The sequence below is a fragment of the Aricia agestis genome, chromosome 17 (assembly GCF_905147365.1).
Source record: "Aricia agestis chromosome 17, ilAriAges1.1, whole genome shotgun sequence".
Classification (NCBI taxonomy): Eukaryota; Metazoa; Arthropoda; class Insecta; order Lepidoptera; family Lycaenidae; genus Aricia; species Aricia agestis.
Genome location: NC_056422.1, coordinates 12,266,867 through 12,536,699, shown reverse-complemented (window position 1 = coordinate 12,536,699; position 269,833 = coordinate 12,266,867). Strand labels below are relative to the sequence as shown.

The following is a 269,833-nucleotide window of genomic DNA, read 5'->3' as shown; positions in this document are numbered from 1 at the left end:
TCAAAATTTATATGGAAACATACAGTGATATCGATTTTTTCTGAAGTGTTTCAGGCATATACTAGGTACCAAATAGTAAGTCATTGAGAGTCGAAACGAACTTGTGTCTAAGGTGGAGAATTCATTGGAGAAGTTCTCTGAATGGTGTAGACGTAACTTGGTCCAATTCAAGGCGCAGGTTCGGCCTCATATGGAATATTGTTCTCATCTCTGGGTAGGGGCGCCAAAATACCAACTGCTCCCTCTGGATCGTATCCAACGAAGGGCCGCTCGAATTGTTGACTGCCATAGTGTTTCAAACAGCTTGGACCTTCACTCTGCATCCTCTATCGGTTGTATCACGGGGAGTGCTCTGAGGAATTGTTCGGAATCATACCACCTGCAACTTTTCGCTATCGTCCCACGCGAAAAACATACCATCCTCATCACCTTGATGAGTGGCAGTCTTCCACAGTGCGTTTTTCGCGTAACTTTCTGCCGCGCACTGTAAAACTCTGGAACGAACTGTCCCCAGCAGTATTTGCGGACCTATACGACCTGCAAACCTTCAAGAAAAGAGCGTATTCCCTCTTAAAAGGCCGGCAACGCACCTGCAGCTCTTCTGATGTTGCGAGTGTCCATGGGCGACGGTAGTTGCTTACCATCAGGTGACCCGTTTGCTCGTTTGCCCCCTTATTTGATTAAAAAAAATCAACCAGAAAAGTTACTTATTTTGCGTACGCTGCCGAAACAATAAAAGATAGAACCATAATATGTTCTAAGTAATTGTAGATCATATAATTATCTACAAAAAAGTCCGCGACACACTATACTTATCTATGTCGAGTGAGGCACAATGACCATTTTTTTATTTAAAAAATCTTGAATTTTTTTGGACTACATTTAAACACGTTTATTATACTTATGCTATTAATCCTTATGAAAATAAATAATTTCATCACTAAGTACAGTGTAGATAACATATTTTGGTCTTTGAATGATTAAAATTGGACGTTTAGTTTTGAAATTATGGCGAAATTAAAATAAAACGGTAGTGGGCGTCACCAAGCGGGGGTGAGCGTGCAGGAGAAAGACAATCTGTGCAGTGTGCACTATGCATCCCTTCGGATAATGACTGAGCTGCGTCCGCGTCGTCGATGTCAGTGTTGGAGTCTGTGAATTAACCTGGGAATCATTTTGCTGACCGAGTCTTTCCAGTAGGCTTTTCGCAGCCGTAACCAACATCCACGCGGGCGGAGCCGCGGGCGACCGCTAGTAATAATATGTACATTATACAACTCTAAGACAACAAGCTATAATATAGCCTTGTGGTCTCATAGGTAGCTAAAAAGGGAAAATTATTATTTTTTAAATAAAAAATTAAAACCGACTTCCAAGGTAAAAACAAAAGTAATATTCTTAAAAATAATCTAAAAAGGAATCAAATAATTCTTATTCCTTATTTTAGAGCCGTCTTCAGACTTCGCCTAAACCTCAACTATTTCTGTATTCAATCTTCATGCTTTTGAAGTCGGTACCAGCTTACCTTAGCGTAAGTTCTATGTCAAGGATCTCAGAACTTTTCCGGGCTGGTAGCGACTTCAAAAGCATGAAGATCGAGTACAGAAATAGTTGAGGTTTAGGCGAAGTCTGAAGACGGCACTATAATAAGGAATAAGAATTATTTGATTCTTTTTAGATTATTTTTAAGAATATTACTTTTGTTTTTACCTTGGAAGTTGGATTTAATTTTTTGTTAAAAAATAATAATGATTTTTATACACAAAATTAAATAAAACACAGTCTTTATCAAAAGTAAATATAACAATTTATTTGTAAACTCTACATTTAAACATTTTCTGTTGATATTTAAAAAAGTGTTAGTAAGACGTATATTGTATAATATTTTTTACCATATTATAAATTACATAAGCTTTTTCGATTAAATGTAAGTACCTGGTTGTAAACTTAAAAATACTTAAGCTTTTATTATAAAGGCACATTTCGGTAAGTTGAATGCTCTTTTTCGTAATTGCAGTGTAAAGTGCGTATCTTAAGAATAAAAAATATTAAATTTTACGTAAGCACCATCGATTCAGCGAGATTCTTAACAATTATAACTTTATAATTAGAAATTAATTCACAGGATATGGCATAATAAAACTGTAGAGTTGACAATACAGGCAGTATACAACTTTAAAATCTTTCAGCAAAAATGCCTAGAGTTTTCGATTTCTAGGTGTCTTTGGTGGGGTGAGGAGTGAGCAGGGCGAGTACTTAGGCGTCAGACGAAATGTTATTGGTAATTTGGGATCGGAAGGGTCGTTATAGTCTAAGATACGTATATAGTGTGGATTTTCACCCACCTGGTAACCACATTATGTAGTATGTTTTTTTATCCATTATTATTTGTATTATTTGTATTATTTGTATTAATAGGTATTCCAAGTGGGTTGCCTAAAAAATTCGGTTAAATCACACTTTACACGTACAGGTAAAAACCACTCTATACACGTGTCCCCTATATTTAATGGGAAAATATAATTTCAGTAACATATTTTATTGAGTGCTGAGTATTTAACATATTGAGAGATATTTTTACATGCCTATAATATTGTCCTTTTTTGCTGAGCTACATTAAAGTTGTATTAGACCTCTAATAAATTTATTTTTTTATGAATACCATAATCATTAATCGCTAAAATCTATGAAGTAGGTAGATACTAGTAAAAGATCAAATAATAGTAATAATAATCTCAATGTGTTAACTGTTAGCGTTTCTAACTCTATACAAATAAAATCTTATTAAACTATGAATATAATTGGCATTTATATTTGGCAACATTGACAATTTAACTTAATTATTATAGATAAATATAATGGTATCATACATATTTAACATTTTCACTACAGTTGATATTTGTTAATTTTTTGTTCATTTATTGTTGAATGAATTACTTAGTTAGATATAATATCTACCACCGCGCCGAAAAAAATGAAAATAATAAAAGCTGTCGATATATTTTTTAATAATAATTAATTAAAATTAATTAAGTACCTAAAAATATAAACTTATTTTAAACTAGGTAAGTATATAATATATTTTTGGCACATTGAGAATTCACAATAGTATATTTTGATGTTAGTTTACGACTAAGTTATAATATCTTCTTTACATTAATGTTATTCTGAATAAGTATATTTATATCTAAGTGGTTAAAGTTATATTTCTGTTACACATGTTTATTAATTAATGTTTGTGTCTGTTCAAATATCTCTTTGTAAGCACCATACATAATGCAAGTTATGTTTCATATTACAAACAACGTGACAGAATTGTTTGTCCAATTTTATTGGATGTGCTTTTTCAATATAAGTATATTTTGTTTGTTGTAGTTGTTTATAATGATTTGAAACGTTGTGTGGTTAAAGACAGAGGCGAAACCACACGTGAGTATGTGAGACTGAAAAAAATATATCGTGTTTACTTTATGAGTTAGCCGAAATTGAATCAAATTGATAAATAAAAGAAGTTTTTGTATTGATTAATTAAAGAAATGTACAACTATGAAATAACGCTGAAATTACTGGGATTCTTGGGAACGTAAAAATTTAAAAAGTTAATATTGCCAGTTTTGAAATTTAGCAACAAATGTTGTTTTATACTGTAAAAAATTCTTCAAGTAAAAAAATCTACTCTTAATGGTAAGTGTTATCATACAGCATACATACGTTTAGATTAACATTAAAATTTAATGTTATGTTAGTGTAACACAAATCTGATATACATTATAATAATCTCTATGAAATACGTTATCCTTAGACACATATAGGCATTTTATAACTAAATATACATATATTCGTAAGTATCTTTGTTGCCTTTGGGAGAAGGTATTATTTATTAATTATATTTTATAATATATATTAAGTATTTAATAAGTAAGGCACATAATATGAACACCACTAATCTAAATAGCCTTTAGAAAATTATGTAAAGCCACCTCTTTACATGAAAAATAAAATAAAAAATCAAAAAATAAAATAAAACTTCATGCAAGGTAAAAGCTGGCGAGTCTGGAAAATTCACATTTCTTAGCTCCGATTTTGATCTTCCTTTAAAAAAAATCGTCAAGACTCAAGCAGTTGCACGGTCTTCTAAAAGTTTAAAGATTAAAGAATTCGACTCCAGAGTGTTTTTGAGGGAGAGCTGAGGGGTTAAATTTTTGAATGTACAGTAATACCCCGACTTACGCTTATAGGTACCTCGTTTTACGCGAATTCGGAGATACGCGGTTTTTCATTAATCATTTCCATTTCATTAATGGTGAATCAGTGTCGGATCCTAAACAAATCGATAGCACAATACAAAAAGTGGTAAATTTAATAAAAAAAAATACATTTAGAGGTCAATGACGATGACATTTAATATACCTCGTTTTACGCGAATTCGGAGATACGCGGTTTTTCATTAATCATTTCCATCATTAATGGTGAATCAGTGTCGGATCCTAAGCAAATCGATAGCACAATACAAAAAGTGGTAAATTTAATAAAAATACATTTAGAGGTCAATGACGATGACATTTAATCTAGAATTTATAGATTTACACAATCCAGCCCTAACAATAATTGATGAACAAAAAATACATTTAGAGGTCAATGACGAGGACATTTAATCTAGAATTTCTAGATTTACACAATCCAGACCTAATAATAATTGATGAACTTATAGAAATGCGTAAGCATGAGCAAGACATTAAACAAACTGTTCAGGCAACATTATTAGAATATCTGAAGGCTTCGACACCAAAATAACTTTGGTTTAGGTTACTTTATTTATAGCAATGTAAATTGTTTCATTTGACAGCATTTTTCATTTAATATTTTTCTTCTAAATGATTGTTTTCTGTAGACTCTGGTCCCTATGAAACGTATTTTATATGTGTTTATAAGCAAAGTTGAACTCCGACTTACGCGAATTCGACATCGCGCGATCGCTCGGTCCCACCTATCGCGTAAGTACAGCAATACCCCGGGTATCTACTCCAAAAAATGTCTCCAAAAGTGTTTAAATAGTAATAATGATAATAGCCACGACTTTAAATGAGTACATAAAAGAGAGGTGTTTTTCTTTTTATTATTATTTTGTTTAATTTTTCACTTAATTTACCACTTAAAGTCGGTTATGTACCACTTATGTTCTGCGACTGCTTTCTGTTATAAAATCGAGTCAAATAAAAATGTCATCTTTAAAATTGTAAATTTAAGTTACTTGTAGGTAACTGTGACTGTAAATGAATGTTACTCTTGGGTAATTGATCCGCAATTCCCATTAATTTTCACTGGCAATAGCCCTAAAAAATGCGGCTCGTTGCATCCTTTTAAAATGTGCGCGTAATGAAGGGTGCTAACTGCTAGTACTCGCGTCGGCAGTAGTAGCCCAGGGTGCGGCACTTCTGGCAGAGATGCTGGGGGTGGATCTTGGACTGGTCACTCACGTCCAGCCCGTCTGGCTTCTCCAGAGGCCTCTGAAATTATACGAAGAAAGCTGTTAATCCTTGCCATAGATGGAATGTAAAGGTTGTAAAGAGCATATCATGAAAATTTCACGAAGGATCGTAGTATTTTTTTCATCTTTAAAGCATCAGCAAACATCCCCTCCGCAGTGATTTCATTGAGGACAGCACACCTTAGGAATTGGCTGAATGCAGATTACTTTTCTTTTATTTTTGTTACATAGCTGTAAGCCATAACATTTTTATGTACTTATATTATTTTATTTTAAAATTGTAATTTTTCATTTTTTTAGTAAAAGATGGCCCGGTGCGAGTTTTTTACACTGGTTCTTCTCGGCGGGGTAGTTCCCGAACCGGTGGTAGGCATCGTAGTTTCTTCGTCCTTTCTACGACTTTCAAAAAGTGTATCATGATACCCATTTTGAATAAAAAGATATTTTATTTATTTATATTTTATATTTATCTAGCAAGTACCAAGAGTGTCAACTTCTTTATGTTCCATCCTATCGGGATGGAATATAAGGAAGTTGACATGCAGCCTCTATCGATGCAGCCTCTAACTTGGGCTACAATGAGCTGCTAATGCCAGTTTATAGATTTTGACAGTAGCGCTGGCTGCAGTAAAATTTTGACAATCAAAAAGGTTGTTGAATAGAACTCCTTTCAAAAAACTTAGAAGCCAGTGAGAAACGGCCACTTTGCAGTTTGGAGACGAGAATGCTTTCTAATGTCTGTACACACTCCAACATTCATCATTATTTTGTCCAAAAGTGGCCGAAACTTAAGCTGTAAATACCCACTACTATGATCTACACGTAGACGTAATTAGTCAAAATTAGCTAAGGCCCAATTTCACCAGCGACTGTTAAAGTTATTGCTCAAATTAGTATCACGTTACCGCTTTCTTTTTTTCATAATATGAATGGAGGAGAAGGCGTAACATTTTAACCCATCAATCCCCAAGCGGCAGCCGGCTGCCGCATAACAATTGAAAATCTATTGTGTCTGCGATACCCGCGATGGGAAGCTGTTAACACTAACAGACGGTGGTGAAATTGGACCTAAAGCTGAAGTCTAATCACATAAAGGCCATACCTGTTTATGTGGGAAGACATTGATCCCACACTTGATGCAGTCCTGGCCGTTGTTGGCCCATGAGTTGCCGCTCATCCACTTGCGCTTGCACTTCGGACACTTGTACTCGCCGAAGCACCGCTTCTTGCCTTGGTATGGCGTCAGACCCTCGCCTTTAGGACGTGCCTGGAATTGACGAAGATGGTGTTAAAATTGGCAGGTATATATATTTTTTTTATGAAATAAGGGGGCAATCGAGCAAACGGGTTCGACACACGCAGCATCAGAAGAGCTGTAGGTGCGTCGCCGGCCTTTTAAGAGGGAATAGGGTAATAGGGGAGGGTTGGGAAGGGGATAGGGGAGGGTAGGGAAGGAAATAGGGGAGGGTAGGGAAGGGAAAAGGGTAGGGGATTGGGCCTCCGGCCGGTAAACTCACTCACTCGGCGAAACACAGCGCAAGCGCTGTTTCACGCCGGTTTTCTGTGAGCCCGTGGTATTTCTCCGGTCGAGCCGACCCATGGCTATCCCACGTCACAAAGTTTATTGTTGGTAATTGGTGCGAAGACGTTTGATGTGCCAGAGTAGAGACTGTATGTCCAAAGCAAGTTAAAAATCGAATATAGTCAAAATCATTTCGACAGTGAACTGTCGAATTAAGAGAATTTGTTAGACATCTTCTATTGTGTTAATATCATAGACATAATATATACATGGTTAATATTATTAATTTTCGTTCGTTTTTAAACGAATTATACGTCTTGTGAATTTGTATTTTGCTTTGTGAGTTGCAAATTTGCAATTCCAGCGCGAATAGTCCCGAGTTCGGACTAAAGACTACGATTGCAGTTTATTCAAAACAAAGCGTCATTGTGCCAATATCAAATAAAGCTGTGGTTTGTACGATTTATCATATCAAACTTGTGGACAAGGAGCGTGCTTTTCCACTTATCGCACATAGGTTACTCTGGCCTCAATAGATGATACAAAGATATGAATTTCAATCAGTAACTTTGTTATTTGAGAACGCTGTGTTTATATCTTTAAGGTAAAGGTACCTATTCCCATTTATATCATAAACAACTAAAATGACTGGGACGAAAATTTTCACAGAGGCCCATTCATATGATACCTAAGTATTCGTAAATCGAATGACCCAAGATTAACAAATGGAGGTGATTAAAATTTTAATAATTAATATTAAATATAAAGACGTGCATATTATTCGTAGTATTTAATAGGCCAAGTCCAGGGCCGATTTGAAGAGGGTTCTTAAGAATCTTTTTGAACTCTTCCAATCTTGCAAGATATGATAGTTTTGTTCTTAAACTGGCGTTACGGGTACTAGCTTCTCCCGTGTATAGAATAAATTATTCAATAGTAAGAATTATAAAAATAACCTGCATTATATATTTTGGCAGCCTGCCTATTGGGCTGCCGCTGAAATAGTCTGAAGCCGACCGCGGCGAATGTGTTCAAACAGAAATGTTTTCGTTTCGTCGGTTATGGAAAATTTGTATTTTGTTTGAAAATGGAATATTTCCTTTTATCAATTATAGACCGCTTTATGTGGATAATGACGTAAATAACAAAGTTGATGATAGAGTCTGGTAGAGTACTACCAAATAAAATTAATAATTTTCAGAATCAAAATACTTTATAACTATTTCAAATGTCCTAAATAAAAGTATACAATAAACTCTCATCAACACCTCATTTGGCACTGACTATAATCGGTACTCACAAGACACAGTCATAGTAAAATTTTACTATGTCCTATCCAAACTCGAATCGAACAGTAGTCAACGTGGAATCAACACGCAGGACAACTACACATCTTGCGACAGCAATGCAACAGGCGTTATATAATATAAATGTTTATCAAAAATTTTGCATAGAAAATTTCTGACAGACAGATACCTGTTGCATTGCTGTCGCGAAACTGGCAAGACACGTAATTACCGCTTGTCTCCTTATCTCCTGAGCAAAAGTTTGTTATACGCATATGTATGATAGTATTTGATTCCTAGGCAGGTGGCGGACCTAAGTAATTTGGTCGCGTTAAGTCAAACCCATCCGACCGATCACAGCTAACATTGAATTGACATAAGCCGACCAAATGACGTAGGTCCGTCAACTGCCTAAGAATCAATTTCCTCGATGGTACATATTATACGGTTCTAGGAGTAGTGTAGTACTGACCTTCGGGCAATCCCCAATATAGTGTCCCTTCTTGAAGCACAGATGGCACATGTAGGCTGGTGGGGGAGGGCGCGGGGGGCGGCGGAGGGACAGCGCCAGCAGCTGTTCTGCCAGCGAGGCAGTGTCGTCGGACTGCGCGGAGCCCGGCGCCGCCGTCGGCAGAGGCCCCCATACTGAGCCGGGCACCCACTGGAAAGGTGAAATACATGGTCAAAATGTGGAAAAATTATGCTTTTAAAAGGTTGAGTAATTCTGGTTTAAATATATAAGTACTATCAGAGAAGTTGACTCCTATGCAAATCGGGGACCTAAGTAGTTTGGTCGCGTTACGTCAAACCCAGCTGACAATTAACATTGAATTGACATATTCGACCAAATAACGTTGGTCTGTCAATTGCATAGGAATCAACTTCCTCGATGGTACATACAAAAAAGAATGCATAAACAGGATGTAAAAATACATGTGGCACTCGGATACTGCCGCGGAAAATTTTTGGAAAATTTTTGTACGTGGGAGAGCCATGCTTCGGCACGAATGGGCCGGCTCGACCGGAGAAATACCACGTCCTCACAGAAAACCGGCGTGAAACAGCGCTTGCGCTGTGTTTCGCCGAGTGAGTGAGTTTACCGGAGGCCCAATCCCCTACCCTATTCCCTTCCATACCCTCCCCTATTCCCTTCCCTTCCCTACCCTCTCTTGTTTCCCTATTCCCTATTAAAAGGCCGGCAACGCACCTGCAGCTCTTCTGATGCTGCGAGTGTCTATGGGTGACGGAAGTTGCTTTCCATCAGGTGACCCGTTTGCTCGTTTGCCCCCTTATATCATAAAAAAAAAAAAAATCTATTGCATAGCTGTTTTATCAACTTATGCAATTATAATTCGCATACGTCTAGTCGCACGCACATAAACGCTTTGCCGAAGATGTACGGCAACGCCGCGCCGCACCGATCGCTCGGCCTCGGGCAGTCGGTGTTAGGGGGTGCCCACTACACATTCCCACCACTGCAACTCCTGTGTCGCCGGGATCAACAGTCGTAACCAACCACGAAACTCTTTGATATGATTTTGACCAGAAATTTACAATGTGTTGGTTACTGCTTATTAGTTATTACATTGATAGTTGATACAGTAGCAGGCACCAGGTAGCTCTACCATGAGTTTAAACCTAAGTAATAATCGATACTCGATTTACGGATTCGGTATCGAGTGTCGATAAAAACTATAGCTTTCAACTCATGGACCATGGTAGAGCTAATAGATACTGGAAGTTGGTCATGTTTATAATTTAACACCGGAATTTAGTGTAAGTGTCTAAACACACTAGGCAGAAGTTACGCGGCGGAAATTCCGCATGATCACGCCCGCAATATATTTTAAATTACCGATGACACACTATTCCGTCGCGTTCCGTCCGTATATTGCATGCGTTTGACATTGCGGACGTAATCATGCGGAATTTCCGCCGCGTAACTTCGGCCTAATGTGTTTAGGCACTAGCTGGCGCTACTAACATATTATGAATGTAAATCACCTTTAATTGCTTGCCTTTTTAACAAAAAATGAAGTATGTATGTATTTAAAATATTGTAGTAATTGAAGATTGAGTGCCAATTGTCTTTGCGTAAATGTTAAGAGGAGTCCACACCGCCCTTTTTTCCATACAAACGTTGTCCCCTGTTTCCTCCCTGGATAATGCTAGTAGAGTTATAATTTTTTTCCTGAATATCTACGGCCACTAATACGATATCCCTATGTTTTCTTTTTCTTCATAATTTAATTATTAAATAAGATACATACGTTCAAAACCCAAAAATATGGCCAGATTTTCCGTCGTGTTCAAACGTCCAGAAAACCGATTTGGCTAGATTATACAAAAAAAATAAAACATAGGAACATAGCTCAAGCCTTTCTTTAATCTTTGATGAAAAAAGTACTTAAATCGGTTAAGTTTTGGAGAAGGAATCAGGGGACAACGAATCGTTGATTTTCTGCAGTCGTATTGCGTTCTGCGGTATAGGCTTGAGGTAAGGGAGACAGCTATATATATTACACTTTTTTTTCATTTCTCTAGCCCCTGGTGTATCCTCTTAAAGACCGCATACTACTGAAACGAGGCACCTGCGTGTAGTAATGAGTCAGAACTCAGAGTAATCCCTGAAAGTTAAATATAATATTGATAGACACTAGCAACTGTAATTTTTGATCGTCGAACGCTAGACAAATAATGGCGGCAAAACTCTTAGCAATGAGCACTGATTGGTGCGTGCCCGCGCATCTGTTTAAAGAATTATAATTCGTTCCAATTTTGTAACGCGTGCGTTGACGCCGTGACTCAGTATGTGCGTAAAGATTTTGTCAGTTATCACGTAAAAATAACCTCAAAAATAATTAACTTCGCTTTTACGCTTTGACTGAAAGTAAATCCTAGTCGTATGACCTATAATTAATTCTCAGTTTTTTTTCATAGAAGTTTATCTAATATAACTTACTCAACTGCGTTGTTTATTTGTTGGTGTTTTAGTGATAGATTTTTTAATGTTAGCCAATCAAAAGCGCTAAATAGATTAACAGCCAGGAAACTTTAGAAATATTTCTAGCCTTATTTTTAGCCATAAAAGACCATAAAATATACTTAGATACGATCTCAGGAAATAACATAGGCTTAAATATAAACTAAGAACTCCTATCCACTCGTCTCTTCAGACATAATTTCAGGACAGAAATATAAGAACTTCAGTGACAGAAGGAAAGCAAATGTAGAGTCGATTTAAGGCTACTCCTGGAAACATGTCATGGCTATCGCGCAAAAAGTCAACAAACACATTTTTCTAGCGTTATAAAATTTATTAGTACTATATATACCACACGTGGTGAATATCAAAAATAATAGTTTAAAAATAGTTTATTGTGTTTGCAATAAAATAAATTATCTCCCACATTTAACCTCCCACTGTATGAGTTATTGGAACTCGACGTTGCCGCTTTGCCAGATACTGATGGGTTGGCAATTTGGCGGTCATAATATGTTTTATGACCATAAAAAGAGTCCCGAGCTGTCTTCCAAAGTTGGTACAAAAACTCAATCGACAATGGGTACTTATGAGCCGACCCCTTTTTCTACTCTGTACCTTTTTTTAATAGAGCTTTGGGCCACCAAACATTTCCACCGCTGTATTTTCTGTATCAACAGGATCGACAGCGGTATCCAACCACGAAGCCTCTGATATGATCACAGAGAGCCCGAGGGACATGCTAAAGCTGTTTTAGGAATCGCAAAGTTAAGACTGATTGACATGTCCCTCTACTGTGCCACAATATTGTAATACTGTGGCTGTGCCTCTACCTACTATGATTCTTTGCTTAACTCCTGTAAAAGTATTTTAAAGCCTGCTCTGTTGGTGACACAACAATAGCCAATTATTTTCTTTCGATTCTGGGTATATTTCTATCAATTATTTTAATGGCTCCTAATTCTTATAAAAATCAGCCTAATAGTTTTCGAGTGCATTCAAAGCAAGTTAAAAAAACATTATCAAAATTACCACAGCAACTCCAAAGACTTAGGTCACTATAACTTTACAATCTGTGCGTAAGTGTTTGTGCGTGTAAAAACATCCCAACAAACATTTGGCCGGATGTGATGCGGTGACATCTGATGATCGCTTTGAGCTCCGACACCGAATGTGCGTAAGTCCGTTTGTATTCATTTTAATCTTAATGTGCACATAATTTGTTTGTCCATATCAAATTTCAGCAAAATCGGTTCAGCGGTTTGGGCGTGAAGAGGTAACAGACAGACAGACACACTGTCGAATTTATAATACGAGTAAGATACGAGTATACTTTTTTGTAATGTAAGTTGCGCCAAAACTCGTTTATCGCGCGGGAACCGTACATTTTTTCGGAACAAAAAGTATCCTATGTCCTTTCCCGGGACTCAAAGTATCTCCATGCCAAATTTCAGCAAAATCGGTCCAGCGGTTTGGGCGTGAAGAGGTAACAGACAGATAGACAGATAGACAGACAGACCGACAGACTGACAAACTTTCGCATTTATAATATTAGTATAGATGAGTAAGTATGGATTTATCTTCGCATCCTCCTCTAGTGCGTTCATTCCATGCAATCCATGCACGTAAGTTCAGATGAACTTTAATAAGCCACCAACAAGTGATATGAACCAAACAGGTAGCGCTAATAATAGAGTTATATTGGAGTAACATGTGCACCGTGCAGCGCGTGGTTTCCTGCTGACTCCTAATTCGAAACAGTTACTACTCACTACTAAATACCAGCCAGAAATTCCCTAGCTTAGTAAGTAGTTCGGGAGTTTGGTAAAACAGTAGAGAATAGAAGAAAATTTTCTGGCAGCTTATAGTATATGTAACATAAAAGGCTATATTAAATAGGACATTTTCCCTTTATTCCTATTTAGAGAAAAAAGGGAATGCAGAAAAAAAAAACATATCAGTTAATGGACGAAAAAATACGTCTTATTTCTTACAAGATTTTTTTTTGTTTTAGGTATAGCTTTTTCCATTCTGTTTCTATAAACAGAATGAAAAAGCTCTACCAACATGAGCGAAGCTCTATAAATGAAGAATTCTTCTTGTTTAGCCATAGAAAGTTCTCATAACTAGAGTAACTGAAATAAACAAGGTCAATGTACGAAAACGTGCTCTGACTGGACTCTACTACGGCTTCTTACAGACGAACGGCACTATTGTCGACGGCAGTTGACGGCTGCCGTCGACTGCTGTCGAAGCTTGCCGTGTCCTCTAGCTGGTTTGAGATTTTTGCTTTTGATACTTTTATGCATTCACGTCGAATATTGTATACAGGGTGTAACAAAATTAAGAGTTGAGGTGTGTGTTTCCTTCATAAAGAGTTCACTGTAAAAGTAGCTAAGATTTGTAACACTCTATAGAACTACAATAGTTTGGGACAAATTTTTTGATTCGATTTATCGACTATTGGTGCGTTAGGCAGCATAGGATTTATGAAAAATCAGCATCATTTTGGTGTTCGTAAAACTCTATTTAAACTTTTATATTTTGATCTGATGTTCTCTACTTAACAAATTTTAATTCTACGATAGTTATAGCAATCTGAACCAATGCATTAACACTGGTTTATACACTTTATGTCGTCACATGAGCCTGTGGAACATAACATAAATGATACGAGAAGTATAACATAACATCAATTATTCTAAGAAAAACACTCCATAAAAGTTGGTGTTATGTTTACAGCTTGGCCTTATAAATTATAATAAGATTAAGACTTGACAGATTTTAGTTTATAATTTGGAGTTCTGTATAATAAACGAATTAAAGTAATTATTACGTACCCAGCCTAACCATTGCCTTATTGTTTTCACATCGATAAAAACTATACTATAATTTTTTGATTGAAAAAAATATACTTACTTAATTAAAAGTTTTAGTTTTTACCTATAATAAATTATTATTATAAAAGTTTGATGCTAACATTTAGTCAGCGAAGCGAACGAGCCATTATGCCAATTTTACAAACTCAAATTTTAACTAAGACTTGTTTAGCACTTGAAAAAACATTAAAACACCCTTTTAAAAACACAAAATTTATGCTTTTTACTGTCCGGGCAACAGTTGGGTATAGAAAAATAAGAAAGCGACCAGCATAGCTGCTGTTGGACACATGTTCAAATTGGCTTTATTTGTACAATTGTTTTGTTTACAACCGTAAATTGTGCACATATTTTGTTGTTTTTTAAATGCTTTTGTCAGTGGTACTTTTTATTTTTCTAAAAACTTTTTTGGATTTGTGACGATATTATCTGTTTTTATTATCGTTAGAAAAAATACGATTCCATAATATTATAGTACTACCAGATAAGTCGATTCCTATGCAGATGGGAGATTGACAGATTTTTAAGATGTTGCTCAGGAGTCAGGAATATTATTTAGGGTCCCGTTCCCAAAGGGTGAAAACGGGACCCTATTCATGACACTTCGATGTCTGTCTGTCCGTCTGTTTGTCTCCAGGCCGTATCTCAAGAACCGCTATAGCTAGAGTTCTGAAATTTTCACAGATTGTGTATATCTGTTGCCGCTATAACAACAAATACTAAAAACAAAATAAAATAAATATTTAAAGGGGGCTCCCATACAACAAACGTGATTTTTTTGGCCCTTTTTTGCTCGATATCAATAATGGCAACAGGTAGGCACTTGATATTTTCACAAAGGCCTTAATTATATGTCTACTTCAATATTTAAGAATAATATTAAAATAAAATAAAAAAATTAAGGGGGGCTCCCATACAAAAACACAATTTTTGGTCTATGTTTGCTCTATAACAGTACGGAAACCCTTCCTGCGCGAGTCCGACTCGCACTTGGTCGATTTTTTAGGTTTTTTTTGTCAATATTATTCTATACAACATTCTATGATTCTATACTGTAGATTTTTTTAGTGGATAGGGTGGGACATATTCATATTATGTTTTTATCCTTTCCCTTGACATCATGTTATTACTTAAGTACTAATTTCGTTTTAAAGTTCCTTGAAATTTAAAGAATTTATTAATTTAATGTTTCTTTCTTATAAGAGGATAGAGCTATGCCTTATCGCATTAAATAAAGCTTGCAAACTAATTCTATTTCAGTAAATATAGAAGTCGCTTTGCATCTCTAAAACAAATTTAGTTCAATAAAACTAATTACAAATCATCATCAGCTCAACTACTTACATTATGAAACATTTTCAGTCGTATAATTATAACTAAGCCGCGGCTAATTTCGATTACAATTAAACTATCTCCCAACCTTGCCGACGAAAATACCTTATCGTTCTTCTCGTCTACCAGGTAGAGCCAGCCCAGCAGCGCCTGGGGGCAGCTGTCGATGTTGCCGCACCACTGGGGCAGTTCCCCCGCGATGGCCGTCGGTGACATTACATCGGTAACACAACACTTTTCTTGGAATAAAAAAAAATAACTGTCAAAAATTAAAAAATCTGAAATTCGAAATTGGAATATCGATGCTTCGAGCCCGGTTTTACATGAGTTGGCCGGGTGCGTGTATTTTTGGACGCGGGATGCGTACGCGCCGGCTCGCTCGTGACTGCTCCTTAAGACGGGAGATGGCGTAGGGACTAGGGATGGAATATCGAATTTATATTTTCGATAAGGTTTTCGTTAAAGTCAGCAATTTTGTCTGTGCTAGAACTTTCAGTCAGTTTCAATTTATCAGGGCGAGCGAAGCGAGCCCTAGTATATCCCACAATGTATACATTGTGTGGTATACTTTACGGAAAAACTATCACGCCTATTGATTTGTGCTTTAACATAGTAATTTTTATTTATAAGTTGTTATCATCAATCCGTCAAGATGTGACGACGCGAGCCCTCACAAAGCTCGGCATTTAACTAGTTAGATAAAGGTAAAAGAAATAAATAGTTATTTTTAAATTATATAAATTTACAGTATAACTGCATTGTAACTTCATACCAGGCAACATTTGAAATACCCTCAAAACAGACATTGTAATTATTTTTATATTTTATCAATTTGTAATTAAATGCTAAAAACTTTCCTTGAACCCAAAGTAATGTATTCTATCCATACTTACTTACTGATATTATAAATCTGTGTGTATGTCTGTAACCTCTACACGATCTACCCGCTGAACCGATTTTGCTGAAATTTGGTGTGGTGATACTTTGAGTCCCGGGAAATGACATAGAATACTTTTTAACCGGATAAATGTATGGTTCCCTCGCGATAAACAAACTTGGCGCAATATCCAGGCCTCTATAATATGAATCTATGCACTCTTTCCAGATCCAGATAGCCCCACGCTTCAATCATGTAGAAAAAATATTCCTTCTGCCATCTTCGTTGTCGGTTACAAACGAAGAATTCTATTTAAGATTAAATAGAAGTCTTTGGTTACAAATACCGCGACTTAAAAATTTAATAAATTTATCGATAGTCTTGAACTTTCAGACGTGTACATCACTAGGGAACATGTGGGCGCTCCCTCCGGACTCCTTGGAGCAATATTTTCGTTCAGCCTCTGTACCACGAGACTCTTACGATACTTTCATTTTGCTGCATGGTACAGGGAATCAATGCAACAGTGTTTAGTGATTTTCGTTTGTAATTATTTTATATTTTATGACTGCGAGCATAATATAATTATTGATTTTGTTTATGTAGGTTCTCAATATAAAAACTATATGGTAACATTTTATAACTTTACGCCTGAATATAATCAAGTATCTATAGCGTTTACTTACTTAGATTAATAATAATAATAATGTCTATGGACGCTTCACACCACGTCAGTCTGGCACCGTGCTAAGTACCTAAAGGACTTGTGTTACAGGTACCAGACAACGAAAATATATTTAATACTTTTAGACTATACATATGTTTAAGATTTTTATTATATTATACACATATTTAATACACATCCATGACCCAGGAACTTTGAAAACTTTTTGTTCGGTCGGCGGGATTCGAACCCGCGACCCCTGGCTTGAGCCACCAACAGCCCATCAACTGAGCCACAGAGGTCGTCAGATTGAGATACTCAACTCGGCAGCTTAATATTATAGTAACGTTGAAGAATAAGCTGACATTACTAAGTTACAATGAATTCTTTGAGAATATTGTTTTGGTCAAACCTCTTCATCACCAATATGAAGTATGCGATAAATAACGTAATAATAAATCTTTCTGGATTTAGGGTTCAGTAGAGTAATGAAAAACTCTTTAAAACTTTTAAACGTGTTGCTAAAAGTTTAGTTCAGTTATTCAGTATTACAACGGATGTAAATAGTTCGCAGTTACAAAGGGAAATCCATATCCATACTAATATTATAAATGCGAAAGTGTGTCTGTCTGTCTGTCCGTCTGTCTGTCTGTCTGTTACCTCTTCACGCGCGAACCGCTGAACCGATTTTGCTGAAATTTGGCATGGAGATACTTTGAGTCCCGGGAAAGGACATAGGATAGTTTTTATCACGAAAAAATGTACGGTTCCCGCGCCATAAACGAATTTTGACGCAACGGAGTTGCGGGCGTCATCTAGTGAGTAAAATATATTAATTATTCTTCCAAATCACAGAAGTAAATGTGTGATATTTGTGTTGGCTATTACGCATTAACCAATTTGGATAATATTTAGTATAAATTTCTTTAGAGTGCCTTTAAAAGACATAAAAAGGTTTTCATCTCGGGATACTGTACTTTTCCGCGCGATGAATGAATTTCAGTGCAAAGATGTTACCGAGACACATCTGGCACAACAATATGAACATAGAATAATATGATACGTGGGAGAGCCATGCTTCGGCACGAATGGGCCGGCTCGACCAGAGAAATACCACGTTCTCACAGAAAACCGGCGTGAAACAGCGCTTGCGCTGTGTTTCGCCGAGTGAGTGAGTTTACCGGAGGCCCAATCCCCTACCCTTTTCCGTTTCCTCCCCTATTCCCTTCCTTTCCCTTCCTTACCCTGCCCTCCCCTAATATCTTAAAAGGTCGACAACGCACCTGCAGCTTTGCTGATGCTGCGAGTGTCCATGGGCGACGGAAGTTGCTTTCCATCAGGTGACCCGTTTGCTCGTTTGCCCCCTTATTTCATTAAAAAAACATAGAATATGAAAGAGATTGGCACATACGGAACCCTGGCTATATCACTGGCTCGTGCTTAGCTGTTTTTTGTGGCGAACTAAACCCACTTGTGAAGGAGAAATATTTTTCTAACATTACTCATTGGGCGTTCTCGGGCGGTTCTGAGAACTCTTGTTTTGTGATTTACGGTTTATTTTAAGTGTGCTTTTGTTTTAAGAGTTTGTTAAAGGAGGTATTATTGAAACGAGCGGAGTGATCGCCTTAGTATTTTGAATGTGGCATAATATTATAATAGATGACTAGCTGTCCCGGCAAACATTGTTTTGACATACAATGATTTTCCCTGTTTTCCTGCTCTTCTCTTGAAGTTTTTTCTAATTTTTTTTTCTATAAGCCTTACGGAGCTCGAGACCTTTCCAACGAATGCAAAACCGTGGAAATCGGTTCGTGCGTTCTGAAGTTATAGCGTCAGGAAGGAAAACCCGACTTATCTATACTAATATTATAATTCTGCAGAGTTTGTTAGTTTGTTTGTTTGTTTGTTTGTTTGAACGCGCTAATCTCAGGAACTACTGGTCCGATTTAAAAAATTCTTTCAGTGTTAGATAGCCCATTGATCGAGGAAGGCTATAGGCCATATTTTATCACGCTAAGACTAATAGGAGCGAAGAAATAGAGGAAAGTGTGGAAAAAACGGGGGGAAATTATTTGAAAGGGCTTATTTGAACGCGCTAATCTTAGGAACTACTGGTCCGATTTGAAAAATTTTTTCAGTGTTAGATAGCCTATGCATCAAAGAAGGCCATAGGCTATATTTTATTATTCTACAACTAATAGGAGCTAAGAAATAGAGGAAAATGTGGAAAAAACGGGGGAAATTATATGAAATTGCTTATTATCTTAAGATTCTTAAGAAATACTGGAACAATTTTTATGTTATTTGGCAAACATGAAGAATAGACCACGTTAAGGGACATAGGCTATTTTTTTGCGGAAAAATGTACGGTCGCGAGAAATTCCTAAATTACGCAAGCGAAGCCGCGCGGAACATCTATATACAATAAAATTGTAGGAAAGTCAATGCTGTACATTGAATATTTTTGTACAATATATAATACTTAGGACGTGATCTACTATACTAACGCGGACGAAGTCGCGGGCAACAGCTAGTTTTTATATATTAAGATTAGACATTTACAAAAGTAGGAATAACATGGGAATAACTTATTATTTTAAGCAAGTATTCTATGTGTTGTGACGGTGTCAAGTGACGGATTAAACCTTAATCATTGAGGTATAAGTACTACGTAGTACATACATCTTAATGCCCTTAATCAAATAAGGATATTGCCTACGGCATCACGTCTGAGGGGGCATCAGAAGAAGCAAACAAAATCCGTCCTTAAGCATTCCTTAGGGCATTACGTCTCACTCTCGGGTCACCAAAGTCCAAAAACCACACCAAAATAAGTTTCTAGGAAAACTAATGTTTTTAGGTGGTAAACGTAATCCATGGCAGGTATGTCAGTAGCAGTGCCGAATCTATACTGAGATGTAAGTATGTACTACGTACGTAGTAAGTAAGTAACTCAATGCGAATTTATGTTTTTTTATGATTGTAGGCTACTTTATTTCAGCCTGTACGAAATCTACCGGGCCCCATGTAAGACCGCGGCCTATACGGCCTATGCGTCTGCTGTCTGTCTCTACTCTCTAATCTCTATGATGGTGTATGTACACAGCTTTATTCAAAGGCACACAGCTGACAGCACAACACACACACATGAAGATTGGAGACAGAAAAAGCTACCTATTGGATATTTTCCTTCATTATATTATTATGTAGCTAGTTCTAATAATTATTATTATCGGTCAACTATCATGAGCCTCAAACCTTCTAGAATATAGCGTAACGCCTCAGTGGTTTAGTGGTTTAGGCCTTAGAACGTGGCTATTGACTGGAACTGGGTTTGGTCTGCTGCAAAATATGTTATTTCTAAGTAATAGACAGAGAGAGAGGTAAACATAATATTTTCACATTCAGCAATCGTTTTAGTATTTCCATGAAATGAATTGACTTCAAGGAAGCAAAGAGCATCATTAGTTATAGACCTAGATCGTTCTATCATGATAGATGTCTATATTATTTCATTCATAAGTCACAAAATGTCACGGCGGTATGCAGCGGGTGAGGGTCCCGCTCGCTCGTTGCGCTCAATTAAGCGCGCGCGCACCAATTGAGCTGATTGGAGACGTGGGGATACCACTCACCACGGAATAGTACCCATTTAAAATATGGGAAAATTAGGGGATTTAGTGAACTCTAGTTTATGGACCTGTTATACAGTCTTATTTAAGCCGAGCAAAACTTAAGATTTCGTACGAGGCAGAGCCATGCTTAGGCACGAATGGGCCGGCTCAACCGGAGAAATACCACGTTCTCACAGAAAACCGGCGTGAAACAGCGCTTGTGCTGTGTTTCGCCGAGTGAGTGAGTTTACCGGAGGACCAGTTCCCTTCTCTATCCTCCCCTATTCTCTTCCCTTCCCATCCTTACCCTCCCCTATTACCCTTTTCCTTCTTAAAAAGCCGGCAACGCACCTGCAGCTCTTCTGATGCTGCGAGTGTCCATGGGCGACGGAAGTTGCTTTCCATCAGGTGACCCGTTTGCTCGTTTGCCCCCTTATTTCATAAAAAAAAAACGTTCGAAGAAACTGGAGGAGGCAATCATCATTGTATTGACTGCCTCCTCCAGTTTCTTCAATTGATCTGTTACCAGCAACCAATGAGTTTCTAAAATACTAGAGTAGCAGTGTCTTACAAAAGATTCTCAGAAATGCGTAACCACTTTTTTGTTAAAAAGACAATGTCAAGTCATATATTCGTTATGTCATTATGTATGTGAGATATGCCTGCAGGCATCTTCGAAGTGGCAACGCGTTGCTACCGTAAACTTCCAATCTAGTTACGTTAGTAACATAGAATATCATTGCCAGCAACGATCTGTCTGATCGTTATAATTATAGGTCTACCAGAATCTGATGGCAAAAATTGAGAAAGTAAATTGACTCTAGCAATACCGGGGTAATTGCAATAAAACATTTTGATTCGTTTTTTTTTCCTTATAGCGGCTGATTCTGTGTGTTAAACATGCAAATATATAAATTCAGCCAGCCATCAGATTCTGGTAGACCTCTAGTAAATCAGTGGATTTTCCAATACTGCGTGCGCACCCACTTCTTGCCCACCCAATTCTTGCCCCAAAAAATAAACACCGCGACTTCCCGATCCTCTTCTATTTTTGTCGAGCGATCTTAAAACTGTGGGCGTCCTATACAGTTGTAGTGACTAGTGTACATAGTTAAACTTCTTTTATAAAACCTTATTATTTTGTACTCTTTAGTTTATGATATTTTGACTTGTTTACTTTTTGATAGATTTTGTCATTACATTAAAAATTATTCAGCTTGAACATCGAGTACGTATTTTCCAAATATTCTTCTTTGCACCTTCTAAACTAAAAGTCGGGCAAGCGATCGCCCTCGCAGTCCCGCGAGGACCTTGCCCAATTCACAGTAATTATTTATATGTACTACTAGCTGTTGCCCGCGACTTCGTCCGCGTGGACTTCAGTTTATAGCGCGCGATGTCAACAAAATTGGTGTCAAATTGGTGTCAAAAGTTTTTATAAAAAAACCCTGGTACCCCTTAAATCAAAACAGCTTTGCAGTGTGCACATAATATTTAAATTTTTAAAATTAAACTTTATATTTTATGCCAAATTTTTAAGCTTATTTAGCCCCCCAATTATACAACTTTACCCATAAACTATTTATCAATGATAGGTTTAAGGTTACGTCACTGCATAGATAAAGTACTGATTTATTAAATAACGTTATATAGAAATAACAATCAAAAAAATCGAAAAGTAAATGTAAGATAATACCACCTCTTATAGAAATACTTTTGGGCAAGCGTTAGCGCTATGTAGAAGACGCACGGCGCCATCTATTATAGATTTTTGAAACTAACTTAATTTGAACAAATTTACGCATTTTCACCTCCTTACAACGCTTTTTTCAGTAAAAAAAGTAGCCTATGTCCTTTCTCAGGCTTTAGACTGTCTGTATACAAAATTTCATAACAATCGGTTCGGTAGTTTTGGCGTGAAAGCGAGACAGACAGACAGACAGACAGACAGAGATACTTTCGCATTTATAATATTAGTATAGATTTACCTTAGCCTTGAGACGCTATCAACTGTTTACTACCCCTTTTTGACATGCTATCGCCTATCGCGTTCATAATTCAAATTTTGTAGCAATAGTGATAGCAGATATATCACTATTGCTACAAAATTTGAATTATTTCAGTAAAAATCCTCAATATGGCAACCCCAGTCGTGTCGGATATTAAAACGAGTCCCACTTTCATTGCCGCTCAATGGTACAGCGTAATAGAATATAGACCGACTGTACACTCCGACACATTCGATACTTAGCAGATGTACTTCTGAAATTGATTCACGCGGTCCTACTTTATTTGGTCGGGCTACGCCAATTCAATGTAAAGCGTCGGCACTCGGCTCGGTTTGCCTAACCTAATAACATAAGGGGTTGGAATTTATCAAAATCCTTTCTTAGCGGACGCCTTCGTCATAACATCTACCTGCATGCAAAATTTCAGCCCGATCGGTCCAGTGGTTTGGGATGTGCGTTGATAGATCACCATGTCAGTCAGTCACCTTTGAGTTTTATATAAAAATTCTATTGTCTTTATATACAAAACTCAAAGGTAAAACATAAAGCAAAGCGAAAAACATAAGGCAAAGACGTCTATTGTCTTCTTTATATATAAAACATGTATAAAAGGTACAATCAATTTTTATATCGTTGCAAATTGCCATCAATAACGCTAGACCACGTAGAATTCAGACATGAAAAGGCTAGTTCAAGCGTTTAAAAGTACATTAGCAACTTTGATTTTATACAAATAACTACAGAACTATTTTAGCAAATTACCTCGAGGCATTCGCGTAATTTCCAGGAACCAGTTTGCGTGTTTTGATTTCCGATAATGCTTATTGAAATCAATTAGGTTTTTCATTATTTTATTTGTTTTTTTTTTTTATGAAATAAGGGGGCAAACGAGCAAACGTGTCACCTGATGGAAAGCAACTTCCGTCGCCCATGGACACTCGCAGCATCAGAAGAGCTGTTGCCGGCCTTTTAAGAGGGAATAAAATAGGGGGGGGGGGGGGGAGGGATGGGAGGGGAAGCGAATAGGGGAGGGTAGGGAAGGGAAAAGGGTACGGGATTGGGCCTCCGGTAAACTCACTCACTTGGCGAAACATAGCGCAAGCGCTTTCACGCCGGTTTTCTGTGAGAACGTGGTATTTCTCCGGTCGAGCCGGCCCATTCGTGCCGAAGCATGGTTCTCCACGTTTTGCAATAAAGTTAAATCAATATTAAGTAAATTGAATTAAATATTACTCCTAGATAAGGCCCGCAATTCAGAAGTTTCTGTATCGCACGGGAACATTTTTTCAATAATAAGGCCTTAAATTCTAATGTAAACATGAAACTTATAATTAAGATTATTATAAATAGAAACCATATTTAAATACGATAGCGGCAGACAATAATATAAACCTCCTTGCTTCAACAACCGGATAAAAACAACATTATGATATTAGAAATACTTAACTGTCAAAGTTTGTGTGAATGAATAAAATATTGAATTATTCATATATATTTTAAATTCATAAAAATATACAATTTAATTACTTTTGTGAAAGTTGGTCGAGCGTTTATTTTGCATTGCGGTAAGTTTGGTTGAATTATGCTTAGCTCAGTTCAGGCTTGCAATACAAGAGCCACCAAGAGCCAAAATGATCAGCTGATTCTATTATTATTGAAATTTGGTGTTGCCCACTACTATATAAACAGGGTATTATTAATACTACGTACTAATCGTACATTTTGCCATACGTTGAAAAAACGTTTTATCCAAGTTTGCTTAAGTCCGGCAACCTACCCGACAACGAAACTAAGGGTGGGTTGCACCAACTTACTTTAACTATAACTTTAACCATAACAAAATGTCAAACGAACTGTCAGATCCCTAGTAAAAGTCCATAACCTTAACCTTAACTATAACAACGCCTCTGGTGCAACCCACTCTAACCTAACCGTTACAACATAGTATTTATAGCCAATTAGAAACAACGTTTTCCCAACGCGGGATCGAACCCACGACCTTAAAACTACGCCCTAAATCACTGGAACACGGTGGTGTTAAAATTCATTGACATCAAAGGTTGGAAATGAGTTCACTATCCAGTCAACACTGATGCAGAGTCGAAGCGTCGCGACGTGTCATATTTTTTTACTACAGCATATTCATGACGAGCTTTTGCCCGCGGCTTCGCTCGCGTTAAGAAGTAATATTATATACAAACTTTCCTCCCGTATTTAAACCCCTTGAAGGTGGAATTGATCAAAATCCTTTCTTAGCGGATGCCTACGTCATAATATCTACCTGCATGCCAAATTTCAGCCTGATCTGTCCAGTAGTTTGGGCTGTGCGTTGATAGATCGCCATGTCAGTCTGTCACCTTTGAGTTTTATATACAGGGTGTAACAAAAATAAGTGATAATACTTTAGGGTGTGTACGTGTTCCTTGTAGACAGTTCACTGTGAAAGTAGCAGCGCTGAAAGACCAAAATTTTTTTTCACTTTTGTATGGGGAAACTCGTGACGCTCGGGCCCTTGCCCATACAAAAGTGAAAAAAAAATTTCGTCTCTCAGAGCTGCTACTTTCACAGTGAACTCTCTACAAGGAACACGTACACACCCTAAAGTATTATCACTTATTTTTGTTACACACTGTATATAGATATTCATCTCTATTGCTCTATCATTTAAGTAAAAATTTATGCAACGAAAATATGCCAGCGAGAACGCGCGCATTCGTTTTTCGACGCTTTCATATTTTTGTAGCAGAGTACTTATAATAATACTCAGTAATAATAGAACAATAGAGGAATTGATTCAGAATATGCTTTGGCGAAAAACATGACGTTTCGCTTCGACTCTGCCTATGAGTTGAGCCTAGGGTTGCCAACTTTTTTGGCAAGAAATAAAGTAGGTATATTTAAATCTCCGAAGTATTTTCAACAGTATTTTAGTAAAATGAACAGTACGATCGAGATATTGATTAGAGCTTCTTGCAAAACTAACTAACTTTAAAAAAAAGTCTGAGCGTCTAGGTTTAATACGCCCTAATAAAGTGTTGACATTTGGTGGTGAAAACAGTATTTTGTACCTATACTTTATTTTTCTTCAACAGTAAAAAGTATAATTTAATGAAAAACAGTATAATGCTGTTTAAAACAGTATGGTTGGCAACCCTAGTTGAGCCTGATGCAAACAGTTTAAGGGACCTATTAGACAGCGGTCACGCGTTCCGGCGTTCTGCGTTCTGCGTTCGTATTCTGCGTTCGAGCGGTCAGTCACACGGGAGAAATTCTGACGCGGTGAGAACGCCCCCGTGTGAGTATTTCTATATAACCATAGACAAAGGAAAATATTATAGACCGTCGAGTCCCATACAAACCAGCGTGTCTACAGTTTTTAGTTCTCATCTGAATGATAGATGGCGTTAAGTGTATCAAATGAATATCATATCTCTGCAAACGAATAAATAACATGTGCCATCTGGTAGATTCTTTTTAAAACTCCTTGCAAGCTACGAAATTTTCAAGAGATGTCGCTGATCAAGAAAGGCATTTATTGAAATTTTGTTAAACCATAGAGGAATAAATAAATAAAAATAAATAAAAATTGTTTTATTTCTGAATAAATTTGAATCAAATATTTTCAGAATGTTGAACTACATGTTGCCTACCACCGGTTCGGGAACTAACCCGGCGAGAAGAACCGGCGTAAGAAACTCGCACGTGGCCACTTTTTAGTAAAAAAGTGGAAAATTTGTCTTTTAAAAAAATAAAATTTACAATGTAAATAACTTAATCTATACAATATGAATACACAATTGTAAGTCACATATAATAAATGTAGAAGCAGCCTTGCAAGCAGCCATCCTACTCCCAAGAAGTGCTATCGTTTAGGAAATCTTTGACCGTATAGTAGAAACTTTGGCACACAAACGTTCTTTAATTACTTTTTTAAATTTATTAATTGATAGATTTTGAACGTTTTCCGGGATTTTATTGTAAAGGCGTATACATTGACCTTTAAAAGATTTACTTATTTTGCTAAGTCTGATCACTGGTATTTCCAGCTTGTGCCTATTTCTAGTGTTTCTACCGTGACTATCACTTTTAGTTTTAAATTTAGTTAAATTCTTTCTAACATACAATACATTATCCAAAATGTATTGAGAAGCAACAGTTAGAATAAATGATATAACTGAAAACAACAGAGAGAACGCAAAACTGACCGCTTGAACGCTTGACCGTGTGACCGCTCTCTGTCTGATAGGTCCCTAATGCTCATACACAAAATTGTGATGCGACGTCGCACCGAAAATATAATTGCGAATTTATAAAGTGTTTTTGCCACCGATATTTGCAAGCGACGTCGTGTCTTTTTCTGTGTACGAGCCCTTAGATTACCTTGACGACACTGACTTCCCTGATGATGATGAGGATAAAACGCTGAACACGATAGCAACGGGATGTGCTATCTCGCTTCTCGGTAGTCTCCGGTTACAGGCGGTCAGCACAGTACTGGGAAACGATAGCATTGTTAGACTAAACATTTGTTATGCTGACTGCGACAGTTGGGTACCATGGTACTTCAGAGAACGGTTATAAGATTTGTATTTAAAATTATATAATGCACCAAAATTCGTTTATTGAGCGGGAATCATAATTTTTTTCGGGTTAAAAGTATCCTATGTCACAGAATATATTATTAGTAGTTATGCCCTTTCGCGGGATTCAAAGTATCTTTATACGAAGTTTCAGCAAAATCGGTTCAGCGTTTTGGGCGTTAAGAGCTGATAACAGACATACAGAGAGACAGACACACTTTTGCATTTATAATATTAGTATGTTTTTCCGGGATAAAAAGTGCATAGGATACCTTTCCTGGGAATCATACTTTCTCCATGCTAAATTTCAGCGAAATCGGTTCAGTGGTGCGTGAAGAGGTAACAGACAGACAGACAGACTATAATATTAGTATGAAATTATGGATATTTTGAACTAGATGACGCCCCCCAATTCGTTTGCACCAAAATGCATTTATCGCGTGGGAACCTTACATTTTTTCGGGTTAAAAGTATTCTATGTCCTTTCGCGGGATTCAAAGTATCTCTATACAAAGTTTCAGCAAAATCGGTTCAGCGTTTTGGGCGTGAAGAGCTGATAACAGACAAACACACAGACAGACACACTTTCGAATTTATAATATTAGTATAGATTAGTATGGAAGTAAGTATGGATTGTACGATGTAATCAAAAAGAAACGTTGTTAGGACCATTAGCGCGAAAGAATTACGACTTTGGAGGATGATAAGATCTAGGCACAATTGCTAGTGGACCTACAGCTATATATCACAAAAATTCTAGGCTCTATTTAGTAATGGGCACTAGGCACTACTTTATTGCTTATTACTGCCGATTATGGCTACCTTAAAAACCATAAATCGACCATAGGAATGAAATAAAGGCTACTTTACTTAATAACTCCTATTGCTCTTCATCACTGAATGCCTTTTTGACTAAGTGGCTCTAAGGCTTACTACGCCATAGATGCCTGTAAGTATTGTGTAGGTACCATTAATACGTAACATGATCCTGTAGTGTGATTGCTAAAAAGAGTAACATGTTAGCAGCTTACAGTGCTTAGACCTTAGTTTTATAAATACATACTAGCTATATGACCGAGCTTTGCTCGGTATTCGATAAAACACGAATAAAATGACATTTTCTAAAAATGATTCCTAGCTAGATCGATTTATCGCCCCCGAAACCCCCTATATACTAAATTTCATGAAAATCGTTGGAGCCGATTCCGAGATTCCAATTATATATTTATATACAAGAATTGCTCGTTTAAATATATAAGATAAGATTCAAAACCTTTTTAGATTTTCTTCACCCCCTCAACAACATTAACAGGCGTAAAAAATTTGATCCTAGATGATAATGTAATTATGATGAATGTTTGGCGTTGTTCGTTAACCTCAAAAACTCGCGTAGGGGAAATGATCAAGTCCTATTTAACGATAGATAGGGCGACTGATAAGCCGCGTGGAAATGAATAAAATTTTCATGAATTACTGCCATTTCTTTACGAGTTATAGCCTGCCCTATATCCATAAAGGTAAAGGGGATGATAGCAATAATAGATTATAGATATACACTATCATGTCGCGCGCACATAAAACTTGTATTTACTTGAGCGATATTCCAAGGATATGTCTAAGCTACGGCCTATAGTATTACATATAAAAGAACAGAACGGAAAGGAATGGAACGCAGCAGAACAAAGTAAAGAGAGTATAATCAAAGGAGAGGAAGTCATTTTTCATCAAACGGGTCGTATCGGGCTGCAAGAGTCGACTTTGTCTATCGTATTGGGATGAGGAGACCCAAATTGTTCGATGGGTCATAACTCATAACTTATATTGGAATGATAGGACCGACATTGTCCGACAGGTCGTATTGGAATTAAGGGACCGACGTCCGATGGGTGGTATCGGGCTACAACAGCCAACGCTGTTAGATGCCTTGTCGAGCTTAATTTACCAACGATGTTTGACCTCTTGTATCGAGCTATCCTGACCAACGAAGTCGGTCTATCGGTCTGCAAGAGATGACTCATTCCGAAGCATCGTATCGAACTGCTAGTTGCCTATGATGTCCGACGCATCGTATCGGCCTGTGCAGCCGACGCCGTCCGACGCGGGTCCCTTGACCGCGGCGGCGGGCACGCGAGGGGTCAGTGACCTGTCGCCGGAACCGACTTCGCGGTGAGGGTGGTGATGGGGTCACACTGAACCATATGAATAAAAGTATGGGTGATTTATTTCTGTGAAAGATATTGGATGTTTTGGATATGTTGTTAAATAAATCAAGCCAATACTTTCAATTGCAATGTTACATGTTAACTTTATGGCCTCCCACACACAACTGCGAATACGCATCGCATCGCAAATGTCTGCGACAAAATTCATAATAAAAATGACATTACGATGCGATGTGAATTCGCAGTATAGTGTGGGAGCGGGGAGCCCTAAAGGTATGAAGCAAAATACCACCCCCACACGGACGACGGAAATGTCTCGGTCGCTCACAATGTCTTCTGATTATAGAATCTTTTGCACGCAAAATACACTTTTACACAATTAACGGTTCATGGTGCCTGCTGGGCGTTGGAGACAGAGGAGGAGGAGTCAGACCTTTTCAGGACAATACATAGATTATATGCTCAATACTACCGAAATTCGTTCGCAGTTTTTGGATCGAAGATCGACATAACTATCCACCACGTTCAATTTAAATTATTTCTCTCAGTGTGTCCCCTACATAGCATTTCGTCAGTATTGAGGTTGTAAGGGTGTACTATACCTCCACAGTCTACACCTATACCGTAACACCCGTATACTACGTGCACACCGCAGCTGTGCCACGTAATAATTACGCCGCCTTACGTTACCAGATTTATTACGGTGTTTACCGTGAATACATCATCATCATCATCATCACCGCTATCATCATAAAATAAGTGTTTGAAACTAGGAAAATATTAGGCTCTAAAAACTAAAGAAATAAACAAATACATTTGTGAAACATAACTTAGGGCCTGTTTCACCACTTACTGATGAGTGCCGGATATCCATAAATTATCTCACAGATAGAGTATGGAGTATTTGTCAGATAAGTTGGTCGCTATTAAGCCTTTCTGTCCTAACTTTAAAAAAAATATTATGATGTATGTAAATATTAACATCTTCGCCAATGTTCTGAAACCTTCTTTTTTGTAGCGAATAAAGTAAGCTATATTCCGTCTTCTGCTTACCATATCTATCTTCTCATCATAAACCATTTCTCCTGTTCCCAATTTCATCAAATTAGATCGTATTCGTAACCATTCAATTTGATTAGAAGTTATTTATTCCTTAAACATAGGGCTAGGACGTAGGATTACATTTTCTTTTACTTTGTATTTGCATCGCTCGGGTCAGAGCACTCGTTTTGGATTATTTTTACGATCGCTGTGACATTCTGCTGTACACGAATATACCCGAAAAGCAGTTTGTCATGTTGTTATCTTGCAGGTATTGATTCATAAAAAGCGAATTAGAATATGATTTTTGAAGACGTAAGTGGATAAATTGGGTACTTAAATGACAATTCGAAAGTGTTCATTTTTTTTATGAAATAAGCGGGCAAACGAGCAAATGTGTCACCTGATGGAAAGCAACTTCCGTCGCCCATGGACACTCGCAGCATCAGAAGAGCTGCAGGTGCGTTGCCGGCCTTTTAAGAGGGAATAGGGTAATAGGGGAGTTTAGGGAAGGGAAGGGAATAGGGGAGGGTAGGCAAGGGAATAGAGTAGGGGATTGGGCCTCCGGTAAACTCACTCACTCGGCGAAACACAGCGCAAGCGCTGTTTCACGCCGGTTTTCTGTGAGAACGTGGCATTTCTCCGGTCGAGCCAGCCCATTCGTGCCGAAGCATGGCTCTCCCACGTATACGTTTGCTTTAATGGAGGCTTTAGGAGCGGGAAAATGTTTTGAAATAAAAAAATAGATTTTAGGTAAATAATATTATGATAAAGTAAGTAAACTACAAGTTTTTTTTTTAATTATCGGGGAAATAGTGACTAATTGCCTTTATGTTATAAAATGTTAGTTATCTTCAATATAATTCTTTTACTCGAAAATTACTTTATTTGTCAATTGATCCCCTCTTCGAAATACTTGTAAGAAAACATTCATGAAATTTTTAGAAAGGTACATTTATAATGATCTATTGCTTTAGTCGCGTAAGATTTATAATTATATTAAGTAAGGGTAGTTTTGTAATTCACACAAATCCTTACAAAATAACCAACAAAAGACAATCGCACTAAGTCAATCTACAAAATTACTAACCTCAACTTTAACCTGCATTTTAAAGTACATTATATTGTCGCGTTATAGTAATTTAAAACCATTTTAAAACCGTGGAAAGTCAGCCAGGTAATGCCTTTTCCATTTTCAGTCTTGGCTCTGCCGCGTTCGTAGCAGCACGCTACGCCGTAGCCCCGTCGTAGAGCGTCTACGAAAAGGTTTTATGAGTAGTGTTTTTTGTTTGTTTATTTGGTCGTTGTTTTGTTTATTGTTGTTGTTTTTAATAGTGGTTAATTGTTTTATTTAAGTGAGGCTGCGAGAAGAATTGGTATGTTATGAATTATGATATATTTAAGTATAGTTAAATTTTTATGTTAGTTTTTGAAACATTATTTTCTTTATATCATTACAAATCTTATCTTCTTATAATAATAGTGGATTGCGGTAAAATTTACCAAAATTACAAACGTTATTTATTTACTAGCAGTTTGTGTTATTTCAATATCAAAGAAGCTTTATAATTCTTTACCAAAAAATATACTAATTACTTAAGGTTTTAATACTCTACCCATATATTATTATTTCTAAAAATATCCATTAAGTAAATACTCCAATAATCACTAAATATCTTTGAATATTGCATTTTATTTCTTAAGACATGAAAAGCTCTGAGAATCACACAAAACTGACTGACTGAAAACAAAATGACGTCTTTGGAAAACTGTACATTGTACAATCTTTCTGCATATAGAGTCTGTGTAGCCGAGGCTTTAGAGCCCCCGCAGACTGCAGATTTCTATCGGCCGATACTTTAGTTTGGCTCTCAATCAGTGTGAAACTGTATGGAAGTGCGCATATTACAACGACGCCGAGTTGGCCGATAATTAAGTTTGATGAGTTTAACGATTGTCTTCAAACTTAACTATTGCCAAACTGTCGGCCGATGCATACGATGCTCTTCCATGCGCGCACACGACGCAGATTATTTGGTCGGCCGACTCAGTAGAAATCCGAATCGTGTAAAATTTTCCATTCAAGAATCTATCGCTACGAACGGAACCGTGCGAGAGCAATAGGCCTGTTGTCCATGGGCGCCGGCAGGGGGGTGCCAGGTGGTGCAGTTGCACCCCTTGGGAATCTCGGGATCAACAGGAATTATTGAAATAAACAGCCGTCTGTAACCCTATTATCATGCCGTACAAAGATAGTTCGTAATGTTTCGGCACTAAATGTATTCTGTTGACGTAAATAGACAGTCACATGTTGTTCGAAAAAAGTAAAAAAAAGAAAAAAAAGAAAGAATAAATCTGCACTCCTTGGAAATTATTTCTGCCGGCGCACATACTATTGTCTAGTCTGCGCACTCACCATCAACCCAACTGTTGGCGTATTGTGCGCCCTAACAGCCCAACCCGACCAAACTATCGGCCGTTAGAAAGTCTGCAGGGGCTCTTAATAATTTCCGTGAGCTGTAATTTAGTCAGCGTGCTCTCTACTTAGCATAAATGTAGGAGTATTGTAAAACATTCGCAAATTATACGACAGAGAATATTATATTGGAGACATAGTCACGATACGTAGAAAATTGTCTACATTACTTTATTGTAGATTCGTGATTTTGTCGTCGTCGTACAATTTTTTACGTTTTCCGCATACCGTTTCTGAATTCGTTTTCCGTATTCGCAAATCCGAATGCATAGAATCAGTAGAAAATACATTTACTGGCGCACACGTTCGCTTTCTTCCCAACGGAACGAATTACGTACGTTTCAAGTGCAAGCCGACAAGCGTGCATAGAACAAACGTTTGCGCTAGTCTCACGGAATTTTGAATATGGAAAACGAATACGGGAAAGGTACTGCGACCCGCCTATGGCTCTGAGGCACTGTACTTTAAAGCGAAATAGACGCCGCCATAACAAACAGATTTCCTTCAGGAGTGCACAATTTTCCACAGTCTCGAAACAAAATGCATGTTAGTAGTTTCAGCTGCTTTAAGATACTGTGTGTGCATTCTACGTAGATCAGAATACAAATTAATAATAATATCAATAACTTATAGTAGTTTATACGTAGTTTCTTCGTTCGACTTTCAAAAAGTGTATCATGAATCATTTATATCATACCCATTTTAGATCAAAAGATATTTTATTTTATTATTGTTGGGTAGTATTAATAAGTTTAAGAAAGTAAAACTTGTTACAATTCAGTCCACCCGTCACCACGGCAAATTTTTCAGGCGCTATGTTGGAACCAACACGCATAGACTGCCAAAATCGTTTCTTTCATATTGTTTATAAATGATTCTTGAAAGCTGGATAAGCAATATGAATCCTGAATATTATCCATACAATCCATATTCCATGGAATTTGTGTAAGCTACAATCAACATGATTCCAGAGTATAATCCATACAATCCATATTCCTTGGAATTCGGGTAACGGGTTATTTTGTTTGCTTATTGATTGTCGTCGGTAGGGCGGGCGGGCGGTGGCGGGCTATCGCAGGAGACACGCAACTTTTTTCCGATCGCACGTAGATGTTACATTGTTAGGGATGTTGCATTCAGGTGAAAACCGGAGAGACGCGCGTGTAAGAATACATTCAGCATTATGAGATGAAGAACGTAAGTTCTTCTTCTTTTGGCGTGTGCCTTCTAGGTTTACGAGCTGTCGCGAATTGAATGCATTTGCCCCAATAATAATAATTTTATACAATAGATACGCTGTATCTATCAAGCACCTTTATAAATGTAACAAACAAGGGCAAAACATTATACAGTGAATTATGCAATTTATTAAATAATATTCTTTTAAGCAAGGAGATAGAAGTTTAAAGTTCATCTTGGACTGAATACCATCTTATCACCCTGGTTTTTCGAAAGTGAAGCTATAACATTTTAGCTTTCGATTAGATGACGACAGCCTAATGGTTGTAAGTCTTATGTTATAACACTTTATAAATTTCTAAAATTTGTGTTTATTTCTAAAGGAAATTAAATCAATTTAACTATTTTTTGTGCAATATCTCTACGTATGATACGTCGTCGCGGCCGCTAATTCCGTGAGGGTAACTTGGGGACAGTAAATTTGGTTCCGTTTTAAATTCCACGCAAATGAGCATTTCTTTTAAATTGTTTGTCGTTTACATTATATTATGACGACTTATTAAGGCTTTAAAATATATTATGTTAGTCAATTGTGAATTAAACATCCCTCTTTATTCGTTCTACGTTTTAAATTATAGTTTTAAGAAGTGATGAATAAATAATATTTGGCTTAATCTATGTCTATACTTGGCTTAATCTATAACTTGCTTGTATAATTTATGTGCTTTGGTTTAAATATGATCGATATTGATGAAATTTGGCACAGACATAGAGTAGACCAGGCGGAAAGTTAGACTATGAACAGTTGTGCAGACTGCAGAATTCCAAAAAATATTTAAAACCGGCTCTCTAGTTTTGCCTGCCTTTATAGCTTACTTGCGCCCAAACCAAATTCCTTTATCACGCGGGAACCGTACATTTTTCCGAGATAAAAAGTATCCTACGTCATTTCCAGGGACTCAAAGTGGCTCCATACCAAATTTCAGAAAAATCGGTTCAGTAGTTTGGGCGTGAGGAGGTAACATACACACTTTTGCATTTATAATAATTGTAAAGTATGCATACGCTTTCCAGAGTGAGTCATTCGCAAGAGCTCGAAAGACCTGACATTATAAGACCTAATATTTTCATCCATCAGTAGAGGTTACGTATAGAGTCATTATGGTCTGACATTGGTTCTAACCCCTCCTCCCCCTCCGTACGTCCATTACCTGCACGACAAACAGACGACAATCTATTTTTTATTAATACGGACATGGAAATAGCACCAAGGTTAGCAATGGACATTACTGAGGAGTATTATGTATTTTTGCTGTGATTTTTGTTGTGTATGATTGACAGTTTGAGGTTTAACGGTTGAAATAACATGTCAATCCATAATTTTAGGCATTTTTCTGAAAGTGTGGGAAAACCTACTAGATGGACAGGTGGATAGTAGATACATAGTAGCCAACCAAGTCGCCTGAAAAGAAATAATAAGTATTTCATTTTATCGTAGAAAAATGAGTTATTTAATGTTTGATTAATGTCGCCATAAACTATTTAATGTCGAAGTTTATCTTTTCATTAATCTCTATTACTTGATGACGGTGACCGTGAACATGAACGTCGGTGACAAAACGTGACCTTGTGGTACGCTTGTTTACTTATTTATTTAAATACACGCAATGGTTTAGTTTGTTATGTGGTCTCCTCACGTTGGCCCATAGTCACCAAGCGAACGTACACACCCATCGTCAACATCGATTGAGCATTCCCGAGTTTCGCAATCATGGTGTCAAATGTCAATCATGGTTATTCGAATCAATTGGCAGATATGGTGCGCAGTATTGCTGCTTTTTAGTGCTCTTTCAGCATTATTATGTGTCGGATTTATCAGTAGTAAAATACCTGGTAAAGTTTTTCTGACTATCAAGAGACAGATTAACGCAACGTGAACTGTTGTTAAACTAAAATAATAGTTAATCAGGGTAAGTTCGGATACAGGGTAAGTCTGTATAATTCAACATATCAGTAAATTAGTCAGTGTTTGTTTTGCCTGGCGCTACGGGCATATACGCCATACTGCACTGCAACCGCAAACTGTAATACTGTACTGTAATTGTAGTTTAATTTAGAGTAAACTTGAATTATCCGGACTTACCCTGTATCCGAACTAAGGGTAAGTTCAGTTACAGGGTTTCGATTAACTATATGTATTAAATTAGTCTCTTCCTACTAAACACTTCTACATGAATTATGAGATCATGAAATGCTTTTAAAACTTTTATCTTATATATTTAAACGAGCAATTCTTGTATCGGAATCGGCTCCAACGATTTTCTTGAAATTTAGTACATAGGGGGTTTCGGGGGCGATAAATCGATCTAGCTAGGAATCATTTTTAGAAAATGTCATTTTATTCGTGGTTTATCGAATACCGAGCAAAGCTCGGTCAAATAGCAGCTAGTGATAGTAGGTATATGTCACAAAGTAAAATATTTATTGACCACATAATTGGGTAGTTGTGTATAATTAAAGAGTTTTGTTCGTGGGAACTCGCAAGTGTTGAGGTCCAAACATAAGCGGTTAGCTTTTGTGACTCCTATAGTCTGTTTGATAGGACAAGGTCCTATGAGATAGGTTCGAGTAAAAATATACATATAAATAAAACCACATAACAATTTTGGTTGGCTAAATATTCTTATATTTTTTATTACAAAATTAATTCGAGGAGGATTATAATTTTAAGTGTATTGCGGTATGTGCGGTACTACGACGCAACGGTGTGTCTATCTGCAAGTCCATATTATGTAACATCTTTTCACTTTAACGGCTAAACAATTAAAAAAAAGCACGCAAAGATACTTTAGATACGGAATTTTCTACACAAACAAAGTTGAGATCAAACTTTAAACATAAATCGCTTCATCTGATGACTTATAACCAATACATTAATGTTTTAAGAGCGGCATGAAACAGTGGCCAGTTATTTTATACATTTACTTCACAAGTGTAGAACGAAACTCATACTAATTATATTAAATTATTCCATCATTTCAAGGGAAGTTCTACTTTTATAATATAAAAAGATATCGCACTTAATAGGTTCCTCCAGAGTTGCGGATTTAGAGGTGATGGAAATTTATTTTAGGTTAATTTTGTTACTTTTTTTTTGCCTTTTTAACAGGGAAAGGGATTACGCAAGTGCATGTATGAGTATTTGCTCATATAGAATATAAAACTGATCTGAACAAATTCATGATAAGAGTACGGGTACAATGGCTTCTGATTTTTAGCAATTTGCGACATCTTGGACGGCCCCGCTACTACGAGCAGGCTAACGTAGAGTGCCCTGCGGCTTGAAATGCCGACGATTTGAGAAAGTGGATAGCGGGGCCGCCCAAGATTGGGATGTTTGACATTCGTAGTGGACCCTAAGATCCCATCGACCTTCCTTTCAGTGAAAGGCGATGATGAGGTATTTCATTTGTTTCAGGTATCAATGTGGTGCTAGTGATGCGTCGTGATGTGCACGAGGATGGACCGCCGCGCCGTCATCTCCGCCTCCACGCCGCGCAGCAGGGCGATGGATAAATATGAACAGCTGTCTGTGGTGAGGAACAGGGTTTCACTCCATACTAAAAACGTGTCATACACTAGTTTCAGTGACTGCAAAGAGTTTCATTGAAACGAGAACAGATACGCAGGGGTGGTTTTCTCGTGCCCGAGGTGTGTCCAGTGCATAGGAACGCTCTCTATTCCTTTAATGAGGAGCTGGCGAACAAAACCGGATAAGTCCACCAGAGTGTAAAAGTATTTTTTTTTTCGAATCGCCTTTTCTTGATCCATCTGCGTCAATTCCTGTTAATTATTTCAATCAAAACCGGTTGAAAAGGCAAACGTCCATTTTCAAACAAAACCCGATTAGTTCAGTAGTAGTAGTAGTTAATACTAGTTTTTTAGCCACCGTGTAATTTTTTTTCTCGCGGACTAATCCGGATCTGTTCGCCAGCTTCCAATTCTCATAGTCATAAGTCATAATTCAGCAAGAAAGATATTATGTATCTCTTTTTCTGGGTTACGTCTACGAAGTATTGTTGGTTGAAAAAGTTGGAGCATGCATGTTTCGGCCTTGGTCGTACGTGGTGTGTGACCCGCTCTCGTTCGCGAAACGTCCCTCTGTCACGACAGCTCACGACACTCATATTTATGGCGGTATCCGCAAAAAGCCGTATGCTGATCTAATTTTATAAGTAGGTTTCAGAATTTGTTTATTTGTTTCTTGCAGAACGTAAAGTTAAAGGGGAAAAAATAGACTGGCGGAGTGGGTTTGTTGATATTGCAACTTGCAAGTACCAGTCATAGTCATCAGTTTATAATTACAATAGATATAATAATCTGCTTGTTCGGGTACATTTAATTTTTATTGAACACCAGGTTGGCGAAGGCTCATACGGCGTTGTGCTGAAGTGCCGGCGACGAGACACCGGCCAGCTCGTCGCCATAAAGAAGTTCCTGGAGACAGAAGAGGATACCGCCGTCAGGAAGATGGCGCTGAGGGAGATTAGGATGTTGAAGGTGGGAAGAACAAATAACATGCGATTAAAGTAACCACCCGGACTCTACTTAGACCAACTTAAAGAAGGCAATAACAGTCATTTGGAGAAATTACCCATTCTTCTTTATCCTAGATTTATTTAAATTTATATCCAGTTTATATTTTCATGATCGGTCACAAAAGAATGGCCGTCCTAAAATGTGAAATCTTTTGGACTTAATATTGGGCGTCTTGCATTTTGGGCACTATTGTGTTTCAGCGGATCGTCGCGACACGTCCCATGGAGCGAAGTGTTGTGTAGTTTTGCTGACGTGTAATATAATGCTTATGACGTGGAAGAGCCATACTTCGGCACGAATGGGCCTCGACCGGAGAAATACCACGGGCTCACAGAAAACCGGCGTGAAACAGTTTGCGCTGTGTTTCGCCGAGTGAGTGAGTTTACCGGAAGCCCAATCCCCTACCCTTTTCCCTTCCCTACCCTCTCCTATTTCCTTCCCTACCCTCCCCTAATACCCTATTCCCTCCTAAAAGGCCGGCAACGCACCTGCAGCTCTTCTGATGTTGCTAGTGTCCATGGGCGACGGAAGTTGGTTTCCATCAGGTGACCCGTTTGCTCGTTTTATTAAAAAAACTTGATTCCTTATCATCTTTAGACATTTGAACTGGCGTTTAAAATTTCCAGAAACTCCGTCACGACCACCTCGTGAACATGATCGAGGTGTTTCGTCGGAAGCGGCGGTTCTACCTGGTGTTCGAGTACCTGGACCACACACTACTGGATGAGCTGGAGGCCACACCGGGGGGGCTGGGGGAAGAGACGGCCAGGAGACATCTGTACCAGCTGCTCAAGGGTGTGGAGTACTGCCATCAGAATTCTGTGAGTGTTGAATAGGGATTGTGGAAACTGTGATGACTGGCAAAATAATAGATTCGTCGGCTATTAATAAATATATATGTCGGTTATAGAATAACCGCATCCAAATGGTCACTTTGCAAAAATACAACTTTTTATATTTTTTAAAATGCTTCTCATTGTATTATTCCAACAAAAGCATTTTTTATGGATGGAGGTTTAGAGAAAACTACGCGTTACTTACGTAGATTTTTTTTTCTCCACCAGATAATCCACCGAGACGTAAAGCCCGAGAATGTTCTAGTGTCCAACAACGGTATAGTGAAGCTGTGTGACTTGGGATTTGCTCGAGCCCTCGCCGCACCCGGAGAGCCTTACACGGAGTACGTCGCCACGAGGTGGTATAGAGCGCCGGAGTTGCTGGTAGCGGAGCACAGGTAGAGATTTTGAACCTTTTTTAATCAGCATTTAACCATTTCTTATTTTTGCTGAATTTGTCTGATTTAAAATAATGCTTAATACTTGTGTTGAATAGACAGTTAAGAGCTGAATAACTATTTATGCCTTATTTGTTTCTTTGTGTTGTCATGACTACATGGCTGTTGTTACGGCAAATTTTTATCACCAGTCCTGGTATTCTACAATACGTATAATATTATTCGCTCATCTCTGTTCTTAGATTTGCCATCACTTTCCCTTTCTATTGCTTTTAAGGAACGAAACGCATAGTAAATGAAATGTCCAGTACAAAATCCCTTAGGAATTTAATAATTTCTCCTACTGAGAGACTACCTTCTACCAAGTATCCAATAGCTATGTGAGTTCTTTCAGATACGGTCCCGAGGTGGACATCTGGGCGGTGGGGTGCCTGTTCGCGGAGATGCTGACCGGCGACCCGCTGTTCCCCGGCGACTCTGACATCGACCAGCTCGCTCTCATCGTTAAGATCATCGGTGAGTTCTAGGATGTTTCATAGAGAGCAGAGCAGAACCCAGGGTGGAATATAGGTCGCCAACCAATTTACAGTACGTTTACAATTCCCGATTGAACCAACCAATCAAAACCACGTAGTAAAACTTACTACGTGGTGTTGGTCTTTCTCTTTTAGAGTTTAGATTAGTAGTTGCCTACAACCTGTGACCTTCTTTCCCCAGGTAAACTAGCCCCCCGTCACCAGCAAGTGGTGTCCCGGCTGGCGGGCGCGGGCGGGGCGGGGGCGCGGGGGGCAGCTCGCACCAACGGCATACCTGGCACGGGACTGGCCCGGGAACTGATGGCAGCGTGTCTGAGGACTGAGCCCCGAGCGAGGCCGACTGCTAGCGTGCTGTTGAGGCATAAGTGAGTTAGATTTGGAGTGTTTAGCAGCACTTCTTTTTTAGAAGGTTGGAAATCCGTGAATTTTTAGACCAGGGTCAAATCAGGGAACCACCAGTTTGTTTGCCCGAGTTTAGACTTTTATATCACAGATTATTTTTTTAATTGTCATGGATCACACGTGATTTATGTTGACTACCATTCCACAAAACCCCATTGCTGTCTTGTATATTTTTGTAGGCTCACATACATCATATCACTCACATGACACATCACATAAATTTTTCACTTGAATAATCTGAACAAGCTTTTAAACAATATCAAGAATGTCATTACAACGTTTTTTGTGTTTTACTTTTTTCAGATACTTCGTGGCGGACGGTTTTGCGGAGACCTTTAACGCGGAACTCCGGAAGAAACTAGGCAAAGACATCGAAGCTATTGTAATTTATATTTTGATTTGTCTTTTGACTACCTTTTCTCGTTACTCTAGTACTATTATTATCCATGAAAGTGGCTTTCCGCTATAACCACGAAGCTTCACAAGATTTTATATAATCGTGGTTTTTATCAGAGAAGTTGATTCCTAGGCAGATGGCGGACCTAAGTAATTTGGTCGCGTTAAGTCAAACCCATCCGACAAATCACAGCTATAGTTTGTGCGTTCTAAGATGATATGGGTGACAGTTTTCATGTTCCTTGCTACGGAGTTTTTTTACAAGAAAACGAAAAAAAACAAAATGTAATAAATTATATTCCATCTACAAAAACAAATGTTTTCTATAATTGTAAATGAATAAAAATGAAAAGATGCTAAATGCTAGCTTATTAATAAAAATTATAAATATTATCTGTGAAATAGGAGTATAAAGTTATTGTTACGAAAACATTTGAAAAATGTCATATGCATGAAACGGAACTTATGTCAATAGAGATTGACTCTCTTGAATCGAAATCAAATCGATAAAAAAGGGCGGCCATCTTAAATCGCCGGCACCACTGAAATGTCAGTACGAAATCGATAATTTCGATTGCAATTCCTTTACGAAGTGATTCGATATTTTTAAATTATCGACTAATTTTTGTTCGGTAACTTCCCTACTATTGTCAATTATAATGTGTCACGACTCACGCATATCATCATAAAACGCACAAACTATAACATTGAATTGACATAAGCCGACCAAATGGCGTAGGTCCGTCAACTGCCTCAAATCAATTTCCTCGATGGTACCTAATATTTTTCTTGCAGTCACCGCAGCAGCCGCCGGCACCATCTCGCCCGGGGAAGCCTCGACATCAGTGGACCCTCAATGTCATATCAGCGGTGAGATAGTTATGGCTTAGACCAGGGGTCATCAAATGGCGGACCGCGGTCCGCATCCGGACCGCCGCGCCGACCCATTGTGTGCGGACCAAGCATGTTGATGAACTTCGTAAAAAATAAATCGACTGGTCTCGACTTACTGATGAACATCTCTAGGATTTAATGTCAATAGCTTGCACCAATTTCACTCCAAACAAGCAACAAAAACTTGATACTTTTCTCATTGATTATGTAAATAAATACCTTTGTAATTTCCATAATTACATTGTTTTTTTTTATACAGTGCGGACCGTGAAGGTAATTTTATTTCTTAAAATGGACCCCGAGCGAAACTAATTGGTGACTCCTAGCTTAGACATAAGTTTTTAGTTTTATGTCAGTGTCGTAGCGAGTCCTAGTATCCTTATCTACAAATTGAAAAAATAAAAATTCTGTAGGTCACGATGCGAATAATAGACATGTCTTAGTTATACGATAAAATACAGGATACTTGAACATAAAATGAGGACACTAATTGTATATAATATTTAAAAAAAATGTTTTGTTTTCTATTTTCAGGACCTCAGTAGATCTCACCCCAGCAGCACTGCAGGGGAATCCCTCATTGACTACAACTATGTACCGAGTATGATACAATATTAAATGCCTTATTAAAAATAAAGTTATTAATTACATTGGTTTGAATAAAATTGTTTAAACGTTTCAGATGCGGAAAACGGTGACATGGCTGACAAGAAATCCCACAGTCCACCACTGATTTTAGATAATACGGTATGTTACAACTTAAATTACTATCACAAAAATATTTAAAGGCTAGTAATAAATAATAATCCTAACCTATAAAAGTTTTTGCTAAAATAAGTTATGGTTACGGCTTGAAAACAACTTGGGACAGCTTGCATGTCAAAAATGTCGTTATAATATCTTTTTTACTATAGATAGTCCGTGGTCCACTGGTTTAGAGCGCGGCTCTTGAGTCGGAGGTCCTAGGTTCGATTCCCGCGTTGGAAACATGTTGGTTAGGAAAATGCAGGCTGATCACCTGATTGTCTGACAAGTAAGACGATCCATGCGTCGGATGGGCATGTAAAAAGTCGGTCCTGCGCCTGATCTCTCGCCAGTCGTGTCGGTCTTCCGTCCCACTGGGTTATGAGAGTAAAGGAGTAGAGAGTGCTCTTGTGTACTGCGCACACACTTGGGCAATATAAAAATGACTCCTGCGTAATGTGTCTAGTTTCCCTCCGGCCACCGTCACCAAAATCGGTGTGGGAATTAGTTATTATTTTAGATACAAAAAAATATCTAGTTCGTCGTATTCGTAAATGTCATTATTTATTTTACAGAGTTCAAGTTTTGCCGCCCGGTCTCCGGCGCGCACGATCCACACCATCCAGAACTTTCCCCAGCCCAACAACAGCTACCCCAGGACGCCGTACATCAAGAAGTAAGTGAATGTATACCACTTATAATAGAGCTTCCTTATTAAAAAATACGTGTGGCATTCGGGGATTGCCGCGGTAAAACTATCGCATAGCATTTTTTAGCAACTTATGCAATTATAGTTCGTATACATCTAGGTATTCGCACGCACACGAACACCGACGATGCACGACAACGCCGCGCCAACAGAGTCTGGTTGTTAGGTTATTTTCCGGGGGTAGATCCCGAACCGGTGGTAGGCATCAGGTAGACATTCTGAAAACATTTGATCCTTTACTCAGAAAAAATTTTTACGTGGGAGAGCCACGCTTCGGCACGAATGGGCCGGCTCGACCGGAGAAATACCACGTTCTCACAGAAAACCGGTGTGAAACAGCGCTTGCGCTGTGTTTCGCCGAGTGAGTGAGTTTACCGGAGGCCCAATCCCCTACCCTATTCCCTTCCCTACCCTCCCCTATTCCCTTCCCTTCCCATCCTTACCTTCCCCTATTACCCTGTTCCCTCTTAAAAGGCCGGCAACGCACTTGCAGCTCTTCTGATGCTGCGAGTGTCCATGGGCGACGGAAGTTGCTTTCCATCAGGTGACCCGTTGGCTCGTTTGCCCCCTTATTTAATTTTTAAAAAAAACTTATTTTTTTCGTTATGGAATTTCTGGATTCAGTCGCCACGCTCAAATGTCTGCGATAAAAGCTAAGCAATAGTATAAAAAAATCAGTATGTTAGAATATCGTATTAAAAGTAGTAGCCTGCGTTTATCTAAAACCGAAATTACTACGTACCTAACTCATTTTTTATATAGTAAAGTTAAATAGTTTTTGCGTGAAATATTTACACTTTATTAAATGCATCAATTTTGTTTTTTCAGAGTGAACACCAAGTTTCTGATGGACGAGGAGGTTCTCCGAGCTCGAGGGATGGTGAAGAAGACCAGCAAGAAAACTCTGCCAGACCTCTCCCTCCCATACGTGTCAGGAGGTAAATGCTTCAGGAGTGAGTGCTATTCGTAGCTAGCTTTAAAATTATTACAGAAGCTAAGTCAAAATGTGTCTTATTTAAGTTATGTTTTAAAAATAATTTAAGTTATGTTTATTCGTTCCGAAATATACGCCAGTGCATGGACTTTGTTGCGATGTCATTATAATGCGTCACACTTGTCTCACCTGTTGCACATCGGTACAATAATTATGACCTCAGATACAATATTATGACGACTTGAGCACTGGCTTATATTTTAATATGATTCTGCCATCTCCTCCTCCTCCTCCAGTCGTGTTCCTCATGTCTGAGGGTCGTGACCTCCCCCTTCCATGACCTTCCTTCTAATGGTCTTACGCCAGCTGTTCCTATCCTCGGCCACTCGAAGAGCGTCGTAGACGGTGGACTCAAGTGTGGTGCGGATTTGATCGGACCAACGCATGGGACTGCGACCTCGTGGTCTTTTTCCCTCAATCTTGCCAGTTACCATCAGTTTTTCAAGATTGTCTCCTTTTTTTCTGGCTATGTGTCCGAAATATTCTAAAATGCGTTTGAGGCAGATGGTAGAGAGCCTTGTTTTTATATTTAGTTGAGCCAGAATGGATGTGTTGGTTCTGAATGCAGTCCATGGAATTCGGAGCATTTTTCTCCAGCACCACATCTCGAAGGCGTCGATACGTCTGCGGTCTGCAGACTTCAGAGTCCATGTCTCAGATCCATAAAGAAAGATGGAGAATATGAGCGTGTGCACAAGTTTCGTCTTGGTTCTTAGCGAAATCTTCCTGTCACGCCAGGTTTTATGCATTTGAGACATGGCACTCTTAGCCATCCCAATTCTCCTACGTATGTCTGGTTCACAGGAGCAGTTGTTCGTGATAGTAGACCCAAGGTATACGAATTCGCTAACCACTTCTAGTTTTAGAGCGCCAGTCAATGGTAGTGAGTTTCCTCTATCTATGATCATTATTTTGGTTTTCCTTTTGTTAATAGAGAGGCCTAGGGTATTGCTGATTTGCTCCATTCTCTCCAAAAGTTCTTGCATCTCGACTTCATTTGCAGCCAAGAGAGTAGTGTCATCAGCATATCGAAGATTATTTAACTTTTTTCCTCCTATGCGGACGCCTCCCCTCCATTGGTCGCAGGTTTTCCGCATAATGTATTCGCCGTATGCGTTAAATAAAATTGGTGAGAGAATACAGCCCTGTCGTACTCCTTTGCCAAACTTAAAGGGCTGGGACGTCATATCCTCGATCCTTACTACGCCACAGCTATTGCAGTAGAGAGACTGGATGAGATATATTAGGTGATCCGGAACCCCAAGTTCTTTTAGTACTTTCCACAAGGAATTCCAATTGACGCAGTCAAAGGCTTTGCTATAGTCGACAAAGCACATTATTACAGGTGTGTTATACTCATACGATTTTTCTATGATCTGCCTAACGTTTAAGATCTGTTCGCGAGTTCCCCTTCCCTTAACAAAGCCTGCCTGTTCCTGAGGAATTTGCCAGTCCAAGTAATGCCGAATGCGTCTGTTAATGATATGGAGTAGTATTTTACTTGCATGTGATATTAGGGCCAATGTGCGGTAGTTCTCGCATTCCTTAGTAGAGCCTTTCTTATGTAAAGGTAGCACAATTGACTCGGTCCAATCTTTTGGCCACTCGCCAGTGGTCCAGATCTTATTGAAGATTGCATGCAGTACGTCTACACCGGTCTCGCCTAGTAATCTAAGGTCTTCTGCGATTATTCCATCAGGACCTGGAGCCTTCTTTAATTTAAGGGAGTTTATCGCTGTCAGCACCTCGGAACGTAGGATGCTTGGCTCCAATCTTATATTGTTCCAGTTATCTACAGGTTTAGGTTGTTGTTCAATCGAGTTATCACTATACAAGCGCTCGCAGTATCTACGCCACCTTTCAGTCACTTCGTCACATTGATGTAGTAGTTTACCGTCGTCGTTATTTATTGTCCACGTCTTTGGTTTGAATTTCCTCGTCAGTAATCTAACTTTTTTGAAAAGATCTGCAGTTTGGAGCTTTAGCGAGTGCTCTTCGATTTCCGTACAGATGCCTTGTAAAAATTTTTCCTTATCAACTTTGCAGGAATTATCAATGGACTTACATAGTAGCTCGTACTCCTTTCGTATTATAGGGTCTTGTAATCCTTTTACCTTAAGGGCCTTCCTACGACGTATAAGCTCCCAGGTATGTTCCGAGATCCAGGAGGATTTCTTGGGTTCAGAAGTTTTGTTGGCTGGATTACTGACACTCTTTAAAGAGTCGTTGAAAAGAGTTTTTAGTTGATTCCAGGCTGTGTCAGTCGAGCTCAAGTCCAAGCTCAAGGACCTCAACCTGTCCTCCATGGTCTGTCGAAAAGCGTTTCTTTCAGCTTCATTCAATTGGTGACGTTTGTTGGCAGTGCGTTTTCTAGGTGTTTTAAGGCGCAGATTAAAGCAAGCCACAAGTAGATTGTGATCAGAACCACATTCAGCTCCTGGAAACGTCTTAACATTGCTCACAGATGATTTCCATCGGGAATTGATAAGGATATAGTCAATTTGATTTCTGTATCTATCACCTGGTGATTTCCATGTATACAATCTTCTAGGATGGTGTTGAAAGCAGGTGTTTAATATGACTAGATGTCGGCTGATGCAGAAACTGATTAGTTTGTCGCCTCTCTCATTTCTGGAACCAAGTCCATGACGCCCCATAACCTCGTGTAGGTGGTCGTTTTCGGTAGTTTTGCCGATCTTTGCATTCCAGTCCCCGAGTATTAAAGTTATTTCTCGGTTTGGTATAGAGTCTAGAGTTTCTTCCAACTTTCCGTAAAACTGTTCTATCTCTTCCTCCGCTGACTGTGAGGTGGGGGCATATATTGATATGATGTGTAAAGCGCAGGGGTTAGTATTTAACTTCATCGTCATGATTCGATCTGATATTGGGTTGTAACCAAGAACATAGCGGTTGAGTTTTTCGGGTATTAAGATGCCTACCCCGTTCAAGCTGGAGTCGTCCGATCCAAAGAAATAGAACGTGTTCCCAGAAGATGTTTTAAAATGGCCATTGTTTCGCATGTGGGTCTCACTTACAGCCAGTATATCGATTTTGTTGGTGTCCATTTCCTTTTCTACGATGCTCAGTTTGCCTGGTTTGAGTAATCCTCTAACATTCCAGGCTGCTATACGATGACGTTTACGTATTGATGTTTTTAAATGTTTAGAGGTGGTAGATTTGCTGATAAATCCTCCAAGTGGAGCTTCGGTAGCATATTTCACACCATCCGGCCCGGGTACCGAATGGCGCCGAGTGTTAGTCGGGTCGTCCAACAAATCGCTCTCATTGTTCTCAGTACTCATGGTGGGGGGGTTTTCTTGGGATAATAATCACGGTGGGTTCCCACTTCCTTCCGTATCAGTCTTTTAGAGATTATTTAGATCCCTCGGTCACTGGTTACCGCTTCATGGGCGCAGATTGGCCATGGTGTTGTCAGGTTAGTTACCGCCGCCTGAGGCTCGGCGTTGACCTTTTACGGTAGGTGTGGTCCCTCCTGACCAACCCTCCTCCTTTTGCATCCGGGCTTGGGACCGGCAACGGCGGAGTTTGCCATCTGCAGCCCCGAATTTATAAATAGGCTGTATAGGCCGCGGCGTCCAAAGAGGGCAGATTTCGTACACGGGGCGGTGGAAATAAAGTGGCCTACACTTATAAAAAAATATAAATCTGGCACTGGCCACGTCACGAACCATAATACTGTTACAGTTTCGGAACACACCCTTTGTAATTGTAATGTGAAAGTCACAGCTATTGTGGCATATCTTGATATAGTATATTATGAGATCGGTTAAAAGCTCTTTTTTTTTGCTTTAAGCAAGCAACAGTCCATTGAAGAAGGCGAAGAAACCACAGAAGACCATCATTAAAAACTACGACCCCTGGGAATACCAGGTACGCTATTTATTCAAGATATCCCCTAGAGATAGATGTAGACTCTACGATACCTCCTTTTTTATCAGATTAGATGTTACCCGGAATGGTCGGAAAATCATGCGGAAATATGCCACATTTTCGCCGGACTCCATACCGAGTTTCATCAAAATCGATTCAGCGGTTTGATTAAAAAATATTACAGTCAAACAGACAGTTAATTCACTTTCATATTATAACTAGCAGGGATTCATATGGATAATTTTATTCAATAAGAACGTGTTTTCAGAGCAACATTTCTGACGTGACCGGTCAGAAGACCCCCACGCTACCGTACATGTGACTGTACGGCCGCGGCTTGTGGAGAGCCGGCTACTGACATATCCATTTTATTTATCATTTATTTGTCATATTTTTGCAATAAGTACTACCGAAGAAATTGCTTCATAAGCAGATGGCGGACCTTTTGTAATTTGTTCGGGTTATGTCAAGTCATTATTAATCGCGATTTATCATCTGGATTTGGCACAAGGTGACCAAATCTCGTAGGTCCATCTGCCTATGAATCTATTTCTCTGATAGTACTAAGTTATTTATTATTCACTTCTTTTCTTTTGTTTACAAGTTGTGAATGTTGCCAGACTTGAGACTTGCTGTTTTGGGTATTTTGTGTTGTATTTATTTAAATGTTTATGCAGTATGCATATTATATGAATACCTATTGTAATATTATTATAAATTCAATAATCATCAATATCATAATAACCTTTTAGGAATATTTATTAATAAAATTTGTAAATGTGTATGTAATGCATTTTGTAACATTTTGTAAAATTGAATGTAATTGTTATTTATAAATAAATATTTAGAATAATTAATCAAAAGTTTATTTACTTGTCATTATAATATATTTACTATGAAGTAAATTCTTGTTTTATAGGACATTAAAGGGCCATGATACAAAAAGCTTGGCTGATGAGGGCTTCGTCCTCAAATAGTCCTTTCTCACACTGGCTTTTTGTAAATGGTGTTTGAAAAAAAATGGTTGACTGTAATAATTTAATAAATGAAATAGGGAGTAATAATTACAAGTTTATTATATTTAATTGGCAGTTACAATGATGACGTCATCGCATATCGGTCAAGAACTAAGGTCCGGGTCCTGACGCGACGACGCTGTAACAATAAGCAGAATGTTGCATCGTCGTCCGCGCGTTGCTACAAAGCGTTTTGGTGTAAACCAACCCTAACTCTAACAGTAAGCAGGGAGTTGAAATACGCAACACAACTTAGCTAACTTAACCTTATGCATATTCTTGCAATCACTGAAGAAGATAACCCTTATTCGAAATATTTAAAAATTAAACGAATGATTAACTACAAGTATGTAGTGTCCTTTTTGTACTTATCTTTGTTTTTAATAGTCAAAAAGAAAAACTTTATATTAGGCCACGCACAACTTTTAGATCGCTTGGCAATTACAAAAGGGGAAAGCGCAACGTTTGATTTTAAGGTCACTTTGGTGGGGCGGGGAGTAAGCGGGGCGCGCGGGGACACGCCATAGTAAAAAGAGGGAAAGTAAGTTATCTTCATACAAAGACACCGCGCGCGGCTTGTATGTGTGCGCCATAGAATCAATGCGTCGCCACGTACCGCACACAACAAAATCTCGGCGGTACCAGGTGGTACCAGCCTCTAAAACTCGCCGAGATTTTGTTGTGTGCCGTACGTGGCGACGCATTGATACTATGGCGCACACATACAAGCCGCACGCGGTGCTTTTGTGTGAAGATAACTTACTTCCCCTCCTTTTACTATGAACACGCTAATGGTATCTACCAATCTAATCACTTATCTAAGTGATCAGACGGCTCGCTATTGGTCGATCGCAAAACAGTTATTGGTAGATGTAAGTTATTCCTGAGTGCTCCTGTGTAGTGTGTACACACTTTGTAAAATTACTTCTGCGTAACTGGCCTGGTTTTAATGAAACCAGCCACCGTCGCGTCACCGAAATCGGTGTGGGGGTAATATTTTTAAAAATTGTACGTTATTGTACACATGAGCCCTTCCAGGTTCGCCGAGAGATCTAAAAATTGTCGTGGCATATACAAGATGTTAGTGTAAATACCGTTATCCTTGTAATCATCAAATGAGCCCGTCAAAATGAACAACTTTTTCTATGAGAACAATGCTGGGAACTCAAAAAAATCCGTCTTCATACCCATACAAATTGCGATTCGGGCATCTAAAACGATCGAAAACGATCCGGGCATCCGTATAGGTATGAAGACGGTATTTTTTTCGAGTTTCCAGCATTGTTCTCATAGAAAAAGTTGTTCATTTTAACGGTCTCATTTGATGGTTTCAAGGATAACGGTGTTTACACTAACACACTGTATATGTAGCTAATAATTCGTTCAAAGTTCATGAATAAGGATGTTTATTAATTCTAATAAAATGCAGCGAATACTTTTCAAAGGCCTCAAAACCTTGAGATCGAGCTAATTGAGTATACAGATAGCACCAAATTAAACTATGCGAATATTATTGAGTTTCAGCGAAGTAATACAGGTCTTAAATCTAAAAACACTAAGCATAGAACACTAAATAATTACAATGACTAAAATATTACTGTGACTACATGGTCCCTCGAGTTTAGGTATAAACGGCAAATGAATTTATCGAATTTAGTTATACTGTTCTTCTTTACAAAATTACTATTTAAGTAGGTAAGATCAGGCATCTTCTTCTAATAGTCTCCTAAAACATAAAGTCTTGAAGAAAGAAAGAAGCTGAGTGGTAAACTGTCATAGCTTATTTTTCTAATTTTAGGTACAAAATTTATTTTTTCTAATATTTCATCTGCTTTCGAAGAAATTTAGTAACCTTTTATTATGGCTTTCATAATTTCAATTCATTTGTCGTTTATAGGTTATGCTTATGTCACATTATTCAAGATGGCGCCTCTTCACAAAATGGCGGCGTTAGATGACGGGCGGCGTGGCGGGCGGACACGCCGTCTCCAGCAGCTCCTTACCGCTCTCCGTGATGGGGACCTTCTTGTGATAGTCCACCAGATCAGCTGAAAGAATAATTTTTGGTTCATCATCATTATTTCTTATTAAGATGCCACCGCAGCCATTGTCGAAAATTGAAAAAGATAGAGTGCAGTAGTGTCAGAAAGTAGTTAGATTGATAAACAAGTCTGAAATTTCTGTGAGTTATGGACGTTTTTCGGGAAGTCTAGGTTCCTAGGCTTTTAGTTTAAGATAGTCGTTAGTGTTCGCGCCTTAGCTGCGAACACCTACACAATCGTCGAGCGCGGCCGTTGGCGTTCTTCCATCCCACTCACACGCACGAGAATATTCGCGGCGCGGTACGAGGTACACCGCGAGCCCCACTTCTATACCTACAACCGCGGTGGACGCTCATAGTTCAAAATTATTAAAATTGTAAAACTTGAATATATTGTATTTGTATAAAAAGTACAGTTTTTAATTCATTCTCTTATGTTCGACCGAACAGTTAGCAGTTACATCACCTTGTTTATTTATTTTATATTGATAGACGTTGCACCGCTTCTTCGTTGCATTGAAAAAAAAAACGATCTTTCCTGGACTGAAGCATCTCCCTATCAAAAGGTCCAGCTGTTTAAGCATGAAGACGTACTAACAGACAATCTTTTTCACTTTTTATTAGCATGGAAAATGCTTAAGCGTCATACCCAAGGTGCGGTGCTCCTTCTGCCCTGTACCCAGCAGCCGGTAGCCACTGCCAGCTTCCACCAGGAAGTGCTTGCAGCGGTCAGCCGCGCGCACCGACAACGCGTACCCCCACACCCGCTCAGACACCCGCACCAGGTAGGTGCCGGCGGCGCGCGGGAACAGAAGCCGCTCTGCTTCTACTCGGGTTATTACTCCTGGAATATGAGAAGCATGATGGCAATTGGCATTTGGCAATGTTGTGATAAAGATGGCATGGATTGAGCAACCAGCTGATGAATGAAAGGCTAGAAGTAATCTCAAATCTGGTATGAAATAGCGCTATCGTTCTTTTTAGATAAACAAGACAGGTAGGCCAAGGGAAGTTCAATAAGCAGCATGATTCACAATAAATCACGTTCGATTCGAATTCAGTAGCTCTACCATGAGTTTAATTTAAAGCTATAGTGTTTTTCGACACTCGATACCGACTACAGTACATTTTTAGAAATAGTATAGCAAATTTTACAGCGCCTCCAGCGGTTACTTGCGGAACTACAATCGCCATACTAAATAATATTTACGCAGTCGGTATCGAGTATCGAAACATACTATAGCCTTAAACTCGTGGTAGAGCTACTGAAACTTGCGTAAGTTTGTTCGTTGCTATTGGTCAACGCTTGGCGCAAGCGTTTATTGCCCAAGAAATTGTCGCATAGTTAATCAGGCCTTTGGACCTTTGTACGATCTTTTTGTACTTGTCTCAAGATGTGGTGATGGCATGGGTTTTTTTTTTTTTTTATTAAATAAGGGGGCAAACGAGCAAACCTGGTCACCTGATGGAAAGCAACTTCCGTTGCCCATGGACACTCGCAGTATCAGAGGAGCTGCAGGTGCGTTGTCGGTCTTTTAAGGGGTAATAGGGGAGGGTAGGGATGGGAAGGGAAGGGAATAGAGGAGGGTAGGGAAGGGAGGGAATAGGGTAGGGGATTGGGCCTCCAGTAAACTCACTCACTCGGCGAAACACAGCGCAAGCGCTGTTTCACGCCGGTTTTCTGTGAGAACGTAGTATTTCTCCGGTCGAGCCGGCCCATTCGTGCTTAAGCATGGCTCTCCCACGTATAAACTACATAGAAACTTACCATGGAACCAGTAAACAGGCTTGTTGTTCTCATCAAGCCCAACGCCGCGCTTCTGTTCGTTGTTCCTGAACCACTCAAGCACAGCCTCTTTGTTTGGTGGTTTGCCAACTTAAAAAACACAGTTTTGATTATACAGATGCTCGTGTCGTGTCAGGGTCTGATAGCCAAGCGGTTCTAGGTTAAGTAGACCATCAGTAGGTCTAGTGAGGAAAATATATCCTCACTATAGTCTGTCAAAAAAGTGAAGAAATTAAAAAGTGGCAACATCGTAGTGTCATTCATCACTTTCAAATCAATTTAAAAAAAAGGATGACACTACGATGTTGCCACTTTTTAATTTCTTCTCTTTTTTGACAGACTATATGTATATAGAGACTGGCTAGCGAAAGATGAGATTGGAAAAAGGCGGCAAATTCAAAAAATCTACGTATGGCAACCTTGTCTATAGTCGGAATTATAGTTTTGATACTTGATTATTCATAACAATAATATTATATTTTAGTTTGGATAACTCATTTCAAGAATAAGTTTATTGTTGTTGTTTACTTAAATTTTATTTTGCAATACATTTCATTGTTTTGTTTTTGACGAAAATTCTTGCATGTTTTTATCGGAGTATTAAAACTTCTTCTTTAATACTTACCGTACATCATGAAATATATTACAAAATATAATTTAACCAAACAATTATCTTCATTTTCTTAAACTAAATTGTCACTAGTGTTTCTAAGTTTAAATATAATTTAATTTAAATGTTAAATAATTTCGTTTAATATTATAATTATTATTACTCGCAAGCATCATAGATTGTATTAAATATACTCAAATATTTTTAACACATACTTGTACATGCCTGAAACTAATAACCCCCCCCCTTGCATGTTGATTAAAAACCAAGGATTAAGGGGAGATGAAAAAACAACACAGAAAATCAAAGGTTGCGGATTTTTTTTCGCATTTTATATAAACATTTGAAAGGTTTTTTTTTTATGAAGTTTATTTACAATTGACTAAAATATTATATATAGGTAGGTGTCATTTTGTTTGACAACTTTTGCCATCTTGTTAGTAGGGACACGATCCCATTGCTATAAAAATTTTGGGGCTTCTGATGAAAAAACTGCGACAAGTGGTTTTGGCAGTCCTCTTGTGATGCCAACCCAAAGACTTCTATTTAAACTGATGTAGACGGGCCATACGCACCAAATTGTCCGCCGTTCCAATAGAGCTATTTCACACCGTTGCAGTCAGTCTTCACTGGCGCGCTGTACGCGACGGTCGTATGCGAGTGTGTACGGTTAGCAAATAAATTTTTAAAACAAACTTAGTTTTATTTTCAAATACTAATTAATGTAATCAAAGGGCAAAATGCTATCTTGTGTAAAAATAAAAAGATTTTGTAAAAAATATATAAATAAATCTTCAGGGATTAACTTTCACAGGTAACTATCATAGTTGTTCACAATAGATGAATAATTTTTACCTGGCTACAGCAAAGCAAAAAGTAAGAGTTATGTGTCTCACAGGCTATGTATGTATGTTTGTATATGTTACCGTTAATTTACGTAATCCAGTTAGAGTGAAAATTCACGCGGTATTCTGCATATTTTCTGGGTGAGTAAGTTAAAATGCAAAAAATTGATTCTATTCTTACATTACTAGACAATCTGCAGAATATCTAGGTAATCGGCAGTCTACCGACCATGCACGGTATGTTGCATAAAAGAGGTCCGAGCGCTTGGAGTCCCGCCACAAAGTGAATTTTAGCTCCTTTGTGGTGAGAGTCCCGACGCACCATCTACCGACCTTCGAGAAGGAGGAGTTCTGGCCGATTGGAGTCGTCTACAGGAGGTTCCGAGGACGACTTCTAAATACGTCGCGCCCGGTGTGACAAAACTATGTGATACTTTATGATGTGTACGTGTTCCTTATTGTAATTTTACTGTGAAAGTAGCAGCGCTGAATGAGCAAATTTTTTTTTTACTTTTGTATGGGCATTGGGCAAGCGCCCCAGTGTAACGAGTCTCTTAGATTAAAAAAAATTATATATAATAATAGTCTAAAATTACAATAGAACAATCAGAGAAATTGATTTCTAGGCAGATGGCGGACCTAAGTTATTTGGTCGTGTTTAAAGTTAAACCCAACCGACAGATCACAATTAACATTGAATTGACATGACCCGACTACATGACGTTGTTCTGTCAACTACCTAGGATTTAGGATTCAATTTCCTCGATGGCACTGTGGCACATACTAACTATTTTAGTCACGACTGTAGTTCAAATTGTAATCGAACACCAAATATAATAAATGATCACCAAGCTTTACAGCTTCATCAAACTTCAAAATGCCTGACAAGTGACAGATGTGCCTGTTTTTTAGTGGCTGTTGGCTATAGCATATAAATAGCTATAATAAATGCCAGTGTCAAGTATTAAATTGCGAGAAAAAAAAATCGTATGACGTTTCTCTCGTCGAAATTGACTACATGACAAAACTCTAGACCCACTCTCCCCTCTTGTGACCGAGCGTAGTATTTTGAAGACCCGTCCCTAAATGGGTCACGTAGTATGGGTATGTTCCCTTACGCTTGCGTTCGGTATTATAACCGAACACCATAGACCATCCTTGTCACTCTTGTTACAAAATAATATTGGCATCTCGCCCTTAACTACGAAGATACATTTTTGTTTGTGTGTGTACCTAATGTTTTGAGTGTATTGTTTTAGTGTATTCTTTTCAAATGCCATTTCGTAGAGTATGGCATGTCCACCTCAGTTTATATAGAAATATTTGTGCCAACCTGACACTGCCTAAGGAATCCTGCAGCGATTAATACAGGTGGAAATCTGAAGGTGCAAGGTCAGGACTATACGACGGATGCATTAACATCTCCCGTAAGAACACGCCTTTATTTATGTGGCCTTCTTTTTTAATCCTTTTTAGGGTACAAACTACAAACACTGACATCTGAAAATATGTTCATAAAATATAAAGTTAGCATTCAATAACAAGGTTGCTTTCAGGCATTTTTTTTTGTAACGTTAGGGTCTTACTGGACTAAGAAGAAATCTTATCAGGTAACTGATTTTGTCTTTAAACACTTTCTTGGAACATAATAACTCATGATTTATTTATGCTTGATATTTTAACTTGCATTACTGATTTGCATCATTCATGTTACCTGCAAAACAATAAATTCAATTACATGATAAATAATAATGATTTTAATTAATTGTAATTGAAAGTATCAAAATCTTTTACCTGCACTTATCAATGCACTGGGATATTTCATGTAAACAATCTTGTTTTTGTTTAAAAATTGCATCCTTTTCACTTCTTTTTTGTTGGTATTTACTAATCATAGCTAAAAGCAGTTTTCGCAAATCTCTTTTCAAAGTTTTCGTCACGTTTAAATTAGAAAATTACGTAAACCCACGGACGTAAAAAAAATAGTCTCATCTTTCGCTAGCCAGACTCTAGTCACCAACGAGAGCATTACATAGGTACCTCTGATCCATTTTCTATTTAACAACTTGTGTTCTGATAATATGACTTTAGGGAACCTACCTTGTGTGGTAATAGGTGTGGTGACCTCGCTGCTACGGCGATGCGCCTCCCTCGCCGCGCGAGCAATCTGTCTCATCGCCGCTTCTGCTTCCTTAGCTTTGCGTTCTGAAATTCAATAAAAACACCACTAAGGGAGGTTCTCTTGTTTTACATTCGGGAAAATGTTCGTCCTGTCTGTTTTATTTTGATGCCTACTATATTATATGTACCATTGAAGAAAACCATTCATAGGCTGGCTCCAATAGCACCATGATATGTCATGGTGCTATTGGAGCTGACCAATACAGAGCTTTTTTAACAGGCACTACGACTTGTAGTGCTATTTAATTTTATATATTGTGCTTAATATAATCCTTTATTTTATGGCCATTAAAAAATAATCCTGAGATATCATGGCTCCTAATATACTCTACAATAACAGGTTATATTATAATATGACGCCTCCGTGGTTCAGTGGTTATGCGTGGCTTTTAAATCGAAGGTCGAATGTTTGATTCCCGCGTTGGAAACATGTTATTTCCAAGTTTGGTTAGGACAATGCAGGCTGATCATATAATTCTGATTATCTGACAAGTAAGATGATCCATACGTCGGATGGGCATGTAAAAAAAGTCGGTCCTGCGCCTGATTTCTCACCAGTCGTATCGGTCTTGCGTCCCACTGGGCTATGAGAGTAAAGGAATAGAGACTGCTCTTGTGTACTCGCACACAATTGGGCACTATAAAATTACTTCTGCGTAACAGGCCTGGTTTCAACGAAACCGGCCACCCTCCCACCCGTGGGAGTTGCTAACTATAGCAGGTTATATAAGTATATACCTTGGTCCCGCCATGCCGCATGCTCCCGACTCGCCTGCAGCTGAGCATCGCGTAGGGTGCGCGCACGTCGTGCTCTCAACCCACGTAGTATGTCACCCGCGCGCGCCGCCGCCACGCGCCGCTCCCAGGCCGCTACACGGACGCTCACACCCTCCGTGCCACCGCCCATACCCTCCTGTAACAGAAGTGGATTCTTTTAAGATGTTGCTATGTAATAAGCCAACCGCTGCATACAATTCACGCGAAAACCGCTGAACCGATTTTGCTAAAATTTGGTATGGAGATACTTTGAGTCCTGGGAAAGAAAATAGGATACTTTTTATAGGATTGAGAATATCTCAATATTTTCAGTGAAAAGAGTAAATATATTTAAAATGTGTCTACTGCATGGGTACCCTAAATTAGTTAACTCGACGGTTAACCTTGTTTATAATGAGCAACGACTCCAATGAAAAACAACACGTCGTTTTATGTTTACTACGAAACAACTACGAGGCACGTACAGCTCAAAAAAAACCCTGATCCCGGCACAATACTGCCATTGTACTCCGGTTACTGACCCAGTATTTCTATTTTCTTGCACAGATGAGTCACTACGTCAATGGTCGCGTTATGAATTCCATACCTGGACCAAATTAGGTCGGTATGCAAAAAAATGTTTATTGACGTCTGGTGTTTACGCCAAAGGTGGTCGACAGATTTGGGTGACCCTTTTTTACTTCATGAAAGAATGAATGAAGAAAGAATGGCTTTGAAAACTTTTAGTCTACCTGAATAACATCCTTCTTCCCCTCAATGAAGTTGAAATGTAGCGTGTTCTTCTTGATGTCCAGCTTGAGGGAGTCATCACAGTCACTTAGGTCCTCCTTATCCTTCAGCTCCGGCTCCAACTCCTCGATCCTCTGTCTCAGCTCGTCCACGGAGCAGTACAGGTCCAATGCATCGTCTATTGACTCCACGTCTTTTGGGGATAAGTCGAATTTCTGGAATTTAAAAATCAGCTGTCAGCCTTTTTTATAAGTAACACAGACCGAGATAGAGACTAATATAGGAAGAGAAAGAGAGGGACAAATAAAGAGAGAGACCACATTTTAGTCCTAAAATCACTGACCTCCATTATACAAGGGAGGTCAGTGCCTAAAATAGAATATCGTTGTCTGATTTGACATTCTAAAAGTTTCGTAGGACGATTAATGAAATTCATAAGTCAAATGCTTAGTTTTATTTACGTATAATATAATATCTACCTGTTCTAAGCTATCTAAAGGATTGTAGTCGATGAGGTGTGTGAGTTCCTTCTCCACTGACTTCCGTAGCTGGTGAGCCTCCTCCCTGGCCTGAGCTAGAGCTCGCTTCTTCGCCTCCTCAGCCAGGATACTCTCGATGGACGGGTCATCTGGATGCTCTCCCATTACCCAGACCTGGAAATACAATGAATCATTTAAAAAAATTACCCGTTTTGTTCATCATGTTCATTCAGTTCATTTAAGTTATTCTGATAATGAGTATCTAAGTTTCATCATACTCTAGTCCAATACTTTTGGATCTGATCTAAAATGCCCATTTTTGGCCGGTGTCAGTTTCAAAACCTTGAACTGTATGTGTTTGAATTTTCGTATAGTGTATTTTTGTCATCGACTTACCCATGGCTCACCATCTTCACCTTTAAGGAACGAGACTGTCTTCTTTCCATTGGACTGAAATTTCGGCCGTTCTGTTTCCTCTTTGCTCACTTTCTGGTCCCAGTCCCTCCAACGCCGCACCTTAAAAATCAGAAATGAACTCACATTATATTTAACTTTGAGGAGAAAATCGTCAAAATGGTTTATTTTGTGGTGTATTTTGCTGCCCAACTTAAATATTATTAAGGTATTCTATAGGTAATTCTTATGGATAACAGAATAAAGGTAGGTTCAGATGACAAACGCTAAACGCGCGTTCTGATAACGCATTATCGTCTGAACACACCCAAAATTGCGTTAAATGATTTATGACTTTGAGTATTTCGCGAATTTAAATTATTCCCCTCATTCATTCGAAGCAAAGCCCTTTTAAACAATAAAATATCCGAATCCGCAATGTAATCCTTGGTCACGGATCGCGTCGTCTAAATTTAATGTTATTGGCGGCAAATCCGCTCGCAGCTCAAGGCCATGCCAGATTGATCAATTATCTAGGAGCTGAGCCTACACCCTTCACTTTAGCCCAAGGCAAGGTATTAGGATAATTGGATTTGAGCAAGAAATTGATGGACAAAGCCACTTAGCTTCTTATAAGCGTCTAGGAGTTAGCAAAAACTCTATTCTTGCCATTTATTATTTAAACATCACTATACTTATCCATGGACCGATAATTATTATTAATTATATATTTTATAACTTACGGGAAGAAAAATAATCGGGAATCCAACCCTAATAATAAAAATAGATTTTGAAATCAATTGCATTTACTTCTACTAGACTTCTACACGTGTATTCTAAATGTCTTTATCTCTCAAATTGGATTTCTTTGCCCTTTGTCCTTGATGCCTTAGGAATAAACCTTACTTCCTTTGATATTCTTGCAACAGCGACATCTGTTGTTACTGTAACCTCGTGTCACGCAAGTGCTGCTGCATCAGCAGCTGTCACGTGCAGTGTACCTCACCTGCTCCTCGCGCATCTTGCAGAACAGCGTCTGCTTCTGCAACTCGTCCAGCTCGGCGAGGATCTCCAGGTCCACCCACATGTCACGCAGGTGCTGTAGCATCCGCAGCTGTCACGTGCAGTGTGACTCACCTGCTCCTCGTGCATCTTGCAGAACAGCGTCTGTTTCTGCGTCTCGTCCAGCTCGGCGAGGATCTCCGAGTCCACCCACATGTCACGCAGGTGCTGCAGCATCAGCAGCTGTCACGTGCAGTGTGACTCACCTGCTCCTCGCGCATCTTGCAGAACAGCGTCTGCTTCTGCGACTCGTCCAGCTCGGCGAGGATCTCCGGGTCCACCCACATGTCACGCAGAATCTGCTGCAGCATCGTGCCTCTGCAACAAACGGACAGGACAATTAGTTTTGTTATGTTTGATTTTTTCTAATAAGCATAAAAATAATTGCAGACAAACCAGATTATATTAAATTCGAAAATCGAAATTCGGAAATATCAAAAGATAACCAGAAAAAAAGAGAGCTTAATAAATTGAAAATCTCTTGAAAAAATCTACAATTTTTGCGAATTCCTTGTTGTCGTTCTCTGTAATATATGGAGAAAAGGCCTTTGACTTTGCGTACATCGTAAATCAAGGTTAGTATGATACAGAAGATTATTCAAATGTTAATAAGTGGTACTACTAATATATATTGGGATATTATTAAATGCACATCAGAATAATTTTTCAGCACCCTACCTTAACTCCGCTAATTAACTGAATGCATACCAGAAAAACTAATGCTGATCAAAGAAACAATTGATTAACTGAACATGTCCTTCAAAAAAAACTTAAACATCATACGAAACGAGACGACCTTTATAACCGAATTCACACCAAAAATATGGTTCATACATCGGATATATTATTTGTAAAACTAAAATTTAAATTGTTTATCAAAAATACTAACTTGCACTCTAAATTGGACAATCTTACAACGGAATTTCTAAAAACGATATCGAAAGGTGCACCACAATAAAATCAATTTCTATTATCAAAACAAGTCTAGAAATTGACAAATCGTGCAACAAAAATATTTTTAACCTAACTTTATTTTCTTTTTGTTTCTCGGTTTTACTGAAAAACATGTTGGGGCCTCCTCATTTAATGCCGCACTCACTCCTTTGCGCTCGCTCTTTACTCTTTAGCGACCACAGATATATCTTGATCTATTTCTGTGTTAGCGACAAAGGTTTTTGGTAATTATGATGAGATATGGTGAAAGATTTTATCATTCCAAAACTATATAATTCAAGTTTTTTTGATAAAAATTAAAAATTAAGAAAAATTATCAAAATTCACTACTGTATTGTAATTGTATGGGTTAATAAATTTATTAATGATTCTTAAATAATTAATAGCAATGTTGGCCCAATACGACTTGATTGGGTTAGGTTAGATGGCTAAGGCGGGAGCGTAGCGCAGCGTAGCTCCCGCCTTAGCCATCGTGGTTATTTTTAGTGAACCACCCAGAAGTAGGAGCCCCGCGTAGCGGGGCTCCATCGACTCATAATTGAAGCCAGTTGTTTCTTCTTTTTTCTTCTTTAGTAGCTTGTCAACCCCTAGAGTGCAATTCCTAAGCCGGAGGCTTAATTATTTTGCAATATATCGGTAAGGAACTCTTTGTGCGCGAATCCGACTCGCTCTTTGCCGATTGTTTATTATTATTGCTTATAAACTGAGTTGCCATTTACTATGCCAAAGTTTAGTCCATGTTAAATTAGCACTTCATGATTTTTATGTGTTCTTAATTATATGAACATAACAGATTAAATTGGGTTTTATTTAGAATAATTAATGTTATTCCTAAAAGAGTGATGTTCCTAAAAGGTGATGGTTTTCCTTTAAAAAGTTGTAGTATGTTTGTTGAACTAAGGAATTGTTAGATATACTATTTTAATAATAGTTATTCGTTCAGTAAAACAGTTTCGCAAATAACTTTAAATAGTATGCTGAATTCGCATTATTTAGGGTGCATAATTAGTGTGCAAGTCAGTATTTTTGGTGAAACTTTCAAATATTTTGATCGAGAAAAGGGAATATACAGATATTGATTAAGTAAGCTTAACCTTTCCGCTATTGTACAATGTGACTTGTGAGCGACTATCTAATCCTATTATCTTTTCTGGCTTCGGGCTAGACTAGTCTGTGAGCATAGCGTTGTGTGTTACTAAGCCTACTACGCCCTTTATACTGTAAATATTTAAATCCTTCTCTTGTGATTGTCTACAACTGCTACGACTATACAGGGTGTAACAAAAATAAGTGATAATACTTTAGGGTGTGTACGTGTTCCTTGTAGAGAGTTCACTGTGAAAGTAGCAGCGCTGAAAGACCAACATTTTTTTTCACTTTTGTATGGGAAAACTCGTTATGCTCGGGCCCTTGCCCATACAAAAGTGAAAAAATTTTTTCGTCTTTCATAGCTGCTACTTTCACAGTGAACTCTCTACAAGGAACACGTACACACCCTTAAGTATTATCACTTATTTTTGTTACACACTGTATAGTAACGTTTCCCCAATGATATTACGTAATCAAGAATGTAATATCCCATATTATAGTCTACATAGTCCATATTTTTAAGGTTTGAACCCTGTTTACGTAGCATGCTAATATGTCCATAATCCATAATAAACAATCATTTGTAAATTATAATATTAACTACTATGTGGCCACTTCGGGGTACTTTAAGGAGAGTCTTTGCTGTATTTGTAACGTATAACGTTTTTGACATTGACTTTCTTATCTCACAATAACATGATGTTTTCTTGTGAATGATAATATTTATCAATTTTCTCTTTGAGAGTTTATGATAGCAAACGTTACCTTTTTGACGAAATTATGATAAACATAGGTTGTAAAAACAATGTAATCCTAATTTTTTCCGCACTTGCTAGCTATCAGATCACAGAAATAACGATGTAGCTTATATAAGTTTATCTCCGTATACCCGTGCATCGATTGAATGTTTTTTTAAACCAAAAAAAGTTTGATCTCACAGGTATTGTCTAATTTATGTATCAAATCACGTACCCAACGGTCAACGGTCGTCCAACAAAACTTATGACTCACACGGTATATGTTACAATATGTCATGTGTTGAAGACCGCTTTTTGTACACATTCCGTTAAAGTTTAAATTCTGACCTCGTGTATTGATAGGTTAACTACCTGAGAGTAGGTATGCTTCTTCTAAATTATCTATTGGAGAAGATAAGTACATTTACATTTTTAAATCAAGTTGAGTACCTATTCCTTATAATTTAACAAAACTGTTGTCTATCAAACTACCTTGCGGTTATATTTTTAACCGACTTCCAAAAAACGAGGAGGTTATATATTCGGCTGTGGATATTTTCATTTTTTTATTTTTGTATGTTCAACGATTACTCCGCCGTTTGTGAACCGATTTTCGAAATTTTTATTTTGTTGTATTAGGTTTTACTCCAATTTGGTCCCATTTTTACAAAAGTGGAGACTTGATGATGGGAACCAGAAGTAATCGAGGGAACTCCTCGTAATTTATATGGAAACATATGGTGATTTTGATTTTATGAGAAGCATCCTAAGCATATGCTACCAAAACGCAAGATTTTGCACCGAGGTATACTATGGTTCCGAAGATACTAAGAGAACTCCGGATTCCTTATAGATACAAGTTTGGGGGTTTAGGCGCTGTTTTAAGAACTGAAAGCATATGCTACCATGCAAATTACATTCACTATCATCATCATCATTACCATGTCAAGGTCACCAATGTCACCAAAATTGAACATAACAAATTCAGCCTTAACTCCAGAGCGTAAGGCACACATTTGACATTACTTCTGAGAAGTAAGCTGCTTCGATAATACAAGTAACATGCCTGTCTCACTTCCATACAAGAGCCGCAGCGGCCAGACCGCGGCGGCCATCGAGATAGATACCTTAGTATGCAACCGCCATAGACCACGCGCACCTGGGGCCCAATTCTCAGGATGTGAGAAGAATTCATCTTCGAATAAAATACCGAATTATGAGATTTTTACGAGCGTAACACAGTTTGTGTATTCTCAAAACTTCACACTCAAAATATTTCGTGCAAAGATCGCTCGAGTCGAACGAGTGGGACCGGTTATTAGAATATGTCCAAATTCGTACACCACATGTGGCCGATTGGGAGTTGAAGCGTTCGAGACCGGTTTCCTGCACGATATAATTTGTTGCTAATAGTTTGTGTATTCTCAAAACTTCACACTCGAAATATTTCGTATAAAGATCGCTCGAGTCATACAAGTGCCGGTGACCGGTAGATGTCCGAATTCGTACACAAATTCACCCTCCTATTGGTGGATGTGTAGCAAAATAGTTGTAAAATAAATAAATTACGAACAAATATTCGTGCTCGTGTTTCTTTTACGATATAATTCCCTACTTATAAATTAATGTGTTTAAAAGAAACTATTTATAATTTCGTTAAATTAGAGTAGCTTGTACAAATGTGTATTCTGTGGAGTAGCTGAATTAGACTATTAAAATTTTATCAGACCTTTGTTCTATTATGTAGTTTATATACGTTTTAGGATAATTACGTTTATTATAATATGTGAACTAATTTTTTGAGCAGTTATTTAAATATTTGAGATCTTATTATGATCAGTTTAAAAAAAATTGAGCAGTTATTTAATTTTAAGGCGGTTGATTAATTATTGCGGCTGTAAAACATGGACAGTAAAAAAAAATTGAGCAGTCCAATAACTGAATGAGCGGTAAAAATGATGGAATGAGCGGTTCGATAAATGAATGAAAATTTGTTTAAAATATTCTGGCAGACTCAAAATTCAGCTATATCTGGTACAGACTTCAAAATGATGAAGATTTAGTACAGAAATAGTTGAGTTCTAGCCGAATTCGGAAAAAGGCACTATTAGATAAGAAAAATTATTTAATACTTTTTAGTTCATATTATAAGGATGTTATTATTGTTTTTACCTTGGAAGTCGGTTTTAATTTTTTGTTAAAAATAATAATTTCTGCCTTTGTAAAACATGCTGTTGCGATGTGTGACTTTTGTATATGAGGACTCACTTTTTGTTTGTCTAAGCTCTGTCTATTTTGGAACCGTCCGAGGCCTTTTTTTCAGTGAAATTATTTACACCTTCTTTTCACAACTTTCTTTTAAAGATTTTTTAACGGTGAATCACTTTTCTTTATAGCAGGTTATCTTCTGGCTGTTTTCTGATTCGTTCTTGGATTCCAGAATATAAATAGCTTACCTAATTGGATAGACATGAATCACTATAACTATATCTCATACTTATCTATTTATGAATTATGCCACTTAGCACAGCTCTCGTTTACTTCCTAGTTGGAAGTATACGCGTCGACCTTATACTTAGCTTATTAGGTTATGTATCTTACATTCTTCGTTATAATTGCCTTCAAGTGCGTGGTAAGCTTGGTACTTAGACAACTTGCATTCAATATATTTTTTTATTTTTTTTTTAATGAAAATAAGGGGGCAAACGAGCCAACGGGTCACCTGATGAAAAGCAACTTCCGTCGCCCATAGACACTCGCAGCATCAGAAGAGCTGCAGGTGCGTTGCCGGCCTTTTAATAGGGAATAGGGAAATATGAGAGGGTAGGGAAGGGAAGGGAATAGGGGAGGGTATGGAAGGGAATAGGGTAGGGGATTGGGCCTCCGGTAAACTCACTCACTCGGCGAAACACAGCGCAAGCGCTGTTTCACGCCGGTTTTCTGTGAGAACGTGGTATTTCTCCGGTCGAGCCGGCCCATTCGTGCCGAAGCATGGCTCTCCTACGTATAAAATATTACCTGAAGGGACTTGAGATCCAGATAAGCGCCGTTTAACTTAGACTTTGATATTATCTAATGCAAGTTGTCTAAGTACCCTTCACCTAATATCTTAGATACACTCTATTACCATTATGTTACATCAACATACAATTTTAATTTATTACTGTTACTTGTGTGTGTACGTGAAAAATACCACGTCCTCACAGAAAACCGGCGTGAAACAGCGCTTGCGCTGTGTTTCGCCGAGTGAGTGAGTTTACCGGAGGCCCAATCCCCTACCCTATTCCCTTCCATACCCTCCCCTATTCCCTTCCCTTCCCTACCCTCTCATATTTCCCTATTCCCTATTAAAAGGCCGGCAACGCACCTGCAGCTCTTCTGATGCTGCGAGTGTCTATGGGCGACGGAAGTTGCTTTTCATCAGGTGACCCGTTGGCTCGTTTGCCCCCTTATATCATTAAAAAAAAAACTTAATGTGTAATTAATATCATTACCTATGTAAATTATTTATTATGTTTATAAACTATGTTAATAAACAATACGTCTACTGTTCAACTTCTATTAGAATATTTTGGTAGTCATTTGAATAATTTTATGTCAAATCGCCCACTAATTAACTCTTTAAGTAATTATTAAATGTCTCTAAGTACGGCCATCAGCGATTTAAATAAATAATGATCATTATGGATGATTATTATGATTTCATCACCAAATATTTCAGCAAGGCCAGCCTCATCATTTTGAAAGCCTATTTTTGATTATCACAAGGTCTCAGTCATACAGAAGTGATAGCCGCCAGCCGGTATGTTTTGTAACATGTTAAGTGCAATATCTAGATAGCAACGAAGGTTAGACTTCCCGCCTTAGGCTTTAGGTCTATTTGGATGTCGGGATCCAAAATGTAAGAGGAGAATAGTCCAATCTACTGATTTCAGTTGTAGAAGCTGTATTATAGAGTTACTCGAAAGAAATCAGAATGAATTACATACATAATCTATATATATAAAAATGGATTTTCAAATGTGTTAGTCGCGCTAAAACTCGAAAACGGCTGGACGGATTGGGCTGATTTTAGTCTTGAAATATTCGTAGAAGTCCAGGGAAGGTTTTAAAGTGACACGAAGTTCACCGGGACAGCTAGTATTTTATATATGAACGTTGAGCCTACAATGATGCATGCATGCGACCACCGGTTCGGGAACTAACAGCTCTATGACTATTCCAGTAATCGTTGTTGATTGTACATATTTTACTACCAGAGAAATTGATTCCTAGGCAAATGGTAGACCTACGTCGTTTGGTCGGCTTATGTCAATTTAATGTTGGCTGTGATCGGTCGGATGGGTTTGACCTAACGCGACCAAACTACTTAGGTCCGCCATCTGCCTAGGAATCAACTTCTCTGATAGTACATGCTTCTAGACAGCTTCACAATCTTGGATATCCATCACGATTCACGGCCTAATGTAAGCGGTGTAGTCTTGATGATGATGAGGATACGTGTTTCCTGGCGCACCCTCGAGCATAAACAATGCCAGCATACCGATCAGTCACCAGCCTATACATTATTCATGACTCAAGAGTCAACTTGTTACTTATGCAATATTACAATCATATTGTTATTTGTGGTAGAGTTTATTGCGAGAAGAGAGTCCTGATTCTACGATGATAGAGTTTTATGCGAGAAGTTAGAGTCCTAATTCTACTAGCGTCTAACCCTAGCCTGAATCTCCCCCTAAATGCTGGTTTGTTTCTGTTAAATAATAATCATATTATACCCAAGCAGCAAAACAGTCGAATAAGGATTTTTTTACTCAGCCTTTAATCGTATAAGAGCCGGGTAACCGTTCATAAAACACCTATTTATCGTATAATAGCGGTTATCTCGACTATTTGGCAATATTTGCTAATGTGTGCTTTAAGGACGTCGAATAAACGTTTACAGCACTATGTTTTAGCCCTTTTACTCCACCTTTTAGCAGATGCTGAATTAATATGGCTAAAATACTCATTATTCGATCATTTGATCTCTAACAGTCGTATAATAGCTGTAGAATAGATGATTCGCTGAATTGGGTGCTTTTATACAGCCGTTACTCAGCTATCTTTTATGTTTCTATAAAAGCTCTATAAACGCAATCGAATTGCTTATGGCAACATTGCTGCTGTTACTGCACGCTTACAGACTAACTCTTATAGTAGAATTAAAAACGTTCGTATAGGAGCTGTAGTGTAAATAAGAGCTGTTATACGATATTTACGAAGCGAACCCTAAATCCTGTTATCATGGCGACACTTTGTGCTATAAATGTGGTGACCAGCACTCTTACTCGACTTTTAATGGAATAAGTTAGCTGTAACTGCAACTAGATTATCAATGTGGACAATGGCAGTAAAAAAATATATTTTAAGTAAATTTAATTATATTAATTAGTCTTCAAATTTAAGAAAATAGGCAGCGCATGAATGTTTATGTAAAAATGCCTTTGGGTTTATCAATAAAGCTTGTTGCGCATGATGTTTTGGAGTTCGACACGAACAGTAAAAATAATCACATATTGATTTCTCAAAAACTTGATAATATAAATAAGGATTGAGATGTAGTTTAATAACTATAATTGTTTTACATTAAATTTATGTAGCACACAAGCTCGCACTCTTTACAGCACTAATTTGTCGAGTAAAAGCATTCTATTCGCTGTTATAGAACTAAAAAGGAGAATAAAAGCAATTCGTCTGCTATTATAGCACACTTTATCTGTATAATAGCAAATCAATTGCGTTTATTGAACTAAATATCCTATATACGCATTTTGGTTACTCTTAAAACTCTTTTAGTGTTTTCTACCACTTTTACTCAAATCTTACAGCATCTTTTTGTTGCTTACTCAGCGCTTATTCCACTTTAATAGGACTTTAGTCTGAGTAATTTGCGCCTTTTTCGCGTCGAGTAAACGTTTACAGCACTTTTACTCGACTGTTTTAAGAACTTTTATAGAACTTAAAGCGAAAACAAGAACGTGCTCTCGACCATTATAGCACGTCCATTTGCTGCTTGGGTAATAATTCAGTTAACATGTTTCGATGCAGCCTCGAAGCCTTCGATATTATTTGATAGATTATATGCTCGATTCTTATAGATCTTATATATCTTCTAGGTTTCTGAAGTATTTGAAATTATAAGTCTATTTTTTCAACAGCATTGCCGTGACGTTGAACAATCGCAATCGCAAGTGTATATGGGAATTCTTTGAAAAAAATTAACTTTTTCGAGTTTCGCCGTTTTAGAATTGTACCCGAGTTTGCAGGAAATGACTATAATATTATGATACAATAAATATATAAATACAGACCGTATCCTATGTCATAATGAAAATTGTAAATTATTTTCCCTTGCTGGTAAGGTGTATACCTATCGGCTTCCGTATGCTATCTTATATAATCGATACATGTTTAGAATACATAATATATTAAGAATTTCGTAAACAATTACGTTATTGCCTTGCATAATTGCTTAAAATGCATTCGTACTTCGGAAGTCATTGTTGCTTAGTCTGTTTATGGCTATATGAAAGAAAGACGGAAGTCGGAACCTGTTTTGCTAATGTAATAGTAATTAGTAGGTGTGTTTATAGTAGAGTACATATATGGTACGTTTTACAGTGTCTAAGGCCGGATGCATACATACGTTTTCCGTATGCGATTTCCGAATTCGAATCCCGAATGCATGGAATCTGCAGAAAATGCATGAATAGAAAATGCATGCGAATTCCGCACGTACGTTTCAAGTGCAATTCGGCGCGTTCGCGCACGTGTATAAAACGTTTGCGCTAGTCTCACAGAATAGGAATGTTATAGTAGGTTAACTTATAATCTATACATCTATACATATAAATAAAATTGGAGTGTCTGTTTGTAATATTGAAAGAACCGTTTTTTACTACATGCATATGAATCTATATAAGTACGATACACCAAAACAACATTTTTTACAATATTTGTCTGTATGTCTGTTTGTTCCGGCTAATCTCTGAAACGGCTGGAGCTATTTTGCCGGGACTTTTTTGGTAAATAGCTGATGTAGTAAGGTGTAACTTAGGCTACTTTTTAACCGACTTCCAAAATGGAGGAGGTTATATTTTACTTTTTTCATATTTGTTAGCGGACTATCCATCTTTGTTATTATACTATGTTGTCGCGGCCGAAGTCGCGGGCAACAGCTAGTTATAAATAACTGTATACCTCCTAAAGTATTAATCCTATCCTCCTAAAATAATTGCCGGTCGTTCTTACCTACCTATATGGGTACATTACATACAGGAAAATCCTCAGCTTTCATAAAATGACGAAAGTATTTCTGTCGCTGGCGCTTGGCCAATAATATAATTATTTAAAAGTTAAAACTGACGAACGCTGACTGTACAAAATATTATTGACATAATTGGTCGTTTCTTTGTCTGCTCGCGCCGTAATGTCATCGTAAAAGCAAAAGTGAAGGCCAAGTCGGGCCGTCTGCTTAGAATAACCGGTTCGCTTTGGGATACTTTAAGCTTGAATACTAAAATAGTGAGCACACTGAGACGGGCCGTACCGGGGCTCAGCGTGCCGAGGCTCATCGCAAAAATCCGGCTCCATACAATTTGTATGGAAGCGGATGCGCGTATCGCACACTGTGTCGGGACGCAGCGGATTTCCGCTTCCATACAAATTGTATGGAGGCGGATTTTTGCGATAAGCCCCGGCACGCTGAGCCCCGGCACAGCCCGTCTCAGTGTGCTCACTCCTTAAAGCTCAAAGCTTACTTATAGCGTAGCTTAATACATATAGCAAAAGTTTCAGAAAGGATAAGCTATACACTAAACAAATTACAATGTTACAATGTTTTGTTTTCTTTCTTTCGCGCCACTTTTACAATATAATAGGCAAAGATAACACTTTTACTATAGCGTATCAATGGTAGGTATAAATTATATTTTTATTAATAAGGAGATAGGTACGTAAATATTATTTTTATGAGTAGGGGAGTTAGAAAGCATAAAATGTACCTAATGTCTAAAATATAAAAAGTATTTTATAGACATTTGACAACGCTTTCTCCACTTTATCAAGTGAATCTTTATTGTTTATATAGCTTCCGGCTTTTTACCGGCAACCCGAAGTAGGTCCTACGATTTATAACTTTAAATCCGGTTTCGCCTCTTTCTTATCAGTCAAATATACTTTGCTCTTACTTAATATCAAGGGCAGCTTCTAAGTTCCAAATTCCAATGTCTTTCAATGGACTCTGGCTACGGGTTATAAGATGATGATTTCTAAATAAAGTCTTAACAGAAAGTGTGCTTTTTGGAGAGAAGATTTGTTTAGCTACGATTTGAACTTTTTGGGAAAGGAAAACAACCCGCGCTAGGGATCAGGAGCCGTTACCTGATCGGAAATTCGTAAGACGAAGGGAGCGCAAACCGAACAAAGTGTCGAAGAGGAAGTTATATCCCCCTCTCTTTCTTTAGCGATATAGTTTATCAAAATGTAGGCTGTTTCGATATTTCACTTCTGCCGGGAGAGCAACCCGACGTTTTTTTCGGTGAAATTCACCAGTGATATCCAAAGCATACACAAGCCCGTGTTGAAGACACAAAATTCACAAAAAATCGACACACGCGGTAGAAACTGTCATGGCCGCTGGTCCATAAGTAGAAAAGGTCAAAGTCAGTACGACGCTTAGCTGACCATGAAATGATATGCATTACTGAAGATTTCGTACAAAAAACACTTATAAAGTTATATTATAAGGAACAGGAAGGCGGGCAATGGCCTTAGAGAGTTATTATACTGTAAGTTATGTCTTAACTACTCGTATGTTTAAATGTTTGCTGGCGCGAAAGTCGACGATTTTGATAGGAATCAAGTTAGTCAATTTATGTTTGCAACAAAACATGCAATTTTCACTACGTCCAGCACAATAAATCATGGCGCTTATATCATAATACTAGATGTCGCCCGCAACTCCGTTGCGCCTAAATTCGTTTATCGCGCGGAAACCGTACAATTTTCCGGGATAAAAGTATCCTATGTCCTTTCCCGGGACTCAAACTATCTTCATACCAAATTTCAGCAAAATCGGTTCAGCCATATTTTGAGCGTGAACTGTGAGGAGATAACAGACAGACAGGCAGACACACTTTCGCATTTATAATACTAGATAGATTATAATATTTAATATACTTAATACAGCTTTTAAAAGTTAAAACGATTTTCCTGTCATGCGTGCTATCACCCGCGCGCAGATCTTCCCCCCTACCATGAGCTCTTATAGCAGTATTACTTTAATATTACTTTTGTATTTCGTATAAGCAAACATGATTGCTATCTATATACACATAAGTATGTTTTTTGTTTGTGCCAAATCTGAAAGTAATATTAAAGTAATACTGATATAAGAGCTCATGGTAGGAGGGCTGGTCCGCATGAAAGTTGCCCGCATCCTATAATTTCACAAATGTTAGTCAATAGTCAAAAGAAAACAAAGTCCAAACTAGCTAGAGCCAGAAACAAAACTTAAGAACATCTAGTAACATTAGCAGAATTATTGTCAGTAGCATCTCCAAGTCATTATCTAGGCCATGGGCCATGATGGCAATTGGCATACATAATATTTGTCTGCTAAAATAAATAAATATTCTTGAAGGGTATTTGAAGGTTTATAAGGCTTTACGACTGCTTTTGAAAGTTTTGCATAATCGATTGTTTTGATATTGTGTAAGAACAAGTAGCAAACAAGTTTTTTTATCTTTTTATTACACTATTATTGTAAAGGCGAAAGTGTTTGTTACGTCTTCATAATACTTAATCGGGTTATTTAAAAGGTTTGGTAGTAACTAGTGATGTAGACTTAGAATTAAAACACAGAGACTATTTTTTTCCTATACGTAAGTAGAAATGACTTACCGATCCTAGCCGGAAGTAACCGCGTCTCATTTCAAATAATAAGCCTCTTTATGACATAGGCTGTATTTATTATTATACTAGACGTTCCACGCGGCTTCGCCCGCGTATATTAGATATTTCACAGACAAATTAGTCCACAAAAATAGCCTATGATCCTTTACGTGGTCTACTTTTTATGTGTGCCAAATAACAGAAAAATTGCTCCAGTAGTTCGTGAAATAAGCCCTTTCAAATAATTTCTCCCATTTTTTTACACATTTTCCTCTGTTTCTTCGCTCCTATTAGTCTTAGCCCCAATTTCACCAACGACTGTTAAAGTTAACGCTCGAATTGGTATCACGTTACCTCTTTCGTTTTTCTTATGAATGAAAGAGAAGACTTGACATTTTAACAAGCTGTTAGCACTAACGGACGTTGGTGAAATTGGGGCTTAGCGTGATAAAATAAAGCCTATAGCCTTCCTCAATTACACTGTAAGAATTTTTCAAATCGGACCAGTAGTTCTTGAGATTAGCGGCGTTCAAACAAACTCTTCCGCTTTATAATATTAACTATAGAATTATTAATTCATTTTGCTCTACGCTACTAGAAAGCAGCGGCGCAAAGATCGTAAAGTCACCTTTAAGGAGTGAGCACACTGAGACGGGCCGTGCCGGAGCTCATCGCAAAAATCCGCCTCCATATAATTTGTATGGAAGCGGAAATCCGCTGCGCCCCGACACAGTGTGCGATACGCGCATCCGCTTCCATACAAATTGTATGGAGGCGGATTTTTGCGATGAGCCCAGGCACGCTGAGCCCCGGCACGACCCGTCTCAGTGTGCTCACTCCTGAGATGGCATTCATGCGAATGGAGTCGCAGGCACAACCTGATACCTAGCACAGACAAAACAATTATTTATATTATTCTCAACTTCATTATATTATATTAATTATACATATAATTCAATCCATAACTGTGTAAAATATTATGCTATGCATTGATTCTGAAATAAAAGAAATGAAACGAAATAAAATTGTAGAAAATATTTTTCTAAACAATCGCTCTACATAGAGAATAGTTACCTACCTATATTTTGTATAAAAAACATTTTGCATAAAGACAATTCAAATTAAGCTGCTGATGACTAGTATTTCACAAGCACCAAGCTAAAGCTAGTCGTGATCATGTGGTCCTCGCGGGAGGAAAGCTGCAGGGCGTGACCATGTCAAGGGCACAGGTTGAGCAATCAGATTATAACCCGGATCTAAAATACGACTAATTAAATTAAAATATCATTTGTCATAGGTTTTAATAGCTCTAATTATAAACGCCTCCGTGGTCTAGTGAGTTAGACCGTGGCTCAAAGGTTGTGGGTTCGATTCCCGCGTTCGAATCATGACGTTATTTCCAAGTTAGGTTAGGACAATGCAAGCTGATTAGATGATCCATGCGTCGGATGGGCATGTAAAAAGTCGGTCATGCGCCTGATCTCTCGTCAGTCGTGTCGGTCGTCCGTCCCACTGGGTTATAAGAGTAAAAAGAAATAGAGAGTGCTATTGGGTACTGCGTACGCACTTGGGCACTATGAAATTACTCCTGCGTAACTGGCCTGACCATTTAGCCAAAACTTTTTCGTTATTGCTTCGTTAAAGAATCGTCAACCAAAATGTACGGAATTGACATTTAAGCGTTCGTTAATATGACGTTGACGTTAGACTCAACTGTAATCAAGAAAACTTGGTTGACTACTGAACCTTAAAACGGAACCCTAACAAGCTGATTTTTTGTATATTGATAGGTTAATAGTTATTTAATTAATTAAGAGTAACATTGTCCTAAAAATAAAACAATCCATATTTTAGGACCATCAAGTCAAAGTATGAAATCCTTCCTATTTCTGTTAGCTACCACTTTCAAGATTTTTCGCAGATAAAAATGTTGTTCGTCTTATCAAAATGAAGCTACTCACAAAATATTAGCTTGATAGTAATTAAAAAAAAATGTTCTAGGGCTCCCGTACTATATGAAGCTATATACCGGAGCGGACCGGAGAAATACCACGTTCTCACAGAAAACCAGCGTGAAAGCGTGCGCGTTTCGCCGAGTGAGTGAGTTTACCGGAGGCCCAATCCCCTACCCTAATCCCTTCCCTACCCTCCCCTATTCCCTTCCCTTTCCATCCCTACCCTCCCCTATTACCCTATTCCCTCTGAAAAGGCCGGCAACGCACCTGCAGCTCTTCTGATGCTGCGAGTGTCCATGGGCGACGGAAGTTGCTTTCCATCAGGTGACCCGTTTGCTCGTTTGCCCCCTTATTTCATAAAAAAAAAATAGTACGGGAGCCCTAGAACAATACAGTTGTAACCAATGATATTCTATGTTACTAACGTAACTAGATTAGAAGTTTACGGTAGCAACGCGTTGCCACTTCGAAGATGCCTGCAGGCATATCTCACATACATAATGACATAACGAATATATGACTTGACATTGTCTTTTGAACAAAAAAGTGGTTACGCATTTCTGAGAATCTTTTGTAAGACATTGCTACTCTAGTATTTTAGAAACTCATCGGTTGTAACTAACTGCCTTGTCAAAATTAACGAATGCAAGTTATCTAAGTGCCCTGAAATATTTTTCAGCCGACAACAGAGAGTTTCAGTGAAAGTAATTGTGTAATGTTCGCACGAAAATGTTTCAAAACTTTTACATAAACGAAAGTATATTAATGAGCCTCGTTATCCGTTGCTAGTTGCTCTGTAATTATTTATTTATTTATATATTTTAGTCGAGGATTATGTAACTATTAGACCATCTCTTTGTTTTTAATCGATCTGTATATTTTTTATGACAATAGGCATGATGACCATTTTTTTTTCTTATCGGTAATTGAAAGACACTTAAAAAATAGAAACATCGTTGAAAGAATGACTCTGGTAGCTTAAAAATTCACCAAGATATGACAATTCAAATATCTCATTAAAAAGACCTGCCCGAAACGCTCCATACAAAGTGCTACGAAAGTATGACGTCAGTCTTTCGTAGTTTGTACGCATCGGGAGACAACTTTGTTCGACAGGTATATTAAATATTGCGTTCATGAAAGTGGTTTCATAACAAAAGTTGCTTTTAATTGCATAAGTTATCGAGTTGTATACAAATATTAAGAAATTTAATTGATAAAAAAAATCGACTTGAATATCCAACTTTGAAGGCGCATAACAAAAAAAAATACAAATGCTATTAAGCTGAAATTTTGGGAACACTTATTTTTTACCGTGATTTCTTTATTTTATTATCAAAATTTGCTAATCTTTGACCTTGTCATCATCCCTATTAGTGAAAAGAAACGAATGAATCGAAAAACACCAATAATAAGAAATATTTTTGTAAAAAAATTACTCTGAATAAAAAATATTTTGATTCGATTTGATATACGTGAGGAACTAAATTTAATTTAATTTTAACTTCTATCAAATTTAATTTAAATTGTTGAATTAATTATAATTTCATAATGTGTCAGACTATAGCGATTGGTGCCTGTTAAAACTGTGGTGTGTTTCTCGTAAAGTAATTTTATCTTGTACACATATTTTTCTATTCATATTCAACTCTGTCCTAATATAAACACTAAACCTAGGAATAAAAATTTAATTTAGTCCAAATAAATAAAAGTATTAATTATTAACGATAACAACAACAAAACTTTTTAAAAGTATTTTTGTAACCATCGCACTTGCATCAATATAAACAATTGAGCATCCTGTTGAAAGTGGGTCAGTTTAGCGGCATATTACGCCATTTTGAAATGACAATGACAGGTGTCAAACGGAGAATAATGGCGGGAAACAAAAGATTTGGGATAGTGGGTTAAGTATTTAGGTTTTAATTTTTGTAATCTGCAAGTTACTTAGCAGTTAGCCTGAATGTTTAATGCCTAAAAGTTAGGACCAGTGCTCACTTGGGACACTTATATTTGGATATTTTTTCCCATGTAGCTCGTCATAACATGAATCTTGTCTTAATTTTAAAACTTATGTCATTCCTAGACAGTTTACGAGTGCACCCACTGCCGCACTCAGGGTGGAACATTAATTAGGTACTTATATCATAGAGTAATAAATAAACCTGGTCTCTGCTTATATGTAATTAATCCAACATTTTGACATAAGCCCCATACATTTATCTGTCAAACTTCATTAAATTGAAGCTTAATCATAATTAAATGTACGGCGGTCAGAGACATATTTTAATGGTGATCAAACTTTAATTTAACTATAATATACTCGGCGAAACATGGCGGTAGCGGTCATTGACTCCCTGTCAAAAACTTGTCATTTTCTATTATACAAAGCCACGATTGACAATGAAGTGTCAGATGTTATCAATCGCGGCTTTGTAATAATAGAAAATGACAAGTTTTTGACAGGGATTCAATGACCGCTAGGTACGCCATGTTTCGCCGAGTACAGTATAATTTTTTTTTTATGAAATAACGGGGCAAACGAGCAAACGGATCACCTGATGGAAAGCAACTTCTGTCGCCCATGGACACTCGCAGCATCAGAAGAGCTGCAAGTGCGTTGCCGGCCTTTTAAGTGGGAATAGGGTAATAAGGGAGGATAGGGAAGGGAAGGGAATAGGGTAGGGGATTGGGCCTCCGGTAAACTCACTCACTCGGCGAAACACAGCGCAAGCGCTGTTTCACGTCGGTTTTCTGTGAGAATGTGGTATTTCTCCGGTCGAGCCGGCGCATCCGTGCCGAAGCATGGCTCTTCTACGTATGATAATATAATAAAAATATTTGACACATTATGTCAAAATTGTCAAATTCTTCATGTAATTACAATTGAGTGATTAATTTTCTATTGCAATAGAAATAAGGATATTATGGTAAATTAAGTTAGCGCTTGCTCAAAATCTATACCACATAATATAGTTTATGTAGTTACCATTTTAGAGCATATTTACACGGTCATTACCCGATTCTCGCTCATTGCAGACTACAGTCTAAAGATAACTTCTCTCGCTCCAAATAAAGAGCTAACGCTAACGCAAGCGCTACAAAATGTATGCGATTTGACATAAGTCATCGCTTCGCTAGCGAATACTAATGTCAAATCCATACATTTTGTAGCGCTAGCGTTAGCGTTAGCGTTTTGCCACTTGTCTACGGGGGCTGAGGCCGTAGTCAAAGTTCCTTTCGTTAAAAACGATGACGAAATTCGTTATCAAAATGTATGGAATTTGACATTAGTCTTCGCAAGCGAAATTTGATAACGAATAAACATTTTGATAACGAATTTCGTCATTGTTTTTAACGAAAGATACTTTGTCTAGGGCCTCTGTTCTCTGTTCAGTGTACGTACACAACTTGCATTCGATAGTTTTGAAAGCGAAGTAAGATATCAATGATATTAATAATAATAATTAATTAACTATTGGAACTGGGCATAACGCATTGCAATGTCAACGAATCGTTATAATTCATATTTCAGATTTCTAACTTCGCTAACTAAATCAACGAATGCAAGTAGTACCACAACACTACAGCGGGGCTAAAATGGTCACATTTAGCAATTCCTCTCAATCAATTCAGCAAATGAATTGTCAAAACTGTCAAACTGACAAATGTCAAATCAGTACAAAAATACAGAAATGAATTGCAAGCAGAGTTGCATTTTGCGATTTTAGAAAAATGAATCATATTATGATTCATATTTGATACACATGATTCTTCAAAGCGACCATTTTAGCCCCGCAGTGCAGGGGTAAACGCTAAACGGACGATGTTGTCAACCGCTTTTTAGGCACGCAACACGCACTTGGCCATATAAAGAATACATTTATGCAGCTCACGATGTATACCAAATGTGTAATGAGGAAAGAAAATATGAAAATACAGATTAATACAAAAATCGAAGAAATGTTGACACTTTTGTTACATTTCCTGCAAGAAATGAACGCCTCCGTGGTCTAGTGGTACAGAGCGCGGCTCTTGACTCATAGGTCGTGGGTTCGATTCCCGCGTTGGAAACATGTTATTTCCAAGTTTGGTTAGGACAATGCAGGCTGATCACCTGATTGTCTGACAAGTAAGATGATCCATGCGTCGGATGCGCATGTAAAAAGTCGGTCCTGCGCCTGATCTCTCGCCGGTCGTGTCGGTCTTCCGTCCCACTGGGTTATGAGAGTAAAGGAATAGAGAGTGATCTTGTGTACTGCGCACACACTTGGGCACTATAAAATTACTCCTGCGTAGCTGGCCTGGTTTCAATGAAACCGGCCACCGTCACCGAAACCGGTGTGGGAGCTATTATTATTATTATGAATGAAATGCTTATGTAGGGTGCATGGGTAGAGAAAGATTACTAAAATTAAGTATAGGAAAATTAGTTTTTTATTACCTACATGAGTGTAGGGTTTCCAAAAAAATATTATGTTCATTTCCCTGAAAAACTATCGTAACTGGATAATTACATTAAAATATACTTTTTAAGGAGCAATTACATGTTTATTTTATTTATTTATATTAATCTAGTTTATTCTGTAGCGTATGCCTTGTGTGTTGTAAATTCACGACTATTTAGCATTTATAAAATATAGTAATTTAAAGCAAATTAGTCGTCAAATCCGATCTAATCTTTATAGATGTAAAAGGATCTCTCCTTCTTATTCAGACTGGCTGATCTACTTACTTGATAGTACTCCGGATTGCAAAAAAAGAACTGACTTTTTAAACAATTTCGTCCAGTTGTCAACCCTAGCCAAGATAGATTTCACGGAATGCTTTTTTTGCGAGTAGAAACGTGCGGCGTAAAAACACAATTACTCGTCATAATTAATTGTTCCGCATACATCATTCCTGTATACTCATTGCCGTCATTATCGTTTTATTTACTACCATCTATCGTTTAAAATTAGTTTACTTATATTTTATACAGTGTGTAACAAAAATAAGTGATAATACTTTAGGGTGTGTACGTGTTCCTTGTAGAGAGTTCACTGTGAAAGTAGCAGCTCTGAAAGACGAACATTTTTTTTCACTTTTGTATGGGCAATTGCCCGAGCGTCACGAGTTTCCCCATACAAAAGCGAAAAAAATTTTTGGTCTTTCAACGCTGCTACTTTCAGAGTGAACTCTCTACAATAAACAAATACACACCCTAAAGTATTATCACTTATTTTTGTTACACACTGTATATTTAGACACAAGAATTTTATATACATATTATATAAAATTCTTGTGTCACAATGCTAGTTACCGTGGTCCTTCGAAACGGCTTTACTGATTTTGTACCATAATACTAGCTGTCCCGGCAAACGTTGTTTTGCTTTATAAAGTACTAGCTGTTTCCCGCGACTTCGTCCGCGTTAACATAGTATAATAATTAATAACAAAGATGGATATAGTTTTCACCTTTTTGTGGTTCCTTATACAAAGGGTAAAAACGGAACCCTATTTAAGTAAACGCCAAACGCAAACGTCAATAAACTTTCATGTTTCTAACTCAAGAAATGACGGACTTTCATTCAAACTTTCAACCCCAATTTCACCCCCTTGGGTGTAAAAATTTAGGGTTGTATGTATTTTTAATGCCACATTATAAAAAAATAAAATCAAAAAATTTCGTCCATAAGATTAAAAAAAAATATTTAAGGGTGAACAACCCTTTTTACTTGGGGGTATGAAAAATAGATGTTGGCCGATTTTCAGACCTACTCAATATGCTAACAAAATTTCATGAGAATCGGTCAAGCCGTTTCGGAGGAGTACGGGAACGAACATTGTGACACGAGAATTTTATATATAAGATATGCATATTCAGTAGGTCTGAGAATCGGCTACTGGCTACTTTTTACCGACTTCCAAAAAGGAGGAGGTTATACGTTCGGCTATATGTATCTTTTTTTTTTTTGTATGTTCAACGATAACTCAGCCGTTTGTAATCCGATTTTCAAAATTCTTTTTGTGTTGTATAGGGTTTAACTCGAATTTGGTACCATGTTCACAAAAGTGGTGATCTGATGATGAGATCCTGGAGGAATCGAGGGGACTCCTTGAAATTTGTATGGAAACATATAGTGATTTTGATTTTTTCTGAAGCATTCGAGGTAAATACTACCAAAAAGTAAGATTTCACACCAGGTTATACCCTGGATCCGAAGGTACCCAATAGAAATTTTGAATCCTTATAGATACAGATTCGGGGATTTCGGCGTTGTTTAAACAACTGAAAGCATAAGCCAACACATCAATTTAATTGATCATCATCATCACAATCATAATTATGCCATGTGTCATCACATTATGACCCAATTATTGATGCTTTTCGTGATCTAGAGATCGAGACCAGTCCAGACCATTCCCAAAAGCTTCAGATATTCTGACATTGACTGAACTCACGATAAAATTAGCTGGTACCGACTTCAAAGTAATGAAGACTGTTGTATGTACAGAAATAGTTGAGATTTAGACGAATTCTGAAAAAGGCACTATTATAGAGTTAAAGAGTTATTTAATACTTTTTAGTTCATATTATTATTGTTTTTACCTTGGAATTCGGTTTTAATTTTTTCTAAAAATAATAATTACATTGATAAGTCCATTTGTTGAATAAATAATAGTAAATTATTGCAACTCGAGACTGATGGCGACCATTGTTTGTGCAACGGGATAGCGATGGACGTTGCCATGGTGCCATATACTTATTTAATTGCTTCAATAAAATAATATGGGCGAAATACTTTATATGGCAAAACAACATTTGCCGAGACAGCTATTATAATAACATGACGCCCGTAACTCCATTGCGCTGAAATTCGTTTATCGCGGGGTAACCGTGCATTTTCCGGGATGGGGGGAAAAATTATCCTATGTCCTTTCCCGGAACTCAAAGTATCTCCATACCAAATTTCAGCAAAATCGGTTCAGCGGTTTGGGAGTGAAGAGGTAACAAACAGACAGACACACTTTCGCACTTATAATATTAGAATGAATGGTCCTGATTACAGAGGATGTTAAAATATATAACTGACAAGCATGGGCGTACGCAGGTTCTGGGCCAGGGGGGGGGGGGGGCAAATTACCCAGGTTCTGGGCCAGGGGTGGGGCAAATTATGCAGATTATGGGCCAAGGGGGGGGGGGGCAAATCAGATTTTTATAAGCTAGGTGTTTATAAAGAATAAAAATTAATAATTTTTAGTTGTATTGCAAACAAATGGCAAAAAATCGTTATTTTTAATAGATGAAAGTACTAGATAATATACTTAGTAGGGACGTCAACACGATCCAGGGGGTGCCCCCCCCCCCCCTGGATGCTGACAAGGTCTCGTTTTTTCATTTCAACTTTAGTTGTGTATAAAATTGATATACAACAAATACGTTAGTCGATAAACAATTTGTCGGTTTCTCTACACTCGTAGAAAGTGAATTAGCGATATCTCTAGAACTTTGATCTATACTGACTTGTCATCTTATTCTTATGTAATGTTTTCACTTTATATTATATACTTAGTATGCTTTCTGCGCTTTAATTCGTCATCAAGCTATATCTGTTTGTGATGTTTTTTTAAAGTAATAATATACCTTTTAATTATTTTTAACAAAAAATTAAAACCGACTTCCAAGGTAAAAACAATAATAACATCCTTATAATATGAACTGAAAAGTATTAAATAATTTTTCCTATCTAATAGTGCCTTTTTCCGAATTCGGCTAAGCCTCAACTATTTCTGTACTCAATCTTCATCATTTTGAAGTCGGTACCAGATAGCTGAATCTTTAGTTCTCTGACAGAATATTTGAAACTTTTGGAACTGGCACCGACTCCAAAATTATGAAGATTGAGTACAGAAATAGTTGAGGTTTAGCCGAATTTGGAAAAAGGCACTATTAGATAGGAAAAATTATTTAATACTTTTTAGTTCATATTATAAGGATGTTATTATTGTTTTTACCTTGGAAGTCGGTTTTAATTTTTTGTTAAAAATAATAATTTCACTCTTTTTAGTTACCTACTAACCATCGCGTAAGTATATTTAATATTCTAAGCATAACAAAAGTCAGATTTTGTTCGGATTATTTACTATATATGCTAAAACCCGCCCTCTGCTCCAACCTTCACGTAATATTCTCTATATTTTGACACTCGATATATTATATTAATTAGCCACATTGAAAATTTTAAGTATCTAGATGAGGCTGAGCTCATGATGATTGCTTGTGACGTTTATATTTTTTCACATGTGCATTAATCACACAAACAAACGGCAATAAACAAAATTCCCAAGTGGATTACGAAAGAAACTGAATTCCTGTTTAGGTCACCGTTTAAGGTTCCTAGGCGGAAAATTTGGCGCTTCTTATGTTTAGGAAAAGCTGACATATCACCTGTTGGAAAACGGTAGGCTTCACACAAGGACACTAACGAACCAAGAGTTGGACTTGTAACTTTTGTTAGGTCTGTTTTTGGTCTTATAATATCCACTTCTGCTAGGCCTCTTAAGCACGAAAAGATACTACCTACTAGTTAATATTGTGACTTTCAGATACACCTATCCATGTATATTTTTCATCAGTGCATTTTCTCGGCGCAAAAAGAAAAAAAAAAGGTAATGTCATTTTAGCTGTTTGAGTACTAATATGTTGAATAATATTATGCTGCCTTTCATGATTTATTATGTTATATATAGATAATTGGATAGCAATGACAAAATATACAACGTTTTACTCATAAATAAACAATCATAACTATAATAAATCAATTTCGTATAATAAAATAATTACGTAGCGCAGTTAAAACTGTCCCTCTTCTTCTCTACACGAAGCACGTCAGATATTATGGCGATAACGTCACTTGAACACAGCCCGTGTAAAAATCAATTACTTTTATCAGAAACACCATCTTATTAACAGTACAATGCACTTCGTATGAAAACATACACGTGAGGTGTAAATCCTAATATTAAAAATGCGAATGTGTGTATCTCTGTTTGTTACCACTTTACGCCCAAAGCGCTGAACCGATTTTGCTGGGTATGGAGAGGCTTTGAGTTCCGGGGAAGGTCGTAGGATACATTTTATTCCGGAAATTGTACGGTTCAGGCATGGTAACGAATTTTTGAAAACGAAACTCGGTAACGAATGAAAATTATTTCATTTAGATATGAGGCCCGTCATCGGACGGGCGTCAGTAGTTTTTAGTATATTCGGTTATTGTTAGAGAATACAAGGCCTGATAAGTACACGGTCTGAAGTTTGAAACCGTGTTGTTTTATGCTAAAAAACAAAAAATTTGGCATTAACAACTATCTACACAGTTTTAAACCGCCGTTTTAAACCGTGTATCAGGCACTTAAGCTGCTATATACCCAATTATAGTTGAATACTTAAAGCCTACTTAATTTAAGAAGTTTTTAAATCACAGGCATCTTAGTAAATATTTAGGGTTTCTGCGTGAGAAGCATATTAGAATTTGGCTCTACATTTTACTTGACATATTTAGTAACTTATATTTAACAACATGCTGCGTAAGTCCATCTTAGAAGCCTACAGTTTCCCACGCCTAAAAGTAGCCCATGTCCTTCGTCTTGAACTTCTCTACACCTAGTTCAAGCCTACTATTATAGTAGATACCAGCGAGGCTAAAATGGTCGCTTTGAAGAATCATGATATGAATCATAATATGATTCATTCTTCTGAAATCGCAAAATGCAATTCTGCTTGCAATTCATTCCTGTATTTTGGTACTGATTTGACATTTGTCAGTTTGACAGTTTTGACAATTCATTTGCTGAATTGATTGAGAGGAATTGCTAAATGTGACCATTTTAGCCCCGCTGCAACTCCGTTGTGCGGAGATATTGCGCGGCAACCACAGACATAGATCAAGATAGATACCGCATGTCGCTTCATTTGTATGAAAACGAGCGTGTCACTTTTTTGCTACCTACTGTGACGTACCGACGATATCCATTACCTAGGCCAACGTTTCTATTTGAATTTCTACAGCTCAATACGGCACTTTTAGGCATTTAGGCATTTTTAAAATTCCGATTGACGTCCGATTCCGATAGCAGACTAAAAAACATACTTTTGAAAGACGAGCATTGCTCGTCGTTTGGGATCGCGAAATGGCACGCGAAGTACATACACATGCGGTATCTATCTTGATCTATGTCTGTGGCGGCAGCCGTAAAGTTTTCCGGGATAAAAAAATATTTCCATACCAGATTTCGGTTCAGCGGTTTGGGCGTGAAGACGTAACAGACAGACACACTTTCGCATTTATGATATTAGTATGGACTAAAACCTAGAACCTAAAAATTAACAGGCTCTATATTTTCGCGGCTCTCTGCGAAGCGTCTAGAGATTCTAGAAGGTGATGAATGGTGATAGTTCACACGAATTGTATACACTTTCCCCGCAACGAAAGTAACTCCGCCTCCACGTCGTACTGTTTACACGTATTATGTTGTATAATTGTGTTATACAATAAACATAACCGTTTGGACGGTTGAGGCTAAGATTATAAAAAAATATCGTTTTGGAGGAGTTAAAAAGTCATAATAAGACATTTGTTAATTGTTGCGATGTATTCCGTCTGTCAACTCTTCATACTCGTGAATATTGATCTATTGTGATATTGATAAACAATAAACATAGAATAAATTGAGTCCTGGGATAGGATATTTAATAATTTCATAACTAATAAATCGTGTTTAAATTTTTACAACACGAATAAGAGCTGCGGGCAAAATAATCTAAATCGAAGTCATGCACATTATCTAGCTAGTCAACTATACCAACTAATATGTATTCTGTGACTATACTATAATACAGGTAACCCATTATACTGAGGGCCTGTTTTACCGCTTCCTGATAAGGCTATCCACCACTTAATTTGACAGATGGAGTATGGAAAATCTGTCAAATAACCCTATCGGGCATCTTATCAGGAAGCGGTAAAACAGGTCATAAATAATATTAAAAATGTGAAAGTGTTTATATCTGTCTGTCTGTCAACTATTCACGCATAAACCGCTAAACCGATTTTGATAAAAGGAATGGAGAGAAGGTTAGTCATAGGAAAGGACATACTTTTTATCTCGGAAAAATGTACGGTTCCCGCGCGATTAATAAACTACGGCACAACTGAGTTGCGAGAGTCATCTAGTCTAGATTAAAAATCTAGGCTCTGGGCACAGTAATTACTAATCTAGATGTCCATCTGTCCTGTATTGTCGACCTGCTATCGTAATGACGTGGCTCGTGGCCGATAAGCGACCATTGTTACGGCCATTTGGAGCAGAAAGCATTGGTGACAGCCATATTGGTGCCATATAGCAATACCAGAATGGAAAACAGTTTAGTGACAACAACGATAGCCAAATTGATGACAGACAATACTGAATTGTTACTGGAAATGATGACCTTATCGGTGACAAAAGTCAACAACCTTAGTGTTCCGAGTGCGTGTACGATGTAGCCACTACTCGGCTAATAACTTGTAAGTTGGCTGCTTTGAGGCTGCTGGTACTCGGTGCTGGACCGGAATGAATAGGTACAACGACTGGTTGTTACGTTGCACTTGTTCACTACTGTTAAATACAGTACGATTCAACGCCAGCCTGCCTAGCATACGCCAACGAGATATCTCACTCTACATGTTTTCTCGATGTTTGATGGTTTGTCTCTTCATCTCTATTAACCCTAGCATGAAAAACATTTTTTCTCGCGTAGATCTATCATCGAAATAACACCTTTTATAGAGTTTTGTCGAGATAATGTCGAGATTTCGACATTATGAGACGAGTAGTTTTTAATTATCTCGAGAGTGAGATATCTCGTTGGCGTATGCTAGGCAGGCAGAAGCTAGTGATACTGGCGTCTGCAACTGTATCTAATGTGACGTTTAGCAACTGCCTCTGCTCCTCGCGCGGACATGCGCCGCCAGTGCCCGCTGGACACCTGCGGCGCTGTATTTTTTTCTGCCGTGTGCGTTGGTAATATAAGATTCCCTTTGTGCTATCGTTCGCGGCGAAACTGACCGGCCCGCCCTGCCCCGTCGTCTGCAAAGTGCCTGACTCAGCCTTGCCGCGTCAGGCAGCGGCAGCGGCATGACAATGGCAGTCCCATTTTCGCTCTGCCCACTTCCCGGCTCACTTGCCTGCCCAACAGATGTGAGTATAAACGACGCAATATGAAACAGTACTTTCCTACAGTTTGTATTGTATACAAGTTCTGTCGCTCGACACAGTTTTGATGCAAAACTTATACAGCGTTTAGTACAAAGATTAATGTCAACAGATTCGTAAATTCGGCATGTACCCAAAACCTTAATCAGCGACTTTCGTAATTATCAGGGCGACGTTTTTGAACCTTTTGTCTTTGATTTGTTGACGAAGTCAAATTGCCACGGTATTGTTCGAATCCGAGTTTAATCGTTCGAGCATATCCCTTGTCTTGCTTTCCCTCAGGTGACCCGTTTGATCGTTCGTTCAATTATTTTATAATGCACTTGGTGAGTTTTCACTCTTTAAGACAGAAAATTAAATATGTGGTGCCTACATGTTTGTGTGGGATTCCTATAACACTATGGTCGTTTGTATCCAAACACCGTTACCAAGACATCACCGACCAAAAATAAAATGCTACCTTATGACCTAGGCTAAAGGTGGTAAAGGTTTCATTTTGCTCTACTGGTGTGGTACTTTGCTGGTCGCTGATGACCAATGTCGGTAGAAAACTAAAGTAACAAACGGCTGAAGTCATTCTTATCGTTTTTGCATTTTGTATTTGTTGTTACATTTTGAAGATAATATTTATCTTCATTCCTGCCTATTATGCAAAACCAAATCTTGCAAAGTAACATACATAGTAAATTATTTAATAAAATATGAATTCCATAATAATATGCATGTATTATGAATTCATTTAGAGGTAGGTAATAATTTATACAGGTGTCGATAATGTCGATATGAATGTTTAATAGGGTTGACTCTACAATATAGTGGTCTTGTCGACAAACAAAACGCCTTAATTATTATTATTAAAAACTTAAATAAAATAGAAATTGTTTGGTTCGCTTTGAGGAAAATCTGTTTTTTGGAAAAAACGGTTTAAATTACGTTTATTATAAAGGCACACTATTCCAATCCAGTGATCCAATCTGGAGCTCTTTGTGCAAAATTGCATTCCAGTGCATTCTAGTGCCCGTTTATATTATTCCAACAGTAATCCAGGGCTGGATGAACTCGATGATATTGTGAACTCGCTATTACGTTCATACAAGTCAAACTTAAAAGAAGGATTAACCAATAACCATACAAAGGAAGCATAGTTAATGAGGTATAAGATTTGCACAAACATACCTCCCAAGTGGTGCCAGATGTCGGCGACCGCATTGTCGACATGTGCACAACACTAAAATAACTTAATTATGGCCCAAGAGCCAGCGACACCCAGACCAGCAGACTTTCGTCATTTTATGAAAGCTAAAAGTTTGCCTGTAGATGACCCCACTGACCTCTATAATACACTGGACAGGCTATGCCATACAAATTGACAGCTATTTTTTGTGCCGATTTGAAGCGCCGCGGTGAGCGTACTGTGAATTACATAGAAAATTACAACCGCCATTTGCGAAATAGTAGTTCCAAGTACACTCACTACTGCTTTTACATAGCAATCAGCGCCATTATGGCGACTTTCAAATAGGAACATTTTATTGATAGCGATCGCCTGTCCAGTGTAATATAGAGCTCAGTGAGATGACCCCTATAGAACTAAGAACGACCCCCAATTATGGAGTTTCGGTCGATTACTTTAGGAGGTACCCAGTTCTGAAGGTCTATCTAAACCTCGATAAAATATAAAGCTTTTTTTTTTAATTTCTTGGGGATAACTCGACTTCCACATGACATTTTCGATAGTCGCTTCCCACTGCCAGACCACCTCAGAGTCTATTTTTTTTAAGAATTATTGTTCGTCGTCGTTCTTACCTTTAGGGATCATACACAGGTGAACTTTCAGCTATTCTAAAATGACGACAGTCTGGCTGTCACTGGCTCTTACTCTAATATGTTACTTTGCGCAAGGATGTCATACATTTAAGAAGTTTATCTAATATATAAAATTCTCGTGTCACAGTTTTCGTTGCCATACTCCTCCGAAACGGCTTGACCGATTCTCATGAAATTTTGTGAACATATTGAGTAGGTCTGAGAATCGGCCAACATCTATTTTTCATACCTAAAATTATTTATATGGCAAAACAATGTTTGCCGGGACAGCTAGTTATTCTTATAATAAAGTTAATAATATAAAAGGGGTTTTAAGGTTTCACTTAGAAAGCTATTAATGATAAGTGATAACTAAACTTTAGCTTAATAACATTTTCTGTTAAACTCTATATCAAATAAAACTCAGTTATAATTAAATTAGCGTCAGCTATGACATGGGAGTGCCAAACGGATTTTAGTTTTTCAGTATTATGCCAAGGCCTAAGTTAGATACATTCTAAAATATAACGTCCATTAATTAAGGAAATTCTTCTAGCTACCGGTTCCGGCGATCATAGAGTGAATACGTACGTCTCCGCGCTCCGCAAATATTTAACAAAAACAGTGAAAATAGTGCCTCTTCGACATCGTACAATACAAAATCTGCGAGATCAGCCTTCAAAATCTACGAGTGAAAAGTGATCACAGTGCGAAAACATACTCATTTGTGTAAAAAGTGCAGAAATCTCCACCCAAAGACATAACCTAAAACTTAAAAGTGTCATTGACATTAACCAACAGTGAGACCAACATAACAAACAGGCAACAAAGTTCTTCTTCTTTCACCGCCATTTCAACGTCACTCTGACACCGACAGCTACAGACTATCAAAGCTACCACCTAACCATAACGCCAAAAGAAGAAGAAGAAGATGGATAAGAGTACGGAATTACTGCTGTCAAAATTAGACGACAAATTAAACCAACAAACAAAAATAATCACTGCATCAGTAACAAAATGCGTTATGGAAGCTTTAGATGAAAAACTTAAGGCAATAACGGAGGAAAATACACAACTTAAAGCGAGAATATCTACGCTCGAACAGAAAATCAACGTAATGGACAAGGAAAAACGGAAATACAATCTAGTGTTCTTTGGACTAAAAGAGTTAGGAAAACCAGAAGCAGAGTTGGTAGACTACATTAAAGACATAGTAATAGAAACAGGAATACATCTCGATAGCCAAGAAATCAGTAACGTCTACAGAATTGGCAAAAAAGATACCAACAAAAATCGCCCTGTTATAGTGTCAGTTACATCCATGTGGAAAAAACATATCATACTAAGGAACAAAAACAGGTTCCCACCAGGAATATTTATAAAAGAAGATTTTCCGAAAGAAATCCTAGAAAAAAGGAAGCAACTTCAAACCCAGGTTATCGAGGAAAAAAAGAAGGGAAATGTAGCTTATTTAAAGTACGATGAAGAAGCCAACAGACAAATCCAGAGACAAAAGAAAAAGGGAGGAGTCAGGCTCACCTAAAACATCAGTGCAGAAAAAAATTTATAGTATTGACTCCGAGACACCTCAAAATACCAATAAAAATGGAAAGGAAATAATAAAACCTAATATTCTGAACTATGTTGCACGAGGTAGAGCATCATCCTTGTCTGACAATCCAAAAAACATGTAATGACCGCCGGCACCCGAAATCAAACCAAAATACAAACTACAACTTTATACAAACCAACAACTGAAAAACACACCCCAAGCCGGCCGGTCACCGTGGGGGAAGAAGACCACTACCCTCCAACAAATGTAACAAAATCAAACATAAACAAAACCAAACAGAAACGAAATGCAAGTTGCCTATATTTTTGTACGTTGAACACACGAACGCTGAGAACACCAGAAAGCTTACATGAGCTGGAGCTGGCTGTCCAAAATATTAACTGGGACATCCTGGGTATAAGCGAGATGCGAAGAGTAGGCGAAGGAATAGAGGAAAGGAGCCATTATGTCATGTTTTACAAAGGTGAAGTGGCTGGACATAGAGGAGTAGGCTTTATGATAAAGTCAAAACTCAAGAAACAAATTATTGGGTTTGAAGGCATATCTGACCGAATAGCAATAATCCATATAACCATACCGCAGCACACAAAACCGTGGACAATTATCCAAGTGTATTCACCGACAGAACAAGCAATTGTAACAGATATCGACAAGTTTTACAACAATCTTAGCGAAGTTACAGAAAAATACTCTGACAATAATATAGTAATCATGGGAGACTTTAATGCTCAAGTAGGCGTTCAAAAACCTGGAGAAGAAAATGTCATAGGAAAATTTGGAAAAGGAAATCGAAGCAAAAATGGCGAAAAACTGGTAGAGTTCCTGCTTGAACATAACCTAACACTTCTAAACTCCATATTCTGCAAAAAACCCAAATCTAAATGGACTTGGATATCCCCAGATGGAAAGGTCAGAAATGAAATAGACTATATCTTGTCAAACAAAGCAAAACTCTTCAGTGATACAAGCGTAATACAAAACCTCAACTTTAATACTAACCATCGTATGGTACGTTGTTGTTTACCTGCACAGATTCCAAGAAAACCTAGGCCAAGAATATTTCAAAGCAACCACCTACAGGTGGGCAGTAACGCGAAGGACCCAAATGACTCTACAGAGAAGCTTATAGAAATTGTTACCTCCAACAAGAAACTAAGCGAAAAATATGACAGAGTGGAAAGTAAACTCAAAAAACATACAAAAACAACAGATAAGAACAAAGTACCCTATATAAGTCAAGAAACTCTAAAACTTATTGAAAATAGAAAAAATCTAATAGCAAAAAAGGAGAAGGTAAACATTAAAGACATTTCGAACATAAGTAAACGCATCCGTGAAAACATGAGAAAAGATAGAAAAAATAGAAGAATAAAAACCCTAGAAAACCACATTGCCAAAACGGGAGGTACACGCAAAGCTCTCAAGGAGCTGCGAGAGAAGGGTAAAGAATGGATACCAAAATTAAGAGACAAAGATTTACCCACCACCACACGTAGTACGATTCTAAAAATTGCAACAGACTACTATCGCACTTTATATTCTAGGCAGCCAAATATAGAGTCACCTGTTAGAGAACCCAGACTGGAAAATACGGAAGAAGTACCACAAATACTAAAATCAGAGGTAGTAAATGCTATAAATAGCCAGAAAATGGAAAAATCACCAGGTCCAGATAAAATCCAAAATGAACTGATGCGAGGAACAGTCAGTGAATTAAGTCCGATACTAACCAAGGTGTTCAACGAGATACTGTTTACTGGGAAAATCCCTAGCCAATGGACAGAATCACATATTATACTCCTCTATAAAAAAGGTCCAAAGGATGATATTGGAAATTACAGACCCATATCGCTCATATCAAATGTGTATAAGGTTTTTGCGAAAGTGATACTGAACAGAATATCGAACATTCTCGACGAAAACCAACCCGTGGAGCAGGCAGGGTTCAGAAAAAACTTCAGTACAATCGATCACATACACACCATTAAACAGCTGATACAAAAATACAACGAGTATAACAAGCCTATCTATCTAGCCTTCATAGATTATTCGAAAGCTTTCGACAGCCTCAAACATAGTTATGTATGGAAAAGTCTCATGGAGCAAGGAGTACAATACACTTACGTAAACATCATCAAAAAGATCTATAGTGAAAGTAAAGCTAGTATCAAGCTAGAATCTCTAGGGGATACCTTTCCAATTGACAGGGGAGTCAGGCAAGGGGACCCCCTCTCACCAAAACTATTTTCAGCAGTGCTTGAACAAATGTTTAGGAAACTGGATTGGGACCAGCTAGGGCTAAACATAAATGGATCGCGACTAAACCACCTAAGATTCGCTGACGACCTGGTCATATTGGAGGAAACCCCAAGACTATTGGAATCCATGATACAAACCTTAGCAGAAAGAAGCTTAGATGTGGGTTTGGAAATGAACTCGAGCAAAACAAAACTGATGACAAATGCAACAGCTGAAGACATAACTGTCAATGGACAAAAACTCGAATATGTTGAGGAGTATGTATATCTAGGGCAGATCATATCTCCAAGCGACCAAATGTCTAAAGAAATAGACAAAAGAATCGCAACTGGGTGGAAAAAATACTGGGCCTTGAAGGAAATAATGAAAAGTAAGGAACTCAGTATTAGAACCAAGAAGAAGACTTTTGATACGTGCATTCTTCCCTGCATCACCTATGGCTGCGAAACCTGGGCTTTGACAAGAAACCAAAGAGAAAAACTTGCAAAATGTCAGCGAGCCATGGAAAGGAGCATGCTCGGAATAAAATTGAAAGATAAAGTCAGGAATGCGGATATCAGGCAGAAAACTAAACTAACTGACATACTTGCACATATAGACAGACTAAAATGGAGATGGACAGGGCATATGCTCCGTTGCAAACTTGATAAATGGAGCAAGCAAGTAACAGTCTGGTATCCAAGAGATGGTTCAAGGAGCCGTGGTCGCAAAGTGAGAAGATGGGAGGACGAATTGAAATGGACTTTGGGCCCCCTGTGGCCAAGAATTGCAACTGATAGAAAACAGTGGAAAGTGTTGGAGGAGGCCTATGCCATAAGGCACACCGAACGTAGAGACATTTTATAATCAGTGTTTAAACTAATGGGTACCCAGTTAGAAATCTTTGAAGTTCGGAATAAAAGGCTTTATTATTATTATAATTAAGGAAATTATAGGTCTACCAGAATCTGATGGCAAAAAGTGAGAAAAAATTTTGACTCTAGCAGTACCGGGGTAATTGGAATAAAACATTTTGATCCTTTTTTCCTTATAGCGGCTGATTTTATACGTGGGAGAGCCATGCTTCGGCACGAATGGGCCGGCTCGACCGGAGAAATACCACGTTCTCACAGAAAACCGGCGTGAAACAGCGCTTGCGCTGTGTTTCGCCGAGTGAGTGAGTTTACCGGAGGCCCAATCCCCTACCCTATTCCCTTTCCTACCCTCCCCTATTCCCTTTCCTTCCCATCCCTACCCTCCCCTATTACCCTATTCCCTCTTCAAAGGCCGGCAACGCACCTGCAGCTCCTCTGATGCTGCGAGTGTCCATGGGCGACGGAAGTTGCTTTCCATCAGGTGACCCGTTTGCTCATTTGCCCCCTTATTTCATAAAAAAAAACTGTGTGTCAAACTTGCAATTATATGTACCAATACTCTATAGGTATATAAATTCATGCAATGATCAAGGATATTTTTTGAAAATCTGCCGTCAGCCATCAGATTCTGGTAGACGTATAACGCCCTAACCTAAGTATGGCACAGTTTAAATCCATACTAATTACATATATGCGAAAGTGCGTCTGTCTGTCTATCTGTCTGTTACCTCTTCACACCCAAACAGCTGAACCGATTTTGCTGAAATTTGGTAAGGAGATAAAGTACTTATGATACTTTTTACCCGGAAAAATGTTCTATAAAAGAATTAAGGCAAAGTTGCAGGCATCTTATTATATATACGAGAGTAAATAACTAAAGACGCGAGTGGAAGAACCAGATAAGTAACAGTGAATTAATTGCCGTATTTTGGCATAATGGTGGCTTTAGGGCTGGAAAAATGATTTGAAATAAAAAAACTATGTTTAGTCACATATATTAGCCAGGTGATGAAATAGCTAATAAGTTACAAGGTTTGTTCAAATTCTATGGGAAAAAATGAGTAAATGTCCGCATGTTACAAAATGTAAATCGTATTCTTCCACTCACGTCTTTAATTATTGTAAGTTATAAAGCTTAATTTTAATGCAAATAATACGTTCTTAGTATTGTAGAGTCAATGTGGTGTCTTGCCGAGTTTTACCCTACTTAAAATGTCGGTTATACGACCAAACTCAAAGTATTTATTATACAACAATCAGATAAAATTAAATTATGTATTGTTGTAACTTGTAACATTCAAAACGTTTAGCAAGTTTCGACACTTAGAGTTTACGCATTCTCGTCTCTACGACACATACAAATAAGTAACAATAAATGCTAACTTACATAAGTAACATGATACGAATAAACAATTAGTTCCTAGGTTAAGGAAAAGAAAAAGAACTGCTGTCTCATGTTTTGTGAGTCGCGAGAAAGAGACGAAAGGTCCTGGCTAGTTCCCTAGTTACGTAAGTTTCCGAGAAAGTGACATACAAGAGATAACAGTACATACCATAAAGTTAATATACCTAGCGGAATAGAGCAACAATCTCGAGCTGTCAAACGAAACCGAAATTGGTTTCATCTGTGTGTAAAAATATGTGTACGTATACACTTACACAAGCATGATTGAACATGATTTCTATGAGATTAAATTGTCAACGTGCGGCACGTGCCGACTGGACATCAAAAAAAGAGTGCTGCTGTCATGACACGTCTCTTTTTACCACGCAGTGTTACTGATAGTGACATCTCTCTTGCTCAGGCCTTTGTTTGTCTATTCCGATAGGTATATTAACTTTATGGTACATACACTGTTCTAGATACACGTGCTACTTTGAAGTAATAAGTGAACAAGATCGAAGACTCGTCCATTATACTAATGTTACAAATGCGAAAGTGTGTCTGTCTGTCACCTCTTCACACCCAAACCCCTGAACCGATTTTGCTGGGCACGGAGATACTTTGCGTTCTGGGAAAGGATAATAGAATACTTTTTATCCCGGAAAAATGTACGGTTTCCGCCTCTCCGGTGCACTTTGCAACATTTTGTCCCGGTATAAACTAAAAAGGTATAAAACTGGAAACCATATTTTTCTTGCTCTAAAGACTAGATTAAAGACAAAGACTACCGTACCACGTTTTGTCCGAACTCAGCGTAATTTTAAGAGTACACAATCATGTGCGGAACCCTAAAGACCTTGGCATTAACTAATTGCGAATAAGTGCCTTACCACTGCTGCAGGCCTTACTAACAATAGCTTATGTCACTTAAAAATACACCTTAGCATGTGGGGATTAAGGTTACAAATCGGTCACCCATCCACCGATGACGAATAGCCTTGAACCTAAACAAAGGAGATTGAAAGTAAATGGAGCATTGAGTGAACGATTTAGTTCAATTAGTTCGAATTCTTAGAAGTATAATTGTCTTATGGAACAAAAGAGGAATAGAGCCCAGGGGCCCGATTCTCATACCTCGAATCGCTTCCAGCTACGGCGCGGGGCGAGGCGCGGCTGTCTTAAGAGGACGACTAATCAAATATCGTCCTTCTCTCTTCACACTCACGCCCGTCTTTCATATGTCAGGTGATAAAGACGACGCGGAATCATCGCCAACTTAGATTTTTCAGATATACCTACTTACTCGATAAATGTACAACATTTTAAAAATCCGCCAGGCCTGTGTCTCAATGATAGAATTTTATACACAATGTGTTAAAATATTAACTTAGTTAATTGCACCGTTAAAGCAATGTATGAAAAATTCGTGAAAATTAGATGTATCTTTGTGATTTTTTTCTATCGAGAAAATTTTAAGATATTGTATTTTCGCTCAGATCAAATTCTTGGAAATATAATGTTGTATCTATGTTTAGAAAATGAAAGAATCCGGGGCTTTTTTTCAAGTATAAAAATGAATTATAAAATCGACAGTTATGGGTTAGTCGCCTCCTTAACCATCACTCGTACTCGTAATTACTTTTTTTTCAAAATGAACTTAGAATCGGGCTAAAGGCAGTGAACTTAGAACCGAATTTAGAATCGCGACCTAGGAAGATGATCATAAGAGAGGTAAAAGTAGTAAAGGTACTCCTAGGTAACAACTGCGTTAACTTATGGGCGAATATAGTTTTTATTATTTGTAGATTATGGGCAACATTTTGCGTACGAAAAGATAAAGTTAAAAACACCCTAACCCAATAACACTATCATTATTTAGACAACGATATCAGTCGATGTTTACAGAATTTCACCAATTATCTTATCATTTAATTCGTGTAAATAGGTGTCTAGGTGTTTACATTTGTTTGTTTATAATACGACCGTGTTATTTACACATTTTTCCGCATATTCGAGATGAATACTTATGTAAGAATTAGATTTTATAACAAAGAAAAGATAGACATTCAGTAATTTAAAAATGACGAAGAACGTTGATTTAAGACCTATATAAAAATTTTGGGATGAATCGTATCTCTACAGATTATTATTCAAATTCAAATTTAAATTCAAATTGTTTATTATCAGACATGGTCCATATTATAAATTTAAAAATTACATAATATTATAACAATAACTGCACAACATTAAATAATCACGTGAGACTGTGTGACTGTGCATGCATTAGAGTCCATTTTATCATGAATGGACACTCAGTGTCCATTCGACTCGCAATGAGTTGCAGGTAACTGTTGGAGCTGCCGCGTACTCTTCTCATCAGGGATGCAGATCTTTTTCGCATTACTGCTGCAAAGCCGTCCACTCCGGCGTCTGCGAACATCCCTGACGCGCTACAGAATCGCGGCAGCCCCATCAGTTTAGGGAGTTGGAGTTTCTCATAGAAACTACTTTATTGGGGATAGTGTTATTCGATTTTATTGCCACCATTAACAAGCATTAAACCGACCTGGCAGTTATATTTTAAACAAATACCACAAGATTTGCCGTAAAAAATTATAAGTTGTCGACCTTCCTAATCCTTTCCCTTTGCCCTTACAACTTTCACTGCCCTACTTAATGCGCCCTTGGAACCAGCATTTTACACATTTTTCAAGAACCATAAGTTCCTCCACAAATGCTTTCGAAACATACTGGTTCTTGCAACAGTCAGCGTAGATAAATGTTCCAAATCGATAAATTCCTAATACAGAGAATGTGCCTTGAACTTACTTGATGGACGGTATTTGAAAGTTAGCAATAATAAAATATGTACGTTTAAATACTTAAAAAATCGGCCAACTGCGAGTCAAACTCGCGCACGAAGGGTTCCGTACCATTATAGAGGAAAAACATAGGCCAAAAATTGTGTTTTTTGTATCGGAGCCCTCCTTAATTATTTATTTTATTTAAATATTATTATGAATTATTAAAGTACACATATATTTAAGGCCTTTGTAGAAATTTTAAATTGCCTACCTCTTATAATTATTAATTAAGAGCAAAAAAGGCCAAAAAAATCACGTTTATTGTATGGGAGCCCCCCTTAAATATTGATATTATTTTGTTTTTAGTATTTATTGTTTTAGCGGCAACAGATATACACAATCTATGGAAATTTCAGAAGTCTAGCTATAGCGGTTTTTGAGATACAGCCTGGCGACAGACAGACAGACAGACGGACAGACAACGAAGTCTTAGTAATAGGGTCCCGTATTTACCCTTTGGGTACGGAACCCTAAAAATATATTGAATGCTATTGTCAAACATCCAACTACCAAAATATGTTAGTAACATAATGCGAAAGTGTGTATGTCTATCAGTTACTTCTTTAAGCCACCAAACCTTTGAGTCCTATTGAAGGACATAATGTGTATTATGTACTTAAGAACTTTGGATAGTTTTCCTGTACAGTTCTCACCTAATAAATAAATTTTGTCGCATCGGAATTGCGGGTACTTAACTTGTACCTTTTTTAATTTTTTTTTTTCCATTACAAACATATTATTACAACAAAATACCAATCTATTAATCATTATATGCCATCGATCCTCTTTTCTGTCGTTAATAATCTAAGATTTCTTTTCGGTTTTGTCTTATCATAAGGATGTATCTCTCTCTTTCTAAAAGTGGCCTTATTTTCACACTGTTAAACAAAGTCCAAAACTATACTTTCTAATACTGATTTCAACGAAAATGTTATACCATAGACATAATATATACTATATATTATGTCTATGTGTTATACATCCATAAATGTGAGCAATTAAAACACGAATTAAAAATTTATGTTTCCTTTTGAATGTGAATCCCTCTTATATTGTATTTAGTATCATAATTATTATTTTAACGGACTCTGACATTTATTTTTGCATAAAAATAGCTGATTTTGAATAAAAAATAGAAATAAATGCCAAGCCAGACTCATTAGAATTTGGGTGTATGAGTCACAAGGGTGCTGAACCAAACATATATTATTTCGACAAATAAAAAAATAATTCGGCACATTGCATGCATGATGCAAGACACATAATAAATAGTGAATTGCACCTATGTTATTTAATGTTATTGACTTACAATGTTGTTCTTATCCAATTACATCGACTATAATTCCTGTATACAAAGTGTAGATCTTTAAAGACTTTTGGGTGATAAAATAATTCGAAAGTGAAGATCTTTGAGAATCCTTAAGATTTAAAAACTATTGATTTTGTTTTTAAATCTATGTAAATATGTATACTTAGGTACATTCTAAAGTCAATGACGGATGAGTCAGTGTAACTGTATCGTAAAGATTACCGTTAAAGAACTTTAATTGTACCTCTTTAACATACCTACTACGTACTAACCATACTTTTAGAGTCAGTTACTATCGATTTCCAGCAAAAAGTCCTGAGAATATTTTGTGATTACTAATAATAATTGTATTTTTTTAAATATGCTTTTTTTACAAAAATAATAATTATTTATAATTTAACTAAAAAAGATTTCTGAGTAGGTCATCGTATATGCGTAATAAAATATTGGATCCAGAATATGTCCTTGAGACACACCCTAGTAATATGATGTAATTATACGTTATTTTGTCGAATGAGTTAAATTGAACGCTTACGTGGTTTGCTCTACTTACTATTGTGATCGATATTGTTTGTTGATGGTCAGTAACATCACGTTTAGTTCCGTCACGAAGAGTTATTTTAATCAAATGCCTTATAAGATGCACAAATTATAAACTGAACTAATACGTGGGAGAGCCATGCTTCGGCACGAATGGGCCGGCTCGACCGGATAAATACCACGTTCTCACAGAAAACCGGCGTGAAACAGCGCTTGCGCTGTGTTTCGCCGAGTGAGTGAGTTTACCGGAGGCCCAATCCCCTACCCCCCCTAGAAATGCCGCAGTTGAAAAACAATTTGTTACCCCAGGAGGGTACCAACTGCGTTGGAGAATCCCTCTCTGGACGTCCATGCTCAGGAACCCTTGGAACTGAACGTGGACGTCCAGGCTGCCCCTCGTATTCTGGGGAGGGCAAAACTGCGCTCCAATCTGCTCGGGGCAAGAGCAAACACACAAAGGCACCCCCCTCGATATTAAACATGGACTTTTGTAATATCAGGGGATTACACTCCAACCTTAATGCCGTCCATTACCACCTTGAGACGGCAAGGCCGGCTTTGCTCTTTTTAACCGAGACGCAGATATCATCTCCGAGTGACACATCATACCTTTCCCACCCAGGGTATTACCTCGAGCACTCCTTTCTACCCAAAGCTGGAGTGTGTGTGTATATCAGAGATGATATCAGCTCTCGCCGCCTCAGCAATCTTGAGCTCATGGACCTATCAAACTTATGGCTCCGCATAGATTGCGACGACCACCCTCGCGTCTATGCGTGCCTATATAGGTCCCATAGTGGTGACCCCGAGACAGACCGACTCTTGGAGCACCTACAAGCTGCTTCAGATTTTGTGCAGCGGCAGATCCCATCCGCAGAGATCATAATACTTGGCGACTTTAATGCCCACCACGCCGACTGGCTCAATTCCAGTAAAACTGATCACGCGGGGAGATCTGTCTGCAACTTTGCCCTTGCGAACGACTTGACACAACTGGTTACTACGCCTACGCGAATCCCAGATGTGGATGGTCAGAATCCTTCCTTGTTGGACCTCCTGCTGACTTCAAATCCTGACGGCTACCAAATATCCGTAACCGCACCACTTGGTTCATCGGATCATTGCCTTGTTAGGAGTTCTGTGCCACTTACGACGGTGTTAAGACAGCGCGCTGTTAAATACCGTCGTGTGTGGCACTACAAGTCAGCAGACTGGGATGGGATGCGGTCGTTTTTTGCATCCTATCCTTGGGGGCACGTGTGCTTCTCGCCGGATGATCTCGACAACACTGCCAACTCTGTTGCCGATGTGGTGATGCAGGGGATGGAACTTTTCATTCCGACCTCTGTAGTGCCAACTGGCGGCAGATTTCGTCCCTGGTTTGGTTCATCCCCCAAAAAAGCTTCTCGCCGGAAGCAGGAGGCTTACCAATCCTGGGCCAACGCAGTGTCTGCTCGAGATTTAAATACCAGCACATATAAAAAGGAGTACAACCTTGCCTCTAGGTCCCTCAAGAAAGAGATTACTCGGGCAAAGCAACAGCACGTCAATAGAATTGGCAAGAGACTCGAGCGCCTCCCCTCGGGAACCCGTGCATTCTGGTCTCTGGCCAAAGCTATTGAAGGAAATTTCTGCAAGCCAACCCTACCATCCCTACACGTAGGAAATGGATCGTTGGCCCAGGACGCAAAAGACAAAGCCGATCTTCTGGGCAAGCTCTTTGCGTCAAACTCGACCCTGGGTGACGGGGGCCGAAACCGCCGACCATACCGCGATGCACGAGCATCATGTCGGATATACGGTTTCATCAGCGCTCAGTGCGAAAAGCCCTCTGTTCCCTTGATATCCAAAAGTCGAGTGGGCCTGACGGAATCCCGCCTATTGTGTTGAAAAAGTGTGCTCCAGAGTTGGCTCCGGTCTTGACGCGTCTTTTTCGGCTCTCCTATTCCACTGGCATCGTCCCGGCTTCCTGGAAGACAGCCTTGGTGCACCCGATCCCCAAAAAAGGTGATCGCTCAAATCCTTCCAACTACAGACCAATCGCTATAACCTCTCTCTTCTCGAAGATAATGGAATCCATTATCAATAGCCAGCTTCTTCGATACTTGGACGGCCAGGGATTGCTAAGCGACAAACAATACGGGTTCCGTAAGGGTCGCTCGGCTGGTGATCTTTTGGCATACCTGACTCATCGTTGGGCTCAGGCAATTGAGTCGAAGGGAGAGGCATTGGCTGTTAGTTTGGACATTGCGAAGGCCTTCGATCGGGTTTGGCATAAAGCGCTGCTATCAAAGCTTCCATCATACGGGCTACCCGAGAAATTATGTAAGTGGGTCACTAGTTTCTTAGCAGACAGAAGCATAAAGGTCGTAGTTGACGGCGAATGCTCGGAAACTCAGTCTGTTAATGCTGGTGTCCCTCAGGGCTGTGTGCTATCGCCTACTCTATTCATACTGCATATCAATGACATGTTACAAACCAAAGGCATTCATTGCTATGCGGATGATAGTACAGGTGATGCTGTATATACCGGCTCCCCTAATATTTCTCGGCAAAATGTCACTGAGAGTCGAAACGAACTTGTGTCTAAGGTGGAGAATTCATTGGAGAAGGTCTCTGAATGGGCTAGACGTAACTTAGTCCAATTCAACCCCGCCAAGACACAAGTCTGCGCGTTCACCACTAAAAAGTCACCAATGGTCGTTTATCCTCGTTTCGAGGGCACATCTTTAACCATCTCCCCTAGCATTGAGATACTTGGCGTCAACATATCGAGCGAAGTCCAGTTCCGATATCATCTTGAGGGTAAGGCCAAATTAGCCTCAAAGAAGCTTGGCGTTCTTAACAGAGCGAAACAGTACTTCAGTCCGGACCAACGCCTACAACTCTACAAGGCGCAGGTTCGGCCTCATATGGAATATTGTTCTCATCTCTGGGCAGGGGCGCCAAAATACCAACTGCTCCCTCTGGATCGTATCCAACGAAGGGCTGCTCGAATTGTTGACTGCCATAGTGTTTCAAACAGCTTGGACCCCCTGGAATTACGCCGAGATGTTGCTTCACTCTGCATCCTCTATCGGTTGTATCACGGGGAGTGCTCTGAGGAATTGTTCGGAATCATACCACCTGCAACTTTTCGCTATCGTCCCACGCGAAAAACATACCATCCTCATCACCTTGATGAGTGGCAGTCTTCCACAGTGCGTTTTTCGCGTAACTTTCTGCCGCGCACTGTAAAACTCTGGAATGGGCTGTCACCAGCAGTATTTCCGGACCAATACGACCTGCAAACCTTCAAGAAAAGAGCGTATACCCTCTTAAAAGGCCGGCAACGCACCTGCAGCTCTTCTGATGTTGCGAGTGTCCATGGGCGACGGTAGTTGCTTACCATCAGGTGACCCGTTTGCTCGTTTGCCCCCTTATTTAATAAAAAAAAAAAAAAAAAAATATAGAGGTCGTGTCTTGACCGGTGTAAAGTTACACCTGTCACACAGCACATGACACAATGCTCGTATCATTAAATAATATGTACTAGAGATCGCCCAATGGTCGAAATTGGACCTTAGTTACAACGATATTAGGACCACTACATATATTTTGTAAAAAAATATTGACTATCATAATATATTTTTTTCAACTCTTGTCTCTGGGACTCAGCTGATCTGAGACTGGCCGTGTAAGCATTGTCTAAGTATCTAAGATTCAATAAAAAAAAACATAATCCATTTTCAATTTGTCACCTTGTTGTCAACAGACTTCAACCATAAATAAAAGAGTATAATTCGTATGTATAGGCTTGTCACTCAAAAATCTGTCATTTTTCCTAGTGTGTGTGTTGTAGTGTGTGTAATGTTTTATTTGTTAAAGAAATTATGATAAAAGTATAATTTCAAAATAATATTAGCTCGATGCACTCCTTCACCATATAAACTATAACTGTGCAAAATTTCATTCACCTACGTTTCCCCATTTTTCTTCAAAAGGGATACAAAGTTTTTGGCTCACGTATTATATATAGATATTATGTTAAAAAGTAACATAATCCGGTTAACATTAACATGCGGGTACCCGTATAATATGGCTTTGGGGGACTTTCAAAGGGTACTTATTACATATGTAACTTTATATTTTAGATGCAAGATAAATTATCTATTTTAGTTCTAAATTATAAAGTGTAAACCTAATAAAGTATTCTTTGGACTTTCCAAGGAAATTTTACATTTTTAGGGCCCAATTATTTGACAAACCATTTGAGTCTTAATGCGAAAGTAATGCTGATTTCATGTAGAAATGAAACTCTAACAAAAACCCACAGCAAGGTTGCACGTAACCAGGTGGTTATCAGACCGAAAATGTCATATCTCCGCCCAATCTCAGGAAGAAGTAAAAACTTGCGTAATTTTTTGAACCATCTAAACTACAAACATTATATCGACATGATTATTAATTACAATTAGAAGGAATATCTAGAATGATTAGAAATTGAGACAGGAAGTGCTAACCATATAATAGAGCCTAGAGGTATGATAAAATGAAACCTAATGCAACAAAACAAAAATTTTGAAAATCGGTTCACAAACGGCCGAGTGATCGTTGAACGCATTGACAAAAAAATATCCACAGCCGAACGTCTAACCTCCTCGTTTTTGGAAGTCGGTTAAAATGGTTAAAATGTTTGCTAAAATAAAAATAGGTAAAAAACTTTGGGTCTCATGTTTGAATAAAACAATAAGTACAACGTACTAGAAATTGAGATAGTAATAATAATTAAGATAACGAAAATAACAATAATTAAGACATACAACTTGTAAACAAGGGATATAAAATTTTACTTTACACAGTAATTTACTTTATGAAAGTAATAACTGGCAAAACAATAAAATATTTGAAGTGGAAAGATTAAGCTATAACAATTTTGAACGTCGAAACCACTCTAGACCTAAAGTAAAGTAGAGACTAGAGAAAGTCAAGCTTCACATATCGTTGCACTGGTAATCTTGTAAAAGGAAATTATATAAACAGCTGAACGGCATCAATAATTTAAGCATTACCTTGACTTAATTTATCAATTAATCTTATTTTAAAAAATGTCAAAGGCTTTATGTAAATAAAGAGATACTTACGAGATTGAATAGAACTTCGAACACACTTCACGAGAACAGACACTAGCACATAACTGAGAATCCTTTAAAAAATAAAATGCTCCTTGTTTTCAAGTGAAAATTCCTTTTTTCTCTGTGAGAGTTGCGTGCGTTCGAAATTTAAATTCGACCGGCGCGCACGACGCTCTCCACGGGCGCGCGCTCTCGACTGACGCATTCGAATTCCGAAATCCGATGCGTGTCTCGCGAGCAATTTTCAACATCGCTCTTTGTTTGATAAATATTAAACACGAGTTTTGACTAACTTTTCTTTTTCAGTTAAAGTGTTCTTGGTTTGAAAATAATGTACCCATTTCAGAAAATAGTGTAGTCAGACTAGTTGAAAATAGTTGTGAGAATTTAAATTCCAACGTTCATATTAGATCAGAATCAGACCTATATTGCAACAATATCCATGGAATGCTGAACTACGCTGTTGTGTCAACAATGTTACTCCAAGAATATTAAGTAAAGAATATAGTATTAATTTGTTGACAGAGAGCAGAAGCTCCTTTGATGTTAAAACGTAAATGTATCTAGAATAAATTGAGACTAGAGTTTATGAATTGATCTATAGGAACAAATCAATTTAGTTATTCAGCAAATGTTAGCATTCTTTTTTTTTATGATTTATGTCTTAACAGTCTTTCCTATGTCATTCTATTAATCATGATTTGCCTCTACATATTATATTATTCTCTTTGTTTGCTAAGTATTTATTTCCATGAAATTGGTATCAACTTCAAAGATATTGATGACTTTTCAATAATACAAGGATCAGTTAATGGAATCAGGCGTTACTTTGCGGAAATCCATACCTAGTTTAAATTTAGTTTGTTATTATTTTTAGCAATATTCCGCGAAAACAACTTCCACCTTTAAGTAAATGAGTGAGTGTACGCATAGACATGCGTACAGGACCTCCCTCCTCCCACACTGCCTATGCGTACACTCGCATGCAAGAACTTGCAAACACCACCACCACACAAGCAATAATGTTGGCAAATCCGTGCAAGGCCCCTCACCACCAAGTCAACTTGACTTAACGGACGTTGTTCGTAGAGTCCACATCCTGAGGATGCTCCGGTGTTGGGGCGAAACGCGCGTCGAGGTTTTCAACCTGCATGGTGGTGAGGGGCCTTGCACGGATTTGCCAACATTATTGCTTGTGTGGTGGTGGTGTTTGCAAGTTCTTGCATGCGAGTGTACGCATAGGCAGTGTGGGAGGAGGGAGGTGCTGTACGCATGTCTATGCGTACACTCACTCATTTACTTAAAGGTGGAAGTTGTTTTCGCGGAATATTGCTAAAAATAATAACAAACTAAATTTAAACTAAATACAAGGATCACCAAATGGCGGACCGCGGTCCGCATCCGGACCTCCGCCGAACCATTGTGTTCGGACCAATGATATTCTACTTATACAGATATGTTACGTCCATACTATTTTCCGGCTAAAATCTCTTCCGAACAATTTTCAAATTCAAAATTGCAGACATTGTCAAATTTGACAGATAAGTGAAACAAAAGATACGCTATACGTGGGAGAGCCATGCTTCGGCACGAATGGGCCGGCTCGACCGGATAAATACCACGTTCTCACAGAAAACCAGCGTGAAACAGCGCTTGCGCTGTGTTTCGCCGAGTGAGTGAGTTTACCGGAGGCCCAATCCCCTAACCCCTAACCTATTCCCTTCCCTACCCTCAACCATTCCCTTCCCTTCCCTTCCCTACCCTCCCCTATTACCCTATTCCCTCTTAAAAGGTCGGCAACACACTTGCAGCTCTTCTGATGCTGCGAGTGTCCATGGGCGATGGAAGTTGCTTTCCATCAGGTGACCCGTTTGCTCGTTTGCCCCCTTATTAGATTAAAAAAAACCATTTACATAAAAGAGACAGTTCTATTTTTAAACGTCGTTGCAATAAATACCTCGATTATTTACATATTCAATAATTTTTTCGAACAATCTGGAAAAAAACGAATTTTCGTCATAGCTCAGGCGAAGAAAGAGACAGCGATACGATTCGACGTTTAAAAATAGAACTGTCTCTTTTATGTAAATGGTTTTTCGTATCTTTTGTTTCACTTATCTGTCAAATTTGACAATGTTTGCAATTTTGAATTTGAAAATTGTTCGGAAGAGATTTAAGCCGGAAAATAGTATGGATGTAACATATCTGTATAAGTAGAATATCATTGGCACCATGTATATTATTTTTCAAAATACCTATATGACGTGTATGGTCGTACCATGCATAATAATATTTTGATTTGTAAGTTGTGAAATCTTTGTTGTGTTTGTCCGGCTATTGCTACATGTGTAATATGCACTATGTAGTTCAAATTGCACGTATTTCGCCGAAAACTGTGTGGTTGCTTAAACTTTTGTTTCGTTCATTTCGCACGACCGTTGCCGATCCATCATGAGTCATGACGACATTAGAATTACCTAGATCTGGAAGTACTAAGTATATCTACGTAATATTAGACATAGCTAGGTCACAGTATGTAGAGCGAGCTTCATTGGCCATTGCTTATGTTAGAAGAGTGTATGAAACACTAGCTGACGCTCGCAATGCAACTCATTCGCACTGAAATTCATTAAGAGGGTACACCAGGGGCTAGAGAAATGAAAAAAAAAAAGTACGTGTAATATCTATAGCTGTGTCCCTTACCTCAAGCCTATACCGCAGAACGCGATAGAGACAACTGCAGAAAATCCAGAAAATCAACGATTCGTTGTCCCCTGATTCCTTCCCCAAAACTTAACCGATTTAAGTACTTTTTTCATTAAAGATTAAAAAAAGGCTTGAGCTGTGTTCCTATGTTTTGCTTCTTTTTGTATAATCTAGCCAAATCTGTTTTCTGGACGTTTGAACACAGCGGAAAATCTGGCCATTTTTTTGGGTTTTTGAACGTTCATATCTTATTTAATAATTAAATTATGAAAAAAAAGAAAACATAGGGACATTGTATTAGTTGCCGTAGATATTCAGGAAAAAAATTATAACTCTACTAGCATTTTCCAGGGAGTAAACAGGGGACAACGTTTGTATGGAAAAAAGGGCAGTGTGGACTCCTCTTAATCGCGCGGGAACCGTACATTTTGCCGGTTTATAAAGTATCCTATGTCCTTTCCCGGGACTCAAAGTATCAACTATCGCCATACCAAATGTCAGTAAAATCGGTTCAGTGGACATGAAGAGGTTACCGCCACGTGGGAGAGCCATGCTTCGGCACGAATGGGCCGGCTCGACCGGAGAAATACCACGTTCTCACAGAAAACTTCCCTTTCCTACCCTCCCCCATTCCCTTCCCTTCTTTACCCTCCCCTATTACCCTATTCCCTCTTAAAAGTCCGGCAACGCACTTGCAGCTCTTCTGATGCTGCGAGTGTCCATGGGCGACGGAAGTTGCTTTCCATCAGGTGAATCGTTTGCTCGTTTGCCCCCTTATTTCATTTTAAAAAACCGGCCATAATAGTGCTTATATTAGCGCTTGTGTGCTAGGTATATAATACTCACAGATTTAAATTAATTTAATATACTTTCACGTCGAGGTAATTGTTGTGTGCAGTTTTTCCAACTCTCGCTTTTGGTAGCACACATTTGTTGTTGGTTTGTATTTTTTTGTAATATTATGTTTTTTGACAATTTATACAAGTTTCTTACAGTTTTATGTAATAATATTCTTACATCTAGAACACGATAACATCACTCTTTATCAATAACTAGATGTCCCGCGCGGCTTCGCCCGCGTAAATTAGGAATTTCATTAAAATCCATTCAGTAGTTTTTGCGTGAAAGAGTAACAAACATCCATACATCCAAACAAACTTTCGCCTTTATAATATTAGTAGGATTAATTATTATAATAGGTACTTAAAAGTAAAAACTTATATAATTACTTAATAAATAATTTGAAAACAAAATGTATAAAAACAAAATATGACAAAATGTTTGTGAATGTGTTGTGTGCATGTTTTAAATAAATCTTCACGCAAAAACTATTGATTTTTTTATTATGATTGTAATTTAAGCTCTGAATTAAATAAAAAGAGGGGTACTTCGAACAAATATCTAGAGGGGGATTTAATTATAAGTTTAATGTGTTTGTCCGTTTGTTATCTCGAAACTTTAGTGTTCCCGTTTGATAGTAGGTACGTGGGCAAAAGCTAGCATCCATGATCCATACTAAGATTGTCGGTCTCATGTCTATCTGCCTAAGCTGCGGTATTGAATTTTCCTGAAATTTGACTTTGAGTCACGGGAAGGGACATAGGATACTTTTTCTCACGGAAAATGTATGGTTCCGCGATAAATGAATTTTAGCGTCATCTTGTATTACCTAAATCTAATATTATAAAAATAAGTCGGGTTTTCCTTCCTCACGCTATAACTCCAGAACGCACGAACCGATTTCCACGGCTGCATTCGTTGGAAAGGTCTCCGTGAGGTCTGTAGAAAAAAAAACCAGAAAAAACTTCAAGAGACAAGCAGGAAAACAGGGAAAATAATTTTATGGCCAAACAACGTTTGCCGGGACAGCTAGTAATAGTAATAAAGAATGTCATATGACGGAATGTAGTCACGGCACTGAATTGGAAGTAATGGAATGAGTGTTCAAGGATGACTCCACTTACTGATGGCAGATTCCGCTGATGTACAAGCTAATGATAAACAGGTCATGATTGAAAATATACTGGAAATGTGCTTAATATGTATTTCAGTCGCAACAAATATAGGGCTGATAGCTGATGCTAACAAATACAGTTTGTAACAAAACTAAGTGATAATAATTTAGGGTGTGTACGTGTTCCTTGTAGAGAGTTCAATGTGAAAGTAGCAGCGCTGAAAGATCATTTTTTTTTCACTTTTGTATCGGCAAGGGCCCGAGCGTCACGAGTTTCCCCATACAAAAATGAAAAAAAAATGCTCTTTCAGCGCTGCTACTTTCACAGTGAGCTCTCTAAGAGGAACGCATACACACCCTAAACTTTTATATCACTCAGTATTGTTACACTCTGTATAATATGTGTTGGGACTTGGGAACTATAATCTATCTTTTTAGATTTGAATTACGAGGATGGTTCTTACGGGGAGAAAAACAAAAAAAATAGATTTTTAGAAAAATATGGTAAAGTTAAAGAACGTATGGTAAAGTTACGATCTTTAAATATAATTATTTCAAATGATGTAAGTCGTAACTTAAAAATGTAGAGAGCTCTAAATAATATTAACTGTTCGAAGTTATTTTGAACATCTTATCTATCTATACAATATCTATACATATAAATAAAATTGGAGTGTCTGTTTGTGATATTGAAAGAACCGTTTTTTACTACATGCATATGAATGTACATACGGTACATATACCAAAATAGCACTTTTTACAATTTTTGTATGTCTGTATGTCTGTCTGTTTTTTCCGGCTAATCTCTGAAACGGCTGGGCCAATTTCAACGGGACTTTTTTTGGCAGATAGCGGATATAATAAGAAGTAACTTAGGCTACCTTTTAACCGACTTTCAATAGAGGAGGAGGATATATTTTAAATTTTTATATTTGTTCATACATATTTTGTAATTTCAACTTTCTAGCTAGCGCGATGCTTGAGATATATTAGCCTGCAGACTATACTATAATATTATTGCCGCGGACGAAGTCGCGGGCAACAGCTAGTATACAATATAATTTGAATCCTATCGGGAGTCGGGACTACTACAAACTACAATATTATGATAACATAACAAACGTCAACAATCAACATACAAGCCACATCCTGACGTATTGTATGGAAATAGAACAAACCTCTTGATCCAATTTGAACCATAAATTGATATGAATAGAGTTTAAAGTTTAACATGACCAGTACAGTGATAAGCAAAGGAAGTGATGACTTATTTGACTTGTTAGATAAAAATTGTCTGGCCAAGTGCGAGTTGTTTGAGTACTCATAAATTATTATTGCCTATTTGGGTAACTTAGCCGGTTGAACTGGTTGAAGTGTCCTTGGACTTAGTCACTTAGCTCTATTTTCAACTCAAATTACAGCTGCATTGTTTTACTACTTCAAAAAAACAAAATTCGGGCGATCTATCATGAAGCTGATGGTCTATCATATGTCATGACGCCTCCGTGGTCTAGTGGTTAAGAGCGTGGCTATCGACTCGGAGGTCGTGGGTTCGATTCCCGCGTTGGAAACATGTTATTTCCAAGTTTGGTTAGAACAATGCAGGCTGATCACCTGATTGTCTGACAAGTAAAGATGAACCACGCACCTGATCTCTCGCCGGTCGTGTCGGTCTTCCGTCTGGGTTATGAGAGTGAAGGAATAGAGAGTACTCTTGTGTACTGCGCACACACTTGGGCACTATAATATTACTCCTGTGTAACTGGTCTGGCTTCAATGAAACTGGCCATCGTCACCGAAATCGGTGTGGGGAGTATTATTATTATTATATATTTCTATACTAGATCATAGATGACACATGTAATTCCGTTGCGCCAAGATTTCTTTATCACGCAGGAACCGTACATTTTTCCGGGATAAAAAGTGTCCTATTGTCCTTTCCCAATTCCCATGCTCAAAGTATCCTTATAGTCTATACCAAATTTTAGCAAAATCGGTTCTACCGTTTAGTCGTGAAGAGACAACAGACAGAAGGACAGACAGACACAGTTTCGAATTTATAATATTAGTATGGATTTAACAATGCCGCTTAAACTATTACCACACTATAATTACTATAGTTAATTTGTGAAACTGCTCTCAGCAAACCTCGCCGTGACAAGCCGCCCTCGGAAGTCCAGATTCCAGAATGCTGCATTACTGCTTTTAGCCTAGAAAACCTACATGCCATTAATTATAGGCCAGGAGACCGGCCGTGAGAATATGCCCGAACGGAAGACTTTGTTACCGAGCGAGGAGTAGTGACTGTTTGGTCCATTTTATGTGTGTCAGTGTTTATAATTTCGGCGATGACAAATATATTTTGGCCAATTCTCAGACCTACAGGATAAGCAAACCAAATTTCAACACAATCAGTCCAGCCGTTTTATAGGAGTTTGGCAATAAACACCGCAACAAGAATTTTATATTATACTAGCTTTCCCAGCAAACCTTGCTTTGCCATATTACATCTTAGCCTAGTAGGAGGGCCAGAACTTTCTAAAAGTATATATTTCAACGATAGGGTCGTTGTCATATTATTTCCATTGTGTACAGACAATACGCATGTCAAACAAAATGGCGATTCGGTAATGGCGGTCGTGAGTGGAGGTCGCGTAATAGCTGGGTGCATGCTCCACCGCCCAGGCCATGCCATGGCGGCCAGGGCTGGCGCATCAGTTGTCAAACTGTAAGCAGTAAGGTCATAGACGGACCGCAAGTTGCAGACGGGATCGGCAGCTCTAGAGCCGGCTTCCAAGTTCCAACTTGAATGAAACGGCGGCAGACGACGTGTCGTCGCGACACTGCTGGTTTCTATGTATTTCTATGAAATACCCTCCGCAGCTAGCAACACGAAGCTAACGACACTTTTCGTAAAAATACATAGGAACCTAGTGTCACGACGACAAGTCACCTGCCGCCCTTCATGTCACCCGCTGCCAACCGGCACCCTAACACGACCGCGTCATGCAATCGACTATACATACATATTTTATTGTTCGACCGCATGGCGAAACTCGCAGAGCGACTGCATCGACCGCTCAGAACTGCTTGAGCGGTCCATGGTTTTTTTTTTTTATGAAATAAGGGGGCAAACGGGTCACCTGATGGAAAGCAACTTCCGTCGCCCATGGACACTCGCAGCATCAGAAGAGCTGCAAGTGCGTTGCCGGCCTTTTAAGATCGAATAGGGTAATAGGGGAGGGTAGTGAAGGGAAGGGAAGGGAAAAGTTGAGGGTAGGGAAGGGAATAGGGTAAGGGTTAGGGGATTGGGCCTCCGGTAAACTCACTCACTCGGCGAAACACAGCGCAAGCGCTGTTTCACGCCGGTTTTCTGTGAGAACGTGGTATTTATCCGGTCGAGCCGGCCCATTCGTGCCGAAGCATGGCTCTCCCACGTAAATGACGCCGCGCAACTCCGTAGCGCTAAAATTAGTTTACCGCTAGAGAACCATCATGGGCGTATATTATAAGGGGGGGGGGGGGTCGTATATACTCGACATTCCACACAGACAGACATAATTTCGCATTTATAGGTAATATTAGTATTAGTATGGACATCAGACACATCAAAGGAAAGGCTGGCTTCAAATAATAGTATTTATTAGCCTTGTTGTGACAACCCTATGCAAAACTAAGATAACTGTATCAGTTACATAAGTCCTCAAATTCTTTACGTGCTGATAACTCTCTTATCTCACATCACACGTAACTAACTTAACCACAACATCTACCTTACTTAACCTAGATTTTAAGTAGGGCTTAAAAAATAGATATTGGCCACATACTTATTTTCCTGTTCTGAGGCCTCAGGCCACATACAACTCAGTGAGGGGGTAAACAAAATATTTAAAACAACTAGATATTATGAAACCCGCAACTCCGCTGCGCAAAGACCGTTTATCGCATAGTAACCGTACATTTTTCCGGAATAAAAAATATCCTATAGCCTTTCCCGGGACTCACAAGTATACCTTACGAAATTTCAGCAAAATCGGTTCAGCAGATTGGGCGTGAACAGTTAACAAAATATACAGACACACATTCGAATTTATATTATATTAGTATGGAATATGGATGGCAACCAATAACAAGACACTGTCCAATATCGATCTACCAATAACGACCCGTCTGATTTGACCGTTATAATCGTGGTTATAATTATCGATCCATCTTAAAGTTGTGCTCGACCTAATATTCGTACTATGAGAAAAAAATGGAATTTTGTTAAAATTCCATTTAGTAAACGGGCACAAGAATGCACTGGAATAGATTGGAATGCAATTTTGATCACTAGATTGGAATTATGTAAGCCCGCTATTAGGCTGTCTTTCCACCAGAGCTGAGCGGAGCTGTGTTGCGAGGAATGTGTTTTTGAAAACCAATAGAATCGCTTCATTGACCTGACTTTGCCATGACATCGCTCAGCGCGGCGATGCTATTGGTTTAAAAAACACATTCCTCGCAAGTCGCAACAGTCAACACAGCTCTCAGCTCTGGTGGAATGGAAACGCAGCCTTAGGGATCAGCAGATCTGCGTAAATGGGCTTGGTTTATAAGATGATATCAAACAACGGAGAGATAATTTGGTTGTTAAGTAAACTGATGGAGCGAAACGCGACGCATCGGCGATTTGATAAAGATGAACATAAAATTATAGTTTTTGCTGAATCGAGAGTAAGTATGTCAGTAGTAAAAGGAATACAACAGAATCTTTGATCTATCAAGCCAGTCCTATCAAACAATAATATTATGTTAGGTTTTGTTTATTTTCGGGTAAGTTCCCGAACCGGTGGTAGGGCTCATGTAGACGTTCTAAAAGTGTTAACTTTGTTAACCTATTTAGAAATAAATATTTTTATTTCATTAAGGTATCCTCCTGAGATCTGATATATCAAGTCAATGTATACCTATCACGTTAAAAGGAAACAAATGGGAGCGAACATTTATTGGAATTTGGAATGCAATTTGAATTCATTAAATTGAATAGTAACAGAATGCAAATGATTAACACAAAAGATTCGTTATCAATTACCAAATCAATTACTATATTCGCTTATGTCGTCTGGGCTCTGGTCCTAGGGACCATTTACACCTTAGGCCAAATGTCATAATAGTGTTTTAAGTCGGATAGCTGCCGTGCGGAGCCGATGCTACGTGCTGACCCAGGAGAGATGTGCTCTGCTTGCTGACCGGTCGGTATAGTGAGACAGCCCGATGATGCTGATGCGGAGTCGCCCAGGCCGCGGTACATTGCGGCTAGTGGACGATGTACCCGATGAGGCAATGCTGGCTGGCGCGGTGTGGAGGGGCGGGGAGCGATGATGATGAAGGAGACGTGTCTCCATATACGGAAGAGCCAGTGTTGGTAGTTGGGTATGTTGCGCATTGCGTGTGGAGCAACGATGCATGCTTCCTCCGTGGAAGGTCTATACCAAGGCTGCACATCATTCTATTGAACTACTTAATTACTTTGTTTTTTTTTTTTTAATTTTGCATATTACAACTAGATAGCTAACGGGCTAACAGCTTACTTATTTGAAAACTCTAAAAAATTGTACTATCGTAGATACAACTAAATTGCGTAGTCTCACAAATCACAAATTAATTGGACAACTTTTTTATTGCGGGTAATCGGAAAGGTATCGCGGTTCTGACTTCTGATACGATTGGTGTCCAATTATTTAGTTGTACAATTTAGTGGGATGCGACGTGCGAGCTCTCATAAGTCGCTAGGTATAGCTATTGGTATACTATGCGATTTAGTTGAAATTTTTAGTCTGCGGTCGCTTGTGTTTTGTTTATTCGCACAAAGATTGTTTTGCGGTAATCGTAGATTTTGCTGCATTAAGGAGTGAGCACACTGAGACGAGCCCTGCCGGGGATCATCGCAAAAATCCGCCTCCATACAATTTGTATGGAAGCGGAAATCCGCTGCGCCCCGACACAGTGTGCGATACCCGCATCCGCTTCCATACAAATTGTATGGAGGCAGATTTTTGCGATGAGCCCCGGCACGCTGAGCCCCGGCACGGCCCGTCTCAGGGTGCTCACTCCTAAAAAAGTATTTTCATAGTTCGTTCCTAATTCCATCAAAGCGATTCAGCGGCTTAACCATGAAGAGTGTCACGTGATACTGCTGAACGAAACAGACAAACAGACTCACATAGTATATTAGTATGGATATGGATTGAACAAATGGCGAATGGCGATTTTAGTTCCGCAAGTAACCGCTAGAGGCACTATAAAATTTGCCATATTAAGTATTTACGTAGTCGGTATCGAGTATCGATAAATAGTAAATACCATACCTCGTGGTAGAGCTACTGTCGACGTTCGATTAGTATGTCACAGCGTATGTAGCGCTGACCGTTACAGTTTACCCGACCGCGAAGTTATTGTTACGTGAGAACTGGAGCTACTAGTTAGTTACTACTTACTACCACAATACAACTCAGGATTTATGTATAGGCAGTATAGGCCATGGCCTATACAGCGACAGCATCCTATGGCGTCCTAAGTGGCAGCGTCCTAGGATGGCGGTAGAGACTAGAGTTCGTGCATAAGTACTAGGGGCGGCAAAATTATGTAAAGTGGTCTTAGATACTCATAAAAAATATAAATCCGACCCCGCCACAATACACAACTCAAATCTGGAATGAACTATCGCCAGCAGTATTTCCAGACCAACACGACCGGCTAACTTTGAAGAACATGCATTGCTCGTATTCTCCTACACACATGCAACTCTTCTGCATAGCTAGTACGGCGTTGCCCAGTCGATTCTTCGAAAGAAAGTAATGGCAGTTTCTTTCCCATGTCTACATATCTTATAGATATTATTTATACCTGTAAGATTCATTACAATTTTCTCCTTGTTAGTGGCTTTTCGCAAAAATTCCCGGACCGAAACGACGTGCAAACAAAAAAAGTTACGAGCGTTTCATTTCGCGCCATTCCAACATTAATCTTCCATTTTGCGCATCAAATTGTCGCGTCGCGCCGCTACTCTCATGCAATTTCGTGTATGAATTTAATAATTATCAGTGGAAAGCTGAATACCGAATAAACAATATAATTTTTGTACAATATTTTTGTTATTTTATTGCCAGTAGCGGCGGTGATTTCGCGCTAACTAGATGAAAGTATCGTATAATGAGCAGCTCGTGCATTCCTACGTGCAGAAGAACAGGAGCGCAGAAAGTGATTTTTTTGTTATGAACGAAAGTCTGTTACTGATATTTCTAATAATTGTTGGCTATGAAGCAATTTTTTTATGTGTATACAATACAACTGTTGCTTTACATTGATTATTATTACTCTCCATTCACTTGTTAGTTGTTATATTATTTATTAACAGTTTTTAATATATTTCTAGCATAATTAAATAGGCTATGAAGCAATTATTGCTTAAATATTTGTTAATTGACGATAAAAAAATGTTGCATTAAAACTTTTTTAAATTATATAATAAGTATTATGGTTTACTGTCATATAAGATTTAACTAAGATTGTACATTATGTAATTATTTTTAGGTTATAAAGCTGGGATACGCTGTACTAGTGAGTTAGTCACTATATTTTATTAACACGGTATCTTGATTTTTAACCCACGACAAAAAAGAGGGGTGTATAAGTTTGACGTGTCTGTCTGTCTGTCTGTCTGTCTGTGTCTATCTAACTGTGTGTGTCTGTCTGTGGCATCGTAGCATCCAAACGGGTGGACCGATTTTGATCTATTTTTTTTTTGTCTAAAAGCTAACATAATCGAGAGTGTTCTTAGCTATGGTTCATCATCATCAGCCTGCTCAGTGCTGGAAAATCGTGGTTCATCTGGTTCGTGAAGGACCGATTAGCAACTTGCAGTCGTTTGGTGGGCTTTAGACTTTGCATTCTAGTTCATGACATTATGAATATGTATATACTTAGGTACACATTTATCGAAAGTTGACATGGTGCTGCAGCATAACCTGGTAATTAATAGGATACCCAACTCCTCGCCAACTTAGAGCAGAGGTTACGTGTTTGGCCTCATTTTAATTGCGACAACCAGAAAGACTTAGATAAACAGTAAATTAAATATTTGCAATTGCTGCTGCTGCAGCCTCACCTGGATTCTATAGGAGCCGAGCTCCATATAAAAACTCAAACTCAAACTCAAACTGAGCCCAAAGTTCATGTTTGGACTCTTATTGACGGCCTCCCCAGAATTTAGTACTTATTTTGTTTTTTGCATTTGTTGTTATATGGGGGCAACAGATCCGGTAATCGGTGAAAATTTCAACTCTCTAGCTATTACCGTTCTTGAGTTTACAGCCTGGAGACAGACAGACAGACGGACAGAGAACAAAGTCCCGTTTTTACCCTTTGGGTACGGAACCCTAAAAAGACCTCTATAAAAACAGGGATTCTAATTTTTCCAACAGTAGAGAGTGATTTAAGCTTCCATTTGTACATAGATTAGTTTAAGTGTATACACTATAATTTGTCCATAGCTTATATGAAATATATTTATAAGGGTTCCGTACCCAAAGGGTAAAAACGGGACCCTATTACTGAGACTTACACCCGTATTCTTGGTCAATACTTAAGAAGCGCCTCGACCTCAAGGAACGTTTCAGGCTCTGTGATTGGTTGGTTGGCTGTCAAAATTTGGACCAATAGCAGAGGCGAACCGCGCCTTGAGGCCGAGGCGCTCCTTAAGTACCTACTGACTAAAAATTGTCTGTCTGTCCCTCTGTCTGTCTCCAGGCTGTATCTCAAAAACCGTTATAGCTAGACTTCTGAAATTTTCACAGATTGTGTATTTTCTGTTGCCGCTATAACAATAAATACTAAAAACAAAATAAAATTAAAAAGTAAGGGGGCTCCCATACAACAAACGTGATTTTTTTGACTTTTTTGCTCTATCTAGGTAATGGTAGCAAGTAGGCACTTGAAATTTTCATAATATCCTCAATTATTATATGTGTACTTTAATAATTACTAATAAAAAAATTAAAATTAAATAAATATTTAAGGGGGCTCCCATACAAAAATTACATAGGCAAAAAAAATGTTTTTTGTATGGGAGCCCCCTTAAATAAATTAAGTTAAATTACCTACGTGACAAAAATCAATTTTGTCGCTTACGCCCTTTCCGTTTCTTGCTGTTCCATTTCTTTGTTCCAGCCATAGACTTAATACATACTGTAGCATTATAGGTTTATGGTTCCAGCACAGAATATATAATTAGGTTGTACCTTGTTCCAGTTACTTTTTTCCAGTTCCGCCCGGCCTCTTATAGAAAACAAGCGATCTAAAACATATCCAAAATGATTTTTTACTTTAACGCGGCGTCACCTGAAATCTATACTTACTAAAAATCTTACTTTTTTTATATAATATTATAATTGGGAAGAGTTTGTTTGTTTGTTTGAACGCGCTAATCTCAAGAATAAATCGGACCAGTAGGGTCAGCTTTCAGTGTTAGATAAATAGATAGTCCATTTATTGAGGAAGGCTATAGGCTATGTTTATCACGCTAATACTAAAAGGAGCGAAGAAAAACAGGAAAGTGTGGAAAAAACGGGGGGAAATTACTTGAAAGGGCTTATTTGAACGCGCTAATCTCAGGAACTGCTGGTCCGATTTGAAAAAAATATTTCAGTGTTAGATCACCTACTTATCGAGAAAGGCTCTATATTTTATCACGCTAAGACTAATAGGAGCGAAGAAATAGAGGGAAGTGTGAAAAAAAGGGGGGAAATATTTGAAAGGGCTTATTTGAACGTACTGGAGCAATTTTTATGTTATTTGGTACACTTAAAGAATAGAACACGTGAAAGGATATATGATTCTTTTTTTGCGGAAAAATGTACGGTTTTCGTGAAATTTCTAAATTACGCGGGCGAAGCCGCGCGGTACATCTAGTATTATTATATTAATATTATTATTATCATGAAAAGCCAACGACAAAAAACGACATTTTTACGTCAGATTTAGTTTTCTTTCCCCGCATTGGGGGCGCTGATTCCGCTTCAAATAGGCACAAAAATAGCTGTTATTTCAGAGGGTATCATTTAAGTCCTACGTACTTGTATGGAGGTCAGTGTGTAAAGCGGATAATTTGAAAGAGTTTCAAAAAAATAATAATAATGTAAGTACGTAATAAATGTGGCTACAGCTATTGGTAGAATAAATCTTCATATTATATTAATATTATACTTGATTATGAAAACACACACAGAGTCTTGTGGGTCAAGTGTGCGCATTTAAACTTTGATGTTTTAAAAAACTTAAATATTATTAGTACAATGAAACAAAACTGTGTTAATTTGTAAGCCTGTTTATTTGTGACCAACTTAAACACAACAATTGTATTTTTCAGTAACTTATATTTTAAGTAACCCTTTCATTTGCGCACTTTTACCCCAGTATCGGGGTATGTGTACACAACACTTTGGGTAAGTGTACGCAACAACAAAATATATATATTTCGTCGCAATCGTAGAACAAAGACGGATCTGCAATTTAGCCATTTTACAGGAGAGCCCTTCAAAGATTTTGTGTTGTATTTTGTTTCATATTTTTAGAACTAGTAATTTAGTTGACGTGAAATTTGGGCATGTGGTTTGGTTTTATGAATTTTATAATGTGATTCACAGTACAAATACCTAATTAGTGTAGTTTTTTTTAAAAAGTCACATCAGTCGTTATTTCCTGGAGTATAATGTGACGTATGTAATAAACCGACGTTATTGTATGGAGTTTTGTTTTTAGATTCATGACGGTAGAAACATTCCGTCAATATTCTAGGGATATGTCTTTAACTTTATGGTCGGTTTTGAAAACTATAGGTCTAGGATATGGAATAAAAACATTAATTACTTTCACAACAGTTTTTTTAGTAAGCTTAGGGAAAAAGCGCACTCGAAACTAAAAAAAAAGAAAAGTGGAGGGAAATAAAACTAAAAGCTTTAAAAAACTTATGCAAAACGTATATATTAAGAAAAAGGCGTATAGTCGATGCTAAAACTATGAAACCTCCATGCCAGTGCAAATTCCAATGCACTACTAATGAGATTTTCACTAAGTTTTGGCAACTTGGTGGCAAAAAACAGCAACGGTTGTACGAGTATGTAGCAAACTATATGTAAATACTATTTATTATTATACTTTAACTGTCGTCTGAATGTTCGGTTTTTCGGTCTTCTATAGTTAGCTACATACAACCATTGCTGTTCTTTGCTACGAAGTTCCCAAAACTTTGTGAAATCTCAAAACGCTCTGCGTTTGAAATTTTAGACGTGGAGGTTTCACGAGCATGACGGAAATGGTTGGTTCGAGTTCGGTTCGAGCTAATAGTAGATACAGAAGGGCAGAAAAAATCATCAGTTTTATGTTGGCAACAAAACGGGTCATCACATTTTGCATGTTTTTTTACTGGTGTTGCAGTTGGAGTTTTGGGTACTAACTAACACTTGAGAATAATCTTGAATATTTTTAGTTATTGAAGATGATGAAGTATTAAATTAAAGTATTTTTTACTGAGACTATTAAGTTCATATTAGGTTTAAAAATCTTACCACGAAATGGCTCTATTGTAATAAGTATTTTACTTGTTGAGACCTTTGTTGTTTTATTATAGAAGTTATAGCATTTTGTCAATAATATTTATTTCTAAATATATATTGTACCGTATAATAATGCACGTGGGAGAGCCATGGTTTTGCACAAATGGGCCGGCTCGACCGGAGAAATATCACGGGCTCACAGAAAACTAGCATGAAACAGCGCTTGCGCTGTGTTTCGCCGAGTGAGTGAGTTCACCGGAGGCCCTATTCCCTTCCCCACCCTCCCCTATTCTTTTTCCTATCCTCTTCTATTCCCTTCCCTACCCTCCCCTATTCTTTTCCCTACCCTCTTCTATTCCCTTTTAATGCACCTGCAGCTCTTCTGATGTTGCGTATGTCCATTGGCGACGGAAATTGCGTCCATCAGGTGACCCGTTTGCTTGTTTGCCCCCTTAATGTATAAAAAAATATGTGTTATTTTTATATAAAAATATATTTTGTAGAGGAATTAAGATCATTAAGTTTTTTAATAGTTCTAATACATCAAGAATTTGATTATATATTATGGTTATTTCTTACATATGCAATAAAAACCTCAATGGCTTAGAAAGACAGTAAAGAAAAAAATTGGCCAAGTGCGAGTCGGACTCGCGTACGAAGGGTTCTGTACCATTATAGAGCGAAAGTAGGCAAATATTGTGTTTTTATATGGGATTCCTTACATACTTATTTTATTTTAATTTTATTATTACTTAATTTTAAAGTACAATTAATATAATTAAGGATTTTGCCATAATTCAAAAAAGTCAACAAAATCACGTTTCTTGTATGGGACCCCCCTTAAATATTTTGCTTAAATTAGTATTTGCTGTAATTATAGCGTATATACATACATACCTATTCAGTATTCTGTGAAAATTTCAAAAGTCTAGCTATAGCAGTTCTTGAGTTACAGCCTGGAGACAGACAGACAGACAGACGGGCAGTTTCTACCATTTGGTTACGAAACCCAAAAAAAGTGGAAAACAAAAAAGTGCAGCATAAAAAGAAACGACGTATTAATAGAGCTAATAGGTACTCGAAAAAGAATAGTTACTCGTACATGTCTCTTGCAGAAAAGCATACTACAAAGCAGCAAAGCATATACAGAAACGAAAATATTATCAAATCATATTTGAAAAAGAAAAAACTAGACCTTATTGATATATTGTTGCCAAGACGAGTACATAATAGAGTTCGTGGTGTCAAAAGGTAGTAAAGTTTCTAACCTTAGGCCCTAAATCTAAAAACCTTAATTTTACACTTAACGCCATCCCCAGAGCAAACGACCTTGACCATACATTTGACGCGTTGCCGAGATCACACAAAAATCCTATTTTTTTTACTTATCTTAGTTTAAAATTTATCTAAAAAAATTTAAAACGGCAATATGTAGTTAATGAAATTATCTATCTATTGTTTCAAATAAAGTACGTAATTTGTAAATATTAGGGAGATGCTAAATGTATGTTTGAATTTAAATAAATTGCTAATACTTTGGAAGCTAATAGTGAGTATAATAAATGTGGCGGTACCCACAATTTGCCTAACATTCCTGCATCGCGCTATCGAAGTTTTCTGAGCGCGTCAGTATATAATATACGACATCTGAAATGTATCACATGGGCTCCGGCCTGACCGAGCATAACATCTCGCTCGGTCGGAAGATCTTCATTTTCGGCCGCCACGAACAACGTTAAATTGGTGACCCCTGACAGAACACGCCTCCTTCATCATCATCACTCCCCGCCCTCCGCACCACGCCAGCCAGCATCGCCTCATCAGGTACATCGTCCACTAGCCGCAACGTACCGCGGCCTGGGCGGACTCCGCATCGGCATCATCGGGCTTTCTCACTACACCGACCGGTCAGCAAGCAGAGCACATCTCTCCGTAGCATCGGCCCCGCACGGCAGCTATCCGACTCACTGGATCCCGTGCAGCAGCTTACAGTTCCGACTCACTGGGACTCACTGCAACAGTTCCGTCTCACTGAAACTCACTGGCACCGGCGACTCAAGCGACACGACTTCAAGATTCGACCTCCGGTCTTCGGGGGGAAGTGATGTGGCGGTACCCACAATTCGCCTAACATTCCTGCATCGCGCTATCGAAGTTTTCTGAGCGCATCAGTATATATACCACATCTGAAATGTATCACGTGGGCTCCGGCCTGACCGAGCATAACATCTCGCTCGGTCGGAAGATCTTCCTTTGCGGCCACCTACGCATTATCCCACATAAACAATTAAATTAAGAAATTTTAAAAAGCCCCCGCCAAACAACTTTAAAAAGTAATGAAATAATATTTACTGCCTTTAACTAAGTTCAAATAAGACAACTAAGTTCAATTTGCCCAACTAGAGATAGGAATAGTTATCTATATTATGTCAATTCAATGTTAGCTGTGATCGGTCGTATGTCAAACCAGAGATAGATTGAATATTGCGAACGGCCGTTAGTTGAAAGGATGGAGAGTAACAAGGCTACATTATTAGGTTTACAATCATATTCGTATATTATATAATATTCGTATACAAGTATTTTCGAATTAGTTAATTTATATTTATATAGCAAGAAAGTAAAGGTCGAATGTCCCAAAACTGTTTTTGATGATTATTTAAAAATTAAATACAATTATACTAATATTTCCTTTAGCCATTATTTAATAAAGTGTGTGATTATAGTAGTGCAAGTTATTTAATAATAGTGACTCAATAAGTGTAACAGATATTTGTTGAAAATCCCATAATTTCGAAAAATATAACTATCGAGCCAAAATAAGTGAAACGTGTTTTCCGTTAGGCAAATATCAGATTATTAATATACAATGATTAAATAAATCCCAATTTCATTTAAGTCAATCGTCTTCCGGGATCGTAATACTTATTAGAAAACACAGCAAAATTTGGCAGCCCACTCTTAAGACACTAAGCACTAACTAGATATCTATCTACCGATGACATACCGGTAGTTTTTATAGTAATGTGCATCATATATTTTTTTTATACTTATCAATTTAGGGAATGCAAATCTCGCGAGATTGGGGCTCAAGCGAGATCCCGCGAGTTTATGAATACAATACTGCGAGATCTCGCCAATTTCGAGATCTCGCGAGATTGGCAGTTTGGTGGGTTTTTTTTGCAAGTAATCACAATATTTGAATAAATTACGAAAAAAAAAGTAATAAATATTATAAGATTAACATTCATTTTCACGATTTTTTCAATAGAATTTTATGCATCAAACGTTGTTTGATGTAAGTATCTATATATATAAAACTCAAAGGTGACTGACTGATTGACATAGTGATCTATCAACGTACGGCCCAAAACACCACACATCAGACGGATCGGGACGGCTATTTTTTATAATAATTAATAACGTTTACAATTATTTTGAGGTTAGACTTAAGAACTACTTTTTTCCCGACTGCGGTGTGGCCTACAAGTGTATATTCGGCGATCTCGTTTCTAATTATTTCAATTTTTCCTAGAGTATTACCCAAATAATAGAACGAATGCGAATGATCGCCGGCTGTCAGAACATAACGAAACTAAAATATATTGATCTTTTTTTTGTGGCTATTTATAGACACATTTCTAATGATTTTCGATGCCTTAAAATATTAGGGAATTTTTGCTACTAATGGCATATCGGGACGCCAACCCCCACCTGGTACGATTTGGCCATTGTTCTTTAGCTTCGCTTTTAACATTTTGGTTTTCTGGATCATAGTTCTTTTGGATATTTTGGATTTGTGTGTATATTTGACTACATAACATAGTTTTGAAAAGAAATAACGCTGATAAATTTTGCTTATTAAATTTTTTATAGATTTTTAATATTTTTTTATTGGCATGGTTTCTGTTTTGGATTTTCTTACTCGTGACGCCAAATTACATTCTTAAGTCATATGTGAAAAAAAAATTATACTGAGAAATTTTGCTATGAAAATGAGGTCAGAAAAAAGAATTATTATACAGAAGCAATACTTCTGTTTGAAAAAAGTTTTGGATTTTTATAAAGTATCACATATATGTATAAATAATTCATTTGGTAAAATAAATTTAGACTGAGAAATTATGCCGTTCAATATATAAACAGATTTGAACTTTTAGGTATAAATAACTGACTTCTTAGTGATTTTTTTTTTTTGGATTTTAATATATTAAGTTTTGGCTCATACTATTCTATAACCCAGCAAAGTTTCATAGACTGAGGAATTATTCCCGGGTCCCCATACAAAGAATCGGTTCATTTCCTACACTATTGACCATCCGCCGCGGTGAGCGGGGGTGGGGGACGGCGCCGTCCACCGAACTCAGACGCATTGTTTAATTCGTCGTTGTACTACGGTCACACAATCAAATCCGTCGTTTTTCTAGTCTATAAATTAGGCATTTAGTGGATTTTTTTATAAAATTTTATAATCAGTCGATAAAACACATAAATACAAGTCGATTTGTGCAATAAACCAAAAATTGAAAAAAATCAGATCAAATTCAAATTTTATTTTGTAGGTTTGAAGGAAAATTTGCAATCACTATGTATGCTCACCATTCATGCAACATAGATGCAACATGTTTGTTTATAAAATCGGCCAAGTGCGAGTCGGGCTCGCTCACGAAGGATTCCATACCGTTACAGAGAGAAATCAGAAAGTACTTAGGCAAAAAATTGTGCTTTTTATGGGATGAAATATTTATTTTATTAAAATTTTATTATTATTAATAATTAAATTACAAAATATATAATTAAGGATTTTGTGAAAATTTAAACCCTCTTATTAATAAACGCTATACTTATAAGCTTTGAATGGTTATACAGTAAGTATTTTGTCTTCTTCAATCCATTTAAAAATGTCACTTGTGTGACAGGAACAAAACACTGTTTTTCATAGCTTATTACAATTCATATTATATTATTTATATTACAATGCTTAAATATACTTATATTACAATTCATAGCTTATATTTATTAGTAAGAGGGTATGTGTTTAGCTGTTGCCATTATTGATTACGAGCAAAAAATCACGTTTGTTGTATGGGAGCCCCCCCTTGAATATTACTTTTATTTTGATTTTAGTATTTGTTGCTCCGGTTGCTTGGTTTAGCGGCACAGGAAATACACAATCTGTGAAAATTTCAGAACTCTAGCTATAGCGGTTCTTGAGATACATCCTGGAGACAGACAGACGGACAGACAGACATCGAAGTCTCATGAACAGGGTCCCGTTTTTACCCTTTGGGTACGGAACCCTAAAAACGGTTCCGAGTTTTTGTATTGATTTGGGAGAACATTCTTTCGCATGAAGCGTTGGTAAGCATAACAATCTCTTTGAAACATTTAAAATTATACTGTCAATTTCGCATTCTGCCAAAAATTATCTACACTTAAAACAGAATTTAAAAGAAAGAAAGAAAGAAAGAAAATAAATTTATTTGATAATATTAATTTTAATTACTACCACCAGATTCTAATATATTTTTTTTACGTCCGTGTCACTGACTTCTTTGATGCAAAAATAACATTTATTTTTCATACCCCAATCCTGCCAAAACCTGCCAAGTTTTTAAAACGTCAACCGATCATGCCACAGGCCAAAATAAGACGCCAATCCTGCCAAAATGGCAGGAACCTGCCACATATGGTCACCCTGTTCCTTAGCGTCGTATATTTTTCGAGATATTTACAATGCGCACACTTTCACTCTGCGCACACTTGACTCACATGACCATACATAACTTTGAGAATGTTTTTGTCTTCACTCTTCAGTGCTTTTTACTTGAGTCTTGACACTAGCAATGGTTTATATTGTAGCCAATTTTAGCCGTAGAGACTTAAAAAAACAACATGTCAATTATTAATCAAATGTCAATAGTCAACTGTCAAGCACAGTGTTGCCAACTTAGTGGAATTTCCACTAGATCTGGTGGTTTAGACCTACCTTTCGGCGGGAAAAATTTGGTTTTAGTGGCTAGTGGATTTCTTAGTGGATTCGATTATTTAAGTTAGTGGTAGCTTCGACGTTAAACCACTAGTTTTTTTTATTATGTTTCTAACCCTTGAAGACGCACACTGGAAACTTAATTATTATTATTATCTTTATTCGTTTTGCCGCATTCTAACGCTGATATAGAGCGATTATTTAGCACGATGAATGTTGTCAAGACTTAACAGGGAAACCGGATGAAGTTTGATCGCCTTTCTTTTGTGCAAGGTTAGCACGCAAAGGCAAATGCTGTAATAACAACATAATACCAAAAACCGTATTACAAAAATTAGAACTTAAGATTCTTCACAAACTGAACAAGTAAATTACAATGATTCCTCTGAAGACGTTCATCTTTACTCTTTAGTTAAGTACCTACTTATACATAGGTATAAAAAAAAACTCTTTATTCAAACAAACAAAACAGATCAATTTACACACGTTACAAAATAAAGAAATAGTTTGAATTGGCGGCCTTACTGCTGGAAGCAGTCTCTACCAGGCAACCATAAAATATAACTAAAAATATTTAAAGGTAACTAACAAAAATAATTATTTCATAATAATAATAACCTTGTTGTTGTATTAGTTTCAAATTATATTCAGATAGGTTGTTGTTGTCTTTACTTTATTTAGTGGAATTCTGGTGGTTTGAGAGGCCATTTAGGTTTAAGCGGTTTCTAGTGGTTTACGCTGCTGAATTTGGTGGGTTAGTAAAAAAAAACAGTTGGCAACACTGGTCAAGCAATATGTCAAATGATGTCAAGACTCAAGGACATCATGCATGATGGATTTTCTAAATTGAAAATTCCGATTTCCTTAATTTCACAGTATTTAACTACAAGTGTTATGTAACTTAGGTTAAGGTCTAAAACATTTATAATATTATGTCTGGGGCTTCATTTATCAAGTCACAAAGGCCAAAGTTATACTTGGCACTGTGGCGGTTCTTCATTTGACTATTTACTTCGCAAAACCTTCTTTTTTCAAGCCCGAGAGTAAAAAAATAGAGCAGGCAGCACCGCCTAAATATCTGCCATAAGGTCGTGACCTTCGCTATCGGAATACGGAAATTAGTCTTCTCAAACCGCAAAAAACTTGATTTGATACATGTATTTTAAGAGACTACCGGGCTTACTCCCCGGCTTAGTTTACAAAGGAATAGTGAAGGATTCGTCAAGAACAATGAGCAACGCACAAAAATTCCAAGTCTATGTGACCAGGTCTGACATGCCAGAGAGTGGAATAGAGATTCTTAAAAAACAGTAAGTTCATTTTTATCATAAAATATTTAATATTGCTTCTTTAAACATAGATAATCTAACAATTTTCAGTGGATAAAAATTTTTAAAATCAAAATGCAAATAAATACATTAAAATATATGTAGGTAGTTAATTGTGTCTAAAACCTCTAACGGCCATTCCCAATATTTGATCTATCTCTGGTTTTGCCCTACTAGAGATAGGAATAGCTCACAATTGACAAAAAATATATGTCTCTAATGTCTAACGGTCGTTCCCAATATTTGATCTATCTCTGGTTTTGCCCTACTAGAGATAGGAATAGCTCACAATTGACATAAAATATATGTCTCAAATGTCTAATGTGAGCTATTCCTATCTCTAGTAGGGCAAAACCAGAGATAGATCAAATATTGGGAACGGCCGTTATGTGAGCTATTCCTATCTCTAGTAGGGCAAAACCAGAGATAGATCAAATATTGGGAATGGCCGTAAAACACACAACGGTATATTGCAATATTATGTTACACAAACTATGTCTTTTGATGTCATAAATTTCAGATGCAACTTGAAAATATGGGACAAACCGTCACCAGTGCCCAGAACACAGTTATTGTCTGCCGTGTCAGGTGTGAACGGAATATACTGCTCCCTCTCTGACAAAATTGACAAGGAGGTGCTGGATGCCGCTGGGCCAGGGTTAAAGGTGGTAGCCACTATATCAGTTGGCTACGATCATATTGACTTGACGGAATGCAAGAAGAGAGGCATCAGAGTTGGATACACTCCTGATGTGCTGACAGATGCTACAGCTGAACTTACGGTAAGATGCCTTTTTTTTTCAATAGCACCAAAAATCATGCTCTTAAAAGAGACCCCAAAAGCAATAAATTTTGCTATAACAAATATAATTTATTCAATATTGGATTTAAGAATTTACTTAAATGCATATTTCTCGGTGATTATCATATTTAAAAAAATGTTTCACTTTAATAATTGTATTTTTTCGCATTTCAGTTGGCTCTTCTCTTGTCAACTTCACGAAGGCTCCCAGAAGCTCAACATGAAGCTAAAACTGGTGGCTGGGTTTCTTGGGCTCCGACATGGATGACAGGGCCAGGCCTAGCTGGAGCCACAGTTGGCATTGTTGGCTTCGGAAGAATAGGCCAGGCTGTTGCTAGACGTGTTAAGGCATTCAACACAGCAAAGATTTTATATTTCAACCGCAGCGAGAGGCCAGAAGCCAAAGAAATAGGGGCAGAAAAAGTAAGCTTTGATGAGTTGATAACTCAAAGTGACTTTGTAATATGCTGTGCTGCACTAGTACCAGAAACTAAGGAGATTTTTAATAAGAGTGCGTTTGTGAAGATGAAACGTAATGCCATTTTTGTTAACACAAGTCGTGGGGGTACAGTGGATCAGGATGCATTGATAGAAGCCCTTAAAAATAATACCATAAGAGCTGCCGGCCTCGATGTCACTACTCCCGAACCACTACCCCTTGACAGTCCGTTATTTACATTGAAAAATTGTGTGGTTCTACCTCATATTGGTAGTGCTTCTATTGAAGCAAGAAACACCATGAGTGAACTAACAGCTAACAACATTGTTGCTGCACTCAATGGCGAAGATATGCCAGCGGAATTAAAATAATTTATTTTTATATAATATTATTACTTGATAATCAATATTTGATGGTTTTTGTGTAAATGAAATATAATATGTTTATAACCAATTATATTATTTGTTGAAAATTTTATTCATTAGCTTTATAATACCATAATGAATATGGTAAGGAAAATATTTAATACCTGACGTCCGCAATTCCGTTGTGTCAAAATTTATTTGACGCACAGGAAACATAATTTTTCCGGGATAAAAAGTATCCTATATTCTGTCCAGGGACTCAAAGTAAATCAGTACTTAATTTCAACAAAATTGGTCCAGCGTTTTTTACTTGAAGAGGTAACAGACAGATAAGACACTTTCGCATTTATAATATTAGTATGGATTTTGTTAAGACATAAATATTTTGTATGTATCAGTACAGATTTTTAAAGGTTATTTTAGACTTGTTTTATCTGAAGACAACAAAAATGCAGAAATAAATAAATAACAAAACATTTATTAAAGTAAAATATACACCACTGCTTTAGCCTAATCGTTATGTTCATGCTGAGCTTCAGACTCTCTCCAGTTGTTCTGTATCATTTCCACAATCATATCCCACCATTTTGACTGCATAAAGTAGTAAATGGAGCACACAATAATAAAGAGCCATGACAAAATTAACAGATAATCTGTTTTGACCACAACCACACTGGACAGAGGCCCTTCAAAGTCTTTGGAAGTAACAAGAATGCCCTGCGGCTCCTGGCCTGTGAATGTATTCAAAAATTTACTGAACAAATGAACATTATACTCTGTTCCATTAAACTTTGCAACAGGACGGCCATTGTGGAATAGTCTGAGAGTTGGGACACCTACTATTCCATACTGAGCATTGATTCCGCTATACTTTAAGGCATCTAAACCAACCATTTTGATGTTGGGATAAGACCGAGCCAGTGCATTGAAATGTGGTGCAGCTTGTGCACTAAATGGACAAGACTTTGTGTAGAAAAACACGAGCATACATTCAGCTTTCACAGTCGGACTATTAATGTCTGGCTTTACTTGCAAGAGTTTAGCAAGATGTGTTCCATTAATGATTTCAACTGTTGGCACCTCTTCTTCACTTTCGTATACAATTTCTTGACAGTTTACGTACTTTCGGGTTTCGTTGGCACCCTGGGTTTTATTCCCCATCGTCCCGTTTTGTTCAAGCAGTGTTTTGTTCGTGACGACTTGAAAGACTATAGGCTCAGTGACCACTGGCTCGTCTTTTTGCAATTGAACTCCCTCTTCCTGCTCAACATCGTACTGTGTAGCGAGACCTATTTGACCTGAATAAATAAAACTTGAATTCAAAACAGGACAACCTATTAATCAATACTATGTGAGAAAACTAATAAATTCTTACCTATGATTAGGAGAAGAATTAAGTAGCAGTTACACTTTCTCTTAGAGATCATTGTTTATAGTAAGTATTAATTAATTATGCCTTCAGATTTCTGTAAGTATATTTTACTGAATGCCGTACCGACACCGTATTTAGTATTTATTTTATTTTTCGGAATTCGGTTTTCTGTTTTTAATTAAATGACATTGACATTTGACATTGAAATATCATCTCACTGACAGTGACAACCATCAACTGACGTCTGACAGTTGGTTTTTTTTTTTAAATTATATTATGATATAAGGCTAATAAGCCAGCATAAAATTCTCGTGTCACAATGTTAGTTCAGGGCTTCATAACGTTATCGAGTACCCGGAAAAATATCGTTACGTACCGGTATTTTCTTAATGGTAGCCAGATAACGGTATTTTTTTTATCGATATCTAGTAACATAACCAAAAAATATCGTTATGAAAATACCGGTAAATATAACGATATTTTCTGGTATCAGGTATGCGGTATGCGTCGTGCACCAAATCTCACTCGCAGCCCAACTTCTGACTTCCGAGCACCAGTTTTTATATACGTGGGAGAGCCATGCTTCGGCACGAATGGGCCGGCTCGACCGGAGGAATACCACGTTCTCACAGAAAACCGGCGTGAAACAGCGCTTGCGCGCGTGAGTGAGTTTACCGGAGGCCCAATCCCCTACCCTATTCCCTTCCCTACCCTCCCCTATAATCCTATTCCCTCTTAAAAGGCCGGCAACGCACCTGCAGCTCTTCTGATGCTGCGAGTGTCCATGGGCGACGGAAGTTGCTTTCCATCAGGTGACCCGTTTGCTCGTTTGCCCCCTTATTTCATAAAAAAAAAGAAAGTAGCAGCGGTGAATTTTCAAAGTTTGTGTATTTCTGTTGCCGCTCTAAAAACAAATACTAAATACAAAATAAAATTAATATCGAAACCACAATTTTCGGCCTTTATTATTGCTCTATAATGGTACGGAACCCATTGTGCGCTAGTCCGACTCGCTCTTGGCCGATTTTTTCTCTTATTAGTAATGAAAATAGACAGGCAAATCAACCCTTCAATCTAAATTCGAAAAGGTTGCAATCAAATTCCAAGCAAAAGTTAAGTACTTACATATTTGGTGGGGCAAGAGATTTGATGTGGGCAAGATATTATATTTTGAAAGGCCCCTGATGGATTAAATACGGAAGAGGACGAATTTTATTAAGTGAAAAAATTGTTTGATAATCAAAGTATTTATAAAAATTGAAGTATAAAAGTTGTGAATCCTAAAATAACTCCTCGTGGTTCAAGGAACACGAGGCCCCTTCACCACGAGGCCGTAGGCGGAGGCCCAACCGCCCACGCCTTATGCCGCCTCTAGTAAAGTGTGGCAAGCTAGAGTTTCTAGCAAGTTGTAAATGGGTCAATATATTTTTGAACCAATCGATGAATTCGTTACAGTTTGGATAATTTATCATTTATGACATAATCGTATGGAATATCTGTCCGGAAGTATTTAGTCGCAGGACGGAAGTCCTTGGATACTCATAAATTATTATTAGGAAATGAGAACATGAACATTTGTTACTTTTCAATCGTGAATATTTTTTTAACCACCGACGAAAATGTGGTGTTGTAAGAGATTTGACACGTGGAATCGACCCGTTTAGCTCCTAACGAATAATTATGTCGATTTTGATCTAGTTTCTTAGCGGACTTGATTAAGATTTGTTTTTGTTTACATAAAAAGTCGTATCAAGAAATTTCTTTAAGCCGCATTTTTTTTGTCACTCAGTTATATATTAAATAAATTATATTATGTGGTAAGGGGCACTTAGCACCTCTGCGGCTTAATTCTCACTAGCTTAGCCATGTAAGAGATTGATAAAAGACAACGGTACAGCTAGCTTTACCAACTGTACTAATTCATACTCTACTTCTTAACTACTTGTTGCATCGAGGAAATTGATTCATAGGCAGTTGACAGACCCACGTCATTTGGTCGGATCATACCAATACAATGGTAATTGTGATCAATTGATCATAAACTATAAAGTATACCTAGCGGAATAGAGAGACAAAGGCCTGAGCAAGCGAGATGTCACTATCGGTAACACTGCGTGGTAAACAGAGACGTGTGATACACGACAGCAGAACCAATTTTTTTCATCTTTTTGACGTCCAGTCGGCACTTATCGGCAGGTTGACAGTTTAATCTCTTAGAAAGATGCTTGTGTAAGTGTATACATATACAAATTTTCACACACAGACGTAATTCAATTTTGGTTTCGTTTGACAGCTCGAGATTGTTGCTCTATTCCTCTAGACCATATAATATCTAACTTTATGATTGTCATCAGCTGTCGGCTGGGTTTGACATAACGCGACCAAACTACGTAGGTCCCCCATCTGCCTACGAATCAACTTCTCTGATAGTACAAATGATAGGGACGTCACAAACTTCAGTACTGGGTTCTTGATGACGCTCCGTCCGGGCGTCAGTTGCGTGCCAGACACATCATGGCCTACACCTGGGATAACCGAGTGTCGTTTGTCGTACGATTCCTCTACGGTGAGTTCCAAATTCAAATATTTTTTACTTGCCAGGAGTATTCGTAGTTTTGAAATTAGAACTTGTAATTTTTTTTTGTAAGGTTTGAGTGCAAAAGTTTTTTGTGTATGAATTTTTGATAAAATTTTAAATAATTTATGCAATGAAGTTTTACTTTTATGAGTTTCAAGTCTGAAGCTTTGCGTTTAAAAGATATTTGAGAATTGATTGAAAAACGGCAGTAAATATATTGGCAAAGATGCGGCACTTAAAGTTTGAATTGATTATCTTTGGCAAAACAATTATTGTTAGTGACATACAGACAGAAAACCTAAAACTTTTAGAATACTTTTACATAATTTCTCTTAAATTTTTAATAGATAAGTAAGCTACCTAGATGTAATACTCAGCTAAAACACATTCATTACATAGTGCTTATAATTTTGTCGCTAAGATTTTAGGCTTCCTTTGTGAAAAGTAAGTGTTCTTGTATCCATCATGCTCAGACATCCATTGAACGGATATTTTTCTACTCAAAGTGATATTCTTTCAAATTTTTTATTATAGGTACTCACACTCATACACACAAAATAGACGGTGTACATCACGTTGTCTAATCCCATGCTATGTCAAACTTGGCATGGCATTAATAAGGAAATCTATATATTAATACGCAAGCGAAAAACTTTGTAACCCTTTTTACGAAAGATGGGGAAACGTAGGTTAATGAAATTTTGCACAGTTATAGTTTATATGGTGAAGGAGTGCATCGAGCTAATATTATTTTGAATTTATGCTTTTATCATATATATTTTTAACAAATAAAACATTACACACACACATAAAAATGGCAGATTTTTGAGTGACAAACCTATACATACGAATTATACTCTTTTATTTATGGTTAAGTCTGTTGACAACAAGTTGACAAATTGAAAATGGATTGTAGTATTTTTTATTGAATCTAAGATACTAAAAGACAATGCTTACACGGCCAGTCTGAGATCAGCTGAGTCCCAGACACAAGGGTTGAAAAAAATTTGATAAAGTCAATATTTTTTTTACAAAATATAGGTCCTAATGTCGTTGGAACTAAGGAAACGAAACAAACGTTGGAAAAAAGATAACGAATTTCGACCATTGGGTGATCTCTAGTCATAATTATTAATCCCAGATTAACAAAGGAACTATGTCTTTTTGTCCCCGAAATATATCTGTCTCTAATCTTTCGCGTTTTCTACATGGTTTCTAAAGTGCATGCGGTACACAATATATAATGAACAAGCCTGGATTTATAAATATGTAGGCGGTTATAGGCCACGGCCTAAGGGCCGCAGCATCCTAGGCAGCGTCCATAGAGGGCCCACAGATTGAGCGAGCTGTAGTTACACAGGGTGTAACAAAACTAAGTGATAATACTTTAGGGTATGTACGAGTTCCTTGTAGAGAGTTCACTGTGAAAGTAGCAGCGCTGAAAGACCTTTTTTTACTTTTGTATGGGCAAGTTAAAAGTTTCCCCATACGAAAGTAAAAAAAATGGTCTTTCAGCGCTGCTACTTTCACAGTGAACTCTCTACAAGAAACACATACACACCCTAAAGTATTATCACTTAGTTATGTTACACCTTGTATATACAGATGGACACTACGACCTGACATAGTTATATACAGTGGACACTACGAGCTGTCTTGTCAATTTGTTTCCTAACCGATGTTGATGCGTGCAAATTTCGACTTCAATTTCACTGCCACTGCCAGAATACGCCCACTCTTATAGTTATGTGACCCAGCGGGGCTAAAATGGTCACATTTAGCAATTCCTCTCAATCAATTCAGTAAATGAATTGTCAAAACTGTGAAACTGACAAATGTCAAATCAGTACAAAAATACAGAAATGAATTGCAAGCAGAGTTGCATTTTGCGATTTTAGAAAAAAGAATCATAATTTGATTCATATCATGATTCTTCAAAGCGATCATTTTAGCTCCGCGGGACTACGGCGAGCGAAATAAAATCCTCTAAAAATTTAATACATAAAAACAGTTCTGATAAATAGCGATAATTACTTTTTTATCTGTGCCTTTTAACGAAATCTATTCAGAAATAAATATATATATAATATACTTACTAGCTAAAAAATGATTCGAACCTTTATCATAGTCAAAGTACGTTAGTCGTATCACTTCGCGTTGGATTTCAATAATTTTAAACCGACATCGAAACTACGACCGCGCGAAACCTTTCGCCATATTAATATTGACATTTTGCTAAACTTTCGTCCGAAGATTCTAAAGAAGATTCTGATTAAACCTCAATTTAATGAAGAGTTCGACACATGTATGGGGTTTATAACAAAGTCTTAATTTAATTACTTACACGTTACAAGTAATTAATATAATATCTCTGAGCGCGACAGTAATTTTTTATATTCAATTTTGAGCCTACAATCCGGGACGGCATTATCGTTCTACGATAAAGCCCTTTCTTGTTTAGATTAAAAAAAACCTACTATCCAGTTTATTTTAACCACCGAACCGTAAGATATGAACATGGTAATAGCTATGTTAATTACAAAACCTGTGATGTTACACTAGACATTAGACAAGCAGACTCGACTAGGCGCGTCTTCCGTGCTCATTCCCAGCCAGCCGTATATTACGCGCTGACAACTGGCATTTAAATTACTTGAAATTGCTGTAATGTTTTTTTAAAAAGTGATGAAGTATTCTTGGGAATTAAGTTGATAAAAAGTAAAGAATTTTAACAAATAAACATGATTACTTGATTAGATATTAAAATTAGAAAAATATTTTACGTAAAATATGAATTCAATTATTTTCCGTTTTTTTGTGTGAATTCGAAATTCGACCTTAGTTTCAACGACATTAGGACTACTACCTATATATTTTTGTAAAAAATATTGACTTTATCATTTTTTTTCAACCCTTGTCTATGGGACTCAGCTGATCTCAGACTGGCCGTGTAAGCATTGTCTAATAAATAGTGTCTAAGATTCAATAAAAAAAACTATAACCCATTTTCAATTTGTCAACTTGTTGTCAACAGACTTCAACCATAAATAAAAGAGTATAATTCGTATGTATAGGCTTGTCACTCAAAAATATGTCATTTCTCATGTGTGTGTGTTGTAGTGTGTGTAATGTTTTATTTGTTAAAAAAATTTGTGATAAAAGCATAATTTCAAAATAATATTAGTTCGATGCACTCCTTCACCATATAAAATTTCATGCACCTACGTTTCTCCATTTTTCGTAAAAAGGGTTACAAAGTTTTTCGTTCACGTATTAATATTATGATAGTTGATCATTAATACAGTTATTTTTAATGACGTAAACCCGCTTTTTACAATTCACTTCACTATTTAAGACAGGACAACGTTTGTCGAGCCTGCTAGTTACAAATTAAAACAAAATAATAATATTTCATTGCTTTTGTATCATGTAGCACGTAGCCGTGTAGGCACGTAGCGAGGCTGTAGAGGGTCTACACGCCGTAGCGCGTAGGTCTACGACGCTTTTCAAAATATTCATACTTCTTTTCTTTCATTTTTAATAACTTTGGTGTTGTACTCTGAAGGCTATTCAAAATTTAAATCGTACGATTTGCAAGTCGTTTTCTACATACTATTATGTAGCAGACAAAAATCTGCGTATGTACAAAAACTTTGATACAATATATTGTTTATAATTAACCGACTTCAAAAAATGATGTTATCAGTTCGATGCGTATGTATGTAATATTTCCAGGACTGCCCAATTCTCGTATATGTTAGTCTAAATCAGCATCTGAACAAATGTGCCAAATTTCAAAAGTGTATGTATGTATGTATGTTTTTATGTTTGTGTTCGCATATCTCTGGAACTACCATTCCAATTTCAGTAATTCTTTTTTTGTTGTACTAGGTATTGTTCAACTTAGGGAATAATGTAAGTTTTATCAAAATCGGTTCAGTAGTTTTGGAGATAGGGAGTTTTAATTCTCAATTACGTACAATTTTGAAGTCGGTTTTATGTTTTTAAAATACAGTTAGTTAAGAGCCCGTACTATCTTTTCTACTGCTCTCTTCACACTCACGGCCGTCTTTCATATGCCGGGTGAAAAAGGACGATCGCCAAGTTAGCGGGCAGTTATAGGTATTCTGGTTTTTAAAGGGTTTTTTATATTAAAGTGGTAAAAAGTAATTCCAACATTGTATAGACGACTTTCTCAACAGTACATTGTATTTTTTTCATACCGTTAAGACGTCAATGCAATCCATAAACAGGTGATATTCTAAACCTTTTACAGCAAAAATCACAAAACTATCGCGGGTTTGAGTTGGATTATTTAAAGATACTTAAAAAAAATAAAAAATCTAGCTGTAACATTAGATTATAATTGAAATGATCTTACATGTTGTGCATTAAAACTATAGAAATACTGTATTTTAACTGTTATATCATGTCTGTTAAATGAGCGAAATCGGCAAAATTTCGTATCTTAATGGCATTGTTTGGGGCTATTTCAAATGACATTGGCGATATGAACATACTATTTTCTTGTATTTTTTCTGTAAATATACAGTATCTATGTCCTAACTCCTAAGTTTCAAGATATGTGCTCAAAAACCAACAGTCGAAATATTCGCGATGAAAAACTCCCAACTTCTAGGTATTCAAGCGAGAACTAATATCTAGAGACTAGATCAGTTGATTGAAGATGATTGATAAATGATAGTGCACCGAATGCACGAGCATCACAGGATGTCCTGAGCTAAGTGGAAAATGGACGAACATTAAAGAATCAACGACAATTGATAGTTGATAGTCAGCAGGATAGATCTTTGCACTATTATTTGCATAAAGACACGTTGAGATTGATGGTTAACCAAGATTGTCACCATGATTACACAGTATACACAATCGACGATTATGTGCAATTAAAAACGAATTACTCATTTGTGATAAAAATATGGTGGAATACAGTCGTGTCTTCGGACTTAAAAAAAAATTGAAAAGTTTTCGGCGCGTGCTATTGCCAATTTGAATATTCAACTATGAAAATACAATTTTGTCTTGAGGATAATATTATAATTGTTAAAAATTGTCCGATAACATCATTTTTAACTTAGATATTATAGTAGAGTTAGAAGTTAAGCGTATCTGTGTATATGCGCCCGCGTCGTACAGTTACAACTTGTTTTGCTTATAAATCGAAAACTAATTTACGTATCCAAGTAATTCTTTCACTAATATTTTTTATTTTGGACAGAGAATATGGACTGCTACTAATCAAAATTAGGTAACATTCTTCATTATCTTCTTACATAACATTACTTACTGCAACACTCAGAGAGGAATAAAATATAATATATTATTAATTACCCTCATACCTAACTGTAATAACTTGAAGACTTTGACATAAGCATCGTATATTACAGATTCTCTCCTCCTTTACAAGCAGAGCGGGGCGCTGCTTGTAAAGGAGAACTGTCAAAATTGAATCATAAATGGCTTTTTTGTATGACGGCAGCGTTAGTTCCCTTTTCCGCCACGTTCATTTAAAGCCTTGTCGAGCTCTAGCTATCAAACTCTTCATTCAATTGAAGTTTATAAAATCATCATTGTCTCTGAGTGCGGTCAAAAGATAAGGTTGGAACATAAAGTTAATATACCTAGCGGAATAGAGAAACAAAGGCCTGAGAAAGAGAGTTGTCACTATCAGTAACACTGCGTGGTAAAAAGAGACGTGTGTACATGAGAGCAGCATTCTTTTTTTGACATCCAGTCGGCACGCGCCGCACGTTGACAATTTAATCTCATAGAAATCATTTTCAATCATGCTTGTGTAAGTGTATAACCAACTTCGGTTTCGTTTGACAGCTCGAGATTGTTGCTCTATTCCACTAGGTATATTAACTTTATGGGTTGGAAATTCTTTCTTTTCGTTCGTTTCGCGGTCATTATTTTTCGCTTGTCATAATTATATTATGAAAGGCGGGCGTGAGTGTACAGAGAGAAAGACGATGTTTGATTCTTTGCTTAATTCGCCCTCTTAACATTTTATTTAATTTTAATTTTTTCTAGTTACTAACTTTTTGAAACTTCGATATAGGAAATACTTTTATCGGTCCTACCTAACCAAGATTAAAGATAAACTTCTGTTTACGGCGGTTCCCAATATTTGATCTATCTCTGGTTTGGCCCTACTAGAGATAGGAATAGCTCACATTATGTCGAGAGCCGCCATTAGACATTAGAGACATATATTTTATGTCAATTGTGAGCTATTCCTATCTCTAGTAGGGCAAAACCAGAGATAGATCAAATATTGGGAACGGCCGTTAATGGGTTTGTAAACCACTGGATGCCAAATTCTCCTGAAGGTCGGTGCACACATTAAAATTGATTGAACACCTCATCACATACTACAGATTACATTGAGCGGTGCCTTTCAACAAATTATAAGGAAGATATGATTGCCAAATTATTATTTTTCATTGTTGCGATAGCAAACTATCCAATATCCATACTAATATTATAAATGCCAAAGATGTGTCTGTCTTTTAGCTATTCACGCCCAAACTGCTGAACTGACGTTGCTGAAATTTGGTATGGAGATACTTTGAGTGCCGGGAAAAGACATTATATTATTATGATAGTTTCTATTGCGAAAAAAATACGTTTTCCGCACGATAAACGAATTTTGGCGCAACGGATTACGGAGTCATCTAGTATACTTATGTAGATTTTGTTTATAAAAAAACAATTAGTCTTTTATTTGTTTCAAATCATTGGCAATTTACAACATGCAAATTAACTTGGTAATATCCATAGGGCTTCTTAAGAACTAGATGGATCGTTAATTTCGGCGTATAATGAATATGCAAATATTTTATATTAATTACTGTCCTTTAGCATTTAAATTGGTAGAATGTTACTAGATTTGTTTACATTTCAATCAAAATGGGAAGGTAAATTACAAAAACAGATTTATTATAATATATTGATTTATTATTAATCTCTACAAACAAGAATTTGAATTAGTTACTTCGGAAATCCATGTCAAAATTGGATTCTTCCATACTTCCTACTTTTTTAAATTTTAAACCACACGGTATTGATAAGATCCATACTAATATTATAAATACGAGTCTGTCTGTCTTTTACCTCTTTACGCCCAAACTGCTGAACCGATTTTGCTGAAAGGAGTGGAGACACTTTGAGTCCCGGGAAAGCACAAAGGATACTTACTTACGTACGTTACGCACGTAAGTAAGTATCCTTTGTGCTTTACGTTCCCGCGCAATAAACAAATTTTGACAACGGAGTTGCGGGCATCTTCTTATAGTCACCTGACGAGCGAAGCGAGCCCTAGTATTCAAATTCAAATTCAAATTCAAATTCAAATTCAAATCATTTATTTCGGGCATCAGTGGCCCATATAACAAATACCTTAAATCTAACATATATATCAATTATATAATAAATACCTTAAAACTAACATACATATTTTATATATATTCTTAAAAACTAACACTTTTTAAGTATAACCCTGTGCTAGGGCTGCCATCCGTCCGGATTTCCCCGGATTTGTCCTAGTTTGAAGGGCGTCCGGGGAGCGTCCATACGTCCGGCGATTCTTGTTGGAAAAGCAAAAATTGGTAAGACGTAAGTAATCATAAATTCTGTTTAAGAGGTATCCCGGGAAATAACCATATTTCAGCCAAATGTCCGGGAAATTTGTCGTGCCTGACCGGCAAAGGCAATTCAGAAGATGGCAGCCCTACCTGTGCCTAGTATACGGTATACCTGTACATTTTGTGGTACTTACACTTTGCGGAAAAACGATCACGCTAATTGATTTGTGATATAACATACTTAGTAATTTTAATTTATTTGTGGATGTGTAATCATCAGTCAGTCAAGGTGTGACGACGCGAGCTCTCACCAAGCTCGGCTTTTAGCTAGTATATTTGCAGCGAAGTGCGACATTTCGGAAACTATCTTCGCTTTGCGTTTTTTAATTCAATCGCATATCTCGTTGATACGATCTTAATTAAACGCTGATAGTCGACGGAGACTAATGAGTGACATTGTCGGAGTCATCAGCCGGCCATAATGTGAAAAATTCAGCTCGGCTAATTGTCTGGCGAAATCGTTGCGACACGCTGGCATTGGCCGAAAATACGCCGACCTATTGTACATTGTAGACATTGATTCGTCAATATACCATCGATATAAAATACAATATAATTAATGAAAATAATGTTCAGCGATAGAGCCGCAACAACGCCAAAAATATTGACTCTTCTAAGATTTAAAAATGTTACCGTTTTTGTTAGTAACAAAGAAACATGAATAAATCAATTAATACTCCTTTCGCTAATCCACAAAATGTCTGTATCTGCTAAGTAGCTTTTCCAATGTATCAGAAATAGCCAGAAACATAAATAATAATGTAAAGCGTGGTGTTAATATGTATTTTTCTTAATGAAAGCCTCATGGTATACTTACCTACCCATTTGTGACATCACATTCACAAACCCCGTCATAAAAGATGCGATATTTAAAATATTATATTACACAATCATTGTTTAGAAAAAGATGAGAGAAAAAATACATTAGACTATGCATTTAAGTATATATATAGTTATATCACTCATTGTAGAATAATTCTAACATGACATGATAATCGCATGTCTCATTATCAGACTCTGTACCTATTTTAGCCTTTTCGGACCGTTTAACGCTGACACTTCACACCATGTCAGTCTGGCCCCGTGCTAAGTACCTGAAGGACTTGTGTTACGGGTACCAGACAACGGAAATATATTTAATAATTTTATACTATACATGTATTTAAGATTTTTATTATATTATACACATATTTAATACACATCCATGACCCAGGAACTTTTTTATTCCCTCGGCGGGATTCGAACCCGCGACCCCCCTTGAGCTACCAACAGCCCACCAACTGAGCCACAGAGGTCTCAAATTAAGATAATGATAAAGATAATGTTTAGTAGGTTGAGGGCCTGTTTCATCACTTTCTGATAAAGTGCCTAATAGGCTATTAACAACTTTTTGACAGATTCTCCATACTTGATCTGTCAAGTTAATTGGTGGATAGCCTTATCAGGAAGTGGTGAAACAGGCCCTTAGACAACTTTGACTCCTATAAAAAACATCTAAGCATAGTTCTATTCTGAGAAAATTCGCTAAATGGTTATACGGGATGTAACAAAACTAAGTGACAATACTTTAGGGTGTGTATGCGTTCCTCATGGAGAGTTTACTGTGAAAGTAGTAGCGCTGAAAGACCAACATTTTTTTTCACTTTTGTATGGGCAAGCGCCTCAGCGTCACGAGTTTCCCCTAGATACAAAAGTGAAAAAAAAAATGGTCCTTCACCGCTGCTACTTTCACAGTGTACTCTCTACAAGAAACACATACATACCCTAAAGTATTATCACTTAGTTTTGTTACACACTGTATACAAATATAGGCGAAACAAACTTGTGCTGAACTAGATGTAACTAGATTACTCTACTGAATCCTACTAGTCCTACTAATATCCTACTATCCTACTAATATTATAAAGGCGAAAGTTTGTTTGGATGTATCCTACTAATATTATAAAGGCGAAAGTTTGTTTGGATGTATAGATGTATGGATGTGTGGATGTATGGATGTTTGTTACTCTTTCACGCAAAAACTACTGAACGGATTTTAATGAAACTTTACAATAATATAGCTTATACATCAGAATAACACATCGGATACAATTTTAACCGACTTTCAAAATGGGGGAGGTGTTATGTTCGTTTTCTTATGTTCAACGATTACTCCGCCGTTTGTTAACCGATTTTCAAAATTTTTCTTTTGGTATGTAGGGTATCATCCCAATTAGGTATAATATTCTCAAAAGTGGTGATCTGATGAAGGATCAATAAGTAATCGAGGGAACTCCTCAAAATTTATAGGGAAACATGTGGTGACTTCGGTTTCGTGAAAAGTATTCTAAGCATATGCTACCAACAAGTAAGATTTTGCACCGGGGTATACCTGGTATACCGTGGTTCGGAAGGTGCTGAGAGAACTCCAGATTCTTTATAGATACAAGTTTGGGAGTTTCGGCGTTGTTTTAAAAATGGAAAGCATATGCTACTATGCAAATTACATTCATCATCATCATCATCATCACTACCATATTATACCATGCATCGTCCCATGGTTATGACTTATGAGCCTATAATGACCCTGTTATTGGTATTTTTCATAGTCTTTAAGATCGAGGCTCGAGTAATTTGTCAAGCGATAATTAAAAAATCTATAAGTACCTACCTAATATTATACACCTGAAGAGTGTTTGCTTGAACGCGTTAATCTCAGGAACTACAGGTCCGATTTAAAAACTTATTTCAGTGTTATATATAGCTCATTTATCGAGTAAGGCTATATATTATCACGCTAAGACTAATACGACCGAAGAAACTCAGGAAAATGTGGGAAAAACGGGGAAATATTAGAAATTACGAACTACTGGAGCAATTTTTATGGCAATATTTGGCACAGATATAGAGTAGACCAAATGAAGGGAGTTGGGACATAAGCTATTTTTTTTTGGGAAAATATTGTACGGTTTGCCTAAAATTCCTAATTTACGCGGGCGAAGCCGCGCGGGACATCTAGTACACCATAAAGTCCATTTTCAAATAAAGATATATTCCCAAAAATAGCAATGACTCTAAAAATATATTTTATTTAAGGAACGATGTCACTTTATCTAATATATAAAAATAATATATAAAAATAAGTCGGGTTTTCCTTCCTGACGCTATAACTCCAGAACGCACGAACCGATTTCCACGGTTTTGCATTCGTTGGAAAGGTCTCGGGCTCCGTGAGGTCTAGAAAAAATATTCAGAAAAAACTTCAAGAGAAAAGCAGGAAAACAGGGAAAATTATTTTATGGCAAAACAACGTTTGCCGGGACAGCTAGTATTATATAAACTAAAATAGCACCGAATCACAATTGTACGTTCCACTAGAATTTAATGTCAGAGAGTTTGGGTATTTTCAGACACAATAAATACAAAACGAATTAAGATTCTAGCTCATGTATTAGCTGTTTTATAGTTTAACAAGAATCAGTTAGTTTTCAGGCCAATTTAACAAAGAATATTGTAGTGTGTGGGTTTTGATATCATTAAGGAATATAGAAAAAGAAAATAAAAAAAACCTATTATCCAATTTATGTAAAACTGCCAAAGGATTCCGCCCCACTCACGTACTTAGTGAATAATTCACAATTTAAATGTCTGTGTGGCCGTTATTGATGTTGAGCAAAAAGGGCAAAAATCATGTTTGTTTGATGGGTGCCTCTCTTTGGTATTTGCTGGCGACAACTGAAATAAATACTTATATGTAATTGATTGTACGGTCGGTTCTTGGTGGAAATTCATGTTGAACACTAATAGAACACAATTTTTCGTGCACTTTTTCCACTATATTATGATATTATTAAACTTTTAACAAATTACACGACCGGTTTCGAAATAAATTGACACCTGATGATGATTTATTTCGAAATCAGTCGTGTAATTTGTTAAAAGTTTAATAATATCTTAATATAGTGGAAAAAGTGCATGAACAATTGTGTTTTATTAGTGTTTAATAAATACTTGATCATTATTTTTAAATTCTCAGTTATATTGTACTCTAACGTGATTCTTGAGATAGAGCCTTACAGGCAGAATGACAGACAGCGTAATAAATTTTGCCTCGGGTACAGAACCCTAAAAATAGCATATTATATTCTTTACCAAAACAGCTTTTATTAAATACAACAACAAGTTGTAACTTAACTTTTAACTAAACCCCGAATTTTCCCTAAAAGGCACTCTGTTATTATAACTTTCTAATGATCTCCGCAACCTCTGATAATAAATATTTTATGAATCACATTCATAGTTTATGTATCGCAGACGACTTTAAAATGAGTTGTTGAACCTTTTTGTAAAGGTACAAAATGTAACGTGTTATTTTATTAAAATACGAGTTCTGAAAAACATGTTTATAAAAATTCTATCGTTTTGTTTGTGTTTTGTTAAGTACTTTTTCTTTTGCAAAACTGGAAATAACCTTAGTGGTGACATTATGTTAGAATATAAATATATACATATAGGGAATATAATATATAATATAGGGAATATTGCGCAAAGTTCGGAGTAAAGAGGGCTACTAACACATAGGTACTTAGATAACCCGACATGTTGCATTTATTACGTCATTACAGAATATTGACAGAAACGTTTTCAAACGTTGAACATAGCTTTTTGTTTACGGTCTGTGCTGGCGCTGCCGCCTAGCGTGAACACATCGCAGTAACATGTCCTATTCACACATCATCATCATCATATCAGCCCATAGTCGTCCTCTGCTGGGCATAGGCCTCTCTCAATGAACGCCAAGATGTCCTATTATTATAATTATATTGTCATCCGACCTTTCGCAATAAATATAGACTATCTATGAATGTGTAGTAACTAAAATTAAGGAAATCAATGACACGAAATTGTAGGCTTTCTAACTACGAATAATAAAAACTAAGAAAGAGTAACTGTGTCAAAAAATTTGTCCACGAGTCTACAAAATGTGTCCCGAATACATGCATACTTTATGCATGTATTCGGTACACAATTTTGTGTAAACATATAGAACTAAGTGTCAACGGCTTTATTTCCTTAATTTTGTTTCGTTTTGAGTGTTAGTGTTTTGTTGCTATCTTGCTATTGCCATATTTTAGTGTGCTATGCGAAAAGGAACCAAATTCAAAACGGTTGAAGGATGGGAGTTACGTTTCCTTAGTTTTTATTATTCGTAGCTTTCTAAAAACTTTTGTGTACCTCTTACCTATTGATTGCCAACAATATTATACAGGGTGTAACAAAGCAAAGTGATAATACTTAAGGGTGTGTAATTTTTTTGTGTTTTTTTTTTATTAGCGTCATGAATTACATACAAAAGTAAATAAAAGTACTTGCTTACTCTATACTCTACGCAGTGAACTCTATACAGGGGACTCATACACACCCTAAAGTATTATCACTTTGTTCTAATATAATATATTACTAGCTATTTGACCGAGCTTTGCTCGGTATTCGATAAAACACGAATTAAATGACATTTTCTAAAAATGATTCCTAGCTAGATCGATGTATCGCCCCCGAAACCCCCTATGTACTAAATTTCATGAAAATCGTTGGAGCCGATTCCGAGATTCCAATTATATATATATAAGAATTGCTCGTTTAAAGATATAAGATATTACAGCATTTTATTACAGTATTTGCTCATGCACTTTCTGATGTCGGGTTTCTGAGTTTGTTTGACAGAAGTTTACTCATTATCGCTTTTACCATACAATATTAACCACAGCAACGCTATATAAAATATCTGTCGAAAATCCTTAGAAACCAGACCAGTCTATTTCCATTCAGTATGGTGATAGTACTAGTCGTAGTGGTGATAAATTTAGTACAGCGGGCTAATTTTGACAGTAGTACGCTAAACAATGCTACGGACGATCAGAGTATAAATTTAGTTGTCCCACTGCGTAGGGTGTGAGTAACTAGTTTACTAATGATCTAATTGTTTTAATTGATTAAGTATCGGAAATGGCAAAAACTATGGTATCCATTTAACAAACTAGCTTTTTGTAAAACCTATATACAGGAAGTATTCCATAGGGATACCGTACTTTTTTAGAATAAAAAGTAGCTTATCTATTATTCAGAGTCAAATCTGCCGCGCAAATAAAGCTTAACACCGTTTTCAGCTACCAGAACTCCACAGGTACCCGCCGAACACCAAAATAATGTCCAAGCAGTAAATACGACTTTATCTCATTTCATTCTAGACATCGACAACAATGGGCAGCTGGACAGCCACGACTTCAAGTGCCTGGCGCTCCGCAGCTGCGTGCTGGAGGGCAAGGGCGACTGCAGCCCGGCGCGCCTGCAGAAGTTCCAGCACATCATGACCAGTCTTTGGGAGGAGCTATCAGAACTGGCGGACTTCAACAAGGTATACAGCTCCAAGACATTCATGAATCAAGCGTCAATCAATAGCCTATCCAGAATCGGCATCTGCAGAATCTCAGAAATTACTTGAGTGGTTGAGTGGTTCGCCCAATGGACATAAATAAGACTGTAATCCTATTTTGAATAGGGTCCCCCCTATAAAGGAAATGTAAAGGTGGCTAATTCGTTGTAGTACATGTAAATATTTCTCATCACAGACTCATCAAAAACAGCTGAAGCTGTTTTCAAAACTATTTCCTTATTTTGTCTAACTACGTCCTATATATTCCTTTGTCTATGACTATACTAACTTTTTTAATACTTAAGAGCTAACAGATGAGCAGAAAGACAGCCATCCTTTTACAAATTAGTATACCTACATTATTTGTGTGTAGCACTACATACTATCCTGTATCTCCAACAGGACGGTATGATCACCACCGACGAGTTCAAGAAGGCGGTACAAGACACTTGCGTTGGCAAGAAGTTCGAGGAGTTCCCGCAGGCCATGAAGGCCTTCATCGAGATCAACTTCAAGCTGCTGGACATCAATGATGACGGCATCGTCGGCCTCGAAGAGTTCCGGTACGACTGCGTCTCCAGGATGGTGGTGGAGGAGATTAAGGATATCGATGATGCGTTCAACGCGCTGTTAAATGTAAGTGTACCCTTCATTAGTTTCTAAGTGGACCCCTAGACCTAGAGGATCAAATTAGTTCCTGAGATTAGCGCGTTCAAACAAACAAACAAACAAACTCTGCAGAATTATAATATTAGAATAGATATCACGTATTGTGCTATATTATTGACCGTCTAGGCTTGATATTGAACGCGTCTGCCTTTCAATCTTATTGTCAGTAATATTGCACAATACGTGATATTGCACAATAAAATTGACCGTCTAGGGGCCCCGCTTAGTTTATCCTTCATTAGTGTTTCTTTTCTGGAGGGTTTTCTGATGGGTTATGTTATTTCTAATGAGTGGGCCCGTGCGAGTTTCTTACTCTATATTCTTCTCGCCGGCTTAGTTCCCGAACCGGTGGTAGGAAATACGTAAGACTAACTGAAAGTATTTCGCTGAAATTTATTCAGAAATTTCGACCAAACGCTTTCAGTGAGTATTTATAAATTTATTAAGCGGTTTTGATTGGCTAACGTAAATCACGTTAATTAATTAATAACGTTATTGTAGAGATTGTGGTAGAGATAATATTATGCTCCTGCCAAACCTCATTAAGGAAAGTCGCTTGATGGACAAAGACAAAACACGTTACGACTAAACGATACACTATTATAATATGGGTCTATGATGACTATACCTCTAATAATATAGATCCTGCTATGAGACATTTTGCAATTTGATCTATGAAGTACAATAAATGGCTAACGCGTTAAAAAATGAAACCCGCGTTTAACGGTCCGTTATTTATTTAAACTAGCAATTAGTAAAGTCATAACTTAACGCTTTAACAAGCAGATCGACGTGTTTGTATATTTGTTTATTGCTAACTGAAATATTTCAGGCGTTGTAAGTCAGCCTCGTTAATCATTAGTTAAAAAATATAACTCAACTGAAATTTGTTAGCTGTTACAGAAGATTATGGAATCTTTTTCTTTACACATGGTCACTATAAAAAGGTTTCTTTATGCGGTATATTGTGTCTACTGACCATATACTAGACGACAATATTTCAATGGGTCTAGAAAATATAATGTGACTGATTCACGATAGACTAAATAATTCCGCAAATAAATGATTTCTATTCTATTTCTATTTCTATTCTATTCTATTCTATTCTATTCTATTCTATTCTATTCCGTCTTTTTGTGCTTTACGCATTCTATCTATATATCTATATTATTCTATCGATCGGTTATCACTTAACTAAACATCTGTTGAACAGTTGTTTTGAGACCATTTTGTACTGAATTTTTCTCTAATCAACTGTTCAACAGGTGTTTAAATCTTTTGTAGTAAGACCATATCAGTTTAAAAATTCTTTCGCATTATTTTTGTAGACAGGCTAAGCTTGCCGTTATGAGCTTTTATAATCTTAGATCAAATTATAAAAGCAAAATAATTCGTAGATTATTATTTATTAGTTATTCCTTTCGTATTAGCCAAGACAGGTCAATTCAACTTTTTTCAATTGGAAATATTTCAACACATAAGCCAATGGCTTATACTTTCAAAGAATTCCTATTAAATACTTGGTAATCCAGAACTTTTATCTCTGTCACTCAGTATAAAATAAGTAGCGTCAGAAGATTAACTTTTTGACACTTATTTGATTGGACTACTGTGGAGTTACTGTAGGAGGCATCCAGACATCCAGTTCTGAAAGTCTACCTAACTTTGATGAGCCAATCCGTGTTTTGACTCTATTACTAGCCATAATATTGTAACGTTTTTTTTATGAAATAAGGGGGCAAGCAAACGAGCAAACGGGTCACCTGATGGAAAGCAACTTCCGTCGCCCATGGACACTCGCAGCATCAGAAGAGCTGCAGGTGCGTTGGCGGCCTTTTAAGAGGGAATAGGGTAATAGGGGAGGGTAGGGATGGGAAGGGAAGGAAAGGGAATAGGGGAGGGTAGGGAAGGGAATAGGGTAGGGGATTGGGCCTCCGGTAAACTCACTAACTCGGCGAAACACAGCGCAAGCGTTGTTTTACGCCGGTTATCTGTGAGAACGTGGTATTTCTCCGGTCGAGCCGGCCCATTCGCGCCGAAGCATGGCTCTCCCACGTATTACGTTATTTTGACGTTTTAGTGTTTTTCCATGATCGATATTACGACTTCCTCTCAGGTAGTCATAAAGTGAGATACCGGATATGCTTGTGGTAAAATAATGGAGTTACGACCACAGGTTTCATCATGATTCCTGGGCCATGGCGCTTATTTCATCCTGAGGCCCAAAATTTTTCAGTATGCAATATTATCCATACTAATATTGTGCTAATATTATAAATGCGAAAGTGTGTCTGTTTGTCCGTCTGTCTGTCTGTTACCTCTTCACGCTCAAATTACTGAACCGATTTCGCTGGGCATATATAGATAGAGTCCGGGAAAACACATAGCATAGTATTTATCTTGGAAAAATGTACGGCTTCCACGCGTTAAACGAATTTTGGCGCGACGGAGTTGCGGGCGTTATCTAGTATAAGGGTCAATTTATAATAGCGCAGAGGCGAAGCGAAGCTAATTCCCAAAAACTGAACAAAGAAAATTTAACTTTAAGAGCCCATATGACCCTAACTTGACTACATACTTTAACCTAGATCTCAAAATCTGTAAGGTCTAGAAAACTGATTTTTTGACACAAGTAACTTTAGTTCATTAAGATTAAATGCTCAAGACGAAAACACGATTACTCAAAAAATGCTCGATAGTTTCTTTTTTACAAAAAACCTTGTTTTAGACACATTTTTGCTTGGATCTTCGAAGTTTGCTGTCTTTTCTTTAATATTTTTTAATATCTAAAAAGGTATTGATAAAACCTAAATTTGCTCAAAACACTTTTTTCATAATCATTATAGTTCGTCTTTTATTCAAGTAAAACTAACTCGGCGATGATTCCACGCCGTCCTTTTTCACCTGGCATATGAAAGACGGGCGTGAGTGTGAAGAGAGAGGGACGATGTTTGATTTTTAGAGTCAGGTGAGCTCTTAACTCCAGAGCGTAACGCATACATTACTTCTGTGAGGCCAATCAACGTTGGTCGGGCGCATTCAAGCGAAGTCGCGCGGATGCGCGCGCCTTTTTAAATTCTCAGAAGTAATAAATTGCGTTAACGGTTGAATTTGTTATGTTAAGTATTAATAATTCGCTTCGATGCGCTTCGACTCTGCGCAGTATACATTGACCCTAATAATATGTGAAATTCTATCAAAAAATATCTTCTACGTCCGTTCGTCGTTGTCGTCGATATAAAAGTCCATAAAAAATAAAAATAAATGCGAAAATGAATCTCTCTGTCTGTTCTTTACTCCATACCACAGAATGTTGATGAAGCTCTATATTAAGGCGAGGACAAACCCCATTTTGTTATTTATTGACCTTGGTTTACCTAGTTCCAATATAATAACGAAGTGTTAAAAAATATGAGATATAAAGCACAATACTTAAAAAGCGTTTAAAATTTAAACCATAAACATTTTAATAAAACGTAATACTTTGGCTGTAATTAACTTACAAACTCACCTCCGACAAAAATCTTTATCATCGAAATATAAGTAAATTAACTAGGATAACATACATTTTATTTGAATAAATTGTTGGTGAATCTATATTAAAAAGGTCTGAACCGAACAATTTTGTTTCCTAATATTTACTTCCAAAGGTACTTAAAAAACACATGAAAAATATCATAGAGAAGATCCGCCCCTCGAAACTACAATTTTATGCTAAGCTAAAATGAATCTATTGCGATGCGTACACGACTTCGGGTGTGTGCAAGGTTATCGTTTTGGAATTGAGGTATGTGCCTTAAGGATATCTTTAATACCTCGATCGTGGGAATCGCAGACACAATAGATTTTCAACTGTTATGCGACAGCCGGGTGCCGCTTGGGGATTGATGGGTTAAAGGGAAAAAGGCATGGGTTATCGTCATAAAAAAAATAATGTAACTGCTATACTTACCGCATAGTTTAACGTATATCACCATCCACCATATTACTAGTATAATCACGCTTGTTTTTTACCAAAATTTCTTTGATGTCCACCTTACGTCACGTACAGATTAATGTATTCGGCCGTTATTAGTATGGATCTGGTTAGCGTCGTCGTTTCTCCGTATATTCAATGCGACGTACAACAGACATTTTGTTTTACGATATTTAAAACTGTGTAACTACTACTACACATGACCCTGTAACGTGGGAGAGCGATGCTTCGGCACGAATGGGCCGGCTTGACCGGAGAAATACCACGTTCTCACAGAAAACCCCTACGCTATTCCCTTCCCTACCCTCCCATATTCCCTTCCCTTCCCATCCCTACCCTCCCCGATTACCCTATTCTGTCTTAAAAGGCCGGCAACGCACCTGCAGCTCTTCTGATGCTGCGAGTGTCCATGGGCGAAATAAAAAACACCCTACGCATTCTTTACAATAATGAAGCATTAAAAAGCGACATAAATTATATAGACTGTAGAGCTATAATTATTAACTACATGTTTGTTGTTTTAAATTATATAGCGGGGGAAACGTATTTTTTTTCGGGATGACCTATAAAATATAATATAATATAATATGTCCTGCTTGCTCCTATGCTATATTAAAAAATAATATGCAATGTTCCGAATTACTTGGACTTTTGAGAGATTACTGGGGATAGGTAAAAATCCTGCTCAAAGATTCCGTTACATACATAAAGCCCAAACTTATAAAAGAGTGTCAAAAATTAAAAAAAAAACTTTTTTTCATCAGGACGAAGACCGCAAGGTCGGCGGCATCAACCTGGCACGGTACCGCGAGCTGTTCGCGCAGTTCCTCAGCGACACCTCCGACAGCTGCCCAGCGCAGTACCTCTTCGGGCCGCTCGTCTTCAACTAACATCCTCACATACGCCCGTGGAATACGACAAACATTGTTATATACCCTGATTCTACAATTAATTGAAATTATACGGCTTTGATCGAGATTCGAGTCAGGCAGGGTGATTATGCATCTTTAAGCAGATATTCTCATACAAAAACGTCGCGCAATCAGTAGCGGCGTTAGGGAGGGGCCACACTGGGCGACCCGCCCAGGGCGCCGGATAAAAAGGGGCGCCAAAGGCAGACAAAAAGGGTCGCTGCAAGCAGGGTGCTCTACCAGCACCCTAAACGCCGAATAAATCTCGCCCAGGGGGCTGGTAGTATTAAAACCGGCAATGCACACAATCGGTGTCTAATCACCTAAAAGACTCGATTACCTATACGGCGACGAAAGCAATTTTAGACGTTTGACAGCAGATATCGCAAAAAATTCTGCTCTCTAACACTTGTTGCTTACTTTGTACAAAGATACGTAATTGCCCTGCGGATTCTACAAACGGCAAATTAGTATTTTTTAGGTACACTCTAAACAAAACGACGAAGTTAAGAAGAGCATAGCGGATACCATTCTCAAAAACAAAACCTTTGTTATAAAAGTAGTACAAAGCACAAAACTATGAATATAACTAACTGTCCCGGTGAACTTCGTGTCACTTTAAAACCTTCCCTGGACTTCTAAGAATATTTTAAGACTAAAATTAGCCCAATCCGTTCAGGCGTTTTCGAGTTTTAGCGTTACTAACACAATTGAAAATCCATTTTTATATATATAGATATTACAATCATATTACAATATATTTTTGCGTTAAATTACCGTCTCTACTTTTTTCGGCTCAGTCGCGAAATGAATAGTGATACGTGCTTTTAATTTTATTATAAAATTTGAACTCAATTTATTTCATTTGCTAAAACCAAGTAAATTGTCTAAGTAATTCCTTAATTAATTACCATGTTTGCAGATTAAAGATAACCACACGAATATATTACCTCCTTTCTACTGCCGCAATTAGTTCGCTATACTTTTATTTTAATTAAAATGTTTTGCGTATTCCACAGGCTCTTTTGAAACACAAATTGTTGTGTATTAGAATTTTTTTAAGTAAATATTTTATAAGAGATACTAGTTTCATTGCAACAACCATTGATAAAATTATTTACCGAATACATAGCTGGTTTCAGCTAATTATTTAAGCTATATTTATAAGGTAAGCGTTCTTTATTTTCAGTAATAATTGTTAAGTTCTGTATAACCGATCGTTTGTTTCCCTATTAATTATACTAAGGTTTGAAAATGGAATGTTTCCTGGATTGTTTATTTTTGAATTAAGAATATTTTCTTTTTTTATGTGCGTTATAAATGGCTATAAAGTGGCAGTGCGGTGTGACACAAATGGATCTAGTCGTAAAGCTTACTGTATATCTGTTTGTTTTTATATAAAACACAATAAATAATTACAATAAAAATTGCGTCAATGTGTGTTGTTTAATTTATCAATGTAATGTATCCCAAGACTCCACAAAGTAATGAAAATAAAATTAATAAAAACTTATAATTATAACATTCTATGGTATAAGGGTTCAAATATAATATTACTACTAGCTATTTCACCGAGCTTTGCTACAACACGAAACACGATAGAACACGAATAAAATGTCATTTTCTAAAAATGATTCCTAGCTAGATCGATTTATCGCCCCCGAAACCTCCTATTATACCAAATTTCATAAAAATCGTTGGAGCCGATTCCGAGATTCCAATTATATAATTCATTTAAAGATATAAGATATAGATTCGCTACGATACGACTCTACGTAACGCACAATAATTGTTTAATATACGGTGACGTCACAACATGGCGACCACTTCGTCACATTAAAATGACGTCACCAAGACTAGGCTTAGGTTATTATGAAAATACAAGATATTTCGTTCAGAAAAGACAAGATATTTCGTTAAATTTTTGTCATTCTAAGCGCCTGAACAATTTTAAAAGCAACATCGTATTTGAGATTACTGGCTCAACTGCACCCGCCTACATACTTAGTAAAAACTAGATTAGTAAAACAAGACTTAACTAGAATTAGTAAAATTGAGTGTTAAAAATTATATTTCTTTTTTCATGCCTTTGTATTTTATTATTAAAAATATAAAGCTCTGAATTAAAAATAATCCACTTTTAAAAAAATAACATGGTTAATTCCAGATTTGCTATTACCTACTTTAAAATCACCCGATACAATAGTAAAAAATACAAAAATCGTAGGTATTCTTCGAATAAATACAAATTTGAAAATCACAATGCAGCAACCTGTTGCTACAAAATGAGTCAAAGTATTGATTTTTCTACGGACATGCCCAGTATCAGTCAGATAACTAACACCCACGGTGGATACTACTGCGTAATTTTAGTAGAAATAGTGTTTGTTTTACTGGAAACAGGTTTGTTTTAGTAGTGGTAGTTGTAAAAATGTGTTGTGCTTTCGGTTGATATGGAAGAACTCCTGCAGGATATATTTAAAGAAGCCACTGGCCCGAAGTTGAGTAGTTTGAAAAAATCATGTCAGGAAGCACTAGGTAAGGGATTTTACGTAAATAAGAAAATTGTTTTAATAATATTAAGTATATTATTTTTACTCAAATTCTAAAAAAATAAAGGGCCTATTCCATGCCTATTCTGATTATGTAGTCTATGTTATGCAGGATATTATTACGAAACCTATTGACACTTCATTTATTAAAATCTAGCTTAGGCGCTAGTCTTTACCATAGAACAATAACCCTCCTGGCAGTCGGGTAAATACAAAGGCAGCCAAGATCTTTCTACTCATAAACCGAAACTTGGAAAATAAATGTTGAATTTTGGGGATTGTCTTTTTGTCTCGTAAAGGACTTGGATTCGTTTTTAGGGTTGCGTACCCACAGACTCTTACGACAGACAGTTGCAGAAAATGTCATAGTTGCCCGGAAACCATTCAACACATTACAGGAGCTTGCAGAACAATCGTACAGACTGACTATAAACATCGACATGATCAAGTTGCAAGTATAATCTATCAGAGACTCGCCCAACAACGACATTTTATTACTGACCTAGAACCATATTATAAATACAAGCCTCAAAATACACTCGATAACGCCGCCACCAAACTCTATTTCGACCGAACTATACTGACTGACAGAACTATACATTACAACAGACCAGATATTACACTAGTAGATAAAATCGACATAGCCATACCTAACACTCATAATTTACAAACTACAAAAGCTGAAAAACTAACAAAATATATTGAACTTAAAGACGAAATAGCCCGTCTCTGGAACCTGCAAAAGGTAACAATAGTACCAATAGTAATATCAACTACAGGTATAATCCCTATTCAGCTACCTATTTACATCCCTTGATACCCTTCAACTTTCCCATAGTTTACTTTATTTGATGCAAAAGGCAGTAATTTTGAACACTTACCGTATCGTAAGATAGTTTTTACAAACAGACAGTGAACTTACAGTTCACGATACACGACAAACACAAACAAATTCTTATATACATACATCACAATATAATATAGTTTCACAACCTCATCATACAATACATCATCCTTCTCCTGACACATCTCCCATTCATACTCACAATTTAAACATTTAAATTTTAAAGTACTTACCTGGTATGTACTTGGCTTTGGCCCGTACATACCAGTATGCCGGTGAAAACCGAGAAAATCAAAGAAAAAACATAATAATAATAATATCTATGGACGCTTCACACCACGTCAGTCTGGCCCCATGCTAAGTACCTGAAGGACTTGTGTTACAGGTACCAGACAACGGAAATATATTTAATACTTTATACTATACATGTATTTAAGATTTTTATTATAATATGATACACATATTTAATACACATCCATGACCCAGGAACTTTGAAAACTTTTTGTTCCGTTGGCGGGATTCGAACTCGCGACCCCCGGCTTGTGCTACCAACGGCCCACCAATTGAGCCACAGAGGTCATCAATGTATTGTTGGTTGGTATTGTTTCGCAGAGGTATTATGTTTGCAAGAAAGCAGCCGTCGGGCGTCGTTCGAGCTGCGGCGGGCGTGCCTGCTGCCGCTGCAGGCCGCGCTCGAGACCAAGCGCCCCCGACTCGTCGCATACGCGCTCCAGGGCTTTCATGTAAGGCCATTTCAACCTGGTGATGATCAGGAAGTATAAAATAGGGAAGCGTTCCAAGGTTTCAGAAGCCTGATGAACATAATATAAAATTGAGGAACGCTTAAGGATTTTCATGTTCATTCAGTCACGAAACGTTCACATTACATAGGATCCCCTATAGATTTTTACATACTCCAACGACCTCCCGTTTGTGGTAGCTCCCACACCGGTTACGGTGATGGTAGCCGGTTTCATTTAGGCCAGCTACGCTCCGACGACGCGACGACCGGTCGCTTGCGCTCATTTGCCACAAGCGTTTCCGCAAAGTCACAGGAAACCCCTGTGAGTTTTCTCAAATTATCAGTCTACTTCGCACGTTCTACGCTGATGCGATCTTCGTGGTCTTTGCTCTAATTCTACTTTTGTGAGCTAAGTTGTCCTGGACTATAACACAAAACTAAGTGAAAATACTTAAGGGTGTGTCTGTGCCCCTAATATATAGAATTCACTGTGAAAGTAGCAGCGCTAAACATGCGAATTTTTTTGGTGATATGATGGGCAAGCACCCCAGGGGGCAGCGTCCAGGTATTTATTTGCCCATACAAATGTTTAATAAAAGTTACTCTTTCAGCGTTACTACTTTTCCTCTGCACTTAGTTTTGTTACATCTTGTATGTACTATCAGGGAAGTTGACTCCTAGGCAGATGGGGGACCTACGTAGTTTAGTCGCGTTGTGTCAAACCCAGCCGACAGATCACAACATTGAATTGACATGATCCGACCAAATGACGTTGGTCTGTCAACTGCCTAGGAATCAATTTCCTCGATGGTATATATAAATTACTAACTAACGTAGATGTTATAAATATCAAGGTTACGAGCTACATTCTAATAAGTACTCTCCTGAATCCCGCAGAAGATATTGCGCGATGACCGGTTCCACCGCGGCATCGAGCCGGAGGACGACTCACTGTGGCTGCCCTCGCAGCTGCTCTGCGCCACCACATCCGTCGGCTACCACCAGCCTGACACACAGGTAAGCCCAATAGCGGCATTGGGCGATGGACGGCCCAGGGCGCCAAAGGCAAACAAAAAGGATACCCCCTTTTTTAGAACTACCAGCACCCTGGGCGCTGAAGTAATCTCGCCTAGGGCGCTGGTAGTGCTAACACCGGCACTGTGTAAGCCTAGAAAGTAACTATCAATGATCATCGATCAATAATATCAATAGCATGCACTTTTTAATACCATTTGCATTTCAAATTTTGAGCAAGGCCATACATGCGAGTTTTCTGTATAGTTGCTGCTCTAGTCTCGGCATCAACAAGGTCAAAGTCTCTTACACAAAAGCATGTCAAGAGTACGATCGTAGCTTAGGTTTAAAATTGTTGCGAGTTGCGTGGCACCTAAGTTCCATTGTTGAGAATATTTGGTGGATCTGATGACGATAGAAAAACCTAACGTTGTCTACCAGGTCCAGATATTCCGCCTCTACCTATCCATGGCATTATCACCCCGGCGCACGCTGAACGGGCGACTATGTGTGTGGGCGTGCGGGCGTTGCGGCGAAGCGGCCTCGTGCGCGCCACCCGTCGCCGCCGCAGCACGAGCAGCCGCTGCGCAGATATTGCGGGCGTATTGTGCTCAGCTGGGTGAGCAATCATTACATCGCCTACAAAGTCTTGGGTAGAAATTCATCTCTTGAACCTGCTCCATTCAATCATGCATTCAAGTAGGAGCGTAGCGATTTCATTGTGGGTGCAAAAGATTCGATTAGTAACATGTAATTTAAACGCAACTAATTGCGGATTATTAATACAGAACAGTCAGGTAGAACACTTTAGGCATAAGCCATTTAGGCTACTGTCATTAACAACGGGCTTACAACGCTCTCCGAATCCAGTACAATGACGCGCTGAGGATACTGCTGGGAAAGCCACGGGATTGTAGCGCATCCACGATGTTTGCACAGGCTAGAATTGATGATTTCTTTGCCATAACTCGTAAAAGACAATGGTAAGACTTAGAAATAGTACCAACAGTATCCTCAGAACGTTGGCTGGAAAAATTGACAGCCCGTTTCAAAAATACTGGACAAGTGTACACCTCAGTAGTAATAAGAAATAGGTTAAAGTAATTTACTAACAAATACTAACTCTTAATTATTATTATTGTATACTAACCAAGCTACTAACACATCTGTTGTTATTTTTTATTTTTTTGTTTTGTAAGTGTAACTGTTAGGCTACATTATGGGCTATTTGGTCTGAAATAAAGATAAATTATTATTATTATTATTAACTTAACTACAGATACAGAAGAAATACAAGAAGCTTTACATTTGGAAGGATGACCACAAAAATGCGAAACTTCACAATAAAGAAATTAACTATTTTTTGCAGACGAGGAGTACCAAGAATTGCTGACAGAGTCGTCTCCTCTGGGCCGGAACCACCTGGTAGCCGTGGGCTGCTACAGCGAGGTCATACCTGTCATACAGTACCTGTGCAGTAGACTGTCGGAGACACAGCTGTGAGTATGAACATTGTGGGTTCGAGGGTTTTCGACGTAACTAGGATTATTTAAGGTTGATTTACTTTGAGAGCCACTACCACCAGCAAGTGCCACCAAATCGCTAGTACCCGGTGATCAATCAGTAGCATCAAACGTCCTCGAATATACCGTTTTTAAACTTTGCTGACCCAAAGCTGCAATCGATTGATCCTGGACCTTGTTACAGTATCAATATTGCTGTCGCAATTGTTGTTGCTATTGTTGTTGGTGCATGCGTGAATAACTTTACCGGATAATATTCATTTGAACGCACCATCAGAAAAATTGATTCATAGGCAGATAACGGACCCACGTTATTTCGTCAGACTATGTAAAGCCAACGTTAGTTAAGATCTGTCAGCTGAGCTTCTCATCACTTAGAGCTCCATCTGCTTGTGCTATCACACAAGTTAATTCATAGGCACATGGCGGACCTGTGTTGGTCAAACCCAGCCGGTAGAGTACAGCAAATTCTTTGATATTAAATTCTGTAACATCCAAATCTTTTCCAGGATCCCCAAGCAAAATGCCCTCGCTCTCTTCTTCCTGGAGTGTCTCCTGACGTTGATGTCCAGTCTGTCAGAGAGGGTCAGTGGGAACCCTCACTTCACCACCTTCCTGTGGCAGAAGTTCTGCCCCTCACTCATATCGTTTCTGGGCACACCGCGTGTAGATAAGAATATTAAAGCCAGGTAAATTGTGATTGGATTTGACATTATTATGAAAGATGGTGGATCACTAAAATTCTCTTGAAGTGAGAATGTAAATTGATGGTAGGTAAAAGATTTACATAAATGTTATGAAAAACTCTGCATTTGCTTTGTTCAAAATAGCGTTAATGGAAGGTGAAGGAGCAAAGGTTTCATAACCTCAGTACTTGCTATATTACCATATTTCATAAAGGAAGGAAAGCAAGAATTTCGATTTTCTCTTGTGGGATTTGAAATTTACAAATTCAGTGTTTACAGAGAACACGAAGGTCACTTGGTTGATGACTCCGGCCGAGGATCAGGCGCGCTGGTGTCAGCTCCGAGCTTCAACAGCAAACAGGCTAAAGCTATTTACAGGTATTGAAATGAAAAAAATGTTTGGGTTTGGAATTGCATCCCTAAATTAGTATAGAGACAATATTATGCCAGATGGATTGATTATCATTCATTGATCTAGTAGGTATTAATTAAGCTGGACAAACCTATGAAATTTATATGCGCTAAAAGGAAATGCAACACGAGGTAACATTTCACACCACACAATGTTCAATTTCAAGTCAATCATAATCATGAGATAAATGTATTTGTGATATCTGTCGACTTGATATTTAAAGACGACTAAATAACTAAGGTTATGCGTAGATTCGCCATATTTCCATGAATCGATTCATCTAATATTATACTCTCCACAGCATAGCCAACCAGCTCGTCCGTCTCGTCGGTTCCACGTCCACACTACGACCGGTGCTAGAAGCTCTCTACCACCGCATGCTGTTATACCCCCCTGCACCACACCGCACGGAACCGCTGCGCAGCGCGAGGGAACTGCTCCAGAATCCACAGAGATTGTGCCAGCTGGTGCTGCTTAAGAGGGACCAGGAGAAACCCAGTGATGATATGGCTATATTGAGACTGTGAGTATATTATTTATCATTCTATGCATCTGAGACTTAATTGTCTTTTAAAGGCAACAAAGCTTTCAGGAGTTCGATTTAATATACAATGATATAGGTACAAGAATCATCCAAATAAGCCTATCTTGATGATTCCTGCCGAATGGTCTAGCCAGATCCACGCTCAAATCTGTGTTATTTCTGACTTCCATCTTTTGACAACATTCAAGTTAAGTATTGTAGTAAAGCATTACTAAACTTTTGGAATTGGGTATTAGTCATTCTTTGAACATAATATTTTAAACTCATAAGCAATACATTTGTATTGCTTATAAGTTTAAATGTTCATCCATGGTAGATATCTATCTACCGTGGTTTAAACTATAGTCCGTCAAGAAAGTGAAGAAATTAAAAAGTGGCAACATCGTAGTGTCATCCCTTTTTTCTTATATTGATTTGAAAGGGATGACACTACGATGTTGCCACTTTTTAATTTCTTCACTTTCTTGACAGGCAATAAGAGGCAACTCAAAACACTTTGTACTATACAATTTCAAAGTTTGTAACCATCACCTGTACCATAGGCAAATAATAAAAGACGTTTATTTCAGCATAATGGACGGTATAGAAGAGTGCGGGCGCAGCGGTAATCCTGACGTGGTAGCAGCAGCAGTGGAATGCGTGTTCTCTCTCCTGGATGCTCTAGAGAAGCTCTGCTCGGGGTCCGTGGAGTACATGTCTGCGGACGTGGCTGCTCTCATCATGAGCCATTGGCCAAAGCTCCAAGATGCTGACTACACTGGACCACTCACTTATCAGACATTGGCCAGGCTGCCGAGCCCTTATAGGTAAATACATGTTCCTCTGAGTATTCCTTTTAGTTGATATATGATTATGCAAAATGTAAACGGACAAACATACAGACAAATGAAAAAAGCAAAGAGATCTTACAAAGATACTTTTTGTATTGAGTATGATCGTTAACAACACATATTTCTTGCAGGGATGTTATAGCTGTTTTGCAAAGCAATAACGCGAAAGAGCACGATTCCTCGGGTGAGTAATTATTTTGCCTAAGGCCAAGGCCATAACTTACACCACTACTACTATTACTATTTACACCAAAAATATTTTCAATCAACTTACCCAAACCTGGACTGCCCAACTACATAACAATAACATTATTATAATTTCAGACACATCTGGTCCAGAGAACATAAGCTCTGGAAGCGAGGCCGAGGCTGATTCGGATGCTGACAATGTCTTTCTACCCTCACGAGCTAACAACCCTGCCTCACCCAAATCTAGTCCAGAAAACGACTACAATGAGAAGAATAAGTCCATTCCCAAAACTTTAAATCTAGGAAGGTAATATTGTCAAGTAATGTTTGAAATTACATCTAGATAAATAAGAGCCTTAAATAAATTAGATAATAATAAATTAGTCCAAAGACTGAAAGATGTAGACCAGTTTAAAGAGACCAAGTAGAAAAAGTAATGGATGACGTAAATAAAATGATGAGGATGAAGGTAGTTAATGATATTGCTGAGCTAAAGATAACATAAGATTATTATAATGATGCTGATCTGGCTAAGCTGGTCATTAATGAAATGAATGATTATAACAGGAAATTTCTTGTAGATGCACAATCACAGAATGTAACGTGGATCTCGAAAGACACAACGCGCGGCAGTTCGTCAAAACACTGCAAGTCTCGTTGTTACCGAGACTTCTAGTACTAAGGACTTGTATTGAGGTAACGCATCACCTAACGTTATTGTTGTTGTAAATACAAAAAAGTATACCTAATTTAACTTGAAAGAAAAAGTCTAAAAAAGTTAAGATTATCACATTTTTGCAGACTTCCGTGGCATACCATAAGAAGCAAATATTACAAGATTTTACCTGCGAAAGAATAAACTGTTTTAACTTATACAGGGTGTAACAAAAATAAGTGATAATACTTTAGAGTTTAGGGTGTGTACATGTTCCTTGTAGAGAGTTCACTGTGAAAGTAGCAACGCTGAAAGACCTACATTTTTTTTCACTTTTGTATTGGGAAACTCGTGACGCTCGGGTCCTTGCCCATACAAAAGTGAAAAAAAATCGTCTTTCAGCGCTGCTACTTTCACAGTGAACTCTCTACAAGGAACACGTACACACCCTAAGGTATTATCACTTATTTTTGTATATGAAAAAAAACTTATTGTAGATCGACGAATCAATGCAAGAGTTTGCATCAAAATGCTGTCAGCACAACGCGTCGCAGCCGCCGGCTACCGCCTGCATCATGAACGCCGACGGAGTCTACCTCGCCACTTACGCGGCTCTGCTGCTTACACTGAAGCAACGTCGGGCAAGATACTATACTGATGATGATGTAAGCTACGCAAAAAATCACGCAGCAATTGTTTAGTACATAGATTATCATCTTTCTGTGTCTTGTCTCAATTAAATGCTTCTATTTACTTCTGTCTGTAATCGCGTATTTGAAAATACAAAAACATTTTTTGTTGTTGGTAAACTGTGTTCGAAATGCGTAAGTCTGTTTAAAATAAGTTTGGTAGATTATCTTCTTTCTGTGTCTTTTCTCAATTAAGTAAATGCTTCTATTTACTTCTGTATGTAATCGAGTATTTGAAAATACAAAAACATTTTTTGTTGTTGGTAAACTGTGATCGAAATGCGTAAGTCTGTTTAAAATAAAAAAAAAGTAAAAAAAAAACGTGAATTAAAATATAATAGCATGATTACACTCGTGGCGGTAGTCGGTACCCATCGCCTACGCCTCCATCATCATCGCTCCCCGCCCCTCCGCACCGCGCCAGCCAGCATCGCCTCATCGGGTGCCACGTCCACTAGCCGCAATGTACCGCTGCCGGGCCGACTCCGCATCGGCATCATTGGGCACAAAAATCATGCCGATGCGGAGTCGCCCCGGCCGCGGTACAGTCAACATGGTTGTTGAGCCTGAGCTCTGTGTAACTGTACCCTATTTGGATGTATTACACCTAATTAATTATAGAATCAGTGATTTTAACTCAAAAAGTTTGCTTTTAAAGAAATTGAGACCTTTTGAACTTTCAAATTTTTAAGAAAAGCTGAATTTTCTTCTTTCAGTTACGTATGAAGATAATAAAATATTTGATTATTTTTGAAATTATATCGTTGCTTATAATATTTCTAAAATAAAATGAACATGGTAAAAATATATATTTTATATTTAAAAATTAATATTTTTTGTATATAGGTGAGCATACCCTAAATATATTTATTTATTTGACCATTTATTTCAGGCATATAGGCCCATAATATAAATACCTTACAGACTAACTTACATATTCATATTATAATAAATACCTTAAGGACTAACATACATATTATAATTATATACCTACTTAAAACTACACTTTGTCACGTGTTGACGGCTACGTGACGCACTTCGTTCCGGAGTCTCCCCCGGTTTCATGTTTGCCGTTAGAGAACCTAGTTTAATAATCACAGTAATCATTGAACATTTTGGAAAATAAAACATAAACTTCCAGAAGAACCAAGTACCATTAACAGAGGACCAGTTCGTGGATGAAGTCCAGAACAGCGGCGTGCTGGTGTACCTGTCAGCGACGTGGCTCCGGGAGCTGTACCAGCAGGTGCTGGCGACGGACCTGCTGAAGGATGTGCCGACGGCTGAACATCCCCTCATACATTTACTATCAGGTATTGTTGTTGAATAAAAATTACATATATCTCTACCTTCAATAGATTTGTAGGTACTTAATAAATAATAATTTGCTATGAAGGTTTTTACTTGTAATGATTAAAAATCATCAGTACCAATATCAGGAAAATTCATATCTTGGATGATTTTATCATAAGTCTATTCTTGGCAAAAGTTCTTTACCATCAGCTCGCTCACTGCTCCATTTTAAGGGTTTTTTTTTTAAATCATGTTGATTTTATACTTGATACCTACATATTTACCATATTAAAAAATCTTACTTCAACAGATCTCGGTGGATTAGATCAGAATCCAGTAATGTCTGATTGGCAAAAACTGAAAGAGGCTTCCATGATCTACAACAACACCAACGATACTCAGCAACATCAAGCGAGCCTCCGATGGGCTAGGAGGTACTGACAAAATGTTACAAACAATGAAATTCATTTAACTACATGGCTCACTCTGAAGGTCTACTTACTATAAAAAATAACATAGCAGTCCATTATTTCTAAAACTGTAACATGTCCAGGTGTGATCATTCATTGTTGAATGAATGATCACACATGGACTTGACCTTCATCCATTTTTGGCACAATTAGAATTCATTCACAATGTAATAAACCAAATCATGTATTTGGTAAAAATAAAAAACAATTTTCAATATTCTTACAACAATCTTAATTAATACCATGATTATTCTTTTTAGAATTTTAACGTGTATCTGGGACTCGATGGTGACAGTGCTGAGCGTGCCGCTCACAGGGTATAGGAACAGAAAGAACAAGTTACAAGGAATGATATCGAAGAAGATCAAAACTTTCGGAAAGAGGAAGAGAATAGCGTGGGAGGGACTCACCATACAGTGCTTGGAGGGATTACATAAGGTAAGGTCTGAAGTCCGGTTGTGAAGCACTTACTATCAGATAAATTGATTCATAGGCAGATGGCGTTTACTACATGGCTAACATTGAGATTGGCATAGCTCAACCAAACAACATAAATCTGTCAACTGCCTTTAAATCAATTGTACTAACAATGTAGACAGTGCTTGTCTGAAGACGCTGCTTGTCTCTTGTACTTACGCACGAAGATTACGCTCCTACCAAGAACCTGTGGAAACGAGATAGCAATATACTCGTACGCAAGTGAAAGAGACAGAGTATCCATTTTAAAAATATTTCCAGGCGGCAAGAATCAGCACAACGTTGAATCTTCAAAATCGATGCAGCAGCATTCTGGCTCTCCTCGCAAACTCCGCGATATCACAACCAGCGAATGGCAAAATATTATCCACACACGCGTTATCATTGGATATTCTTATATCAGGTAAATAGCAGATGAGAACCTTTATTGTACCATTAAGAATTGTCCTTGATAATTTAGCAATTACGGCGATTTTTTTTTGGTAATTTTTACTCCATCTCCATTTATTCCATTGTATGCAAGCGATTAGTAGTATAATATTTACATATTCACATACAATTATAATATTAGTATAGATTATGGGTGTGATGCTTTTGATCTATTAACAGATGTACTATCAGAGAAGTTGATTCCTAGGCAGATGGGGGACCTACGTAGTTTGTCAAACCCAGCCGACTGATCACGAATAACATTGAATTGACATGCTCCAAAGTCAAAGTCAAAAAAATTTATTCAGAATAAGTTTTTTTCAAACATTTTTCGAATGTTGTTGCTACTGGGGCCTACCACCGGTTCGGGAACTGACCCGGCGAGAAGAACCGGCGTAAGAAACTCGCACGGGGCCATATTTTTCCAAAAAGATGGAAAATTACAATGTCAATATGACTAAATAAAAAATAAAAAAACTAAATACAACCAGTGTACAATATTACAATAAAATGATATACAGAAACAGCTCTGCAGGGGGCGACCTTATTCCCACGGTGTACTGATTTCATGAATGATAATTCATGAAATCAGTAACCTTATAGTATGCTTTGGTACACAAACGTTCTTTAACAACTTTTTTAAATTTATTAATTGACAGATTTTGAACGTTTTCTGGGATCTTATTATAAAGGCGTATCGTATACATACATTGACCTTTAAAAGAATTTTTGACTTTAGTAAGTCTAGTCACCGGAATTTCAAGCTTATGTTTATTACGAGTATTTCTCCCATGGGTATCACATTTTTTCGTGAATTGATATATATTCTTTTTAACATATACAGGGTGTACCAAAAATAAGTGATAATACTTTAGGGTGTGTACGTGTTCCTTGTATAGAGTTGACTGTGAAAGTAGCAGCACTGAAAGACCAACATTTTTTTTCACTTTTGTATGGGGAAACTCGTGACGCTCGGACCCTTGCCCATACAAAAGTGAAAAAATTTTTTCGTCTTTCAGAGCTGCTACTTTCACAGTGAACTCTCTACAAGGAACACGCACACACCCTAAAGTATTATCACTTATTTTTGTGACACACTGTATAATAGCTCCCACACCGATTTCGGTGACGGTGGCCAGTTTCATTGAAACCAGGCCAGCTACGCAGGAGTAATTTTATAGTGCCCAAGTGTGTGCACAGTACACAAGAGCACTCTCTATTCCGACCGAGACCGACACGACTGGCGAGAGATCAGGCGCAGGACCGACTTTTTACATGCCCATCCGACGCATGGATCATCTTACTTGTCAGACAATCAGGTGATCAGCCTGCATTATCCTAACCAAACTTGGAAATAACATGTTTCCAACGCGGGAATCGAACCCACGACCTCCGAGTCAAGAGCCGAGCTCTGAACCACTGGACCACGGAGGCGTCTTTTTAACATATAATACATTTGGTAGGACATATTGAGAAGCAACAGTTAAGATTCCAGTTTCCTTAAATTTTTCTCTAAGTGAAGTATTACGGGCTAGCTTATAGATTGCCCGAACAGCTCGCTTCTGCAGCACAAAAATTGTATTTATATCTGCAGCATTGCCCCACAGCAAAATGCCGTAGGACATAATACTATGAAAGTAACTAAAATACACTCCGACCAAATGACGTTGGTCTGTCAACTGCCTAGGAATCAATTTCCTTGATGGTACCATATCTTGGCAGAGATATCTGATGCCTATCTATCCCACTTCCGTGTGGTCTGGAACTCGGTTTTAAAGCACCAAAACGTTGGGACTATGATACTATCGTATACTTATCTTATACTTACCTATCTACTTATCTCATTTCTAGGTGGTCTTGAACTACGCTCCAAAGCATCGGAATGTTGGGAGCCTATATTCACTATTCGCAAAGAAGCATTAGTAACACTTATGCGCACAAATATGCTTATCTAATTTTATCTATTCCACTTCTAGGTGGTCCCGAACTAGGCTCCAAAGCACCAGAATATTGGGGGCACATATTCGCAGACTTATTTTATACGTTTTTCCATTTCTAGGTGGCCTAGAACTAGGCTCCAAAGCACCAGAATGCTGGGAGCACATATTCGCCGCCTGTCAATATGTATCCAGCTTCGAGCACTCGCTGTTCGGTCAGCAGGGCAACAACGCGACGCCGATAGTGGCGATGCAGGCGGGACGCAAAACCGTGTCCATACTCCAGGCTGACGCGAAGTTGGGGCTGGATAAGGATGATGAGACGTGGTTAGTATACAGGGTGCAATTAAACCTTTCTGCCAAATGTTTTCCAGGGCTTAGGTATTATTAGGAGAGTCCATTTAACCAAAAAAAATTGGATGTTATTTTTTTTTAATCACATATTTTATCCCATTTGGAATTGGCGCGGGGGAATGAGCGGGGCTGACGCGGGCGACGCGTCGTGTCCATTAATTGTAGTGTTTTTTAGGATAACTTTCGGAAGCTATTTCTCAACATTTTAGTACTGAGTGACTATAAAAGAAAAAATACGTGCGTTTTTATTTTTAACAAGGATCAATATATCAAAATTTGGCAGCAAGGTTTCAAAATCAAAAACAAAAATCAAAATCAAAAATATTTTTATTCGGAGTAATTTTTTTACAAAAACTTTACCGAACGTCGATACTACGGTGCCTACCACCGGTTCGGGAACTAACCCGGCGAGAAGAACCGGCGTAAGAAACTCGCACGGGGCCATCTTTTACTAAAAAGATGGAAAATTACAATTTAAAACATATAACAGTACAACACGGTCACATTAATGTACATTACATCCCGGGATGTACAGGGTGTAACAAAAATAAGTGATAATACTTTAGGGTGTGTACGTGTTCCTTGTAGAGAGTTCACTGTGAAAGTAGCAGCGCTGAAAGACGAAAAAATTTTTTCACTTTTGTATGGGGAAGGGCCCGAGCGTCACGAGTTTCCCCATACAAAAGTGAAAAAAAAAATTGGTCTTTCAGCGCTGCTACTTTCACAGTGAACTCTCTAAGAGGAAGACGTACACACCCTAAAGTATTATCACTTATTTTTGTTACACTCTGTATATCTTTACATTATATTAACCTGACGCACCACTGGAATGTACATGCATAATGCGTAATGTTTAATTGCATAGTTTCTGTTTTGCAGCTTTATTATTATTGTGGCTATCATATTGGATTAGTAAAAGCTTATGATAACGATACTAGAATAGTCTTGTATGAACGATAGAATTTCGTACCAGAGATTTTGCTACTTAAGTCTTTTAATCCCGATCGAATATTATATAAATTATATTGTTATTGCTTTAATATGGTCTATGCTCTTGATTGTAGCTTGATTGTTATTATACTTAATACTTATACCAAGTTATTCATGCTCTACAGCCGCATTATATTTACCATCGCGTCGCTAGTTAATCTGTTTGGAAAATTTTAGTGCTTTTATATATTTTTGGTTTATATTTTTTTACAGCGTGGACGTCTTCAATTTTCTGCAGCCAGTGTTTGAAAATAACAGTAGTAGCGAGATGTCTGTGGCGAAAATTGTGGAAGCCTGTCGTCAAGAGGTAAATATCTCTTGTTTTTTAAGCCAGCTTAAGCCAGCCAGCCATCACATTAAAACACGCATTTAAAATAATAACGTCTAAGTTTAGGTTATAAAAGATATGAAACTCGCAGTGGTTTACTTTTCAGAGTGGGGAGGTAATTAGCGGTTCGAGTGCCGCGCGCGTGTGCTGCGCGTTATCGAGTGCTGCCGACGCGCTGTTCACGCGACTCGCCGCCACCACCACGCTGCCGACATTACGAGCGGCATTGGAGAGATTGTTGCAGCAGCATCATCGATTGGTAAGTAATTCTAATTTAATTCAAGTTAAAAGTAGTTTATGTGCCACAAGAACATTTTCTTGTTTCAAAGAAATAAAACTTTTACAAAATAAATACAATACCAGCGTAAAATGATGAAAGATTTCCAGAAACAAAACTGACAAGGCAACAATAAGGCTGGGACAAAACACGATTTTTGCTTTATTCGACACTTCATCTTCATTGTTTTGCTTTATTATCTTGGGCTAGTGGCTACCAGTTTCAGTATTCGAAATTGTCCTCAGCATTTTTTGGCTATAATAAAAAATATTATAGCACTTATCAAAATATATATCCTTTCAGCTATTCTCCACTTGGGAGCAGGATGTAGCCAACAACAACACAGTGTGGTGGCGTCGCAGCCCGCGCAAGCCTGTCACGGGCGGCGAGGCGAGCCGCGCGCTGTGCCGCGCCGGCGACGTCGCGCTGCGCTGCCTACGTGCCGCACGACCGCTCGCGCACAGAATGGCGATATGGACGGTCGTCGCGCCGCATTTTATGCAGGTATGCAATATTTGGTGTTTAAGAGGAGTCCACACCGCTATTTTTTCCATACAAACGTTGTCCCCTGTTTCCTCCCTGGATAATGCTAGTAGAGTTATAATTGTTTTCCTGAATATCTACGGCCACTAATACAATGTCCCTATGTTTTCTTATTTTTTCATAATTTATAAGATATGAACGTTCAAAAACCCAAAAAAATGGCCAGATTTTCCGCTGTGTTCAAACATCCAGAAAACAGATTTGGCTAGATTATACAAAAAAAATAAAACATAGGAACACAGTTCAAGCCTTTTTTTAATCTTTAATGAAAAAAGTACTTAAATCGGTTAAGTTTTGGACAAGAAATCAGGGGACAACGAATCGTTGATTTTCTGCAGTTGTCTCTATCGCGATCTGTGGTATAGGCTTGAGGTAAGGGAGACAGCTATAGATATTACACGTACTTTTTTTTCATTTCTCTAGCCCCTGGTGTATCCTCTTAAACATAGGATTTCCAAATGGTGTGAAAGTTCATTGAACTAACTATGGTTTGTCAAATTATTATAACGTGATTAAGGCGAATGCATAACTGCAGCCGGAAGACTTCCAGAATCAAACCGTACCAAATTACGTAGATTAGTATTTATAAAGTAACTCAGTAACAAGGCAAGTTCTGAAAGCCACAAATGTATCTCCCAAATACACATTTATCAAGTTTCCATTAAATAAGTCTTTAACCACCGTAGAGATATTTAATTATAAATTATGATTAAGCTTCAATTTAATTAAAAGTTTGACGGATAATGTATGGGGCTTACTTATGTCAAAATGTTGAATTTAAGTTCCACTGTGATTGCGGCAGTTAATCTTATGTCTCGTTTCTTTATTTTACAGGCTGCCTGTCACAAAGACATCCATATTTCAAGTCTGGCAATCCAATGTCTTCACGATTGTGCTACCACATTGCTCAACCAGCAAGTAGAGCTTCCACATTTCCACTTCAATGAAGCGCTCTTGAAGCCGTTTGAAAATCTCCTTTGTTTGGAATTATGTGATGATGACATTCAGGTACTTTTTACACTACAACTCTAACCTACCAATAATGTTTTCGTATCGCAACTTACTAAATACTTATTTCATTTTAGGAACAAATCATCTCATGCATTTGCGAGTTTGTGGAAACCAATAGAATGGAAATAAGATCTGGATGGCGTCCCCTATTCAATACCCTAAGAGCAGCTAATAACGCTAGTCAGTATTCAGCAGTCCTAGAAATATTCAAAGTGTTCCTAAATACGGACAATACTCTCGTTTTCGCCAATGCTGCACTAGACTGTATACTTTGTCTTCTAAGTCACATCAAAGGTCTTCACTATGAGGAAACTCAAGCAGCCGAAGGAAAGCCTAAAAAGAATGCCACTCCTCCACAATCCAAGCCTAGTTTAAGTCTAAAGTTTTCCAAGAATAGCAAATTTATTCCACTAAGCGAAGAAAAGTCTGAGAAAGTTATTGTCGATATGTGCAGAGAGGCGTTGTATCATTTAGAAAACTGTGCTGATATTCTTAGCATGATGTACAATATGCCAAAGTGTCCGATATTCAATACAGGAAACCGCATCAAAGGCGATTTGCCTTTATCGGTGGTCGATCCTATTATACCAAGTAACTCACTCGATGTTACAAAATATATCGTGAACGAAAATTGTGACGAAGAACTATTTTCGTATAGGAAATTGTCGACGAGTCTTCCACCTTCTAACACAACCAACAACTGCCTTTTGAAATTGGATAAGCCGAGCAATATTCTCAAAGTGTGGTACGTGTTGATAGAAGGATTAGTTTCAGCCACGGTTGTATGTTCCAAGAAGAACCAACCAGCCGCAATGGAAACTCTATTCAAGTTATTAAAGAATATTGCTGAAGTCCCAGGAACACATTTTGGACTCCATTGTATAAATCATCTGCTACTGCCAACGGTTCAGAATTGGCTTCGACAAATAGCAAACGTTCATACCAATTGGGACAATGTTATGCCAAATTTTAAGCAATGTTGTGGAATGACAACAGATACTATCGTTACATATCTGCACCTTTTACAACAAATTAACATTGAAAGACTGGACAAAGATAGTGATAAAACGGTAAATCCCATAGAGAGTGTAGAAGCTACTTTTGCTCTAAAGCAAATAATGTTGATTTTAGTAGAATGTATAGCGCAACCGCAGGAGCCCGTCGCTAGATTAGGGGCATCGTGTATAAGGCATATTATTTTAACATCAGGACATATCCTGACTGATAACCAATGGGAAATCATTTGCACGAGTTTACATCGTGCTTGTAACGTTAGTTTGAGTCCATTGAAACAATTAACTTACGCCTTCAAGGAAAATTCAAATAGTTTTTATGGAGATCTAGCTATCGTTAAAGTAGCAGCTAGAAGAGATTGTTCAGTTAATGATAATGTAAGATTGCACGCTATGGCCCAGCAAGTATTTTTAACGGACCAACCAAAAGCAGATAACCAGATGAAAAATACAATAAAGAATTCACAGCAAAATCTAAATCTAATCGACGACAGGAGTTACATTTATTTGATTTATCTACAAGAATCTATAAATTCACTAAACCCTGATCTTTACACTGTCAGAATACCAAATCGAGGGCTTATTGTGGGATTATTAGCTCATCAAATATTAGTTCAAATAATAGCTACTGTTCTTATTCAAGCATCCTCGGATGTTTTCCACGGAATCAACAGCATACTTATTGATACTTTTAAAAGTGGCACGAACATTTGTAACTATAGGTTTATTTTGAATAGTAAAAATATTGATTTACTTCTGAAAAGCTTGGAACTATCATATTCCCGAGGAATGCAGTTCGATGCGAGGCCAGGATTAAAGTTTCTGGTACAAAAAGTTTCTAATTTGGACCATGCCGCTAATCTTTACAAACAAACGGCATCCTCATGGCTTATTAAGATAATAGCTCTCACAGAAATATTTTTCAGTGGAGTCTCTATGTATAGACTGGAACCAGCCGATATAAGTGTTATCCTAAGTATATATAAAACCACGTTAAACATGACTTTAGAATATGATCAGTTTGTAATGAACATATTTGACCTGAAAGCAACTTGGGAAATTTTATGTAACAACTATGTAAAGCATTTAATAAATGTAACAGATTACGATGTTGATGATTCATTTAACATAAAAGATAGAGTTTCTTGTAGCTCAGAAGATTCTGATTCCTCAAATAACTATGAACAATATTACAACAACAGAACGATTGCTGAAACTGAGGATGTAGCTCCATCACCCGAAGAAGATGTTGCTGAAAACCCAGACAGCCAAGTTGATAATCCAAAACCATTCACATTTGCAGACTTTAAACTAAGCTCTAAAACTCCTGATCCCACAGAAAATCTTAAGGATATTGAAAATGATAATATTGAATGTGAGGAGCCAGAAGAAAACACACCAGATGATGAAACTAATCAATGTATACAAAAACAAAATGCAGAAAGTGAAGTAAAAGTTCCTAAAGTTAGAGATGGATCAAAATCAAGTTTAAGTAGAACCAGGCAAAGTAGTGCAGATAAAACTGAAGATAATACTAGAAAAGTTAATATTGTGAGGCAAAATAGTGCAGATAAAAATGAAGATCATACCAGAAAAGTTAATATCATTATATGCGATGGACCAACATACGATAAACTAAAAACAGTGGAGCCTTTTATACCACCACAACCAGTGCCGCCAGAAATTGAGCAGCAAAGAACTTTAAGCATTAATAAAGTAAGTATTAATAAAAACAAATATACTTACAAAAAAAATGTATGGAGATTTTTAAGTTTTGATAACATAATTAAGAATAATATTATTAAGTATAGATCGATAATTTTCTAAACATGGTGCTACAAATACCATAACATATTTCAGGATACGGAGGTGCAGAAGCACTGTTTCCAGAACATCATCATGGCGTATCTGGAGCTGGTGTTGACATTCCCCCTGGAGAGGTTCCACCTGATCTGTCCCGTGCTGCAGGCGGGCTTCGTGCAGCTCGCCAAAACTGTCACCGACACACAACTACTCGATAGGATTAACGTATTTTTTGACAAGAAGACTTAATTTTTGTGATCAATTATAGAATTAATTTTAAGTAAGACTAGCTCTCGAATAGACTCAAATCGATGGGACAACGAATGCAAAGTTTAAAAGGTGCGATTAGAGCAATTAATATCAATGTAGAAAAATTCAGTTGAATATTCCCCTCTTATTTGGAGACCGAATCTCTAGTAGATACGCTTAAAATAGTAGCATTAAACGCGATTTAAATTCAACATCCTATTAAACGAAAGGACTTTATTCGTCAGCTAGTCAAATAATTTATTTCAATATAATCTGTGTATTGTTAACCGTAAATAAAAGAATATCATGGTATATAACTTTTAATTCATAGCACATAAACATACTCAGTAAAAATATTTGGAAATCTCGCTCTCAACAACATAACAATAACATATTTGGTATAAAACTTACTGATAGGTACGTCTTTTGTGATGTCTTATTGGTAATATCAAAAATGGCACGAAACTCACGGTTATTTAATATGAACAACGTCAATTGAAAAATTGAGTATACACATTTTTGGACACCTGGTAACAGCTTTTCACAACTATTCCACAATCAAAAACTTTTACACAATAGTAAAATGCAATAAGTTTTATAAATAACCTAGGGAGGCTTATTGGTAAGTCTTTCTTACAGAGTGTCCAAAAATTTAAAATCTAACATCCAATCAGTTTGGACAAAAGCGTCAAATTACAATCCTACGATATATTTGGTATACATAATTGCTTATTTACAAAATATTTACAACAGTATTTACAACACCACTATCTGACCACACTCGCGAGCAAACACGATATCAATAAGAACGCTGAAACTGTCCAAGTCTGAGCACCCTGGGTAGGATGAGTATGAACCAACAGCGCGTAAGACAGGGCACTTAGCCCTAAATCAGTACTTATCAAAGAACTCTCCCTATTTATGAGATCAGCAATTTTCTCAGCCTCCAATACGCACACCTTCAATTGCAACTCCGTTGGATTATTGACGATGGACTCCACCGACACGAAAATCTCCATTTCTATTGTCAGATATCCTCTCAGTGCACACTCTGCTATTTTTACGTGCCTTTCCAGAGCCAACAACACATTGTGTAGATTTATAACGCTCGCTGAAATGTTGGTACCGTATAAGGCCCTATCGATTTGTTTCTTCGAATAGAGGATTCTCAGGGCACCGCCACATTTTGGACAGCAAGCTCCTGGGGCTGTGAATCCGAGACATCCCTTTCTCTTCAGAGGCGGACAGACTATTCTGTCGAAGGTGCACTTTGGTTCCATCGTGTCGGAAATTGGTCCGACTGCGTAACACGGACCGATGTAGTCCACGCTGACGAATTCAGCCCAGGCAGCACATTCTGATGTGTAAGTCACTCCGTTTACTCCGCATACTGTTGTCTTCTGTAAGAGAAAATGTCACTTGAAGTAACCGTTATAGCTAAATAACATCCATACATCCATTGTTAATGCAGGTGCAATGAACTTACAGGTAACATCTCTTGTATTTGCCTTTCTGTTACTAATAAGATCACCGCTAAAGATTCCACACCAGTACACTGTATACTGTTCACCCTGAATACTTGATCCCAAGTAATCAGTCCACTTACCGAAGAGCATCCCCGGAGACATGGTCCCCAGTAGGCGAGCTTGCTGCCACTCATGATGAGGTGGCAGGGGTTGGAGTGTGTGCGGCCGTCGGTATCGCACACCGACGAGTGCGGCTGCCGGCCGCATGAGGCTGTGTCCACTGTCGGACAAAATGATAAATTACTTAAACTATTGATGAATATTTTCTGGCATGTTATTATAACAGCCGCAAGAAAAAACATGCTTACATAAAATCACTGGATGCTGGTTAACAGTGATACAATGTTGGCCAACGCCAAAATCTAGTGATATAGCTTCGCTTTGCTAGTTATGATTGCTACCTAAAAACCAATCGTTTTTTTTTGGGGTTTTAGACATATGTACTTAGTCTGTCAAGAAAGCGAAGAAATTAAAAAGTGGCAACATCGTAGTGTCATCCCTTTTTTCTTAGATTGATTTGGAAGGGATGACACTACGATGTTTCCACTTTTTAATTTCTTCACTTTCTTGACAGGCTATAGTACTTACCTACTACTCTTTTTAACTTTAATTCTGCAATAACTATAGATACAGATCTTAACTATAATTCAATATTATCTGTTCCATAACTTACCACACACATGCTGCGGGCAGTCGGCCTGCAGTCGCGACAGGCAGACGGAGCGCGCGGGCAGGCACACGGCGCCACGCCCGCACGCGCCCGCGCCGCACACGCTGTCACCGAACTGCAGCTCCGCGTCCGTTGCGCCCGCGCATCTGTTGGATAGATAATTTAAAAACTTTTGCCTCGTGCTACGTAAATATATATACGCCGAAGAAGAGTTAATTTCACCGAAAGGCTAGATGCCTCAGTCCCTATTCTTAAAGCCTCCCAGTAGACAATCACGTCTTGATATTAAACACGATGGCGCATAGCTCATTACTACCTGGAAATCCACTGGCCATCGTCTGCCATCATTCACCATTACACAACTCTCCGTCTACACAATGACGATGGCTTACATAGTGGACCAGCATCACTAAGCATGAACCATTGTGAAGACGCACCTTTAGGGACTACAAACACTTCTGTGTCATGTATTTTAATCGCTGTCATGATTTTGGTGGTTATTTTTCTGTTAGAAAGAGGATACTTCACAGGTATGATAAGATGCTCTCATGATCAGGAAACATTGTATGAAATCGGTTTTGTTTCGTTAAAATTATTAGGTTATCTTACTTAGCGAGACACGCGTTCGGAAACAGAGTATTAGTCGCGCGCACGGGCAGATGATGTGGCGGGCAGTTGCACGGAAGCCGCGTGAGCAGCGCGGACCCACTCGCGCGCACGCACGCCCGCCGCGCGCACACGCGCTCGCCCGCCACGCACGCGCACGCGTTACACTCTATGAAGTACTTCACCCCTGGAATATGGAATATTGACTTTTAAGCTACTATTGACATCAAATAACTAATATAAACATCAAAGTTTCCGCTGATATTATCTATTACTCAACGCAGGCCACATTATGCGCAGAGACGACAACCACAATTGTCAAAAAGGCGTTGAGTCTCCCAGAAGCTAAGTGACGAGGCAGAGCCCCAGCCACATGGTGGACCAGTATGACCGAAGCACTAGCTGTAAATAAGTTGCCTAAATCGACAACTCAAGATAAAATTTCTTGGCTTATACTAGAAGAGCCGACCTTACGAAAAGTGGGAAAGAGCTAAGAAGAAGAAGGTAATATTACTCAACGGTCGCAGAGGGCGCTACTAGCACATACAGTAAATAATCCACAGACATAGATCAAGATAGATACCGCATGTCGCTCCATTTGTATGAAAACGAGCGTGTCATTTTTTTACTACCTACTGTGACGTACCGATGATAAGAAACGTGTCCATTATAAAGGCCAACGTTTCTATTTGAATTTCTACAGCTCAATACGGCACTTTTAGGCATTTAGGCATTTTTAAAATTACGATTGACGTCCGATTTCGATAGCAGACTAAATAAAAGACTTTCGAAAGACGAGCATTGCTCGTCGTTTGGGAACGCGATATGGCCCGCGAAGTACATACACATGCGGTATCTATCTTGATCTATGTCTGTGAATTAATCCGACTAAAATCCGACATGTTGCACACGTCATATCAGAATAATGACAGAAACGTTGTCAAACGTCGAACAAAAATCTTCGTTGTCTAAGCTATAGTGCTTCACTCTAGCGTCAAAACGTTGCGTTGCGTGCGTGCGTAACATAATATTATCCCATTCATTTGACATGCAACATTTTCGTGACGATTTTAATTATTATTTTTTGCTTGTACTTCAAAGTAAATTGAGGTGGCGATAGATCTTACCATGTTTAACAATATTATCGTGCAGCCGGCAGTTGTCTAGCGCGACGGGCGGCAGCGGCTGACAGCGCGCCAGGCCGCGCGCGCCGCACGCGCACACCTTCACGCACGCGCGCTGCGACGCGCACGGCATCGGCACTCGAACCCACGACCCTATGGGGACCACGTAGTTGCTGCCGTCTCCTAAAATTTAGGAAAATACATTTTTTTGAGGGCGAAAGATTAGTTACATGGGTTAATATTACGAATTTATTGACACCTCAATCATTAAAATCGGATGGGTTGTTAGTTTAGCCACTATGCAGTAAAGGTAAAAAACTATATTTATAAACTGTATAATTTATAGAATATAGATTGTTGATACTATGAGACAAGTTCGTTCATAGGCAAATGGCGGATCTACGTAATTCGGTTTACGTCAAACCCAGCGTTCATGAATCATGACTAAAACCGGCCATAGACGGACCGCATCATGCAGTCGAGGCCGACTGCATGATGCGGTCTGTCTATGGCCAGTCTGGCATTGAACACGACCAAGTTACGTAGGTTCTCCCACCCATGGGGGGCGAATAATCGCCCCTCCGAAGAGGGGTCTGCCGACCACCAGGCAGACGACCGCTGGTGGAGTTGCGGTCGCGGTGTCGTACCCGTGGCTTCGTCGTCGGAGAGAGGGCGCACCGCCAAGTTTTAGTGGGTAGGGCTTTTTTCGAGCGAGTCCCACATATCCGCGTCAGGATCTCCCAGCTCATTCCCCGCGGAATGCGTAAATGCATTTCTTAGCGTTAAAAAAAAAAAGTTCTCCCATCCATGAATCAATTTCTTTGATGGTACTCCGTTCAGCAAAATGAATATTGAAATATCTAAGAGGAATCTTGGGACCTCAGAGTCACAACTCACCAAGAGGACAACCATCCACACAGGTATACCGCGCGCAACCACCGCCACGCAGGCAGCTGCGGTTGACGACGCAGACCTGCGTGGTGTTGCACGGCGCGCCCGCACACGGCGACGTCACCAGCTCGTCAGCTGACAGCAGCGGCGGTTCCGTACCTGGGAGTGCAGTCGGGGTTAGTGATGTTGGAATGTAAGCGGTGGAATGAGATGGCAGAGGTATAAAACTACGTAATTGACAAAACAAATTTCTTTGAAAATCAATGGACAGTGTAACATGAAAAGAAGACTCCATGTTTACCATAACATAAAGATGTCGCACGAATTCTCGGTTGCTTATATTAGAATGTTAAGACCAAGCAATAAGGCAACTGCTACAAAACTTCAGGACTCAGAAAATTTCCTTGAAAGCGCGTGCTACGTCTTGATATTTATGTCAATTAATACTCTTATGATATGATTATTGTCTATTTAATTTTGAAAATAGTACACTATACCCATATTTTCACAGCCATGCATTACAAGACGTATCAAAAGACCTTTAGGTTTATGCAGAACGTGTCAAGCTAAGTTCAGGCTAAAAGTAATTAGCGACCATAATCACAATTTACATAAATTCTACCTTTTGCTTTAATAATTACCTTTCATCTTAAAACAATTAGCGATAAGATACAGTCCACATAATCCAGAAGTTATACTTACTGGCCTTCATAAGATCGTGTAGGGACAGACACGGTGCGGTAGGGTCTGGCGGTACGAGGCGCGCGCACAACGCCGTCGCGGACAGGGCAGCACGAGACCACTCCACGCACGATACCACCAGCCGCCTACATTCTTCAGCGCAGAGCAGGCTGCTGTGTCTCTGCGAAGAGTAAAATTAAGCTGTTTTATTTCTACACGTAGGGTAAGGGCGCCAGTAGTCAGCCCCTACACCAGTAGTCAGCCTTTTCCAGCTAAAAACCTATAGAAATAGCGTTCTATTGCAAATTAACCAATAAAGTTACTTTTAAAAAAAGCTTGGCCTTCTTATTGGTCAGTTCAGAACGTCACAATGACGCTAAGTGGCTGCAAGAAATGGTAATCTGATTCCAATTCGATGTTGTCACTAGTCGAGCCAAGATGCGGCGTACGCGCCAAAATTTTCTTAGTGGGATGTGCCCGACAAAAAGGTGAGTTATTGTGATTTCTTCTTAACTTTTGTGTCATGTTTTATTAAAATATATTGTTAATACATTTTTTACGCCTAAATCAAATGAGTTATAGAACAGTCTCTTTATAGTTATTTAAATAATGAGGTGGCTGACTACTGGTATGCGTTTCTTGTACATTATCTAGTGTTCGGCCACCCCCGGCTGAGTACTGGTCATACATAATTCCATATAAAAACCAGTAGTCGGCCGCCTAACTACACACGGTCGAACCACGGCTGAGTACTGGTGAGGTATACCCAGTGTTCAGCCATCAGTAACTTACGCTGCTTAATTTATTCATTTATTTATGAAGCACCTACCTACCAAGTCATTTCTTAGTTTTTTGGCATTGTCAGAGACCAGCCATGCATTGTTTATTTGTTTCATTTCCATAGGTCTTTTCGTGGCCCATCTAAGGAGAGGCTGACTACTTTTAGCTATTCGGCCGTGAACTGGGTTGTGACGGCTGAGTACTGGGGAAATGTGCCTTATTTTGAAAAATACTTTATTTTCAATACTTATTAAGAAAAATTATCATAAATATTAATTTCATAACAATGTTTAATAAATGATTAAGTGAATGAGTACAAAAGGTTTTTGATTACTATTTTAAATAATTTTCTATCCACATTTAAACTTGCACTTTCCACTAAAAGGCTGACTACTGGTGCCCGTACCCTATTCTTTTTCTGGGAGAACCTCTCCAAATCTTCCTCTTCTGTTTCAATGGCAAGAATCAGAGTGTCTGAAGATTGGTATCCACTTAAACCCCTTCATTAGTCCTCTTTTAATGTATGGAAAATGAACGCTGCAGATCCTTACAGGATTATTTTAAGGTCCAAACATTATCATGCAAAGATAAACAAAATTCGATAATCCATACCATCGATCAGAAAAATTGTTTGATCTTATGTGTAATGGCGAGTGCACATTATTAGGTTGAGTAATGTTGCCACATGCCAGCGTTGCTTGGGCTTGATATAATACTTAAAAAATACGTCCTTATGAACCAACTTCTCTGATACACGGAAATAGATAAATAGCAGCTTACATGTGCTGTACAGGGTTTGACGTGCAACGCGCACGCGACGCTCTTCCATACATCTGTAGTGCATTGTGAGGAGTTCTTGAGCGGCAGCTTCATCCCTGCTACAGTCACGAATCTGGAAATGTTCAAAAACCGTTATGAATCATTGAAGGCTAGAAAATAGCTTTTAATATGTGCCTGGATTTCTTATTGAAATATTTTTCTGATGATGTCTTTTAAAATGAACTTAGAAGCCGTTGGTTCGAATATATTTTATTGCCTTTATCACTCGGGTAGATAAAGGAAAAGGAATTGTATATGAACTGCTGTCTTAAAAACCCTTTTGACATGTATCGCTCTCGGGCATCTATAAGATTATAGGTATAGCTATTACATTCCAACTTACCCGTTAACCTTCTGCTCCGCCACCGCCAAATGCGCGTCCAAGTCCGCTTGCGCCGAACACGACCGGAACAGACTTGTCGGCCTGTTATTTAACTGGCTGCAGTATGTCAACCCTCCACAGCCGAGAGAGCATGGTGCCTCCACCTCCTCGATACACTGGGCCAGCTCCACCTCTTGAGGGTTGCTCATGCAGTCGGCGTAGAATGTCTGCCAGTTCGCCTGCCAGCTCGTGTTGTAGGTGTCGAAGCAGAGCCGACGGCAGTTGATGGTTGTGCCCTAGATATAGCTTGAGTATATTAATATTTACTAGCTATTTAACCGAGCTTTGCTCGGTTTTCGATAAAACACGAATAAAATTACATTTTCTAAAAATGATTCCTAGCTAGATCGATTTATCGCCATTCGCCCCCGAAACCCCCTATATACTAAATTTCATGAAAATCGTTGGAGCCGATTCCGAGATTCCAATTATATATATATACAAAAATTGCTCGTTTAAAGATATAAGATTTGGCCTAAATGAAATAACAACATTGTTAAATAGGTATTTAAAAAAGAAAATTTGCCCCTTCAAGAATAAAGAACAATATGAAAAACTGTACCAATGTAAAAATATGTAACTTTTAAAAATCTTAGTAATACTATTAAGAATTTAAGCCTGTTTAAATACAGGAACCTAAAAGGAACTGAAATGAATTTAATAACACAAAAAATCGATACTCGTAACCTAAACTAATTCTCCAATTCTCAGAGAAATGACGAAATCTCATCGAAACAAACGTCAAGAGCCTAATAGAGATGTAGATCACACTATTTTAAGAACTAACGCTAAACAGTAGTTGAGTGGCGACATACGAGTAAACAATAAACATGATAATCTTAAACGACTTTGATTGAGTTGAGTGGATGATCTAAGAACGTAATAAATCAATCGTCGAGTGGCCGATTGTAATTACATTAACGACGCTGAGATCATCCCACCGAGTGCTTTATTGAGAGGCAAGTAAACGATAAACATTAAATGGGATGATCTAGACATCTTTATTATGAACGCGAAATGTAAGCAGCTTGTAAGTACAATACTGGTGAAATATGCCATTAAAAAGCTACATTAAGCTGCTTGTAGTAGTTTAGTTACAGTATAAATCTGATATTTTACTAGTTAAGGAATATCAAAAGTGACTAGCTAAAATTAACATTCTGCTTTGGTATATCGACTCCCTTTTTCATGAATCTACAATGCTACTGAATGAGAAGAAGACAGGATAACCTTGCCGCAAATATAATTTACTAAATAATTTCTATATGGATTCCTCTTACTACTAACCTTCTGACAACAATGCAGTTTCGCGATGTCATACGGTATGACATCCTTCGTATCGGCCGGCGCGTCCTTCCTCAGGAAGCACTGCCACATGTTGTCGTGTATGGCGGGGGCTCCGCACTCCTGCGATAGGGCTTCGGCTATCTCCTGAGACTCTCCTGTCCGTCGGAGTACGTTCTCGCAGGTGCTCTGGCATTCTTGTGAGGGAGATTCATGGCAGCAGGGTAGATCTGGAATATGAAATGTTGGTTAACAAAGACCCATATTTTAGGTAACGAAATTAACGTTATAAAAATGCCATAAAAGAACCTAAAGCAAAAACTCATGATATTTGAATGATAAGAAAATCTAGAGAAAGTTCTGCAATTATCTATTTAAAGTCGTACTGTTGGAAATCTGCTGTAGAGTAGATCTACCTACAACTGCACGCCATTTGTATGGCAGAATGTATAAGAACAATATACTGATTAATGTTAAGACATATGTAACACTACATTCTTGCAATAAAAATATTCTATTCTATTCTATTCTACATACTTCTCGTATGTGGACGAGCTTAGCTCATCAAGCTCATCAATTTCCTTACATCTGCGTGCGATGCCAGAATATGAACTCACACTTGGACGTATCCGTGTGCACAGTAGATGCTGTCAGCTGACGGAGACAGTGCAGCAACGGCGCGTCTGTTCGCACAGCTCGGCGGTACGCTCGCTAGCTGTGACGTTACGAGCAGAATCTCAGATACTCCACATGAGCTGCTTGGACATGAACTTACACTTGGACGTGTCCGTGTGCACCGTAGATGCTGTCAGTTGACGGAGACAGTGCAGCAGCGGTGCGGACTGCTCGCACAGCTCGGCGGCGCGTTCCCGAGCCGTGACGTCACGCGTACCACGCCACACCGCGCGCTGGCACGCCTCGTGACAACTCAGGGATTGGGTCTGCGCTGGACATAGATAGGATGGGAGTTAGTTATATTTTTTGGCATTGCAAACTGGACTTTCGACGTGTCTTATCAAGGTGTTCTTTTAGCGTCTTGTCGTCAGGGTTACAAGTTGTTGCTTCCTCACCTAGTCGCAAGACAAGCATCTCAAAATGGGGACAATGTACAGCGACAAGCTATGAAGACAAGAACGTATATTACATCACGCGTCATCGTAAAATGCTGTCGTTGCTTCGAATCACCGAGCTATTGCTGACGCGTATCCTCTACTAAGCGCCTGTCTTTTCCATTTTCTTTTGGTACTCAGTGGCCAGTGCCGAATATATATTTTTTTTGAGTGTTGACCACTTTATTTCCGTCACCCCATGTACGAAATCTGCTGGCCCGCTATCGCTGCCGCCTCCTAGGAAGCTGCCACCCCTAGGCCATGGCAAATATGGCCCATTTATAAATCCGGAGCCGCTGATACCTATCGTGCTCTGCTAATGTAATACATACAGCAGCACCACTGCGCCTCCTGCTGGTGGTTGACGCAGTCGAAGAAGGCGATCTCGTCGGAGCGGCGGCAGGTGTCGAGCGCGCGCGCGTCCGCGGCCGTCGCGCACGCCAGCCGGCACCGCGTGGAGTGAGCTAGCGCGCAGCAAGCACGACCCCACCAGCCTGAACTTGATACTACCTCTGGGGAATACGCATTGCATCAGGTAAATGCAGTCTGCAACTAAAGTAAGTAGGGCTCACCAATCAATATGGTGAGCTCTGCTTAGAGCCCCCGCAGACTACAGTCTTATTCGGCCGATAGTTTAGTCGAAAGCTTAATCAGTACGAAGATGTATGAGTACGCACAATAAACGATTTGTATAGGCCGATAATAATGTACTGAAACCCCGATTTGGTCAAATATCGGCCGACTTAAAGTCTGCAGTCTGCAGGGGCTTATTCTGGTTGAAGAAATTCATTCAATCAGTGCGAGGTATGCTTTTGATTAAAAATGGATATACGAAATAATGTGTGCGTTAATTACCATTATTTAAAATAGAAAAGATCAAAATAATGTTTTTGGAACGTTTTTTTAAGGATCAATTAAACACCTTATTAAGATCTTAGGATCTTAAAAAGGTTAATTATATTAACTCTAATAATATAAAGGGCCATACTACTGTATTATGGTTATAAAAGCTCCTAGCAGTATTGGCGGATGTTTTACCTTACAAACCCCCAAAAACAACAACTATTATCTAACACAAAAGCTTACCTTGAATCGTCTGGTTCATGCATATCCAAAACTCCATCTAAAAACATACAAGATCATTTATCGAGATGTAACACGAGAAGGTTGTATTGAAAGCCCAATTACAATATAAAAGCGGTAGGCGGTTTGATTGTGCTAAAAGATTTTCGGATGATCAATTCTTTAGAGTATCAGATTACAAACATTCGATCGCAGTTTAATTTACCGACAGAGGTTAAAATACCATGCCCGGTTTCTGAGTTTTTTATCAAGAGTTTATCTATTCGATAGCTGCCTGCTCTCTTGACTGAATAATGTGTCAAATATGTAAATCAATCAATAAATTAATAAAATATATGCTATTAACAAAATCATAATATTAATACGCGAACGAAAAACTTTGTAACCCTTTTTACGAAATTTTTTTTTTACAAATAAAACATTACACATACTATTAGACAACTCTTACACGGCCAGTCTGAGATCAGCTAAGTCCCAGAGACAAGAGTTGAAAAAAAAATTATAAAGTCAATATTTTTTACAAAATATAGGTGGTGTTCCTAATGTCGTTGAAACTAAGGTCGAATTTCGACCATTGGGCGATCTCTAGTATGGATAAACATATATAATTACTTTAAAGAAGAACGAAGACAAATTATATTCAAATACTAAAATACTAACTTAATTCATTTATTTATTTAACATTAATTGCACTCAAGACAATTGACATAAAAAGAAGAAACAAAGGGACTTGCTTATTTCTATAGAAATTTCTTAAATCAGCCCTACAATAATTGATCCTTTCCATAGTCAACACCGTGACGATGATGTTTCATTTATTCTCTACATCCTCAAATTATTGTTTTACTTAACCTACAATCACAAAATCAATTTAAAACATTTCAAATTAACAATATACACAGCTGTAAATTGCTGAGTAGGCTTCGTAACAACAGGGAAAGCGTTTGAAACTTCGGTCGTAACTCAACAGAAGGGAAGCCATAAGCACTATTAAATTTGGGTGAAATTTATGGCTGAGGAATTGTGGATAACTGCCTCGTACTTGAAGCATTGTTTAGCCTCACTTTGGGACTATTAGAAGTATCAAGTACTTGATGCTCGAATAGCTTAAATTGCTGAAGGTTGCGGTCATTTCACTGTCATGGTTGGATCAGATATAGGATTTTCAATTCATATAGTTTCATGTCGTCGACTAAGATTATACTGAAACTATACTAGGGAATTAACAGAGATAACTACAAGCATAGTAATGACTTTTAATACAACCTGACAAAACTTTGCTATGGATAATTTGCTTTGGGGGGCTTTATGTGTCTTTAAACTGATATAAACATAATTTTATATCAACACCAATTGATTATTCGACTGAAACACTGACTGACAAAAAAGAAACAGTTATAGCGGAAAGTTATGCCGTATTTGCTGTTACAAATAGGTACATTTTTGTTTGTTTTACAACTATTAAATCTAAAACAAATAACAATAAAAAACCTAATCTCATGCTATCTATGGGTGTTGCTGAATGCTGATAGATCGGTAAAGTAAGGTTGAACTCGTATATCTTTTGCTATTTTAAACATAAGATAATCTTAATGGCTTGAGGCTTCTTATCAGTGAAATTTTGTGTTAGGTAAAAGTATTTCTTTACTTCTGATTTTTCTTTAAAAGGATTTGTTTGTATTCCTCCCGGAAAAACGCACGGTTTCCTCGTGATAAACGCATTTTGGGGCAACTGAGTTGCTGGTGTCATCCTTTACTTTGAACATGTTTTGTAACAGGTAGACAATAATTTTGAAGAAATAATATCTGATGCGTACAGCGTATCAGAAGTTATTCTAATATCCTATGTCATAGCGCCATACTCCATAATATTTTGAGTATAATCGAATATCAAATAACGAACATGTTTTATGATTATTTGATTTACTGAAGATACATATTTCAAACTCACCAAATGCGGGGAACAGAATTTAATAATGTTCCTATTCCTCTCCTCGTGCGAGGCCGAGTCAGATCCAGTTTCCACTAATGACATCTGAAACAAGACACCACAACATTAAAACTATAATATATTTCCCGAATAAAACTTTAATGCCCTACTTTTTAAACGTGTCCGGGGTTTGGGGTTTTAGTCCATAATCAGTTCACACTAAGCCGAGAACCGGTAGTAAAATCACTACATAGTAATTATTAATGTAATTTTTAGTTATCGGTCTCTAAAAGTACTCAATAGATTTTAATTGATTTTTTACTAAATTAAAGTAATTGAAGAGAAAAATTTATAAATATAGGTAAACGCCTCGTATTATTTCGTTTATGATTGTACTGGCCCTTCGATCTCTGAAATCTCTGCTTAGAGAATAAAATATGACTAGAACGGTTTTGTGTTGGAAATTTTTAGTTATTCTAACAAAATATTCGGATATAATTATGTTAAATATCAAGGGTAAACTAAGGTGTTGAAAAATTTATCCCATTTAAAAAACGCCTCGTTAACGTGGGCGTAGTCTCGGGAAACAGCCAGTTGAATATATTGATGTTAATTAATTTAATTAGGTACCCGCATACGACTCACACATTGTAATTAGTAATTACTCATAAGTATACAAACTCTCTAAACCTTTTATTTAATTTTGTGCCTAGTACAGCTGTTTATAAAGAAATATGAAAAAGTAACAAAAATTGTGGTCGGTTATTATGTGTACGCACAGATTACTAGTATATATATTTTGTAGAAGTGTACGTGTAGCTACGTACCTATTAAATAAATAAATAATAATACTACTACTGACTCACCTCGTAACAACAGATGCATTCGTTTCTATAGCGAAATTAAATGTCTAAAATTTATGAGATTTGACATAACCATAAAGTTAATATACCTAGCGAAATAGAGCAACAATCTCGAGCTGTCAAAATTGGTTTTCATCGGTGTGAAAAATATGTGTACGTATACACTTACACAAGCATGATTGAACATGAATTCTATGAGATTAAATTGTCTGCGTACGGCACGTGCCGACTGGACGTCAAAAAAAGAGTGCTGCTGTCATGTATCACACGTGTCTTTTTACCACGCAGTGTCACTGATAGTGACATCTCTCTTACTCAGGCCTTTATTTCTCTATTCCGCTAGGTATATTAACTTTATGGACATATCGCATCGCGTGTCATGTCAACTCAAGTCCCCATTTTTGATCTCTAACTTCGCTACGTTCGCCAGTTTCGGCGAATGCATTTTGACTAAGCGCTCAGCTTTTTAATCTTGCAAGACGAAATTTCATAACTTTTGCGTGTGCGTGTTTAATTAGTTAATTACACAACAAGGCGTAGTTTGTTTTACTTAAGATTCCGGGTGTCATCGCAATTCTCATACAAACGTAATACCAATATCATTTCCCATACGAGCATATTTACCATATTTGAGTTATTATTCAGCTAAAGATAGTAATTACCTAGGTTCCTGTACAAAACTAGGCCTTTACATCCGTTATGGATGATTTATAAATCATCCATAACGAAAAAATACGCTCTGAAAAATACTGTATACAGTATTTTTCAGAGCGAAGTAACCACTCCTCGAATACTGTAGTGCCTGGGACAAGATTTTTAAATGTCCGTATGGTTGCCCAAGCGCATACGGCATTCTCGCATCATAGTCGGCCTAGTCCAGAGGAAAGAACTAGTCAATACGTCTTGGACCAACTATGTGCGGGTTTCCTTACGATGTTTTCCTTCACCGTACGAGCGTCCGTATTATGTACTTGAGATCAGAAAATGTCTCATAGGTACACGCCTCCACCCGGGTTCGAACCTGCACCCTCTAAGAGTGCGAACCAAAGGTCTACCCATTAGGCCACGGACGCTCAAAAATAGGAACGATTACAATATTTACATACTACCTAAATTGTAATCGTTCATATTTTTTGGTATGTTAAATAAATAATAAATATTTTGCAGTGAATCTTTGTTCAGGAACTTAGGTTATTACTATCTTAAGCTGAAATAACTCAAATAATATTATGGTAAATATTCTCGTATGGGAAATGATCTTGGTCGTTTGTATGAGAATTGCGATGGCACCCGGACTCTTAAGCATGTAAACTACGTCTTTTCTTTATTCTGCTCTACGAGTCTTCGTGATTTACTAGGCCTATAAGAGCCAATCTGTTTCTCCTTGATTCTAAGGCCGGTATACATAGTCAGTACTCAAGATGCATCTCAGTCTCAAGACGCGGTTCGGCTCTATGATGGTCCAAATTTTGACAGCCAACCAATCACAGAGCCTGAACCGTGTCTTGAGATCGAGATGCATCTTGAATACTGACTATTTATACCGGCCTAAGCTTTTAGCTGGCTATCCTAAGCACCATATAATCGCCATAATAGGTATTATTAATCATAATCATAAGCATTGGTCTCGCTTCAGATCGGCAACGGTAGATCAAACATTTATCTAGGTAGATATACTTGGCATGTAATTATTAAGGGCCCTGTACACCTACCGAGGAGAGAAAGGCGACAGTGCTTTCGGCCAATCAAATTGATGGACAGTGCTCTTGCCACAGCTCTACACGGTAAGTGGGCTTAATTTTGGCGGTACGAGTAATAAAGGCTTAGTTTATTGTTATTATTCAGCTGGTTTTGTCAGCTTCCGTACTGTCTCAAGTGATTGTATAATTGATAGACAAGTGCAGTTGTCTCGCATGATAATCGAGGTGCAAGGTTATCAGGTATCTGGGGCCACCCTCGTCGGCGCCTGACGCACGTTATTACGCCAAATACTGATAACTGATAGCTCTATGTTGATGACAATATATTGTTGTAAAAAGCTGATAACTGGTGATCACGTACGACAAGAACGTGCGAAAAAGATCGTGGTCAAATGCCGGTCAGGCTTCACAGACTGTGGCGAAACCCGGCTGGGATGTGTTAATGTATCCGCCCTATAGTCCTGACCTTTCACCTTCAGATTTCCACCTGTTTCGGTCGCTGCAGAATTCCTTAGGCAGTGTCAGCCTGACAGGTTGACATCACAAGAGGACTGCCAAAACCACTTGTCGCAGTTTTTTCATCAGAAGCCCCAAAATTTTTATAGCAATGGGATCATATCCCTACCAACAAGATGACAAAAAGTGTTCGAACAAAATGGCACCTAAATATACTTTAATTGTAAATCTGGGGGCACGGCAGTGCCCCAGCCAAGCTTTTTAGCAAAGGTAAACTTTATAAATATAACCTTTTGAATTTTTATATAAAATGCGAAGAAACTTTTTGCCCAACCTTATATCACAGACCATAATAATATTAATACGTTTTCGCTACCTTCTCATACTGTGGACAGTGTTCAATTATGTTTTAGTAGCCATAATTTCTGGTAGTTTAAGTGAATACCAGTACTTTTAAAGGAATGTTATTCCCTCTTGCAGTTGTAAGCTTAGCTGCATTAGTCATTTCCTCCACACAATAGTACATTATAAGAATACTTAATTACGTATTTCTAGGAACGATAACATAAAATCAGTAATTATTCCATGTATTCCTCTTACAACTTCCGGCGCACGACGAATATATTTTATTCTTGCTTGCCAAGATCTAAATTAGATCGTAAAAAATAGATCGGAACAAGCACTCGGTAAATTTTCGAAAATCTTTTTTATGTCCTTATTTTTTATGAATATAACTAGCTCTCCCGGCAAACGTTGTTTTGCCATAAAATTATTTTCCCTATTTTCCTGCTTTTCTCTTGAAGGTTTTTCTGATTTTCTATAGACCTCACGGAGCCCGAGCCCTTTCCAACGAATGCAAAACCGTGGAAATCGGTTCGTGCGTTCTAGAGTTATAGCGCCAGGAAGGAAAACCGAAGGAAAATGTCGTGATTCTAGTGTTTCGCCATAAAGCAGGGAGCACAATGGCTCTGGTGGCGGAACTAATAATGGCAATCTTACGTATTATTTTCGGTTAATAAAAAATTTTCGAAAATTAATGTCTAAAACAAACAAATGTAACAGTACCTGAACTTTGTAGACATTTTACAAAAAATAAATATACTCCCGGGGGAGGCAACATGTGCGCAATAATCATCAAAACCTATTTTAAAAATTCTACATAAAAATAAACATAATCAATAAGTAATAAAATAAGTCTTGTCTTCTAAGGAGAGTAATAAAATAAGTCTTGTCTTCTTGGAGAGGGCGCTACTGTGCCACGATTTAAATCGAGTCCGTGAAAAAATTGTATTAAATATATTATAATTATTATATTAATTGAGAATAAGTGTAAATATTAGCTTTATAATGTTATGTAACAGTGACAAAATGAATTAATAAAAATAAGTGAATTTTAACAGTAGAAAAAGGACTACAAAAAAAAGTGACCGTTGTGACAAAAATTTAAGTATAAAACTTTATTAATAAGGAAAAAGTGACAAAATACAATAATACAGTGGGACAATAGAACAAGACACGTAAAAAATAAAAAATAAAATTAACAATATTTCAAAATCTGATGTGAGTAATCAGCAAAATAAGAGACAAAAACTTGGAACACAATTACACCTCATAAATAATATAAAAATAAATGAATTCAATGCAATTTTATACAAAAAACGGAGAAATTATAAAATAATTTAGTATAATACAACTACAATATATTAATGAAACTATGATATGAACAAAATTAAGAACATTTATTATTATGAGACTTCTGGAGGAAATTGCATTATGAAAATATAATAATTGAATAAACTACACAAGAACTAAATTAACCAGCATTTAATCGAAGGAAAACTATTTTGAACTTATTTACTACTAATATATTGACATTATTTAGTCATGGATTGTTCATACCTGGATAACATAACCTTCAGAAGACAGAAAATGATAAAATCAAACTCGGACCAAAACATTACTTATATTTCAGAGGAAGAAGACGACTCTTTTTCTACGTCTAAATTAGATATTTCTACTACCAGTGAGCCAAATATATTGGAAAGTCTCGAGGTTTCGAATTTAAAAAATGAAGTGTATAGATTACAAAATGAACTCACCAGTGCACACGAAGAGATAGGGAACCTAAACTTGGAGATTACAACTTTAAAAAGAGAACTAGAAGGGTCCAAAAAACAAATTTCTATTTTAAAATCTTTCACGGAAAATTCAACTTTCACACCGAAAAAGATTATTAGCACTCCTAAATCCCAAAGGCAATCACTGTCACAAATTAAAACTTCAAGACTGTTTTCACCACTTAGACTAAATAAACAGAATACAAAAATTATATCGACATCTACGGAGTATTGTTTATCACAAAGCTCACAAATGGTAACAAACACGGAATCACATAATAGCCTTATCGACCCATCGATCAATGCAATCGATACCGGCGCGCTGCCCCAAGGACTAGCCGAGACTGAAGGCTGCTCGAGGAAAAAATACGATGTTTACATACTAGGTGATCAACAAATGACGAAGTTATCAGTAGGCATCTATAATAAATTTAAATATATGAAAGACTTTAGACATAAGGTTACAATACATGGTTTTATTAAGCAATATGCTACAAGTGAACAGGTATTAAGTTATTGTGACATTTTGTATAATTCTAAGATATTGTCAAAAAATACAATTGTAATCATAGGAGTCGGGTGTAACGATAAAAGCCCATATAAATTGTTTACTGACATTTGTAATGCACTTAGCAAATTAAAAATTGCACAAGTACTTCTGGTAGGTGTAAAGAACAACCCCTATTTAAACACAGATTTTCTCAATACAACTTTATATTCGCTCACCAAAAATTATGCAAACTGTACTTACATACATCCACAACTAGTTAATTCTCAGGTAAAATCTAATTATAACACATTTATCAATCAAATTTACTCAAAATTACAATATCAAATTTGTAAAAATGAGTACTTAGAAAACAGTGGGCAAAAGTACAATAAAATAGAATTGAAAAACAAACCACAGATGTATATCATCGGGGATCAACCAATTAAGGGACTCAGAAAAATTATAAAAAATTCTAAAAACATTAATAATAAATGGAATGACAAATTCTTGATTTCATCTTTTATAAAATCAAATGCAACTTACTCACAGTTACTTAACATATCAAAAGAAACGACTAGTAAATTCACAACATCAGATTATATTATAATAGCTACAAATATTAATGAAAATAGTATCAATTCATTTGCGCATAGTCTTATTCTATCACTTCCCAAACTAGCTAAGACAAATGTAATAATATCGCCATATATAAACAATAATTACTCGAACCCCATTTATATAACAAATAGACTGAAATACATTTTAAAGGACTTTCTTAATGTTAAATTGCTCAATGTGGTAAAGAATATTTACAATCACAGCTCGTTACTACAGAAAATGAGTCATCAAATCAATTTTGAAATAGATAGTCGGGAGTATGAAAAAACATTCTTAAATAGTTTAAAACAAAATAACAATTTTATACATAGTAAAAAATATAACACTGAAAATGGCTCATCATATTATTCTGTAGAAAAAACAATAATTAAAAAGGACAGAAAACAAGATAAAAATAAAATAACACATTATTTTAAAAAAGTAACAAATAAAAATCTAAAAAATAATGATAAATCTTTTTTATAAAAAACAACAAATATTTGACTTTATTTCACCAAAACATAGCCGGAATTTTGAACAAATTAGACATACTACAAATTGCATTATCAACTACATTAAATTTACAAATAGGAACAATTGACGTTATTTGTTTGACAGAAACATTTTTAATGAAAAATAATGAAAAAAACTTGACATTACCTAATTACAAGATAGCTGCTACGTATTCTAGAAATAAAAAACGAGGGGGGTCTTGCATATTAGTAAGGAACGAATTAGAATTTAGAAAAATTGAATTGACAAAAAAGTATGCAAAAGACTTTATATTTGAGTGCTGTGGTATAGAAATAACTGAATACAATACGATAGTTTTATGTATATATAGGGTTCCTAAAGAAAACATAAATATATTTATTAATAGTCTGGATGCCACTTTAAATGAACTACATAGATCTAATAATAAAAACATAATAATCTGCGGTGACTGGAATATAGATGTATTAAAGGATACAAATGAGCATAGAGAGTTAAAAGCCATTCTAGCTAACCATAACTTAAAAACTAATATAAATCAACCAACTCGCGGACTGTCCAGTATTGACCAAATTGCAAGTAACTTAAAAAAATATGAAACAAATGTACATCATTTGGCACTATCAGATCATGAGACTGGACAATCCATAAAATTTCCTGTAAATCATATAAAAGTGAGAAAGAAGGCGAAATTTTACTTTGTTGAAAGGCATGATTTTAATAAAGATAATATAAGAAAATTTTTGAATGCTATGGCTGCACTCACTTTCTCCGACACATTTAATATTGAGGATACGGAAGAAAGCTTTAGATCTTTTTATGAAAATTTTGTATTATTTTATAATCTTTGCTTCCCAATGATTTATGTAAAAATAAACAACAGCCCGAAAAAAACTAATTGGCTTACAAAGGGCATAAAAAAATCTACAGTTAGTAAGCGTTTATTGTATTACAAATATAGATACGGGACTGCTAATAAAAAAGAACTGCTAAAAAGATACAAAAGTTATAGTAATGTACTTAATAAATGTATATATGAATCTCAAATAAAAAACAATACGAACTTTATAAAAAAATCAAAAAATAAATGTAAAGCCACATGGGCACTCATAAGAAAGAATGTAGATGAAAAAAGGACAAGTAAGAATATTGACGCCATAGAAGTAGATAATAAAATATACACAAAAATTAGTGACATTGCGCAATTATTCAACAAATATTTTATTGACATTACAAAAAATAATTATTCTAATGATACCAATATTAATATTAAAAATAATCCAATTAATTCATTATATTTATCTCCCTTAATTCCTAATGACATTTATAAAATTATAATTTCACTAAATAACACGCAAGCAACTGGATATGATCATATTTGTACAAAAATAATAAAATTAGCAGCAAAGTACATATGCTACCCGCTATGTCACATAGTCAACTTATCATTTAAACAGGGACATTTCCCGTCGCAATTAAAAATATCAGTAGTTAAGCCTCTGTTCAAAAAGGGCAATGCAAAGCACATGTCAAATTACAGACCGGTGACACTTATACCAGTAATCTCAAAAATATTTGAAAAGGCCATGCAAATTAAATTAGTTAATTATCTTAATAGGAACAATTTACTATGTAAGCAACAATTTGGATTTACGAAAGGAAAATCAACGACAATGGCCTGCTTTTCACTGGTTAAACAAATAACACAAGCTATTGACCAAGGACTAGCTGTAGCTGCTGTTTTTCTTGATCTAAGTAAAGCGTTTGACTTCGTTGATCATAAGCGATTATTAGATAAATTGGAAAAATACGGTATTCGGGGAAATGTACTTAAATGGTTTAAATCATATCTTACAGGTAGGAAGCAGTGTGTAGAAATAAGTCAACTTGAACAAAACAAAGAAATTTCGCATAGATCAGAATATGAAGATTCTGAATGCGGAGTGCCGCAGGGTAGCATGTTGGGACCAAATCTCTTTTTAATCTACATAAATGATCTGCCAGAAATAATAAAATATGACTGTAGTATGTTCGCTGATGATACCACTCTCTTAATAAAATGCCCAAGAAATATATTAAATGAGGAATTGCAAAATGAAATTAAAAATGTTACAAATTGGCTACAAACTAATAATCTTACGGTAAATTTAGAAAAAACAAAAATTATTAAGTTTTATAAAGAAAATATTGACGAAAATAAACATTTAGAAAATAAAATAACGCCAATCAAATGTGTATCATCAGCTACTTTCCTAGGGATACATATAGATAAAAACTTGAATTGGAAAATGCATATAGATATTACCTGTAATAAACTTAATAGATTCATATTTGCGCTTAAAAGAATTAAAAATATAGTATCGAAGGAAGCCACCTTAGTAACTTACCATGGTTATGTCTCTTCATCTCTAAGATATGGTCTGATACTATGGGGAAATTCGGTGGATGTGAACAGGGTATTTATAATACAAAAAAAATGTTTACGAGCCATGGCAGGGGTAGACAAGTTCACTCATTGCAAACCGCTGTTTCAGCAATTTAAAATCCTTCCACTAGCCTGTTTGTATATACTAGAATCATGTCTTTTTGTAAAGAAGCATGATTTTCTATTTGAAAATAAAGACAATAAAGAAACCAGAAACAAAAGAAAAAAAAACAAAATAAATATACCTACACAAAAATCAGCATTAAATAGCAAAAACGCTTACTGTATGACAATTAAAATTTACAATAACCTACCAGACAATTTAAAAAATGACAATAATAGTTATAATAAGTTCAAGAAGGATCTATTTGAGTGGCTATTAAAAAAATGCTACTATTCAGTACAAGAATACTTCAACGATATAGCAGTTGCAAATAAATTTAAACTAACTTTAAATATATAGAATAGGTATATGACATATAATATGACAACATTTGATTGGATCTAGATTATTTTTTTTTTTAAGGCTAAGGATGAATTTATGACATTATTATTATATATTTTTATCTTTATTTATGACATTAATATTATATATTTTTATCTTTTATTTTACCGATAATAGGACATTATAATTAGCATAGAATTAATTTATTGATATAGTATGAAATAATACCGACATATATGTGAATATGACTCTTGTGGGCCTGACATTAGTTTAATAATAATTATACCTCTGTACTATTTAATTGTTTTTGACATATTATACTGTAATTATATATATTTTTTTTTTTTTATATAAATGGAATTTGAAAACTTGACCTTATCATCTGACATTATAATTTTATTTTATTACATTTTTAATCAATTAATAACAATTTTATACCTTTATCTCCCTATACTGTGTAGTTATGACATTATTATTTTAATCTGTAAAAGTGTGACTGTAACTTGAATTGAAGTGGACCTGTATACTGGATAGCTTTCCTTCTTTAACTTCCATTTTTAATAGGTATCTGGAGTGCTGAAAAGTAAAAAACTAAAATGAGATAAAACATTCAAAACAAAAAACACTAAATGAGGAATTATAATTATGGTAATTTAGGTTAAGTAGGTAGGTACCTGTGTTGTGTGCACCACGTGTAAGAACCAAAATGTATTTTGATGAAGCTATAAGTATGTACTAAGCTTTATGATTTGAGAGCTGAAAATAGAACAAAACACTGATAAGTGAAAAACCTAGGACATATGTATAACCATGTATAACCCAGAACAATAAGTATAAATAATATGTTAAATACCTTAATTGTGTAAGTACACCTGATATAAGCAAAAAGATTATTTGCATTTGGAGAGAATAATATTGTTTCTGTTTCCAAATTCAATATACATATTGGGATATTATTAGGTTTTACGAATCACGTGTTTGTGATACAACACAATGCCACGTAATATGCCATCCGCCATATTATTTTATAACCACATAACCTCCATCATCCATGATTGTTTTGAAAGTTGACACGGAATTTTAGCTTCTCCTCCTTCGTCTTGTTATATTTTGTTTTTTATTTTACTTTTTTTTAAATTTATTTTTAAATACTATGACGTAACTATCAAATGACTTTAATGTATGTTTTTGATTTTACTGTTAAAATATTATGTTAAAATATTATGTTAAAATATGTAATAAGATCTTTTAAAATAAGACGTAGTTACTTAAGGCACGTTGCATGTTAATTAGAATAAGATCTAAAGAAAATGTTTTGAAATAATAATTAGACAATATTTCCACGCCAATGAGGCAGAAATTTTGATACCATACATAAATATTAAGAACCATTGTTAAACAAATTTCCTGGAAATAAATACTATTCTATTCTATTCTATTCTATTCTATTCTAAATTACAAAATTATAAAAATTCCCGGTGACTCTGCTGGTAATTTTCGCCGGTAAATTTGTCATGACCTTCTTCGCCCTTTGACTCCTGCAAGATGACGTCTCGTACTTTATCGTCTAGTCTTGCCGGTTCAGCCAGCTTCCGACGTAGTGTGGCGGTCCGGCCGACGTTCAAATGTTTCATATCAGAAATTTCGGACAATGTGCATGTGCAAAAGGTCTCAGCAACCAGGCCATAAGCTCCAAAAAAAAAAATAGTTGTTACACTATTTGACAGGATTGGACAACAAATGTTTGACATGTAATAAACAAACCAGCATCTATTGAAATGATAAAGTATTCATTAATCATTACACATATCGAGTTTTCATTGTTTTTAAGATGTATTCTGCTATTCGGGACGGAAACAAATCCAACAAATCAAAAACCATGGCAATCGGTCCAGCCGTTCTCGAGTTATAAGTGTTGTAACAAACACGACTTTCTTTTATAAGATTCGATCGTCTTGGTCGCGGCATTATTAATTAAACTTCACTTCACTTCAATCCACTTGTTAATTATTATTTTATTTAATAGAAATAGTTTTATTATTGATTTCTTACAAATATCAAATTGTCATCCATACGTCATTACATAGCTGTCATTTTACGTCAATTACATAGCTGTCATTTTCGTTTTGTTATTCCAAGTCTGATTCTTTTTTGTTATACCACGTTTTATAGTGACTGACGTTTCATGTCAAGTCACACAGGAACGCTGTCGAACGGGATAAAAAGTATCCTATGTCCGTCTCCTGGCTCTAAGCTACCTCCCTACCAATTTTCAGCCAAATCTGTTCTGCCGTTTTTGAGTTATAAGTGGTGTAACTAACACGACTTTCTTTTATATATATAGATGTAGGCTCATACGCAAGCTTTTTTTTTTTTTTAATGAAATAAGGGGGCAAACGAGCAAACGGGTCACCTGATGGAAAGCAACTTCCGTCGCCCATGGACACTCGCAGCATCAGAAGAGCTGCAAGTGCGTTGCCGGCCTTTTAAGAGGGAATAGGGTAATAGGGGAGGGTAGGGAAGGGAAGGGAATAGTTGAGGGTAGGGAAGGGAATAGGGTAGGGGTTAGGGGATTGGTCCTCCGGTAAACTCACTCACTCGGCGAAACACAGCGGAAGCGCTGTTTCACGCCGGTTTTCTGTGAGAACGTGGTATTTATCCGGTCGAGCCGGCCCATTCATGCCGAAGCATGGCTCTCCCACGTATGAGCTGCAACATATAATTTTATAGAGTGCATTGGCCTCGGTTTAATAAGATCAACAATATAGTATTACATATTATATCTGTACCTAATGTTTGTCCTTACGTTTGAAAAGTTTTTTCAGACATGAACCAAAAATAAAGAAATGCAACAATTTATTTATTTACTTCATAAAAATGAAAATAAATATATAGAAGTAACTAGACGACGCCCGCAACTCCGTTGCGCCAAAATTCGTTTATCGTGCGGGAACCGTACATTTTTCCGGGATAAAAAGTTCCTATGTCCTTTTCCGGGACTTAAAGTATCTCCATGCCAAATTTCAGCAAAATTGATTCAGCGGTTTGAGCGTGAAGAGGTAACAGACAGACAGACGGATAGACAGACAGACACACTTTCGCATTTATAATTTTAGAATGGAAGTATGTATATGGATTTCTATACCTACTATACTTTTTGTATTGTAATTTGTCTCATCCAAAAATAAATGTTATCAAGATATAAACTTAAAGCACAGAAACGACAAACTAATTTTATTAATGAGCGAGCTTTCAGGCCTGTATCAAGATAAAGCTTACACGGAATTTAAACTTGCATCTCCAGATATAGAATGGTAAAGCTGCAAGATTTAGATATTAAAGGAAATTTAAAGATATGTGGAAAAGCCAACACCACAAGAATAATTGCAATTTGCAAGGAAGTATATTAAGCGATTTAGAATGTTTGATCCGCTGCAATTTTATTTCTATGAAAAATACATGTTGGCCAACACTCAAACAAACCTAACTACCAATTTCTGTCCGTAGCGGTCATTAGCCCCATGTAAAAAAACTTGTCATATTTCATCGTTTTCTATACAAACCGCGCAAACAATGAAGTGTGTGAGAGGTTTTGCGATGAATCTTTAATATTAAGTCTTTATAAGAGTTATTTTTTTTAAGTTAACAGAATACAGTGCGAATATTTTTCACATAGCTCCTAAACTAGAAAGGTCAATGACCGCTGGTGCCACCTTAAATTATTTTGACTATAACAAAATTTAACTTAACTTAACTCTACACAGCTTATTATTTCTAACATTCAAAAGTGGTTTTCTATATGTTTTTTTACTAGGTACATTCAGAAAATATTTGTTGTTTCTTTCTTTACCAAAGCGAATTATGGCAGAACCTAATATACGAGTTCGGCCAATTATTAACAACGAAACAATGATCATTGTATACAAATTATCCGGGGCGGGGCGTGATCGGCCCACCATCACTATGTACGAGTACATCACCCTGTATAAACAATACAGCCTGCAGCCTGCGACATCGTTGCGAAATATTTCGCGGGAAACGTACATTTGCCGCGATAAAGTAGCGAATTTTTCTAAGTCCTTTCACGTGGACACTATCTGGACTAAAAATCGTTAAAATTTGTCCGTTTGGGAGCTACGATACCACAGACAAACACGTCGCATAACATGCCTCTGTTATTATCGGTGGTGTCCTATCAAATGTGGATTTTTGGTGGTAGGCTGGTAGCCAAATCGAACATTTTCCGTTAATCGAAGGTTAAATTCGTTATTTAACCTCCGGCAGTTGAGAAGCTGCAGTAGTGAAGGTTCAACTAAACATAATAATTTAGAGCATTAGGAAGGAAAACCTTCAGTCTGACGATGATACGATTCATAAGCTTCTAGAAGATTAAAGCAACTACGTTCTTCGAGAGCTATGTATGTCGGCCTCCTCTAATAACTGTTACATAATAAAGTAATGGCTGTCTTGATTAGCGGCCCGCTGTCAAAACAATTGTAGCATAACTGTACGTGAAGATAACAGATACAGGATCTAGATCTTGCTAGATTTACTAAATATATCCTGTTCGAATTAGGAACCGCTAGTCAAGAATTGGCAACTTCCGGGCTCTATATTTTAATCTAGTGGAGGCCCAATTTCAACAAATCCGGTTAGTGTTAACAGCTTGTTAAAATGTCATGTCTTCTCTTTCATTCAAAGAAAGAGGTAACGCGATACTAATTTGAGCATTAACTTTAACTGTCGTTGGTGACATTGTGCCGTCATGTAGAGCTCTTTTACCGGAACCTTTATTGTATTTGTATATGTATATTTGGATATATTGGATCTATACTTTCCAATTAGTGATGGGCAAAATTGCTCTTGAGTCTTGATCTTGGCCAAGACTGCAAGACCGAGACCAATTTTGCTCACAACTATTACCAATTTTTTTCCTGGGACTAAATGTACGTCTATACTAAATTCTATTTGATATTTGAAATAGATGTCTCTATGTAAAATAATTATTACATTAATCTCCCAAATAGCATGAACCAATTTTGAATTTTGAGAGAAAAACTTGTAACCCTTTTTACGAAAAATGGGGAAACATAGGTGCATGAAATTTCGCACAGTTATAGTTTATATGGTGAAGGAGTGCATCGAGCTAATATTATTTTGAAATTATGCTTTTATCTTATATATTTTTAACAAATAAAACGTTACACACACTACGACACTACTACTAGGAAAAATGACAGATTTATGAATGACAAGCCTATACGTACGAATTATACTCTTTTATTTATGGTTGAAGTCTGCTGACAACAAGTTGACAAATTGAAACGGCCAGTCTGAGATCAGCTGAGTCCCAGAGACAAGAATTGAAAAAAACTATGATGATGAAGTCAATATTTTTTACAAAATATAGGTAGTAGTCCTAATTTCGTTGCAAATAAGGTCGAATTTCGACCATTGGGCGATCTCTAGTTTAATTAAAAGTTAAAGTGATCATCACCTCGATGATATTTTTTAATTTTAATGAGCTAGGACGGAAGCTAAATGATTTTATTAGCCATCAAGATTAACAAAATATAAAATCAAGTCGTCAGGGTGAATACACTGTCCATGTGTTTAGAAATGTGCAAAAATTTAGTATTCTAGGCACATGTGTGTGAACCGCGCAAACCCATGTGTCCCATACACAGTCAGCCACACACAATGTACTCGTACCACATTTTCAACCTTATTCCTACGGCATAAAGTCCAAAAGTGGTATCTAAAGATGTCCAGACTGTACGCCCTAAACAAATACATTGTGCAACAAAAAGGTTACGTGATGAAAAGTAAATGAAGGCCGAAATTGTAGCGCTGACAGCAGTAAAGGAATCATTAGGTCAGCTTACGACAGGCGGGAAGAATACAAAACTACAGGGGCCGATTTTCATACTTCGAATTTCGATTCACCTCGCTGACGATAGACGTACTTGTATAAAATAGACTAGCTGTCCCGGCAAACGTTTATTTGCCATATAAAGTACCTATTTCGCCCGTATTATTTTATTGAAGTGACTAAATAAGTATGTCACCATGGCAACATCCATCGCTATCCCGTCTCACAAACAATGATCGCTGTCAGTCTCGAGTTGTAATTTACTATTATTTATTCAACAAATGCACAAGCTTATCAATATCAAAAGTACCCAGTAGCCGATTCTCAGACCTACTGAATATGCATATAAAATTTGGTTAAAATCAGTAAAGCCGTTGCGGAGGCGTACGGTGACTAACATTGTGACACGACAATTTTATATATAAGATTTTATGTACGTCTAGATGACCCTATGAACTTAACATCACTTCCCAACAAATGTAAATCTTCCCTGAACTTTACGAATATTTCAAGGCTAAAATTAGCCAAATCGGCTCAGCCGCTTTCGAGTTTTAGCTAGACGAACAAAATTTTAGATTACTTTTATTTACCTACTACAGCCCCATTTGTATGTCGTTTAAAGATATAGTTTGGTTTTGTGGGTTTTGAGATTATTTAATAGTATGATTTTGACGTTGATAGTGAAGCTTTTTCCTAATTTTGAACATTTTGCTGACTCATTCGCATAATCATCGAATTGCGTGTTTAAGAGGAATAGACTGACGAGGATATTGGAAACATGATTCAAAGTTTTTCTTCCCATCATCCTCCATCCCATTTGTCATTCTTTAAAGCAGGAGAAACTTAAAACTTTGGACATTAGTCGAGTCATCAAAAAACGATCTGACAAGATAGATCAATGCTTTCTGATTTTTCTGAATAGTTATATTGCTCATATTTTATTGACTACAGCTGCTGTAGCGGACGTAAACGAAAGCATGTTAGATATGAAAACGAAATAGCAAATGCAGGCATAAATTTTCGTCTCGACTCGTATTACTGCGGCCTTCTCTCCCTCCGACTATGCAACTTATTTTTTCTCCATCCTAAAAATTTACAATGCCGCTAAAGACTCGTTCACACTAAAGCAACAAATAATAAGATTCTTCTATTCCCACTTTATAGTAGTCATAAACCACGTTTGATATGCCATTGTGAACACATCCTGTACCACTTCCTCCATTGCGAGTTCCCGGTATTTCTAATTGTATTCCCATCATGGATTAAACTTTTTACAATTTTATGTTTTCTGGAAAGAATATTGGAGGTGCACGATGCATCTTAATAGTATGATGAATAGTTTTCATTGCATAAAATATTGCTTACATAATCTGTGATGAAAAATATTCTTTCAACTGAAAGTAGTTATGTCTTAAGGGCCTTCCCCTACGAGATTCCGTTATTTACCGTATTTAGAGCCTTATAAACTCATAATTTGAAAGCTACAAAGTTATAATAAAAATACAGCAATAATCTTCAGTAGGTATATTGCAACATTCTTTTCCCCGTTTTAAATTTTCTATTTTTGTTTATTATACTTATGATATTAGCTTCCAAAGTAATGCCAATTTATTAAAATTAAAGCAAACTTTCAGCATCCCCCTAGTATTTACAAATTACGTTTATTTGAAACACATAACAATAGCTGACCTTAATTATTATATCTTAATTTCTCTCATTTCTTGCTTTTATATTCATTATGTGCATAGTAGGTTAATTCCTTTTTCAAATAAACAGACAAAACAATGTTTAAACAACAAGAAGAACCGACGACAGTCTATAAACGAACAGACGTAATTGAAACACAAAGACGCCGCGCGCTCTACATACTTGCAAATGTCTTGTAGCGACTGATCACGCTTTATTGAACTTAATCACTACGTTTTGATCTATTATTAAACAAAAAGATATAATATATAGTCCGTCAAGAAAGTGAAGAAATTAAAAAGTGGCAACATCGTAGTGTCATCCCTTTTTTCCTAGATTGATTTGAAAGGGATGACACTACGATGTTGCCACTTTTTAATTTATTCACTTTCTTGACAGACTATAAAAGAAATAAGAATAATTAGTTACTACGTAAGAGACAAAGCACTTTGTAAAGTACTCTACACTTTTAGCGTAGCATGACCTTCGCAGCAATGCCACTTTCAAGAAAACAGGTTGTCAAATATAATTACTATTTAGTATTGTGTGAAAAATCTTATGTATAAAATTCTCGTGTCACAATGTTAGTCACCGTACTCCTCCGAAACGGCTTTACTGATTTTAACCAAATTTTATATGCATATTTAGTGGGTCTGAGAATCGGCTACTGGGTACTTTTTATATTGATAAGTACATTTGTTGAATAAATAATAGTAAATTATTACAACTCGAGACTGACGGCGACTATTGTTTGTGCGACGGGATAGCGATGGACGTTGCCATGGTGACATACTTATTTAGTCACTTCAATAAAATAATACGGGCGAAATACTTTATATGGCAAAGAAACGTTTGACGGGACAGCTAGTATTATTATATACTAATAGTTATGTCCACACTATGCACTTTCGTCTTCAATTTTCGTCATCTTCTTTCATTCAACTTTCGTTTTGGCGCATTCAATAATTGAATGCGTCAACGAACGCAACGCCAACATTGTCGTTTTTGTTCAGTTGCAGTGTCTGTCAGATTATTGTAACATGTGCGACGAGAACATTTTACTGGGTGGAATATGTCGGCACTATTTGGTCATAAGAAGTTGCAAAAAAAGCACAAAGCGAAAGTTTTGGATACGGTCAGGGCGCATGCGTCGCGGGCATGCCTCACGTGCACTGTTTACTACATTATTACGCATGCCCTTGATGAACAAAAAAGGCACAGTGTGGACATAGCTATGTATTTACATCTATGTAAGCAGTTGACAATGCTGGATATTTCTGGCAATATATCTTTATGCAGCATTTTTTGGCGCTGGAGAAATACATTTTATCGTAATAAGGCGGCAAACGAGCAAACGGGTCACCTGATGGGAAGCAATTCTACCGTCGACCATAAGCAGTAGATAATACCTACTGGATATAATATAATTAACGGATGACTTAAAAAAACTTTCCCCAGGAGATTTCCCTTAGAGAGCAAAAAACATATTTTGTTTTTTTTATTTTTCCTAAGAAAAATCAAAACTACTAATACTTACCCAGTCTAAAAAGTTTGAGTTTGATGATGATGAACCAAAGAATTTATATACGCTGTGACAAGTATAATTCGCGTTTAAATAGCTGCAGCTGATGGCTGCAGCGGGGGCCGGGGGATCTACCGGCACTTTGATGTTGTATGTTTTTTATGTTTACGTAAATAACACTTACGCCACTATAACTCTTGCACGCTGATTCGCTTGATTTATGTCTATATGCTTAAGAGATAGAGTATTAAATCATAAAAATTGCTTTTATGAAGTTAAAAGGTGAGGTGTCGTGTAAACGATTTACTGATGTTACACAATGTTAATTGCTCATGTATGATATATTATGAAATATTGTATTTTTTTATCTTTTGATGGAAACAGAAAACTCGAGGTAAGCCGTAGTAATTTTTTAAAACCGTTTATTTACGGTGGCCCCCATGGGCAATTACCTATCTACATTCGACAGAGTACGTGCGAGCAAGACAGTTTGAGAATCAAAGACAGTACGAGAGTTGGTGCTTCAAGATTAATATTATGACACTGTGTAATAGTTTGTCCACACTGTGCCTTTTTTGTTCATCAAGGGCATGCGTTATAGCGCAGTCAACATCGCACGTGAGGTATGCTCGCGACGCTATGACACTTTTCTTTCTAACGTGGGTGGATTTTGACGCATTCAATTATTGAATATGCCAAACTAAAGTTGAACAAAAAGATGATGACGAAAATTGGAGATGAAATTGCATAGTGTGGACATAGCTTATAGCTATCAGGTTTCCCCTATGCACTCAAAAAGAAAATAATATGCAATGTACTCAACCTCCTGTCTTCTATAAATAAGTTTAAAGCTTTAATGTTCTGAGTGCAAATTAAAGTAATAAGTTACACGCACTTTTAATGAAACCGCTCGTAAACTACACGCGAGTTCGCGACGACTCTATCTATACTAGGGTTGGCAACATTAAGAAAATTTCAATAGTTTTACAGTTTATATTTTTTTTTACTTTTCTATAAAATGTAATGTTAAAGACTTGATTATAGTGCCATACTAAAATTATGTAGAAAATACTTTGTATTTCTGTGGACTTTGACTGACTCTACAATTCCGAAGATGTTTATTTAAATTATACCTAATATTACGTGTGCATAATTTTTGTGTTTTAATGTAGATTAATGCATTCGACTCTTCAGTGTACTAACTATAATTTTCAGAACTATGTACCTATACAGTTTATTACTACGTAAGTAAATCAAAAAATCTTCTGACCCGAAAATAGTTTCAAATGCCGATATTAGAAACATAAGCCTCATAAGATAGTGTCGAGTTCAGTTACTAAGTCCCACATAACCTTTAATCCCCCATTATAAGGATCACTTTACAAACGCAGAATCAAAATAAACCTGAACGTAGCACTTTTCTCTGAAACTCTTGAAGTAATCCGCGCGTCGGCTTGACAGATCGACTCTACACGAACGAAGTTGCCGCCAAAGCTGTGATTTAAGGCCCCTCCACCATTATGCAAGAATTAACACTAAGCTACTTTACGTTCAATTTGAATTATGTTCGCTTTAAATTATAACCTTTAGGGCCTGCTTCACCACTTTCTGATAAAGTGCCGGATAGGTTAGATACAACTTATTTGACAGATGCTCCATACTCTATCTGTCAAGTTAAGTGGTGGATAGCCTATCCGGCTTTTATCAGGAAGTGGTGAAACAGGCCCTTAATATTTTATAGGCTTGTTGATTTAAAAAATATGTATATATTTCCTTACGCACTTTGTGGTACTCACCTAACCTAACCTATAGGTACCCTAAAAATCTAAAAAGTAATTGCATAATTTGGCCAATAGAATATTCATTTTGTATGCAGGCGCAACTAGCTCAATGCTCATAGTAAAATAATAATACTAAGTATGTTTCGTTCTTATCTGTAAAGCAGTTTTTGTAACGTATCAGTCGAAAATAAAAGTTAAAACATTGTTTAACTATGTATAACACAATAAGTAACAGCTTAAAGCTCTCTTCGTTTCTCAAACTTCCAACTCCCAACAAAAGCTACTTTCTTTTCTTTGCAAATTCAAAATAACCATTCCCAAAATACACATGCCACACCCCTAGCGGCTCTAAAAAAAGTTACAAGGAAAGGTGTCGCGTTGTCAATTTTAGCGCGTCACATTTCAGCGTGCGCGCAGACAGACATGAAAGGGGCTATTTCAGTACACTTTGAACTTGTTTGTTTGTTTGTGTGACTTTAGCGAGCGTCTCCTAATGACATTGATTTTACGAAATAATTAAACTTAATGATCGAATTTTTCGAGTTTTGTGGAGAATCTAGGGAATGTTTTATGGCGAGAATCAGACCGTAAAACTTTAAGACTTTTGAGTGGTTGATAACAGCTGTTTAAAAAAAAAAAATATTTTTTTTATGAAATAAGGGGGCAAACGAGCAAACGGGTCACCTGATGGAAAGCAACTTCCGTCGCCCATGGACACTCGCAGCATCAGAAGAGTTGCAAGTGCATTGCCGGCCTTTTAAGAGGGAATAGGGTAATAGGGGAGGGTAGGGAAGGGAAGGGAATAGTTGAGGGTAGGGAAGGGAATAGGGTAGGGGTAAGGGGATTGGGCCTCCGGTAAACTCACTCACTCGGCGTGAAACAGCGCAAGCGCTGTTTCACGCCGGTTTTCTGTGAGAACGTGGTATTTATCCGGTCGAGCCGGCCCATTCGTGCCGAAGCATGGCTCTCCCACGTATAATATTTTTAGAATTCTAGATAGAATTCGATAAAACAAGGACGCAAAATGAAATTAATAAAGTTTCTAAAATGTTGAAGCAGCAGTAATCTTCTTATATATAAAATTCTCGTGTCACAATGTTAGTCACCGTACTCCTCCGAAAGGGCTTTACTGACTTTTACTAAATTTTATATGCATATTCAGTAGGTCTGAGAATCGGCTACTGGGTACTTTTTATATTAATAAGTGCATTTGTTAAATAAATAATAGTAAATTATTACAACTCGAGACTGACGGAGACCATTGTTTGTGCGACGGGATAGCGATGGACGTTGCCATGGTGACATACTTATTTAGTCACTTCAATAAAATAATACGGGCGAAATACTTTATATGGCAAAGAAACGTTTGCCGTCCCGGCAGCTAGTATATTATATAATTTCTTCGTATATTTGGGCTTTCAATAAATTATGAATCAAATTGATTGGTACCCAATAACTTCATCAAAACGGCAAACTCTGACATTCATTTATTGAATCTGATATTTTATTCAAGATCCGCTCCACTGAAACGGACCTGCCGAAATCAAACGATTCGAGTAATAGAAATCCTGCATCAAACCAACGATATTTTATATAAAACGATCTCCCATACTTCTAAGGGCCTGTTTCACCACTTTCTGATAAAGTGCCTAATAGGCTATTCACAACTTTTTTGACAGACTCCAGACAGACCATACTTGATCTGTCAAGTTAATTGGTGGATAGCCTTATCAGGAAGTGGTGAAATAGGCCCCTTAATGTAATATCCACACCAATATTATGAAAGTGTGCTTGTGTGTCTGTCTGTTATACTTCACGCTTAATCGTCGCTGAACCGATTTTGCTGAAATTTGGTTTTGGACATCCTATGAGCCACTAAAAAGACACAGGATACTTTTTATCCCGGAAAAATGTATGGTTTCCACGCGATAAACGAAATTTGGCGAAATTTGACGTGGGAGAACCATGCTTCGGCACGAATGGGCCGGCTCGACTGGAGAAATACCACGTTCTCACAGAAAAGCGGCGTGAAACAACGCTTGCGCTGTGTTTCGCCGAGTGAGTGAGTTTACCGGAGGCCCAATCTCCTACCCTATTCCCTTCCCTTCCCATCCCTACCCTCCCCTATTACCCTATTCCCTCTTAAAAGACCGGCAACGCACCTGCAGCTCTTCTAATGCTGCGAGTGTCCATGGCCGTCGGAAGTTGCTTTCCATCGGGTGACCCAAACCCGTCGTTTGCCCCCTTATTTCATAAAAAAAAACGGAGTTGCCGTTTTTATCTCATTTGTGGTATAATATAAATAGAGCTTTTAAACCAAGTTTATTCGAGCTGATCCTTACTTAGTTTTTTGTTAATTCTGCTTATGTGAAAAAACTTTTTACTTACGCTGATGATGATGATGATGAAAAATAGCATGGTAATGGAAATAAGCATTCTTATGATGATATAGGTATAAGCTGGTACCGTATAAGTATATGTATAATTACGGATTATGGTAATAAAAAGAAATATATCAAAATATATCTAAATAGCCTTTGCGTGATATAAGGACAAAATACAAAAACATTTCTTTTTTTTAAATGAAATAAGGGGGCAAACGAGCAAACGGGTCACCTGATGGAAAGCAACTTCCGTCGCCCATGGACAATCGCAGCATCAGAAGAGCTGCAGATGCGTTGCCGGCCTTTTAAGAGGGAATAGGGTAATTATAGGGGAGGGTAGGGATGGGAAGGGAAGGGAATTGGGGAGGGTAGGGAAGGTAATAGGGTAGGGGATTGGGCCTCCGGTAAACTCACTCACTCGGCGAAACACAGCGCAAGCGCTGTTTCACGCCGCTTTTCTGTGAGAACGTGGTATTTCTCCGGTCGAGCCGGCCCATTCGTGCCGAAGCATGGCTCTCCCACGTATCAAATCTTCTTTAGTAGGAAGTATAAAAATATAGATGGGCTTTTAAAAGGCTCTCCATCAAAGCTTAGATTCGAGATGGCTTTTTCGTAGGACGTGCCTTACCCCTCAATAAATCTTAGCGAGTCTACCGATCGACAATCAATGATCGAAAATGTAGAGTTCGGGTAAACGTTCCCGGGTGGGAACGTGCCTGGAATGGTACGTCCTCAACCGGGCACGTATTCAGCCGGGGACGTGCCAGGAATGGTACGTCCCTGCGCGGGACACGTGATTGTCACGTCGTAATCCGACCGATTGTTGGCTTTTACGTGGAAGGACTACGTTTCCTGTTAGATACATTTAACTATTGGTGGTCCTTTCTACTAACTGATTGGAAGTCAAATGTTTTATCAGAAAAGTTATTCAATATCAATCTAACTTTTTTGTTAATATAATAAGTATAGATATTTAAAAGAAATATAATATAGTATAAACTTATTGTACAGTTAAAAAAATAGAGCTGAATGGCCACCCAGTGAACATTGAATATGATTATTAATAACTTAACTCGTAAGTGTAATTTAATGAAGTAATCATACAAACTAATATTATAAAATTAAAGTGTCTGTTTGTCTATCTGTTACCCCTTCACGCTTAAACAGCTAAAGCGATTTTATGCTGCCAGCTGTTTGGTATGAAGAAAGTTTGAGTCCCGGGAAAGGACATAGGATAGTTTTATCCCAGAAAAATGTACGGTTGGCGCAACGGAGTTGCTAGCGTCATCTAGTATCAATAAAGTTGAGTAACTTATGGCCGCACTCAGAGAGATTCAATCTCTAAGGCCGGTATAAATAGTCAGTACGTAACTTTCAAAACTACACGAATTATTCGTTCTGATCGTCGATTTTGAAACTAATTTTCTTACACTAGTTACTGAACTCCTCCTTAATTGCTGGACCGATTTTGATGATTCTTTATATTGTGTGTTTTGAGAATGGTTTAGATTCATAGTTTGGTCCACTGGAAAATGCCCTTTTAATTAATTTTTGTGTAATGTACCTATGTACCTAGTTATGTACAGACAGGACAAAGACTTTTGGGTTGGGTCCGCTAGTATTTATAATTTTCTATCATCCTCTTCCTCATCCGCTTCCTCTTCCGCTTCCTCATCCGCATCCTCCTCCTCAAAAAATATCCTCTTCCTCATCCGCATCCTCTAAATTTGCGCGTGAAAATTCCTCTTCCTCCTCCTCTTCCTCATAATCACTTCCTCAACAACCCTACAACTTATTCAAACCATATATCTGTGTTCAAACCTTATTTTCTGATTGCTATAGCCTTAGTATATTCAGCATTGATCTAACTACCTTTAACTTTAACCAGAGCATTATCTTTAAGAGCGTTTTAGTTTTTCCCCTTTAACCACGTAGCATTTGATGTGGCTTTTAGTTTTATGAGGTTAATAAACTAACACTAACATGTAATTAGGTCAGACACACACACAGTATGCGACAGTGATCAAACGCACCGCTTTCATCTCGCCAACTTGTGATTTTATTGATGTTATTTTTATTAGCCATATTTTATTTTTAATTGTAACTAAGTACATGGTAACATGACGTATGTGAATTGTGACGTATTTAATACAATAGTTACATTAAACCCCAAGCCCAAGTAGTGTCAGCCTAACATAAAAGAGTTTTTAGTACCTTCCCACTGACCTCTATAATACTGTTTTTCTGCGTAGGACTTATCAAAATGACATTTTAATAATATTACAAGGTATAAAGAAATCAACTGTTGTACTGTACATTATATAACATAAAGATTTAAAAATGTTTAGACAAAAAAAACGTGACTCGAACGAAGTAACCAGGCCATGTACAAATTACTGAACCTCACGTGTGGCTGCACACTCTTCTTTCAACGCAATCTCGTCCGAGCAAACGGGTCACCTGATGGTAAGCAAATACCGTCGCCCATGGACACTCGCAACATCAGAAGAGCTGCAGGTGCGTTGCCGGCCTTTTAAGAGGAAATACGCTCTTTTCTTGAAGGTTTGCAGGTCGTATAAGTCCGGAAATACTGCTGGTGACAGTTCGTTCCAGAGTTTTACAGTGCGCGGCAGAAAGTTACGCGAAAAACGCACTGTGGCAGACTGCCACTCATCAAGGTGATGATAGGATGGTATGTTTTTCGCGTGGGACGATAGCGAAAAGTTGCAGGTGGTATGATTCCGAACATTTCCTCAGATCACTCCCCGTGATACAACCGATAGAGGATGCAGAGTGAAGCTACATCTCGGCGTAATTCCAAGGGGTCCAAGCTGTTTGAAACACTATGGCAGTCAACAATTCGAGCGGCCTTTCGTTGGATACGATCCAGAGGGAGCAGTTGGTATTTTTGCGCCCCTGCCCAGAGATGAGAACAATATTCCATATGAGGCCGAACCTGCGCCTTGTAGAGTTGTAGGCGTTGGTCCGGACTGAAGTACTGTTTCGCTCTGTTAAGAACACCAAGCTTGTATAGCAGAGAGCAAGTATGTATAGCAGATCGTATTATACACAAAATCTATATTTGACTTTTTTTTAAATAAGTAATATAATCCCCGCCTTTCTCGGTCAGTTAAGAACGTGTGCAGGCTCTCAAGCCATTATCGTGTTAGTTAAATGGTGGGAAACCCCTCGTCTAGCAGGTGTCTGACGTGTCGTCGGGTGTCGAGGGTGTGGGGTCACTTAGGATTGTCCTCACGTTAATTAGTAGGTGTACGGTACGTAGAAACGGGAAGGTTACAAAGGTAAGTTTCTGAGATTTGAGGAATGGGTATTTACTATTTATAGACATCGATTCATTTATTTTATGTCTGGTCTCTGGTGAATGTTTCATTAATCCAGAAATTGCAGAATGAATATTGAATAATATGCTCCTTATTTTAAGCAAATTATCTATGATAGCAATAAATCTGATGTTTCTTTAGAAGGTTTTTTGCGTCTGATTTTGTGAAAAAAAAAGTTTACTCTATAGAACAGAATTATATTATGTGCACATTTGTCTTATTTATATGTATACTAGAAGTCCCGCGCGGCTACGCCCGCGTAAATTACGAATTATACGGAAACATAATTATACGTACATTTTCCCATAAAAAATAGCTATACTTCCTTTACGTGGTCTACTCTATATCTGTGCCAAATATTGCCATAAAAATTGCTCCAGTAGTTCGTGAGATAAACCCTTTCTAATATTTCCCCCGTTTTTCACACATTTTCCTGAGTTTCTTCGGTCGTATTAGTCTTAGCGTGATAATATATAGCCTGTAGTCTGTAGCCTTACTCGATAAATGAGCTATCTAACACTGAAATAAGTTTTAAAATCGGACCTTTAGTTCCTGAGATTAGCGCGTTCAAGCAAACATACTCTTCAGGTTTATAATAAGTGTAGATTTTTTTGTTAGTTAAATTATCACTTGACAAACTCAAGTCTCGATCTAAAAGACTATGAAAAGTAACAATAACAGGGTCATAATAGGCTCATAATCATGGGACGATGCATGGTGTAATATGGTCATCACTACCAAGTGATGATGATGATGAATGTCAAATCAATCAAAATCAATCAATCAAAAATATTTTTATTCGGAGTAATTTTTTTACAAAAACTTTACCGAACGTCGATACTACGGTGCCTACCACCGGTTCGGGAACTAACCCGGCGAGAAGAACCGGCGTAAGAAACTCGCACGGGGCCATCTTTTACTAAAAAGATGGAAAATTACAATTTAAAACATATACAGTACAACACGGTCACATTAACCTGACGCACCACTGGAATGTATATGCAAGCTTCGTAATGACGTCATCACCATGCGTCTAGTTAATTTGACTGTGTTATATAACAATATTATCACTAAGAGCTATTTACAATAGGAATTATGAAAAATATTCTAGTAGCCTTAGATAAGAACCACCCTATTCCCAAGGTGTGTTGTCGTCGATGAAATCATTGATTTTATAATAAGCTTTAGTACACAAACGTTCTTTTACTACATTTTTAAATTTATTGATAGAGAGATTTTGAACGTTTTCTGGGATTCTATTGTACAGGCGTATACACTGGCCTTTAAAAGATTTGCTGACTTTGCCAAGTCTGATCACTGGTATTTCTAATTTGTTCTTATTTCTAGTGTTAAAACAATGATTGTCGCTTTTCTTTTTGAAATTATTTAAGTTCTTTCTTACATACAGTACGTTATCCAAGACATATTGAGATGCGACGGTCAGAATATTTATTTCCTTAAACTTTTCTCTTAAGGATTCACACGATGACATCTTATAAATAGAACGTATGGCTCGCTTCTGCAGCACGAATATTGAATTAATGTCCGCTGCATTTCCCCATAGAAGGATTCCATATGACATAATGCTGTGGAAGTAACTAAAGTAAACAAGTCGCGCTGTTTCTACATCAGTTATTTCTCTGATTTTTTTAACAGCATATGCTGCAGAACTGAGCCTATCCGCCAGATTTGCAATATGCGGACCCCACTGTAATTTACTGTCTAAAGTTATACCTAGGAAAACAGTGGTGTCCACTAATTTCATTTTCTCATCATTTAATAATACATTGGTTTGTACTTGTCTAACATTTGGCAAACTGAACTTTAAACATTTCGTTTTGTTAGAATTTAATAGTAAATTATTAGCATTAAACCATTGTACTATTTTTAAGAGAGCACTATTTACCTCGTCGTAATTATATTGTTGTCGCTTCACATTAAAAATTAGTGAAGTGTCATCAGCAAAAAGTACTATCTCATGCTTATCTTTAACTAGATAAGGTAGGTCATTTATGTAAATGAGAAAAAGAAAGGGACCTAAAATAGATCCTTGTGGAACACCTAGCTTTATTTTACTACTATTAGACCTTTTAGAATTAACTTCAACTCTTTGCGTTCTATTTGCAAGGTAAGAACTTAACAGTTTTAGGGATGTGTCCCTTATACCATAATGATACAATTTTCTGATTAATGTAGCATGTTCAACGCAATCAAATGCTTTGGATAGGTCGCAGAAGATACCAAGTGCATCCCGCGACCCCTCCCAAGCTTCAAATATACTACATAGAAGACTGATGCCTGCATCTGTAGTGGACCTACCTTTAGTAAAGCCAAATTGATTGTTATGTTTTGTTACATAACAATCAATTTGGCTTTACTAATCAAGGAATGTGATGTCAATTTTATTTTTAAAGAAATCGACTCCAGGGATATTATTAAGACTTTCAAATCGCTAAATGTTAAAAGTACAACTGATCTCTGGGGTATGTCCACAAGAGTTATTAAATCTATAATTGACATCATTGCCCCGCACTTAGCTCTAGTCTTTAATAATTGTATTAAAAATGGTGTGTTCCCTGACCTAATGAAGCATAGCAAGGTGATGCCTCTCTTCAAAGCTGGGACTAAGTCTGACCCAGCTAACTACAGACCAATATCTATTTTGCCAACTTTTAGTAAAGTATTTGAAAAAATAATTCTAAATCAATTACTAGTTCACTTTAACTGTAATAATTTGTTATTACAGTTAAAGTGAACTAGTAATTGATTTAGAATTATTTTTTCAAATACTTTACTAAAAGTTGGCAAAATAGATATTGGTCTGTAGTTAGCTGGGTCAGACTTAGTCCCAGCTTTGAAGAGAGGCATCACCTTGCTATGCTTCATTAGGTCAGGGAACACACCATTTTTAATACAATTATTAAAGACTAGAGCTAAGTGCGGGGCAATGATGTCAATTATAGATTTAATAACTCTTGTGGACATACCCCAGAGATCAGTTGTACTTTTAACATTTAGCGATTTGAAAGTCTTAATAATATCCCTGGAGTCGATTTCTTTAAAAATAAAATTGACATCACATTCCTTGACATTTTCTTTAAGTAATCTTTCCGCAACTTCAGGTGAGGAATTTAAGTCTTTTGTAGTTGAGATCGGAATGTCAGCAAAAAACTTCTCAAAAACTGTCGCAACCTCAAGGTCAGAGTTGACCTTTTTATCATCAATATAAAGTTCAAGTTTAGAGTTACGACAGTTGACTCTTCCAGTCTCATCTGCAATAACTTTCCAGGTGGTTTTCACTTTATTTTTAGAGTTCTTTATTTTTTCTTTTATATGGAGGGCCTTCGCAGCTTGACAGACTTTTCTAAAAATTTTTGAATATTTCTTCACGTATATTTTAAAGGATTCACTAGTATTCATTGTTTTTTCATCATATAATTAATAAGTAATTTGCATAGTAGCATAATATGCTTTCCATTTTTAAAACAACGCCGAAACTCCCAAACTTGTATCTATAAAGAATCTGGAGTTCTCTCAGCACCTTCCGAACCATGGTATACCAGGTATATTTCGGTGCAAAATCTTACTTATTGGTAGCATATGCTTAGAATACTTCTCACGAAACCGAAGTCACCATATGTTTCCCTATAAATTTTGAGGAGTTCCCACGATTACTTATGGATCCTTCATCAGATCACCACTTTTGTGAATATAATACCAAATTGGGATGATACCCCATATGCCAAAAGAAAAATTTTGAAAATCGGTTAACAAACGGCGGAGTAATCGTTGAACATAAAAAAACGAACATAACACCTCCCCCATTTTGAAAGTCGGTTAAAATTGTAGCCTATGTGTTATTTTGATGTATAAGCTATATTATTGTAATATTTCATTAAAATCCGTTCAGTAGTTTTTGCGTGAAAGAGTAACAAACATCCATACATCCACACATCCATACATCCATACATACAAACAAACTTTCGCCTTTATAATATTAGTAGGAAGTAGGATGTTACGAGCGATGAGCGATTTCGGTCTTTGAGCGTAACATATATAATATGTGTGTATTTGTCCTATTCTACGATATGACTATGAGATGTACTGTGTCTTGAGTAGTCTGGGAAAATATCCATGATAGTGTAATAAAATCGAAAGTTTGCAGTGCGTCATGCTGAACTAGATAGTGATAGTAGGCCATATGCTCAGCAAGTCTGCACTGTAAATATTAGTTAACATGATAAACTGTGAAAACAGCTTCTGTGACATCATCATTAGCTCTAGGCAACTTTAGTATTTTGTATTTGTTTAAAATGTCGTTGCTATGATTAAGAGCAGCCATTCTCAAAGTGTGTTCCGGTCTCCGGACCGCAGATCCCTGAAGCACGACAAGCGTAGCTAGCACGGGGTTTCCCAGTCGATTCTTCGGAAGAAAGTAATGGCAGTTTCTTTCCCATGTCTACATATCTTATTCCCGAGCATGGCACCACCCATCGACTTGAGTTTCAGTGGACAAAGACAAGAAACTCTTTCCATAGCAACCATTAAAGCAACGGCAATTTTTTTTTTTTGACATTTAGTTTCTTGGTTCTTCTTTTTTAATTATGGCACCTCGGCTATAAAACCATGGCCAGTGTCGAGTAAATGGCGGCAAATTCAAAAAATCGACGTGTAGCAACCTTGTCTATAGCCAGAATTATAGTTTTGATCTACGAAATACGAATAATAAAAACTAAGGAACTTTATTATTCGTAGTTTGTAGATCAAAACTATAATTCCGGCTATAGACAGGGTTGCTATACATCGATTTTTTGAATTTGCCGCCATTTACTCGACACTGGCCATGGTTTTATAGCCAAGTGCCATAATAAAAATAAAAACAGAATCAAGAAACTAAATGTCAAAAGCGGATCGTCATGCTTGACTTATAGATTTTCAAAAGCGAAAGATATCGAGATAGGAAAGAAACTTTTACTCCAATGTTTTTCCGGTAAAACTGTCAAAATTTAGTTTCTTTCGTTTGTCTATGTGCTTGTGCTAGCTATGCAGATGTAACTAGGAACGAAGTTGCAGTATATTAGTGATCAAAGTTAGTGTTGCATTAAAATAGTACAATTTTAGGGTTCTGTTTTACCTACTGTTTCATAGGATCTCATTGAAGCTATTCGGAGCGTGCGAAGTGGGTGGAGGGGGTAAAGAATGCGATTGCCGCGCTTGCCGTGGCAAAAATATGCAACCAAAGGGGCTTAGTTAGTAGTCAAACAAACTTGTCAATCTTGTTTTGAAATTTTTAGAAATTGGTCTTAATGGTTTTTGTATCGTAGACTGCAAAAATAACAGCAAAAATAGGTAGTCAGTATACAAATTTAATGTTTTTCCTAAATCCACTAGGAAATTAGATCAGATAGCTGCTGTAAAAATGAAAAAGTATGTGATTCGATATAACCTAAAATTACATTATCAGTCAAGTCAATTTTATTTGAGTTGCATTTTATAAAGATATTAATTGAGTACCTAACTATTGTTTAGAATACCTATTTTATTTAAATCTAAAGTATCAGTGGAAGAAATAGTGACTCACAAATGACGATAAACCAAATACAACATCTGGTTTAACTGATCTTTTAGAAGCTGGAGATAGAGTTTCAATGAAAAAGGTTTTTCAAGTAAGCAAGTCTTAGATGAAAGGGGTAAAAAAGTTAAAATTATTATGCCCCCATTTTGAGCAAAACAAAACGAGTACTCTCAAGAGGAAACCGAAAGGACTTGCTCGCTGATATTGCTCGAGTAAGAATCCATATTGAAGTGATTGAGAGCAATGAGAAACTCATTGATTAAAAGTGTATTAATGCAAAGACTCAGAAACATGAAGAATGTTTGCAGTGTTTTAGTAAATTTATAGACTCCGATTTTCTTCCAGAGTATTAATGTTGTAAAAAATAAATAAAAACAAGATTTTTAAAAACATTACATTTATTTTTTTCAAGTATAAAGTATTGCTTGTATTTTTGTTACTGATTAAAGCAGCAATATGTTTGCACTTGGCGCTCTGGTTATAAACGCAGCTGCATTTTACTCCAGCAACAACCGATCATTATTATCTATCTGTAAGAATGAATAAAAATGTTTAGACTAGCTTTATCTAAATGCTTAGTTACGTTTTTGGTTGGTTCATTACTTACGTTTGAACTTGTTTTATAGGGTGCTAAAGTCACTGATGTTCAACGAATTATAGTGGCTCGTATTAAATAACATTGCCATTAGTTCTTAGCTCTTCTACATCCCTTACATGTCCTGCTAACACCAATTTATTTCCTTTTAGCATAGATTGGGTCTTGAAACTTATTGAGTTTTTTTTATACTTTCAAAACCAGTTTTTTATGATTAAGTATATTCATTTTCCACAAGTAGTTTTTAACTAAATCTATCCCAAATACCATTAATTATTGTTCCAAATATATTTTATTTGCTATAATATTTACAAAATAAACAAACTCTTGTTGTTTATTTTTTGACACATGCCCCTAATGGCGGCTCTCGACATAGGCGAACGCGTTGGCCAACGCGTCTGCAGACGCGTTGGCCCAATGTGTAGAACGGGCGTTCGCGCGTTGGCCGTAGGTATTTAGACGTTGGCCAACGCGCGAACGCCCGTTCTACACATTGGGCCAACGCGTCTGCAGACGCGTTGGCCAACGCGTTCGCCTATGTCGAGAGCCGCCATAAAGCTTCGTTTGAAATATGTCACTACTGACGTGCACGTTCCGAAATCGGCATACAATTACTCAAATGCACATTCTAAAGCATCAAGCAATCTGAATTTATAGTTTGTGCGTTTTATGATGATATGCGTGACACATTATAATTGACAATAGTAGGGAAGTTACCTCACAAAAATTAATCGATAGTTTAAAAATATCGAATCACATCGTAAAGGAATTGCAATCGAAATTATCGATTTCGTACTGACATTTCAGTGGTGTCGGCGATTTAAGATGACAGCCCTTTTTTATCGATTTGATTTCGATTCAACAGTGTCAATCTCTATTGACATAAGTTCCGTTTCATGCATATGACATTTTTCAAATGTTTTCGTAACAATAATTTTATACTCCTATTTCACAGTTAATATTTATAATTTTTATTAATTAGTTGGCATTTAGCATCTTTTCATTTTTATTCATTTACAATTATTAGGAAACATTTGTTTTTGTAGATGGAATATAATTTATTACATTTAGATTTTTTTTGTTTTCTTGTAAAAAAAACCCGTAGCAAGGAACATGAAAACTGTCACCCATATCATCTTAGAACGCAAAAACTATAGTTCCCGCCGTCAAACGCATCACGTGCGAAGTATTATCATGGTGACGTTTATTTTCATCTGACAGCTGACAGTTGACACCGCCGCACCAGATCAAATCATATTAATTTTACCCCAAAAGGCATATCTATTCCAATCACATAAGGGTCATGTTACGAAGCCCCAGGGTAATATTATAACTCAGGATAAACCCTTGATTTCTCCCATGACTTTATGGGAGCGATTAACGCCATTTTGTTTTGTTAAATGTCACGTGCCGGGTGACGGGTCGCCACACCGACGGTCTCAAATGAGGCGGTTAAGCAGTTTGTATCTAAATGGGACAGTTAAATTAGTATTAGCAGCCGCTAGCCGTTTTATGTAGTGAAGCTCCAGAGCTTCATTTTTCATTACCCAGGTAATTATTTAAAAAACAAAAGAGATTAGAAGAAACACAAGAGTAAAGAGATAATATAGAGAGATTAACGATAAGTACGAAAATAATGAGATATTAAAATAATAACAAGTTTTGTTAAGCCCGTAATAATTATTTGTAGATTTAAAAGATGAAAGAAATGTACATGACGTGTATTTATTTATCAAATATAAGTACCTATATACTTAGTTAATTTTTATAATAAACTCTGTTATTGGTTTTACAAATGTATGTTTCAGAACCCACTAAATAACTAAACCAGCCAATTAATCCAGGCTAATTATTAAAAATAATTAATGCGTTTATAATAAATGGTAGCTTAATTATCCACCATTGGCTTGGTTCTAATCCTGTAATTGGGGTTAAAACAAATCCAATGTCCCATTTTTAACCCTTCATTATTAAAAGCTACTTACTTGAGTAGAGTTAATAGTTATATGAATTCAAAATCAAGAATGTTATAAAAACGTGCAATTCGACATGTTGTAATAATTATCTACAACATCATAAAATACGTGATAACTGATAATTACTATTCTGCACGTCCTATCAACATTATGACAAGCACGACACAAAAACTAACCAAAAAACTCCCATAAAAGTCGAGGAGCTCATAAAAAGTTCACTAAATCGATGGAGTTTTGTCAAAATGTTGTGATTCCGGCGGCGTCTTCGTCGGCAGGAAGCCAGGACGAAATTAAATACGACCGTCACGGCTACAACTTGTGACGAGCTTTCCGATTAGGAGTGACATTGACAATTGAAAGAGAGATGTTCGGAATTCAAAATTGTCGGCCATCTTTAACGCCAGTATTTCGAAAAAAGTGACAACTTTTTTTTTTTCAATGATTTTGTGAAGCTAAGCAAAGGAACAGACGAATGGTGATTCGTGTTCATCCACCACCGTTCTAACGCAATACTATTATATCTAAAGTGAGTTGCCTTCATCCTAAGCACCTTTGCGTTGACAGTAAAATATGCGAAAGCGTGTCCGACGTCCGTATCTCTATTGCTTTCGCGCTTTAGCCGCCGATGGCTGAACCAATTAAAATTGGCTTAGTGAATGGAGATGCCTCAACTCCAGAAAATCATATTTTTTATCACGAAAATGTACGATTCTCGAGGAATATACGGATATCTACTCAAGCGAAGCAAAAGACAAACTAGTTGCTTGTAGAACGTAAACCAAATCTCTTGTTTTGAAGTTCAGCTCTAGTCAAAGACTCAATAGCAATAAATAAAAACCTCTAAAGAATCAGAGCTAAATGGCCACAATAAAAGTATTCGTGGAAGTAATAAATAACGTTAATTAGTCGATTTGACTCAAACTGAAAACTGAAACTTCGTGTTTCATGACGATTCGGTTTCGGAGTTCCTTGTTGAGTGTTTTTGAAAGTTTTGTAGAGCTGTGAAATCGAAACTGAAAAAGTAGAGATGATATAAATCTCTGCAATATCATTGATCATGTAAATCCATACCCTAATGTGTATGTCTATCTGTCTGTCTCTCTAGCTCTCTATCTCTTAACTCTTCACGAAATATAGATGATGTTAATCTCGCCAATATCATTGATTATATAAATCTCTAATGTGTCTGTCTGTCTGTCCGTTCGTCCGTCTCTTTTAACTCTTCACGCCTAAACACTGAACCGATCTTGCTGAAATGTGGTATGGAGATACTTTGAGTCCCGGTATAGGATTTTTATCCCGGAAAAATGTACGGTTTCAACGCGATAAGCAAATTTTGTCGCAACTGATGTAGCGGGGGTCATCTAGTTAAAGTATATCTTGGGATTTATTGCAACTATAGAATACTAACACGACATGAGACATCGACACGACATCGACAGATTGTCGTGGTGTGAAATATTCGTATACCGAGTGTTCGGTGAAGCACCGCGTCGCGTCGCGTCGTGTCTGTATGTTCGTCATATATTATTATTTATTATACATATTCTCTTTATAATATTATAGGTCAGTTACATGCGAGCGATCTTCTTAAAGAAGCTATGAAGTTAAAATAAAGAAAGGTATTTTGATTATAAAAATTATGAAAAAATTATATAATTGGTAGAGCCTCGGTAGAGTTACTGTCGATCAAAACTTGAATTCGACCTAATATAATATGACAGAATTAAATATAAACGAAAAAATACACTCATTTTTTTTTGATTAGTCGGTTGAGAAAGAGTAAGCAGCATTTAGGCGACTAACCCAAAAAATCAAACATCGTCCTTCTCTCTTCGCACTCACGCCCGTCTTTCATATGCCAGGTGAAAAAGGACGACGCGGATTCATCGCCAAAATAGTTTTTTCTCAAAAACAACATTTTAAAAATCCGCTAGGTCGGTTTCTCAATGATAGAATTTTATACAATGTGTTAAAATATTAACTTAGTTCAATGCAATGGCAATAAATGAAAAAATCGTGAAAATTAATATAGTACATGCATAATTAGATGCATCTTTGTGATTTTTTTTTATATTGAGAAAATTTTAAGATATCGTGTTTTTCCTTAAATCGAATTCTTGGAAATATAATATAGTAACTAATTTTAGAAAATGAAACAATTTGGGGCGTAATTTCAAGTATAAAAATGATTTATAAAATCGAAAATTTTGGGCCCCTCAATACAAATTTGAAATTACCTGATATATATTTTTTTGGGCTACAAGACGTGTCCTTTAAACACATGATACGTACCTATATAATATAATTCACTTTATGATAGTGTGAAGTACTGTATTATTATGTTATCAATACGTACTGTATTATTATCCTCATGCTAACAGCGATTGTTTACAAAACATGCTTGGGAATGCTTCCTGGGGATACAGCATTATCCTGCTAATCTGTGCAACTCACTCAATATCTAGAGCACAGTTGTTTTCTGAACTAATAAGAATAATTAATTAATGTTTATTGTTATCAGTAGACATCGGTTTATATGCATTTGCATACTTGCATATGCAAATGCATATAATGGCACTTTTTTGGCGTTAGTGCATATTTTGGCAAATTTTCGTGGATAGTGCATATTTCAGTAGTTTTAGGCCCCCGCAGTCTCCAAACTAGGTATCATAATACACATCGATGTCACGAAATAGAGGTACGATAGATCAAAAATCAAAATACTTCAAATATGTGGCCCCATCCTTATTAACTTTATTTAACAACAAAATTAGAAAAAAAGTATTCCATGGGCACTAAGATTTCAATCGGAAAATGTTGGTAGAAAATTATTGGTACAGATAAAAAACAAAAATCCTGGATTTGATGGAATGTTGAATTTTGGCGCATTTATTGACAGCACCACCGAAAAACTCTTAAAAAACCGTAAATTTTAACAATAAGTCACTTTTGATTGTGCATATTTTGTGCATATTTCGGCTATTTTTTCGTGCATATTTGCATGCATATTTCGGCACTTTGATCGTGCATATAATCCGATGTCTAGTTATCAGTTATACCCGACTATTAACATTGCTTGGTTACTTACAGTAGTGTAAATTTTAATATATTACTTAAGTATATATACTTATATCCATAGATATCTTAAAGCACGCAGTAGCAATAATCTAGAAAATGTGTGTTTATCTAAACTACCTCTTCACGCCTAAACCCCTAAACCGATTTTGCTGAAATAATTTGTGTCACGGAAAAGGACACAGGACACTTTATATCCTGAAGGAATGTATAATACGCGATAAACCATTTTCTGAACGGAGTTGCGGGCATCAACTATAGTTTACCAATAAAATATTTGTTATTGCCGATGTTCGTGGCAAAGCTTTAAAGCTTAAAGTTTCGATATATTCTGTGGTTTGGATTTAGTTTATTTCAGTTTGTAGGCGGCTTTTTCAATCGCTTTGAGCCTTTGATTACGGTTTCAAACATTCTGTTTAAAATGAAACAACTTAATGCCGATTTCAAATGCTGAAAGTGGGTCGTATTCTTTTTGAGGTTTTACAGCAGATTAAGTACTTCTTATGGTGATTCCCTAAAAAATCGAAAAACCTTTCATACACTGCGTAAATGTGTTTGTTTGTTTGTTACTCATGTGATTATCTCTAAACGCTTAAACTGCTAAATCGATTTTAATTACAGTTTGCTGCGGGGAGGAACAGAGAGAGAAAGAAAGGACACAGTTTTAAAATGGTTTAGTTAGGTACCAAACTGATCATATTCAGAGAGCCAAAAAATTACTTAATCTATTAAAATATTGTTGTTGTGGGTATGTAAATTATTCATTCAATTAATGTTATATAATCACTAATCAGTGTATTTAAGTAATCATTAAATCTTTCAGAATGCAGCCGTTATAATAATATACAATTCGTTCTTGTCTACGTACTATGTATTCCCAGTAAACTCAACTACATATACAAGTGGTCGTGGGCTTCTGAGTCCTACGTGATGGTCCTACATGATTGTCCTACGCTCTACGTGACGGTCCTACAGAATGCACGTCAAGTGATAAGCCGTCGAATGCGTGAAGTACCAGGAACGCATAAGAATGCAAGATAAAACAGTGATCCGATCATGGCGGTAAATGTATTGGTTACTAATGAGATGATCTCCATAAAGTATGGGTCTTTCTTTACTTTTGATCATGATGGATAAAGTTGGTTGGCATCATGATTGTGTAGACATAGGTTACACGGTCAGTCTGGCATCAGTTCAGTCCATCTGATCCAGACTGACGAAAGACCATGTAACCGTGTGATTGACGGCCTGATCATTTATTATGTACTTTCCGGCCATCATTCTGGCGTCAGTCTGAGACTGATGGACTGAACTGATGCCAAACTGACCAGGCTAGTCTAAGTCCGTCAATATAGGTAGGCTAGGGCGGTAGGTATTGCACCGAGTCCCAAAGAGACCCGTCATGCGCATGGTGCTCCTTCGCATGCGGTCTGAGTCTTGCAGACTACACCATGGGTGGTGTAGAGTCTCAGAGACTCGGACACCCGCTAGTAGAGTTACGCTGTGTTGATCGTGCCCGGAACTTTTCCTAAGTGGGGAGTGGAGTACCAAAGGTTTTAGTAGGGAGTCCCACATATCTCGGCGCTGTCCCCAATCCTCCGGGGTTCCTCAAAGAATTTCCCTATGAAAATGTGTTCCTACATTTGGATAACATTTCTAGAAAGTATAGTACCTTCGCAGAAAACATAAAAGTTCTTAAATATAAACCTACTCATCGATTCTATTTTACACTCGCTATAGCAGTTCTATCGGAAACTTATTAACTTATTTAGGCGCTGTTTCACCACTTCCTGATAAGTGCCGGATAGGCTATCCATAACTTATCTGACATATAGAGTCTGGAGTATCTGACACATAAGTGGTGGATCCTTGCGGCACTTATCTGGAAATGGTGAAACAGGCCCTTATTCTAGTTTTACCGCGTCCCAAGCCCGGACTCCATGATGGAAATTTTTTCATTCGCGTCAACATTTCAATGGGATAAATTATTGGAAATGGTGAGAGGTTATCTATACCGGTGATCTTTCATAATATATTACCGTTTTATATTCGTTCTATGAGTGATTAAAACCAACTGCTATTCACTATTAAGCTCTTACTTAAATATTATGATTTTAATAAAAAACTAGAACCTTTTACTTAATACTGAAAACTATTAAATACAGCGGAAAGTCTACAAGCAATACGTGCAATCACCGCTTTAGCTAGACTTCTGAAATATTCATTTATAAGTCTAGAAACGGTTCTTAAGACAGAGCCTTCGAAGTTTTTACCCTTTGGGTACCTACGGAAACCTAAAAATTTTGTACTTATACTATTTACCTTATCGGCCAGATTTAGTATTTATACTATTTACCTATAACTCTACAAACAGCTCTATCAATATGGCGATATCACTGAATAATTTAACAATTTAAAATGGACGGCAAAATTGCCGACTTCAAACGGAATGTCGCATTATATAATTTCAGTTTAGCACTCACACTGACCCCTGTGCAATTTACATTTCTTTTCAATAGGTAGGTAGTATTACTGCAATGTTTTCAAGCTAGACAGCAGCACCAGCACAGATTGTAAACAAAAAGTTTTTTTCTACGTTGGACAACGTTTCTGTTAATTGATATGTGTGCAACATGATTTTTGTTGGATTATTTACTGTATTTTTTTTATGAAATGAGGGGGCAAATGAGCAAACGGGTCACCTGATGGAAAGCAACTCCGTCGCCCATGGACACTCGCAGCATCAGAAGAGCTGCAGGTGCGTTGCTGGACTTTTATGAGGGAATAGGGGAGGGTAGGTAAGGGAATAGGGGAGGGTAGGGAAGGAAATAGGGGAGGGTAGGGGATTGGGCCTCCAGTAAACTCACTCACTCAGCGAAACACAGCGAAAGCGCTGTTTCACGCCGGTTTTCTGTGAGCCCGTGGTATTTCTCCGATCGAGCCGACCCATTCGTGCCGAAGCATGGCTCTCCCACGTCACTGTATGTGCTAGTAGCGCCCTCTGCCCTGACTTTTGTGTATTATCAAAGACTTATGTTTTAAACTGTTTATTATTCCATGTTACGTACAAAATGCTCATAATATTCCATAACCATGCATTTAAGACTTTAATGTTTCTTGAAGATTGATTTTAGCCTGCCATCTTTTCCGTACGTCAACGGCATCTGCCTTCATTTTCCCCGACCGGATGTATTCCATACAATTGTATCACTAGAATCAATCTCCCGGAAATCAAAACATCTACCATTACATTTAACATCCTGTAATCACGAAATATTTATTGATACCGAGATAATAAATTATTAAGGTTTAACGTAAATTATTTCATAAACTAAACATAAAGCTTACATGTGTAATTATATTTTTGGATTCCTTTCAGTCCGTCATTTATGACGAGAGGCGACGAGGCGCTGAATTTTAAGACTTTATTCACTGCAGACATAATTTAAATATTATACTGATACCGAGATTATATCTGTTTCGTGCAAGACTGGATTTTGATACTAATATTTTAACAAATATTAGCATCAAAATCCAGTCTTTCGTTCCAGTCGAAATCGTTGCTAATTGCGTTGTATGTCGATGTAGTCACAATGGTAGTTAAGAGCAAACAGTTGTTAGCAGACTTCGTAACAATGGTAATTGAGTTGCATTATAATTGGAGTAGAATGAAAACAATAGCACAATATAGCAATATGACAACTAATATTGCTATACTGTGACAATAGATTCGACACAATATTGAGTACGGATGATATTTTGATAGTCCTTTGATGGTTTTACGAAAATATGACCCACCCTTGGACCCACCGAATACCGCAACAAGCTTAGATGGCTCCCTATCCGATATCGCCGTGATTTCCGCATCCTCTCCTTACTCTATAATATTTTATTTGACTCCCATTATCGTACTTATTTAAAAAACAATTTTGTATTTCACAATTACGATAGAAAAGAGCTCCGTTCATATTCAAAACTTCTCCTTAACGTTCCCGCCCATAACACTAAATATTTCAATTCCTCATTTACCGTTCAGTCTATTTTACTTTGGAATCATGGGCGTACCGAGGGGGGGGCAGAGGGGGCAGCTGCCCCCCCCCTGGATCATGTTAACGTCCCTACTAAGTATATTATCTAGTACTTTTATCTATAAAAATAAAAAATTAAGAACGAATTTTTGCCATTTGTTTGCAATACAATATTTTTACAACTAAAAATTATTAATTTTTTTTCTTTATAAAAATTTAGCTTATAAAAATCTGATTTGCCCCCCCCTGGCCCAGAACCTGGGTGATTTGCCCCCCCCCCCCCCCCCCCTGGCACCAGAACCTGGGTAAATTGCCCCCCCCTCCCTGACCCAGAACCTGGGTACGCCCATGTTTGGAATTCTCTACCAGATCATATCGTTTTAAGTCGTTGCTATTTAATTATTAATTTTGATATATCTGTCAATCATTAATGGTTACAGTATAATATACACATTATAATATATATTTTATATACTTATTATCATTTATATAGTATATACTATATTATAGTAGTATAGTTTATATGTATAGTATATGTAGTATATTAAGCATAAGTATTTATATTATTAATATACATATTATATTTTATATATTATATAATATACTTTTGCACATCACCTTTTTCCTGTAAACACATCATCTCTATAAAATTTGTTAAAGGGTTGCCTGGAAGAAATTGCTTTCCAGTAATAAGGCCGCCCTTGTGTACATGCCTCATTTGTTAAATAATGTAAATTTCACTGTTATGTTTGTGCACAATAAAGTATATTCGTTTGTTTGTTTGTTTGTTTTAATGCCACAGCTGTTATAACTATAGTTTGGTTTATCTTCATCATTTTTAGGGTTCCGTAGTCAACAAGGAACCCTTATAGTTTCGGTGTGTCCGTCCGTCTGTCTGTCTGTCTGTCCGCGGTTTTGCTCAGAGACTATATAGGACCTACAAAGCTGTAATTTGGCACGAATGCACATATTAATGATGCCGACAAAATGGTACATGAAATGTAAAAAAAATATTATCTTTTTATGGTACCTTCCCTACACATCAAGCGGGGATGAATTTTTTTTCGCGTCTACCCCATCATTTGGGTTGTCGTTGGATAGGTTTTTTTAAAAATATTATGGGTATTTATTTCCGATTTAGGGACCTGTTTGTGAAATATTAAGTTTTAAAGTGGAAAATATCGTCGACCACCATAAATAACCAGTTAAACGGTGACTTCTGGATTCTGCAATATGTGCATTCATGCCAAATTACAGCTTTGTAGGTCCTATAGTCTCTGAGAAAAACCACGGACAGACAGACGGACGGACGGACAGACGGACAGACAGACCGAAACTATATGGGTTCCTTTTTGACTACGGAACCCTAAAAAGCTCTACAACATAAGCTACACAAAACTAGTCTGTTTTAATTCAACAAGCCCCATTCGGTCACCGGTGACCGAGACACAATAGAATTTTATATTGTGTCTCGTTTTTCCACGTTCGACGGGTGAAATTATTCTGTTTCTTTATGTATATGTATAATATGTATCTATCTGTTTTAAATTATTTTCACGTATTCCCCGCGTTGGGCATATTAATTTGGTCAAGCTCAAATATTTTGGCAACATTAAGTATTAGGGCAATTTCAGAAAAACGTGTACGGGGTATAAAATTTCATTTTAATTTTTATGTCAATTTTCTCTTTTTTTCTATAATGTAATAGAAAATATCGTTTATTATACAAAAAAATAAAAAAGAACGCGGAATTTAAGGCATTTTCCTGATAATATCAAAAATGACCGTAGAAAAAGTCACCCAACGGAGGTCACATAATGCTACCTTCTTGTTGTTTTACATTGTATAAAAATTAACCATCTTATTTAGCATTAATACATTTTAGGTATCAAATACTATACAAGTTTTGCAATGTGTAAACAATAACAATAATCAAAGAAAAGTGATTAATAACAGTAAAACTTGGTCACATATCTGAACAAAGAAATTGAAACACCTGCACTTCAACAACATTTCCTAGTTATTTTGCCAGTAAAAACAAAAAGACGTACCTATCGATGAAGAACATACGTTGTTTTGCCAGATCGTGCCGAATAATTTCTAGTATTAGAAGAATTTTTGCAAAAACGAGCGGTCACAAAGCGGAATCTTCCGGAAGACTAAAATTTTCGTTTTAAATTCAAATTAATTTTTAAAAGAAATTACATATAAAAATATATAATTGATACTTTCAACTTATACATTTGACTTTTGAGATTTTAAATTATGTATAGAAATCACTTCCAATACTGGATAATGGATATTTTTAAAAATCAATCATTATCTCATCTTAGTTGGGAAGGGGACAGGTATATTTGATGGTTTTCAATACTTTAAAACCTTCGTAAGTTTTTTATTTAGTAAAGTAACAACAAGACGACAATTTATATATGTATTTAAACATATACTTTTTTCACTTAAATTAATATATTCTGTTAAAAGTTATTTATCTCAACATAATAAATTAAAAAAGTCGAGGGACAAGGCAAAATCAGGGGTACACATTGTTTTGAAAATGCCCATTAACATAATATAGACACTTTAAGAAGGAAAAACTGCCTCTACCACTGGTAAAACGAAAAGATGACTTGAAAATAACGATAAATTTTCTTTAATTTCCCCAAACGCCGAGATGTAAATAGAAACAAAGATGGCGGAAAAAACATGATTTATGTATCGTTAGAAGTTTTGGCACGTCCCTGAAGGTGGGAAGTTGCCGTAATTTGGGAGTTACCGGAAACTGGCATACCTTTTCGCACACACTGCGGCATGTCCCGGAGGCTTTGGCGCAGCAGGACGAGATATCTGCAACAAATTGGAGTTTTACTTTTTCTTGAATTACATTGCGAAAATATTTCTAAATAGGTATAGTCCGTGCAATCCACGAAGACGAATAAGGAATAGTGGGGCCCCCACTATTCCTCCTAATCGTTTATAGTATATGTGTGCAAGCTTTCGCCAATGTTTGTGTGTTATCGATACACACTAAATACCTATGAGTGCACGCGCACACTACAATAAATAGACCAATTAAGAAAAAGCGTCACGGTTAAACGAAAAGATGCTTACCCAAAAAGTGGTGGGGCGCGTCTTCGTGGATTGCACAGACTATAGGTAAAAGTAATTTTCGGGTTTGGTTGTCTTAATTTTAATACGTTACCTATAATACTGGTTATGAGAGTAAGCAAATAGAGAGCGCTCTTGTGTATTGCGCACATACTTGGGCACATACATCGATGATAGCTTAGCTAAATATTCCCTTAAGTAGAGACATAGATATGAAGTAACTACTCAGTAATATGTGTCATAGTTTAAGCCACATGGCCCCTACAAAATCGTTGCCCTAATTCGAAGACAGTCACGGCAATTAAAATAATAATAGTTCAGCTGAGAAATAGTCCGGACTATTGATTTATAACTTTGTTAAGTTTTCATTAATATATTTTTGTATTGAGCAAATAATTAAATAAAATCGGTTCAGTTCCTTATAACTGAAGGCCCCTTGCAGTTGGGGTATGACGATTGACAATGTGTTCCATTAATTGACACATTGCTAAAATAATGAATTCGTTCAAATATTGCAACGAAGTCAGCGCAGTATAATCCCACGAAAATTAAACGTATGATGATAATTAATTTGTCTGTAAGTAAAGAACCAAGCTGAAAGTTCAGAATTATTTCTTAGAGGACTTTTATACCGACAAAATAATGTTACATCCATACAAACTCGGAAGTAAAAAACTCTGAACGGGTAGATAGCATTTCAGTACTACAGTCAAAGAGTGCATTTAAATTTTGAATTTCGAACTAATGGAATTCTCAAAGACAGGCCAAAGATATAAATTACTCTGAGATCGGAATATGTTCTAAGTGCATTTGAATTTCGAACCAATAGAACTCTCAATACTCTCAAAGGCAGGTTAAAGACAATTTAAATTGAGTCCTAATCAATAGTAATTCAATTGAGCAGGGACCAGAGCTAACAGAGTGCTGTCAAACGAAATTACATGCCCCTCTGAAATCAAATTATTATGTAGCCTAGCTCTTGTGAGAGCTGATTACAGGCTGAGCCACATACGATCTGGTTCAGCATGAGCATTAACTACCCTATAATAACAAGTGTATAGCTTGGAGTAGTTTCTACTTTTCGGGTTTTGCTGTAGGTAATATAATCATCTCTCTCACAAGATAATACAGCATACTGGTGACTGGTGAGACATGCTCGATACTTAAGGAGGAGTACTCGGTAGGTACTCGATTCTCATTATAATTATGTAATAAAATTAGGTAAGGTAAAAGCACTAATAGTAGACTCGGAACTAATGGATGACACTTACGACAAAAATACCATAAAAATAAGAATTACTCTAATTATTTTTCAACACTATAAATTTTATAAGCTTCTCAAGCTATCTGTTGATGTGAAAAATATATTTTTTCACATCTGTTGATGTGAAAAAATATATTTGGGACGCCTTCGGGAACAAAATTTTAAAATGGGATCAGTTTTCGTAAATAATGTGACCACATCTACACGCGCTCGGCAATTTCTTAGCAAATAGGTTAAGGAAGGCGAAATTTTGCACGTAAGTTTTGAATACATTTAAGATCAATGTCCGGCATACTTTTCTAAAATTAAAGTTTAACATAATTTATTGACTTGAGATTCGCTTTTTAAAGTAACTTGTGTCATCGGAAATTATAGGCTATATATTAATTAGACCTATAACGATCTAAAAATAATCTTAGTTGCCGTATTTTTTTACTTACGTGGTATTTTTTTAAAACTCGGCGTGTAGACGGACTTCCCTTACAGTTTGAGGTAAGTCCGTCTAGCAGCAGTATAGCCATAACTTGTGAAGTCAAATGCATGGCAACGGTTTCTTTCAAAGCCGCAAAATGCCCACTCAAATATGTGTTTAAGGTGTCGGTAATAAGGTTCGCATTCCAGAGAAAATTAATTTTATATAATTTTAAGTCGATATATCGTAAGTCTAAGTGGTTGCAAACATTTTCATTAAAATTATAGTGCATTTTTTGATAAATTAAACACCGGTAAAATCAATAACTTTGCTTCATCATCATTTATGAGATGAGACATTTTTCAACATACTCCCTACTTAATTTTGATTATTGTTATTGATATGTCTACTTAGTACCTTTTTTTTTCCTTCATATTTAGTTACTTAAAATAACTTTTTAGTTTACGTGGCAGATTGGGCATTTGCACGCGAAAGTTACGCATTTTTACCATAATTTTCGCCGCTCTATTAAAATTATAAGGGTTGTTGGTCCGGGAGGTAGGATTTTTTAAGAAAATTTCCTGCTCTTTAAGGATCTTTTTTTAAATTTTGATTATCTCAAATAATTTTTGGTTTTTGGAATATTAAAAAAACAAACCCTTCTTTTTTTACTTAGTAGTTTATAACTTTTGCAATTTTTATCAGCCCCTCTTGTATGCTCTTTTCGTGCAGTAAAATTTGGGCAATGCTATGATTTAGTAGTCCATAGTTTAAATGCAAATTAACAATAAAGACATGTATATTTGAAAAGGTTGACAATATCTGATTCGAGGCAAGACCGGCATATGACGGCCTTTCCTTATGAAAACTAGACGGACTTTCCAATTATTCCAATTTTAGGTTAGACACATGTTGCAGGTGATAATAACGAAATTAAAGCGATATTAACGAATCGAACACCAGTAATAAGTAAAAGGATCACTAAATTACTTATGTAATCCAAGAAACTCCAAAAACTCCTTCGTATTCCCACTTTTTTTAATTTTTTTGGCAGAGACTTACACTCCGATTGCGAGTACAAAACGGAAAAAAAATTTGAGATCGTTTTTTTCGTAACAGGTAGTTAGTAGCGACATGTCTGTTTCTTAGATGAAACTAATTTTGCAATATTGTTTTACCCACTGAGCCATATAAAACTAGTCGTTCAAATATGGAAGTTATTGCCGCTAGACGGACTTACCTCCCAGACGGACTTCGACACATTGACCTTATTTGATTTTTTGTAATTACCATTGATTTCGTTGGATTAATGGTCATGTTGTATACACTAATTAATGTTTATTTATGATTTTTTTTTCCATTTTCCCTAACAATATAAAGGATGTCTACTATTAGTTCTTGAAAATGTAAAAAACCTAATAGATGGCATGGATCTCACCTTTTAGTTTTGCAATACATACTAAAGTTATTTTGTAATTTATTCTACTGCAAATTTCACCACTATTCTCTGAAAATATAATTCTATTAACAAACTAACAAATTAGAACTACTGTACCTGAAAATGGACATAATATGTCCTTATTATTAGACCTTGTACTGATCTAAAAATCAATTGCATTAGTTTTTAGCAGTAAAAGGAGAGCTGAGAAAAGAAAGAAGAAAAAAGAAGAGGCAAGAGAAGCATGGAGACTAAAGACTGAAAATAAATTTACTTACTATAAAAAAATATGAAAAATAAAAATAAGAGGAAAGATAGTTTCAGCATGGAAGAAGAATGGATAGAATCTGGAGACAACGTGGATAATATTTCATATGCATGTAGTTACTATGATGAAGTAAATGAAATCTTAAAAAAAAACGGCAAATAAAGACCTAATAATAGGAAAAATGTAAAATGTAATGTAATGTTCTAATACAACTATTAGTTCATATTGGTGTCTACTATTAGTGATGTTCGTTTCCTGTGATGTCATCTGTTAGTACTTATGACTAAGTTTACAAAAATACTAATAATATATATTTTTTATTGATTTGTGAGAGAATAATTATGATAGTTTTATTTTGTAAGAGTTACTGAAGACATGGAAGAAGTTATCAATCCTCTATTTTCTTAAATATATATTTTATAACATTCAAATGTTTTATGTTTCCTTAAAGCGTCTGCCATTAGTGCTTTTACCTTACTTAATTTTTGTACAAATTTCTTTTTTAAACATAAAATATGAATCATGGACAATTGGACACTTACTATACAAGGTGTAACAAAAATAGGTGATAATACTTTAGGCTGAGTATGTGTTCCTTATAGAGAGTTCACTGTGAAAGTAGCAGCGCTGAAAGACCAAAATTTTTTTTTCACTTTTGTATGGGGATACTCTTGACGTTCGGGCGCTTGCCCATACAAAAGTTAAAAAAAAAATTGGTCTTTCAGCGCTGCTACTTTCACAGTGAACTCTCTATAAGGAACACATACACACCCTAAAGTATTATCACTTATTTTTGTTACACTCTGTATAAATTACTATGCGGCCGGCGCGGCGGCGTGCGCCCCGCGCCGCGCGCTACTCCTCCCGCACGCGATGTCCATGCGTTGGGTAAATAATAATTATCAACTTTTGGCGCGTTTTCACTGGTCGATAGTGCGGGAGATTTCTGAAACGCATGCCACGACAAATAAAAAAACGCCATTAGTAATTGTTATAGACTCTCCGTATGCTGTATACCGTACGAGTTAACGACTAATGAAAATGCGCCCTATAAGCTACATTTACTCAGTGATCAATTGATATTCGTTTTTTATAAATTTTTTTCAACTAATATAATAGCACGTCCTCAAGTATTGAACATGTCTCACCAGTCATGCTGTATAGCACAAGATGTTTATAATAAGTTCAATTTCAGATTTCCTTCTGAAAACTTGTTCCACGTGCAGTCACAGTACAAATAGCTGCATTATTTATATTTCTACATCTCTTTTGGTTTTTATAATGCGAAATTGAGTCTGTCTGTCTGTTACCTCTTCACGCCCACACCACTGAACCGATTTTGCTTCAATTTTTAATATGATACTTTGAGTCCCGACAAAGGACATATGATAATTTTTATTTTAGTAAAAAGGTATGCTTCCCGCACGATAAACGTTTGGCGCAACGGATTTGCGAGCGTCTAGTCATGTCATGAATCAAATCATTTCAAAATCCTCGTATCAACATAGATTGAGTTATTAGTCGCGTCAAAATCCGTAATAGAGACTGCAAAACTGATCTTCCACTTAGGCTATTCATGTTCAGGTACTGCGCGCTTCGCTGGTGAAATATAGACCAAGTGATTATATCCTTTGATGTTCTATCTCCAATTTCGCATAGTCTTACACGCGTGCCAGATACCGAATACATACAACCTCTACACATAACGAACTATTCAAATAGACGTACAGAATGGTGTATCAAAGATAATATACAAAATGAGAGGACGCCCCAATACCGTTGCGCCAAAGTTCGTTCATTGGAAACGCACATTTTCCGGGATAAAAAGTATCCTGTCCATTCCCGGCACTCACAGTATCCCCATACCAAATATCAGCAAAATTGGTTCAGCGGTTTGGGCGTGAAGAGGTAACAGACAGACAGACACATTTTGTCCCGGCTACCAAAAAATCGTAGCCAAAGTGCCGTAACAGTACAGTTATAGGTATAGGGTATAGGTCTACCAGAATCGGATGGCAAAAAGTGAGATAATAAATTGACTCTAGCAATACTGGGTTAATAGGAATAAAACATTTTGATTCTTTTTTTTTCTTATTGCGGCTGATTCTGTGTGTTAAACACGCAAATATAAAAATTTATCCAATGATTAAGGATGCGAAAATCCGCTGTCAAAAATTGCCATCGATTAGGTCTACCCTACGAATAATAAAAACTTATTTTTTATTATTCGTAGGGTCTACCAGAAACCTATACTTTCTCCTTCCTATTTACAGGCATTTCTTGGCAATTTTACTAAATACTTTTTTATATAATGTATTTAAACGTCCACAGGTCCAAAGTGGGGATAATTTATTTTGAATAGTAAATAATGTGATAATGGGCTGCCATTTTCGCGAGCCGTGGTGTTGAATATTCAGGGACGATCAGACAACACCGCTGTATTTTGGTCACCATAGACACTATAAACGGTGTTTGAGGAACATGCCGCGAAAATACATGTCTCATTAATATATTATTAATCGATAATTAATATTTTAATCGCGAAAATCTGTATGTCTGTCAGTTGCCTCTTCACGCCGAAAACGCTAAACCGATTCATTATTATTACCAGGGGCCCACAACCTGTACATTTTGTGGTACACTTTACGGAAAAACTATCACGCCTTTCGGTTTGTGCTATGTAGATGAGTTATCATCAGTCAGTCAAGGTGTGACGACGCGAGCCCTCACAAAGCTCGGCTTTTAGTTAGTGAATACACTTTAAATCTTGAAGTACAACTTACTCTACACTAAGCTCGATAGAATGTAATTTCAAGGAAGTCAAGCGAATATTTAAATTTAATCTAATTATAGGTACCATGTCCCTTTCGAAACATTCGACAGGAAACATTCAAGTTTCGCAACATTTCATAAAATGTTCTAACTCCAGTGTCTAATGTGTAAATTAAAATATCTTAAACCAGTGTTTTTCAAGTTGTGACTCTTAACCCTCTGAGGGGTCGCTAAGCTTTTGTAGGGGCACCCCCCTACAAAAGCTCTGGTGACAGAAAGAAGTGATGGTTGAAAGAAATATTTCAGTTAAAAAAACAATAAAGGTGAAAGAGATTGATAGGAGAATTTTAAGGAAAGTGAGCCTAATCATTTACATAGTAAAAGGCAAAAAAATGGCTCATCATAAAAAACTAAAAAGGTTGAAAGCCACTGTCTTAGACCAGTTTTACAGATTTAAATCAAAATTTTAACTGCAACTGTAATTACTTGCTGCATTGGAAGGTGTTATGAAATCATTGAAATGCTCTTGGTCCTTTGGGAGATTTGCCAAGCTGTAATTTTTATGCGCTGGTATTTTATTTGAATGAAGAGTTATCCTACTTATTTAATAACTAATTTTAAAAAAGAAGTTTGTTAGTAGAATATTCTTGTGCGGTGTCGAAAACTTTTTTATATCTTATACTTATATAAAATTCTCGTGTCACAATGTTTGTTCCCGTACTCCTCCGAAACGGCTTTACTGATTCTTACCTTTTAAATGCATATTCAGTACGTCTGAGAATCGGCTACTGGCTACTTTTTATATTGATAAGTGCATTTGTTGAATAAATAACAGTAAATTATTACAACTCGAGACTGACGGCGACCATTGTTTGTGCGACGGGATAGCGATGGACGTTGCCATGGTGACATACTTATTAAGTCACTTCAATAAAATAATATTAAATAGTAAATAACGTATATTATTATGGCAAAATAACGATAAAATAAATTAAATTTCATAGTTGCGTGGTTATTGCGGAAAAAATAATTCGTAAAGACGAAAATCAAAGTCATTATTATTTTTTTTTTTGGCCTTGTTTCATAGAGAGTATTTATTATATTATTAACGCCTCCGTGGTCTAGTGGTTAGAGCGTCGCTCTCGACTCCGGAGGTCGTGGGTTCGAATCCCGCGTTGGAAACATGTTATTTCCAAGTTTGGTTAGGACAATGCAGGCTGATCACCCGATTGTCTGACAAGTAAAATGATCCATGCGTCGGATGGGCATGTAAAAAGTCGGTCCTGCGCCTGATCTCTCGCCAGTCGTGTCGGTCTTCCGTCCCACTGGGTTATGAGAGTAAAGGAATAGAGAGTGCTCTTGTGTACTGCGCACACACTTGGGCACTATAAAATTACTCCTGCGTACCTGGCCTGGTTTCAATGAAACCGGCCACCGTCACCGAAACCGGTGTGGGGAGTATTATTATTTATTATATTATACTGGATGACGCTCGCAACTCCGTTGGGCCAAAATTCGTTTATCGCGCGGGAACCGTACATTTTTCCGGGACAAAAAGTGTCCTATGTCCTTTCTATCCTATCTCCATACCGAATTACAGCAAAAACGGTTCAGCGGTTTGGGCGTGAAGAGGTAACAGACAGACAGACAGACACACTTTCGCATTTATAATATTAGTATGGATGTATGGATTATTAGCATGCCTGCAACCGTAATGACGTTGCAGCTTGTTCGGGAACTGTAAATTCAGGACTCAAAGTTTAATCAAAATCAGTTCAGAGGACTGAGCATGAAGAGGTAAGAGCAGCAGACAGACCGACACACTTTTGGATTTATTAGTATAGATTATGATGGATTGTGTAATTAGTATTTAGTACAACATCAAAGTGATAACATCCGTCGGAACGAGTTGGTTTAATTCGATATTCACAACGATTTAGTTTCAAATACCCTTTGATCTATTTACAGAAAAAACAGGTCATTTTCATAACGACTTCTGAAAATGTATCTCTATTAGTGTGAGCAGACGAGCGACCGTCAATCGTTTTTAATACAATTTGCAAAAACCTAAAAACTGGCCAAGTGCGCATGAGCACGAATTTCCGTACCATCAAAATGGCGTTTTTATAGGATCCCATCAATTAGCGATTCTTGATGTACAGCCTGGTGACAGACAGACAGACACACGACAAGACAGAGAAGTTTTAGTTGTATGATTCCGTACGGGATTGGGTAGTGAGTACAGAACTCTACAAATTAACCAGAAAAGGGGCGATGAAAACTTGTACAGCGGTGAGTGGTGACTAATATTCTTATGGTGGCAGATTTTCTTTTGCGTAAACGAAGACAAAGTACGTATAAAGTTCTAAAGACAAAATTTATTTTAACTTCAGATTTATTACAACAATTAAGACATTCTTAAAAGAAAAATCACGGTAATTCTGCAGAGTAATTAAAAGAAGAAACAGAGAGATTTTGTGTGGAAAATGAACGGAACTTGCCTGACTTGGCTCTGTAATCAGTCTCAGTCTACTGGGTCGTCTTAATGCTAATTTTAAGCTCTAATTTATTACACTATCTTTAAAAGAAACCGGCCAAGTGCGAGTTGGACTCGCCCATGAAGGGTTCCGCAGCAGCAATAAGATTTTTTTCTATGAAATTCAATGGTTTTTGATTTATTTTTATATTTCAGTTGATTTAATGAAAGTTAAATAATTAAGTATTACCATTTATGACGTATAAAGAAAACTACTTGCTAGATCTCGTTGAAACCAAATTTCGTTAGTAGTTTTTATAGTAATTCAAATTCAAATTGTTTATTTCAGACATGGTCCATATTATAAATTTAAAAATTACATAATATTATAACAATAACTGCACAACATTAAATAATCGCGTGAGACTGTGTGACTGTGCATGCATTGCAGTAATGTACATCATATATTATTTTTTTTTGGTTTATCATGTCCGTACTTTAGAAGTTAGAGGAAGCTACTCAGGTTAGAAAAAAATGATAATAGAAACCTCAATATGCCATAGATCCCACACGCATAGGTTAGATGAAAAAATTTTTTTTTGTTTCCTATGGGGACCCCTAAAATTTTTAATATTTTTTCCATTTTAGTATCAAAATCTTAATGTGGTTCACAGACTACATCTACTTACCAAGTTTCAATGGTATAGCTCAATATAGTATCGGAGAAAAGTGGTTGTGACATACGGACGGACAGACAGACAGACAGACAGACATGACGAATCTATAAGGGTTCCGCTTTTTGTCATTTGGCTACGGATCCCTAAAAAGGATAGTAAAAAGGCTATATATACTATTTCACTCGTCGACGCCCGCAATTCCGTTGCGCCAAAATTTGTTTATCGCGCGTAAACAGTACATTTTTCCGGTTTCAAAACTATCCTATGTACTTTCCCGGGACTCAAACCCAAACTTTCCGTAAAAAATTTCCAGACACACTTTCACGTTTATAATATTAGTATGGATTTACAGCAGTAGGTGCAGATTATTGACTACACTTGCAACGTAGAGACAAAACATATTTTGTACTCTCTCTAGACGTCGGCCTATATGATGGACGATTGGACTATTTTAACATATTTACTTATCTTACTTTACTTATCTGGACTGATTTCAATTTGGCGCATATTATGTAGAGTAAACCACGCTGAAGAACATAACATACTTTTTATCACCTAAAAATGTACGGATCCCGTGGAATTTTATTGCAGGTAAGACGCCAATAACAGTTGGTTATAATGTGAAAAAAATGTGGAAAATTATTTTTCCACATTTTTTTCACATTATAACCAACTGTTGTAAGAAATATACACCTAATATATAACTAAATAACGCCCGCAACTCCGTTGCGCCAAAATGCATTTATCGCGCGGGAACCGTACATTTTCCCGGGACAAAAAGTATCCTATGTCCTTTCCCGGGACTTAAAGCAAACCTTTCCCTCCCCTCCCATCGCACCAACTTCTTTTCCTACTCCTTTACTGTTCATGCAGTCAGATTGTGGAATTCCCTACCCCACACCATTCGTGATAGTCCTACTATTACTGTCTTTAAGAGACGTTTGAAGGAGCACTACCTCAATTCCGAATCCAGCCATGATTATTAAATATACATATATTATGTATTTATTTTTAGTATTTATAGTTAATAGAATAATAATATAGTATTTATTATATTATTATAGTATGTTATTATTATTTTAATTTAGTATTTTGTTATACATATAATAATATTGTAATTTGTATAACATAGAAGGTAATAATTATTTATAATAAGTATATTTCATTTCTGTATAGGTAACTTGTGCACGCCCTATCTGATGTTTTGATCGAATTTCTCTTCTTAGGACTGCTGGAAGGAATTTCTTTAGAGATAAGCAGTGCCTGTTGTGTCGTCTTTCGACTTTCTTTATAATTATATATTGTTAAATGTTTTTTGTGTGCAATAAATGGTTAAATAGATAAAAATAAAGTATCTCCATACCAAATTTCAGAAAAATCGGTTCAGTGGTTTGGGCGAGACGAGGAAATAAACTGACAGACACACTTTCGCATTTATAATATTACGTTATTATAGTATACATGAAACAATATCACAAGATACGTCGTCACATAAATCTCGGGAATTACCGTTTTGCATTGCAAATGCACACAAACGTCTCCGGCTTATTATAATAAGACATTAATCCTCGTTTGCTACACACAGGGGATGCCTGATCCTAAAAGACAACAGAGATACCCTCACATATGCGCAGTTTATGAAGTGTTTTGACGGGAGTTTATCTTTTCATACGCTAAGATCAAAGAGTTTACCAATCAAAATAACAGGGCTATTGAAAAGATAGGAGCTAACTGTCAAAAAATCTGAAATCAGCCAATAGACAATGGTTTACAATATGTAGAGGTTGGTCGCAACTCGCAACCAATATTAAAAAACTCATGAAAATGCTGAAAAAACACTGAAATACTACATACAGTATTCCGACTTCTGAGGAATCACCCTGCTACAATTTTAGAGAATAATACCTTCTAAACTGGAATCGTGGCGGAAGCCAGATTCATTGAAACTATGCAAACTTATACTTGGGTATAAGTGGCGTATGCAAACTTATACGGTCTTACCACAAAAGATTAAACATCTGTTGAACAGTTGTTTTGAGACCATTTTGTACTGAATTTTTCTCTAATCAACTGTTCAACGGGTCTTTCTTTCTAAATCTTTTGTAGTAAGACCGATAATATTTGGGTAAAAGTGGCGACAGGCTATGGACTTTTCTCACTTTCTTATCAAACCATGAAAGCCTTCATTGTTCCAAACAAACATGGAAATAACACTGGAATCGAACACATTTACTTATTTTTATTTATTTACGTTGCTGTAATATTTTGGTACCTTGCGAGCGCGCGAACGAGAGTGTCAGCGCAGTGAAGAGGAAAACGCTTTTCCGCCATCTTCTCAACTTGCCGCTCGTCTTCCGCCGGGTCGCCATTATGACGTCATCAAACTAACTCCGCCATCTGCAAAGATTTAATATGACATTAATTTTATAATATTTAAAAATAGAATAACTCAAAAAGGGCAAAAATATAGTCCGTCAAGAAAGTGAAGAAATTAAAAAGTGGCAACATCGTAGTGTCATCCCTTTTTTTCTTAGATTGATGTTGCCACTTTTTAATTTCTTCACTTTTCTGACAGACTATAAATGCAAGTCCTAAAATTTACTTCGGTTGCTGCTGCAGCTGCTTTTACAGGGTGTAACAAAAATAAGTGATACTACTTTAGGGTGTGTACGTGTTCCTTGTAGAGAGTTCACTGTGACTCGTGGGGAAACTCGTGACGCTCGGGCCCTTGCCCATACAAAAGTGAAAATTTTCGTCTTTCAGCGCTGCTACTTTCACAGTGACTTCTCTACAAGGAACACGTACACACCCTAAAGTATTATCACTTATTTTTGTTACACACTGTATAATCATTTAATATAACATCATGCCTTCTAAGGTCTCTCTATCATAAAACGACTTACGAGAGAACCATTTTTTATCCACAGTATGAAATTTAATCTAGTACGGTCAACTTTCACCATAATAGGCGTAAAAAATCTTTGGTAATTTTAACTGGTTTAATATAAGGTAAATTGCTCATTAAAACCTTGGCGAAAATCTACCAAAAAAAGCATTAAGAAATTGCGAGGCAAGGAAAACAAATCCTTTTGTGAAGAAAGGAAGTAAGCCTTTCAGGAAATACGAAAAGATATACCGCGAAATGACATGGCTTTTAAAAAGCCATAAGCCGGGTAAATCCTTAATGGGATAACCATTAGCCGTTTCAGTGATATTTTATCTGCAGGGTAATAAATAAGAGATTTCAGTCGGCAATAAATTTCAACCCGACCAGCCGGCGTAAACAAAGGCAAATCCTTATGAATTGGACAGTGGGACAGTGGCACATAAGTCCGGGATAGATTTATACTGGGGTTAAGGCATGTAGAAACAATACATTCTAATTTGCAAACACCTAAGACATCAGATGTGTGTGTAAGAATTAATGCTTTGGCATAGAGATACTTTGAGTCCCGGGAAAGGACATAGGATACTTTTTATCCCGAAAAAATGTACGGTTCCCACGCGATAAACGAGTTTTGGCGCAGTTGCTTGGGTCATCTAGGTGTACATAAAATATATGGCTCTATTTTTTATCGTTTCCTCGTAACCAGTACAAATAAAAACAAAAAAAATCCACAGCCGAACATATAACCTCCTCCTTTTTGGAAGTCAGTTAAAAATACAAAACATTTCACTTCTCGTGAAAGATCAAATTACAATTGAGATCAATACAGACGGTCCCAGAACACTCTCTCAAACGTTTTGAAATACGAACCCAAAACAAATTGAATTCTTTTTTTTAATTTCCCCAAAAAACTTTGCAAACAAATCACAAGGAAGTTGAAAACTGTCGTGGAATTTGTAGATTGCTTTATAACTCGCCAACTTTTCACATAAACAACTTGCAATTGTCACAGATAGGGAGTTCTCAACTTTGAGCATCAATCAAACATTTCTACAGGAAAATATTAAACAATCCTGTCGGCTTGGCGTTGGATAGGTAAACTTTTTTCATAAGGATTCAAGTCGTAACTTGTGATAAGAATTCTTATAATAGTATCTACTATGTATTATACTATCGTTACAGTAGTTTCCTGCATTAGGTTTTATAATTTTCAAAAACTATACCTCACTGTGTAAAATGACACATCGTCAGTGGTTACGCACACACATGTATCGAAACTACGCCTTAGTTTGTTAGGCAAGCTGTCGTGCATAATGGCAAAGCTCTAGGTGTTCATGTTATGATTTACAAATTTTGTGTTTTGAAATTTTTCATTTTTATATTTGAATCTAATAATTTTGTAGTAATATTTGATCAAAATATAGTTTAAAAAACCTTTCGGCTATCGCCATGATCCATCATACAATCCATTTAAAACAATATATTTCGATAAAAATTAATTGTGGCTGGAAATGAAATATTATAATCAATTCGATAGCCACAGGTCACAGGGTATAAGTCAAATAATAAATAATTTTGGAGTCGATATTACATAATTAAGGAAGACGAAAAGATAAGACGGAAACTAGAGTAAGTTATGAATTATTGGATTTCCGTATGCAATTCCCTTTCTATAACAATGGCATTTATTAAACATGCTTACTGTATACTAATAATAATTTTATTAATCTCTGACGAAAAAAATGAGTGTTACTTACTTATCTGTCTGTCAGTCGGTGTGTGTGTCTATCCGTGGCATCCCGATTCGCAGCATCCAAACGAGTGGAACGGGTGGAAATTTGATTTAAGTATTTTTTTTAACCGTCTTCCAAAAAAACAGGAGGTTATAACTATGTTGTGACGTCGCAGATATATAAAAATATATTTTTGTTTGAAAGCCAACATGATTATAATTTATAAGTGTTTTAGCAATGTCGCCCGCAATTTGGGCTTGGGCGGGCTCGTAACTATTTCATTAAAAGAGAGCTTTTGTCAGATTTTTAAAATAATCCCCCGATTCAAAACTCTAATATATAACACTTATATTATATTAGAGTTTTGAATCGGGGGTTGTTTTAAAATATCTTATTTCAACATTATCATAAAATACTTTCGGTATAGAATTCTAAATTAAACTAACTTCGGTTGCGAGTTCGCGAGTCGCGACTCTACTACGATTTCATTAATGTTTCTTCTTAAAGTTTATATTAACTTTGGCTATTCCACTTTGGCTCCTAGTTTATGAATAAACTTCCCTGTTACTTATACCAAAATTTAAACAGCGTAACTATTCAATTCATTCTGCCATGCGAATTTTTAATATCCTAAACATTAAAGACAAACCGACCAACAGTTTTTTGCTGTGAATATTTTTGTAAGTAAAGGATTAAAAGTATGACCATAGCAAATTATTTATACAAACAAACTGTAACTTAGAATAGGCTACGTACACCAAGAGATAACCGAGTTTATTGATTCAACAGTAAAATAATATTATTGCTCAACTAATATTTACACTAAATATTTATTTTAGCTGTTCCACTGAATTTAGCGTTGGCAATTCATCATCATCAGTTCATTTATTAAAATAATCGACATTAATATTAATACCCACCAGCTACAGAAGTAGATGTTGCAAAAACTTCATTTTTCAATTTGTACATTCTTTCGGGATGAAAACAAACCTGTCTTTCCACGGGACTCAAAATATTTCTTATCTCAAAAAAATCTCAAAAAATCTAAACTATTTGAGAAGCTTCTTCTAAAACGCTTAAAACCTGTACTAGAAGAAAGAAAATTGATTCCAGACTATCAATTTGGCTTTAGAGAAAAACACTCTACGACTGACCAAGTTCACAAAATAACTGCAGTAATAGAAAAACACTAGAGGAAAATTAAGTCTGCACAACAGTATTTTTGGACGTCGCGTAGGCTTTTGATAAAGTTTGACTTGAGGGACTTATTAGAAAAATTCGGAAACTCCTCCCAAAACAGTTTGCTGATATCCTAGAATCTTACCTAGTGCGAAGAATGTTTAAGGTGAAGAAGAATCCTTGGTCCGGTCCTGTACCTACTTTGTAAAAAAAACTCAAAAGCTAGGTTCATAAGATAAGCACTAAATAAACTAGGAAGGTTCATAAGTTAAATGTTTACTTACCAACAGAATATCTAGACTGGAGAATATTCTCTTTATCAGCCGTAGAGTTCACATTATCTGCTAATTAAAAACTCTCAGAACACTCTGTACGCACATAGTTTATTTTAGACTGATCTTATAAACTCATTAATCACTTCTAAAAGAAACCGCGTCACTTCTTATCTTCCTCTTAACAAATTTACCGAGAAAGTTAACTTTAGAAGCAAAACTTAAAATGTTAAATTATTCTCTAAATTAAAAAAGTTTGTCTTTTGCCACTTCGAGAAATAAAAAAGTTAAATTCAAAAAAGTTCGATCGACGTTCCCGGGCTTTTTGAATCACTCTCCACTCCACGACCTTTCTCGCGCCAAATTGACGCGATACTAAATAGACCGACATAAATTCATTCAACTCCCGGTAAAACTTGTTGCGCTCCTCGCTCCTTGACGCCTCGTATATCTCCATCTCCTTCTTTCGCTTCCGCTTGATGAACCCTATTGAGCTCGTTAGTCATTAATTAATTCTGCATAAGAAAATTACTTTTAATTTAACCGATGCACGATAAGATGTGCTCTGTGCGAGTGTAAATATTCTGACGGTCCATAGATCACAACATGTGGGGTCTCTGAAAAAATGGAGCTGATTGGAAGAAAGAAACATTAAAATTTAATCGACTGTAAAGTTAGTAGGGAATAGTACTAATATAGACTGTAAATTAGTGACTATGTATTTTACCTAAAGGTATACCTAGTAGAGGTGCTCTACTGTGTACACTGTCAATACAATATGTCCTGCACTTTAAAAAGTCATCATAACTTATTTGGAGGCCACAGCAAAGCTTTTAACTCAATAACTCTATCTGCTTATAAGTTATTGCGTGCTCTAACCTCTACAACTATTTATCTTCTTATCTTCTTATATATAAAATTTTCGTGTCACAATGTTAGTCACCGTACTCCTCCGAAACGGCTTTACTGATTTTTACCAAATTTTATATGCATATTCAGTGGGTCTGAGAATTGGCTACTGGGTAATTTTTATATTAACAAATGCACTTAGCATTTGTTGAATAAATAATAGTAAATTATTACAACTCGAGACTGACGGCGACCATCGTTTGTGCGACGGGATAGCGATGGACGTTGCCATGGTGACATACTTATTTAGTCACTTCAATAAAATAATACGGGCGAAATACTTTATATGGCAAAGAAACGTTTGCCGGGACAGCTAGTACCTCTATATTATATATTTCTTCAGAAATTCTAATAATATATTCGTTTTCCTATTTTCCAATTCGTCAAGATAGAGATCTAAAACGAATCACGATCACGACTTCGAAAGACCCTTGCTGACGAAAATAAATATGGCTTCGTGTGGAAAAAGTTTTCCTTATACAGAAAAAGTAATAGTGAGTGCTTAGTCAAAATGCATTCGCCAGATTCGATCCAGATTCGATGCGCTTGGTGGATTGCGCTCTAACACTTGGCGATGCGTTAAGTCAAATTCCATAGACATAGATCCAGATCCAGATCTAAGGGGGGGCGAGCCAGGCATTTTCCCATATACTATTAACCTAGTCATTAGCCACCCACCACCCAACTTTTAGAACTTTACCTTCCAACCTTTTCCAATCTATATATTAATATATTGTAAAGGGCGGCGAAAATGATCTTCGCTCGGAGCGGCTAAATATCTAGATCGGGCCCTGCCCATACATTTTTAACATCTAAGTTCGCTATCGAAACTAGTGACTGCATTCTAGTGACTGCATTTTGACTACGGGTACTGATCCAGCGATCTTTTAGGGCGGACAATAGAAGGCGGGGGCGGGGGCGAGGGCGCGAAAAAGTTTTCTTCCGGAAACTGAAATTTACGATCTCGGATCTAAGATATTTCCCGATAGCGGACATTGGATTTATAGCTTTAAATAACTGAAACTTACAAAACTCCTATCGATTCTATATTGAGATTGATTTTATTGGTTACTCGCTACTCGGTAGAGTTTATTGCGATGTACCTCGATTCTTCTTTCTTAATCCAACATTAATGCAGCTTTGACTCAGTGCGAAAAGTATATTATATTATACAACATATAACCATTATAGATGATGTCGTAAAAAATGATGTTAAAAACTACTCTTCCCATAATGTCGAAATCTCGACAAAACTCGATAAAAATGTGTTATTTGGATGACAGATCTACACGAGAAAAAATGTATGTCATGTTAGGGTCAATAGAGATGAAGAGACAAACCATCAAACATCGAGAAAGCATGTAGACAAAATTTTCTCAGGCGCACTGGTCTTCCACGAATATATATTCAAGACTATTATATGTATTAAATAAATTAGCCAAATTGGTTCAACTTTTTAGCGAGATTTTTTTAATTAAATTATGAAGAAAGGTGTTAACTGTTATATGAGCGACAAATAAGAATAGACGTAATTTTACATACTTTAATAATTTTACAAAAGTACTTATATTATACTTACTAGCATAAATTAAAAACATCTTAGGAAAGTAGGCACTGTAATACTGTGTACAATGCAAAGAGCATCTCTAGAAGAATCACCAAGTTGTATTTAACGATGTTTACATAGGGCCGTTTCTGAAGAAACAATAAAAGTCTGATTATGAATTAACATTTGCGTCCCTTGTTAGCGACTACCTGAGTGCTGGCGGACGATCGAGTGCTCTCAAAGAGTCAAGTGACCGTGTTATCGCACAACAAAAGCACTTCCACTCCACACAATAAGGAGCATAATTGAATATATAATTAAATTTCGGCGCCCCGTCAAGTATGGTGAAATTCAAAACGAATGTTTAGCGAAATTGGCTGCAAGAGTTTTTGCATTTGAAGCACTTGAGAGCGGGTAGAATAGATGTATGTTTTTGCACAACTTTTTCTACGTTCACATGATCAAAACTCAAAAGCATTTAGTTTACTGTGGATGATGGGCTATTAGAGCTTTTACGAGGACAGTGGACTAAACATAAATGATAAGTTCGTTGGGACACGGACGTGAGTGATTTTTTCTTAAATCGTTCAAATCAGTGTTTGTTTAGGGAAATTCATTTTATGGAGTGGATTTCCCTAAAAACTATACTAATTTTTGTGGCATATATGGCATCTCGGAGAGCCCATGCAATGGGAGTTGACCCTAAGCCGTAGGTCTATAAACTAATTTTATTATTAAACTAATACTTAACTACAACTTTTTGTTTAAAGTTTTTTATTGATTTTTGTTTTACTTACATTATTTTATTTTTATTTATATTAAGTATATTTATTTTTTAAGCCAATGCAGGTAGTCACTTTTTTATTAGCCAAAGCTGTAAGTATAAAAAGTTTAATGCTTCTATGCTAAAGCTTTTGAACATTTTTGGCACACAATCGTGCAATTGTGCAAGTTTAATTGTGTCTGGTGACTGGTTGTCGGACACCCAATGCATACAGAGCGGTTCCATGAATAAATTTTTATCCGTCCGTGTATTTTCCAATTGGACTCTCATCTAACTGAATTTCACATCCAGCCAATTTGATATTGATAGCGGAAAATATTTGCATACAGACAAATTAAATGTAAAGTTTTGAAACTAAATGTGTTGATTTTATCAATATGAATGATAGTTAATTAGTTTGTATAGAAAATGAACCCATCAATCCCATGAGAGCCATGCTTCTGGACCGAATGGGCCGGCTCGACCGGAGAAATACCACGTTCTCACAGAAAATCGGCGTGAAACAGCGCTTGCGCTGTGTTTCGCCGAGTGAGTGAGTTTACCGGAGGCCCAATCCCCTACCCTATTCCCTTCCCTACCCTCCCCTATTCCCTTCCCTTCCCTACCCTTCCCTATTCCCTTCCCTTCCCTACCCTCCCCTATTACTATTCTATTCCCTCTTAAAAGGCCGGCAACGCACCTGCAGCTCTTTTGATGCTACGAGTGTCCATGGGCGACGGAAGTTGCTTTCCATCAGGTGACCCGTTTGCTCGTTTGCCCCCTTATTTCATTTAAAAAAACCCTTGGAGGAGGTGCTACACTGAGTTTAAGATTGAATGTAAACAAAAAATAAAATGTTACGAAATTAATGTTACCACTCGATGGACATTTGAACTTTGAAGACGAGGGATTCCCAAACTTATTTTGTTCACTGCGCACTTTGAGAAGAAATTATGTTGTAAATGGGGGGGCCATTGTTTTAATTTTAAATGCGTCCAGATTCCTGAATCCAGATAAAATAAAATCAGGGGCGTCTTTCCCTTAGGTGCAATGTGTGCGGTGCACACGGGCGCCGCGGTCCTAGGGGTGCCGAGCGCCGCTCGCACTCGGCGCGCGCCCACGCTGGCCGGCCGCCACGGCCCACGCTTTATTGACCAACGTAAAAAGAACTCCAGTTTGCAAACATTTTTGTGTAATATCCGAAGCTCTTCTTATATATTTTGTAGAATTACAGCAAAGCAAGGCGTGCCATGAGCGGCTCGGCTTTTGCAATGTAAATTTTATAATCTTTATTTTTCAACGTGAAATGAACCTTAAAACACATAGGTAAATGAAGATTATATTATTTTGTGCAATAGTCCTATCGCTCGTTTTTTCAAAATAGGTAGTGGGAGGATTTGGATTTAGATACAAAAAGCACAGTGTTCTAATTTAGAAAACAAACTGTGCCATGCTGGCTCTTCGGATGTAGAGAAGTTAGAGCTCTTCAATGAAATCGAATAATGAAATCAAATTAATACCGATGTTGTGTGTGATGTGATGTTTAATAAGTATAGAACATGAAATTTAAAGTAAAATTGAAGTACTTAAGCGATATAAAATTTACGTTTTGGGGTTAGGCTTGTTAGGGTCAGTCAATACTCAAGAGCACATCATGGTCAAAACCGAAAAAAACTTCAATCTACAAACAAATAACAATAGAGTTTGTTATCTATTTTATATTGGAGAAATTTGACAGTACCTATGTGGTAACTTGGTGTGCTGTTATAGTTCGTCTGGTGGAACGAAAGAAGCCACCTCTTAGAGTCCTCACCGGCCGGACAAACTGTACTTTTACTTTGTACCAATTTCATTTTAACCGCGCGCGCGCTTTTTAGGGGGCGCTAGGGTAATGTTTGCACACGGGCGCCACATGGGCTAAGGACGGCCCTGAATAAAATTACAAGCCTCTACACAACGCCCCCATTTTTTTTCTGGGTCCCACACCCTTTAGACCAGGGGTCACCAAATGGTGGACCGCGGTCCGCATCCGGACCGCCGACCCATTGTGTGCGGACCTATCATTTCTGAAGATGAACTTCTTTAAAAATAAGTTTCGCTCTCGACTTACTGATAAACATCTCCAGGATATCAATAGCTTGCATCAATTTCACTTCAAAAAGCTACAAAAATTGTCACCTTTCTCATTGATATTATGTAAATAAATACCTTTTTTCATATTTTTTTATGTGTGGACGGCGAAGGTCATTCCATTTCTTAAAATGGACCCCGAGCGAAACTAATCGTTGACTGCTTTAGAATTTCAGCGCCCACAAGAGGGCGTTATCGTCCACTTTGAGAAAGTGGATAACTAACATTTTCTCACTATTTCCCATATAATTATTTAAAAAAAACCATTGTAACTTAATTACCTACTTCAACGTCATCAGCTGGCTCTTCATAAAATTCACATTTTATGAAGTGCCAGTTGATGCATAGCTTTTATCGCGGGCTTTGAGCGCAGCGATCTGGAAATTCGGTAACGAAAATCGTCTAACATCGTTTCCGTTCGACAGACTTGGACACGGTGTTTGTGTGCGTGCGACTAGTGACTACACGCATACGTCATGCGCAGGCCCCCCGTAAGGGCTACTGGCGCCTTTGTTCAAAAAAAGGATTTTGGCGCCCCTTTAAGCAAATTTTTTGGGATTTTGGTTTTGGCGCCCCTAAAGATGGCAATTTGGCGCCCCTAGGGGATGGCGCCCGTGTGAATTGCACACAAATATGGTAGCGGGGGCCCTGGTCATGCGTGTAGACTGTAGACTAGTTATTGCTACCACAGGTTTTTTTTTGGAACGAAGTTCCTTATCGCGCGTTCGGCATAAATCTGAAGGCTAGACAGAACGGTATTTGACCTTGATTTGACCTCAACACTTTTTTATTAGTATCTGCATGTTAGGGGCACAGGGCGTTGATAGAAAGTATTCTTGTGCGTCAACTAGATGACGTTTTTTTTTTAATTAAACAGCGACGCGTTGTTAGTATTCCTGGGCGTCAATAGATAGCGTTTTTTTAAATATTTTTTTGAGTGTATAATATGTATACAGGTTTTTTAAACATAAGAAATAACTTCGTTCCATTCGGGTGTCTCTTGACACCTCTCAAGTTTTTTTTTAATTTTAAATCATTCTCACGGTCCTAATCGATCAAAGACACTTTATCCACTTACGTCTTCAGTTATGTAGGTACCGAGATAGGCACATCTTTAATTAGTACTTAGTTGATACAATCTAATATTATTTACCAATTAAAGTTCTTCTCGTCAGGGCCCCCGTAAGAGCTACTGGCGCCTGTGTGCAAAAAAAGGATATTGGCGCCCCTTTAGGCAAATTTTTTGGGTCCTTGGTTTTGGCGCTCCTAAAGATGGCGATTTGGCGCCCCTAGAGGATGGCGCCCGTGTGCATTGCACACATTGCACATATGGTAGCGGGGGCTCTGCTTCTCGTCTCGTTTCAGTGAACGCTATAAATTCTAAAGCTTCTTGAGCTGTGTCTTCTACACGTTTTCTAGTTGTAGCTCTGCCATAAAGTGACTACCTCTAGTGTGGCTCAATGGTTAGTGTGTGGCAGCTCAAGCCGGGGGTCGCGGGTTCAAATCCCGCTGACGGAACAAAAAGTTTTCAATGTTCCTGGGTCAAGGATGTGTACTAAATATGTGTATGATTTAATAAAAATCTTAAATATATGTATGTATAGTATAAAAGTATTAAATATATTTCCGTTGTCTGGTACCCGTAACAGAAGTCCTTCAGGTACTTAGCACGGGGCCAGACTGACGTAGTGTGAAGCGTCCATAGATATTATTATATAATCTCTCCTTAGTTTACATAAATCCTGTTTCAAAAACACAAAATATCTTACATTTTTGAAAAGCTATTTTTCATGAATTTCACTATCCCAGCGCGTCTTTAAATCAACATAATATTATGTAAAAATATTCCTTTATCGCACGGCAACTGGCAGTGATTGATGAGGGCGGCACTACGATGTAATATTAGGCGCTTTGCAGACGACGGGGCGGGGCGAGTGACGTTTTTGTATGATAGAAGCGTTAGTTCCTATCCAATCCAGTGGGATTACAAGTGTAAAGTCCAAGAAGAAGCGCCCTTGTGTACTGCGTACACAAAACTTGTGCACTAAAATAACTTTTCTTTTAGATTAATGCATTTTAAAAATTCACCAAGTAGATAAAATGTAGGTACAAAATGTAAATGAATAAAAACGTCGTCACTATTAAAAAAACTTATTACAAGTTTTACACGCAAGATGAAAAAATACAACATTTCGACAATCATAGGATATTTATTTATTATACAAGCACCTATTTACATAAATATTTAATACCAGTGATTAGGAATTCTATGCCAAAACAACAATATGTACAGTCAAACATGAATATTGAGTTAAAAAAGATTTTAAGACACAGGGCCTCTATCATGAGCTCTTAAATCCATTCACTTTACGTCCTTATACTTACTGTATAAGGACGTAAAGTGAATGGATTTAAGAGCTCATGATAGAGGCCCAGGAATGTGTATTTGACTGTATCAAGTATTTTGAAGATGATTGTAGTTTTTTCATTTACTTATATTAAAAACTAGTTTATACACCATTTCTTTTATTTAAAGTGTTTAAAATTAAATAAAAGAAATCGCGAGTAAAATTATTTATTTACTAATAAAGTAATAAATATCAACACACACCTACTGAGTTTCAACTGGAATATAAGTAGATGCAAATATGGACAAATCCAATATTTTAGATTGATAGATTGATTTTCTATTTTTCTAGCTGTAGTGTGTTGAATTTGATTAAACTTTAAAGCGGATTTATTTTTTGTTACATGCGGAGATGTAATCGAATACTTAAACCTAATACCAATCAACTCTATGAATCAAAATGTTATTCCAGTATCTGATAAGTCACAGATAAAAAAGTTATTAACGTTCCCGGTTCAAAACTTTAAATTCGGTTCGGAATTTAAAAAATTGAAAAACAAATCCGCTTGTCTATGTTCGTTTAATACGGCGACTGCTTCTGTTTCATGACGGCCTGCACGCACTTGGCCATGGTGGGGGACGCGCGGGAGATGGCGTCAGTCATGAAGAAGTCTTCCAGCTGCTTCATCTGGACGTCTAGCTTGCCGGAGACGGGCTTCTGCTGGAGGCTCTGTTAGAGAAGAAAATATTTGTAATATAAATCCATTCTGTACGATAACAGAGCCGATGATATTATTTAGGTAATTTACTAAAATAAATTTAATTTGAGATTGTACGGGTTCTTTAGCTTTTTTTATAGAAATTAAAAAAATAAAAATGTCAAATGTACTGAACATTTAATTTTTATGTGATTTATTTAAGTGATAAATAAACATAGTGACAGACATAGTGGTAGTGTAAATGAGAAACTATGACTGTGTTTGTTGCTGTTATTTACCCATCTACCGGACAAAATTTAGCAATCCTTCGTACACATGATTCTGGTAAAACGGTTCCTCAATTTTTGCCAATAAGTGTTGTTGCAGAGCAGATACATTCTACCAACTCTTCGAACGGACTACCATAATTAGGTAATAGGTATAGCTCCAACCTGCGCCAACGCTCGCGCCTGCGCGAAGTAGTTGTTGTCGTTGACCTCGCCGTACTGCACCAGCGCCGGGCTCAGCTGCGCCATACGGTCGCGGAGTTCGTCCAGCTTGTCGTACGGCAGCCGCACGCCGACCACCTCGGAGAGCGCTCTGAAATGTAGGCATAATTAAAGTTGGGTTGGGTAGTTTGATTGATTTTTCCCTATTATAAAACGTCATGTTAGAGATTAAGTGAAAGACGTCAGAATCTCACTTAAAGTTTAAACGCAATTTCATTATGTAAGCCGAATTAGTCGATACTAATTCGGCTTACATAATGAAATTGCGTTTTGCGAAAGACCGCTAAAACCGAAAAAGGTTACGATTAACGTTTTGCGGTTTTTGCGGTCTTATTGTAGCAAAATGTAGCAAATAGTTGTAACTATTAACAATAAACACAACCAATAGTGAAATATACCCTGACATAAAACTCTTCTCTATTTTATTTTATTTTATTTTATTTTAAAGGAAAACTTACAGCTAGTACAACACTGTGATGAATAAAATATGAAAAAAAAGACAGCAATAAAAATGATAGCATATCTTTGGATCGTCAGTATCACTAATGTCACAGAATATATATTAGCAGTAGCAACAGATTTCCCACTCGTGAAACCCGTTTAAAAAAATAACAACTCATGCTACGATACTATAAAGTTCAAATTCCGACCGCGTAGTGCTAGGTGCCTACAATTATATTTGCCTACATGTCCGCTCTCTTTCTATCGCGTAAGAGTTACCCTTTCTGACGAAATCAAGATTGTCACCTTATAGAAAATAAAATAATCTTCTTTTATAATTACTATAGCTACTAATTGCAAACTTTTTTATAGTTATAATCAAATTTTAGTAACCCAACGTATATTTTATAATAGTTTTATATTCGATTATAGTGTAGGAGCTGGTCAGGAATTTTTTACAACTTAAACATAGTAACTTGTGTTTATTTATGTGTAGTATGCGGTTTGTGTGTAACAAATTGGTTTATTTGCTATGTTTGTATTTTTTTTTTTTTTGTATTTTAAAGTCTTAAATTACTTTGTTGAAATATTTCTTTCACTTTTTTCAATTGTTCATATTTATCCGATTAATAACGATTCTGTCACAGCGGTTAACTCAGTACGTAGATATATGCGACGATAAAATCTAGCGCGCGCGTCGTGCGAGTGGGATAGGCCTGGTAATGTGCAAATTATTATCATAAACTAAATTAGCTTGTATCAGTAGTATTAATTAAAGAAATGGTCTGTTTTCTGAGACTTCTAATATTAGTATTAAATAGATCTACGTCGGTACTTTGAGATGCCGTATTGTACGCTTTGCTAGCTCGCCCGATGTACGCATTTTGCCGGTAGGTGGTAGGGCCATATGGAACATGTAGCAGTTGACGTCTTCTGAGCGAGCCGGAGGGGATTTTGAGCATAAATGAACTTACTAGTTCCGGGCAATCAATTGAACCACTGAATATTTTGAAGAACAACGACAAGTCGGCAATGTTTCTTCGTTCGGCGAGAGGCAAGATGTGAAATTGTTTGCATCTTTCGATATAGTTAGGTAGGTGGGTATTTGTCTTGAACTGTATGAATTTTAAAAACTTTTTTTGAATATTCTCAATCCTATCAATGTAGGTAGCGTAGTTGGGGTTCCATACGGTCGCATATGGCCCAGCATGTGGTGTGAATGAGGTAACGTGTGTGAAATTTTCCATCACTCTTGCACGCACGCTCGTACGTTCAAGTATGCACGCACGTACGTTCACGTACGCCCCACCTATCCCCGTGCACGCTACACACTACAGCCGTCCCTATGCCACGCACGTGGCGCTACACTACACCCGTCCCTCTCACACGCACGCGGCGCTACACTACACCCGTCCCTCTCGCACGCACGCGGCGCTACATACACCCGTCCCTCTCGCACGCACGCGGTGCTACATTACACCCGTCCCTCTCACACGCACGCGGCGCTACACTACACCCCTCCCTCTCGCACGCACGCGGCGCTACACTACACCCGTCCCTCTCGTACGCACGCACCTCAGTATCTTCCAGTCCTCTCTGGCGCGGCCGGGCGGCGTGACGGCGGGCAGGGTCTGCTGCGCGCGCCCCTCCGCGTTCACGTACGTGCCTCGCTTCTCCGTGTACGCCGCGCCCGGCAGGACAACGTCCGCCATGGCCGCGCCGCTGTCGCCGTGGTGACCTGTTATATTCATGTTTTTAGATCATTAAAACACCTATAGGGCATATTCGCATCGCGATGTCATTGTTATTATGAGTTTTGTCGCAGATATTTGCGTTGCGAATTCGCAATTATGTGTGGGAGCCCATGTTATTGACCACGAAATCCACCCTTTAGTTGATTATCATAAGGTCGATCGTACAATTTTCGTTGCCCTTATCTACGTGTTTATGATAGTAACTAGAGCCATAATTGAGCGGTCCTATGTGTGAGAGTTATAGTTTCATACTTTTATGACGTATTTCTATGCTACAGATAAAGAAATATAATATATTACGCATTATGTAAATCTCAAAAACTTAATATTCATACACAGCTAAACCAAGCTGTTTCCGTGCTGAAATCATGATTTTAGTGTTTCTGAATTAGATCTCAAACATAGATTGACAACTAAAAGAAACAGATGAATCATTATTACCTTGGTATATGACCACGCAGTCCTTGGGCAGCTGGTCGCGCGTGACTACGCCACTGTCGGCGCCCAGCAGGTACACGACGCGCGCGTCCTTCAGCGACGCGCCCACGCCCGCGCGGTAGCCCACGTCTAACGCCGCCACTGCTGATGCCGTGCGCTGGAGTACGTTTAGCACCTGAAGAAAGTCCTCAATTTAAAAACACATGTGTGATTACTACGACAAGACAATATTGTTACGGACACACAGAGCCATCTAGCAGCAAACCAGCGAAACTGATCAGGGGACACACTACACATAAATCCCCTACTCGAAACTAGATGGCTCTAGGTGGTACATGCTCGAGCCTCCTAGAAAGTTCCCACACTTGTTTACTTGTTTACGTGAATCGGGCAAGGAACTTTCTGGAATTCATCTCGCCATATAAAAAGCCGCAGGTAGACGGCCCGGCAATTCAGTTCGATTCGAGCGATCAACAAGGCGACTTCGGAGTGAAATCAAGTGATCAATAGTGTGTGAACCAGTGAAACCTGCGACTTGGCTACGACCTAGGCCAGTGATAGTGCTTAGTGATTGGACCTAGTGATTAGTGTTTGGACCTAGTGTGTGCTTGTGTGATCTAGATTTAGTGAATAAAATCTTCAAGAGAGTCAGCAGGTCTTTCTCTCCAATTCCTTCGAACCCTAGCACGTAACAATATGCATAACTTTATCTTGCATATAAGCGGACTTATGATCACCGCACACATATCAACTGGAAAGGGAATCGTCACTTTATCGCTTCGTCGAAAACAAGGGGGGTGAGCCAAGATCTTTTCGTTTTCGCTTCGTTATAGAATTGCCGATCAAAATGTATGGAACGGACACAAGCGTTCGTTAATATGACGTTGACGTTCGAGTCGAACGTCAACGTCATATTAACGAACGCTTATGTCAATTCCATACATTTTGATCGGCGATTCTATTACGAAGAAATAACGAAAAGATCTTGGCTCACCCGGCACCCCCCAGACTTCAACTCAGCTACGGCTAAGCGACTCCGCGCTTAGTGCTTACGGCTGGCAGACCGCTTAATGTCGTTTGAATACAAGCGTGAATCGTGTTGTAATAAGATGGCCCACGTTTAGCCGTACCGTCTTCTGCTACAACATCACAAGATATAAACTACAAGATCCCACCTTCCACTCCTTATCCTGCAGCTTATCTTGCAGCCTCAGGGATAGCTCCATGGTGTTAGCTAACAGCGCCGCTCCGTCAGCGCCACGCAGCGCATCCGAGCCGAGGATAACCACTGGCCGCTTGGCACTCTCGAGACGCTTGAGGACTTCGTGAGAAGACGTGCCCGAAGCTAAGTCCTTGACGATGGACGCTGAGTCACCAACATGCTGAAATAGGAAAGGGGTATGAAGATTTTTGTATGGAGCCTGGCCGACCTACTGTCCGCTAAATGTGTTTTCCGCGTTCACGAATATTTTTTTCAAAAATGGATAGGCTAACATCAATACAAACAAAAAATAATCTTGGACAAAACTGCGTAAGGTGTCACATTTCGAAGATTTGAGCTGCCAAAGTTGCAATATCTTAAATTGGTAAAACTTTGGCAGCTTATATCTTCGAAATGTGACACTTTACGTGATTTTGTCTAAGATTATTTTTGTTCGTATTGATGTTAGCTATCGATTTTTGAAAAAAATATTCGCGTACGCGAAAAAACACATTTCAAAAACAAGGACAGCAGGTCGGCCAAAATCTTCATACCCCTTTGCATTGTTTGAATGTCAGTTACAGTAGATGAGATAAAATATCCTTTTGTTTTAGTTGCATGTCTATACGCATATGTGCGCACGCATTCACGCAACCGCGTACGCAAATTAATAATAATTTACTGTTTTTACATTACTGTCGACTTTTTGTAAAATTTACATATTATTCCGATTTGCGTATTTTTATTTGCATACTATCCCGATTTGTATAAGATAGCTATGCATCTAGTTTTTAAAGTGTAAACAACTTAAAATATTGCACTTCACAACACATTTTGAGGGACCGCGTGCGTACACGCACGCCAACGCGCACGCAATTATCTTTAAAGTTTTAGACACATTTCATCTTTTTTACTATAATACAATACTTCTATTTCTCTCCCACTCTACCTCTCTCTTTCGCTCACCATGTGCTCGTATGTGAGGTCGACTTTGGGCCCGATCATAGCAACGTCTGTCTCCTTGTGAATGAACGCTTTACGGATGCGGGCGTTGAGCAGAGGCGCCTCGAAACGCACGTTCGTGCCTATTAGAAGTACGAAGTCCGCGTCTTCCACGTCTAGAAGTAGTAAGGACAGCTAAATGGTAAAGATTTAAACATTTTGAAATAGATTTTAATTTTTTTATAGATTTTTGGATCATCACTGATTTTATGTTTTTTAACTAGTCTTTATAGAGTCTTGAGTGACAAACATGAGTTCTAACTTCTACGTAATCATTAAAAACAGCCTACCCAGCTTGTTCATTACATACAACTCATGCTCATCACTCAAAACCTCAGTATCATATGATACTAGGTATATACCTACCGGAATAGAGAAACAAAGGCCTGAGCAAGAGAGATGTCACTATCAGTAACACTGCGTGGTAAAAAGAGACGTGTGATACATGACAGCAGCACTCTTTTTTTGACGTCCAGTCGGCACGTGCCGTACGTTGACAATTTAATCTCATAGAAATCATGTTCAATCATGCTTGTGTAAGTGTATACATACACATATTTTTACACACAGATGAAAACCAATTTCGGTTTCATTTGACAGCTCGAGATTGTTGCTCTATTCCGCTAGGTATATTAACTTTATGGTTAAAACATAAAGGATCCGCACTGTTACTGCTTCATTTTTCAGCAAAATTATCCCCACCTTTATTTAACAACCAACGGAATAACTGAGACACAACAGAAATACTTGAGAAATACATGTACAGGGTGTAACAAACCTAAGTGATCATACTTTAGAGTTTATTTTGTATGAGTTAGCGCCCCAGCGTCACGAGTTTCCCCATACAAAAGTTAAAAAAAAATTTAGTCTTTCAGCGCTGCTACTTTCTCAGTAAACTCTCTACAAGGAACACATACACACCCTAAAGTAATTATCACTTAGTTTTGTTACACCTTGTATAGAACTAGTCGACATAAAGCCAATAATAGTTTTCAATTTACTATGCGTACTCACTAGCGATCTTAGTATTCAGCAGGTAGGACGACCGTAGATCTGTCCCAGCGCCCTCTAGCGGGAAGTACTGTTCGGTGTACACATGTTCCGAGCCCAGACGGTTCACCATGTCCTTGAGTGCGACCAGCGACTCCGCGTCCACTAGATCACCGGCAACGGCTACAAGCTGAAAGTTGACACCGTTATTAGTGTTGTTTACATAGATCATAGTGTTGGTTTCATGTTGTAGAGGGCGCTAGTAACGCTGGATTCCGATGTTGAATTAGCAATAAATAACTGGATTCCGCCACTGGATCAGTATCTGCAAATATTATGTTTAGCCAGCTTGGTGCTAGTCAAAATATTATTGAATGATAATATGGCTCGGAGAGAGGGCCGAATCCTAATCAAAAATTTGGTAGCATGGCTGATGAAAAACAAGGACATGAAAAATTTTGAAGGTAACAATTATTGTGACGCATTATGCGGAGCGTAACAGTAATCGCTGTAATGTAATTTTGTATTGAAGTAAATTTGCTGTATATTGAGATAGTCTGCAACGCTCACACACTATCTTTGTCTCCCCCAGACTAATTCAGTCACCTGTCAACGTCATGGCGACCATCTAGCTCCGTCCCGCTCGCATCTCTCTCACCTTGTCTGGCGGGCAGTCGCGGAGGGCGCGCGCGGCGACCAGCACGGCGTCCTCCCAGTCCACCTCGGTGAGGTTGCCGCGACTGTCGGCGACCATCGGCGTCACTAGTCGCTGTCGCTTGAGCCCGTCGCACGCGAACCGCGACTTGTCCGACAACCATTCCTCATTGATCTCCTGTTGGTAAAAGAAACAATAAGGATTAATATTTTACTATACAATTCTGATGAAATATAAGGAAATAGACTTGTGAAATAGCATCAGAAAAGCACTAATTAAAATACAGGAAAAACATCTATGAAATGACAGGGTGCGGCCAACTTTTATGCGGACAAATTCAAATTTTCTGGATATTTACCTCATTGGTCCTGGGTAGAATACGAAGGACTTCGTTAGTTCGTGTGGTGACCACGATGTTGCTGCCCAGCGGGTCCAAAACATCCACCGAATCAATCTAAAACAAGATTCAATTTCAGCATCATTCATTTTAGTATTGTAACAATCTCCAATTCAAGGTTACATAGTTAATATTAACACTTAACAACTCTTTCACATAATATCAATTTTTTAAGTTGTAGATGTAAATATAGATGTATAAACTAGTAAGTTTAGTTTGAATAGAATTATTCACAATACTTTATTTGAATTGGATTCGGAATGGAATCCAATTCAAATAAAGTATTGGTTCCGAATCCAATTCAAATAAAGTATTGGAACTTTCATCCCAGGTAATGGACGCCCACATGGTCTAGTATTAAGCAATAACCACACAGTAAGTTTTATTGCCAGAGTAAAACAGGAATATTGAATCAATATGCAATTGAACTCACCCTCCTAGTCTCCCAGGGTCTGGCGGCGAAGCTGTAGGGTTTAGACGTCAGGGCACCGACAGGGCACAGGTCAATGATGTTGCCGGACAACTCTGACAGGAACATTTTCTCCACGTATGTACCGACCTATAAATTGGTTAAAGTTTACTAAGGGTCAGTTCACAGTTCACATGGCGCGTCGATGTAATGCAGCTATCCCCAACCCGCGGCCCGCCGGGACTTTATCTGTGGCCCGCGTGATGTTAAACCATTTTGAAATTCACGCCCACCGGCAAAATAATGTAAAGTCGTATTGAAAGACGTGAAATTTTTTCCACTTTTAAATTAGTTATAGTTAATTTCGAAGAATAAAGTTCTTTAACCCTAAAACATTTTTGTTGTGGCCCGTGACACCAAGACCAAGACATGTTTGTAGCCCGTATTTAAAAGAGGTTGGGGACCACGGATGTAATGGGATAGATTTTTAATGATTAATTAATTAATGAGCCTTTCAATAATGGAATAGGCGGCCCAACATCGTGAATGGCGAGTCTCAAATTAATGTGTATCTTTTTTTCTGGTGTGTGTAGTTTATAAAGTTCAGTTTAGAATAGCTCATGGCATTGACACAACATGCTTCAATGTAAATTGGCCTCTATGGTAAGATCGCACTATAAGCAGAGCCACGCAACAAATCACACTACACTGGAAAACCGTTACGTATATTTTAGCCACCGCGTCTTACGTCTAGTATGGTATTTAAATTTAAATAAATTATTCATAACATTATTAACAGGTAACATGTAAGCCTAAGGTTGGGTTGCACCAGAGGTGTGGTTAAAGTTAGAGTTATGGTCAAAGTTATGGTTATAGTTAAGGCTAATTTTACTTTAACCGTAACTTTGACCACAGAATTTGACAGAAGATGTTGCTGGTCCGACAAGGCAACAATTTCTTTATTGAGGAATTCTAACAGGATAATACACAGGCAAAAACCAAATTAAAATAACCTTCTTATGTTAGCCTGTGTAACAACTTCCATAAAAAAAATTGTCATGCATAGTTTTGAGACTTCTTTTGTTTAGAATATTACCTGCATTTCGGTACCCCTGCCAGTAGTACCAAAATCATCAACTCCCGCCACTTCCGAGGCAAACCTGATGCATCTTGTGCAGTGAATGCAACGAGTCATGATGGTCTTAATAAGCGGACCCACATCTTTGTCCTCTACAGCCCTAAAATCCATTAATTATTATTATTTAGTAAAGTATTGGTGGTTATTTCATAGATAAGTAAATTATTAGGACCTGTTTCACCGCTTCCTGATAAGGCTATCCATCAATTAACTTGACAGATCAAGTATGGAGAATCTGTCAAAAAAGTTGTGAATAGCCTATTAGGCGCTTTATCAGAAAGTGGTGAAACAGGCCCTTAGGGTCACAGATAACAGTTGTACCATTCAATCATCTACAAAGATTTTTCTATGGTAATTATTTAAGTTTCCATTCCATTTACAATTGGAACTTTGGAAATTGAAGCTAACCTAACCTATCTAAACAACAAATATTGAAGGAGCAAACAACAAAACAAACCTCTTTCCTGAGAAATGGATATCAGTGAATCTGCTCTTATCTGAACCGAAGGCCATGGACTGGTCCTGGAGATCACATTCACCACCCTGGTCACAGATGGGACAGTCCAGAGGATGGTTGACGAGCAGGAACTCCATAACTCCCTCCCTGGCCTTCCTTGTGAGGTCGGAAGTGGTTTTGACCCTCATACCCTTCATGACGGGCATGGCACAAGCTGCCACTGGCTTCGGAGACTTCTCTACTTCCACCAGACACATCCTGCAGTTGCCTGCGACGGCCAGCCTCTCATGGTAACAGAATCTAGGTATTTCCACTCCAATTGTTGCTGCTGCCTAAAAGTGTTCAGTTAGATTTGTAAGCCATATTATATGTTGTTTTTATTATTATGTATTATTAGCCTAAACTGTCTCACAGCTGGGCAAAAGCCTCGCCCAAAGATTTGCATCTGTCTTAATTGAAAACTATTTAATATATTCATATTTTGTTACTTAATTGAAAATTATTTAAGTACTCAATTCTCGTAGCTACAGTGCTTGTAACTTTGCAATATTATTAATAACCTTCATACATTTAGGACTAAAGAAAAATAAGTAGAAGTAAATAAATTAACATTTCATTAAAATACTTAGGCGTACCTACAAATAAAAGTCCAAGTTAAGGCATTACATCATTTTATTTCATTTATTTTTATGTAAATAAAATCATAATTAAAAATCTATGTATGTGACTTACCTGTAAAACTGTTGTACCATGGGGCACATACACTGGTTTGTCGTCAATGAACAATTCTATGTTCTCTGGCTTCGCCTGTACCTGATCGGCATATTTGCGAATCGCCGCCGGAGCCACCCGACTTGGTGAACTCAACGACAGAGCCCGGGACAGCGGCTGGCGAAGCATCTTCTGCAGTAAACACAACACCTCAATATCCCAATCTAACACTGACCTAATGCTTTAAAAATAATATCCCTTGTATAGCAACTTATAAATTACGTATTACAATATCAAAAATATCTTTAAGACCACAAAACCACAGCGAAATAAAGTGAAAATCGGCTATGTTGTTGTTACATAAGTATGCACTTCTAACCTAACTTTTATTATGAATTTTACAGGTCTACAGCGATAATATTAATTATATTTGGACACAAGGAAATAAAGAATCTCTTACAGTTAACTACGTCCCAATTTATTAAATGAAACATAAAATTGGATCGCAATATTTTTTCGTAAAATTGTCAGAAGAATTGTCATCAATAAATGTCAATGTCACTTTGAAGGTACCGTATTTTGTACCGTATTGATTTTTTATTTTTTAAATCAAGTAGGCAATTGCTTTTCGGTGTTAAAACTTTAAAGTTTAAATCGGTCTTTTTTTATTTATAATACAAAAATTTTTAAAGTTTAAACAATTAAAAGACATTGTAGAAGCTATTAGCTATTATGTTAATAAATTATATCTAACCAATTCACAACATCAATATAATGGAGAAGAATATTTGTGGCTGTCTATCTATAGTTCTAGGGCAATGAAAGTCAACGTTCACCGATGACCGATACTAGTAATCTGTGGATAAAAAAAAATAGATTTCTCTTTCAAAAATTCCAACTTGGAGTGTGAGATTTTTGAGGCAGGTTAACAAAATTAACTAGAAAATATGGCTTTCGGAGACGTAAAAACCCCACAAGGTCTTAAGGAATTGAACGAATATTTGGCTGATAAGAGTTATATCAATGGGTAAGTTGTAATTAAAGATTTAGTCCCAAAAGTTCACCACGTCAACCCTAACCTCTATTTTTAGTACGTTCATCAAGCTTACGAGATAAGGATCTAATTAGAGTTCAAGGGCAAGCTAGTATTTAATTAAGCTATTTACACATTTTAGATATACTCCATCTCAAGCTGATGTACAAGTGTTCGAGGCAGTAGGAAAAGCTATTGCCGCTAGCCTGCCTCACGCGTCTCGTTGGTACAACCATATCGCGTCTTACACACCGGCGGAGCGCAAGTCATGGGCCGCGGGAGTGAGCCCCCTAAGCGCCGGAGGCAAGCCTACCACAGCTGCCCCAGCAAAGAAAGTGGAGGAGGATGATGATGATGACGTTGACCTATTCGGCTCCGGAGACGAGGAAGAGGTAATTGACGTTTTAATGATGGTCATTTGTTCACCCTTGATTTTTTACACATACAATAAAAATATACAACTCTTTCTTTCTCTCTTGACTGTGACATATTTCTTACACAGGATGCGGAAGCTGCGAGAGTTCGTGAAGAGCGCCTCAAAGCCTACGCAGACAAGAAGTCAAAGAAACCCACTCTTATCGCTAAGTCCTCCATCCTCTTAGACGTCAAACCTTGGGATGACGAGACAGACATGAAAGAGATGGAGAAACAAGTCAGAACAATCGAAATGGACGGTCTTCTGTGGGGAGCGTCCAAACTTGTCCCAGTGGGCTACGGTATCAACAAGTTACAGATCATGTGTGTCATTGAGGACGACAAAGTATCTGTCGACCTTCTGACTGAAAAGATCCAAGACTTCGAAGACTTCGTCCAATCAGTCGACATTGCTGCATTCAATAAGATCTAAGCACATGCCATAATTTTTTTTTTTTTGCAATAAATAAAATCATTTTATTATATAAAGTCTTTTATTACATACACCATATAAAATTGCAATGTCCATTCAATTCATTTTGCAGTACTTTTACTTATACTTATAAACTTTGTCTGGACATCCAGTGTCCAAGTCAGCAATAGCTATTTTAATAAACTATAAACATGGGTCATACAACAGATTGCCTAAGGTGCTAACTGCTAAGAAAGTTTCTTAAAAATAAAGGAACTTTTGGAAATATTAATAATTGTTACATTTTTAATTGTGATAATACTCAATATTAACAAAAACATTATGGGGGATATTAGATTATCATATATATTGGATCCGAGATCATTGAGTCAATGATATTGGATAATGTAATATAGACATATGATTCATTTCTTCCTTGATCATAGATTTTTGACATTTGCTGAGAGATTGGATCCAATACGGTCATAGAAATAGGTGTTGCCAGTTATTTAATATAAAAAAGAGTTTTTAATTTCTTGTCCATTAATATGTTTCAAATAATGTAATGTAATTATTTTTCTAATTATATACTTGGATAATCTTGCTGAAATAACAAAAAACAAGCCATATTAAAAATGACGATGTCTTTTGACAAATCGAATTCTCTGAGATCTAGTAACCCTGAGGTCAATAACTGTCAGCGTTAGCGCTCTCCATTGGCTATTGAAACCACATATGACGTAAAATAGGATCAATGAAATATTATAATGTAATATGTAGATATGATCAAATGATCATATATATTGGATCCTATATATGATCATAGAAATGATCCAATATAAATGATAATGTAATCTGTTGTATCATGTATGTCATAGGGGGGTACCCCTATGACATACATGATACAACAGATTACTAAATAGTACATGGTCCTACAATTGTAAATTTTAATAAATTAAAGTGGTAACAAGAAATTGTGAATACCTATAAACTACTCAATTAGAATATGTAACGCAAATATCAGTCAAGTTTTAGTCATATTATTACAACA

General features: G+C 37.3%; 11 protein-coding genes across 14 annotated transcripts; 6 read left to right on the top strand and 5 right to left on the bottom strand.

Annotated features, from left to right (window-relative positions):
* Positions 1-4,525: 4,525 nt before the first annotated feature.
* LOC121735544 (zinc finger CCHC domain-containing protein 24-like) lies at positions 4,526-15,891 on the bottom strand. Its single transcript, XM_042126395.1, has 4 exons — positions 15,596-15,891; positions 8,769-8,957; positions 6,591-6,755; positions 4,526-5,507 (listed from the first exon to the last, which is right to left on the bottom strand). Exons 1-4 carry the CDS (start codon positions 15,704-15,706, stop codon positions 5,394-5,396), a joined length of 579 nt encoding a protein of 192 aa, XP_041982329.1. The 5' UTR covers positions 15,707-15,891; the 3' UTR covers positions 4,526-5,393.
* An 8,317-nt stretch (positions 15,892-24,208) lies between these two features.
* Positions 24,209-49,178, top strand: LOC121735523 (cyclin-dependent kinase-like 4). Of its 2 annotated transcripts, none has more exons than XM_042126363.1 (15): positions 24,209-24,219; positions 37,571-37,687; positions 38,512-38,652; positions 39,318-39,512; positions 39,756-39,925; positions 40,320-40,441; positions 40,643-40,826; positions 41,167-41,245; positions 42,055-42,129; positions 42,688-42,754; positions 42,836-42,900; positions 43,473-43,573; positions 44,435-44,544; positions 48,415-48,491; positions 48,760-49,178. In XM_042126363.1, exons 2-15 carry the CDS (start codon positions 37,601-37,603, stop codon positions 48,811-48,813), a joined length of 1,527 nt encoding a protein of 508 aa, XP_041982297.1. In that variant the 5' UTR covers positions 24,209-24,219; positions 37,571-37,600; the 3' UTR covers positions 48,814-49,178. The 2 variants fall into 2 exon arrangements, with proteins under 2 accessions (XP_041982297.1, XP_041982296.1); XM_042126362.1 differs by lacking the exon at positions 24,209-24,219 and adding an exon at positions 31,659-31,703 and having other exon boundaries at positions 44,435-44,559.
* A 2,198-nt stretch (positions 49,179-51,376) lies between these two features.
* LOC121735525 (SH2 domain-containing protein 4B-like) lies at positions 51,377-105,205 on the bottom strand. 2 transcript variants are annotated; one of them, XM_042126365.1, is made up of 10 exons: positions 105,031-105,205; positions 60,617-60,728; positions 59,352-59,471; positions 58,956-59,129; positions 58,479-58,691; positions 57,709-57,883; positions 56,890-56,994; positions 53,317-53,424; positions 52,198-52,392; positions 51,377-51,555 (listed from the first exon to the last, which is right to left on the bottom strand). In XM_042126365.1, the coding sequence occupies exons 2-10, from the start codon at positions 60,719-60,721 to the stop codon at positions 51,458-51,460; spliced, it is 1,293 nt and encodes a 430-aa protein (XP_041982299.1). In that variant the 5' UTR covers positions 60,722-60,728; positions 105,031-105,205; the 3' UTR covers positions 51,377-51,457. The 2 variants fall into 2 exon arrangements, with proteins under 2 accessions (XP_041982299.1, XP_041982300.1); XM_042126366.1 differs by lacking the exons at positions 60,617-60,728; positions 105,031-105,205 and adding an exon at positions 60,355-60,439.
* LOC121735541 lies at positions 89,683-90,806 on the top strand. Its single transcript, XM_042126390.1, has one exon. The coding sequence runs from the start codon at positions 90,056-90,058 to the stop codon at positions 90,665-90,667; it is 612 nt and encodes a 203-aa protein (XP_041982324.1). The 5' UTR covers positions 89,683-90,055; the 3' UTR covers positions 90,668-90,806.
* A 22,873-nt stretch (positions 105,206-128,078) lies between the features above and the next one.
* On the top strand, positions 128,079-130,289 carry LOC121735556 (glyoxylate reductase/hydroxypyruvate reductase). The gene is made up of 3 exons (XM_042126406.1): positions 128,079-128,574; positions 129,113-129,374; positions 129,569-130,289. The coding sequence occupies exons 1-3, from the start codon at positions 128,420-128,422 to the stop codon at positions 130,202-130,204; spliced, it is 1,053 nt and encodes a 350-aa protein (XP_041982340.1). The 5' UTR covers positions 128,079-128,419; the 3' UTR covers positions 130,205-130,289.
* Positions 130,290-130,656: 367 nt separating this feature from the next.
* Positions 130,657-131,728, bottom strand: LOC121735237 (thioredoxin domain-containing protein 15). Its single transcript, XM_042125991.1, has 2 exons — positions 131,574-131,728; positions 130,657-131,496 (listed from the first exon to the last, which is right to left on the bottom strand). The coding sequence occupies exons 1-2, from the start codon at positions 131,623-131,625 to the stop codon at positions 130,709-130,711; spliced, it is 840 nt and encodes a 279-aa protein (XP_041981925.1). The 5' UTR covers positions 131,626-131,728; the 3' UTR covers positions 130,657-130,708.
* Positions 131,729-134,026: 2,298 nt separating this feature from the next.
* Positions 134,027-154,426, top strand: LOC121735214 (sarcoplasmic calcium-binding protein 1). Its single transcript, XM_042125951.1, has 4 exons — positions 134,027-134,136; positions 148,043-148,209; positions 148,630-148,863; positions 153,637-154,426. Exons 1-4 carry the CDS (start codon positions 134,085-134,087, stop codon positions 153,760-153,762), a joined length of 579 nt encoding a protein of 192 aa, XP_041981885.1. The 5' UTR covers positions 134,027-134,084; the 3' UTR covers positions 153,763-154,426.
* A 1,570-nt stretch (positions 154,427-155,996) lies between these two features.
* LOC121735164 (brefeldin A-inhibited guanine nucleotide-exchange protein 3) lies at positions 155,997-175,766 on the top strand. The gene is made up of 24 exons (XM_042125845.1): positions 155,997-156,321; positions 157,792-157,922; positions 158,819-158,938; positions 159,377-159,554; positions 160,305-160,434; positions 160,968-161,147; positions 161,424-161,522; positions 161,858-162,079; positions 162,670-162,906; positions 163,062-163,114; positions 163,255-163,426; positions 163,701-163,815; positions 164,272-164,439; positions 165,605-165,776; positions 166,067-166,190; positions 166,487-166,664; positions 166,965-167,106; positions 169,192-169,396; positions 170,627-170,720; positions 170,848-171,000; positions 171,322-171,522; positions 172,396-172,569; positions 172,647-175,301; positions 175,446-175,766. The coding sequence occupies exons 1-24, from the start codon at positions 156,237-156,239 to the stop codon at positions 175,635-175,637; spliced, it is 6,180 nt and encodes a 2,059-aa protein (XP_041981779.1). The 5' UTR covers positions 155,997-156,236; the 3' UTR covers positions 175,638-175,766.
* A 178-nt stretch (positions 175,767-175,944) lies between these two features.
* Positions 175,945-248,788, bottom strand: LOC121735165 (reversion-inducing cysteine-rich protein with Kazal motifs). Its single transcript, XM_042125846.1, has 17 exons — positions 248,441-248,788; positions 244,630-244,754; positions 232,734-232,789; positions 188,544-188,627; positions 186,596-186,632; positions 185,842-186,021; positions 185,176-185,346; positions 184,404-184,630; positions 183,078-183,352; positions 182,696-182,807; positions 181,157-181,316; positions 180,461-180,613; positions 179,567-179,746; positions 178,443-178,626; positions 177,837-177,979; positions 177,244-177,383; positions 175,945-177,037 (listed from the first exon to the last, which is right to left on the bottom strand). Exons 2-17 carry the CDS (start codon positions 244,724-244,726, stop codon positions 176,405-176,407), a joined length of 2,832 nt encoding a protein of 943 aa, XP_041981780.1. The 5' UTR covers positions 244,727-244,754; positions 248,441-248,788; the 3' UTR covers positions 175,945-176,404.
* A 7,547-nt stretch (positions 248,789-256,335) lies between these two features.
* LOC121735176 (NADH-ubiquinone oxidoreductase 75 kDa subunit, mitochondrial) lies at positions 256,336-267,484 on the bottom strand. 2 transcript variants are annotated; one of them, XM_042125861.1, is made up of 14 exons: positions 267,384-267,484; positions 266,945-267,115; positions 266,213-266,544; positions 265,714-265,855; positions 264,642-264,767; positions 264,170-264,265; positions 263,815-263,988; positions 263,181-263,346; positions 262,131-262,282; positions 261,139-261,345; positions 259,967-260,138; positions 259,347-259,509; positions 257,274-257,421; positions 256,336-256,853 (listed from the first exon to the last, which is right to left on the bottom strand). In XM_042125861.1, exons 2-14 carry the CDS (start codon positions 267,110-267,112, stop codon positions 256,704-256,706), a joined length of 2,196 nt encoding a protein of 731 aa, XP_041981795.1. In that variant the 5' UTR covers positions 267,113-267,115; positions 267,384-267,484; the 3' UTR covers positions 256,336-256,703. The 2 variants fall into 2 exon arrangements, with proteins under 2 accessions (XP_041981795.1, XP_041981796.1); XM_042125862.1 differs by lacking the exon at positions 267,384-267,484 and adding an exon at positions 267,303-267,321.
* A 308-nt stretch (positions 267,485-267,792) lies between these two features.
* On the top strand, positions 267,793-268,851 carry LOC121735178 (elongation factor 1-beta'). The gene is made up of 3 exons (XM_042125863.1): positions 267,793-267,950; positions 268,099-268,348; positions 268,459-268,851. Exons 1-3 carry the CDS (start codon positions 267,871-267,873, stop codon positions 268,801-268,803), a joined length of 675 nt encoding a protein of 224 aa, XP_041981797.1. The 5' UTR covers positions 267,793-267,870; the 3' UTR covers positions 268,804-268,851.
* The last annotated feature ends 982 nt before the right edge of the window (positions 268,852-269,833 follow it).

Excerpts from the sequence above, each read along its gene's own strand:
- LOC121735544 (XM_042126395.1), bottom strand. The coding sequence starts at position 15,706 with ATGTCACCGACGGCCATCGCGGGGGAACTGCCCCAGTGGTGCGGCAAC. Across the intron at positions 8,958-15,595 it reads TAGACGAGAAGAACGATAAG|TGGGTGCCCGGCTCAGTATG; the intron begins GTATTTTCGTCG and ends TCACCTTTCCAG. Across the intron at positions 5,508-6,590 it reads ATGTCTTCCCACATAAACAG|AGGCCTCTGGAGAAGCCAGA; the intron begins GTATGGCCTTTA and ends GTATAATTTCAG.
- LOC121735523 (XM_042126362.1), top strand. The coding sequence starts at position 37,601 with ATGTGCACGAGGATGGACCGCCGCGCCGTCATCTCCGCCTCCACGCCG. Across the intron at positions 41,246-42,054 it reads GCAAAGACATCGAAGCTATT|TCACCGCAGCAGCCGCCGGC; the intron begins GTAATTTATATT and ends TTTTTCTTGCAG. Across the intron at positions 44,560-48,414 it reads AGGAGGTAAATGCTTCAGGA|CAAGCAACAGTCCATTGAAG; the intron begins GTGAGTGCTATT and ends TTTTGCTTTAAG.
- LOC121735541 (XM_042126390.1), top strand. The coding sequence starts at position 90,056 with ATGGATAAGAGTACGGAATTACTGCTGTCAAAATTAGACGACAAATTA.
- LOC121735164 (XM_042125845.1), top strand. The coding sequence starts at position 156,237 with ATGGAAGAACTCCTGCAGGATATATTTAAAGAAGCCACTGGCCCGAAG. Across the intron at positions 160,435-160,967 it reads AGACTGTCGGAGACACAGCT|GATCCCCAAGCAAAATGCCC; the intron begins GTGAGTATGAAC and ends AATCTTTTCCAG. Across the intron at positions 163,427-163,700 it reads AAAACTTTAAATCTAGGAAG|ATGCACAATCACAGAATGTA; the intron begins GTAATATTGTCA and ends AATTTCTTGTAG.
- LOC121735214 (XM_042125951.1), top strand. The coding sequence starts at position 134,085 with ATGGCCTACACCTGGGATAACCGAGTGTCGTTTGTCGTACGATTCCTC. Across the intron at positions 134,137-148,042 it reads TGTCGTACGATTCCTCTACG|ACATCGACAACAATGGGCAG; the intron begins GTGAGTTCCAAA and ends ATTTCATTCTAG. Across the intron at positions 148,210-148,629 it reads AACTGGCGGACTTCAACAAG|GACGGTATGATCACCACCGA; the intron begins GTATACAGCTCC and ends TATCTCCAACAG.
- LOC121735525 (XM_042126365.1), bottom strand. The coding sequence starts at position 60,721 with ATGCTGCAGCAGATTCTGCGTGACATGTGGGTGGACCCGGAGATCCTC. Across the intron at positions 56,995-57,708 it reads TGCGGCATGGCGGGACCAAG|AACGCAAAGCTAAGGAAGCA; the intron begins GTATATACTTAT and ends ATTGAATTTCAG. Across the intron at positions 51,556-52,197 it reads GAAGGAGCACCGCACCTTGG|CTGATCTGGTGGACTATCAC; the intron begins GTATGACGCTTA and ends TTATTCTTTCAG.
- LOC121735556 (XM_042126406.1), top strand. The coding sequence starts at position 128,420 with ATGTATTTTAAGAGACTACCGGGCTTACTCCCCGGCTTAGTTTACAAA. Across the intron at positions 128,575-129,112 it reads ATAGAGATTCTTAAAAAACA|ATGCAACTTGAAAATATGGG; the intron begins GTAAGTTCATTT and ends CATAAATTTCAG. Across the intron at positions 129,375-129,568 it reads ATGCTACAGCTGAACTTACG|TTGGCTCTTCTCTTGTCAAC; the intron begins GTAAGATGCCTT and ends TTCGCATTTCAG.
- LOC121735178 (XM_042125863.1), top strand. The coding sequence starts at position 267,871 with ATGGCTTTCGGAGACGTAAAAACCCCACAAGGTCTTAAGGAATTGAAC. Across the intron at positions 267,951-268,098 it reads GATAAGAGTTATATCAATGG|ATATACTCCATCTCAAGCTG; the intron begins GTAAGTTGTAAT and ends TACACATTTTAG. Across the intron at positions 268,349-268,458 it reads GCTCCGGAGACGAGGAAGAG|GATGCGGAAGCTGCGAGAGT; the intron begins GTAATTGACGTT and ends TTTCTTACACAG.
- LOC121735165 (XM_042125846.1), bottom strand. The coding sequence starts at position 244,726 with ATGGCGACCCGGCGGAAGACGAGCGGCAAGTTGAGAAGATGGCGGAAA. Across the intron at positions 188,628-232,733 it reads GCCGCAGTGTGTGCGAAAAG|ATGTCATTAGTGGAAACTGG; the intron begins GTATGCCAGTTT and ends GTCTTGTTTCAG. Across the intron at positions 186,022-186,595 it reads CATGAACCAGACGATTCAAG|AGGTAGTATCAAGTTCAGGC; the intron begins GTAAGCTTTTGT and ends CGTATTCCCCAG.
- LOC121735237 (XM_042125991.1), bottom strand. The coding sequence starts at position 131,625 with ATGATCTCTAAGAGAAAGTGTAACTGCTACTTAATTCTTCTCCTAATC. Across the intron at positions 131,497-131,573 it reads AATTCTTCTCCTAATCATAG|GTCAAATAGGTCTCGCTACA; the intron begins GTAAGAATTTAT and ends TTATTTATTCAG.
- LOC121735176 (XM_042125861.1), bottom strand. The coding sequence starts at position 267,112 with ATGCTTCGCCAGCCGCTGTCCCGGGCTCTGTCGTTGAGTTCACCAAGT. Across the intron at positions 266,545-266,944 it reads ATGGTACAACAGTTTTACAG|GCAGCAGCAACAATTGGAGT; the intron begins GTAAGTCACATA and ends GAACACTTTTAG. Across the intron at positions 263,989-264,169 it reads TTCTACCCAGGACCAATGAG|GAGATCAATGAGGAATGGTT; the intron begins GTAAATATCCAG and ends TTTTACCAACAG.